Source organism: Tenrec ecaudatus, chromosome 10, assembly GCF_050624435.1.
Source record: "Tenrec ecaudatus isolate mTenEca1 chromosome 10, mTenEca1.hap1, whole genome shotgun sequence".
NCBI classification, from domain to species: domain Eukaryota; kingdom Metazoa; phylum Chordata; class Mammalia; order Afrosoricida; family Tenrecidae; genus Tenrec; species Tenrec ecaudatus.
This window is the reverse complement of record NC_134539.1, coordinates 97,863,838-98,101,607: the sequence shown is the minus strand read 5'-3', so window position 1 is coordinate 98,101,607 and position 237,770 is coordinate 97,863,838. Positions and strand designations below refer to the sequence as shown.

The following is a 237,770-nucleotide window of genomic DNA, read 5'->3' as shown; positions in this document are numbered from 1 at the left end:
TATGGATTGTGATAAGAGTTGTATGAGCCCCTAATGATTAAAAAGTAATGTTTATGGTTGGGGTGGGGGGTGTCACACAACATGAGGAACTGTATGAAAGGGTCGGGGCATGAGGAAGGTTGAAAACCACTGGGTTAGAGGAACAGAAGGTGCTGTCGGGCCCTTTCCAAGACACCATTCCTACAGATTGGCTGAACTTCGAGTTAGACCAGAAGGGACACGAACCTTGCTGTCAGGGTGCTGTCAGCTGTTGGAGAAAGAATCCGAAAACCAGGAAGAGCAATCACTACAACCTGTGAGAATTGTTGCAAAGAAAATAGGGCTTCATGACATTGTGTCACTGTAAGTCAGAATTGACTCCATGGCAGTGGTTTGGTGCAGAAAATCAAATCGAGACTTCAGATAAGGCCCCTGGAGTCCCTTCTGATTCTACTACACATCATTCATCGTCTTCTGTCTTCTGAAACTGAAAGTAATCTCGCAATTTCGGTGTTTTTAAAGGCATTTTGGGGGGTTGAGCTTTTAGGTCTTCTGCATCCACAAACGTGTAAATATTCATTGCATAACTGGGAGCTGTGGTGTAGTTGGTTTACACCTAGGGGCTGCTAACTACAAGGTTTGTAGTTTGAAGCCACCAGATACTCCATGGGAGAAAAATGAGACTACTCGTAAAGATTAACAGTCTCAGATAAACAAGGGGACATCTAGCTCAGAAGCAACAAAGCCCACATGAAGGAAGCACACCAGCCTGTGTGATCAGGAGGTGTTGAAGGGATCAGGTATCAGGCATCATCAGAACTAAAAATCTTACCATAGTGAATGAGGTGGGGAGTGCGGAGTGGAGACCCTAAGCCCATTTGCAGGCCACTGGAGATCCCCTTGCAGAAGGGTCTAGGGAAGGAGACAAGCTAAACGGTGTGATATAGCAACAATGAAAATTACAACTTCCCTCTAGTTCTTAAATGCTTCCTCTCCCCTCCCCACCACCACTATCATGATCCGAATTCTACTTTGCAAGTCTTGCTAGACCAGAGGATGTACACTGGTACAGATAAGAACTGGAAACACAGGAAATCCAGGGCAGATGATCCCTTCAGGACCAGTGGTGTGAGTGGCGACACTGGGAACAAACATAGAGGGAGGGTGAGTTGGAAAGGGGAACCCGATTATAACCCGATTACATGTGACCTCCTCCCTGGGGGATGGACAACAGAAGAGTGGGTGAAGGCAGACGTTGGACAGGGCAAAATATGACAAAATAATAATTTATGAATTATCAAGGGTTCATTAGGGAAGGGGAGCAGGGAGGGAGGGGAAAAAGGAGGACCTGATGCCAGGGGCTTAAATGGAGAGCAAATGTTTTGAGAATGATGAGGGCAATGAATGTACAAAGGTGCTTTACACAATGTATGTATGGATTGTGATAAGAGTTGTATGAGCCCCTAATAAAACGATTTTTATAAAAAGATTAACAGTCTCAGAAACCCACAGGGGCAGTTGTGAGTCAGAATTGACTTTGAAGCAGGAAGTGGGTGCTATGCCACTTCAGCATCATACACAGAGCCCCTGCTCTTGCCACTCCAGTCTGGTGAAGCAAGCAGCTGTCTGGTTGAAGAGGTTTATTCCAGCTGATGTAATCTAGAAGCCGTTTGTAATCTGGCCACTGTCTGTCTCTCCACTTGGAACTGCAACCCTTTCCTTCCTGTCCCTGGCCACAGCAGTAAATTCAGAGGGTCGTTGGGTCCCCTGATATCCCATACTCTGCCCAAATGCACTTTCTTCCTGGCCAACTTTAAATTCAAGGACCCTGGTCTGATCTCTAGGAAGTACCTGCTTTCCAAATTGGACTATATAGCCCCACCTATAAGTGTCCCAAAGCATAGCACATTTCAGAGAGTGAGATAGGGAAAATCAATACTAGAAACAGAACAATTTAAGATTTAGTTTGTTAAAAATCCAAAATGTAACAACCTCCTAACACACAACAACCACCGCCACCCATTTGCAGTAAATTCCCCTTAATCTTAATCTCAATCTTCAGGGATTCCCTGACTCAGAGGTGCATTGACCCTTCAGGGGGTGATCTAAAGAAGTGGTTCCCAACCTGTGAGTCTCCACCCCTTTGGGGGTCTAATGACCCTTTCGCAGGGGTTGCCTGATTCATCACAGTAGCAAATTACAGTTATGAAGTTATGAAGTAGCAAAAATAATTTTATGTATTTTGACAACTGGGCACCATCAGCCTTCTTCACCGCACTTGCCCATGCACCTGCTTTGTCTTCAGCGTTCACATCAGGGTAGGCTGGTGTGTTTCCTTGTGGACTTTGTTGTTTCTTAGCTAGATGGCCTCCTGATTGTCTTCAAGCCTTTAAGACCCCTGATGCTATATTATTTGATAGCCGGGCACCATCAGCTTTGTTCGCAACTTTTGCTTATGCATTCACTTTGTCCTCAGCGATCAAGTCGGGACAGTCCGGTGTGCTTCTTCCATGTGGGTTTTGTTGTCTCTCAGCTAGATGACTTCTAGAATCGGGTCCCATGGGCTGGAAGATAAACAAGGGGCCATCTAACTGAAAAACAACAAAGCCTAGATGGAGGGTACACACCAGCCTGTGAGATGACAAGGCATCAAAGGGATCAGGTATCAGGCATCAAAGACAAAAAAAAAATCATAACATTGTGGATGAGGGGGAGTGCAGAGTGGGGACCCAGGGTCCATCTGGGGGAAATTGGACATCCCCTTGCAGAAGGGCTGTGAGGAGGTGACGCAGTTGAAGTGCAGTGTAGCAGCTATGAAACATGCAATTTTCCTCTGGTTCTTGAATGCTTCCTCATCCCCCGCCCCCCACTATCATGATTCCAATTCTACCTTGCATAACCGGCTAGACTGAAAGATGTATACTGGTGCGGATGGGAACTGGAAATATGGGGAATCCAGGACAAATGAGCCCCCCAGGAACAGTGGTGATATCAGGAGGGTGAGGGTGAAAGGGTGAACAGATGACAAGGTCTACATGTAACCTCCCTGGAGGATGGGACAGCAGAGAACTGGGTGAGGGAGACGTCGGATGGTGTAAGATAGGAGAAAATAATAATTATAAATTATCAAGGGCTCGGAGCGGGGAGGGAGGGGAAAAGTGAGGAGCTGATACCAAGGGCTCAAGTAGAAAGCAAGTGTTTTGGGAATGATGATGGCAACATATGTACGAATGTGCTGGACACAAATGATGTATGTACAGATTGTTAAAAGAGTTGTATGAGCCCCTAATAAAATAATTTTTAAAATAATTTATGGTTGCGGGGAGTCAACACAACATGCAACACTGTATGAAAGGGTTATGGTATTGTGAAGGTTGAGAACCACTGGTGTAAAGGACTGGAGAAATGGAGGAACAGATAAACTTCCTAATAATCTTTGCAGACACCTCCTGTCAGGGTGACAGAGTCCCCAAGACTTGAACAGGTACTCAGGAGCAACTTTGCAGTTGTGGAAAATATTAAAGACAGGCAGCAGGGCACACTGGAACTCCTTATCCCATGTCAGGACTGAGAGAATGTATTTTCCATTGGGTGTATATAATGGGGCTTACAGGTCTTTCATAAAGGATGCATGTCCTACAGCTAACATCAGACATAATAAGTCATATCATAAGTAGGTAACAATAAACAAACAAGATGAGTCAGTGTTTTGACTTAGTTCTAGTTGACTTCAACATAACCCTCCCCAGGGGGAGTAATCTCTGATCAGTATCAGCAAGAGATGTCAAAACAGCTTGCTACATTTTTTTTTTGCTACATTTTTTTCTAACCATTTTATTGGCATACTTGAGAGGTCAACACAGACACTGAACGGAGATAGGATTAAGAAAAAGAACTTGAGGTTAAGAGCGGCTTTATTAGGGTAGGGAAAGAGCTCTGGGAGGGATGGGAGAGCAGAGAGAGGGGCAGGAACATCTTGAGCTCCTGGGCGGGTTCCAAGACACAAGGAGTTGGGTCAGGGAAATTGCAGCTTGTCCGTGAGGCAGTGGGAGATATAGAGGGCTGATCCGTGGGAAGTGACTTTGTTGTTTGCCAACCTACTCCCTGGAGGGCTGGGACAGGCTGCACAATCTTGGTCTGGAGAGATAAGCTCCTTGGAATGTTGGGCCAGAATATGCATACTTCAATAGGTCATTTATCTTCTCTAGAGGCTGGTAATGGGGGCCTTGAAGTTCTCTCCTGAGGAGCTGGAAAGGAGATGGAGGCTGCCTAGTCCGCACCTGGCCCAAACACAACTCACATACAGTTCAACAGCAAAATATAAAAATGATAGTTTATTGATGCTGTTTGGAGTTCATCCTAAAAATAAAAGGTTGGTTTCACATCTTAAAATCAATTAATATAACATACTAAATTACCAGTTTCAGAGAAAGACCATATCATTTCAATAGCTGCAGAAAGAGCATGTGACACAATTTAACATCCATTCACTATAAAAGTTCTTAGCAAACTTGTAAAGAAAGGACTTGCTTAACCTGAATGAAGGCATCATCAACTCTGTTCTTTTTTTTTTCGAGTTTGTTAAATTATTTTTTTAATAGTAATCAGAATAATTCTAAAGTACGTTAACAGGCTTTACTAGGTTTTTATTTTGAATCATTTTACTGGGAGCTTGTACAACTCTTATGATGGGTTGGCTATAGGACCTGATTGCTTTTATCTACAGGTAACTGTAAAGGTGAAACTGAGGTACAGGGAGACAGATATAACTGACAGGACAAGGGAGAGCAGAAACAAATAGCTTTATTAGGGGGAGCTCCCAGATGGGAAAGACGAGGTTCCCTGGCCTAGGCCAACAGGTCAGGGAAGTCGTGCTCAGCAGCTGGGGGCATGGGTTTTTTAAGGAGTGGTGAGGCAATTAGCATGTGGGGTCTGGAAACTCCAAGAATTGCTTGAACCCGGAGCATCTGGTTTCACTGGTTATCTTATCTGATGGTTATCTATCTGGCGCCATCTGCTGCTGACCTTTGGGATGTGCAGGGAAGCACATGCAGGGCCCAGACTTTCTTCAGCTTAGTCCAAGCAGGGCTGCCTATTTCGGATCCAGCCCAAACAGTAACCTTTAGGCATTGTGAAGTAGCCAGACACAGAAATGATTCATATTATATGGTAGCTCCTTTATGACAGTTCTTTTATAGGGTTGTGTTAGTCTGGGTACATTAGAGAAACAAATCCACATAAGAGTTTATATAAATGGTAAGTGCACATCAAGAAAACATCCCAACCCAGTGCTGCCCAAGCTTACAAGTCCAACATTAGGCCATATGTCTGACACTAATCCACAAAGTCCTCCTCCATCTCACAAAATACACACGATGATGCTGACTGCAGGAGGAAAGCCGAGTCAGTGAATGTGTACACATCTCAGTGCTGGCAGGGGTCTCCACATGGCTGCTCCAGCACCCAGGGCTGCATCAGGGTAGGTCTATGTGGCTTCTCCTCTGGGATGTCTTGCAGGAAGTGAGCCTTGCCAGCTGAAGCAGGAAACTGGCTAAGGCAGCTGCACCCTGGTCCGACCATCAGAGAGCAAGAGATCCGAGAACTAGAAAGGCAAGGCTCACTGAGCCATTTATCTCTCTGCCCTTCAATTAACCCCACATGTTTATCGGCCAGGTTGGCACAGTAAACTTTAACTATCTCAGGGGCTTTATTGGAGGGACTGTGTCCAGTCATGGGAATGTGTAAGGTACATAACTGAGAATGCTCCCCCACCAGAGTCGACTTTCCAGACCCATCATATGAGCATGGATGATTTAGCTGCATGACATTCTCATCCAGTCCCCAAATTTACCACAACTTGCCTTCTCACTAGGATTACAGGCTCTCCCAGACCCCTTGTGACCCAGCAGTTCCTGTGTACACTTACCATAGTACCTTATTATTATGAATGGACATGTCTCTCTCTTTCTCAGAACCTGGGCCTTTACACAGTGTGGTAATTAAGAGGCCATACTATGGATTCTAGAACAACTGGATTTAAAGAATGGCTCCACACTTCTGTTTTTTTTTAATTCATGTTTTAATAATTACAGGCACCGTGCCCCCCTGACCCCTGCCCAGGCAGCAGCAGGGGTGGTGCGGGGGCTGGGGCATATGCCCCCACACTTCTGTTATCTAGGACTTGTATTAGGGTTTACCTTCTGTGTGCTAGGTTTGCAGAAGGCTACAGATAACAGTGAAAGGCCAAAATCCTCCTGCTGAATCCCCAGGTAGATTAAGCCTCCATTGAAATCTTTCTGGTCATTAACCAGGAACGTGAACAATCTTGCCTTCAGGCAGAGAACATTAAAAAGTGCATTACAACCACCACTTGACCAGCCCAGGGAGGAACAGCCTCCTTTAGGAGTTTATCTGGGTGTGTCCTCGACGAAGACTGTCACTCTGGAGTCCCATTGTCATGAGTAACACCCTAATTGCCTTAGTTGGAAGGCTCTGAAACAATCTTGTAAACTCTACTATCTAGCTAAATGTACATGCCTCAGTCATGTCTCATCCCCATGGCTGTAGTCCCACCTGCAACTGTGACATTGATCTGACACCAATCATGTGATCGTTTTCTTTGTCCTCCTTTGTTTTATTCAAGCCTCCAAGTCATTATGACTTCCTCCTAATCATCTCCCTCATCTAGATGATGTCTATCATGTCTTTTCCTGTGTAAGACTTACTGTATATACTTGTGTATAAGCTGACTTTTTCAGCACCAAAAAATGTGCTGAAAAACGGGGGTTCAGTTTATACACGGGTCAATGGTACCCCGGTGAGGTTTAACATCTCGTGGGTGATTGCCTTTCCTCCCCTGTTCATCCACTGACACTGCAGGGCTTTGAATGTTTTTTTTACTCACATCTAAACAATCAGAGCCATCCTATGACGTGGATGGCCCCAATTCGCATGGGCAGCTAAACTGGTAAGGATGTGTCTGTGGCTGCGCTCTGTCTCTCCCTCTGGTCCCTGTGTTAATTCACATCCTGCATTTCCCACCCTAGGCTTATACTCGAGTCAATCAGTTTTTCTGGTTTCCCAGGTAATAATCAGGTATCTTGGCTTATACTCGGGTCGGCTTATGTTCGCGTATATATGATAATAAATATTCTTATGTTATATTTGAGGTTTGAGGTCTTTTTTTAATCATTTTATTGGGGGCCCATACAACTCTTATTATAATTCATACATACATCAATTGTGCAAAGCACATTTGTACATTCATTGCCCTCATCGTTCTCAAAACATTTGCTCTCCACTTTAGTCCCTGGCATCAGGTCACTTTTCCCCCTTCCTCCCTGCTACACTCTCCCTCATGAGCCCTTGATCATTTATAAATTATTTTGTCATATCTTACACTATCCAACATCTCCCTTCACCCACTTTTCTGTTGTCCACCACTCAGGAAGGAGGTTATATGTAGATCCTTGTAATAGGTTCTCCCTTTCTACCCCACCCTCCCGGTATCGCTACTCTCACCACTGGTCCTGAAGGGATCATCTGTCCTGGATTCCCTGTGTTTCCAGTTCCTATCTGTACCAGTGTACATCCTCTGGTCTAGCCAGACTTGTAAGGTAGAATTGGGATCATGATGGGAGGGTGGGGCGGGGAGGGAAGGAAGCATTTAGGAGCTAGATAATAACTAAAGGAAAGTTGTACCTTTCATCCTTGCTACACTGCATCCTGACTGTCTCCTCTCTGCGACCCTTCTGTACGCGGATGTCCAGATGCCTACAGATGGGCTTTGGGTCCCCACTCTGTACGTACTCCCCATCATTCACAATGATATGATTTTTGTTCTTTGATGCCTCATACCTAATCCCTTTGACACTTTGTGATCACACAGGCTGCTGTGCTTCTTCCATGTGGGCTTTATTGCTTCTCAGCTAGATGGCTGTTTGTTTACCTTCAAGTCTTTAAGACCCCAGATGCTATATCTTTTGATAGCCGGACTCCATCAGCTTTCTTCACCACATTTGCTTATGCACCCACTTTGTCTTCAGTGATTGTGTCGGGAAGGTGAACATCATGGAATGCCAGTTTATTAGAACAAAGTATTCTTGCATTGAAGGAGTACTTGAGAGAAGGCCCAATGGCCATCTCCAACCTTAATATTAAACCTTAAACATATGCATATAGATCTATTTCCCCATCATCATATAAATATATTTACATATGTACATGCCTTTATTTAGACCTGTATAAATGCCCTTTGCCTCCTAGTTCTTTCCTCGATTTCCTTTTACTTTCCTCTTGTCCCACTATCATGTTCAGCCTTCATTTGGGTTTCAATCATTCCTCTTGGTTACATTGCCCTTGATTCAAGCCCTACCAGGCCTCTTACACCTTCCTCACCACAGAATTGGATCACTGGTCCCTTTGTCCCTGGGTTTAACACCACTTCCTTTCCCCCCACCTCCCCCTGTCTCATGTCCCCGGGAACTGTTGGCCCCATTGTTTTCTCCTCCAGATTGTTCATCCAGTATCTTATTTAGACAGACCTGCTGAGATAATAACATGCACAAAAACAAGACAGAACAAAATCAAGCAACAAAAGAAACCAAAACAACAAAAGCCAATGACACACACACACACAAAAAAAAAACAAGGAAAAACTTGTAGTTAGTTCAAGGACTCTGTGTTGGCCTTTAGGAATGTTTTCCAGACCAATCTGATGGGGTGCCAAGACCTGGCCCAAAAGTCTATTTTTGGTATTCCCTGGGGACTTCGTTGCTCTGTTCCTTTTGCTGTTCTGTTGCACACGCTTAGTGTTTTACCTCGGTGTGGAGGGATCAGATCGGGTGGAATCCCCACACTGTGTCTCCTGTTTGAGGTCTCTTTTGTGCCCTAACAGGAGCCCTAGTGGTGTAGTGGTTACAAGTTGGACTGTAATCTGAAAGGTCAGCAGTTCTAAACCACCAGCTACTCCAGACTGCTTAGAAAGTTCTAATACAAAATGCATATAAGGTGATGGAAAATACCATGGCTTGGGTCAGGTGCACCTTAGCCCTCAAAGTAACATCCTCCTTTTCAATACTGCATAAAAACAAACTCACTGTCATCAAGTCATCGCTGACTCATGGTGACTCTACAGGACATAAGAGAACTTCCCATGGGTTTTGCAGACTGTAATTCTTTACTGAAGTAGAAAGTCAAGTCTTCTCCCACAGAGCAGCTCACCAGTGAGTAACCATATGGCACCAGGGCTCCTTCAGCACTAGGCCTGTAATGCTCTTTGGATTCAGCCAGCCTGGAAGCATTCACAAAGCCGGTAGTGCCCTGGCTATCTGTGGGGGAGGGTATTTTACAGGGGGGCCCAGAGACACATAGGGGGATTATCTGCTTCGATGCAGCTGCCTTTTTTGAAGTGGTATCTCAGCCCCTACAAAGTTTTACCCATCTGACTCAAGTTGAATCGTTTGAGTTTTGGGGGAGTGGGTGGGAGTGGGCTTTACTGTTAAATAGGATAAAACAGCAACCAAAAAATGGGGTGCATTGCCATTGAAGTAACAAGATTTTCTTTGTTGATGCCTTGAAAACTTAATTCATTCTTTGAATAATCTGGCTTCCCGGACAAGGGTGTTTAGGGCTCACCAAACCAGCACAGTTTTGACAAAGCTGATCCCCAGGGGTTGTTCTTCCTCAGCAGATGATCATGAACCTCTGACCATTTGAGACCTCGTGGAAAATCCCAAATGTTATTACTTAAGGAGTTGTAGTTTCCACTGTTTTAATTGCTAATTTTGCCACAATTTTGTTTCTTTTTAATTTAGCTGCTTACCTATAAGCTTAACTCAGATGCTTAGTAACTTGGTAGTTTGCCATTACATCTAGTTTGTTGTTTAAATAAGGTTAATAATTATGTTTTGAGATGCTATTTGTCTAACATTTCTTCTGACTTTAACTTTATTTTCCTTTGCACTGCTATTGTAATTCGCACCAGATCTTTTCATTTAAAAATATTATTATAAATTAACCATGGCCGTATTAAGTTTTGCCATTTACAGATTCGGTTTTGCTTTGTTGATATGCTTCCAATAGAAAGATGGACTATGATGGATTTATAAAAAGCACTGATATTTTGTGGTTAAAGCCTATGAGACAGTCGAGGTAATGAAGGCAGAGTATGTGTGGAGTCCATGATAACTTCACAGGATTATATTTTCCAGAACTCTTTGCTACCCAGAAGGATGGCCTTGAGAATCTTGTGCATGTGGGAAAGTGCACTACCAAGCCCATCCAGAGCATGCCTGGGTAGGGGTGCAGGGAGGCCCCCCAGAAGCATTCTTCTGGCGGTTTTCCGAATCCCAGAGAGGATGCTTCGTTTGGGATGCCATGAGGCCTTCAGGAGTATGCTTTTGGCAGGGCTCCTAACCCACCACCCCGCAAAGTACAACAGCTGTAAGAATGTACTCAAACATATCAACAATTGTTAAAATGAGGATGATCTAGACAACCCTTTGTTTTTGTTTTAATTAAAAGATCATTTTATTGGGGGCTCTTACAACACTTATCACAATCCATACATACATCAATTGTGTAAAGCACATCTGTACATTGATTGCCCTTATCATCCTCAAAACATTTGCTATCCCTTTAAGCCCTTGGCATCAGGTCCTCATTTTCCCCCTCCCTCCCCACAACCCCTCCCTTATGAACCCTTGATAATTTAGAAATTATTACTTTGTCATATCTTGCCCTGTCCGACATTTCCCTTTACCCACTTTTCTGTTGGCCATCCCCCAGGGAGGAGATCACATGTAGATCCTTGTAATCAGTTCCCTCTTTCTGGTCCTGAAGGTATCATCTGCCCTGGATTCCCTGTGTTTCCATTTCCTATCTGTACCAGTGTACATCCTCTGGTCTAGCCAGACTTGCAAGGTAGAATTCAGATCATGATAGTGAGGGGGGGGGGGGAAGGAAGCATTTAGAAACTAGAGGAAAGTTGTATTTTTCATCGGTGCTACATTGCACCTTGACTGGCTCATCTCCTCCCTTAGAGCCCTCTGCAAGGGAATCTCCAGTGGCTGACAAATGGGCTTTGGGTCTCCACTCTGCACTCCCCCTCTCATTCACTATGGTAAGATTTTTTTTTTTTGTTCTGATGATGGCTTACACCTGATCCCTTCGACACATGATCATACAGGCTAGTGTGCTTCTTCCAGGTGGGCTTTGTTGCTTCTGAGCTAGATGGCTGCTTGTTTACCTTCAAACCTTTAAGACACCAGACGCTATACCTTTTGATAGCCGGCCACCATCAGCTTTCTTCGCCAGATTTGCTTATGCACCCATATGTCCTCAGCTATCATATCATGGAGGTGTGCACCCAATTATATGATTTTTTTGTTCTTTGATGCCTGATAACTGATCCCTTAGGTACCTCGCGATCACACAGGCTGGTGTGTTCTTCCATGTGGGCTTTGTTGCTTCTGAGCTAGATGGCTGCTTGTTTATCCTGAAGCTTTTAAGACCCCAGACGCTATATCTTTTTATAGCCTGGCAAGCAATAAAGAATCTCTGTCCTCTCCCCCTTTCTCTTCCCCGGTCCTTGCTCCCATGTTCTCTTTCCCCTCCCCTTCTCTCCTGTCCTCTGGTCTCCCATCTCCATATGGACCACCAAGCAGGGCTGAGGTGAGCATGCTACCATGAAATGTGTCCAACCCAATTATTTCAATCTCTCTTCTATCTCTCATGCTCTATGACTTTACTATATCTTAACTGTACAATTGAGCCTATTGAACCCGCGATTAGTTGTAGGGGCTGGCCTCCCCTCCACAAACACCAACCCTAACTCTAAACTTACGCCTAAGTCTAACTCCAACACGCACCCTAAGCAGAATCCTAACACTAATCTTAATTGCAACACCAACCCTAAACCAGTCATATACCAAACCTCACCCTAAGTCTAACAGTAACCCTAACTCTAACCATAAGTCTAACACCAACTGTAACCCTAACCCTAATTCTAACCTTAACTCTAAAGCTAACACCAACCCTTATCATAGGCCTAAGTGTAACACCAACCCTAACCCTAATCCTAACCGTAAAACTACCCTAAGTCTAAAACCAACCATAACTCAAACCCTAAATCTAACACCAACCCTAACCTTATCCCTAACCCTAACTCCACTACCAAAGCTAAAACTAAACCTAACCATAAATCTAACACCAAGTCTAACCCTAATCCTACCACTCAGTCAGTCTAACTCTAAACCCAACCCTAAGTCTAACACCACACCTAAGCCTAATGGTACACCCTAAATCTAACGCTAATGCTAAATCTAACACCAACCATAACACTAATCCTAACCCTAACCCTAACAACAACCATAACACTAATCCTAATCCTAACACCAAATTAAAGCCTAACCCTCAGTGTAACACCAAATTAAACCCTAAGTCTAACATGAACCCTAACCCTATGTCTTACACCAACCCTAACCCTAATCCAACTCTAAGCCTAACCCTAAGTCTAACATCCAGCTTAACACTAACCCTAAACCTAACTCTAATATTAACCCTAACCTTACCCATAACCTGAAGTTCAAAACCAATCCTAACCCTAAGTCAAACCCTAAGTGTAACACCAACCCTAACTCTAAACGTACGTCTAATACCAACAATATCCCTTACCCTAACCCTAATTTGACACCAATTTTAAGCTTAAGCATAAAGCTAAAACTAATCCTAAACCTAACACCAACCCAAACCATAACAATAAATCTAACACCAAACTTAACCCTATCCCTAATTCTAACAAAGCTTAACCCTAACCTTAAACCTAATCATAACTATAACCTTAAGTCCAAAGCCAACCATAACCCAAAGTCTAACACCAACCCAAATTCTAAACCTAGTCTAACACCAACCCTAAAAGTAACCCTAATTCTAACATAAACCGTAAGCCTAACTCTAACCATACCCCTAACTCTAACACCAATCCTAACCCTAACCTAAAGTTCAAAATCAACCCTAAACATAAGCCAAACACCAACACTAACCCTAACTCTAAACCGAAGTCTAACACCAACCCTAACCCTAAATCTAATCCCAACCCTAACCCTAACCTGAAAGCTAACCCTAACTATAAGTCTAAAACCAACCCAAAATGTACACCCTAACTCTAAGCCTAACACAAAACATAACCCTAACTCTAACCCTCATACCCTAGCCCTAAGACTAACACCAAGACTAACCCTAATCCAACCTAACCCTAACCTTACATCTAGCACATAGCCTAAACATAACCCTAAAATTAAGCCTAAGACTAATAAACACTAACCCTAACCCAAACCATAAACCTAACCCAAACCCAACCCTAAGTGTAACACAAACCTACCCTAATACTAACCCTAAACTTAAGCCTAACCCTAAATCTACCACCAATCCTAAATCTAACACCAACACTAACCCTGTCTAACCCCAACCCTAACTCTAACTCTAAACCTAAGTCTAGCATGAAAAGTAACCTTAACCCTAACTGTAACCCTCACCCTAACTCGAATTCTAACCCTAAGTCTACCACTAATTTTAAGCTTAAATCTAAGGTTAAACCTAACCCTAACCAAATCTAACACCAACCCTAAATCTAACACCAAGCCTAACCCTAACCATAAACTTAAAATTAAGGCTAACACCAACCCTATGCCTAATCCTAAATCTAACACAAACACTAACCCTAAATTTACCTCTAACACTAACCCTATCCCCAATCCTAACCTTAACCCTAAAACTAAGCCTAACCCTAAGTCGAAATAAAACCCTGACCATAAACCTACCCCTAACACTAACCCTAACTCTTATCCTAACACAAATTATACACCTAAACCTAACCCTAAGAATAACCCTATACCTAATCCTAACCCTAAATCTAATGCCAACCCTAACCCTAAAAGTAACCTTATCCTGTCTAAAATCAACCAACCTTAACCATAACACTAACCCTGAGTCTAACACACTCTTCAACCCTAAACCTAACACTAACCATACCATAAGTATAATACCAAGCATAACCCTAACCTTAAATACAATACTAACCCTAACCCTAGTCCTAACCTTAACCCTAAAGCTAACACCAACCATTACCCTAACCCTAAGTCTAACAAGTCTAACACCAAACCTAACCGTAATCCTAAACTTAACCCTAAAACTAACCCTAACCCCGAGTCTAAAAACAACTTTAACCATAACTCTAAGTCTAACACAAACTGTAACACTATAAACATAACCATAACCCTAACACCAACCCAAGCCCTAACTGTAACCCTTACTCTAAGTCTAACTCAAACCCTAAACCTAATCCTAACACCAACACTAACCTAACCCTAACCGTAGCCCTAACGCTAAATCTAACACAAATCCCAAACCTAACCAGAACCCTAAACCTAAGTCTGACCCTAAACCGAACCCTCACTCTCACAATAAGTCTAATACCAACCCTAACCCTAAGTATAACTCTAACACTAACCCTAACCATAACCCTAACTTTAACCCTAACCCAAATACTAACTCTAACCCTAACCCGAACCCTAAACCAATGTGTAATACCAACAATTCCAATAACCCTAACAGTAACACTAACCCTAACAAAAAGTCTAATACCAAGCATAAACTTACCCCTAACACTAAACCTAACGCTAACCCTAAATCTAACAAATTTAAGCCTAGGCCTAATGTTAAACCTAACTAACCCAAACCCTAAGTCTAACACCAACCCTAACTCAAACCCTAAGTCTAACCCTAAAGTCCAAAATCAACCCTAACCCAAAGTCAAACAACACTAACCCTAACCCTTACACCAACCCTAACTCTAATACCATCCTTAAACCTAACCCTATCCCCAAAGCTAACCCTAACCATAAGTCTAAAACCAAACTCAAATGTTACCCTACACTCTAACCCTAACCCTTAGTCTAACACCAACACTAAACCTAAATCTAACACCACCCTTAACCCTATTCTTAACCCTAGCTCTAAAACACCAAAACTAACCCTAAAACCTACCTTAGCCCCAACCCTTATTCTAACACCTAGCCTAACCATAACCTTAAACCTAAGACTAACTCAAACCCTAACCTTAATTCTAACTCCAAGCCTAACCCTAACCTAGGCCTAACCCTAAGTCTAACTGTAACCTAACCCAAACCCAACCCTAAGTCTAACACCAACCCTACCCTAATACTAACCCTAAACTTAAGCCTCACTCTAAATCTAGCACCAACCCTTACTCTATTCCTAACCTTAAATCTAATTCTAACACTAATCCTAAATCTAACAACCCTAATCCTACCCCAAACCTAACCCTAACCTAAGTCTAACATCAACCCTAACACTAACCTTAACTCTAACATGATACATAACTTTAACCCTAACCCTAAATCTAACACAAAAAGTAACCCAAACCCTACTCATAATAACCCTAACCTTAACTTGAATCCTAATCCTAACCCATAACCCTAGTCTAACACCAACCCTAAAACTATGAGTAACACCAACCCTAACTCTAACCCACACCCTAAATCTAACACCAATTTTAAGCCAAAATGAATCTAAACTTAACTTTAAGTCTAACACCAATTCTAACCCTAACCTCACACCAACCTTAAATCTAAGCCCAATATTAAGCCTAAAACTAACCCTAACCTTAAGTCTAACATTAACACTAAACCTAAGTCTAACATTATTTCCCAGTCTGAACACTAACCCTAAGTCTAAATGAAACCCTGACCCTAAACCAACCCTTAAACCTAGCCCTACCTAACACTAAAACTAACTCTAGCCCCACCTTAACGCTAACCTTAAATCTAACACCAACCCTAAACCTAACCCTAACCCAAGCCTAAACCTAACTCTACCCCTAACCCTAAGTCTAACATCAACTCTAACCCTAATGCTAACCCTAAGTCTAACAGGAAACCGTAACCTAACCCTAACTTTTACTCTAACACCAAACCTAACCTTACCATAAATCTAACATCAAGCATAACTCTAACCCTAAACTTAAGTGCAAAACCAACCCTAACTGTAAGTCAAACACCAAAACTAAAACCTAACCTATGTCTAATACCAACCCTATCTCTTATCCTAAATCTAACACCAACCCTAATTTTAACCATCTATAACTACCAACCTTAACCCTGTCAAACAAATTGTAACACTAGCCATAGCTCTAACCCTAAATCTAACACTAATCCTAACCTTAGCCCTAAGTCTAGCACCAAACCTAACCATAACCGTAACTCTAACACCAACTCTACCCCTAACCTTACGCCTAACACCAAACCTAACACTAAGTCTAATACCAAGACTAAGACTAACCCTAAACCTAACCCTAACTTAAACCCTAACCCTGTCTAACCCTAACCTAACCCTAAGTCTAACAGCAACCTTAACCCTAAAACTAAGTCTAACACTAAACCTAACCATAACTCTAAGCAATATGTGAGCCGCTGTGTTGGAGAAAGGTGAGGCGATTTACTCCCATAAAGATTTAGTCTTGGCAACCCAAAGGGACCATTCTACCCTCCTCTACAGGTTACTCAAAGTCGGAACCTACTAGATGGCAGTGAGAAGCAAGGGTCCCTCGATTAACCCAGGGAACAACTCTGCGGCATCTAGAAACAACGATCTAGGAGGCCTGATGGACAGTGGACTAAAACTGCAGGTAGCCACTCCTGTCATCCAACCGAAGAGACACTGGGTCATTTTTGTGGTTGGCAGGATTCTTGTTTCCTGTTCCAGTGTGATTCTGTGTCTGTGCTCCAACAGTGGTCTCGAATTTGTCTCACTCCAAGTTACAGAGTTGGTGTGTGTGTTTTAATGTTTTCTAGTTCACCTCGCTAGGATCCAATGTCCATTGCAATGGCTACACAGAGCTCACAGACAAAATTCATGATTAAAGGGTTTATTAAGGACGTTAACAAGTTGTAATGCCAGGGAGAAATGCTTAAGGTTGAGTTGTTTATCAGGATGCATTACAAAGCTTTTGCAGGTCTGCTAATAAATGCCCAAAGGGCATACCACTCTTACTATAAACAAGATCTTCAAATTCATGAATAGGTGATAGGATACTTAGAAGTTCTGGAAAATGCAGGATAACTCTTTTATTGTATAGATGCCTAGCATCTGTAATCACACACAGACACAAACGCACGCGTGACTATAAACACCAGGGTTATTCTACTGACCACTGTGTTAACAGCCCCCCACACCCTGGTCAATTGGTAAACCCCTTCCCTTGGGAGTGGCCCCATCCCCAGGAGAACCACCGAATCCAACCCCTGAACCACATTAAAGCAGGGATACATGCTTAGAGTACATCAGTCTGCACCCACACAGAATGATCCTAACAAGATGTGTTTGAATGGATTTGCTTCAAACAGTAGCTTAAAAAGCTGTGTGGATAAAAGGCAGTGAGGGAGGACAGCAAGGACGCTGGTGGCATCCGCACCTGCAGCATTCACCTTCCCCTGCAAAAAGCCCTATTTGCATAGCCAGCCTCCCTTTCCCCTCCCTCACTAACAAATCCTCCACTTATTCCAAACAAGAAGCTAAATGTCGGCCCTCCATATCCTCTCATTACACACACAACCAATCATCAACAGTATTCAGGAAGAAAAAAAACAAAGTACATTAAGTGGGGAAAGTAGTTCCTCAAAGACTACAGGGAAGCATCCAGTGCTTACAGAGTATTTGCATCGCAGTCTCAAAAACTCAGTGTCATCAAGTCTATGCCGCCTCTTAGCAACCCCATAAGACAGAACTGGCTCCTGTGCATTTCCCAGACTGCAGCTTTGTATGGTAGAAGAAAGCCAAGTCTTTCTCCCAAGAGTGGCTGGTGGTTTTGAACTGCTGGCTTTGCAGTCAGCAACCCATGGCTACATAATCCCTATGCCACCAGGGTTCCTTTGCATTGCATTAGGTATTATAAATAATGCAGAGATTATTCAAAGTGTATGCGGATAGGGGGGGTGAAGGTAGGTTGTATGTATTTTATACATAAGCGTCCGTGGATCTTGGCCTTCCCAGGGAGTCCTGGAACCAATCCCTGGGAACATCAAGGGAGAGCTGCGCCTGCGTTGCCCGGCTTCCTGACACCTGGAGGCTATGGAGGAGCACTACTGTAGCCAATAGCCGTACACCGAAGCAAGTCTCTTCACAAGCAAGCATGTGCTTTCCTGGGGAGGGGGTTAGGTGGTGAACGAAGTCAAAGCACCTGGGCATCCTTCCTTCTTCCTTCTTTAAGACTAGATGTGGAAAAAAAAAAAAAAGACTAGATGTGTCCTCCTCAGCAGAGGCAGCCAACCTGTTACTGTGAGGCCATGGGCGTGGGGAACAGCCTCTCTCCAAGCATGGCAGAGTATCTGACTCCCAGTGGGTTCATTGAGTAACTGAATCAACACTGAGTAATTGTCTACTTCTTACTTTCTTATGTCACAGAGAAGAAAAAGCTTTGTCTGCGGTGCTACTGGTTTCTAAACATTTTAAAATCATCACATGAACAGCAAAAGTTTGCCACAGCTCAATCGGACCTACAAATGTTTAGTGAAGATTTGCACATTTCCATTTTTCCATTTAAATCTAAAATAGAAGCTTTTAAAAAAATCGTTTCATTAGGAGCGCATATAGCTCTTATCACAATCCATACATACATCAAATGTGCAAAACACATCTGTACATTCATTGCCCTCATCACTCTCAACACATCTGCTCTCCACTTAAGCCCCTGGCATCAGCTTCCCACTTTTCCCCTCCCTCCCCACTGACGCCTCCCTCATGAACCCTTGATAATTTATAAGTTATTATTTTGTCATATCTTGCCCTGTCCAACGTTTCTCTTCACCCACTTTTCTGTTGTCCGTCCCCCAGGGAGGTCGCATGTAGACCCTTGTAATTGGTTCCCCCTTTCCAACCCACCCTTTACCCTCCCTGTATCGCCACTCACACCACTGGTCCTAAAGGTATCATCCACCCTGGATTCCCTGCATTTCCAGTTCCTATCTGTAAGAGTGTACATCCTCTGGTCTAGCCAGACTTGCAAGGTAGAATTCGGATCATGATAATTGGGGGGGAGGAAGCATTTAGGAACTAGAGGAAAGTTGTTTCATCGTTGCACATTGCACCCTGCCTGGCTTGTCTCCTCCCTGAGACCCTTCTGTAAGGGGATGTCCAGTGGCCTACAAATGGGCTTTGAGTTTCCACTTCACACTCCCCCTCATTCACAATGTTATGATTTTTTGTTCTGATGATGCCTGATCCCTTTCACACCTTGTGATCGCACAGGCTGGTGTGCTTCTTCCAAGTGGGCTTTGTTGTTTGAGCTGGATGGCCGCTTGTTTACTTTCAAGCCTTAAGACCCCAGACACTATACCTTTTGATAGCTGGACACCATCATCTTTCTTCACATTTGCTTATGCACCCAACACAAGCATTTAAAGATAAGATTTCACACAAGCATCCAGATTTCTTATTTTCCTTGAAGACTGGAAGAGCTAGCTGCACAGGGACATTGCTGCTTGGCAACACGTGGCAGGAGATGAAAAGCTTCTGGTCCCTTCTGATAGGACACACCTCCTATTGGAGTTTCTGCCTAGCTCCTAGGTCACAAACTTATAGTATGTGTAGAGCTCATCAGAGTTTTCAATTCTGTACCAAGGATTACGGAATTCAATTTATTTCCTTGCAAAAGAAGTAGCATGAAGCAGTGGAAAGATGTACTAAACAAGATTGCTTTTTCTTCAGTTTTCTCAGTATCATTTATCAGTTGCTGTATTAGTCTGGGTACTTTAGAGAAACAAATCCACAGAAACTCATGTGTAAGAGTTTTATATAAAGGGTAAGTGTGCATGAATAAAACATCCCAACCCAGTGCTGCCCAAGCCCACAAGTCCAACATTAACCCATATGTCCAACACCAATCCACAAAGTCCTCCTCCATCTCACAAAACAGACGCAATGATGCTGACTGCAGGAGGAAAGTAGAATCAGTGAATGTGTAAATATCTCAGCGCTGGCAAGGACACCCACATGGGTGCTCCAGCAGGGAACTGGCTAAGGCAGCTGCACCCTGGTCTGACCATCACAGAACAAGAGACCCGGGAACTTGAAAGGGTGAAGCTCACTGAGCCATTTATCTCTCTGCCCTTCAATTAACCTGACATGTGTTTATTGGCCAGGTTAGCACAATAAACTACCTCAGTTGCACAATCTTAGAAGAGGCTCCTGGGAAAATGGAATGAACAGATTATGAAAGTTACCCACAAACTCTTGAATTCCTCTTCATATTAGTCAAAATAAGCTGTTTTAGAAACAAAGTAACCAGAAAATAAAGTGGCTTAGTCCCCAAAGGTTCACTTGTGCTACTTGCTCAACAGAGGACTCTGCTCTGTAGGTCACCCGGGGACCCAGGATGACAATGGCTCCATCTCATGCCACAAAAGACTGGAGATGTCGCATGAAGACTTATACCTTCTCCCCCTGAAAAGTAGCACATTTCTTTAGCTATAACTAACCACACAGCCTCCAACTACTTACAGGAGCGGGGACATTCAGAGGAACGGAGTGTTTGGTGAGTAATGCACGTTCTTCACTGCATCTCAGTCTTAGCTGAGAATCTTTCATATGAGACGAACCATTCCTCTCCTTCAAAGTAACGAGTGGAAACATGAGACAACAGCTATGGGTGCTGTAGTGAAATGCTATGAAGAAACCAGATGGCGCCCAGCTATCAGAAAGAATAGTGTCTGGGGGTCTTAAGTTTAATTGACTTATAATTCACATATCATACACTTCAATAGTTTAAACCTTAACATCGGATTTATTGTAGACAGCATATACTTGGGTCTTGTATGTTTATAATAAAAATGATATCTAATATATGTCTTGTAATTGCTGTGTTTATACCAAGGAAATAAGTCAGATAATATGTGAATATCTGAACATGTTTCCCAGTAAACTTTATTTGTAAAAAGTCCAGATTTGTCCTGTTGACTAGTTTGCCAACCCCTGGAGAAGACCATCTATTTCATGTAATTATAGATTCAAGGTACATAAGAAAGCATTGCTGCTAGGATCCCGGTTCATACAGTATTCCACATAAAACATCTTTAAACACATCTCTGTGGCCAGTGGACAGCCACACCCAGACAAGTCCTTTTGTAACACGCTCGCTTTAGTCTTGTTAAGGTGCCTTCAAGAGGTCCAGTCAAAATTAAGCCTGCTGAGCCAGTTAAACCGAGGCAAAAGGTCAGCTGAGAAGGCTTGCTGATTGTTTGGGAGGATCTCAAAGGGATCATTTTGACAGATTTTCTCAAAAGACAGAGCCATCATGGAGGTTCATTAGGAAGACGTTTTGGGAGCATTGAAAACAGGTGATAAAAAGGCCAGTACAGTTGTGCTGAGGAATTTTTTTCCATCATGACAATGTCCCTTCTCGTCCTTCAAGAGTAGCAAGGGCTGTCTTAGACACATGTCCTCCAGACACCAGAACCCATTCAAGTGACAGCTCTCATCTTGCCCTCTTTAGACTTCGTTTTGTTCCTCAAACCCAAAGAATATGTAAAAGCAACATGAATGTCTCAAGAATATAAAAACTGACATTTTGATGTGATGTAAAGGGCACAGCGTTCTTCATGGTCTAGAGCAGCGGTCCTCAAACTAGGGCCCGCGGGCCACACGGGGCCCGCCGAGGACATTTACCCGGCCCGCCAGGTGTTTTTTGCCTCTTTTTTTAAAAATTTCAAAATGATATATATAAAAAAAATAAGATATATGCAGTATGCATAGGAATTTGTTCATAGTTATTTTTTAAACTATAGTCCATCCCTCCAACGGGTCTGAGGGACAGTGAACTGGCACCCTGTTTAAGAGATGGAAACACTGCCTTTTGAATCTATATAGAATGATATAAACTATCTGATAGAGCAGATGCTGAGAAGTAATAGCATCAAACTTTGATATTTTCCTTTAGAAAACTTTGATTTCAGAGCAATAGTTTCCTACTGATCCTCATGTATTTGGATTTAGATCTTCTCTCAACAGTTTTATTGGCATGTAATTAACATACACATCACACAATAGTCCAGTAACACCAGGAGAGTTGTAGTCATCACCACAGTCAGGCTTAGGGCATTTCTCCATCCTTGTGCTCATCCCTATTAGCTGCCCTGCCCCCCTAAGCGCCCCCGCCACACCCCCAAGGACCCATTAATGCAGCTGCGATCTCTCTAGATGCACCTATCCTGGATTGCATATATACAAAATCATTTTTTAAAAACAAACTAAAGCACATTTTTAAAACTCCAACTGAAAAGAAGGCAGAAAATATTAAAAAGTAGAACCAATGTAAATGGATAAGGGCGATCAAATGATAGGGCACTAGGTGCTAACCTCGCATCAGCAACAATGCGTTGTGTACGATAGCAAGGCTGTTCACACCCCTAGTCCATGGTCAGAGGGGACGCACCCAGGGCTAATCCACATGCATTTCCCTCTCACATTTTTAAACTGAAACAGCTCAAAAACGGGTCAAAGCAGAGATGAGACGATACTACATCTTAACCTCCGTCTGCCAGAGTCGACGTGACACTGCCGTCCAATCAGGGCTACTCACGTCCCTCAACAATGCTCGAAAGGGATTCGCTGGAGGCTACAATCACGCAGCTGGGGAGCCTGCAAATTGACTGGGCTTCCACGGTCATCCAGGGCTTTCTGTAAACCAGGTGCTCAAAACTCTGATACCATCCATTCCCTTCCTTAGACTTGCATCATATTATTTACAATCCTTGGATGACACAGGTCGGTGTGCTTCTTCCATGTGGACTTTGTTAATGCCTGACTTAGGTGGCTGCTTGTTTGAACACATGGCTCTAAGACCCCAGTTGCTATTTGGATGCGCACTTTCTAGTTTCCCCACCACTTTCCTATAGCACCCATATCTTCTGTAATCTCTTCATGAGGGTGAGCATCAAGCAGGGCCATGCTATAAGAACTGATTGTCCTTACATTAGGGCTAGAAACAAATGCAAGTCTGGGGTCTTAAAAACTTGTTTAAAATAACCAGCCATCTGAGTGAGGCATCTGCTAAGTCTAAGTGGAAAAAGAATACTAGCCTGTGTGATATAAGGAGCGTAAAAAATAAAATCTTGTGGTAGTTATATAATGTCAATTTGAGACTTGAGTAAAGGGGTGGAGTTTAACCTGTCAATCAGGTCGTAACTTGACCTCATTTGGAGCCCCTAAGGAGATAAATAGCTCACTGGAGGCAAGATACTTGCTCACTCCCTGGGAGACATGCTTGCTGACAAGACACATGGAGACAGGCTGATGGCAGCCTGAGCCTCAGAGCTGGTGGAGCCATGTGGAGACCCACCAGTGCCGAGATGCTGCCACTGCCACAGGATCCCCAAGACTTTCCACCCACTGGCCTATGATCCTCCTGCATCATTGCATGTGTGGCCTGAGTCTGAAAAGGAATTTATAGATTGGTATTGGACATATGGACTTGATCTGGACTGGGCTGTTTTCTCAATATTCAATGCTTTTGTATATAAAGCTCTTTCTTATACATGGATGTCTATGAATTTCTCTAGTCAACCCAGACTAACATAAATTCAAATCACTAACACAAATCCAAATCCAGAAGAGGGGCTGATATTAAGGCTTACATTCCGAACACTGTTTACAGGTTATGGATGACAGTGAATGACCAAAACACATTTGCAGGCTCCCCTAAGGAGATTAAGTCTCTCTGATGAGTCCCCTCAGACTGTGGACCAGGGATGAGAAGGGCCTTATCAAAGTGCATTGTAGGGTGGATCACTGTAGTTGTGGTTAGGTGAAAAAGTGATGCCTTGTCACCTTGACCCTTTGTATATTTGCTCCAGGTTATAGCATTTTCTTTCTTTTCACTGAGATTTTTGTTTTATTGCCGTTGTTTTGGTTTTTTTGTTTTCTGCTTATGAAATCCAGGATAGGTAATAATAGAGACAGCAACTGGACTACTAGTCCTAGGGACACGGTGGCGGAGGTTGGTGAGGAAAGGGCAAGTACAAGGAAGAGACATGTCCTAAAATTGATTGTGATTACACAACTCGTCTGAATATGACTCAACTATTGAAATGTGTGATGAGTGAATTATGTCAATAAACTGCTAAAATAGTGTGTGTGTGGGGGGTAAAGGACCATAGTACCTACCCAATGGTGAAAGGATGCACCAACCCACAGTTTCCCTGTTTATTCAGAGGAGGTATTCTTAGGCTGTACAAGGCATGCTTTCATCTTAATTATGCCACTGGTTCAATTCATCTCCTAGGCTGATCCAGAAAAGATAACAGAGAAACCACCACCACCGACCACCCTGCCCTATTTCGAAATAATTTCTCAACTATGATGACATGTTCACAGTGAGGTAGCAGATTTTAATTTCCAAAGATGTCTGCCCATCTGCCATGCCACACTTTTCCTACAAGGCAATCCAAATACTCTTCCCAGGTGGTGAGCCTTCTGTGATCTTGTGACTGCTTCCACAAACAGAATGACAGAAACGGCACTACGTACATCCCAAGAATGCATTTTTACCTTGTTCTTGAGGGATGTCTGCTCTTTAAACCCAGAGCCAAGTGGTGAAGACACCCAAACTAGCTCACCCAGAGACCAGAGAGATGACACGTAGTGTTTCTAGCCAACAGCCAGGTTGAAATCCCAGCTGAGAGCAACATCAGCTTCCAGTCATGCAGCTAACCATACCCTTGACGAGCACTCCCCCCCCCCCCCAACCATCAAGTCAGTCCAGCCTTCTCATCTTATCTTCCCAGCTGATTACCCAGATGCTGAGGAGCAGAGATAAGCTGTCTCCCACTGGGCTCAATCCAAATTCCCATCTCTCAGAACTTACGAACAAAATGAAATTGTTTGACACTTTAAGTTTTAGAGTGATTTGTTATGCACCAATATCTAGAACAGTGGGAACTGTCACCATCAACCATACAAGCTTAATTACTACAAAAAGAAAAAGGAATTCACACTCCCAAGTATTTACTCAATCATGACATCTCAAATTGTGCACTAATGGAAACAAATGACGAGGATGCCACGATTGGCCTGGTGTGAGACAATTCAGTGAAAGTATGAGCAACCAACCAACAGTTAAACAGTTTGTTTCTCTCAGAAATTCAGAGGTAATTCAAAGCTGCTCTCCCCAACAGATTAAACTCTGACAATCTACCTTATTTTCTGCCATTTACAAATTAAGACATTAACCACATGGTCCAAGATAGCTAACCAAGCTCCAACTAGTAAGTCTATACTTTAGCTACCAGGAAAGAGATGAAATCTCCCTTTTACAAATAATTTTTGGAAGGCTAGTCATTGGTCAGAAATAACATGACCACACCAAGGTACATCAAGCCAATCTAAGAAATGTTTTTATTCAAGGATGCCCTGCCCCAACTTATAACTGGAGGTTCTGACTCTGTAATAAGATGGATAATGGGGGGTAAGTACCACATGCTTATTCCAAAATTCAACGCATATCTGGTTTAGACAGAGGTTCAAATAAACATAGTTGCCTCAAGGAGTGTTATCAACATGTCCTCTGGTAAACTCTCAACCCAAAAGATTTAGGTTAGAGCTTCCAGATTAAAACTAAAACCACATCTTTAGAAGAGTCTCATCTAATCTCACTAGATGACATTGCCAAATACAAGTAAAATAGTGCACGCTCCCTAAGAGACAGGCAGTGTTACTGGGTGACAAAAAATGGTTAATGCCTTTGGCTGCTGACTGAAAGGCACCTCAGAGAAAGGCTTGATGATAACTTCCAAAAAGTAGCTATTGAAAATCCTATGGAGTACAATTCTCTCTGTAACACACGAGTGAGTCAGACTCAACTACATGGCAACCAGTGGGTGTGTGTTTTAAGAAAGGGAAAGAGAAACACAAGCATCTCCTTTCACAACAGTCAATCTTGAAGGCTCGTGTAATGTTTCCTTTGGCAAACCACTCAACCTGAGGTTCAGTTTATCATCTGTAAACAGAGATGACATACAGCAGGCTTGTTGTGAAGATTAAATGAGAGTACACATCTCAAAATGTTTTTGTAAACAGTAAAGTTTTATACAAATATAAAGTTATGCACCTTCAAAGCTACACTTATTCAATTAAACAAAACACCCTTTAAAAAAATTTAACAATGTATAAATACAATCACAAAATAATCTGTTAATTAAAAGATTCCAACAAAATTTACAGTATCTACAACAGAATTTCAGGTGCTACAATTCGGGTCCTGTCCTGTGTATGTTGTTTAATTTACAGTTAAATACATTACTTTAAGAAATATTATTAATATAAATACATGATTTGCAAGATCCCATCAGAGCAAGAAGATTCATCTAGCAGAATGTCTTTATTATGACAAATATCTCAATAACTATTCTCACTATGACATAAGAATAATACTCTGAGTGTAAAAGATCAATTTAATTTAGCCAAGTACCACTGAAGAGCTTCTAAGAAATTCCTAAGGAAAATGTGGCTAGCCTATCCAAGATCCCTGACATTTCCCTTAAATACAAGCGCTGACAATTCCAATGATATGAATTGGGCCTTCAGTACATATTACACATAAAAGGAATATTTTAGAAGCTCTAGTTAACACAATTGGCCCAAATTTGACTTGTACTTTCTCGTGTACATTTAGGATGAGAATGATTTCTAACACACAGTCACACTACAGTGACTATTCTCCATGGAAGTGTTTCTTTCTTCTTAAGCTCAAGAGAAATAATACTCAGAGAGCCTTTAGACTAAGAACATCCTTCTACAAATAAATATGAATCAAAATGCAAGTCTCCAGCACATGTACATATGCACACCAGCACTCACATTCATATGGGAAACATGGACATCATAAGACCATGTGTGTGCACAAGCACACCAGGAAGTAGATGCTGACATGTTTCTCGTGGTGCATCCTCAACTTCTATAGAGGAAAGAAAAACTTACCATGAACACTACTTGTTTTTGTTTAAAATAAAAATCATAACTGAAAAAGCAAACCCAAAACTACTCTTTGCAACAGGTACAAAGCTCTAGAAGGTTCCACGAGCCAAGGATCATTTCCGTTGTTCCCCATTGTAACAGGGCAAGTAGGCTTCTCCACTTTAGGAAGTTTGCTCCTCTTCCAGGTTCTGCAAAAGAGAAAAACTCCCTAATATTTGACTTCACTTCACTTACTATAGATTTCAGAGCAACAGGCCCCAAGGGAACATTCCCTATCTGTAAGTAGAACAAACTGTCTTACACGCAGTGGCCTAATTACATTAAAGTTGGGCACATTAGAGAAGGAAATAAATGCACTTCCAGATGTCCACATTGTTCCCTTTATCAAGAGCATCACCAGGTGCCATGTACATCTATTAACATCATCTATATTATGTGAGGTTCAAGACTGCATTTCATCTCCATTCAACGCCCTCCTCCCCTACCAGAGAAACACTGAAAGCCCCATAGAAAAACCTTACTCAACACACACATGCAATCACCATAACGTGGCCACAGCAAAGGTATACTGGGGTCATGTAAAAATATCTTCAGGAAGAGAATCGTGTCACTACAAGAGCATTAGTTTTCACTACCTCATCTCTTTTATACAGGAAACTAAACAATGGGAAGAATAGTAAAACTGGAGTCAAGAAAGCTGGGTCTAAACTTTAGCTTTGAATCACTTTTAAGCTGCATGTTCTTGAGTATATGCCCCAATCACTTGGGGCTTTTATTTACCTAAAGCATAATCCCCGGACGAATAACATCAGTATCCCCTGGGAACTGGCTATAATTGAACGCTGAGCTCCCCCCAGATCCATGGCCTAAGTTACTCTGGAAAGAAGGGTCCACCAATCCACATTTTTAACAAGCCTCGTCGGTGATGCGATGCTCACCTGAGCTTCAGGACACAGGGCTGTTTAACCCTACGTGCTGGACACCCCGAATAGCCTCAATGACAGTGGGCTTCCATCCTGCACAAACATCCAGTGTTACTCATGTGAAGACCTATTTTTCACAAGATCTTTAAATAATGCTATCACTTTGAAAGCCCTGAATCAAATAATTCTATTAGGGATTATAGGAGAATGTTTTATGTTGGGGGAGAGGGGTGTTTGTGCAGGACTCAATACTTTAAAACAATTTTAATATGGTGTTATTTTGTTTTAGCTTGTTTCTGTTATCGACTTAAAACCACACCAAAAAAGGTTCTTCAAAAGTATGCATTTAGAGCTACCACAATTAATTCAAAGCAAGTGAGTTTAAGGCAGTTATATATGTATAAATTATATAAAGCATAAAAATTAAAGCACCAGAAGTTAAACATCACTGACAACATATCAAGATTATCCTTGCTCCTCAAAACACTTACTTGTCTTAAAAACTGCTTTCCAAGGTAAGAGGTAGCCATACTGGTTAAATTCTTTCTGTTGCCTACTTTACACCTGATGTAGCCATACAGGTTGGCACCTTGTAGCACCACACCCATGATAACCACTGCCTGGGAAAAGAAAAAAAAGTAATCAGGAGTTACTGGTAGGAAATTGTTTCCTCTACGCCATGGATTAAGGCAATGTAGCCTATTATTCAAGAAGGAAGGAAAAAGCAGCTTTGCACAACAAGGCACTCCTTAAATTGCCAGACAGCCCCAATCCAGTGTGTGCTCTGTAGCAGGCATTCACTCATTCTTCCGAGTTTTTCCAAGGCACCGGCTAGCCCCTGGGGGTGTAGCAGAGGGAACCCTTTCTCTCCCAAATGCTTCGAGTCGATGGTACAAATATTTTTTTAAAGTAGGTAAGACTCAGAGAAAACTCAAATGTGCACTATTTCTCTAGGGCCAACAAAAGAACATCCAGACAGAGACCTCGTTCAGTAAGAGATGGATCTCTGTTCTGTGCAGATGATGTATGGGTGTCGGGAGAGCCACTGCAACATCTCAAGGTGCAAAAGGTGTATACCTTCCACAGTGGGGGAGGAGCGAGAGAAAAAGTACACTTCCACAAAATTTTTTCTTTCTTGTGGCCACATCGGTGATACTACTGGTGGCTCCACTAAAACACAGGAAGGAGAAAAAGAAATCCAAACCCACTCTGACTATCACAAAGTAAAATCAACTAGGACAATTTGAGTTGGTCCTATGGTTAAATACAGGGGTCTTCAAGCTTTCTCTACAAAAGACCAGAAGGCTTGGTAAGTCATACAAACTTGGTTCCAACTGCTTAGCTTTGCCTTTCTAGCCCCAAATCAACCAGACATCTTTGTATTCCAATAAAAATTCACCCAAGACCAGTGGTAGGCCAGTTTGGACTGCAGGCTATAGTGTGTCGATCCGTACTTTAGAACAGGGGCTCACAAACTTTTGAGACAGAGGAGCAATGTCCCTCCAACAATTTAAGAATTATTCAAGAGCCATAACTATATTGTTACAGACAAATCACTATTATCTGAATATCCTTTAACATTTCTCAATTTTACTCCAGTCACATGTACCGAAAGAGCCACATGTGGCCCGCAAGCCAGTTTGCTGACCCCTGTTCTACACTAAACCCTTCTGCTACCAGAAGGATGACCAGGAAATACTTACACCTTCTGTAAGTCAGCCAAACAGAACGTCTTCTTGACCAATGCACACTCGTAACAAGCTCTAAAGCGGATCTTTGTTAAACAAGTGGGGAATTTATGTTCAATTAAAGAGCAGGTTCTAATATTCAGAAAAAGAAACGAGGTGGTGCTTTCTGTTCCAGACTGGTATTTATTTCACGGTGGCATAGTGGGTTACGTGTTGCGCTGCTAGCCTCAAAGTCAGCAGTTCCGAACCACCAGGCACTCTTGCAGGAGAAAGATGAGGCTTTCTCCTCCCCGAGAGCTATCCCCTCAGAAACCCAGAGCGCTAGTTCTGCCTGTCCCACAGGGTCGCTGTGAGTTGGAAACAGCTCGACAGCAGTGAGCTCTGTTTGGAGTTAACATCATTAGAATTATATAAAGTTCTACCTGAATCAACTAACAAGCTCTACTTTTTTTTATCAAACAAACCTTCAACTCCCACGTTTCTCAGACTGGGACGGACGCCTCCCAGCTATGCACAGGCCAAGACCCCACAGGGCACTGGAACTCATTGAGTAAAAGAAGGTCCTGAGGCTTTACTTTCACTTAATGGTAACCAAAACGTAAATGTATTCTTGCTAGAACATGCAGAATTAAAAAATAATATTTTTATTGGGGGCTCTAACAGCTCTTATGACAATCCATACATCCACTGCGTCAAGCACATTTGTACATATGTTGTCATAATTCTTTTCAACACATTTTCTTTCTACCTGAGCTCTTGGTATCAGCTCCTCACTTTTTTTCCTCCTTTCCCCACCCTCCCTACCTCATGAACCCTTGATAATTTATAAATCATCTTTTGGTTTGAGATGTAAAGTGTAGAGAAGCCAGATCTCAAGATCTCCATTTAAGACAGCAGACAGGTGTTCAAGGGCTCAAATAGTGTAAATGTTTAGAAAATGATGACGACGACTTATGTACAAATATGCTTGATACAATTGATGCATGGATGGTTATAAGAGCTGTTAAGAGATTCCAATAAAATGATCTTAAAAAATAAAATAAAAAAGCAGGTGTTGGGGTGGCAAATAAGCCAATACCAGAAAACATTAAAAAGGGCTGGAAGTCGGAGAGAATTACTGGTAGCATGGTGCAGGCCTACAAATTCCTCCTCAACATTTAATCCAACTCTACTCTCCAATGAAGCTTCAAGGGACATTGGTTAATAACCATGACCCCAATTTGAGACAGAAGGACAAGCACACAGACAACTCTGAGATTTGTTCAGAACCAGTTGCAAGAGCAAATGCTCCACCCAACCAACAAATACACAAAGACTATACTTATCATCAAGTCAATTCTGGCTCACGGAGACTCCGTTTTCAGAGTAGACCAGCAAGCCCTCCAGGTGTTTTTTTTGTAATGTGATCTTCATGCAAGATCATCAAGACTCTCTTCCAGGGTGCTATTTGATGGAGTTGAACTGCCAAACTTTAGATTAATTGTAGAAGACAAGCCATGTGAACTGCCTTTACAACTAACAATGACCACCCCCAACCCACCCATAAAAAAAAGGAAGTGTAGGGAAATCTCTGGCACCTTGTGTAATGGCACCTCCCTAGTGGGAAGAAAGCGGGAAAACCAGAGTAGGGCTGACAATCACTGGAGGACACAATCTCAAGAGAACCAAAACCAAGTTCACTGCCATCAAGTCCATTCTGACGCGATCTATCCTACAGCACAGAGTAGACTTGCCCCTGTGGTTTTCCCAGACTGTAAGTCTTCATGAGTAGAAAGCCTCATCTTTCTCCCACCAAGCAGCTAGTAGTATAATCAGTCTTTCCTCGGAGTCCCAAGGCAGTGTAAACAGTTAACATGCTCAATGGATAATTAAAAACTAGAGGTTCTGATCATTGAGACATGTCTCAAAAGGAAGTTCTAGTGATCTACTTCTAAAAAATGGGCCACTGAAAACCCTATGAAAGCGCAGTTCTATTGATACACCTGGGGCTACCATGAATCTTCACGGCAACTAGTTCTTCCTCTTCTGCTTCACGGAAGTACAAACATCTGCTAGAAGATGACTGTGGCAGGCTCCCACAGGTGATGCTAAGGCTCTGAACCTAACCAACTACTTAAAGCAGGAGGCAGAACCAGACTAGAATTCACCCTGAACCAGGAGACAGGAGCTCCACATCATGAGAAAAAGCCAGGCAGCCACATCACAAGATCACCTAGTCTGCATTCTCCTCTGTACTTTCAAGACACACACACGCACACACAATCTTCAAACTGTAGCTAACAGTCAAGCCCAAATGTCTGAGACAACATGAGAAGGCAATCAAGGAGAATTCACCAGGTACGCATGAGCAAAACAGAAACAATGAGAAGGCTTCTAAGTAAAACAATAGCCAAAAAGAAAAAAAATGAGGACAGTATGCAAAATGAAGAGTCTATTCAGGAAGAAATACAACCCACCAAGTTAAAAGCATTGTTGGAAATATATCACCCTATAGAGAAACCTAAAGATGAGAATGAAAAGGCAAGTCACTGAACTGACTGCCATCAAGTCAGTTTTGACGTGTGTTGACCCTAACGGACAGAGACGTGCTCCACAGGCCTTCTGAGTCTGTAAATCTTTACAAGAGTAGATTGCCTCAGCTTTCTTCCAGGGTGCCTAGTAGGTTTCAACTGCTGACCTTTCAGTTAGCAAGCCAAGACGTAACCCAGTGCACCACCTTCAAAGAGATCAGAGATTAGCTAAAATACAATGAGCTGCAAGAGCAAAGAAAATCCCAAGCAGTCTTCACTGACCCCTCTGCTTAAGTAGCCTCCAAAGGGGTCAGAACCCACAGGTTGAGAACCACTGTTTTAGCAGCTCCTTACTCCAGAGAGAAAGCCGGACTCTCATTTGTGATTATGCTAATAGACTAAGAGTTCCCCAGAAGTAACACTATGACTCCAGGGAGCAGACTGTAAAAGACAATCTGACCACTTCTTTGTGAGCTGGAACACTTGCATAGCTCTGTGGCCTGGAGCACTGGACCACTACATGTTGGGGTGATTTGTTATGAAGTAGACAACGGAAACAGATCACCATGCTGTCAGTGTCTTCAGAAAAGGCAGCCCTTTTAGTTCCAAAATAAACCAAACATGCTTATTTAGTTTGGGGAAGTTTAGCATGGACCGTGGCATTCCTCTCCAACAAGCTGCTAATGTGATAAAAAAAAAAAAAGGAAACCTCTGTACAAAGTGAATTCAATCAAATTTCTGCTCTAGACTAACATCCTGAAAATTCAGGGAAACGAGGCCCTGAGCAAACCCCTGTTGTCCATCCAGGACTTAAGACAACACATGAGTTTAGAAGCAAACCTTGGGAAACTCACAACAAGCCCGTCTATGTGAAGGGCTTGCATGGTTGCTTACAACTTGAGCCTGGCAGACATCAAAATGGATTATCCCAGCGGTCTACCTTGACACTCACCAGCCATTTGATTCTGAAGGAGAAAAGAGCACTGAAAGCAAATATCACCCACAGCACAGGGCACGTAATGAGTCCTAACCAAAAAATTCTGGATTCAGCTTCTGAAACAGTTTTGCTCTCTGGAGAGGAGGCCTATAAAGGAATATAAATAATCACTGTGATATTTATCAGTAAAAACATTTTTAATAACATTTTACTTCAAATTCAGATATAATATAGACAACTCATCCTGCACCCTCAACCCATGCCCCCCCAAATATTTTCTTACCACTATTATGATTGTAAGAGGTGATTTTTAAAATATACTGTAAGCTCGAGAAGTCTACATTTTCAGGATAAAAAACCAGTTTATCCTAGCCCAAACAAAAGTTAAGTCTCTTAACAGGTATCTAGTCAATTCTTACACCATATATACTCAAGTATAAGCCAACCCGAATATCAGCCACGGCACATAATTTTACCACAAAACTGCATTAAAAATGTGGTGAAAAACTCGGCTTATCTACAAGTGTATACGGTATATGTACTACTCAAAAGGAAGCTGTGGACAATAATACCTTAAGGGTACGGAAGAGGAAACCAAGGTTAGAGTCTTCCTGAATACTAAAAGGTCAAGTCAGGCTCCAGACAAACAAAACTGAGGTCAAGGGATTCTGGACAATGGCCAAAAACGCATCCAAAGGGGTGGTAAGTTTTTCCAGGCAGACTTCCTCATATAAAGTCTGGGCGCGCAGAATCAGTGCTAGCACTTTCTGAAAAGTAGTTGCTGTAAAGATCCAAGCAGCAGGCAAGCAATTTAATTTATACAAGGGGGGGGGTGTCTCAAAAAGTTTGTGGAAAATTTCCATTACCTTTTTAGCTCTACTTTTCCACAAACTTTTTGAAGTCCCCTCTTACTGTCTCTAAATGTTTTGTCATCTGTCTACTAGGGTGAGCTAGGTGTTCCAGACTGACCTCCTATTTGATGAAGTGTAGCACGCAAACCCAAAACAACTCCCAGAGCTCCTGAATTCACAGGCTCAAAGAGTTGTCTGCTTTTGAACAATTAGGATTTTCTATACATGTAGGAACCCCTTCTTGCTTCCCCACCAGAACTGGAAATGGGTGAGGGAGCATGGACAGAGCAGGCTACCAGACACCACTTATCAGCTGTATTTAGAGGGATCCCTGGAGCTATCAGGCAATGCAACACCAGTAAGCAGAGAGCCAACAGCTGAGCACTGTGCACAAGTCCTCTAGTTCGGTCATAAAGATACCTTGTTTCTATTCTGAACTAGACAAAAAATAGTGCAGCTTTAGAAACCATCTAGTTTAGTGCTGACATGTCAAGTGACTTGGAGTGGTGTTTCGGTCTTGAGAACATCGTTCAAATTAAACACTTTAGGGACACCGTTCAGAAGAGGAAAGGAAGCAGCTTACCTTCCTGGCCTCAAACACCCAGTGGCTCTTTCCATCCTCATCGATATGATTCCACCAGCGCAGGCCAACCATTAGTCTGCCGGTGACATTCTGGTCAAGATGAATGCATGTTTAAATTAAAAAGATGAACACATACATACACACACTTATTTTTAAAAGTACTATTTGAAGGTCTGCCATAAATTCCTATCTTAAGTGCAACATTTCACAAGCAAATCTTCAGCTTTACTTCCATAATGTCCAGTGAATAAGGACCATTACAATGTCTGGTCTGGCCAAAAAATTACATAAAATGGCAATAGCAGTAGAGGGGGCAGCGTGAACAGTAAAATCCATCCATAAACACTGCCCCTTCTTGGAATTCCCTTTTGGCAATCTTGTCCATTTTCCATTTCTCTAATTTGTTCCCTCACTTTTTGGTTTCTAAGATCTACTTCCCCCCCCCCCCCCCCACAGATCCCAACTGTGGCTACAATTACCTGTACCCACAATTAACTCAATATCCCTCAAAATGATCCCAGGCACTGGCCCTTATTCAGAATCTCAGATGTACCAAATGCTCCTCTCATGTTTCACTACCTATTTAACAAATATTTGCTGAGCTTTGCACGGGCACTGTGTTTGGTGCTGGCAATAAAATGGCACATAATAGACACCATCCCTGTTCTCATCAAGTGCTGGGTGGTGGGGGGCAAGAGGTAATCAATCCAAGCACAAATGCATCATCACCATTGTGCTCAGTGCAGTGAGGTGCTTTTCAGGAGAGTAGAGGAAGATGTGATCTAGGCTGGTGCAAATCATAACGTACAGATTTCCAATCTGGGGTCCATGAGCACACTCAGGTTTTATGAACTTAAAAAAAATGTATCCCAAAGTCAAAATTTTATAAGGTAGAAATGCTAACATTTCTACCACATAAGAGACTATGTAAAAGAGAAAAGCTGGCAAAGAAATTAGGAACGTTCAAGAGTTTTATTTGCTAAAACTGCTTCTAGAATATTTGTGTTTACAGTCCTCCATTTCTAATGCTACAACTTCATTTATCTTATTATTTTCCTAATCTCTAACAGGCTTGCTGTTTTGGGTTTTTTTAAAATCATTTTATTGGGGGTTTGTACAACTCTTACCACACTCCATCCATCCATCCACTGTTTCAAGCACATTTGTACGTTCGTTGTCATCATCATTTTCAAAACACTTTCTTTCTACTTGAGCCCTTGGTATGAGCTCCTCATTCTCTCCCCCCCATGAACCTTTGACAATTTATACATTATTATTTCATGTCTTACACTGACCGATGTCTCCCTTGACCCACTTTTCTGTTGTCTGTCCCCCAGGGACAGGGTTATATGTAGACTGATTGTTTGTTTGTTTTTAACTCTGGGCCTGTTTAGCCTAGTATTTTCATTTTTCTTATCCTGTAGTCTATGGCTTTCCTCTTTATTAGGGGAAAGCATTATGTTTTTGAAAGAGGCCTTGGGATTAGCAATTGCAGGAGTTCCTCAGAGGAAGAGAGAGAGTCTGGTGGCCGGCAATGCTCCCAGGAGACGGCACTGAAGGAGGGTGCCGAGCGAGCTGTTCTTTGAGAGAAAAGGATGCCCAAACAAGCTCCACTGGCAGCAGGACAGGAACTACAGCTACTCAAACGAGGGAAGTCACCCTCCTTTTCCTTGTCATCTTAGGCACACTTCAAAACTTGGACCGTAAGGCTCAGATCTTTAAGGCCCAAACAATTTATATTTACAGATATGTTTATCTTTACACCAAGATATTTAGAAAACTTGCTTTAAAAACAGTTTCCAAGTGTTTGAATAATTGTTGCCATGATTTTAAAACAAATGACTACTTAGCTCTATGGTCCTGAGTTACAACATATACGTAGGAGCTCTTAGACTTTCTTCATAGTACTTTTACATCAAGTTTTGTGTCAAAAACATTAACAAGGCAGTATCTCTGTGGGACACAAAGTTCTAAATACTGTTACTAAATTGACCTCAATAATGTTTTCATTCAGATTCTTTTATAACAGTATTTATTGTTTTACCACTTTTGTCTATCAGAATGAGGTTTGTTAAAGACTCAAAGCGTGATGTTTCTTCCATCCTCTCCTAATGTTTCTAATAATCAAACCCATGGTTTGATGCACTGTTAGTCTGTGAGTAATTCTCACTGTATCTGTGCCTTCGTTAACATACAGTGGCATGTGTGTTGTTGTTCCCTTTGATGCTAGCTGATCCTGGTTTCCATTTTATCTAACCATGTTAGAAAGAACACAAACCATATTTTGTTTGAATTGATCTGGTATTACCATTACCTTCTTGAATTTTTCCTACCATAGCTAATTTTGTTAGTTTCCTTTTGGTTAGACTTTGATTCTTGACCCACAAACCTTTTGAAGCCTCTTCATACTTTAAGCTCCCTGGAGGTAATCGTGTGTGTGACTCGGGTAAATGTGAACTGTCAGAAGCGGTAACCACGAGCCACACTCGGGATTACACTGCAGAGAAGTCCCTTAGACCAGATAACTGAGAGCGACAGTGACTTAGAATTACTAGCAGAATTGTGTACTAAAGTTTATCATACCTGGAATGTCTACTAGAGAGATTAAAATGAGTAATTTCTTAAGAATTACAGGCCTAAAATATAAAATAACAAAATATATGCAAAACAATGTACCACTTTGGGTACAAAATTACTGACATAATTAGACCGCCATGGAGGTTAATATTGTATTTACTATTATAATAATTTTAAAAAATATTTCTGACATTTTATACAATGCTTTGTAACATGTAAACTTCATAACTGTTCCTTCTTTTGCTATATGAACTATTTTTTACTGTTCCTATCTTCACCAATGTTGTGAAAGATACACCCACTTGTCTTAAATTTGACTACTACTAACCATTCAAATTTCAAAACTATTATTTAACATTTGCTACTCTATTCTTCAGAGTAAAGAATAATATGAAAACCATATATGAAGAATAATTAAATCGTTTATTTTTAAAAACTGCTTTGTCTTGCTTTGTCAATATCATCTGGGGATTAGAGGAAGTTTACTTTTTATAAAAAATCTTTTGAAAACTAGATTTGGATTCATAATAATTATAACACTTTTATTCTATCTCATTTCAGAATGCTACTCTAGATGATTGCACAACTCTTCTTGACGTGACTGACCTAGAATTGTATGACATGTGAATTATATGACAAAACTGTTTAAAAAATAAAGTTAATGAAAATGGAAAAACATCCTGCTGTACACTATCTCCGTGTGCATTGTAATAAAGTCCCAACTCTTGATTTAAGTTTGCGTCTTACCTCAGCTGGACAGCTAGCTATGTGATTTTACCAACAAAACCAAATGGGCGGCACTGTTTAAAGTCCTTGGTTTCCAAAAGAAAAATGTACTTTTGGGCCACAGTGTTTTGAACCTTAAAACCCAAAGTTAAGCCTCTGGCTTGCATTTGACTACTAATCTAAAGATCCGAACCCACCCTGGTTTCTTGTGTCCAGAGATTGGAACCCAAGAGAATCCAATCAGGACAGTTCTCTCTATAGCACATGGTTGGGTTGCGGGGAGGGGGTGGAGGTGGTGTGTGTGGGATCCCAACTCATAACAAGCAACCTTGTAGGACAGGGCAGAAGGGCCCTGTGAGCTTCTGAGACTGTAGCTCTTCACAGTCTTTCCCCGTGGAGCAATTGGCGTTTTCACACTGCCACACATCACAATCCTCAACTTTAGAGGGCTAAGGGAACTGACCACTAACCTTTGGCTTAGCAGTTGAGCACTTAACCTTCTCAACTCCCAGGCATCCTAGAATCAGTTCCAGGAATCTCAAAATTCCTATTTATGGTTTGAGGGTTTTTTATTTGTCTTGTCCTCCTGCCACCATTTTACTACAAAATTTTTTACACACACATAAAAGCTGAACTTTATAATGAGCACTCATATACCTACCATCTGAATTCTATACTTATCATTTTATTATATTATCACACACACACACATATATATATCCCTCCCTAACTCTACCCATTATTCAATGCCTTTGGTTTTTAAAAAAATCATTTTATTAAGGGCTCATACAACTCTTATCACAATCCATACATACATCAATTGTGTAAATCACCCTTATACATTCGTTGCCCTCATCATTCTCAAAACATTTGCTCTCCATTTAAGCCCCTGGCATCAGGTCCTCATTTTTCTCCCTCCCTCCCTGTGCTCCTCTCCCTCATGAACCCTTGATAATTTATAAATTATTATTTTGTCATATCTTGCCCTGATGCCTCCCTTCACCCCCTTTTTCTGCCCGCAGGGAGGAGGTCACATGTAGATCCTTGTAATTGGTTCCCCCTTTCCACACACCCTCCAATGCCTTTGGGTTTAAAACCACTTCTTACACTCCATCTCCTACAGCAGGGTTTCTCAGTCTCAGTATTAATGGCATTGCGGGGCTGGATTAAGTCTTTGCAGTGGCGGATCCTCCTACACACTGCAGGATGGTAGAGGCATTCCTGGTCTCTACCCACTAGAAGCCAGTAGCATCCACCTCCCTTCAGTTCTGACAACCAAGCGTGGCAGACAGTGCCAAAGTCCCCTGCCTAAAGCACTCAGTAGGAACCTTTGCAAACAGTATGCACGCCTTTGTAACCCATACTGGGTGTTACACAATCTTATCTCCCACACTGGGAGGTAAAGCCAAAGCAAAACCAGTGGTATGATTAAAAGCAGTACATAGGGGCTGTGGCTGCAAGTCACATTTCAGTTGTTTATTTTTACAGACAGCATAGACTGATTAACCACACAGACAACTCCGTTGTCTACATACAGCAGTGTAAGAACCTTCTTGTAATCTGGCATACCCAGTATTTTAACACAGGTAAGGCCTAAGGGAGCAAAAGGATAAAGACTAATCCAAAATGCTTAATTGTTACATTTTTCACTTTTCATAAATTACTCAATCTCAACATATTAAACGTGATTTTAAAATAAAAACAAACCTACCTTCACTGCCCAAAAGTCACATGATAATAATAAAATAATCGTCACCATACAGGCAATAAAGCTGGTGTTGAACAATTCACAGAGCAGATAAACTACAATTGCACTGACTCGAAAGAATAAATGGAAAAATGATGCCACTGGGTGTCTGAAAACCGAAGCATAAGAGAAATGCAATTACATTTTACTACAGATATTAACAAGTACAGAGTATGCATCACTTAAGTCCGTTTGGATACTCGCCTGAACACAAAAATGTTGGTGGCAGTGGTTCCGCAAGCACGTTGCATGTGTATTGGTTACCCCTAAACCTTTTAAAGACCCCCAACCCAAACTCTTAGAGCACTTGTCCTCAGATGGGGTACGCAGGCAGGTGAGGCAGAGGATACAGCTGTTGGAGTGGGCGATTCTGGGCCTTCAGGGGGAAGGGTTACAGGGCCCAGGCTGCTCCTGCTGCTCAACCAGGCAGAACAGTGGGTGGAGTCAAAGCGCTCCACTGCACTTCCACCCCTGCCTCCTCAATTGCCACTACTGCCCCTTCCAACCAAGAGTGGTGTTGACAAGGATAGTCAGAAATGGGGCTCTGATAAGGTGTTTTGTTTTTCTCTCTTAAAAAAAATCATTTTATTGGGGGCTCATACAACTCTTATCACAATCCACACATCCATCAATTGTGTAAAGCACATTTGTACATTCATTGCCCTTTTAAGGTAGTCATACAATATCCAAACCACAAAGCACCCTGTTTTAGTGATGCATCATGGATGTTAAGCAATACAAACTTGTAGACGGGTTTTGTCAAAATCTACTGCATTTTCTTCCTAACCCAACCCATACAATATCCAAACCACAAAGCACCCTGTTTTATTGATGCATCACGGATGTTAAGCAACACAAACTTGTAGACGGGTTTTGTCAACGATCTGCCTCATTTTCTTCCTAACCCAACCCACCCAGTCATCAAATTGGTTCTGACTCAGAGTAACCCTACAGGGCACAGCAGAGCTGCCGACCACGTGGTCGCCAGCCCACTGCATGCACCACTGTGCCACGGGGGCACTGTCCTCCCACGTCCTCTTCTTTAACTAAGTTATAGAAAACAGCCCATCAACCCATCTCTAAAGCTGAATCAAATATCAACTTTCACAAAATACCTAACAAAACTTTTCCCAAGCATGGCTCAGATTGAGCCTACTGACTTGAGCATAATGGGTTTTCCCAAACTTGAAGGAGAAAGGAAATTATACCCAGGATTTAAGTCTTACTTCACATATCTAAAAATCATACCAAAAGAACTTAAGTTCTCAGAGCCATAAAGTTAGTGTTGAGAGTTTTGATTTGTTTGGTTTTGTTTCACAGTTTGAGTTAAAATTCATTCAGGACATAATTCACCAAATAAAATTATATACTTCAGTGGTTTTTTGAACTGTCACAGAATCATGCATCGATCACCACCCACAATTTTAGAATTGTTTGTGAAAAGAAATCCTGGCTTTTAAAAAGGTACAGGCATCAGCAGTCACTCCCTCACTTCTCTCCCATCTGCTCACACCGGCTAGCTAAGTGCTGTCTCTAGCAATGGACGTTTCATAGCAATGGGATCACAGGCGGTCCTTCGTGGCTGGCCTTTCACTTTCAATTGCTGCCAAGGTTCAAAAGAGTTGTTTCATTAAGTAATTTTCTTTAGAAAAAATAAACTGGAAATAGTAAGTATTTGGTATGTTTGGCTTAAAATCATTATATTATTTTTTTTATAAATGATGTCATTCTAGACAGCCACACGGCCCAGGGTGGGGAGATGAAGCCCGGGAGGGTGGGGGCCCGGAGTGGGGCCAGCCTCAGCTCACACCCCTTAGAGCTCGGCTCTCGGGGTGGGGTGCAGAGGCGTGGCAGACAGATGGCAGCACTGCCCAAGGCCAGCAGGAGTGGGGCTGCAGGCTGTGGAGACAGGTGGAACAAAGCTTGGTCTCAATTATAGTTCCTGCTTGTCAGCCTCCTGCTGCCTCCCAAAGGCATTCCACTACCACCTGACGTCACCATAAGGAGGAAAAAGGGTGACAGATTCAGAGAACACAACTTCGCTCACCCCAAGTGAAGAGCACTTGAAACACTCAGTGAGTATCAAAGATGACAGTCTTCAGTGCGGATTACACCTCAATATTACAAAAACAAAAATCTTCACAACTGGACCAATAAGCAACACCAGGAGTTCATTTAATTTGGAACCACAATCAGCACCCATGGAAGCTGCAATCAAGAAATCAAAAACAATGTACTGCCTTGGGGACTGTTTTAAAGATGTCACTTTGAGGACTCAGGTTTGCTTAACCCAGGCCGTGCTATTTTCAGTCTCAAATACATGCAAAAGAAATAAATAAGGAGGGCCAAAGACCACAGAAGTATGATGCTTTTGAACAATGGTGCCGGCAAAGAAGTGAAACATTCCATCGACTACCAAAAGGACAAGCAAAACTACCCTTGAAGAAATACAGCCAGAACACTCCTTAGAAGCCGGGATTGCCTAGTCTGTCTCATCTACTTTGGACTTGTTATCAGAGAAGAGGGGCAGTGAACAAAAGAAAGACCCGCAGTGGGTGAGGCTGTCACAGTGACTTCAACAATCGGCTTGAACATAGCTCTGGTTATGAGGATGGAGCAAGGCTGGGCAGTGTTTTGTTCTGTTGCACCCACAGTTTCTATGAGTCAGAACTGACTCAATAGAACCTAGCAGCAACAATATGTGAATAATGAGCAGTTTTGAGCTATAAATAGCTTTCATGAAAAATAGTAAAACATTAAGTGTTCCAAATATGTAATTCTGAAATTTGGACCATAAAAACTTAATGTAACTACAAAAACTAAAGACATGGCATTCATGTTTTTAGTAATAAGATGTGATTATTTGAAAAATCAGCACCAAGTAAATTTCCATATGCTAGATATGAAAATGAGGCACCACCTGCCATCTGGTCAATTCCAGTGCATGGTAACACCCAGGGTTTCAGAGTAGACCTGTACTCCACAGGGTTTTCATACACCAAAGGAGAAGCTCAAACGTCACGTCTATCTCCGACTGAAGACCACTTAGTGATGTGCAATACTCACAAGCACACCGTAAGTAGTCTTCCTTGATACATCATCTGGCATCAGTCTGTGGACAGAGCAACACGGCACACTAACAAGGCAAGTGTCTGTTAATTCCACGGCATACCTGACTTTGGATTTTTTGGATCGATTTGTTGTCTCCTCCTCTGCATCAAACAGGGACACATCTTCAGTGTCATCATTACTGTCCTAAAAGAATAATTAAATATCCATGAAATTCAGTATTTTTCTGCCAACAAGGCAGCAGGCTGCTCAAAACAGAAGACAAGTCGGCAATGTGGTCACAGTCGTTAGGAATCATAACCTAGACAGAACATGCACAGTGACCTTCGCCCTGCTGCCACCATGCAGCAAACAGCCCACATCGCAATCCAAGTATCTGCTATCTCCATCCTCACTCGAGGGACTGAACACTAAGGGGAACCCACTAGGGGTGTAGGTGATGCTCACACAAATTACATCTTTTCTCTGCTGCTGCCTCTCAAGTCAGAGAGAAAACCAAGGGCACAGGGATTACAAAATCAGCTGACTGCACTCTCACCTCCATGCCCCCATCTCTGAACTCGCTTTCCCCATTCAAGGATAACCCAAAGGTTTGTGCTCCAGGCTCCTTTGTTTCCTGTCTCCTCGGGGGCTTGTTCCATCAACTTTCCTTTTTTCTTCTTTTGTGTATTTTCTAGTCTTTCTATGAGATCGTTCTAATCAGCATATAAACTTCTTTGAATGTTAACTTACTGGCCAAAAAAATGCCAGAGGGGCTTCATAAAGTTTGTGGGAAAATGCCATTTCCCACAAATGTCTTGAAGCCCCCTCATTTTTATAAGCGCTGAACCCGAATCTTTCTGGCTATCACCCCACAAGCATTCCTTCTTTTCGCAGCCAGGATTCTAAGAGTGGCTCACTCCTCAACTCGCTGTATAATTCACCTTCAGTCTCAACCACCACAGTGACACTGCTCCTTCTAACTTTATTCTCGCCAGTCATTACCAACCTGTTTGCCTTGAGCTCTAGCCTTCCCCCCCCCCCATACCCACACAGTAATTGTAACATGGAAACCATACTGTCACTCCTCAGCTAAATTTTGCCAACAGCTCCCTTACAGGTAAAATCTAACTCCTTCCCAACCTGCCTGAGATTCCAGAGCCCGATCTCCAGACAACACACTTCAGACAACTCCTCATCCTTGGCACTTCAGGGAAACATAAGCGTACTCCTGAAAACACTGTGGGCACCATCACTCTGCTTTGATCGTGTCTTCACCCAGAAAACGCTTCCTTCTCCCTACCAAACTCACCACAAGACATACCAAACTAACCTTAAAAGTTTCTGTGCAAATAGTGAAATAGCTAAGAAACTTTCCCCGAAATTCTCAAGCACATTTTCCCTCCCTGCAGTTCTCACAGCACTCAGATAAATCTCTATTTGAACCATTATCCCTGGGTACTGTCACTGCAAACCTGAGCTCCCTAAAGACTCTCAGTGACTATTAGGAAACACAGGCTTCACAGTGCAGGAAGTCCTTGCAGAGCACCTGTCCAAGTGGTACAATGTTTGCTGAAAATAAGAATGAATAAACAGAGGAGGCCATTACCTGCAATACAGTGCACACTGTGATCACTATCAGTAGAAATAGGAGTGCAAATAAGAGCATGGGGGAGGGGTGTGAGACAGAGGTTGGCTTTCCTTAAAGAGGGCTGGAGAGACATTTCAAGAAAGAAGTTTGATAAATCAAGGTCTCCTGATTACTCCTCTCTCTCCTGGTTAGTTTTTACCAAAAGTACAGGGATGTGAATAAATTAATTATGTATAGGGAATGACCACATAGGAAACAAAAAAGTGGGGTAGGAGTTAAGGCTGAATATGCAAAATAGATTAAGATCCATTAAACTAAAGGTTCCCAATGTTAGCTAAATGCTGGTGTTTGGTGAAAAGTTTAACAACAAAAACTGATGGTTAACAAGGAGACAAAACTGCTGTCTGGATTCCTCCCCAGGGTCTCTGATACAATTGATTTGAGGTGTGGCCTGGGATTTAAGCTTCCCATGTGTGACAAGGCTCAGCACCCCTGAACAACGCTATGAAATCAAAAGCTGGGGCCTTCCCCTCGGGAGCCCCACAGTGCAACACTCATTCGTCCACTAGGATGGCATTGTACATGCAATCATACCGTCCCCCTCCTTAAAACCCACAGCACCTTGAAAGGCTGACAGTTTATGACCTGTCTCTTCTCCAGCTCCATGCCCTTATCTTTGCAGCCTCAGAGGCCTATACATATCAGGGCTGAATCCCCAAGGTGTAGAGCGGGCAGGCAGAGTAGTAACTGAAAGTGCACTACAATCTTTAAGAAATATTAAATGTCGCTCACCAAGCAGTGGTCGGCTACTAAATTAAGTCTTCAGGTCTGGACCCACCAGCCACTCCACAGGCGAGAGATGCTGTCCGCTTCTCTAAAGTTCACAGCTTGGAAACCATATTGGGCAAGTCCATTGTGTCCCAAAGGATAGCTATAAATCGGAATTGACTCCACAGCAAGGAGTTAACATAGGGGCCTGTTTTTAAATCTCTGGCTCCAAACATGCAGGCTATAATTAACTTTAAGGGTATCAATGCCATCCTCTTCCGAAAAACCCAGTGCCATCCAATCGCTTCCGACTCAGGACCCTCAAAGGCAGGGCAGAAACGAATCACCTACGTGGACCATTAATCACCATCAAAGCTCGGTTAGCTAAGCAGCCTCTAGGGGCCAGGTGAGGGCTTGGGACAGGGCCGAAGTCCACTTCCCCTCGCCCCGGGCACCGCCAATGGGTGAACACATCCCCCCAAACTTCACCCGAGAATCCGACACCGCGCACAACGGGGATTGACAAGTGACAGGGCGCTTCTGCAGCCGCCAGGACACCCCGAGAACCGCCGCGCCGGCGCAGCTCGGGTCCCCCCGGCCCGCTCTTCTCAGCTGAGCCGGCCGAGCACGCGAAGTCTCGGGGCGCCCGGCGCCCCCGCCAGACCCCAGCCCGCCGTTCTCCCCGGCCCTTCCTCCCTCTCTCCGCTCGGGCCGCTCCTCTCCCAGCTGCGGGAGCGGGCCGCGCCGCAGTCCCCAGGCTCCGAGACGACGACCAGCGCTCTAGCACACTGCCGCCCCGGCCCCCACGGCCCGCCGCCCTCTCCAGAAGCCCACGGCCCCTCACCTGCTGCAACATGGCGGCCCTGCGCCAGCCCCACTTCCGGGAACACGTCAGCACGTCACACGTCAGCACGTCCCGGCTTTAGAGCGCACGCACTCTCCAGGCACCGGCCGGCCGCGGGCCAACCACCAGCGCCACAGCTTCCCCACTTCCGCCTCGGGAGCGTTGGGGGAGGAGCAACTCCGGGGCGGGGCGCGCGGGGGCGGAGCGCGCGGGGGCGGGGCGCGCGGGGGCGGAGCGCGCGGGGGCGGGGCGCGCGGGGGCGGGGCGCGCGGGGGCGGGGCGCGCGGGGGCGGGGCGCGCGGGGGCGGGGCGCGCGGGGGCGGAGCGCGCGGGGGCGGGGCGCGCGGGGGCGGGGCGCGCGGGGGCGGGGCGCGCGGGGGCGGGGCGCGCGGGGGCGGGGCGCGCGGGGGCGGGGCGCGCGGGGGCGGGGCGCGCGGGGGCGGGGCGCGCGGGGGCGGGGCGCGCGGGGGCGGGGCGCGCGGGGGCGGGGCGCGCGGGGGCGGGGCGCGCGGGGGCACAAGTTTCTCAGAGGAGAGAGCGCTGCTTTCCTGCACTTGGGAAGATACGAGGTTGCACACGGGGACTGTGTCTCTAAGCCCAGTATGGTAATATTGGCTTAAAAAAAACCTTTATTTTAATGCATTTTTTAATGTATTATCATACCTTACCATCTTTTTTTTTTTTTAACCAGGTTATCTCATAGAAACATCTAGGTTTCTGGCTTTTCTTGAAAAGGGGGAAGCCAGCCAATGCTGTTGCTCTCTGTAGGAGCTATCCTCCCTTTGGATACCGGGCCATAGTTTCCAGGCCCAGCTACCTTCTTCGCTACATTCTTCACCAGGACACCATTCCTCTAAAAGTTGAAAATAGAAACCTCCATGTCCTCACTATTCATGGCCCTTTTTGCGAAAAGGATGAATATGATCAATTATCTTCCTACCCCAGGAGTTAGCCCTGAGATTAAAAAAATAATAATAATAATACATTTTATATCAAACCCATTAAGACCTTCTCTCCTTCAAGGCTCTTAACTTGCCGAGCTTTATCAAGATCCCATGCAAAACTACTAGGAAACATACATTTTTTTATGTCTAGTACCAAATAAGTGATGATGAAAGGGGATTTTTTTAAAGCTCATGGTATGGAGTCGATTCCAACTCTGTACAGAGTTATAGACTTTCTGAGGCTATAATTCTTTATGAGAGCAGAAAGGTTCATGTTGCTCTGGCAAAGTGGCTGGTAGGCTTGAACTGCCAACCTTGTGGCTAATTTCTTATGCTCACCTCTCCCTCCATTGACTCCCTGACACTAGGTTTCCCTAAGTCTCCTTATAGAAGTCCTAGTGGGATAGTAGGTTAAGTGTTGGGCTGCTAACTGCAAGGTCAGCAATAACCAACCACTCTGGGAGAAAGGTGCAACTTTCTGCTCCCATAAAAGTTTAGAGCCTAAACCGAGCTGATTCCAGGAACCCAAGTGGAAGGTGAATTATGAGAGTGACGAGTGCAACGAATGTATAAGGGTGCTTTGCTCATTTGATGTATGCACAGATTGTGATAAGAGCCTTATGAGCCCCAATAAAAAGATTAAAAAAAAAAAAGTTTAGAGCCTAAAAAAAACACAAAACCAAAACAAATTTACAGCCTCAGACACCTAAAGGGGCTACTCTACTCTGTCCTACAGGATCAAGATGACTAGATGGCCCCTTTTGTTTTGTTGTTGTGTAAATCTGACTGGATGGCTTTTTTGGGGGGGGGGAGATGGGTGCCAAACTCTCCCATCTTCCCTCTGTTCTGTCACTTCGATAAACATCAGTTTAGACCCACAGGAAGGTAATCAGATGTTCTCACAATTTCCAGGGAACGCTTCAAACTAAGCAGAAAGTCAAACTCCCAACACCTGCTGGACTTGGTGTTTATTGTAACACAGTGTAATTTTCCGCGTCTGGTTCAGATAAATGTGTTTTGTCCAAATTCAGGGGCTGCTATTTTCCCGTGCTTCATGAAATCATCTACAGGGAGGCCTTTGAGCTTCCTAAGCCAGGCGGTTTTGCAGGCTTTGTCTGGATCAACTGCTGGGGTGGGCTCACTCGCCTGATATTCCTTCATCTTGGCTTCCCCATACAATTTCTCCTCCTTCACAGTCAACAGCATGAACCCCGTGTTCATTCTAAAAGGATTAAGGGCTGTGTAAAAGCGAGGCCGGTCTTTCTTGAGATTCTGGGTCATCACTGTGTTCACTCTCGGAGAAACCATGCGGTTCGGCCTAATGAAGTGCATACTGGTCAGCGGGGTAGTGCTGCATACTGCCCCTTTAAGAGAGTGGGTCACTTTGTCTTCACCTTTGAGACTGCCAGACAGCCTGGAGCGAATAATCATGGGCTCAGGTATGGTGGAATGGATTCTGGGACTGTACAATGAATTCTTCAGGTTGGGCTGCAGTTTCTGGATCTCAAGAGGGGTAGTGGTTTGTTTCATTCCTGTGATGGGGCGTAGTCTCTCACTGTTAGACCTCAACTTGTCAACCTCATGCTGCATTGATTTTCCTTTGAAACTCAAGACCTTCCTTGGGTGGGAGATCAAAGGTCCCCATGCATCAATGACTTGGGCTTGGGGTCTCCCAGGATAGGCAAATGCCCCTGAGTTGTGGGCCTGCTGGAGAGCATTGATCGTCAGAAGGAACTGGTCAGGTGACATGGGGGTGTTCCAGCCTCTATTCTTTTGGCTAAGGGTCGATTCTACAGGAGTTTCCAGTTGCCCTGGTTGTTGTACTTTTCCCAGATGATCTGCTGTCGCAAAAGAAGAGAACAGCAAGTCAGCCTCTTGTGAAAAAGAGAAAGCACTTAGACGTGAGAGTAAGAACCATTCTAATGCTATGCAAACGGACGTCTTTGCTGCCCAGTAGACATGCTGTCTGTGGGCAAATGTCCCCTATGTCCAGACAGGATGACATTTAACAAAACAGGCTTAAAAAAATACCCTGGTTCTTTAATATGCACATGTGAATTAACCTCTAGATATGCATGTTTTGAGGGGAGCATTCGTTGTCTTGAAAGTACCAAACCAAAAAATAAATAAATAGAAAAAAAAAAAGTACCAAACCTACTTTTCTCTCCTTTGAGATTGTGATGTCAGTTAAAATCCTCTTTGCAAAAATAATTACTCCAGTGAAAATGAAAGAATCTTGATAGCCACCTGGTCAGGGAGAGTACTTTCCCTGGTGCCTGTGTTATTGCAGTGGTCTGGACCAGGAGGGAAGAAGGCCCAACAGAAGCGTAATGATAAACCTGTTGCCAACCTCGCCAGTTTCTTAGTGGACTGCACTCTGCAAATGGGTCCGTGAATGAGGTGAAATCTGTTAACATTCAGCTTCAGTCGTCTCTCACTGCCACGAAGTCTATGTGGATTCGTAGCAACCCTCAATAACTTTACAGGAGTAGAAAGCTGACTAGCAGCAACCCACTGTAACTGCTTACAGAAGTAGAAAGCTCAGCCTTTCTCCCACAGAGGTGCTGGTTTTGAACTGCTGACCATGTCCATCGCAGCCAAACACATAACCACTACGCTACCAGGGCTCCTTAGTTCCAATAGTGGATACGAGCTATTTAGGACGTAGGCTTTTGATTTCTAAATTTTTATGTGAAGTGTCATAGAAAAGTATGCCTTGTGATATTTTTCCCTTGTTCATGTTTCTCTTTAAAATGCCTTCTGGTAAACTAACACAGAAGTTCTCTTTCATATTCCCAATATCATTGCACTATAACTACATTTACTTTTCTGTCCCTGACACCAAGCAAATTATAAGCCCCAGGGGCAGGTCTCCTTTGCCTCCTGTAGGAATAAATTTATATATACTTCAGAGCACAGCTCTAACTTAATCTTTTTAATCAAAAATTGTATTGCGGAATTTGGCCTCCACCTTATTAATCAAATTTGACTTCAAATGATCTTTGGATGTCTCCCAAATCCAAGCCTTCTTTGAAAACTAAAGTAATGCAAAAGGAGTTCCCAAAATATGGTGAACAGTCACATTGGGCCCAACTTCCATGGATGAGGGCAAGATGCCCCCTGGCATGTAGAAGCTCTCTCCTATTTCTTGAGAAAACAGCTTATTACATTATGTGCAAGGCTTTCAAAGTGTCTCAGGCCCTCAAGTTAACAAAATGTCTTTATAGGTGAACAAACCTAATACCTCACAAGTACATTATCCCCATTTTACAAAAGAAAGTAGTTTGCTTCATCTGATCTAGCAATCAAAAGTCTATTTACCAAACTACAGCAATCTAACATATACCGAATATACTCGAGTATAAGCCAACCTGAATAGCAGCGGAGGCACCTAATTTTACCACAAAAACTGCATTAAAAATGTGCTTAAAAACTCAGCTTATACAAATCCTATAATCCTGGCAGGGGAGGTTGGAGGGAAATAAATGGGGAGCTAACAACAAAGAGTACAGTAAGAAAATTGTTCTGAAATTGATTGTGTTGATCAATGTACAACACTTCCTAATATGAGTGAATAATTAAATTGTATGATGTATGAATTATGTGCCAATAAAACTGTTAAAAATGATACTGATGATCTGCTCTGTAAACCTTCACCAACTCACAATAAAATATAAAAAACAACATATAAACATAAACCATAATGAATTTAAGATGTTTCAAACTTCCCCAGTTGTCTAACCTCAGAAAAAAATTGCTATTATATATATATATGTTTGACATACATAAAACACAGCTTTTGTTGTGTTATTAGAAAGGAGTTATGGTGAGCACATTGTTCATTAAATTGCTGTTTTTAATTCACAATATATTGTATATTTTTTCAAGTCATCTTATGTCCTCATCATACAAATTTTAGTTATCTTATAATATTCCATAGTACAGGGTTATCTGCCTATTATCTTAGGCATTTGCAAATATAAATGATGGATAATACCCAGTGTGGAATTGGCTTATACTCCTCAAATTAGGAGTATAAACTGACACCATACTATAAAAAATCATGGCAACATCTTTTTAACTTTTAAGTGTATCTATCCTTTGGATTAGCTATTCCATTCCTAGAACTTTACCATACAGATCTACCAGAACAAATACACAGATATAGTTATACACAAAGATACCCATTGCTAATACTGTTCTCACAGAGCATAACTAGTCTGGCTTCACCTTCAAGCCAGACTTTGCAGGAAATCTAATTCAAAAAAGTACTGTTATATTCATCAAAAATATTTGAAAGACAGTTACAATCTTTACTCACATATTTCAAAAGCTACAAAAGGAACAGCCCATTCATGATGTCCAGCATCTCCTAAGACCTCCTTTATCTCCTTGTCTCACATAGATAACAATTGGCCCTAAATCTCTGTCCTGCCTCAGCCACGTGAGTTGCCATCATGCCGATTCTGACTCACGATGACCTCATGTGTGTCAGAATAAAACTGGCATCCACCGGGTTTTCAATGGCCTACTTTTTCCAAGTAGATCACTAAGCCTTTTTTGCCAAGGTTCCTTTGGGTGGACCTTCAACCTTTCAGTTTATGGTCAGGTTCATTAACCCTTCCACCACCCAGGGATTCCTCTCATCACATCTCTGACTGCCACTTATCTTTCCAGTTGTGCTCATTGTGCAGACCGATTACTCAACGGTCCAAGAAGTTGGGACACTGAATAGCAGAGCAGAAAGGCTGTCCATGAGCCCAACACTAGAAACTCAAACCTTAAAAAAGGATCCTGTTTTGTGGTCTCCAGTTAATAAGGACACAATTATTAATTGTACATATAATCCAACATTGTATCCGTTCTGAGTTCTCAAAGATCAGCAGTTACTGCCTTGACGACAAAACTAAAACGGAGAGACAGAGAGAGGGAGGGAGGCAGGGAATGAAGCAGGGAAGGGGCGGGAGAAAGCAAGAGAGATGAATTCTCGACACTAATTCAGAATAAAGTTATCATCATTTTATCACCTGCCATGGATTTTGCTTCCAATTTCTCTTGCCCGGCAGCTACATCACGATGCTCCTCAACAACAGAAGGAATTCTCTTCCTGCCAACTTTCCTGTGTGATTTTGATTTTTCATGATATGAAGTATGCAATATGAATGCTGATAAATAAGGATTGAGATACTGTAGTAATTATTTAGCTCCTGAAGTAATTACATAATTCAGTTAAGTCTGGATAATTGACAAGTAGACAACAATGAAATAAACCATCACGCACAGCATCACGTTTAGAGTTCATTGTTGCTTAAAACTAAGTAGGCAACTGGAATCTAAGTTCTAGAACACTTCCCGACTCCACCCCACCCACATTTCCTACTGATTATCAAGCGCTAAGCTTTATTTATTTGTTTTTTAAGCGCTAAGCTTTATGTAACATTCTTGGTTCTCTTCTCATAAGGAGATAGCTTAATATTCTTAGTATAATATTCTTGGGAATATTGGTCTTTATAGAGCAATCGACGGAAGTTCATATGCCAAATATAGGACAAGTTAAAGGAGGGAATCTGGTAACTGTAACTGACAAATAATTTATCCTACAGATGTCTTATGAATGACATGGACACACTCCCTGCACACACACACACACACACACACACACACACTATTTTCCAGGTATACCTACTATCTTCCAGAAATCTAAAGTATGTATTTCACATCTTGCACAGAAGGTTTTTCTGCTTATAGTAACTTCCTACCTTTGTCCTAAGGAAACAGGTATGTACTATGTATTTGGGATTTCTGCTCATTTTTGTTTTTCTTGTTACTTTTTTGTTTCATGGCAAGTGTTGTGGACTAATCTTTTCTAAAAAAAATCATTTTATTAGAGGCTCATACAACTCTTATCACAATCCATACATACATCAATATGTAAAGCACATTTGTACATTCATTGCCCTCATCATTCTCAAAATATTTGCTCTCCACCTAAGCCCCTGGCATCAGCTCTTCATTTCCCCTCCCTCCCCACTCCCCACTCCCTCATGAACCCTTGATACTTTATAAATTATTATTTTGTCATATCTTACACTGTCCGACATCTCCCTTCACCCACTTTTCTGTTGTCCAATTGTAGACTAATCTTATTGACTACAAAGATTCTACTAAATTCAAAATCCTAGGCCTTGGAAAAATCTGGCCTCTTGCTTTACCCCTCTAACAAATTGTTTGGTGGATCAAAGAAAATGGTCTCCGAATAGAGGCTCTGCTCAAGCCCTGCCTCAACCCAAGAACACGTTGTTTAACAATCTGGCATTCTGTGATGCTCACCCTCCCAGTACAATCACTGAAGACAAAATGAGTACATAAGCAAATGTGATGAGGAAAGCGATGGTGCCGGCTATCAAAAGATAAAGGTTTGACCTTAAACAAGTGGCTATCTAGCAGAGAAGGAACAAGCTACATGGTAGAAGCACACCAGCCTGTGCAATCATGCGGTATCTACAGGATCGGGTAACAGACATCAGAAGACACAAACAAACAAAACAAACAAAAACCATGTTGTTGAGGATGAGGAGGGTTGGAGCAGAGACCCCAAACCCATCTGTAGACAATGGGACATCCCCTCACCGAAGGGTCAGGGCACAGTATAGCGCCAATGAAACACACAATATTCCTCTGGTTCCTTGGGCTTCCTCACCCCCCCCAACCCCCTACCATGACCCCAGTCCTGCCTTTCACTGTAGGCTAGTCCAGAGCATGTGCACAGGTACAGATAAGAGAGAAGCGCCAACGCACACAGAATCCAGGAACAGGAATAGGAGTAGTGATACCAGGTGGGTAGGGGGAAGGTGGGGAGAGGAGGGAGGAAGGGGGAATGCATCACAATAATGGACTCATAACCACCGCCCACCACCACTCCTTGGGAGCGAACAGAAACCGTGGGGGAAGGGAGACAGCAGCGGTCAGTATAAGATATGAGAGCAATAACAATTTATAATTTATCAAGGGGTTACGAAGGTGGAAGGGGGGAAGGAGGGGGAAAAAAGAGCTGATACCAAGGGCTCAAATAGAGAGTAAATGTTTAGAAAAGAATGGTGGCAACATATTTACAAATATGCTTGGTACAATTGATGTATGGATTGTTATAAGAGCTGTAAGAGCCCCCAGTAAAATGATCTTTTAATTAAAAGAAAAGAAAATGATCCCCACCTTCCTGAAAGACTAGGACTTCATGAAATCAAGCCTTAGTCCAGAACTCCCACAGAGACGCACCTCCTGACAACCTTCATCTACTCCGCTGGTTACGACTGAAGTTGCCTGAGATTGTACTATCTTACCTGTGGATATCATGGCTGCCTTCAGGAGAAAATGAGACTTCGGTCTGTGGGCTACCGCCTGATGGACCACAACGTGCTTGCTGGGGGTAGAGTCCTTTAGGCCGACAACCTGAGTGCTAGACTTGGAGTTGACTTCAGCAAGACTACTGTCCTCTCTTTCCTCTTCTTTATCCCTGTTCTTCTTCAGTTTCCCTCGATCCTGAGCGTATTGCCACTTGATATTCTCAAACTGGAACATGATAATATTGTTCTCTGTGTTGATCACCATCCTGCAACCAAAAGGACCAAACTGCTCACAAAAGGACGCCACTGCTGCCCAGCCTCCGAAATCTGCATGTCAATCCCACCCTTACATAAGGGTAGAGGATCCCCTTGGTGATTACACAAACAGGATCATTGGGTAGGGTGTTGAAGGCTCTGAACTGGTAAAAGATGGCAGCCTCACAGCAGGGGTGGTTAGCTTGGTAGCTATTATCTCAAGTTAAAATATATTTTTTTAAACATCTTTTTAGGGGCTCATACAACTCTTATCACAATCCATACATATACATACATCAATTGTATAAAGCACATCCGCGCATTCCCTGCCCCAATCACTCTCAAAGCATTTGCTCTCCACTTAAGCCCTTTGCATCAGGTCCTCTTTTTTTTCCCCTCCCTCCGCGCTCTCCCCTCCCTCATGCGCCCTTGGTAATTTATACATCGTTATTTTGTCATATCTTGCTCTACCCGGAGTCTCCCTTTCCACCCTTCTCTGCCGTCCATCTCCCAGGGAGGAGGTCACATGTGGATCCTTGTAATCAGTTCCCCATTTCCAACCCACTCACCCTCCACTCTCCCAGCATCGCCCCTCGCACCCTTGGTCCTGAAGGTATCATCCACCCTGGATTCCCTGTGCCTCCAGCCCCCATATGCACCAGTGTACAACCTCTGCCCTATCCAGTCCTGCAAGGTAGAATTCGGATCATGGTAGTTGGGGAGAGGAAGTTAAAATATTTTTAGATACATATTAGTTCCTGAAAAGAGTGGCAAACCCCCTTTGGTGGCTTGATCAGAAGGCTTTGGCACTGGACCATAATAATCAGTGGTCATAGGGAGAAATAAGGGGAACAGAAACTCAGATTTGTAAAATTCCAAAGTTACTTGACAAGCAGATACTGGAAGGTTTCTCAAGCCTGAGATCACCTTTAAGCTAAGCAACCGACTCATTCACCCAAAAAGTATCACCTGTCAGTACTGATCTCTTTTTAAAAATCAATCTTTATGAGACCAAACTGTCAATAATTACTTTAAGACAAAGATATGAAGGTAAAGGGGCTGGGAAACTAGATGAACAGAAACGAAACAAGCAGAATGGAAGCAGAGGGAATGTCATGCACTATGAAGAATGTAACCAATGTCACTGTACAATTTACGTTGAAAATATTGAATGAGAACCTAAACTGATATGTAAATCTTCACTGAAAATGGAATACAAGGCTATTTCTAAAACGTATTTTACAAACAAAAACATGAAAGATCAACTGCCCTTGAGTTGATTGTGACTTATGACGATCCCAGGTGTGCTAGACTCGAGCTTCGTATCTATCACAGGATTTTCAATGGCTGATTTCTCAGAAGTAGACCATGAAGCTGTTTTTCTAAGGTGCCTCCATGTCAATTTTCACCTCCAAACTGTCATTTTCAACACCTAGGGACTCCACCTGGCACGTGGACATCTTGAAATGTACGGTGTTAAACACAGCACCCAATTCCAATGTTTCCAAGGCTGTAATAGGAACAATGTGGAGGTCTTACCTGACCCGCCAGCCCATCATCCTCTCCAGTGTCTGCGTCAATACTGTCAGAACATGTGTACATTACATGCTGTTGTTGGTAGGTGCCATCAAGCCAGTGCTGACCTTATGCACAAAAAACAGAACATTGTCCAGGCCTGCACCATTCTCATCACTGTTCCTATGCCTGAGCCCATTGTTACCGCCACTGGGTCGGTCCATTCAGTTGAGAGCTTTCCTCCTTTTTTGCTGCTTCCCCTGCCCTGCTTCACCAAGCATGATGTCCTTCTCTTGGACTGGTCTCTCCTGACAACATGTCCCAAGTACATGAGATAAAGTCTTGGCATCCTTGCCTCTCAAGAGCACTCTGGTCACTTCTTCCAAGTTCGAGCTGTTTGTTATTCTCTAGCAACATAATTCAATAATAGATTCTTCTTCAGTTTTCCTTCTTCAATGTCCAACTCCCACATATATATAAGGTCACTGAAAATACCACAGCTTGGGTCAAGGCCACTTTAGCCCCCAAAGCAACATCCTTGCTTTTCACTCCTCAAAATAGGCCTTGTGCAGCAGATTTATCCAAAGGCATCTTTTGTTCTCTTGACCGCTGTTTCCATGAGAAGTAATTGTGGATCCAAGCAAGACAAATTCCTTGACAACTTTTATCGTTTCCCCATTTATCGTGATGCTACCTATCCACCAGTTGTAGGGATTTTGGTCTTCTTGACACAGTTGTAATCTACTCTGAAGTTTGCAATCCTTGATGGTCATCAGCCACTGTTTCAAGTCCTTCTCAGCTTTAACAAGCAAGGTTGTGTCATCTGCATATTGCAGGTTATTGATAAACCTTCCTCCAAATGCAATCCACACTCTTCTTCATACAAAGCGCCTCTCATGATCTTAGCACACAGATTGAATAAGTATGGATACACAGGATGCAGCTCTGGCATGCATCTTTCCTGGCTTTAAACCATGCCCTTTTCCCTTATTCTCTTCCCTTTGTTCCACATACAAGTTCTTCATAAGCACAATGAGGTGGTCTGAGATTCCATTTCTTCTCAAGATTACACATAGTTCGTTATGATCCACACATTCCAATCCTTGGCATAGTAAATAAAACACAAGTAAACATCATTCTGGTATGCTCTGCTTTCAGCCAAGACCCATCTAACATCAACAATATCCGTTATTCCATATCCTCTTTGAATCCTGCCTGAACGGCCGGCAGCTTCCTGTCAATGTACTACTGTAACTGCTGTTGGAAGAGCTTCAGAAAAATTTTACTTGCATGTGATATCAGTGATATTGTTCAATAATTTGAGCATTCACTTGGGCCAGCTTTCTTTGAAATGGGTATACATATGGATCTCTTCCGGCAGTTGGCCAAGTCTTCCAAATTTCCCAGCATGGATGAGTAAGTGTTTCCAGTGCTTCATCAACTTGTTGAATCATTTTAATTGATGGTCATTCAAGTCCTTGAGCCTTGTTTTTTGGCTAATATTTTCAGTGCTCCTTGAACTTCTTCCTTCAGTACCTTTGGTTCATATGCTACCTCCTGAGATGATGCAATGTTGGCGAGCTCTTTTTGGTACTATGATTCTTTCCATCTTCTTAGGACGCTTCCTGCATCATTCAATATTTTGCACAAATTTTTTTTCAATATTGCAACTTGAGGCTTGAATTTCTTTCTTGAGTTCTTTCAGCTTGAGATATGCTGAGCATGTCCTTCCTTTTTGGATTTCTAATTCTAGGTCTTTGCACATTGCATCATGATAGTTGACTTTGTTTTCTCAAGCTGCCCTTTGAAATGTTCTATTCAGCAATTTGACTTTCTCATTTCTTCTATTTGCTTTAGCTTCCCTGTGATTAAAAGCACATTTCAGAGTCTCTTCTGACATCCTATGGATCCTTTCTTTCATTCTTGTCTTTTTCACGACCTTTTGCTTTCTTTGTGAATGACGGTGTTGATGTGCTCCGATAGCTGATCAGGTCTCCGGTCATTAGCGTTCAATGCATCAAATCTCTTCTTGAGATGTTCTCCATATTCAGCAAGGGTAGACTTAAGGTCATATTTTGGCTCTCATGGACTTGGTTTGATTTTCTTCAGTTTTAACTTGAACTTACATATGAGCAAATGAGAGTTTGTTCTACAGTCAACCCCTGGTCTGGTTTTTAGCTGGTGATAATGGGTTTTTCTGTCATCTCTTACCACATATGTAATCTACTTGATTTCGGTAGTCCATCTGGAAAAGTCAATGGGTTATTGTGTGATTGAAAAAAAGGTATTTGCTGTGAAGACATAATCGATTTTGCAAAATTCTTTAATTTTTTAAATACATTTTATTAGGGGCTCATACAACTCTTATCACAGTCCATGCAAAATTCTTTCATGCAATCCTCAGCCTCGTTTCTATTATCATGTCCATACGTTTTAACTATTATTCTTTACTATACCTTCCTCTTTGTTTCTAACTTTTGAATTCCAATGGCCAATGATTATTAATGAACTTTGATTGCAGGTTTGACCAATTTTAGACTGAAAACATTGGTAGAATTCTTCAATTTCTTCATCACTAGCTTTAGTGTTTGGTGCATAAATTGGAATAATAGCTGTATTGATTGAATTTCCTTGAAGGCAAATAGATATAATCCTATCACAGACAGCATTGTACTTCAAGATTGATTTTTAAATATCCCTTTTGACAAGCAATATCACACCATTCCATTTGATTATGTCATTCCCACCATAGTAAATAATATAATTTTCTGATTAAAAATGGTTACTACCAGTCCATCTCAACTAACGAATGCCTAGGATATCAATCTTTAGGCATTCCATTTCACTTTGGTTGAATTCCCATTTTGTGAGATTCATCCTTCACACATTCCAAGATCTGATCGTTGGCAGTTTGTTTTTTAATTTGGGGGGGCAGGTTTTTGTACAGCTTTTTCTTCTTACCTTGAGTCATTCCCTATCAACACAGGAAGACTGTGAAGGTTTTACTCCCGTGGGCTTTCCTCTAGTCAGGTCACCAGGGGAGAACAGCTCCTCCTCAGTCACATGTGGAGTGTCCTCTGACCTGAGGGGCCCATCACCCAGCACTCTCGCTGACAATATCCCGATTCCATTCATTAGGCCTTCAGTGTCTGATAAGGTTGCAAAGCGATGCAGAGGTTTCTAGTTGCTCCTCTAGTTGCTCCTTCCTCCAAAATGGGCAACCAGCTCTTCCTTCACTGTCTATTCTTAGTCAGGAAGCGCCACTGAAACCTGTTCGCTGTGGGTTCCCCTGACGGCACTTGAAATACCAGCGACACAGCTTCCAGCATCACAGCCGCACACAAGCCACCTCAGTACAGCAAGCTGACAGGCAAGTGGTGGGTACTTTACATAAAACAGGATTATGTCTATCTTCCCTCAAACCTGTTTTTATGTTCTGGTAGAAAACGGGCTCCAAATGTGGCTTCCCAGTGTTGCCTCCCGCCACCCACCAACAAGGCCAGTGGCATTCCCCTCTGTGCCCACGTCTACCACAGGCTGACTGCAGAGTTACTGTGGATCTGGTTCTAGGCCACCACAATCACATGAAGTATGCCTGGGAGCTATAAATAAGGACTAGGAATAATACATGGGTTGCTTTCTGCTACAAAACGTACAATTTTAAGACTTCAATCTTTGCATGGAAGCATTTGGGTTAGAAAAGTTAAGGGATCCTTCTAGTGAAAAATCTTCTTCAGACTTCATTTTCACCCATGGCAAAAGGAAATCATCCCTCCTTTGGGTGCTGTGGAGAATCAAAGGCCACAGTGAATTCGTTGATTCTTGGTACCTCCCCTTGTCCCCCTTAACATGGTAAATTGTTTTAATTTACAGAACAGCAAAATAGTTCTGGGACATGAATCAGTATTTCAAGGGAGTCTGCGGTGGAATTTTCAGGTGAAATTTTCAAGGTTATTTTCACATACATCACCCTGACACTAGCATACAGCCAGCACAGTGCAACATATCATGATTTCAGTCATCGTAGGCACTGGTTTCTGAACTCATTTGCCCAGTTCTCTCCCACCTTGTTACCACCAATCCCCCATCTTCTTGTAAGTCTCCGTCTCAGAAGTGGGACACAGACAAGAGCGGATGGTGGTCTCAGGCAAGTGAGTGCATGATCGGGAGTAAGCAAGGACCGTGCCTGGGCGGGACCATCAAAAATCATGTCATCAAATGGACTCTGATTCGTGGAAGCCCTTACATGTCCTGGAGGAACTGACCTTTACAAGAGTTTCAGTGGCCGGATCGTCAGAAGAAGACCACTGACCTTTCTGCCAAGGCGCCTCTGGGTGAGTTTCAACCTTTTGTTGAGCAGTTATGCTGTAATCCAGGGAGTCAGCAAACCACGTGGCTCATTTATGCCTTTCCCCTCCGCACTGCCCAAATCCAGGATTTGGCCAAACACCCAGGACAATTTAGGAGTCAAAATGCACCCATCCAATTAGTCGACCTTATCATTGTTCCTTCACCAAAACTATCAGCAGAGTGGAACTCTGCCCATTCTTTCCTACCCACTCTGGACAGATCATCAGCTGCTATTCCAGAAGAGGAAAACATGCACTAAAAATCAACCAGAACACAATTGCCCACGGTTCTGACCTCGGAACTGCCACCCACCTGTTTTCCTCAATAAAGAAGGATAACACAGGGTCACCTCTGCCGTTAGTCTTCATCACCTTCAGGCAGTTCCCATTTAAGAAATTGTAGATTCGGATCTTGCCATCCGCACAGGCACTGATGACCCGCAGGAAGAGAAGAGACACGTGCAGCACCTCCCTGGAAGGAAACGGAGCAACACGTTGTGGTAGGGTCTCCTGGGAAACGGCTCAGGCTTGTGTGATGTTGGGGGATTTGGCGTATGCCTGGGAAGCAATGGTGGCAACTGAAGTGATGCCTGCCTTGGTGTGAGAATTCTGGTGGTAAACCATCATCAGCTTTCGAGATGCCTGACTAGATTAGCTCTCCCAGCCCCACAGTTACTCTTCTTGATCATGGTGGTACAAGGTAGTAAAGCAAAAGGGTTTACGCCACTGTGTGCGTTTAGGATATATGTCATCATGCTTTTTCTGTTGTAATTTGACTCCTAGCTGTTTATTTCTATGATGAGAATTATTGAATTTTAAAAATTCCTTGTAAACACAGGAATACCAGGTAAAACAGAAATAAACCTGGTACCTGGTTTTGCCAAGCAAAAACCTGGCATTCACACATTTTCATTTTGATCTTCAATAAGTGGTTTTCGATTCTTTCAGTAGAAAAATTCTTAAGGAAAACTGAACATAGGAAAGTTGAAATATATGAGTGTTTGTTTGAGATGACCAGCAAATAAAAGAAGAGAATACAAGACCTGGATAGAAATCACGGTGTGTGTGTGTGTGTGTGTGTGTGTGTGTGTGTGTGTGTGTGTGATTTTGCTCCCCTAAAATCACTGGGTATAAATTTGACTCCAAATATGTGAAATAGTAAAATCTGAGAAACATAATTACCCATTACTGGTAATGATACTGAAAAAGTGAATCTGATGCTGCCAATGTATTAGATCCTGTGTACAAACAAGTCCATTGGTCTCTCCCCTTCTCTACCCACTCAAGTCATTCCATGGCCTGCCTTCCTCTCGGACATGCTATCCTCTCCACAAAACCATCTTCTCCAACCCGCCATCTCACACACATATATACCAACTTTCGGCATTCTATCATATGCTCTTGGGCACAACCCATGTCTTATTCATCATCGTGTACTCAGAATCTTGCCCGGTCCCCCTGTTGATACTGGTTGAAAATGAGATTATCTCGTGTTTTCAGAGCATGGTAACTACTATGATGTGTGAGACGAATGCCATCCATTCTAGACCATGTGGATGCAGCCTTGACCACACCCCAGGGCCCTGCAAAGAGCTTCTCCCCACATGATCCATAAATAAATCAATAACCAGTCTAGCCTAAAAATTAAGTCAGAGAGTGCCCAATGAAGTTCCAATGTTTTTTTTTCCAAGATGGAAATATAATCTTAGTCACATCAGGGAGTCCAGCACTGGGTCAGACGTCCTGTGGTAGAAGAGTTTGTCTCCATATGTACTTCTTTTGATGTGACTGAGTTGGGCTTATCATTCTCAAAGGTTTCTGAGGCATTTGGCAGTTCCATCTATGTGATTATACCCCAGACTTTGGGATCAGAACCTAGGATCAAAATCCTGAACCTACCAATGATTGGCCTTATAACCTTGACAGAGACATTTAACCTCTCCACCCTCAGTTTTCTACTTATAGAGAGTGAGGAGTGATGTCTTCCTCACAGGATTGCTATAAGGATTGACTTAAAGTACATTAAAAAAAAAGCAACCCAACATTAGCCCAGTCCCTTGCACCTTGGTGGTTATTATGATCTTGGTATAGCCCATTTTCCATTCCTTCCCTTTCCATATTCCTGCCCATCAAAAGACATGGCACAGAGTGACATCAGTGAAAATGGCAAAATAAGGAATTCCAAAACTACCTCCTTTGATCTTATTTTCTAAAAAACTGCTAGAATCAACTTTTGAGGGATTCTGGAAATTAACCAATCAAAACTTGCAGCAACCAAAGAGGCACATTTTCAATAAAAATTGCTGAATCTCACCCAGTGCCTCAAGGTGTGAATGCAACATTCCGGTGTGGAGTAGGGAACCAGTGGAGAGGTCTGGGAGGCTGGCCCCAGTACCAAATATTAAGTGGATGCCTGCCCCTCCCCCCAGAAGAATTTGTTTCAAAGGACGACATTGAATCTGCAGCTCCAGGAGAGGGACATATCTGATCAGAGCACACGGGAGCAGATGAAGGGGGAGGAGGAGCGATTAGAGCAGCCAGTCCACAGAGAGGACAACATGGCTGGCCCCACAATGAGACATGATGCCCCTCACTGACCCATGACGCTATAGGGGACAGCACCGGAGACACGAAGTGGGAATTGCGCCTGACCTGATCCCACCACACCGAGGCAAAGCACTGGGGGAGTGCAGCGGAACAGCAGGAGAATGGAGCAGTAGGGTCCCCAGGGAGTGCTGAAGGTGGACTTTGGGGCCAGGGCAGGGTGCCCCAACAGACTAGACTGGAAAACACTCCTAAAGGCCAAAAGACGATCCTTGAACTAACTACAAGCTTTTGTTTCTTGAGGTGTTGGTTTTGTTCTTTGTCAGTGGTTTGTTGTTGTCTTGTTGTATACTGTTGATTTGTTTTCCTCTGTCTTGTTTTTGTGCATGTTATTATCTCCACAGGTCTGTCTAAATAAGATAGGTTGGATGAACTATCTGGAGGAAAAACAATGGAACCGACAGTTCCAGAGGGACTTGGGATAGGGGGAGGTGGGAGTAAGGAAGTGGTGTTAACAAACATAGGGACAAGGGAACAACATGGGATCCAAATTGGTGGTGAGGTGGGAGTGGCAGGCCTGGTAGGGAATGATCAAGGGTAAGGTAGCAAAGAAGTATAGATGTAACCCAGGTGGGGATGGAGCATGATAGTGGGGCAGGAGGAAAGTCAAGGGAAATGGAGAAAAGAGATGGGAGGCAAAGGACATTTATAGAGGTCTAGACAAAGACATGTACATATGCAAAAATATATATGAGGATGGGAAGATAGATCTATGTGCCTATATTTGTAGGTTTAGTACTAAGGTGGTGGAAGGACCTTGGGCCTCTACTCAAGCACTCCCTCAATGCATGAATACTTTCTTCTATTAAATTGGCATTCTATGATGCTCACCCTCCCAACACAACCACTGAAGTCAAAGTGGGTGAACAAGCAAATGTGGTGAAGAAAGCTGATGGTGCCTGGCTGTCAAAAGAGATAACATCTGGGGTATTAAAGGCTTGAAGATAAATAAGCGGCCATCTAGCTCAGAAGCAACAAAGCCCACATGGAAGAACACACCAGCCTGTGTGATCACGTGGTTCTGAAGGGATCAGGCATCAAAGAACAAAAAATCATATCATTGGGTTCACATCTCCATGATATGATCGCCAAGGACAAACAGGTGCATAAGCAAATGTGGCGAAGAAAACTGATGGTGCCCGGCTATCAAAAGAGATAGTGTCTGCTGTCTTAAAGCCTTGAAGGTGAACAAGCGGCCATCTAGCTCAGAAGCAACAAAGCCCACATGGAAGAAGCACACCAGCTTGTGCAATCATGAGGTGTCAAAGGGATCAGGTATAAGGCATCATCAAAAAAAAATCTTACCATAGTGAATGAAGGGGGAAGCCCATTTGTCAGCCACTGGAGATCCTCTCACAGAGGGGTCTAGAGGAGTAGATGAGTCAGTCAGGGTGCGATGTAGCACCGATGAAAAATACTGCTTTCCACCAGTTCTTAAATGCTTCCTCCTTTCCCCCCTGCCCCCCACCCCACTACCATGATCCGAATTCTACCTTGCAAGTCTGGATAGAGCAGAGGTTATACACAGGTGCAGATAGGAGCTGGGGGCACAGAGAATCCAGGGTGGATGATACCTTCAGGACCAGGGGTGTAAGGGGTGATGCTGGGAGGGTAGAGGGTGAGTGGGTTGGAAAGAGGGAACCGATTACAAGGAACTGCATGTGACCTCCTCCCTGGGGGATGGATAACAGAAAGGGGGGTGAAGGGAGACTCCGGATAGGACAGGATATGACAAAATAATAATTTATAAATTATCAAGGGCTCATGAGGGAGGGGGGAGTGGGGAGGGAGGGGAAAAAAGAGGACTTGATGCAAAGGGCTTAAGTGGAGAGCAAATGCTTTGAAAATGATTAGGGCAAAGAATGTACAGATGTGCTTTTTACAATTGATGTATGTATATGTACGGATTGTGGTAAGAGTTGTATGAGTCCCTAATAAAATACTTTTTTAAATTGCTGAATCTCAATACCATAGCAGGGAACTTTGTGACATTTTAACGTATGCCCATTCTTGTACCCCAGCCCAGTGACAGCTATAAAAGTAACTGTCCATACCTATGGTACTAGAAAATACGGGCCAGACCTCATTCACAAAGATGCTCTATTTGATCTATTAGATTTCTGGTAGACTGGCTCAAATGACTTCTCTTTATTTCTTCATCTGAAAGATTGGGAGATCAAAGTTTTGAAACTGTTTTTGTTTTATTTTGTCTTAAAAAATTCTATTTGTTTTGCTCGCAGCTTATGGGGAAGAGGAGACTTAGACCAGTAGAATGCCATCTAAGCCCAACACATGTTTGTTTGTCTATTGATTTCTGCCTTCCAATCCGCCCAAGTTAATATGTGTCTACCTTGAGTCACAATCAACTCAATGGTGGCAAATTTGGATTGTGTTTTTTGTTCTGTTTTGCTTGGGCTACATAATTTTGAAAAGTTCAGACATACTCCTGGGAATATCAATAAGCATGTGCATGTGCAAAGCCGTGCACATAACTCAAGAGAAAACAGTAAAAAATCCTGAGCCTTGACTAGAAAGTGAAGGGCAAGGCTGAATTGTACCCTGACTGGCTGGGTACAGAAAGCTCACCTCAAAAGGCACACAGCTCCCCCATGCAAAGACCAGAGAGCTATTTTGGTTACAAGGGTTCAGGGAATCAACATCCAGTCTTTAAAAGTCACTAAAGAAACAAATATTCAAAACAATGACAAGCAGCAACAATACCAAACACTGGGAGAATATATGATTTTCAAAGTTATCAGGGTATAATATTCAAAATGCCCAGGGTTAAGCAAACAAGCATAATGAGGCATACAAAAAAAACCCAGAAAGCAGGGCCCATACACAGGAGGGAAAAGAATCAGTAGAAATTGTCACTGAGGATGACCAGTAGCTAGACAAAACTTTAAATCAGGCATTATAAATATATGTGAAGAGCTAATGGAAACCTTGTCCGCAAAACTAAAGTATAAAACACTATTTCAGAAAACAGATATCAATATAAATAATTAGAGACTATTAAAGGATCCAAATAGAAATTCTGAAGTTCAAAGTATTATAACTGAAATAAAATGTCACAATATTTCATTCAAGAAGATTCAAGTAGAAGAAAGATGTATTGAACTTGAAGAGAAGTCTACTAAGATTGGGAAACAGAAAGGGGAAAAATGAACACAATTGAGCAGAGCCTTTGGGAAACACCCTGACCTAAGTGCACCAGAGTCCTCATGAAATGAGTTCCAAAAGGAAAGGAGGAAGAGGAAACCCCCCTAAACAACATTTTTTGAAGAAACAATGGTGGAAAACTCCCCGAATTTGATGATGCCCACGCGCGCGCACACACACACACACACACACGCACGCACACAAAGTCCAAAGTGCTCCAAGTAGTATTTAAAAAATCAGGTAACTACACTTTATCCTGGATCATGGGCTACAGTACAAAGGTTTTTAATTTTCCAGAGGATGCTAAGTAATTTTTTTTTATTTCCAAAAAGGAGGAAATAAATTTGGGAACCTATGAAGTAGATGGTTCCAAGATACCATTAATCCCTCCACCATAGAAGGTCCTGAATAATATGAGAGAGAGAAAATGCAGAACAAAACTGTAAGTCATAAAGAAGACCAAGCTTCTCACTGGTCAGGTGGAGACAGGTGGGGCCCCTGGACTATAGCACTTCCCGCAGCTCAACTTTCAGGCAAACAATGGACAAGAGAACAAAAGCAATAGGGAGGTATGCATTCCTAGAACAATTAACCAGGGGAAGCTGAGGTCAGTATTTCCCAGAGGCAGTGTTCCTTCAGAAGGCAGGAAGGGATAGGACAGGTTAAAGTTGAATTGTGGAGCTTGCAATCCACTGCAAGGAAAAAACCGTGAGTGGAAAATAACATTGCTCATAAACTTTCACCCGCATTATAAAAAATAAAGACCAACTGGAGAAAAGACGATTGTCCTCATGGTGACTCAAAGCCAAACTCACTGCCATGAAGTTGCTACTGACTCATAATGACCCTGTAGGACACAGTAGCCATTAAGAAAATAACCAAAGAAACATATACATGATAGATGCAATGTGGTGCACTAGAAAAATCAAACACACACACACACACACAGAGGTATTGATGTAGAAACTGAGGTGGGAGGAGGTGAGAAGACATTGAAAATAGAAAAGCAACAAAAGAAATATCTTCTTTCCTAGGAATTACATTAAACATAAATTTATTAGGTTCTCCAATTAAAAGACAGGAATTGAAAGAAGGAATTAAAAAAGAGAAAAGAAAAGACCTACTATACGTCGTTGACAAGAGACTGAACCTTTGACTCCAAGACACAAATCAGTTGAAAGTAAAAGAACGAGCAAAGAAATTTTGTGTGCTTTATGTAAATAGTAACCAAGGGGAAATTGTATGACTTTATTAATAGCAAAACATATCTATGTACGCTTTCTGACAAATTGTTAACTGATATATGTCCAGATCTATGACAATTATAGATACAAATGTGCCAACAACAAAAAAGAAGCCCAAAATACGTGATGTAAAATCTGATAATATTAAAGAGAGGAGATGAATAAGGGGTTAGGCTTTGGGCTGCTAACTGCAAAGTTGGCATTTCAAATCTACCAGCCACTCCATGAGAGAAAGATGAGGCTATTGTGCTCCATGACAGAAACCATATAAAGAGTCACCATGAGTCAGACTCAACGACAGTGGGTTTGTTAGGTGGTTGTTACAAGTGGACTTAGCCAGGGAAACTAGCAAGAAAAATAAATGAAAGGCATTAAAATGAAATATCATATTGTCTTATATATAAAAAACCCTAAAGAATCTGTTAGGTAGCTAGAGGTTGTCCCTCTACACGCCAATGCCTCCGGCCCCCCTTACAGGAAGTGGTAAGCAGCTTAAAGATGGAGGGCATGCACACATTCAGGTCTTTGAGACAGGAAACCCGTAAACCTGGGTGGGACCCCATTCAGGCCGGGTGGGCTTAATTCAGCCAATGGGATCAACCAGTATCATTGACCACGCCTCCCAACGGAATCCTGAAAAACCAGTCGTTTTTCTCTGTTTTCCTCTCTGGCTCTCTCCCAGAGGCTACACAAGGTTCAGGGCAACTGTGTCGTGGCCCTGCATGGCAGGGCTGCATTTTCTCTCTCTCTCTCTCTCTCTCTCTCTCTCTCTCTGGTTTGTGTTCTGTTTACTGTAACGCCTGAAATTGCTTCCATCCTTTATAAAACTCACTTGGATCACAAACCAGGCTTCGGCATGAATTCTTTCTTGCACAAAGCCAAGGACCAAGGTATGTCTCCCCTGAGAGAGACCTAACAAATCAACAGCAATAAAATGAAATAAACTATTAGAGCCAATAAAACAAGTTCAACAACATTCCAAAATGTAAGCTCAAATACAGAAAGCAGTGTATTCCTATAGACTAGCAATGAATAATCAAAATAAAATCAGGACAAGAATCTCATTTATAATAGCATCTTAAAGAATAAAACAGAAATAAAGTTTATCAATAAAGTGCAAGGCTTTTAGACGAAAAACCACAAAACATTGTTGAAAGAAAAAAAATTAAGGTCTAAATGAATGGGAAAATATCCTATGTTCATAGGTTGGAAAGACTTAATATCAAAGCCACAAGGAGAGTCCACTGGTACATAGAATAGCTGTCGTATCCATTAGCATGGCCATTTAGTATATGTGCTGCCGAAGCGAGCACTACATGGCCATTTAAAAAAAAAGAAAAATGAGTAAAATACTTGAAACACTTGAAAATACACAAACACACTTGAAAATAACAAGTGTTAAGATGTTGTGGAGAAGTGGGAAGCTTCATGCATTTCTGGTGAGAATGAAAATGGTACAGCTGCTGTGCAGTTGGGCGGTTCTTCAATAAGTTAAACAGAATTCCTTTACACCTCCAGGATCCGACTGCTACCCAAAAGAATCGACACCAGGCGCTCAAGTGAAAACTTGTCCTCCCAGGTTAATAGCTGCAGTGTGGAGGAGCCCTGGTGGTACTGGTGGGTCAGGACAGCCTGCTATCACAAACCACCAGCCTCTCCCGGGGGGAGGAGATGAGGGTGCTATGCTCCCCTAAAGATCTAAGCCTCAGAAACTAGACAGGGACACTGTGAATCAGAATCAACTTGATGGCTGTGGACTTGGTTTTGGGTAATTCACAATAAGCAAAATCGTCCAACATAATGCTCATCAACGAGGGGTTGGATAAACGACTATATAGCCAGGTAGTGGGATATGATTCATTCAGAAAAAAGGAATGATTGTTTTTTCATACAGGCTATGTGAGCAAATCTTGAAAACATCATGCTAAGGGAAAGAAGCCATATATAAAAGGCTACATATTGCATGGTTCCATTTATCGGAAACATATGGAAGAGGACAATAAATAAGTTTAGAAAGCAGATTCATGATCACTAGAGGGGCCAGGGAGAGGAAGAGTGTGAGTGACACTAAATAGGTGCAAGTTTTCTTTTCTCGGTGATGTAACATTTGATGTTCTAAAATTAGCTGCATCAGAGTATACTAAAACCACTACCATATACTAAAAACCACTAACGTGGACATTTTAAGAGGTACATTTTATGTATGTAATTAGATAAACCGCAACAACCCCTGATTACAGTACCAGCTAGGATAAAAACACTGATGGATAAAGGTGGTGTTGGTGTGTGTGCTCAAAAACAGACACTGGTGTACATAAGCTTTCCCAGGAATTATCATCCTGGTCAGCTGGCTTTGCCTACTTCATTTTCCCCAGTTTATTTCTTTTTATCATTTCTTCCCCACACTATATTTGAAATCTTCATTTTAGTTAAAAAACAGTTGACTCAAGACAACAGAATGGCGATCCCATTCCCCAGCCTTTTTTCCATCAAAGGAAGGGCAGCAACCGTATGTGTTGTCTCCTCTATGTTGTATCCAAGAGCTGGGTATCTGCCAATCAGAGTGGCAAGGAGGGCCATTTATCCAATTAGTCCTCATGACCAATCACTGTAAATTGAGCACTTCTGTGTGACCAGCTTCTCCAGCTGCCTATGCTTGTGTTGCAACTATTCAAGGAATCGAGAACTAAAATGAATGGAATATTGGGGTTGTCCTCCAAGAGGACTGAGGATGGACTGAGAAAGGCTCAAGCAGAACATATTCATTTATATCAAGTCATTCAGAAGACAGCTACCTGCTCGACCAAATGAAAGGAATCCATCGTCATGCCGATGTCAAAGACAGGTGATTGATCAGAATACAAACATAATCAAATAATATCGGTACTACTTCATGGCAGCCAAATGTAGCAGAAAACCATTCAAAAATGATCATTCACAAGAAACTTCCAGGAGGTGTCGTGCCCCAACAGACTGGACTGCAAAACACTCCTAAAGGCCAGCAAACAGTACTGAACTAACTACAAAAAAAAGAAAGAAAGAAACTTCCAAGAATTCCAGCCAGATTCAGAAGAGGACATGGACTAAGGGATATCAATGTGGTTGTCAGGTGGATTAAAGTACCTTTGCTATGCTGGAGTAGACTGTAGCCCACAGTTTTTTACCCCCTTTTGCAGCCCGTCAGCTATTTTAAAACTTTTAACACTTGGTTAATTTAAGCTTTTATGAGTACAAACTTACCAAGAAGTTTAAATATACTCGTATTTGCATTGTCAGGATGCCTCTATCAATGTTTATAAGCTGGCTAGATAAGAGATATCAGTTTATCGCTTGTATCATAAAGATAACATTTCAAGACCTTCTCAATAGGCACACGTATTATGATTTCTCAAGAGAAACAACTAAGGCTGGGAGAGGAGACCTGAGGGGAGAGGGTGGTGGGGGAAAAATTGAGTAACAGGTGGGAGCAGAAATGAGTGAGGACCAGACTCAGAAGGGCCTTATCTACTACAGATACCAGCCTGGGCTGTGATGACAAAAGGAGAGCAGCCAATGCCTCACCAGCACGTACTTGGGGTGCTTGAAGGCCATCAGACATCTCTCATACTTTCCCACCATGCTCCAGGCCATGACCAGGCCATCAGCACTTCCTGAGACGAGATGCCACTGGTCAAAGAACAGGCACTTCACTGCTCCCTCGTGGCCACTGAGGATCTGCAAGAAAGAATGCCACTCGTTTCAGCCCACTCATAACGTGATTCCTTCAAGGGCGAGTGCTGGGGGCCCTTTTAGGGGGCTCTCAAATCCACACTCCAGCAAACCATGTCTGCCACTCGCTTGTGATACACCTTAGTTGGCTTCATTTTTTATCTAGGACTGGGTCCCAGAGGTCTGTGCCTCGTTCACTGCAGAGCTCTCTCTCCACTTAAAGAGGAAAGTGATCAGGAAGAGGCCTTGTTTCTGGAGGGTTTGTGACCGGGCAGGTCCCATCACCCTGAAGCATCAGATCGAGCCAGGAATTATCTCCTCGGCTGGAAACAGGGTGGGGGGTGAGTTTTTCTTCCCCAGCCCGTTTTCAGAAACTGGAAGGGCACTTGGGGCCTCCCTCCACCTGCCCCTGCTGGTTAGCTCACAGTGACAAGTCCAGACACCAGACCAGCAGCTCCTCATGAAGACCTGTGTTCCAGGCACACATGAAATCACAGGACCACCCACAAGGACCAGGGAGTTCAGATCCAACAAGACAATTTTGTGTGTGTGAACATGTAATCACTTTCAAGACAGCCAATGGTCTCTCCATCCTAGAGTAAGGAGAGAAGAGTCTGTCCCATTGCAGCACCAGTGTGCAATGCTTTGGAAGAGGAAGAGGTACCCTACCACTGCAACCCTTAAGAAAGCATGTAAACCATGCCCAGACTGCAGCCTGGCTCTTCTAGCCCTGAGACCTCATGGGTCACAGTGTGTGTCCGTGATATGCCCACTCTTCACAACCCCGAATGCCCTCCTGTGGCTTTCTTCCACTCCAGCTCTCACATCTGCCCCTTCTGGTTACTGTAACGCAGGCACTGTAGGATGGCGTGGGGAGCCCCATGGGAGAGATCACCAATCTCCTACAGCCCTGTCCTCTCACCTTTACCAGCTGAACCGTGGCAATGTGCCACACCTTGACCAGCCCTCGCTCACAGCTGCTCACAATGAAGGTGTCACTGATCCTGGTGGCCAAGATGGGGTCTTTGTGTTTAAATGTCTTCAGGCACTTCCCTGTGTCTATATCCCATACTGAAGAGGAGAGAAAGAGATAGGGGAGGGGATGGCACGATCAGCGGATGGGGACACTTACGCTTCAGTGTGCTCCCCATTTCAGAAGCCAAGACGACCAGAGCCTATCAGCTCAGCATCCAACACGCGTTCCCCTGGCTGGGTTACTTCAACAGCTCCATCCACCTGCAGCACAGAGCTTCTGTCCACAGGCCCTCAGAGTCAGCAATACGTGAGACCTGGCTCTAACCCTGAAACTCAGCATTCGGTCCAAGTGCCGAGTGGCCGTCTCCAGAGTCATCTCCTCAAGCCTAGAAGGAGTCCCTGAGTTGTGCACGTGGCTAAACTGCTAACTGAAGGGTTACAGGTTCAAGGTCTTCCTCAGAAGAAAAACCTGGAAATCTACTTCTGAAAAATAAAAAATCAAGCACTGAAAACTCTTTGGAGCTTAGGTCTAGTCTGCTACACATGGGGTCACCATGAATCAGAGTTGACTCCAGAGTAACTAGTTGATTTCAAGCCCCGAACAGCAACTAAATCTAGTTCCGACAAATTGTGGCCTGCGCGTAAAGGCATCGTTCTCGTAGGACCCACAGCAGATTTGAAGGCCTTTCCCAGATTCTCTTATCCTGTATGCTCCCCTTCTCCGAGTGTTTGCTTCAACGACACATTCCGTTGGTGGGAAATGGCGCTGTGCGGAGTAATCACACATACACAGACACACACTGGTATTTGCCATTCAGCCTTTTCCCATGTGCAGTTCAGTGGCATTTCCCATGTGCAGTTCAGTGGCATTTCCCATGTGCAGTTCAGTGGCATTAATCACATTAATCACCTTCACTGTTCTCAGTGAGTCAGCTATGATTCGTGGTGACCCCATGTGTATCAGAGCAGAACTGTGCTCCACGGGGTTTCAATGGCTGATAGTTGGGAATCAGATAGCCAAGCCTTTCTTTTGCGGGGCCTCTGGGTGGGCTTAAACAATTAGCCATTTGGTTAGCAGCCAGCAAATTGGCTGTCTGTACCACAAAGGACCTCCAGATTCAATACTCAGCCAATGCTCCTCATGCACAGTCACCACCCATCTGTCAGTGGAGGCTTTTGTGTTGCTGTGATGCTGAGCACATTTCAGTTGAGCTTCCAGACTACGACATACTATGAAGAAAGGTCTGGCAATCTGTTTCTGGAAACCAGCCAATGAAAACCCGATGGATCGCAAGGCAACATGTAGACTATAGTCGATCAATGGAAAGGGCACAGTCAACAGTAGATCATGGAAAGAGCACAGACCTGGACGAGGCTTTGTTCAGTTTTGAGTGGGGTCACTACGAGTTGGAGGTCCAACACAATGGCAGCTAATGACAAAAATTAAGACACTTTTCACGCTTTTCCTCTGCTTTTCTGGGGAAATGTCTCACTGTCCTTCTAAGGCGTATTCTGCTTGTGCTTCTGCTTGTTCTTGGTAAGTCCATGGTAATTTCAGTATGTTTGGCTAACATCATAATTCAAGTGCCTCAATTCTTCTCTGGTCTCCCTTACTCACTTTCCAGCTTTGACAAGCAAACGAGGCAATTAAAAATACCATATAGCACAAGTGAGGCACAATTTAGTTCTCCAAGTGATAGCTTTGTGCTTGAATACTTTTAAAAAGGTTGTGTGAAATACATTTTCCTAATGCAACACTCTGGACTTCCTGACTGCTGCTTCCACGGACATTGCTGGTGGATCCAAGTACAATGAAAGCCTTAGCAACTTCAATCTTTTCTCCATTTACAATTGTGATGTCTATTGGTCCAGTTGTGAAGAGTTTTGTTTTCTGTGCACTGAGTTATAATACGAACTGAACATTGTAATCTCTGATTTCCATCAGTAAGTGCTTCAAGTCCTCTCCACTCTCAGAAAGTAAGGTTGTGTCAGCTGCATATCACATGTTGCTAATAAGTCTTTGGGGAATGGCGTGGGAGCCCTATCGGACCACCTCTGAATACACAAGGGGAAAGAAGAAACCAACTTCACATCTGCCCAAAGATGACTTCTACTAGATGGAGGTCAAACATGCCTCCTTCCTACCACCTTCTTTTCCCTATTCTAACACCCTTTCCCCTATTCTAACACCACCCTTTCCCTGCCATGGGATTCGACTTCTCTGCTGGGTAAAATAATTCATTGCAGTAGCCACACAGAGCTCACAAACAATACTCACAAGTATGTGGGCAGATTAGGGAAGTTTGGGTCCACAATCAATGCTCCTGGAAGCAGCAGTGAAGAGATCAAATGATGCCTAGCATTGAGTAAGTCTACCGCACAAGACCTCTTTAGAGAAAGGATGACACTTTGAGAACCAAGGTATTTTGAGGTCAATGCCATGGTATTTCCCCTTGACTCCTATGCATGTGAACGTTGGACATTGAATAACAAAGACCAAAGAAGAATTGGTGCATTTAAATTATGGTGCTGGCAAAGAATATGGAAGTACCATGGACAGGCAAAAGAACAAAGAGATCTGTCTTGGAAGAAGTACAGCCAGAGTGCTCTATAGAGGCAAGGATGGTTGAACTTCATCGCACATGCATTGGACATATTATCAGGAGAGACTACACATGCATTGGACATATTATCAGGAGAGACTAGTCCCTGGAGAAGAATATCATGTTTGGTAAGTAGAGGAGCAGTGAAAACAGAAAGGCCCTTGACAAGGAGCATTGACTAAGTGGCTGCAGCAATGGGCTCAAACATAACCATGACTGCGGGGGTGGTACAGGATTGGACGGTGTTTCATTCTGTTGTGCATAGAGTTGGAGCTAACTCAATGAGGCACCTAAAAACAGCAATATCATAAGGGAAGTTAGCAGTTTACAAGTCAGCATCAGAAACTGTTCACGGTATCTCTTCTCAGCCATGTCGGCAGATGCATCCCTCTTTGGTCCTCCACCTCTCAGCTATTTGGCCCTTGGCCTCTGCTTTTCTTGGGAAAATGTTAGAGCTACTTTAGGGATGATAAATGAGCCACTCTGCAAGCCAGTTGCCTCCTGAAAGCACTTAGCTTTATTTCTTGTGTGGACAGGGAAGCCCACCACCCTGTCTTATGGTCTCAGGGCTGCTGCCTTTCCCACTGCTGCTGCTTCTCCACACAGGGATCTCGGTCATATTCTGTTCTCAGGTTTACTTTGTGCTGGGCATAGGATTCTCTTTCCTGCTTCAGAGGTGGCTCACTTTATACAAATACATGGCATAACTGACCAATGGTAAAACTAATCAATTCTCTCATGAGAGACTTCTACACCTTATATGCATGGTGTTATTTGGTGAGAGTAGCTATGGATGGAAAAGTCCTACCACAGAATTTCACTTCTCTGCAGTCTTCCTTAAATCCCAATGCTGCATTCTTCTTCATATAGTACAATTTCTCTTATTATTTGCTTAGCATATAGATTGAATAAGTATGGTGAAAAGATATACCCCTGACATACACGCCATTCAATAGCCCCTTGTTCTGTTGGAATGACTGCCTCTTGTTTCATGTCTAGGTAACTCATGAGCACCACTCAGTGTTCTGAATTCTCATTCTTCTTTTTTTAACACTATTCACATTTTGTCAGGATTCACACAGAAGGAGCCTGCAGTCAATAAAGCACAAATAAGCATCTTTCTGGTATCTGCTTTCTGCCAAGCTCTGTCTGATGTCGTAATTCTATTCCTCATTGCAGGCCCTCTTCTGAATCCACTTTGAATTTCTAGCAGGTCCCTAATGATGTACTGCTGCAATTGTTTTTGGACCATCTTCAGCTAAATTTTACTAGCAATGTGATACTAATGATATTAGATAATTTCCACATTCTGTTGGGCCACCCTTCTTTACAATGGGCATAATATGAATCTCTTTCAGTCTGTTTGCCACCAGGTAGCTGCCTTCTAAATTTTAGCATATACAAATGGAAGCTTCCAGTGCTGCAGTGGATTTTTAAAAACATTTTGATTGGGAGGGAGGGGGAAAAAAGAGGACCTGATGCAGAGGGCTTAAGTGGAGAGCAAATGCTTTGAGAGTGATTAGGCAAAAGAATGTACGGATGTGCTTTATACAATTGATGGATGTATATGTGTGGATTGTGATAAGAGTTGTATGAGCCCCTAATAAATTGTAAAAAAAGAAAATGATTAGGGCAAAGAATGTGCAGATGTGCTTTATACAATTGATGTATGTATATGCATGGACTGTGATAAGAGGTGTATGAACCCCTAATAAAATGTTTTAAAAAATTTGATCTTAGTGCCTCAGAGGGGGCACCAAAAAAAACCCAAAACAAACACAAAACATTTTGATCATTGCTCCATCATTTCAAGGAGGTTTGTTTTCCCCAGATTACTTCCCAGCAGCTTGGACTTCTTCTTTCAGGATTGTCAGTTCTTCCTGAAGTGGTTGGACACTAACCAGTCCTTTTTGGCATCGTGACGCTGTTGGTATTGTGACTCTGTGTATTCTTTCTGTCTTCTTTTGACACTTCCTACATCAGTCAGTATTTCACCCACTGAATCCTTCAGTATTACAAGCACGCTCTTCTCTTTCGGTGTTCTAACTGCAGGTCTTTGCACAGGTAATCAAAGTATTTTGCTTTGTCCTCTCCATCTGTCTTTGAAATTTTTCTGATCAGTTCTTTCATTCCATCATTTCTTCCATTAGCTTTAGCTACTCTATGCCTAAGCGCAAATCTCAGCATCTCTTCTGACATCAATGTTAGTCTTTGCCTTCTTTCTAATCTTTTTAATGATTCTTTTGACGTTGGGAAAGATTTTACTGAGGCAGGGCAAGAACTTCTGGGAGGAAGAGAGAGCAGAGAAAGGGACAGGGCGTCTTGAGCCCCGGGGCAGGTTCTGAGACCCAGTGAGTTAGGTCAGGAAATGGCGCCTGGCAGTGAGGCAGTGGACACATACAGGGCTTGAGTCAAGGTCGTATGGAAGGCCTTCCTTTTAAAATGATCTGTTGCTATCTTGGTGAATGGTGTTCTTAATGTTATCCCCAAACTCGTCTGGTCTTTAGTCATTATTTTCTAATGCATCAAATCTGTTCTTGACATGGTATCTAAAATCAAATGGCATATAATCAGGGTCATATTTTCATTCTCGTGGACTTGTTTTTAATTTTCTTCCACTTAAACCTGAAGTTGCCTATGAGACATTGATGTTCTGTTTCACAGTAGGCCTCTGACTTTGTTTTGGCTGATGATTTGAACTTCTCTATCATCTCTATCGACCACAGACATAGTCAATTTGATTCCTGTGTATTCCACTTGTCAAGATCCACATTTACATCACTGTTGATGTTGCTGGAAAAAGGTATTTGTAATGAGTAAATCATTTGGGCTAGCAAAATACTATCATGTACAAAGATCACTACAGTTTTATTATCACCAAGATTTTTCAACTATTGAGCCCTCCAACTTTCACATTCCTATCATCAGTGCATCTTTATTGCATGTCTGATCAATTTCAGGCTGAAGAAGTTCATCATTGGCTTTAATGGTTGGTGTGTAAAGTTGAATATAGTTCTATTAACTGGTCTTCCTGTTAGGCTTATAAATATTATCCTATCACTGTCAGTATTATACTTCACAATAGGTCTTTCAATGTTCGTTTTGACAATGAATATGATGTTATTCCTCTTAAATTTGTCATCACCAGCATAGTAAACCTCGTGATTGTCTGCATGGTTCAAAGTAGCCAGTACAATGGCATTCCAGTTCACTAAGGCCTAGGATCGTCTTTTCTGTATTCCATTTGATTTTTTACAACTTCAAATTTTCCTAAATTCATGCTTTGTACACTCCATGTCCAGTGATTAAAGCGTTTTCAGCTGTTTCTTCTCATTTTGAAGCATGTCCATCTGCAAATGAAGGTCTCACATTTTTGCCCCATCTGTGTTATTTAGGTGGACTCTACTTTGAGGAAGCAGCTATTCCATGGTTGCATTTTGAGTGCCTTCCAACCTGAGGGACTTCTCTTCTGGAATTATGCCAGACAATGATCAGCTGCCTGTCACAGCTTTGGCAATGGCTAACTTTTTCTGAAGTGGACAGCTTTTAGCTTCTCTCTAGTCTGGAAGCCTCATTAAAACCTATTCACCGTGGGTGACCCTGCTGGCACATGGAACATCATCGGCATAGCTTACAATAGCACAGCCATACGCAAGCACCCTGGCACAGACACTGACAGGTACGTGGTGGTTAAATCCCCCAATTCTCCTTCTAGATATTTCCTTCCAGTCTGGACCATCTAACGTAAACTTATCCATCTGACTCTGTTCATTTATGTATTCTCAGATGTCCTGGAGACACCATTGTAATCCTGTAGCCTGACGAGTCTCCTAACTTATCTGTTGCCTCCAGAAAGTCATTTCTCAACAAGTCCACATTATCACTCACAATTATCTTTCTATCATGCCAATCCTCAGCTTAAAATACCTTTATAGCTCCTAATATCCTGCAAAAAAAAGTTCAACTTCTTACCACGACGTAGCAGGTCCTTCATCCTCTGGTTCCAAGTGAATTTACCAGCCTTTTTGCTAACACCACACATTGCAATCCCGTCACACCAAGCAATGGGGAGTCCCTGAACACATTCTTCTTTCATCCTTCTGTGCATGGTTTCCTGTGCTTAGAGCTAGTCAAAGTACACATCTGACAGAGTTATCCTAAGGCTCCACATGATCGACAATGATATAAAATCAATGATATAAAACGATCAACAAGGATTTATCCTTTGAATGCGTCAAGCTCTTCCTTCCGATGTTCCTGGAGCCCCCGAGTGGGGCACGTGGTTAAGTGAATGCACTCAGTAGCTAATGAAAAGGGCAGCTGGTTCGAATATTCCCTATCTCCTTGTGCTTTGTCTGTAAAACTAACAATGCTCATGTAGCACTTAAATAATACACAAGTAATAATATGCGGGCCTTCAAAAAGTTAGTAGAAAAATGGAATGAAAAGATAATGGATTTTTTTTTCCCCCAGAAACTTTTTGAAGCCCCCTCCTCCACTCAGCTAGCTCCCTCTGTGGAGCTTCCCCTCACTTACTCTCATTTCTGTGGTGCCCTGGGACTCTGCATGTGATTACGGGCATGTGACTTAGAGCCACACCGCCACTCCCAACGCTCCTACACGGCAGCTTTATTCTGGGGCCATTTGCTTTTCTCTCTGAATTTTAGATACTCCTCTGCAGCCAGGTGCCCTGATGGTGCAAAGTATTAAGCACTAGGCCAAAAGTTTCCCGTTTGAATCCACCAGCAGTGAAGAAAGATGTGACCACCTGCTTTCTTGAAGATTAGCCTTAGAAACCTTCCTGTGCCGCTCTACCCTCTCATGTAGGTCACTGTGAGTGGAATCAACTAGGCAGCAATGAGTTCCTCTCCGTTGACTTCTCGGATTTCTTGCAAGAGTTGAATAAGTTAATGTATGTAAAGTACTCATCACCGTGTGAGTTGCATGTAAAGTTAGTGCTCAACAAATGACAGCACTTTGTTATATATTACTCTTTGTTAGGAGATCCTGAACCTTGTGAGAAAAAAGGCACATCTGATGGGCTATTATCACATTCATTGTCCTCCAACATCTAGCACAGTGAATGAGTGGATTGATGAAGTAATGGAGACATGGATAAGAGAATAAATTACCACCTGTAGAAATGAGGGAAGTCCATAAATATTTTGGAAATCTATGGATTCGGGGAAACTTAGAAAGTTTGAGGCAAATCTCTCCCACCTTTCACTTGGCAATCTCTCGCTCCAGAGACAAGTTTGTTCTTATATAAATCCATGCAAGTGACTGTACCCTGGTGGCCATTGAAGATTCGTATGCAATTCCCAGTTTTCAGATCCCAGTATCTGCGGGAATCAAACCGAAAGGTTATTTTTGAGACTTTCTGAGAGCCGAAGGACTCGTACTACACGCTATTACTTTAGATCTATAAGTCACTGAAAGGCAGTAAAGGGAACTGCATGGTCAAAACCTCAAGTGCAAGGTCTCAATTTTATCCCAGCTGCAATCATATTTGATCCCATTTCTACTCCCAACCCGGGTGGCATATTGGGTTACGTGTTGGGCTGCTAACCGCAAGGCCTCTCCAAGAAGAAAGACAAGGCTTTCTCCTCCCATAAAGAGTTCCAGCCTCAGCAACGCACAGGAGCAGTTCTACCCTGTCCTACAGGATACCCACGAGGAGGAGTCAACTCGATGGCAGTGATATGCACATATATGGAAATTAAGTAACTAACTTTTCTAAATTTATACACCTAATAGGTTGGGATATATAATATGTGTGTGTTGGAGTGTATATATAGATTGTGTGTATATATTGGTTGGGATATAGATATAGGGTGGGGTGTCTTTATCGGTTTGGATATAGATATAGGGTGGGGTGTATATATATATATATATAGGGTGGGACATATAGTTCATAGAGTCACTTTGAGTAGGAATCAACTTGATGGCAGTGAGAGCATCATGGTGGACTGAGTGTCCAACTAGGTTTTCTCAATACATATATACAAGGTATTTGATAAACACTGTAGAACTAGAAGGAACTTCCATGATTTCATAAAACGAATGAGTCAAAATGGACGCAATGGCAATGAATTTAGTGTTATCCATTTATTAACAAAATTCACACAAGCCTTGTGATTAAGAGATAAACTTAGGCCTCTTACAGAAAGCATGGTAAAGCAGCCCATCCTCTCTGTTCCTGTTTGGCATGGTAGTAGAAGACCTGGGTCAAATTGCTTTCAGAGCCATTGAGTCAGTTCCATCCTCATAACTGTTCATCGGTGGGCCATCGTGGCAACCCTGTCAATCCATCTTGTCACGGTCCTTCCTCTTTCCACTGCCCCTCTACTTTCCCAAGCATGAGGTTCTTCGCCAGGGACTGGTCTCCCCTGACAACATATCCAAAGTATGTGAGACGCAGTTTCACTCTCCTCGCCTCTTGAGTTAGTTTATTGTGCCAACCTGGCCGATAAACACATGTGGGATCAATTGAAGGGCAGAGGGATAAATGGTTTGGTGAGCCTCGTCTTTCTAGTTCTCAGGTCTCTTGCTTTGTGATGGTCGCACCAGGGTGCAGCTGCCTTAGCCAGTTGCCAGCTTCAGCTTGCAAGGCTGACCTCCTGCAAGACATCCCTGAGGAGAAGCCACATGGACCTACCCCGATGCAGCCCTGGGTGCTGGAGCAGCCATGTGGAGACCCCTGCCAGCGCTGAGATGCTTACACACTCCCTGACTCGGCTTTCCTCCTGCAGTCGGCATCATTGCATCTGCTTTGTGAGATGGAGGAGGACTTTGTGGATAGGTGTTGGACATATGGGTTAATGTTGGACTTGTGGGCTTGGGTTGGGATGTTTTCTTGATGCGCACTTAAACTTTACATAAAACTTTCTCTATGAGTGTCTGTGGATTTGTTTCTCTAAAGCGCCCAGACCAGCACACCTCTAAAGGACTGTTCTGGTTGTGTTTCTTCCAAGACAGACCTGTCTGTTCTTCTGGCAGTCCATGGCACTTTCCATCTTCTTTGCCAGCGCCATAGTTCAGATGCATCGATTCTTCTTCAGTCTGTATTATTCAATGTCCAACTTTCACATGCACATGAGGCGACTGACATATCATGACTTGGGTCAGGTGCACCTTAGTCCTCAAAATAATATCCTTGCTTTTCAATACTGTAAATAGGTCTTGTGCATCAGATTTATCCAGTATATTTCAACATTTACTCTTGACTGCTGCTCCCATGAGAATTGATTGTGCATCCAAACAAGATGAAATCCTTAACAACTTCAGTCTTTTCTCCGCTTATCATGATAATGCGTACTGGTCTACTTGTGAGGATTTTTGTTTTGTTCTCATTGAGTTGTAATGTATACTTTTTTTAAACTAACTTTACCCACACATTTAGGAAAGTTAGTAAACAAACAAAACCAAAAAAACCTACTGCCGTTAAGTCTATTCCAACTTATAGCAATCTGATAAGAGGGTTTCCACAACTGTAAATATCTACATGAGCAATCAACCTCGTCTTTTTCCTGAGGTGCTGCTGGTGTGTTTGAACCGTCGACCTTTTTATCTACTTATTTTTTGCATTGCAAATATCAGTTATTCTCTAATCGGTCTTTTAACTTGAACAAAACTCTGTATGATTGTAATAAAAATGTTGAGTTTATCAGTTGTCTTTACTTATGCCCGTGATCCTTCCCCACTCTAGGTCATAAAGCTGCATCAATTTTTCAACATTACATTTTAGATGACATTTCTTCACATTCACATTTTTAAAATCTATTTGCAGTTTACATTTGTGTGCAGTGTTGGGTAAGGTTTCTGTTTTACCTGTTTATTTATGTTTCAATTAAATGGTTTCCCCCATAACGAACATGGACTGACCAGCGACTGTGACGATGGGTGCTCACAGAACGATTGGCGTGGACGGTGCCCGACTGGGCAGTATTTGACTCCGTTGTACGCAGAGTCGTTATGAGTCAGAACTGACTTGAGGGCACCGAACAAGAACAGCATATCAAAGGGCATCTGGTGACGTAGTAGGCTACCCATTGCACTGCTACCCACAAGGTCAGCAATTCAAACCTACCAGGGGCAAGGACGGAGCTGTCTGCTCCCAGAAAGATGTAAAGTCTCTGATACGCCAAGATTGCGCTAAGTCAGAAATGACTGATAGCCCCAGAAACACAGTTAAGTATGAGGATCAAGGCATAGATTAATTTTGAAAATACAATTCCATTTACCTTAAGTTTAAAACGGGCAAAAGTAATCAATGTATTCAGAGATACATAAACAGGTAGTAAAAACTGTAAACAATTGTAAGGGGCGATTACTATGAAGTGTAATGTAACTTTGCCTCTGGTAGGTCGGGAGAGGAAGCAATAAGAGAAGGGCACACAGGGAGCTATGGAGTACGGTCACGGGCCATTTCTAGGCCGGAGTCTAGGTATTTGAATATTTATTAGATTTTCCTGAAAACATCTACACATACATTTTAAGCACTATTTTGCATGTATAATTCAAAGCCACCAAAAATCTATTTAAAAAATCAATTTCCCCTAAAGCAATCTATAAAATATCATAAATTGTTTCTTCACTCAAGAATGTTAAAAAAAGAGGTGTTTTCTACGTCACTGGATGTATCTTGTGGTGCTCATGTGTATGAGGCTTGTTCAAAGGTATATTGTCAGTCATCTTCAAAGTATATATCTGATTTTATCTGAAATTATATCTGATCATGGTAATAACTCTATCTCATTCAACCTTAAACAATATGCAAATTATTAGTTTTTGCACACACAAAATATCAGAGGGCTTACTGTAGAAATCAGTATCATATAGGATAATTCTGCAATCCATAGAAAACAGAGATGCATGCTCTCCTACAAAGTGACAGCAGCTCCTGGGGGTTCAAAGATCATCTCCTTGGGCTCCTCACCTGATGCTCAAGTCATAACTCCCACTGAGGAGAAAATTTTCCTCTTCACACAAGAAGAGGGACCGGATGCTCCCAGCATGTCCCCGAAACTGGACGGGGATCTGCTTTACTTGTGCAATGTTTAGCAGGTGGATCTTCCGATTTGACGACACGGCTATAAGCTCTCCTCCAGAATAGTGGATGATCCTGTTCCTGTCCCACCTGCATTGCCAGGAAACAGGATTAGCCAAGAAAGAAGAATAAGCGTCCTTCCTAGATGTGACTTAGCACCGTGGCTTTCTCCTGCAAGTGGTGTGATGGAGTTTGGGGCTTCCCAACAAGGGTGGTAGCAAAAAGCAAAAGCCCCGTGGGCATCTGCCAAGATACCTGCAGTAGCCTTCTCTATCAGATCCCAGGAACCCATACTCATAATCTGGATATGTTTTCCTGAATGTTTAATTGGCAGGGAACTCATTTCAGGTGGTTGTTGTTTTTTTAATTTCAGTTTTGCAATTTCATCTTTTTGTCACCACCTCAGGGTTTACTTTGGTCATTTACATCACTGATATTCACAAGGCATAGAGTAGGCTTATGAACCAGAGAAGTGTCTTAAAGAGCCCAACCAAGAAGAAATGGTGAAGGTTCTTAACTGATAATTCCTGGACAATCTAGATGCCACCATCACGGTGACCTAAATCAAACGAAGTGTTGCTTCTCTGTAGCCTTCTTAGCCCCGACTCCATTCTAAACCAAAGTAATTACTATTTGTGTTCCCACAACACTTTACATAACACCTACATCACAGCTCTTAAGTATAAAATATTTGTGGATTTAGAGAGTCTACTTTTCATAGTACATTATGAGCCTTTTGAGGGAAAGATCTATGCCATTTTAATTATAGGATGGCATACAGTCAATATGTAGGGTCGCCATGAGTCAGAATTGACTTGATTACAGTGGGTTTGGAGTTTTTTGAGAGTACAGCTAACATACATCCAATGACTTGCCCTCAACGCACACTTGCTGAAAAGGATTGAACTAATCTCACTAGGGGAGGGATATACTCGGGATGTTCCTAGATAAATCCTGAGGGCTCCAATAATTGCCTCTCTTGGCATATCTGAATGTCACCTTATCCTTACATGTGAATGATATTTACATCTACCCAAGGTGTGTTTGACTTCATGTATGCCCTATGAATTATTCATTGATGTTCTTAGAAAGAAACTACATCATTTAACATGCTTATAAATACAAATTTAAACCCACTGAATTCATTTCATTTAACACAGAACTTCTGTTAATATATGCAAAATTTTCAACCGAGATCATTGTTGTCTGGCAGGGAGTCGCTTCCGACTCCTGGACTAGATGGTGTTTCCCACGCATGTTTGCTCACAGACACCTTTTATCAAGGAACACTCCAGGGGATCACAGTGAAAATCCTTAAATTCACTGCATGTCCCACGGATTGATTTTTTTCAATCTTCAGTGAGCATGTGTTATGTTCAAAGACCTCTGTTAGTAGATACTATGGAAAATACCAAAGTGAATCAGATATGGACTTGACCTTAAGACAGGTTTATGATTCAATAACCATGGCCAGTTGGTGTAATTTTTTAATTACAGGAATACTATCAAATAGGTAAAACATGACCAGGGCTGCCAAATAATGTACCATCCAAACTGAGACATTTTTTGATGAAAAGAGATATTATTGTGAATAGCCTCAGAAATATAAAATGTGATTATTCCATGAAAACAGAAATCTGTTGTCACAGATGAGGAGAGATTCTTGATACTTTTGTCCTTGTCTCACTCATCTAACTAGAGTGTAATTAGTCATTCTTGCTTCAAAGAACCCTCGTTGCTTACTATGCATAAAAAATCTCCCATTCCCTCTGCTCTATCTGCTTTATTTTCCCTCTATTGCTCTATTTTCAAGATGCAATGTTGTTGTAAGATTCAGGGTAAAAAGTAGAGATGGAATTTCCTGTGACTAAAAAGGTCCTATGCCTAAAGTATGGCATATCCAAATCACATCATACTGTGTAATTATTAGAAACATAATTTTCATAATTACCAGGGAAAGCTATCTACAATATTTTGCTGGAATGGGCAACACAAATATATGCATATATAATAACCCCATGTCTATTTGAAATATGTGTTGACATATTCAAATAAAAAATTCTAAAAATATGTTGATGCATATTATCAATGACTATCGTAAAATGAAAAGGTTACAGGAGATCTCTGCTTTCCCCTTAGAATTTGGAGGATTTCTCTTCTAATAGTCATGCTACTACTAAAATTACAAGAAAATTAAAAGAAAATCAAAATAAAGAAATATTGCACACATGTGAATTGTGATAAAGATTATTAGCCAGCATACCCCAAACTCTAGGGGAGAATTGTACTCCATAGTTTGCACTATGAATGGTGCAAACTCAAACATCTATTCTCAAAATGAGATCTCATGCAAGTTTCAGGTAACACTTTTTTTAGGTAAAACTTGAAGAAAGGATTGCCCTTTGAATTAAACAAAAATCAGGGGGATCCTAAGATAACAATGCTACTAATTCAAGGGTTCTGAAGACCTAGGTCCTGACCCTAGTACCTACGTGTCAGAGAGAATACGGATATTGTAGGTTCCGCAGAAAACATTTCTCTCCTCCATGTTGACCAGCTGAGTCTCTTGGTTCTGGTACGCAGTCCACAGGTTGTAGTCAGTCTACCAACAAAATACTTGATGTGAAACTGTGGCTCCAGCTTTACCTGGGGGCCCAGATGCACGTCGGAGTAGAGTTTTCTAAGGCGCAGGCACCAAAGTCTGGATTCTTGTTCTTCAGGCTGCGGTCGCTGCTATGCGGTAAAGGGCTGATGAGCATAAGCTAAAGTGGTTAATGAGTTAGAAAAGAGTCCAGAGTTTTCTGTAACCTCTTTGTATTATATACATGCACTGATTCCATAATCTCCTTCCCTCCTTTCTCTCTTTCATTTGTAATTTTGCCAAAGTTTAGAGGGAAGATCCATTTAACAAATTTTATACATTTTGCTTCATAATACTAGTTGCAATCCATGTGACACAACTGTTGCCACTTCCTCTTGGGTCCCCCAAATTCCACAAGCATTCAATCCTGAATTCCAAATGTCTCTCATGGCACAACATCTCCCAAACCAGTTCACAAAGAGCAAGCCCACAAAATAAAGACATTTATTTTGACTGGCATTTTCTCTGGCTTTTTGCACTTTTATAATTGGTACCTGAAAGGATGCTCTTGGGAAGTCAGGCCATAAGTAACATTATTGCTGCACAAATTAGGCATTTGCTCCTCAGAGTTTTCAAAGTTTGCTGTCTTAATTTGTCTTTAAGATTGCCTCGCAAAGTAGAGCACTTGCCCCACCAAGAGCGAGTCAAAAAGTGTGGCTACAAACTCATAGGAACCTTTTAAAACAAAAAGATCAAAATAGAAAGCTATTCTTTCTGGATACATCTTCCACTTAGGTCTACACACTTCTAACCTCCACCTCTCTAACTTTTCCTTGAAGATTTCTGGGGCCTTTGATGTACACCACATCAAACGCGCAGCTTGGACATCCTCGAGGTTTCAAATTGTGAGTCTTCTCAAGGTTCTTTGGGTTGGAGAACAAAAAAGAAGTCTGAAGGTGTGGCTAGGATATGGTTTCCCACTAAAATTCTTGTAGGACAGCCCTTGCAAGCCTTGAAGAATGAGTGGGTACTTTGTCATGTTGGGGGGGGGGCGGTGGGGGGACTCCTTCATGTAACGTTCCTGGCCTTTTACTCACCAATGCATGGTTCCAGCTTCTTAAAACTCCATCACAACCCCCACGACTGTCCTATGTCCTTTGAAATAAACTCGATCGTGATGCCCCCCTTTGGAATCTCAAAAGGTGCCATAACCCTCTGAACGGACCTCGCCACCTGGAATTCGTCTTTGAGGTCTTTCCAACCTTCCTTAAAATCTACAGATTTGTTTTCCATGGGGCAGCGTTCCCACACATTGCTGCAAAGTGTCAGTAACTTAGGAAGGTGTCCACTTAAAATATTTTTAAAAATTTGATAGTAGCCCTAAATTCTAAATAAGCCTTTTTTTGGAAGGCGCTCTAACAAGACTAAAGCAGTGCCTTACTTTACGGAAGAACTTGTCTGCAACCAGCCACTGATGGCAAAGGCATGCTTCGCATGGTTTATCTGAAACAGGCCCGGGCATGTATGAATTGGAACCCGAGTATGTATGTATGTGTGTGTGTATGTATACACACACACACACACACACACACACACACACACACACACACACACACACACCCCTCATCCTCATAGAATATGGCCCTGGGATTTAAAGCTAGGAAGAACCCTGAGAGAACACCAAAATGAACTAAGGAAACTGAGGCTGGAGGGGAGGAGGTAACTCTGAGGCCACACAGCTTATCTGTAGGAGCAGAGAACTCTGTTCTTCCTTGGGGAATGCTGCCTTTCATGATCCTCTGTTCGTGTGAAAGAGTGGAGTCTGCACTTGACCGTCAATGGCCGATGGGAATATAACACTCGCCAGCCACCTGCCCATATGCTACTGGAACCTACCTTTGTTCTCAGTTTCCATTTCTGGTTTTTCACACGCAGAGGCTTCTCATCATCTGTCATGTTAGGAACTGGGATCAAAAGCTTGTTGGCATAATTAGGATCTATACCCCGAGTGTAGGTTCCCTGGGAACAAACAAACAGAGACACAGAAAATGGCTATTCTTGGTTCCTACTCCAAGAGGAGTCGGGGCTGGGGAGCCAGTTCTCAGCAAGTTCTGAAATATACACCTAGTATACCAGGGGGCATAGCACAAATATCACAAGTTTATGACTTTAAGAGACCTGTCGCTAGGGGCTGTGGACTGCACCAGGTGACACCGTCAGAGGGGATGGTACCAAAATGTCTGTGTATAAATTTTTGTGTCCCGTAGAAATTAACTAATTTCTTACTTTAAAAACATCCCTGTAGTTACGAAGAACATTTGTCATAAGCCAATATTATACCTATCACTATGCCCACAAAACTCAAACTATGCTAATTGACTTTCTGAACCTTTTAATGTGCTTCAGACTCTCTTTATTGCACAATTACCATGGCCTTTCACATCATGTGGTTTCGTCTGCACACCCTCCAAGCACACACTGCTGTTGTCATTGTTGCGGGTGTTTTTAGAGGCCCTGATCTTGTCAAGTCTCCTGGTGTTTTAGCTATCATCTTGTGGTAAGTAGTGTTTGTCAACCTGTATCAATGAATGTTTTGAGAACGAAGTAGTAATTTGAAGAAAGGATGAAAATCTTGTTGGGCCTTCTGCTTCGTAAATAGTAATGTTACAGTAAGAATGTTGGGATCCAATGTGGAATATTTTACAAAACAACTGCTGTTAGAATTTATATTCCTGAAGAACTATTAAGAAACCCTGGCGCGTTGGGTTAAGCAATGGGATTGCTCACCCCAAGGTTGGCAGTTCAAACACACCAAATGTAAGAAATAGGACATTTAAGCATGTTACAAGGATCTTTATCACATGTTAGTCTGTGATGAAAATTGATAGCAAACATTACTGAGGTTTTTGTGTGGTCTGAAGTGGGAGGAGATTGGCGGGGTGATGGGTGGCAATGGGTGGTGACGCCATGAGTTACCACACTGGGTGATACTACCCCCTAGTGATGCCCCTGGGCTTGAAAGGCCAGAAATTAGTTTTCTCACTGATCTGGAGGCAAGGAGTCCAAATCATGGTGCAGGCCACATCGCTTCCTCCTTGTTGACAGGCAACTCTTCACTCGTTCGGTATCCCACTGCGTGTGTGTGTGTGCGTGTGTGTAAGACACACACAGAGAGAGATTAGGTTTAGAACTTGCCTCTACTCACATAGGGTGTAATTACCATAACAAGAAGACCGCCTTTCCAAACAGGATTCCCTCCACAGGTGTAGAGGATAGCATTCCCAAACATGTTTCCGAGGGCCACGCTTTCATGCCTAACTTTGAGTGAGCTCTGGCTAAAAAAGTCGGTCCCATTTTGCCCACTGTGTGCAGACTGCATCGAGGAGCATAATTGCCATGACATCTTGGGAGGGAGAACAGCAAGACATGAGCAACAGTGGCCAGCTTTGCACGCTGCCGTCAGCCTCCTGGTTCCTACTTCTTCCTGCTCAGCCTCCTGGTTCCTACTTCTTCCTGCTCTCTCCCCTCTAACTCCCCTAGGAGACATCCGAGCTACTGCCAATCCAAGGTGTATGGTTTAGGCTTCCAGCGAAAAAAAAGCAGAGAAGTGAAAATGCTACAGGTGATGATTGCATACAGGGGAATTTGGGAATATACTTTGTGGCATGTAAACCTGACGTTGCCATGGTTTCATGCTTAGACGCTAACTGAAAAGCGGGTGATGGGAGCCCGCCCCGCACCCTGTGGGGAAAAAGATCTGACAATCTGCTCTCGTGAAGACGGCAATCTAAAAGGCCCCGTGAGGTCTTTAGGACTCTGCCTTCTCAACGGCACCTCCCCACCACCACAAGCATCTGGGTGCCGTACGATGCTGATCCAGAAATGCACAGCTGCCTGCTCTGTAATACAGCCACCTGCGAACGTTCTCTCTGCTTTGTGAGGTGCCGGGGCTGCCCTCCCTCCATTTCTGACTTGAATGAGCATGCCATCTCGGCTGGATGTGGAGGCCATGGAGGACAAAGCAGTGGCTAGCATCAGCAGTCTTGACAAAAACGAAGCGGTGGCTGAAGCTGAGGAAAGTTCAGCTGTGAGGGGCAGGAGGCCAGCCACGCACAGATGGAGGGAATCGATAGGCTTGTTTTGTGTTTATTGTTGTCTCTGCATGTCTATCTAAATAAGACAGAAAGAATAAACAGTTCAGAGGAGAAAACAATGGGACCAATGGTTCCAGGGGACATGGGAAAGGGGAGGCGGAGGAAAGGAAGTGGGTGTTAACAAACCCAGAGACAAGGGATCAACAAGTGATCTAAAATCAATGGCGAGGAGGGAATAGGATGCCTGGTAGGACTTGATCAAGGACAATGTAACTGAGAGAAATTACTGAAACCTGAATGAAGGCCAAGCATGATAGTGGGATAAGAGGAAAGTAAAAGGAAATAGAGAAAAGAACTAGGAGGCAAAGGGCAATTATAGAGGTCTAAATACAGGCATGTACACATGTAAATATATTTATATATAATGACAGGGAAATAGATCTATGTATATATATTTATATGTTAAGTATTGAGGTAGCAGACAGACATTGGGCCTCTACTCAAATACTCCCACAGTGCAAGTACATTTTATTCTAATAACCTGGCATTCTGTGATGCTCACCTTCCCCCGACATGATCGGTGAAGACAAAAATGGGTGTATAAGCAAATATGGTGAAGAAAGCTGATGGTGCCCAGCTATAAAAAGATATAGCATCTGGGGTGTTAAAGGCTTGAAGATAAACAAGCAGCCATCTAGCAGGGAAGCAACAAAGCCCATATAGAAGAAGCACACCAGCCTGTGTGATCATGAGGTGTCGACGGGATCAGGCATCAGGCATCAAAGACCCAGAACAAAAAAATCATATCAATGTGAATGAGGTGGGGTGCAGAGTGAAGACCCAAAGCCCATCTGTAGGCAATTGGACATCTCCTTACAGAAGGGTCACAAGGAGGGGAGAGGGAGAGGTGGGGGAAAGGAAGTAAAAAGGAAAAAAAGAAGAAGGGTCACAAGGAAGAGACAAGCCAGTTAGGATGCAGTGTAGCACGGAGAAGACATGTAACTTTTCTCTAGTTCTTAATCCCAGTTCTACCTTACAAATCCGGCTAGACAGAGCATGCACACTGGCACAGATAAGAGCCGGAAACACGGGGAATCCAGGGCAGATAAACCCTTCAGGATCAATAATGAGAGTATTGATGCCAGGAGGGTAAGAGGAAGGGGTGGGGAGTGGGGGAGGGGCAACCAATCACAATGATCTACATATAACCCCCTCCCAGAGGGACAGATACCAGAAAAGTAGGTCCGTGTAAGACATGAAAAAATAGCATTGCTCTGTGACTAGAAAAAGAAAGAAAGAAAAAATAGCAACAATTTATAAATTACCAAGGGGGTGGAGGGAGGGATGGGGAAAAATGAGGAGCTGATACCAAGGGCTCAAGTAAAAAGAAGATGTTTTGAAAATGATGAGGGCGACAAATGTGCTTGACACAATGGATATATGCGTGGGTTGTGATAAGAGTTGTATGAGCCCCCAATAAGATGATTTTTTTTTTAAAGGGGGCTCATGGACAGGGCAACCTCAACCTGGAAATGAGACTGGATTCCAAATTCTTCCCTCCCAGAGAGGAGTACCTGTAAGAGGGCCAGCTGGTTCTGAATGAATGTGTGCATGGAAAGGTCCATCTTGACCTGATACGTCAGTGAGGCCCAGTGCTGGCTCACAGAGGCACATCTGTTCAGGGTGCTCTTATCCAGCATACCTGAGAGGGAAACAAAGTCTTTACCTTTGGCACTGAGTTGAAATGAGAGGTCTATCAAGGAATCTGGTAACCACTCAACATACTTAGAATGTGCTTGGAAAGGTGGATGGGCAGGAGGCGGATAAAGTCCTTGTACTGGCTGGCCCCTGAGGACAGGTCTCTAACAGTATCCTGGTCAACCAGGAAATCAAAGGGGAGGCTACTTGTCCTGGATACACTTGATTTTCTGGAAAACAGCCCATTCATCTTGGAAATAAAGTGAAGCGAATTCTTCCATTTCCCCTCTAGAATGAAACCGGAGAAAGATGCATTATTAGGTTGTCTCTGTGGTGACCCCAGGCCAAGACAAGTCCGTACCCCAAGCCCCATAATAGTCAGAGCCAACCCTTAGGCCACTGGATATTTTGTCATTTCTCCTGTCACCTGAAAATGGAGCTTCCTGAACCAGGCATGCCATCATTCTCAGCCTTCCCAGTGCAAGGAAATCCCTGGAAAATCGCAATCTGCAATACTCAGGGGGGTGTCTGTGAAGGTCCTTTGAAATGTTATCATGAGAAAGATTTTACACCATTTTCAAAGAGGAGAGTGGTTGAAATAAGACTGGGAAAATGTTGACACTGAATACAACTGGTGAGCGGGGTGCATGGGTGTTTATCCTACTGATCTCTCTGCTTTTAAAACTGGAATTATTCCCTGTTTTTTTTAATTGTTTTGTTTTGTTAAATCGATAATTTGTTTCCTATAGGCATTTCATAGCTTTCTTCAAAATTCAATTTAGGAGGGGTTGTGAGATCAGTATCTAAATTCTACACGGCTGACCTTAGTTAGACCAAGGTCGTGGAGAAAGGAACATGCGCACAAAAGGGCACTGTGACTGCATCTGCCGGGTGTCCTGTCCCTGCCCCACGGACAGGGAACTCGCAGGCCAAGTCTGGAGACCAGTAGGCTGGGGACTAGTCACAGACTGTGTCACTCACTGGATAAGCGTGGTGTTGTGACATGCCACGTGGTCTTACCACAAACTGACGAAGTGGCACCATTTTAAAGCCATAGAAACTGAATGTCAAATATCTTGATCAACGCGTCACTAGCTTTAGAGACAGCCAGGATTTGAAACTAGGTCCTCACTTTGAACCCTAAGCCAGTGTTGCTCAAACACGCCCCTAACTCACACACTAACCACCTTCACGAGTTTTGCCCAATCGTGTGTGTGATTGCTTACTTCACATCTCTCCTTAGAAACTGCATTTTAAAAGGAAACGATTCGAATCAAATGTTCCATTGCCTTTGTGTTTTCCTCAAGACGAAATCGAATGACACAAGAACGAGCCACAAATGGGGTGAGTTCTTGAAGAGCCCACGGTGCCAACAACTTGGGAACCAGATGGCAGGGTGTGGATTGTAAAGGGTAGAATTCAAAAGACGCCTTAGGGAGTTTCCCTTCTGATCTATATTTTTTAACGTGTCTTTGAGAGGCAACGTGGTGCACAGGTGGAAGACTGGGTTGACCAGTTTTAAACCGTGCTTCCCCCCTTAGCAGCTATGAGAACTGGATGAGGAAATACATACCAACGAACACAACACATGGTGGGCATGAGAGTTACCCAAATCTGTTTTCCCCAGGTGCCACTGCCCTGCCATCCCCTCCAACTCTGTTGGCACGTCCCAATCTCACATGTATTTGTTTCGCACTAAAGGTTAACTTACCAGGAACCAGAGTTTCCACCCCCAAGCTTTCTTTCCCTGAGGTTTTGGACAAAGGGAAGGATGTTTGTCTGGTTCTAGCTGTCCAATAAATATGTGGGGCCTCAGATTCACGGTTGTGGTCTTTCTTGGGGGAAAAAAACACATCTTCGGAGTCTTTATCAAGGCCTGGAAAACAAGAAACCAAGTTTGCTCTTTAAGCAAGTGTGCAAAAGAAAGAGATGGAAAAAGGAAAGAAGTTTCATTTTCACTTGTTTCTTTTAAATATACACAAAATCGATCAGCCCAGTTATATCTTTTTGGGGGGAGGGGGAAGGAGGAGAACCTCTGAGTTTCTATGCAAAATTTTCAGAAAGTCCCCTATTAGACTGCCAACCCGCCACAATGTAAATCGTCTGGAGCTCTGTGGAGAGGAGCTCAAAGAGGGTTCGTTTTTCTATTGCTCTTGCCTCATTTTCTCCAATGATAACAAAGCACTCCCTTTTATGGATTAAATTACATCTCCCACACCCCCAAAATATGCGTTGTTGCAATCCTAACCCCTATACTTGTAGATGTAATTCCTTTGGGGAATGAGTTATCTTTGTCCGGTTAGTGCGATGCCAATGTAGGGTACGTCCTAAACAAAATCACTTCTAACTTAGAGAAAGAGCAGATTGGAGGCACACATATGGGGAAGACAGGCTATGTGGAATCATGTACTTCAGAAGCTGAAGCTAGGTTCTTTCCACAGAGCCAACAAAGCTAACATCTTCCTCTGGATCCTGTGACCTGAATTAGAACTTCAAGCCTCCTAAACTGTGAGCAAAAAAAATGTGGTTCTTTAAAGCCACTCATTTTTATTTCTCTTACAATAGTACTTGGAAAACAAAATAATCCTCCTGCACTAAATTAGAAACCTGTATTGTTTTTAGAGTGCATCTTCTCTAGGAAAAGGGCAGTGGGCTGCCATGCCTGAAACTGGACTTATACAACTCCAGTACATGAGAGTAAGTCAGAAGGCATTGCTATAAAATCACATAATCCTTTATTAGACAAAAACAACAAAAAGTGAAGTCATGGTTCTTGACTTATCCCCCTCTAAACCTGCACACTTCTGAAAGCAGTAAGCCTTGAAGCACTGGCCGATGAAGAGCAAAAATGGCAACCGTCAGTATCGATTGCATTTCACTATAAGGAAAGTCAAAATCTTCACAACTGGACCGATGATTAACATCATGAAACATATAGAAAAGATGGAAGTAATTGAGGATCTCATCTGGCTTGGATCCACAATCAAGGTTCATGCCAACAGCCGTGGGGAAACTAAATGACACATTTCATTGGGTAACTCCTCTTGGAAGTGTTCAGAGCAAAGTTATGACTTTGAGGACGAATGTGTACCTGACCCAACCTATGGTATTTCCCATCTCCTCCGATGCATTTGGAAGTTGGGCATTCAATCAAGATGACAGAGAAAGAATCGATGCTGGTGAAGAATGTCGTAAATCCCATGGACAGCTAAAGAATAAACAAACTGGTCTTAGAAGTACAGTCAGAATGCTCCTAAGATGCAAGGCTGGTGATTTCATATCCCGTACTTTGGACTTGTTCTCAAGAAAGACCAATCCTTGAGAAAAGGCATTGTGCTTGCAGGGGGTTGGGGGTGGGTGGGGTGGGGGGTGAAAGAGAGGACATCCCTTGAAAAGATGGGTTGACACAGTGGCTGCAATGATGGGCTAGACCATAACGACAACTGAGCTGTGGCAGGAGAGGGCAGTGTTTCATGGTGTTGTACCCATGGTCGTTATGAGTAGAAACAGACTCAGCACACCTAACGACAACCCTCCTGTAAAGAAGTGGCTTCCTTGATTCACATCAGACTGAAATGGCAGTGTGGGCATCTTCTAGGAGCCCAACTGTGCTCCTGGATTCAATATTCTGTGATTTTTGAGAAGCGAAAAGCAGCCCAAGGAAGCAAGATGAGGGCTGAATGGTGGACAGAGTGAGATTGCCCAATGGAATTGTCAATGAGTGAGCAAGTACATTGACATGCTGGCGGCGGGGGTGTGTCTAGATGCAACGTTCTTGGTCTTTTTCTCACTAATGCAGTTTTCCATTTTCTTAAAACTTCTCCCTAATAAGTCCCATGATTGTCCTTTGCCTTCCAATAAAAATCTATTAAGATTAGCCCTGTGGAATAAAAAAACAAAACAAAACAAAAACAGTGGCCATAATCTTCTGAGCTGAATTTAATTGACCCCACAGAGCCCTTGGAAGCCACTGTTTTGATTGGGCCTTGCTTTCTGGATTGTATTGGTAAATCCAAGATGTGTCCCTGGTTACAATTAACTATACAAAATTGTCTTCATTAGCTTCAATCTTGCTTGAAAGACTGATGGAGAGATCCGTTCTTTGTTGTAATGGATCTATCGCTGGTAATTGTACAGCCATCTTCCACCGATTTCTAGACTTCAGCCATAGTTCCTTCATTCATGGAAGCTGACAGTCTTCCCTCTTGGCTCATCTTTGAGGTTTTCCCGAATCTTCCTTAAACTTCTTGATCCATCTGCAAACAGTTCTGTTATGTGGGGCAGCATGCCTATAAACTTGCTGCAAACCTTCAATGCTTTGGGAAGATGTCTTGAGTCTCATTAACAATCTGCTATTAGCCTTGACTCAAAATAGTTGTTCTCCCCCCGCCCCACCCCCATGGTACTAAAAGGATATATATATTTTTTTTGCATTCTAATTCGAACAAGACAAGTGCGTTACTGAGAGAACTTGGCTTCAGTCAGTCACTAATCTCACACACGTTTTGTTTTGAATAAACCCTGCATGTATGAACTTGGACTCTAGTAGCAATTCTTTTTGACTCACTCTTTTAATAGTGAGGTCCTACAGTGGAGAGCGGCAGTCTCTTAGCGAGAACAGTAGAGTACTGCATGTGTGTGCTCCCGTTGGCTGCTCTCCTGGCCAGAAGGATAGACTCGCACAACAGAAGATGCTCAGGAGAGGAATCCTGATTCTCACCCCCCTTGCTGTGTGACCTTGGTAAGTCACTCAGACTTCATGGACTTCAGCTGCTCGATGTGTAAAATTAAGGAGCTGAAGAAATTGGTTTGTAACTTAAAATTGTGTCACTAGTGTTTGCAGATTTCGCCCCCCACTGTTTCCTCGTTCCAAATCATCATTCTTTGACACACCAAGGAAACCAAGGGATCTGAGACATGGAGACTTAATGGGAGTTCTTGGGAAGGTAAATGTTTTCTGCTCTCAGATGCTAACCGAAAAGTTGGCAATTCTAGACCACTAAGAGGCATTTCAGGAGAAATGTCTAGACATCTCCTTCTGAAAACATCAACCATTGGGAGACCTGGGGACTATAGCTCTCCTCAGACACCTGTGGGGGGGACCACGAGTCAGAAGAGGCTGGACAGCCACTGGATTTCAATTGCCCTCCAGATTGTCTAGCTGGACAATTCCTTCTTTCAGAAAGCGCCCAAATAGGACTACCCGTCAAGGGCTCACGTTCCACTGCTGACACTACTGTCCCGAAATAATCTTTAAACTTAAGGCACATCTATCCCCTGAAGCCTTACATTCACTCTTACAGATTGCTTATACGTAAAAGGAAGTTAACAACGACAACTGGGAAGAAGAGATAGGAAACCTAGGAAGCAGTGAGTTTCCGTTTGAGAGGAACAACTCGAAGCGTAAGGATGTTTGCACAACTCAGGGAATTGATCCGTGTGCCTGCTCTGCACGTGTAGAAACAGTGAAGTCATGTGTGCTCTGCTGTGTGTGTTCTCAACAGCAACAAAATAAACATGCATTTTTTTTCAAGAGATGAAATTCTGAAACTCCTCCAGGTGAAATTCCCTCCCAGTTTGCTCTCATCCTGTCTCCAACTAAACCTGTGCTTCCCCACACCATCCATACCTTTCCTCTCCGGGGCTCTCCTTTATCCCTAAATGTCTTGTGGCCCTTTGCTTCCCTGACCCAGCTGGTCAAGCATTGCCAATGTACTCTCACTGACACTAGAGACGCCCAGGTTCTCCAAATGTGGTCTTTAGCCCCAAATCACCATCATCATCATGTGGGGGCTTGTTAGCAGTGCAGAGTCTCAGGCCCCACCTTAGACCTATGGCATAAGCAGTTCTGGGGTCCAACCCTCCCCCCAAACCGAACTCACTGGCATAGAGTCAAAGCTGACTCATAGCAACCCCCTGTGGGTTTCTGAGACTGTAACTGTTTACCAGGGTAGAAAGCCCAGTCTTTCTCCCCATTAGCGGCTGTTGGTTTCGAATTGGATCAGAGCCCAACATGTAACCTCTGTACCACTGGGGCTCCTATAGCTCGGAGGCAGAGCCCAGTAATCTGCTTTAACATGCTCTCCTGGTTACTTTGATACCAACAGACTCTTGAGAACTACTGCCCTAGACATGCTTGACTCTGGCAATTTCCAGGCTTAAGTGACGCCCCCCCCTCCCCCCACACCTCAAGATCAGAATTTGTTCAGCAACAAGAAATGTGGCCAAAGGAATGACTAAAAAGCCCTAAATTGTAATCTCTTGGTCTGATCTCTGTACAGTTTCAGCTAAAGGGCAAAGTAATGTAATAGCTTCCCCTCCAGCACTCCTGGAAGTACCTGGATGGTATAAACAGTTAGGCTTGGCTATTAACCGGAGCAGTCCGGGGTCTGGCAGTCTACTTTCAAAAATCCAGCCACTGAAAACTCCATGGAACACCTGAGCAGCCACCACAAGTCAGAGCGGACTCGAGGGTAACTGATTACTGACTACCTTCCTTTCCCACCCAATCCAACCCCACAAACAGGAGCCACGCTGACGCTCAGTAGGCAGAGGCAGGGGACCAGCCATTTCTGAACCTATGGGCAAATTTGGTAAGCACCGAGCTGCGAATCATAAGGTTCGAGGGAGAAAGTTAGAGTTGCCTGCTCCCATAAAGCCATACAGCCTTGGGAATCTTACAGTGAGTCTTAGAAATCCCCTAGGTTGCTAAAGGTCAGCATCAACGAGGCGGCAGTGGGTCTTGGTGGTAATGTTTTGAAAGGATGCAGAAAGCCTAGATGATCGGCCGTTAAAAGTTACATACTTCCTTCTGCAGTTGTTAGTTCACAGTCTTTCTAGAAGGAACCTGCAGCCAGCCATTTCTCCTTTGGCAAACAGGACCAAGGAGCAAGAGCCGAAGGCAGAAGGAACCTTCCCCTAGATTGTGAAAGGTGCCTAGAAGGTGCCCTTCTACCTGAACTTAGGGACCCCTGGGCTCTCCCTGTGGCCTTGCTTACCCAAGACAGCGTTCCGTTCTCTCATGAACAGGACCTGGACCACATTGGTGGCGGTGAGCAGTAAGTTGGGGTCACACATCTGCAGCAGCAAGAGCGTGTACTTCGCCTTCGTCCGGTGGGTGCTGCTCCCAAACCAGGCCAAGACTTCATTCATCTTCTCCTCCACTGTTTTATCCAGCATCTGGTTCAAGGAACCCTTCACAAGTTTCTCCTCCTTTTTGCTGACATGGATTCGGGACCGGTGATAGATTAAGTCTTTGCCCTGTGTGCTCTGAAGGAGGTTTTGGAAATAGTGTAATAAGTATAAGTTATTTAACTGCTTCAGGATGCTAACTAGAAACCTCCTCTGGGACATCTCGTTGACCCTTTGGAAGCACTCTTTGGTAGAGAAGATTTTCCAGGCCAAGATGCAGGTATCACACTTCTGACACACAGGGGCAGACTTGTTCTTCCTCTCACAAGTGAAATACGGGGCCTTCTTCCAGCTGGAGGCCAGGTTTTCCATGATGCTGAGCTGACCACAGGCTAATTTAATCCCTGCCCATCAGCAACTCCATCAAAACTGCAGGGGACTCGGAGAGACTGATAAGTACTCCAATGGTGCCTTTTCTATTATAAATACCTCCTAGAGAAAATACAAAACGCTGCGATGCCTGGAAAGCTCTTCTCTCCCGGAAACTGCCAGTAGAAGGCTGGCTTTTTGTACTGACCTCCTTGGAAACATGGCTTTACCGTAAACCTCCTAAACCTGGCACTCTTTGATGGAGGTAGTTGCTGTATACTCTGTAAGAGCTGGTAATCCCATTTCCAGATCCACACGGGTGTTCGTCAGACATAACTAATACAACATAAAGACGACTTTTAAGGGGATTAGATAGGTAATGTAAAGACCATTTTAAAAGGAAAACACATGCATACTTACATTGTAAAAACTAATGTTAAGCTTCAATTATGGCCATGGCCTACATATAGTATATATCAAATTTAGCTCCCTGCCCTTGAGCACGCTTCACCTCAGGTTGACCCTCTTATAGGACAGAGCAGAACTGTTCCAAGACTGTAACCTATCTGGAAGTACAAAGTTTCATCTTTCTTCCAAGCAGCAGCTAATGATTTCATACTGCTGACCTTGCAGTTAGCAGCCCAGTGCATTGCTGACTATGCCACCCATGTTGCTCTAAAATACATATTATATTTCATATGTCCAATACACATTTTATATGTCAAATATATGTAACATGTCATGTATAAATAGTATGCACATTTGCATACATTTGTTTACATTTATTTGCTTACATTATTTACACTTCTTACATTCTTTCACAAATAAATCTATATATAATGGCTAAAATGTAAGTAAGCAATTGCATCTTATTTTAATATACATAAAATATTAAAAAGAAGATGAAAATGTCTTACCTTCTCAGTGGCTGAATTGAAATCAACTTGATGGCAGTATGTTTTGAGCTTTTTACTACTGTGATCCTGAATGTTCATATTCATATTCTTAAATCATCAAAGAAGTCAAAAAACACAAATGTTTACTGTAAGTTTAAGTCATTTTAGTGTTTCCGAGTGCTAAGCAGAAAGCTCTGCCTTGAATCGCTCTTTCAGGGAGAAAATTGCCCTGGGTCTGAGGATAAATCGGGGCTTCCAGCCTCAATCACAGCAACTCTAGCACTGCAGTCTCAGAAACTCACAGGGGCAGTTCTACCCTGTCCGTTAGGGTCACTACGAGTCGGCCTTGACTCCATGGCAGTGAATGAGCATCCATGACGCACCCACTGAAGCGTCTGCGAGGCCGTATAGTTTAGTGGTTGACAGTGGTTTGAACCCCAGTCCAGTTGCTTACTATGTAAATTTGGGCAGATTACTTAATCCTCTGTGGTTCAGTTCCAACATAGAGTTGTGAGGACTACGTGAGCTACTATATGTAAACCACTTAGGGATTATTTGCATTTTATGGTTGCTGTTAGCTGTTGCCATAAGGTCAGCAGAGCAAAATATAACTCAGTCCTACAGCACCTTCGTGGCAAGGGCTCCCAACCTAGGGACGCATCTTCCAGCTCTATAAAGCACGGTCTTTGCCATCACAGTGGCCCCACAGGACAGAGTAGAACTGCCCCTGTGAGTTTCCAAGGCTGTAACTCTTCTGCTCCTGAATCTCAGAAGCAGAAAGTCCTGGCTTTCTCCCTTAGAGTGGCTGGTGGTTCCTAACTACTGACCTTGCAGTTAATAGCCTAATTCATAGCCACTAGATCACCAGGGCTTCTTTCCAGCAAGATCGCTCACTGTCCTTGAGCCAGTGCTGACTCATATCTGCCCCTGGGTGATTCCAAGACTACAGCTGTTTGTGGGGGTCAAAAGCCCTGTCTTTACAGCTGTTGCTATTGTTGAACTGCCGACCATGTTGATTGCAGTCCACCTTGTAACCACTACACCAACAGGGCTCCAAATTCCAGCATTCTAGTAGATGATTTTCTGTATTGATCCACAGGGTGTTCATTGGCTAATTTCAGATACAGATCTCCAGGTCTTTCTTCCTGGTTTGTCTCAAGGCAGAAGCTCTGCTGAAACCTGGCCACCACAGGTGAGTCTGCTAGTATTTGAAATACTGAGGACATTACTTCCAGCATCACCACCTGTGTGGGTCTGGGTACTTTAGAGAAACAAATCCACAGAAACTCATGTATAAGAGAGAACTGTATATAAAGGTTAAGTGTACATCAAGGAAACATCCCAACCCAGTGCTGCCCAAGCCCACAAGTCCAACATTAACCCATATGTCCAACACCAATCCACAAAGTCCTCTTCCATCTCACAAAACAAACATAATGATGCCGACTGCAGGAGGAAAGCTGAGTCAGTGAATGTGTAAGCATCTCAGCCCTGGCAGGGGTCTCCACATGGCTGCTCCAGCACCCAGGGCTGCATCGAGTAGGTCCATGTGGCTTCTCCTCAGGGATGTCTTGCAAGAAGTGAGCCTTGCCAGCTAAAGCAGGGAACTGGCAAAGGCAGCTGCACCCTGGTCAGAACATCACACAGCAAGAGATCTGAGAACTTGAAAGACGAAGCTCACTGAGCCATTTATCCCTTCGCCCTTCAATTAACCCCCACATGTGTTTATCGGCCAGGTTGGCACAACAAACTACCTCACCACCCACAAGTCATCACAGTAGGAGAAACTGACTGATGAGCGATGGGGCACCTACTTAGCCCCCTACCGATGCTAACCATTGAGCCTAAGTTGTGTTGTAGGGTAAGCATTGGACTGCTACCGCAAAGTCAAAGGTTCAAACTCACCAACCACTCTGTGGGAGAAAGATGAAGCTATCTGCAATCTTAAAGATTTATAGCTTCAGAAGCCCTGTGGGAAACAGAAAGATTTCTCCCAAGTCCTCCCCCCCCAAAATATATGTTAGACTTAGGACACTGCTTGCAGCTAATGGTAAATGATTGTCAAGTTACCTTCCTGAAGGCAGTTGCCAGACTACTATCTGGTCCCACCACAAGTAAGGCCTGCTCCCTGCTGTTAAGGACAAGGGCTGCTTCTCCCTAAAGGCTTGCGGGTCATCTGTTTGGTTCCTGTAGGTGGGGTTTACACCCTACTGATAATTGATAATGGTTTCTATACTGAGCCAGAGAACAGGTCAAACCCTCTCAGTGACATACCAAATTAAGCTGCCTCCCTTAATCTAGGATCCTTCCATCTTGTCACATGTGTACCCCTATTATCTCCCCCTTCCTATTACGTGGATACCCCTAGATCACCCCCTCCCATTACTGTATTACCTATAGCACAACCCTTTCCTGTGACGTAGGTCTTCACCTGTAATTAGGGGGCTTGCACGTCCCCACAGAATATAAAAGCCTTGGTTAGCAATAAATAGCTCACTCTTTCCCTCTCCACTTGGACCAACAAGTGAGGATGAGGTGAGCATGCTACCATGAAATGTGTCTGACCCCATTATTTCAATCTCCCTTCTAGCTCTCATGCTCTCTATGACTTTACTATAATCTCTACTTATTATCGCTGTACAATTGCACCTACCGGACGCATGAGGTTGTGTTAGGGGCTGGTGTACCCTGGCAAGACCCTGTATGGTAGAATTGACCGGATGGCAGTGGGTTTGGTTTGGTTGGCGTATTGTCTTGTTATCATCCTTAGGAGCATTTTCTGGAACAGTGTCCACCACAAATGTGTGCATACACACATTGAGATACATGTACAGAAGTCATGTGTGTGCTTTTAAAAACAAAGCTACATGAAACTATGAATTATATGTGTTTTGTCAGACCCCTTATCCTGTGTCCTCTGACAGGCTTGGGGTGCATTTGGAGTGATGACTTCACTCCTTGAAGCCAAACCCAAGAATATACATATGCTGTAGGGGAACTCTGCGGGGTGGGGGGGGCAAGCGGGGCCTTTACTTTCTCAGTTATGATCCAGGAAGAAAACGAAGGCCCTGTGGCATTTTTGAACTTTTCACATAACAGACTTGTCCTGCCATCTCGCCTGGCAAAGCTCAGCATGCAATATAGACCAAAAGCGGTATCTTATTAGCACAAAGTAACGTTACCAGTTCAAATGCTCACTTGTGAGCCTACCAATTATGGGAAACAAGGAAGACATTAACCTCAACTGCTACAATATTTTATGCAGCATCTGGCCTGTGAAGCCACTGAACGTGGTTACAAACCTTTCAGGGTGGAATGGCTACAAATAATTCTCAATAGGTTCCAGCAAAATTCTATCGCGCTATATGTATATATGCATGTATGGGAGTTGACACCTAGACACACACAAAGGGTGTAAATATTACAAAATGTTAATAACTGGTGGGTGAGTGCCCATTGTTCTACTCTTTCTATTTTTTTCTGTAGGTTTAAAAAATTGCAAAATAGCTTATTAAGGTACACTGCTAAATTGGGTCAAGGGGGGATTTGGTAAAAGACTGCTACTCACAATAGCAGTCTACCTATTTTGGCACTGTTTTATTACCCAAGTGGGGGGATAAAAAACAACAACAAAAATCACAGAAAAATTCCAGACACCCTTGGAGTGGCCTAAAGTATGTCTTCCTGGGTACACTCATACTCTATTTGCTAATGGCAGCTTAGTGAGGGACAGGCTAAAGAGAATCCTTATTTGTAAACCAGTGGTTCTCAAACTGAAGTGCACCCCAGAAGGGCATGCTAAAAGAGGTCCTGGCTCCCACCTCTGGCATATCTGATTCTCTAGGTTGGGGGACCAGAGATATACATTTTAACAGCTGCTGCTGCTGGTTGGGACTCACTTTGAGAACCCCTGATGTCAACTCTGCTCTTGCTTCAAAATCGGTGAAAGTAATTTCACTTTAGAAACAAGCCCTACTGACTCCATTTGTTCTTTCACAACCGATTAGCTGAGTACCCCTGAGAACTTTATGTAACTTCTCTGAGCCTCAGTTTTCTATCTCACAGGGCTGCAAAGATGTACTGAGATAAGAAAAGGAAAATAGCACCCAAAGGTGGTATTCAAAGCGAAATACATTTCTGCTCACTAATCTTTAACCATCGAAGCTTTTCAGAAGGCAGAGAAACACCTGATATAAACCACTGCAAAGCATATTATTTGAAAAGCCTGAAGAAACTGACTTCTTACAGCTCCAAGTCTCTGACACATAGAAAGGAGTCTCTATCCTCATATATAAATATATTTGCATATGTACATGCCTTTATCTAGACCTCTATAAATGCCCGTTGCCTCCCAGCTCTTTCCTCTATGTCCTTTGACTTTCCTCCTGTCCCACCATCATGCTCAGTCCCCACCTGGGTGTCAGCAATCCCTCTTGGTTCCATTACCATTGATCATGCCCTACCAGGACTCTCACACTCTCACCACTGATTTGGATCACTTGTTGTTTCCTTGTCCCTGGGTTTGTTAACACCACTATCTTTCCCCCCACCTTCTCCTCTCCCATGTCCCCCCCGGAACTGTCGGTCCCGTTGTTTTCTCCTCCAGATTGTTCATCCAGCCTATCTTATTAGACAGACTTGCGGAGATAATAACATGCACAAAACCAAGACAGAGCCAAACCAAGCAACAATATACAACAAACCAATGACAAAAACAAAACAAAAACACAACCAGAAAGAAAAGCTTGTGGTTAGTTCAAGGATTGTTTATTGGTCTATAGGAGTGTTTTCCAGTCCAGTCTGTTGGGGCACCACGCCCTATGAGGATGGGGAAATAGATATATGTGCATATATTTATAGGTTTAGCATTAAGATGGCAGATGGATATTGGGCCTCCACTCAAGTACTCCCTCAATGCAAGAATATTTTCTTCTATTAAATTGGCATTCTATGATGCTCACCTTCCCAACACAACCACTGAAGACAAAGCGAGTGAATAAGCAAATGTGGTGAAGAAAGCTGATGGTGCCCAGCTATTTGGGTTCTTAAAGACTTAATGGTAAACAAGTGGCTATTTAGTTCAGAAGCAACAAAGCTCACATGGAAGAAGCACACCAGCCTGTGTGATCACGAGGTGCCGAAGGGATCAGTTATTAGGCATCAAAGAACAAAACAGTATATCGTTATGTGCTCACCTCCATGATACAATCACTGAAGACAAATTGGTGCATAAACAAATGTGGCAAAGAAAGCTGATAGTTCCTGGCTAACAAAAGATATAGCGTCTAGGGTCTCAAAGGCTTAAAGGTAAACAGCGGCCATCTAGCTCAGAAGCAACAACCCCCATCAGCCTCTGCGACCACGAAGTGTCAAAGGGATCAGGAATCAGGCATCATCAGAACAAAAAATCTTACCATAGTGAATTATGTAGGGAGCGCTGGGTGGAGACCCAAAGCCCATGTGTAGGCCACTGGACATCCCATTACAGAAGGGTCTCGGGGAGGAGACGAGCCAGTCAGGATGCGATATAGCAATGATGAGACATACAACTTTCCTCCAGTTCCTAAATGCTTTCCTTCACCTCCTCCCCGCCCCACTATCATGATCCCAATTCTACCTTGCAAGTCTGGCTAGACCAGAGGATGTACACTGGTACAGATATGAACTGGAAACATAGGGAATCCAGGGCAGATGATTTCTTCAGGACTAGGGGTGTGAGGGGCGATACTGGGAGGGTAGAGGGAGAGTGGGTGGAAAGGGGGAACCTATTACAAGGATCTACATGTGATCACCTCCCTGGGGGATGGACAACAGAAAAGTGGGTGAGGGAGACATAGGACAGGGCAAGATATGACAAAATAATGATTTATAAATTATCAAGGGCTCATGAGGGAGGGGGGGTAGGGAGGGAGGGGAAAAATGAGCTGATGCCAAGGGCTTAAGTGGAGAGCAAATGTTTTGAGAATGATGAGGGCAATGAATGTACAAATGACTCTCTACTGCAGTTGGCCATGGCAGCGTGGGGGAATTTTTCGTTTTGACGTTGTCCCTGTTGGTGAGAATACGTGTAACTCCACCGTTGTACAGTTCAGTGACATCGAGTACAGCCTCAGCTGGTGCAACTGCTCTCCCCTTCTGGTCTGAGGGGTTCCTCCTCCATTAACATAACTCACAGTTCCTTGAGGGGAGGTGCCTAACCCGTCTTTCTTTGCAGTGGCTAATCTGCGCTTAATCTGCATACGTAACTCCTAAAGGAGCTCAAGGCTCTTTTTTTTTTAACTAGTTAAGCTAAACTGTTATTTGGCTTTAAGAATAATTCAGGGGGTGTTTTTATAAATATTAAAACTTTAAGATTATCTCAGGGTAGTAGTTCACGGGTTCATTGCTTCCATGGCTCCTGACAGTCTAGAGTCCACGCAAATTTGAAATACTGTCTATATTTTCCCCCTTTGATCAGGATACTTATGTGGACTCTACATAATGGCAGCTGAACAATGTCCAGGCCTGGTTTCATGCAAAGGAGCAAGTTTTCCATGGAGGCAGTCAGCCCCACTGTCCATATCCTCCTTCGATTTTGGCCTCTCCTTCCAACATTGCTCCAAGGAAATAGCATGCCAATCATAAAGAATTGGAAACAACATAAATTTTCATCAATTGATGTGTAGGGGGAGGCCAGGCCCCCCCCCACCCCACTAATCATGGGTCAGTAAGCACAATTGTATGGTTGAGATATATAATATTATAATAAAGTCCTAGAGAGCATGAGAGATAGAAGAGAGATTGAAATAATGGAGTCAGACACATTTCATGGTAGCAATGCTCACCTCAGCCTCACTTGGTGGTTCACGTGGGGAGAGAGAGAGAGAGAGAGAGAGAGAGAGAGAGAGAGAGAGAGAGAGAGAAACAGAGAGAGATTTATTGCTAACCTAGGCTTTTATATTCTCTGGGGACATGCAAGTCCCCTCATTACAGGTAAAGACCTACATCACAGGAAAGGATTGTGCTATAGGTAATACAGTAATGGGAGGGGGTTGATCTAGGGATATCCACTCAATAGGAAGAGGAGGGACTGGGGTATACAGGTGGCAAGATGGGCAGCGTGCCTAGATTCAGGATGGCAGGCTAATTTTGGATGTCACTGAGCCGGTTTGACCTGTTCCCAGGCTCAGCTAGAGAGACCATTATCAGCAGGGTGTGACTTCCACCTACAGGAACCTAATCCATGACTACAAGCCTTTAGGGAGAAGTAGCTCATTGCTCATTATCCTTAACAGCAGGGAGTGGGGCCTACCCGTGGTGGGACCAGACAGTAGTCTGGCAACTGACTGCCTTCAGGGAGGTAACTTGGCAAACATTTGCCATTTGCTGTAAGCAGTGTCCTAAGGCATATATTTGGGGAGATGACTTGGGAAAAATTTTTCTGTTTCCCACATTGATGAATGGATTTTAAAACTCTGGTATATACACACAATGGAGTATTATACATCCCTAAAAAACAATGATGAATGCATGAAACATATCACCTCGTGGGAAAAGTTGGAGGAAATTATACTAACCGAAGTCAGTGGAGCACAAAAGGACAAGTCCAACAGGAGTCCACTGAGTAAGTCCAATCAGCACAATGGGAATAGAGGAAAAGTAACTGAATGCATAGTTTCCAGGTCAAGGTTCAGGCTCTCTGGCAGGGGTCAGACCAAACCCAGGGATGCATATGGCATCCAACTAAAAAAGAAGAGGGAGAGAGAGAGAGAGAGACCCTCATCCTGGCTCACCAAGCCTAGAAGGTGACACTACTGCTTGGAACAGTCAATGCACAGAGAGAACTGTAGGGCCAGCCCCAGCTGGAGACATGCCATCCCCTCACCAGCCCACAGTGCTACAGAAGACAATACCAGAGACACAGTGCAGGAAGTGTGTCGGTCTGACCGCACCCCTCCACCTCCCACAGTGGGACAAATCACTAAAGGACCATAACATCAGCAACGGGAGCAAAATGATGAAGTCCTGAGGAATCCTGAAAATAGAGTTCTGACTCAGTGGGGGAGGGGGGCACAACACTTGGCACCTCACTTAATTTGGTTGGGAGACATTCACAAAGGTTAGCAGATTGGAACTATGTATATAGGCTTTTAAAAAATCATATGTCTATCTACATAAGACAGGCAGGATAAACAATCCTGAGGAGAAAACAATGGGACCAAGGTTGGGGGGTTTGGGCAATAAGAGAGGGTGGAGGTGGAATGCGGGGTGGGGAGGGAGCAGTGAGCCCACAAACTCATGGACAGAGGAACATCAAGGGATCTAAAATCGACTGCAAGGAGGGTATAAAATGCCTGGTGGTGTTTGGTCCACTGTAATGTAGTCAAGAGGAATTACTGTGAGCTGAATGATGGGTGAACATGATGGTGAGGCAGGAGGAGAGGAAAAGGAAATAGAGGAAAGAACTATGAGGTAAAAGCTATATAGAGAGGTATAAATATAGACATGTATCTGTGTAAATAAATTAATATATAAAGAGAGGGGTATTTGCTGTGTATATATATTTATAGGGTAAAGCACTAAAGTAGCAGACAGACTTTGGGCCTCTACTTAAGTCTTCCCTCAACACAAAAACACTTTGTTTTAATAACATGGCACTGTGTGATACCCACCTTCCCGACACATTTGCTGAAGACAAAGGGGGTGCATAAGCAAATGTGGTGAAGAAAGCTGATGGTGCCCATCTCTAAAAGATACAGCATCTGGGGTCTTAAAAGCTTGAAGTTAAATGTGGCCATCTAGCAGGGAAGCAACAAAGTCCACATGAAAGAAGCACACCAGCCTGTGTGATCATGAGGTGTCAACAGGATCAGGGATCAGAAAATCAAAAACAAACCATCATATCAGTGTGAAGGAGAGGGGTCAGAGTGGAAACTCAAAGCCCATCTGCTGATAATTGGAAACCTCTCACACAGAAGGGACGACTCATCCAGGGTGCAGTGCACCACCAACAAAACATACAACATTCCTCTAATTCTTTAATGCTTCCTCTCCCCACGCTCATGGTCCCAGTTGGACCTCACAAATCCAGCTAGCCTGGAGCATGTGCAGTGGTACAGATAAGAGCTTTCAACACACGGAATCCAGGATGGATGAACCCCTCGGAAACAGTTATGGATGTAACAATTCCATGAGGGTATGGGAAGGAAGAGGGGGAGGGGAACTGATGGTTATGATGGATGTATCACCCACCTCTCGAGGGGGACGAGTAACAGAATTATGGGTGAAGGGATACATTTGGAGGTATAAGATATGAATATATATATATATAATTTATTAAAGGTTCATGAGGGTGGTAGGGTGAGGGAGGGAGGGAATAAAGAGGAGCTGATATCAAGGAAATCCAGTAGGAAGAAAATGTGTTGAAAATGATGATGGTAGCATCTGTACAAGTTCACTTGGCGTAATTGATTTATGGATTGTTATAATATCTGTAAGAAGCCCCAATAAAAAAAATCAATCAATAAAAAAGAAGAAAATAGTGATAACTGGTTATACCTTGGATGGCCCCTTGCAAACTTTGAATGTCTTCATGTAATGAACTAGGAGCACTAAGTATATTAATAGGTCAATTAACTTGGAATCCCAGGAAACCATGACCCTAAATCTCCAAAGCAAGGAACTCAATCCCATGGGAAATTTGGTTGTACATAAGCAACTTCAACAGCTATTTTTTTACTGTAAATATATCTATATACACAACTTTTGCCAATTCAACTGTTTACAGGTATACAACATAGTGACAGAAATTATAACAATTAGCAGCTATACGACCCTACCCTTAATCAATATGGTCTCACCACATTAACCTAACCCTTCCCTTCTCACCTGCTTCTCCTTTCCACCCTGGTAACCATAAACAAATTTTAGTCCCTATATATTTGCCTTTTCTTGTCTTTTTTTTAATAAGTGAAGACACATACTGTTTGTCCTTTTATGATGGATTTATTTGACTCCTTACTGCCATCGAGTCGATGCCGACTCATAGCAACCGTATAGGACCGAGCAGAACTGTCCCTGTGCGGTTCTGAGAGTGTAGCCCTTTACAGCAGTGAAAAACCCAGTCCTTCTCCTGCTGTGAGTCAGCACCGACTCGATGGCAGTCAGTTTGGTTTGGTAATGTCTTCAAACTCCAGGGACATACTGTGGTGCATATCGACAATTCACTTCCTCCCCTAGCTGAGTAGTACCCCGTTGTATGCATGTACCACAATTTGTTCAGCCATTCATCTCTTGATGGCCATTTAAGTTGTCTCCATATTTGGCTTTTGTAAACAATGCTGTGATGAACTCTGGTGCACTACAATTTGGTAGGATTTTTTGAAATTTTTTTTCTGGATGAGACATCAAAGCACACATATATGAGTGTGTATATTATGTGTATATTTATGAGGGAATTTCTAACTTTTTATTATCTTCATTTAATTTTTCCACTACCTTTTTGAAGTCCATGTATGTGTGTGTGTGTGCGTGTTATTGTTGTTGTTCCCCTTAAGTAATCACAAGGTTCACTACTTAAATTCTTCATTTGAGGAAAAGAGTGTTAGCCTCTAATGACTGATCGTTAATGGTTGCTATGCTAATTCTTGGTTCATGTTTAGAAGGTCCATTTCCCTTCTTCTGTTCTAATAGCTAGCCTCATCCTTCTGGAAGATGGTAGCATTTTCCTCAAGACTAAAGAGCAAACCAAAAGCTGAGATGACAACCAAGTGTACCCCAGCAAACCTGAATGTCTGGAGCCAGTTGCCTGCACTGTGGAGGGCGAGAGGTTGTCATTGAAACCCAGTGAGCTAATGGAGAGGCAGGCAGTGTACAAACCATCTTTCCTTGTTTTCTGTCTGAGACAAATGAGGCTGGAGTGGGGGCTCTGGAAAATGAGGATATGGAGAAGGGGAACAACCATGGATTGGACTATCAGATAAAGTAGAAATAGTGCACCGGGATATGGGAATAGGAATCAGTTTATATACTCCTTTACTTATTATTGCTTTGAAAAGTGTATTCCTATTTTGCTCTGGTGAATGCTTTTCCCTTCAATTTAAGTCAACTTCTTCTGGGTCCTTATATCTTGGAATCTAACACAGAGCCTTATACATTACATAATAATATTGAATCACTCTGATTTGAGGATAATCTTTCAAAAACAAGCAGTAGGGAGCAATAAAAACTCTATGATTGGGCCAGTGGCATGGATTGAATTGAGTCCCCCAAAGTAAGTATGAACTTGGCTAGGCCATGATTCTCAATGGCTTGGCAGTTCTATGATGACATAATCACTGCTCCTTATGTGATTTAATGTGATCAGCCAGTCAGCAGTAAGCGGGTTCGAGTAGGATGCCAGTCCTTATTCAGTTCAAGGCCAGGAAAGTTTCCCTGCGGTGTGGGCTGCATCACCTTCTATCTTACAAACTATAGGAGGAGGGGGAAATGAACTGAGGTGGAACCAAATCTGAGTATGTCAAAGAGAGAACGCAGAGAGCCTCCTAACCTTAGGAGAAATGGATGCGGAGACGTATGGAGTCTGGAGAACATCAGACTTAGAGATGTTGGAAGAGACCAATGCCTTCCCCGAGAGCTGCTACCATGCATTTGGATTTTTGAATCCCCTTCTCTGTGGAAGACGGCGTTTCTTTTTGTTAAAGCTACCCACCATGGTGCTTCTGTATAGCGGGGCACTAGATAAAAACCAATGCAACACACTCACGTCCATTGAGTCAATGCTCCCTCGTGGCAACCCTACAGGACAGAGCAGAACTGCCCATGAGAGTTTCACAGACTGTAACTGTTTACAGGAATAGAAAGCCCCATCTTTCTCCCGCGGAGCCTCTGGCTGGTAGGTTCAAACTGCAGACCTTGAGGATCACAACCCAAAGCATAAGCACGACGCCAGCAGGGCTCCTTTAGATATGTGTGATCAGGAATCTTAGGAGAATGTGAAATATTACTTAAGTCCTTAGAAGAGATGCGTATGTACTTCAGAAAGTTAAGAATCAATTAGGCCGTGGCTAAAACTACATCTTGACTCTAGTCACTCTTCTAGTAATGAAACAAAATCATCTGGCACCAGGAGGTACTCGTGGTGAGTTCGGTGAGTTCAGGCTTTTTTCAACAGGTGTACCCAATGAGAGAGACCAAGGGCAGGTAAATAAGGAAGTGAGGCACTCATGATATTTAGAGAGCTTGGGGAAATGCCAGAGGATATAAAATGAATCTTTGTTCTATTTTTCACATACCTCTTTTCGCAGAGTGGGGGGGGGGGGGGTAGCGGAGGTTGTTTGGGGTATTTTTAGTTTTGGGCTCAAAAAGAAAAAGAAAAATATAGGCCCATTGCTTGAAGCAATGACATAAGGAAGCAAAGATACCGAACTCTTATTGTGGTTCTATCTTTTGTATCTAGAACAAAGATCTTGAAACTGGAAACTACGAGATATAAAGAGCCAACAAGGAAACGAAGATGAAAGTAGGTAAGGAGACACCTAATAAATCCATTTTCATTAGTTACAGGAACGCTGGTCTAGAAAATTACCTCCCAGGAAAGTGACACAATGTGAGTGAGAAAATAGGGTGAATGGCAGAGGACTGAGGGGGCAGGAAGAATTACCTTGGTTTTCAGAAAGAAAAATAGATTCTGAATATAGCAAACTAGCAAACTTGACATTAACCCCACAGTATATTCCCAAAATAGGTGATCAAATGCCAGGAGACATTAGAAAAGAAAGTTGTCCAGTCCAAATACAAGAGGCCAAGCCAACCTCATTTGTGAGTATAATTAGGGACATAGAGCAAGGACATCTCAGGCATAGCATATCTTAACTTCTTCCACATATTAAATCAACCCTTAGTCTGAGTCTATGGATAAAAGGACGTTATTGTACAAGCAGCCATGCAGAGGAATGCCCCACTACTCAACTATGGGTCACTGTCTCAATGATCTTGCCCAGCTATAACCTAAATACCACATAAAGCAGGAAACCAATAGCGAGGTCTGAGGGGCTGGACCCAATCCCGACTACATGGACAGCAACCCCTCCCCCCAGAAGAATTCACTTCAAAGGACAGCACTGAAGCTGCAGCTCAGGGAGAGGGACATGTCTGATCAGAGCACACGGGAGCAAATGAAGGGGGAGGAAGAGAGAGTGGAGCACATCCTGGCCCACCAAGCCTTGAGGATGATATTCCAACTCAGAGCAGTCAATGCACAGAAAGGACCATAGGGCCAGTCCCACTGTGAGATAAGATTGACCCATAGCGCTACAGGGGACAACACTGGAGACACAGTGCAGGAATTCCACACAATCTAATAAGATAGGAGTGATAAACAATCTGGAGGAGAAAACAATGGAACCAACCATTCCAGGGGGACATGGGGGAGGGGGACTTGGGGGAAAGGAAGTGGGTGTTAACAAACCCAAAGACAAGGGGACAACAAGTGATCCAAAATCGATAGTGAGGAGGGTGTAGGAGGCCTGGTAGGGTTTGATCAATGGTAACGTAACCCAGAGGAATTACTGAAACTCAAATGAAGGCTGAGCATGATAGTGGGACAAGAGGAAAGTCAAAGGAAATAGAGGAAAGAACTAGGAGGTAAAGGGCATTTATAGAGGTCTAAATGCAGGCATGTACATATGTAAATATATTTATATATGATGATGGGGAAATAGAGCTATGTGCATATATTTATAGGTTTAGTATTAAGGTAGCAGATGGACATTGGGTCTCCACTCAAGTACTCCCTCAATGCAAGAACACTTTGCAAGAATACAACAGAAAAGTGGGTGAAGGGAGAGATCAGTCAGTGTAAGACATGAAAAAATAAAAATAATTTATAAATTATCAAGGGTTCAGGAGGGAGGGAGGGAGGGCTCAAGTAGAAAGAAAATGTTTTGAGAATGATGAAGGCCACAAATGTACAAAAGTGATTGACACAATGGATGGATGCATGGATTGTGACAAGATTGGTACAAGCCCCCAATAAAATGATTAAAAAATAGAAATTTATTTTGTCACAGCTTAGTAGGTTACAAGTCTGAATTCAAGATGTAGGCTGTAGGGGAAGCCTTCCTCTACCTGCTGGCTCTACAGAAAGGCCCTTGTCTCTTTGAGCTTCTACTTCCGGGTGATTTTCATGGGGCTTTGCATCTCATTTCCTCCATCTCTGCTAGTTCATTGACATGCTTGTTTTAGCTCTCTTACCCCTCCGAAGACATTGACCCAAGATACACCCTACACTAGTCCTTTCTTATGTCTATTGCAGACAAACCATTCTCAAATAGGATTATGATCGTGGACACAGAGGTTAGAAAGTACAACACCTATTTTGGAGGGGCACAATTCAATACACAAAAAGGCATAGTTGAAGACAGACTTGGTGATGTACCACCAAAAGATCACAACTCTGAAAACCTTACAGAGTGTCTACTCTGAAGTATATAGTCACAATGAGTCAGCAACAATTTGAGAGCAACTGATTTTACCAATGTGGAACTTCTTGACCAACTAGTTGCCAAAGGTGTCGTCTCTGTATTTGACTCGAACCTACTCAATATTTTCACCTACAAGACTTAAGAAGAAATTGTTCCAATCCTGCACATGACACATGACCTGTGAGAAGAACTTATCAATTGGATGTGAATCAACATTCCTTCTGATGAAATTAAGGCGGAAGCAAATTTAAATTCTACACTGTAGGAGTCATCAGACAAGGAGAGCATGGGGACCCTTGAAGCAAGCTGGATCATCAGACCGACAGAAGAGGAAATGGCGGAGTTGGCAGAGGCTGGAGGAAAAGACCTGCATGGTGTTTTTTTTTCTGGTGACGCCCTGCCAGGAACTCCACCTTATGTCCTCAAAAATACATTTAAAGACAGTTTGTCATTTGATTTGTCTTCTGACTAAACCCTTGAAGAATGTTAGCTACGAGTAGAAAATTTAGTGTGAAAATGAGAATACTTCCAGGAAGGACCTGAGAGCTGCCCTCGAATACTGGACAAACTGTCCTGTGCAGGAGAACTCAGAGCAGGCCTCATAGCCCATGTGGTTTCAGAAGGGAGAACCGAGACCCATCCCCAGGTCATAAAGGTCTTAGATGGACTCAATAAAGTTTCTTAAAATCATTGGTCAAAAACAAAAGAGAGAAGGATGAGCTGATATGTGCGGTTGTGAAAATGTCCCTGCATGTAAGTATGGTTTGCAATCTGCTACCGATCAAATGTCGACCATTTAAACCCGCCCAGCAATCCTGAAGAAAGGTCTGGTGACTTTCTTCTGCTAAAATTACAGCCAAGAAGCACCTAAGAAGCAGGTCTACTCTGTAACCCATCAGGTCTCCAGAAATCAGGGTTGATGCCGCAGCAACTGGTTCGATTTTGGGTTTCCTGCAATGGTGAGCTCTCTGCCACCGCACAGCTAGATGGCTCAGTCAGAAAAGGCGCTTGCTTAAGGACTTGCAAACCGTTAGAGGAGTGCTTAAAACTCTGTGAAGCATACTTCATGGTGTGGTTTATTCTCTTATACACACCCATGACCTCTGAGTATGGCGTAGTGGTGAGTTCAAGCCGAAATTCCCTGCCTTCCCATGTGATCTTTGTTAGCAACTTACCCTCAGTGAGATGACATAAGCATCTACATCATAGGGTTTCTGTGAGGATTAAATGACGTGCTCGACACAATATGGCACATAAGAATTGCTCCATAAAGATCGCCATTTATTGTGATGCCTCTGAAAATGTCACTATCATCCCGAGTATTCATCATCAGTGGGAATGTCACTGGAAGATGATGAGGGGAAGGTATCATCCAGGGGGCTCCTGCTTGGAGGAGGTGCCAAGAGCAGCCATGAAGGAAGGGTAGATCCATACACAGCAGACGGGAGCATCTGAGAAACCTTCTCTCTCTTTAAAAAAAAATCATTTTATTGGGGGCTCATGCAGCTCTTACCACAATCCATACATATATCCATTGTCTCAAGCACATTTGTACATATGTTGCCATCATTTTCAAAGCATCTTCTTTCTACTTGAGCCCTTGGTATCAGCTCCTCATTTGCTTCCCATTCCCTTCCCTTCCCTCCCTCATGAATCCTTGATAATTTACAAATTATTGTGATTTTTTCATGTCTTGTACTGACCAATTTCTCCCCCAACCCCACCAACCCCCTTGTCTGTTGTCCATCTCCCTTGGAGGGGGTTATAGGTAGATCATTATGATCTCAGTTCCCCCTTTTCCCCCTCATCTTTCCATTCCCCTGCTGGTATGGCTACTCTCAATACTGGTCCTGAGGAGTTTATCTGTCCTGGATTCTCTGTGTTTCCAGCTCTTATCTGTACCCATGCATGTGCTCTGGCTTTAATGCATGAACCCTTGTGGTTTTGAAAGCCAGCTATCCCTGCTGGTCAACTGATCTACCCCTCTGGTTATTAATAACCCCAAGTCCCCCGTCAAATGCAAGCTGCTGCCACATCTGTGTGGCTAGCGAAGGTATGAGGGATGGATCCTGGAGTCTAGGAAGCAGCCTCCACTGAGGATGGAGCCAACTTCTCAGGTTCTTCTCCTAGATCCACAATCCGGATGGTGTTTTCTTTCTTGGAAAGCCAGAAGGCAGGGTAGACCGGCTCGGAAAACGTGCAGTCAAACTTGTGAACCAGAGTTATGGTGCCAGACTCTATGCCATAGAAGGAGAGGGTCCTTCCTGGGAAGTCAATATATACCCCTAGCCTCCGGAAAGGGCTAGCTTTGAGCGGGGTCTCTATGTCACTGTGCCAGGCCCGGAACTCTTTCCCATTCCAATGCAGGCTCCAGGAGAAGTTATTTCCAGAGATGCAGCTGTTGCGCTCTTCCCCTTTCCTGTCTATGCCTTTGTAGGTCAAGCCAATATAGGTGCCTGGCCCAGAGAGCTCTACCTCAAAATAGTACCTGTGCAGGTACAAGCTCTGTTGTGACAGCACCTGCCGCCAGTGCAAGAACCTGCTGGGATGGTCCGGGTAGGGATGCTCCCAGGGTGTGGTGTTTGTGACCTTGCGATTGTCCTCCTGGAGCCGAAGGTATCTGTGGGCCGTGTCCGGGTCGAATGTGATATTGTAGGCATCTGAGGAGACAGAGAAAGCAGGCAGAGTGGGTCAGGCACTGACCACTGAGTCCGAGAGAGCACTAGAAGCCCAGCTGGCCTCCTAAGTCTAAGGAAGTGACCCCCTAGTCTGTTTATGCAGACAATGAAGAACCAAGGTCACCCCACTTGCTTCCCTTCTCTGCCCAAATCGGGAAATACTTTTCATTTATTCACCCATTCATGTATTCATCCAACAAATATGTATTGAAGACCAACACTGACTAAGGTTTGGGGGAAATAAGTACACATGCAGTCACATTTGATTCATTCTTTCATTTAGTTAAATATCTATAGATATCTTCAACCAATATTTAATATGGTGAACCCTTGAACATTCCCTAAACATTTGTCTCCCATGTTTCCCCAACCCAGAGCATAGCACCTCCATATACCCAGTTGCTAAAGTCAAAATAAAAGTTATTTTTGACCTATAAATTACATATTTAAATTTTTCACTTTATTTTTTAATTTTAACAGTTTTACTGATATAATTCACATACCATAACATTCAATGGTTTTAATATATTTTAAATTGTGCACTCATCACCACAATCAATTTAGAACATTTTCTTCATTCTTGTACTCATTCCTATTAGCTCCCCACTCCCCCAACTTCCCTTGCCATAAGAAACTATTCATCTAGTTACCGTCTCTATAGATTTACTTATCCTAGATTCCATATAATGGAAATCATACCACAAAATAAACAAACAACAACCACACACATAAAAAGAAAGAAAAATCTCAGTCTAAATTAAATCAGAAAATAAAAAAATGAGAATCACTTTAAAATAGATCAACATGGAAAACGAATGATAAGGTGTTCCATTTTAACCTTACTGTATCTGAGCCCTAGTGGCACAATGGTGATGACTTGGGCTGCTAACGGCAAGGTCAGCAGATCGAAACCACCAGTCAGGAAGACAGTCAGGGCTTTCTAGTACCATAAAGAGGTACAGGATTGGAAATTCACAGGGACACTTCTACCCTCTCTTACAGGCTCACTATGGGTTGGCAACGACTCACTGGCAGTGAGTGTATATCTGTATTAATCCACTTTCGAATGCACTCTGCCTGAGGACAGGGCTATTTACAACCCTGGTCAGTGGTCAGAGAGATTCGTCCATCGAAGGCTTAATCACATGGGGACTCTAATCCTCACTCCCCACTTTTCCTGATACAATCTTTCAGAGTCTACCTACTTCTCTCCAGCCATGGGGCTTCAATCCCCACCGAGTCAACTATCCTTGGGACACAGAACAAAGATGTTCAATTAGAAAAGTATGCCAAATTGTGGGGTGAAAAATGACTTTATCAAAAGTAACTTGGCCTTTGCCCTGGGTTTCTAAGAGATACCTCTAAAACTTTGGAATTTTGGGAGTGATTGAGGTGCCTTTGTTATTTGGACCTCTACACCACACATGGGGCTTTATGCTAATGGTGGGGGGCTGGCCGGGATAGAAAGACCACTACCACTATTTGGTCTGACCTCACGGGAAGGAAGGGGTTGACCTATGTAATGAAACCAACGAAGGCTCCGGACATGGCAGCTCCATGGGTTTCCTGATTTGGGAAAGGCACGGCTGCATGTGGGAGAGTCACGCGTCCCTCGAGTCGTGGAGGCTTTGTGTTAGGAGCCCTCTCAGATTTTGCCTTATGTGACATTTTGTGTGTATCCCTTTTTGCTGTAATAAAGTACACAGCTTTCCATAAATTCTGGGAAATGTTTCAGTAAATTGCTGAACCTAAGTGAGTAGTGGGAGCTAGTGGGTTATAAATGAAGGCCAGGAACTCCTGAGTTTTAAGTTGACATCCTAAAGGGGCAGTAAAGGGGAAGGGGTAATCCAAATTTGTAGTTAAAGGGTTAGACTGGGGAGCCCAGAGTGGCCTCTGAGCTTGCATCAGGGGTAGGGAGAAACCCCCAAATCTGGAGCCAGGACATCAGAATGAGGGTACCACGTGGCCTGTCAAACATGCAGCTGGAAAGTCAGCGTCCTTTTAGCTTGTAAGATCTGACCCAACTCCCAGTAGCTGTGGTGAGAGAAAGCAGCTCAGCACAGGGAGCTGGTGCCAAAACTGAACAGATGAGAAAAGGTGGATACTGGTATTTTACATTTGATTGATCGACATAAAAATGGATCAACATAAAAGTCGGTAAATATCTTGAAACTAAAGTTATTTTTGTTTAACCAGAGTTTTGCTCACTTCCTTGTGTTTACAAATGAGAAATTCATCATGGTCATCTAATAGCACATCTGGAAAAAGGAGCATGAACTTAGAAGGCACATATTCTAGTTCTGGGTTACTACAAATGACCTGCCTGTGCCCAGCTTCCACTAGCAACTTCTCTGAAGGGACCACATTAGAAGGACCTGGACAGAGTGAGAGTGAAATAAGGAACAGACTTCAAAGTCAGAAAAGAGACCAGGCTTCCTGGTCAGACAGGGACTGGTGAGGGACCCAAGACCTGAAAGGCTCCTGTCTACCTTTAAGGTGTGGAACAGAATTCACCCCTTAGAATAACCCACCACCTAAGATCAGAAGGACAGCATTTACACAGGACAACGTTCAGAGGGCTCAGAAAGGAGGACTGGAAACAGAAAACACAGGCTGGGAATAGGATGAGTGAAGAGATGGCAATGGTTGAATTGAAACAAAACATATAAGGATTTTTGAATGTGGGCTGCCCTGTAAACCTTTACCTAATTCACAATAAAAAAGGGGGGGGTGATAACCTACTAATCCTGGCATTTTGCCCCCTCCATCTGTTTACATCAAGCTTTATGTAAATTTTGCTCAAGAATGTCCCTCTCCCACAGGATGGAGGACTGACTCCTTTGGAAGGCTTTTCTTTCTGTTTGTTGCTAGGTGCCAGGGAGTCAGCTCTGACTCAGAGCACAACAAAGTGAAACACTGCCCAGCCCTGCCCAGTCCTCTGGGCTGGTGGTCTGTTTGATCCTACTGTAGGCATCCTGTCAATCCGGCTCCTTTGGTGGAAGAGCAGATCTGGATCTGTTTGAGCTCCAGGAAGCACTGGTAGTTTTGGAATGTCAAGGGAGTGCTCAAGGAGAGAGGGGCCAGCTTAGAAACTGGCAACTGAAGCAGAAAACTTTGAGAGTTGAAATGAGCTGAGTCCGTGAAAGGCTTTTGAGGGGGTAGTGAGAAAATCCCAAATCTGCAAACAGTAGGTCAGAATGAGGTGTCAGGGGACGCCCAAACTTGCAGCTGTTAAGTCGGGGTCCTTTTAACTTGTGAGATCTAACTCCCAGTCACTGTGCTCAGACAAAGGAGCTCAGCCTGAAGCTCAGCTCCGAACTGACTTGATGACAATGTGGTTTTTGTTTTGTTTTAATTTTAGGGAAAGCTAAGAGAATTATATATAATTATACTCAGTGATGTTTTATGTGAAAAAACATTTTGTAATATAAAAGAATGGAACTATAAAAGCATATGTTTGTAAAATATAAATATGATTCTATCAGGAAGCAGAAGAGAATAAATAAAAGAAATTGTGTGAAAACTCAAGGTTGGGGGGGGGGAGGGGGAATAGAAACTGGGCCAAGAACAGAACACACTCATTAGCAGCCAAAGTCCCACATAATGACCAATAGCAAAGGGGTCCATGGTCAGGCAGCCAACGGTGACCCCTGGAAACCAAGCAGAAGCAGGACCTAAGAGCATGCTCCATAAAGCCGAATTAGCCAAATGTACTAACCTGAGCAATGATCATTCTCCATCTAGAACAGCGGTTCTCAACCTGTGAGTCCTGACCCCTTAGTGGGGCGAATGACACTTTCACAGGGGTCACCAGATTCATCATAGTAGCAAAATTACAGTTATGAAGTAGCAACGAAAATAACTTTAGGTTGGGGGGGGGTACCCACAACATGAGGAACGGTATGAAAGGGTCATGGCACTAGGAAGGTTGAGAACCACTGTTCTAGAAGATGAAACTTCATGGACTTGTTCATTACAATCAAGGATTCATTAAAATCAGCCAATAAAAACTCTATAGCTCACAACTGTCCAATTTCATTATTGATAAGCCCACCATGAATTGAGCGGGAGCACAATGATGCCTTACGACAGCTACGAGAAATACAATGTTTCTGAATAATGCTGACAGGTCAAGGCAAATGAATTATAACCAAGCCAGTGTTGTAAGAGTGGTATTTAGACAGACTCTTCAAAAATATTCAGGTATGACAGGGAAAGAGACACAGAGACTGTTGCTGACTAGATGATATGAAGACATCTATGAGCTAAACTGAAGTGTGGGCCAAAAAAGGGACATTGATGGAAAGTTGATTTTCTAAAATATAAGTATCTTCATTCATAATATGTATTAATGCTAATTTACTCTATTTGAATCAATATCCCGTGGTCATGGAGAGTGTCAGCATTTGGAGAAGTTGCCTCCAAAGGAATTATGTATCCAATTTTTAAAACCTTTTTGTAAGTTTAGAATTCTTTCCAAATGAAAGTTTTTTGAATACATAATACCCACATTTAAAAGTCTATCATTTAGAGCTAGATGAAGAGTTATAAGGCCCTGACATTTGAATGAAGAAAAAAAATAGGAGCTATTGCTCAGCAAACCATTCCACTGACAACAATGAATGGAGAAAGAGACGCAGTTCGCGTGACTTACACTGGAGGAATTCTTCTCTGTTTCTGGGCTCAGGTCTTGAGGTCTTATATTTGTGCTGAATCATAGAAGACACTTGAGTTCTGATGTCATATTCCTCTAGAAAAGCAGAGAGTCGTAAGTGTACACCTGTCCAGGTGGTCAGGAGAACCGAATGAGCGGGATTAGCATCTCTGAAAGCCATGATCCAGGGACCCTATTTCTCTCATCGATGAAGCAAAATAAATGGAAAAAGACCCGGAACCCACTGGATTTCCCTTAGCCGTCCAGGCCTTAGGCAACTGAGAAACTAGCCCTACACATGCTAGTCAGTTGCCTAACTCACTGTCGCTGCGACTTGTGATCAAATAAAATTGTCCAGCTGTGTCCCTTTGTATCACGGATGTTGCCCTCCCTCTTCGTCCCCAGCAGCCACACATAGCACAGCGGCAGCCCGGAGAAGGCCTCACCTTCCCTGGAGAACTCCTGGAGCTTTGCCTTGTAGTTCTGCAGCAGCTGGATTAAGTGGACAGTGGAATCTGTGATGACCTTGCGGATGCCAGAGAGCTTATCCTTCAGTCGAATGTAAACACTCGGGAAGGTACTGTCCTCCGTGGTCTTAAACTTGCAGAATTCCTGCAGAAAAGGATACATTGCTTAGATGTCTGTGTTCCTTAAAGTCTCCTCATTGTATCAGTTTCTGCAGCTGATGGGCTGATCGTAACAGGAACTTTACAGAGAAAGTATAGCGTGAGCATCCGGCTTGGCGCCTGACCGCACGGGAGCATTTATCTTTCCCTAATTCCTATACTCTACTTTAGAGCTTGAAACATTGACGTTTCAAAGCAGCAGGATGATCAGGAAAAAGCGTTTTCAGGTGTTCGAATATTAAAATTCAAGTGTAGTCAAAGCACTGACGAGCAACGTGGATACAGCAGTAAACCTAGTTATGAAAACGGTTTGTATCAAAATGGCTAGACAGATCAGTGGAACTGATAGAAAAAAATCAACAAAACAGACTGTTGACATATAAAGAGATTGCCAAGTGTTTTAATACAGTATTTAAAAGTGTTTACCGTTAAGTGTTTCGATAAGTGTTTATTCCTTTAGTAAGGAGCCTTGGTGGAATGGTTGGGCAAGTGTTGAATGGCTAACCACAGGGTCAGGGGTTCAAGCTTACCAGTCACCCCAAGGGAGAAAGATGAGACTGTGCTCTTACAAAGATTTACAAAGCCTCAGAAACCCAGATATGGTTGCTATGAGTCAGAATTGACTCGGTGGCAGTAGATTTGGGTCTATAAATGTTGGACCATACAAAAAGGGAAACATTCTAAATTAGTAGAAGGGATGAATTCTTCAATACGCAATATTGGCTCAAATGACTAATGAGTTGGGGGGGGAAGAAATTCTCTTTTGCCAAAATAAATATTGTTGTTGTTGAAAATGCCATCAAGTTGATATTGATTCCTATCGATCCCACGTACAACAGAACAAAACATAGTCCAGTCCTGCACCAGTCTCACGACGCTCTGATGTTTGCACCCATGGTTGCCGCCATGCTATCAATCCATCCTGTCAAGGGTCCTCCTCTTGTTGCTGCCCCTCTACACTACTAAGCAGGATGTATTTTTCCAGGGACTGGTCTCTCCTGAAAGCATGTTCAAGTCTGGGAGACAAAATCTTGCTAATAACAGGTTTCGATATTATAAAATAGAAAATTATATATGAGGAGCTCCAAACATTTCGTGGAGATTAGAATGAAAAGGTAATAGAATTTTTCCGTGAATTTTTTGAAGCCTCCTTATATACACTCTTTTGGTAGACACTATTGGGAAGAAGCTTAATTTTTATTCAAATTCTTTTTGTGTTTGGATACTGAAAAGCAAAAGAATGGACAGAAAGAGGAACATTCTACCAATGGTTTTGTCCATCTTTCTCGGTCAATTCTCAATTTCTTTCACTTATTAAAATGTTAACTATGGTTATTTCTCAATGAAGAAATTATAGGTGATTTTTCTCCTTCATATTTTTCTGTATTTTCCAAGTTTTTCACAATATAGACATGTTGGTTGTCGAGAAGGAATGTTTTTAAATGAAATCAAGGGAAATAATTTGTATTTATATATATTAGAAAGGCATTCTGGTGGTGCAGCGGGTTAAGCATCTGACTTCTAACAGAAAGGTCGGCAGTTCAAACCCACCAGCCACTCCAAGGCAGAAAGCAGCAGCAGTCTGTGTCCTTAAAGACTTATACATTCAGAAACCACATGGAGGGGTTCTAGTCTGTTCTTTGGGGTCTGTGTGAGTCAGAATCAAGTCATGGCAATGAGATTTTGGTTTATACATATTGGAAAGGGAGAAGTTTGGGAATTACTTGCTCCAATGTGCTCAATTAATAAATAAAGGATTTGAGCCTCAACAAAGAAAGGAGACTGTCTGAAAGGCACTCAGCTACTTAGTGACTGAGGTCAGTAGTGTTTCAGTGATAGAATTCTTGCCTTCCAAGAAGGAGGCCGGGTTGACTACTGGCCAGTGTGCCTTATTTGCAGTCACCCCTGGTCCATCAGTGGAATTTTCTATGTTGCTATTGTGCAAAGCAGCTTTCAGCAGAACTTTCCGACTAAAAGAGGCTAAGAAGAAAGACCTGGTGATCGACCTTTAAAACCAGCTGCTAAAAGCCCAATGAATCATGATGGTGTGATTCACACTCCACCATGGAGATGGCATAGGGTGGCACTGACTTTGGTTCTGTTGGCCCTCTATTAATGGAGTGGGGGGGGGGGAATTCTACAGCAGCAATGATATTCAGGGACAGGTTCAGGCTGCTGGGCCTCACAGCCAGAATAGTGCTCCTTCCCAGCAAGACTCCCTGCTCTCATTAGCTCTGTGGACTAATGGGACCATGCAACCATCAGTCCCCACACCGAGAAACCAGTAAAACTAGATGGGACCCAGCTTCCAAAAATAGACTACTAACCTCTCTGAAAAGGATCGCATTAGAGAGTCCTGGATGGAGTGGGAGAAAAATGTGGAACAAAACTCAAAATCATAAAAGGGATCAGGCTCACTGGTCTTATAGAGACTGATGGGCTCCCCAATTCTACAGTCCTTTGTCGTCTCTCAGGCCTGAGTAGAAAACTGATGATCTGCTTTGTATACCCTTCACATATTTCACAATTTAAAAAAAATTAAGACTCCATTCTGTGCAGATCTGATTGTCAGGGGATATGACATACTATATATTATAATGGATTATAATGAAAAATCATCACGAAAAAGCCCTCCCTCAACCACCCCAGTACATACAACTATCCTTGCGAGGCGCAGGTCTCCTGTCTCATCCCTGCTATACGCTTACCGCAGACAAACCGACTGGTTATCAAACTGAACCGCTGTGATCACATCAGCAGCAGCCCTGGAGTAAGGATTTCATTGTAAAGACCAGGCTAATCAGGTCATGACATGTCCATGCCTGACGGGCACCGCGGCCTCACGTCATAGCATGTATGGTCCACCACGCTTAAGTACCTGAGTTCTCTGCACGGCTGTGCCCTGTACCCCGAACTTTCTCTTACTTGGATACTATTCATCTTCTAAGCCTTCTTCATCCTGATGACCGAAGATCTGTTCCCATAGCTCCCCGTGCACCCCACTTATCACAGGCCGTTTCAGTGTCCCTTACAGATCTGCCATGCCACTGGGCTGTCCTTGGGAATAGGAACAGGGTCGTCATTGACTCCATAACCAAATTTCTAGCACAGGCCAAGGAGAGCATGGATGTTCCTTGGGGCCGTTCACGTGGATTCCCCCTCTGTCCCCTCTACTCCCGCTTACCTCCAGGAACAGGACCGTGTTGCTGATGGAGGCCACCATCTCCAGCTCCTGCTTGCTCTTCACTATTCCTGCACTCCTGTGTTCCAGGTGGGCCTTGATGCCGCTGGTCTGGCTGAGCGCGGCCTGCTCCTTTTCCTCCAAGAAGAGCATCACATCGGCCTGTGCCTTCCTCACGGCTGCTAGCAGCTCCCCAAACTGCTCCTCAGCCGCCACCTTCACCTCTGAGACCGACACCTCATGGGGGAGACAAAGGCAGCCAGGAACTGGTTAGTGAGGAATCCAACTGTAGCAGAGCTCAAATAAAGAGCACGTATAAGGAACGATGTTCAAAGGAAACCCATGCTCAGGTGAACTCTGGGTTCCTTGAAAACAACTCTCCCTGGGTGGTGCCAGCAGCGAACACACTTGGTGGCTCACCAATAGGCTGGTGGTTTGAGCCCATCGTTGGTGTCTCGGAAGAAAGGCCTGGCAATATACTGCACCCTGCCCCACCCCCAGAAAAAAAAATCAGCATTGGAAACTCTGGAGTACAGATCTACTCTGACACACATGAGGGCATCATGATTCAGAGCTCACCCAATGGCAACTGGTCTCCAGGGTGTAGACACTTATTTGCCAATCATTGACTTAGTCTTCTCATTCTTTGATAAGAGATTGGATTATTTGACCTTCGAGATCTCTCTGGCTCTGACAAGTTGGGGCTGTGACTCAAATCTCTAACATTAATTCAGTTGATAGTTCTATTTCTAAAGCAGATTCATGATTTGACTTTTTAATGCCAATCCATAGCATACATCCGTGTTTTGAGCATTTCCGTTTGCCTGCTTAAGCTGACCTCTTGTTCCATCAGAGCCCAAATCAGGTATCAACCTACAATGTCTTGGCAGACACAAGGTCCCCACAACCCTCAGGTGTGAAGACCAGGCCTCACACACTCGCAGATGAGCAGGCCGGTGCAGAGCGGAACGTTGCATTCAGAAAAGCCACAAAATGAAAGCAATGGGACAGACGTCAATGCTCTGCAAGGTCATTTTTGTCCGTGTGGGACGGTCTCATGGTGACCCTCTTTTACACAGGACTTTACTAAAGATTGTGTTTATAGAGTCGATCCAAGTTTAAGTGTTTTCCTCCTCTCTTCAGCAGTTCTTAAGTGCTGTGATGACAGCTCTCTTGGAGAAGTCCCTCGGTTCTCACAGCACAGACACTAAGTATCTTGTGGAACATATTAAAAATTTCTTGGATATAGTAATTCTTTGCTCATACCCCTTCTACCCCCCATCCTGCTGCCTACACTCGTCTCTTCTCTTGTTCCCATTTACTCCAATTCCAAGTGAAAGCTCTCTGAATAGGCGAGCCTAGTGAAATCTGTTTTCTACTTTTCTTCCCAAGAATAAGGCCCAGGCCTGAAGACCCAGGGCTCCAAAGAGCCCCACACCACAAACACCTTTGGTCTGCGGCTGCCTCCTATGCAAGGAAGATGGGGAGGTTGGGAGAGAGAACAATAAAACCATACAAGAATGGAGATCTTAGCAAAGTAGGCACTCAGAAGGGATGGAGCTCTGGGCCCAGGGGAAATGGGAGCCTTGAGGTGTCCCAGGAGACAAGGCAAAGGAGGAAAGGCACAGGAGAGAAGGCACCATGCTGGGCCGGGGTCCCTGTCTTGGACCAGGCTCCGCAATACAATCAAACCACGCAAGAATGCTCAGGGTCCAATCAGAGTCTGATCCGCAAGTAGAAGAAGTGGAAGAAAGAAGGAAGCAAGGGACTTTCTTTCCGAGGGGGAGGTGAGAAAGACATGGAGAACCTCTCCCTCTACACCTTCATTTGTACGCTGACTGTTCTATCGCCTCCTGGCATCCTTGAGGTTTGAACAGCCAGACAGAGCTGAAAGCAATGGAAAGCAGTAATCGAATTAAGAAAGAGGGTGCTTGGGACATTTTCTCCAAATTCCTCAAGCCCAAACCAAGAAGAGCCTAAAGAAAGTACTGTAAGCATGCGACATGAATATCTCAGAGAACATAGAAACAAGAGCCAGCGCCATTCCACTGCATGGAGATCCTGTAGATGGTTTCTGAGACCGCAATCTTTCCAGAGGCACACAGCTTCCACTTGCTCCCGTGGAGTGGCAGGTGGGTTTGGCATGCTGACTTGGAGATTAACAGTCCAATACCTACCCCACAGTCATACCAGGGCTCTTCCTAGCACCCAAAAATGGGGAATATTATAGGTCATTTTCTCAGGTAAGAAAACAGAGACACCGAAAATTTTTTGAAAAAAAGAACAAAGTAATTTTCCCAAGATACATAGCTTAGGTTTCGATACAACGTATCTCGAGCCCTTTCTGTTAATCGCCCTCCTACACCGTCTCTCAGCAGGTGCTACGGTGGGGGGTCCTAGATGATTGCAGACCTAGCAGCTCAGCAGTCACAACCTGACCCTGTCCATCGGTGCTCTCTCCAGGACCATCAGGGAAGGTGTGGGGGACATTTAATGAGTTTTCAGCCCACAGACTCTAGCTCTGGAGTTGCTCGGAGGCAGAGTCTCAGCCTTTTCAACGGAAGCCCTCAAGCACCACGCCCAAGTCAGAGAAGGGGCAGGAGTTAGGCTTGAAGGACTGTGAGCAACGAAGAGGCACTGCCTCCCCGCAGAACAGACTGACTGCATCCGCAGCACGCTGCTGTGCAGGCGACCAAAGAGAAAGATGCTGAGCCACTTCAGCAGTTCCTAAGTCAATTGTTGCCAGGAAATGATGCCTCATTGTAAAGACTGAACGTAAGCTATGGAGTCCCTGGGTGGTGTAAACAGTTAACATGCTGTGCAGCTAGTCGAAAGTTGGGTAGTTCAAGTCCATCTAGAGGTGCCACAGAAGAAAGACCTGCGAATCTGCTTCTAAAAAAATAAATAAATCAGCCATCAAAAACCCTAGGGATGGGGGAAGGGAGACAGCAGTTGGCATAAGATATGAAAATAATAATAATTTATAATTTATCAAGGTGTCAGGAGGGTGGGAGACAGGGAGGGAGGGAAAAGAGAGGAGCTGACACCAAGGGCTCAAGTAGAAAGTAAATGTTTAGAAAATAATGATGGCAACATATGTACAAGTGTGCTCGATACAACTGATGCGTGGATTGTTATAAGAGCTGTAAGAGCCCCCAATAAAATGATCGGGGGGGGGGGGGGGGAGCGGTGGAAATCTCTGTCTGAAGTGGCAGATGCCGCCGTGATGGAATGCAAAGAAAGAAAGAAAGAAAACCATATGGAGCATGGGTCTACTGTGACATACATGACGTCGCCATGACCCAGAATCAACTTGACAGAAATTGGTTCCATTTTGGGTTGAACCATAGCTGCATTTAAACATGAATTTCAACTTGTATTTCAAGATCACAAAGAAGTAAAAGGCAAGAGATCTACTTCGGAAAATAGTCCACTTTCGCTTGTTATCCTTTTTAAAAATTTACTTTAGGAAAAGTACTGTTGCCGATGACTCGGGCAGGTTCTACGTTAAGTAAACGTGCTCTAGCTCTCGCTCCTACTCATTGCTCATAGCAGCTTCCCTAAGGCTAAGCGGCATGAGCCTCCAGACAAAGTGCAGGCTCCACTGAGCTCCTCCTGTGGCAGGCTGGTGGCCAAGGAGGCACCACTGATGTCAGTGAGTTGACGCTTCTGCTGTCAAATGTGGCTTCAAATTCCCCAGCCTCGCATTGAGAAAGGCTCCTTCCTTGCATAGAAGTGGTATATGCAAAGGATGCCATTTATAGCCTGAAGAATAACAAGAAATAATAATGCAGAGAGGAGAGGGCACCAAAGAATCAAAAGAGCCAAATTCCCTACAAAGGTTACAGATGGAGCACATTCCTGTCGAGATTCTGAGTCATTCTCAAGGCAGAAAAGGACCAGCCCAGGTTCTTCTGCTCCACCCTGCATGGAGAGGCCAGGACCCAATAAGCACGCCACCTCTGTTATCAGTTCCCTGTACACAACAGCCACCACATTAACAACCTTCCCTAGTCACCTTGCGGTTAGGGCTTTGAGTCGGAATCTTGAATATTCAGAAAATGAAACTCTGGAAAAGACCGGATGCCCTGTGTGATCCTCCAGACTTGTTAAGGCCTGGAAACTTCTTTTCATCAGGTTCCCAGGAGCCCTGCTAGCACAGTGATGAAGCGCTCACGAAAGGTCAGTGGTTCAAAACCACCAGCCCCTCAGTAAGAGAACATACGGCGGTCTGCTTCCACAAAATTCATAGTGCTTGAAAGTCCCTGGGGCCACTCTACTTTGTCCGATAGGGTCACTATGGGCAAGACTACACCCAACAGCAATTGGTTTGGTTTCATAAGATTATATGGGAAGAAACACACACAGACACACACACATTCTTTGTTGTTGAATCAATGCCGATTCATGGTGAGCCCAAATATTACAGACCAGAACTTCTCTCGTAACTAATTTTTTTTCTTTCTTTTAAAAAAAAATCATTTTATTGAGGGGGGGGCATACAACCCTTATCACACTCCATCCGTCCATCCATCCATTGTGTGTCAAGCACATTTGTACATTTGTTGCCATCATCGTTCTCAAAACATTTGCTTTCTACTTGAGCCCTTGGTATCAGCTCCTCCTTTTTTCCCCTCCTTCCCCCATTCTCACTCCCTCATGAACCCTTGATAATTTATAAATTATTATTATTTTGTCATATCTTACACTTCCTAACTAATTTTTACAGAAGCAGATTGCCCAGCCTTTCCTCCATATCACTGCTGAATGGGTTTGAACCAGCAACCTTGAAGTTAGTAGTTGAGCACAAACCGTTTATACCACTCATGGACCTTGTGGAAAGAAAAGAGAGCTTTTAAAGAGCTTTAAATGAACACATATATTATATGTGCTGGGTAGATGGATGGATGGATAGACAGACAGGTAGACGAATGGACAGGTATGTGGTAGCAGGAATCATTCTTGGTATACAAGGATGGTACCACTCTTTTGCATTCTCTTAAGCTTGCCACAAACAACAGCCATTTGTGGAACTGTTGGCATCTACTTTATTTAGTTTATTTAGAAATGAGCCACCAGGTAAGGAGACTAAAGCTCAATGATCAGGTGCACCAGTGGTCTTAATCATGGACTATACTTGAGCCCAGCAATTCTCAACAGTTTGTTTCCTTCACCACCACCATGGACTATTCAAGGTATCCTGGTGGCATAGTGGGTTATACATTGGGCTTCTAATCTCAAGGTCAAACCCACTAGCTATTTCTCAGAAGAAAGATGAGATTTTCCTCCTCCATAAAGATGTACAGCTTCCCAAACCCACAAAGGTGGTTCTGTTCTGCCCTCCAGGGTTGCGATGAGTCAGAATCAACTAGAGGGCAATGGGCTTCAGGTGGCGCGGTCCTGGTGAGAATCGAATGCCTGACACCTGCATGGTGGACACGACACCAAGGGTGTGCATAATTCCTGGAGAATTAGCAAACCCCCCACCCCCACACACCCACATTCACACGTTCTCCTGGTCAAGAATGCAGGTGCAAAGGTAAAAACAAGAATGCGCTTGTTATAGAGCTAATCTGAGCCCAGCTCTACATTATTACAAACAATTCATTTACCAGCTTTGAAACTTCAACTATTTTCAGACTATAGCAAGGTGCCCCTTCCCCATGCTGCAGCAGACCTTACCTACAATTCCCACATAGCTAAGCCACCCAAGGAGCCTGTGGACATGGAGACAAGACCCGCAGCCCCAGCCCCTATCTCTCCGTCAGCCCAGCTGACCCTGTAGCAGCAGCCAGCGATGCAAAAGACTGCCTGGGCACCCAACACAGACTTACCAACACCGATTTCTGGTTTGTCTGGAGCCTGGCAATGGCATCTTCATTCAACCTAAGCTTCTGCTCCAGGTCAAACTGGATGGACCGAAGTTCCGCCTGGTAGGGAGAAAAAGAGAGTGTCCTTTACATGGGGGTTCAGATGTACCCAGCAGTACCATAGAAGAAAGGCCTGGTGGTCTAGTTCCAAAGCCTCATCACTGGCGAACGTGTGGAACATGACCCACATAGGGTCACCGGGAGATGGAATGGACACTAGGAACACTGGTTCTATAGTTTTCTGTTCCAAATTCCTCCTTTAGCATAGTAGCCGAAGCCTGAAATGCTCCACGACTTCCTGCGGACTTCAAGTGCCTTCTTTTCTAGCCGGCTCTCATTCGGCTGTCGAGCAAAGAACACAGGGAGCAACTTCCCGAGTATAGAGTGGAATTTCCATCAGAATCGCGAGAACTTCAGGAGTCCCAACTGTTGTTTGTAAGTGATGTCATGTGTGTCAAAGTAGAAGCGTGCTCCACAGGGTCCTCCCTCTATCTGCTTCCCTCGCTTCTTTATTGCCATTTGGGAGAATGTTCAGAGGGCAAATGGTCAGTTTGTGGTCAGCAGTTTACACACGTTTGGCTTCAGGTCATCCATTGCAAGCCTCTGATGAACGCTTGGATGAGTTTCCTAACATCTCTAAACGTCTCTTTCTTTCCCTGTGGACGAGAGACAAGGGTCCCTATTTCATAGGGCTGTGGTGAGGATTCCATGAGATCATATGTGTTGAGGAACAACTGAAATCAGGACCTGGCACCTTTGCAAATGCTCCAGAAATGTTAGACTTGTGGCAGTGACTATTGTCTTTGCCACTGCCCGCCCCCGCCCCCACCCCCACCCCCATGGTATTCTGCATTCTCTCGGAGGGTCAGGCACAGAGAGAGCCCGCCACCCTCTCACCTTCACGGACGCCACTCCTACCTCTCAAGTAGTCCCCCCTCACCCCCCCACCGACTGCCCCAACTAGGCAAGTGCCTGTCTGAGAACCAGGACCTGCCTGCTTTGACCCCACAGCCAAGCAACACCTGCCTCTGAGAATGACCCCGCTAAGCGCTTTCTGTAAAACCATGCGCCAAAGCACAACATGTAATCTTCTCCAAGCATCAGTGGCCCCCTTGCTTCCAAAAGGGCATGAGACAGCAACATAAAAGAGGGAGTTTCAACTGCCTTTAATAGCTCATGTGTGCAGTATTCTCTGTGAGTTGTGGTGCCTTATAATAACTCAGAGGGCATACATTAAATGTCTCCCCACTTCTCCCGTGGTAGAGTAGGGAATCCCAGGTCCTCTGGGGAGGGAGGCGGCTGGCAGGGCATTCACACAGGCGCTCTTCAGCAGGCAGGGAAGGTAGGCTCAGCCTTTGGATCACTGATCTGCACTGGGTACCCAGACCTGAAAGTGATACCTGAGGCCTACACTGGGAGGTCCAGGAGTGGGATGGCTGGTTGCAGATAATGGTGGATCTTAATATATGCCAAGTTCACCTAGTGGACGCCACCCCAGGGGTGGGAGAAAACAGGGACTGCATAGCTAATGAGGACTTGTCTGAGTGAGTCACCTGAGACAAGGCACTCATCAGTATGACGAAAGGTAGGGCTATGGTGAGAAACAAGTATCTCCAGTTATTCCTGTTCCAGGGAAATTCCAGGTGCCTCCAAATGTGATTCATGTTTCCCCAAGATATAAGCCGTCTATAGCTCTCAGGTCATGATGAGCCTGCACAAAAGGACAGTGATGCCTATGGACAAGACAGGTGGCTGCCGTGGCATCAACTCCAGCTCCTAGCAAGCTGATGCACAACAGGATGAAATGTTGCCGTCCTCACACTCATGGAGGGTCTCCCTCGCCCTCTCTGGCCTTCCACTTCCCCAAACATGATATCCTCCAGCAACTCATCCCTCCTGGTGATCGGTTCAAAGAAAATTAGTTGTGATCCACAAGGTTTCCAGAGAATGCACTTCAGAAGTGGATCACCAGGCCTTTCTTCCTAGTCTTAGTATGGAAGCTCTGCTAAAACCCGTGTGCCACGGATGATCCTGCTAGTACATGAAATATGGATGACATAGCTACAGGCATCGTAGTAAAACACCAGCCACCACAGTACAGCAAACTGAGAGATGGGTGGGTGGTGGCCCTGCATGCACAGACAGCCACACATGGAGAGTCCTGCCTTGGTCAGCAAGATAATATTCAATAATGTACCAAAAACTCAATGCAATCCCCTGCCATTGAGTCAGTTCCAACTCATAGCAACCCAAAGCACAGGGTAGAACTGCCCCTGTAGGTTTCCAAGACTGTAACCCTTTATGAAGTAGAAAACCTTATCTTTCTCCCACAGAGTGGCTGACCTTGCGGTAAGCAGTCCAGTGTGTAACCACTATGCCATCAGGGCTCCTAGATATTGCACAAAGGACACCCTTCAGAAGTAGATCACCAGGCCTTTCTGACTAGTCTTAGTATGGAAGCTCTAATGAGGGCTTCTCGGAGTGAGTCAGTGGAGTCAGACCTTGCTGGTTGATTGAATAATCTGGGACAAATCATTTTACTATTTCTCCTTTGGTGCTGGGCCACATAAATGCATTACAGAATGTTCTTCCTTCTATCTATATAGAACAAAGGTGGCACTCAGGGCATGGTACTCGGTGTAAATGAGGACAGGAGAGGGGATAGGAGAGAGAAGAAACTCCAGATGGTGCCAGTTCTTTTGTATTTCCAACCAAGCAGGGTTAGCCCAGTGGAGTCTGCATGCTACCTCCACTCCTTAGTCAATTGGTCAAAACCTACGACATGCCAATTCAGTCAAATAAGATGAAACCCGGGAAAAGATTAAACTCATGGAAAACCCACAGTCTGCTAGAATAGTGTTTAAAAAGAAAGGTAGGGGGAAGGTATTTAACAATAAATCCAAGCCATTCTGTAGAATTTCTAGAAGAAATCCTTTGTCTGGGTGACCTCAAATTACCTACCTTCTGGCTTCCAGGGTTGTACATCATGCAGGTTGACCTGGACTCCACCTGGAGTGCAGACACCGCACAGATTGCCCTAGGTTACATTCAGCCCTGACTGTCTGGAACCAGGGCTGAAAGTGAATGACGAACCTGTCACTTGTGGATTTTAAAGACCTAAGAACGAATCTAAGAAAGTTTGGGTCTCTCTTCCTCCAGGAACACTTCCCTGGCATCTCACCCCCTGGTGATTCTCCCTCCTCAGAACAGGCAGCAATTGCTTTCCCTTGGGAAAGTGTGGAAAGAGTCACAGTCTCAGGAACCCACAGGGCCTGGCCTACTTTGTCCTATAGGGTCACTGTACATCAGAATCGACTCAATGGCAGTGAGTTTGGTTGTTTGGATATATGTTCTGGCTTCCTGATTGGAATTCAAGATTCCAAGGACAGACGATGTAGCCCAGCACTCATCTGAAAGACCAGCTCAACAATGTTTGATAAGCTTGAAAATCAGGGAAGACCCACATATACTTTGTGGGTCAAAACAAACAGAAAAATTGGGCCATAGAAAAATTCCCTATCTTACAATAGACACATGAGTTCTCATTTTCCGAAAAGCCAATTCTAAGAAATGGAAATAAGCTGCTGCTTCTGGCAAGGACAGCTACTCTTAAAATGGAAGGGGCCTATTCTAGCTCAGAAGCAACCAAGCCCACAGGGAAGAACCACACAAGCCTGTGCGATCACTAGGTGTCGAAGGGATCAGGTATCAGGCATCATCAGAAGAAAATATATCATTGTGAATGAGGGGGAGTACAGAGTGGAGACCCAAAGTCCATCTGTAGGCAATTGGACATCCCCTTGGCTTACAGAAGGGTTGCTGGGAGGAGATGAGCCAGTCAGGGTGCAGTGTAGCAACAATGAAACATACAACTCTCCTCTAGTTTCTAAATGTACCCCCCCACCCCACTCTCATGATCCCAATTCTACCTTACAAATCTGGCTAGACCAGAGGATGTACACTGGTACAAATAGGAACTGGAAACAGGGAATACAGTGCGGATGATCCCTTCAGGACCAGCGGTGAGAGTGACGATACTGGGAGGGTGGAGAGAAGGTGGGGTGGAAAGGTGGAACCCTGGGGGGTGGACATCAGAAAAGTGGGTGAATTTGATGTATGTATATGTATGGATTGCGATAAGAGTTGTATGAGTCCCTAATAAAATGTAAAAAAAGAAAAGGGGAAAAAAAAGAAAGAAAGAAAAGAAAATGATTAGGGCAAAGAATGTACAGATGTGCTTTATACAATTGATGTATGTATATGTATGGACTGTGATAAGAGTTGTATGAGCCCCTAATAAAACGTTTTTAAAAAAAAAAAAGAAAAGTGGGTGAAGGGAGACATCGGACAGTGTAAGATATAAAAAAATAACAATTTATAAATTATCAAGGGTTCATCAGGGAGGGGGGAGTGGGGAAGGAGGGGGGAAATGAGGAGCTGATGCCAGGGTCTTAAGTGCAGAGCAAATGTTTTGAGAATGATGAGGGGGAAAAAAGAGTGAATTGCCAAATATACTTGATATGAATTGAAAAACAAAAAAAAATTGAAGGGGCCTCAGGAAGGTGGCTCAGGGCAGAGGAAAGTACTGAGATGGATTAGGAAGAGCCAACCTCCAGAAGCAAGAACGTCTCTCGGAAATCCACAAAGAGGTTTTGCCCATTGGCATGGCTAGGCACCATGGCAGCTTCAGAAAGAACGCGCTTGATTAGATGAGGCATCGATCACCCTGTGGATCCTAAGCAGGTTCTCACCTGCTTTGCACCCTCCTAACATCTTCTGTCATGTGTTGCTACCTGTGCACAGCACAGGGTGGGACCTATGGTTAATATGCTCAGCTGCTAACTGGAAGGTTGGACGTTTGAGCCCACTAGAAGGAGCCTTGGGGGAAGGGCCACGTGATTTGCTTCTGAAAACTCAGCCACTAAAAACTCCTTGGCGTACAGTTCTGCTCTGACACACGTGGCCTCATCATGAGTTGGAATTGATTTGACGTGAACTGGTAGGCTACACATGCCTGTTTGCATAATCAGCCTTCGGCACATTCCAATGTCACCTTCGGTAAATAAAGGTGGCGCACATGGTCCAGAGGAACGGAGACCTAGCCAAGTCCGGCAACATCCTCAAGGTCAGCCTAGTGGAAGGTGCAACACCTTCAAGGCAGCGTGTCTTCTGGGTGGTCTTCTGCTTGCAACAGTGGCTTGTCAGATTTGGAGTGAAGCTGAGATAGGTGTAGCTACACTTAAGGTATAGACTTGCTCTCCGAGCTTAAAGGGACCCAGGTAAAGAGGACGCGAGCTCTCTTCTGCTGCCATCACTCAACATTTAGGGTCAGAGGCTGCGACACTGAAGCTAGAGCTCTGGCAGATTTTTATGCTTAGAAATCTGCCCCCAGGGCCCCTTCCCGAATGGTCATGATTTGACTTTACACAGCGCTCTTCTAGGATGTCTGAATTTGGGGTTTTGAGCGTGAGCTGCACAACTGTTCCCCACTCTGTTTGAATTACTTAAAGTGTCTGTAATACAGTAGATGTCCTACTATTAAAAGTCATATTTGATAGAAGCTGGTCTGGGCATAGGGCATTTTTGAAAGGAAGCTTTAAAAAAACTATAGACGGTGTCTATTTCTGGAGAGGGAGATGTAGGGACCCGGGATGGGAAGAACTAGGTCGTGTTATAATCTATTGCAATGTTTGGTGGAGATTGTCTTTTCACGTGTATGTGGCTTTTCCGGATGAAAATATTAAAATTCAGATATTACACCCAAGAAGAGAAACAGAACACACCTAGAATATGTGCAGCAGGTTTTTGGTGCCTAAAAAAGTGGGCTACACCCCCGGGGAACACTGAAAATAGACTTGGGAGACAGAGTATGGCACCCCATCAAACTCGGCTGGAAAACACTTGTAAAAGCCAACAAGCACCTTGAACTATTTATAGGCTTTCCCATTGTTATTAGTGGCTTTCTGTTATTGTTATTTTGTTCTTGCTTTTTGCTGTTGTTATTGCTTTGTTGGTTTTGACTTCCTTTGTTGTTTTATTTGACTTTGCCGGGTTTTTGCACTTATTAATGTATCTGCATGTCTATTTAGATAAGATAGTTGGGATAAATAATTCGGGGATGAAAAGAACAGGACCAATGGTTCTGGGGGGTACCGGAGAAGGGGAGAGGGAGAAAGGAAAGGGTAGGGGACCAACCAGGAACAAGGGAACAGTAAGTGAGCTTAAATCAAGGGAAAGAAGGCCGTAGGATGCCTAGGGGGCTCAATCAAGGGCAAGGTAGCAGCAAGGAGTTACTAAACCCAAATGAAGGCTGAATATGATGGTGGGACAAGAGGGAAGTAAAAAGGAAATACAGGAAAGAACCAGGAGGCAAAGGACATTTATAGAGGCCTAAACACAGGCATGTACATATATAAATACATACATAATGAGAGGGGAATAGATCTATGTACTCATATCTATATGTTAAGAATTAAGGCTGCAGATGGACCTTGGGCCTCAACTCAAGTACTCCCTTAACACAAGAACACTTTGTTCTAACAATCTGGCATTCTGTGATGCTCACCTTCCCAACACAGTCACTGAAGACAAATGGGTGCATAAGCAAATGTGGTGAAGAATGCTGATGGTGCCTCGGTATAAAAAGATATAGCGTCTGGGGTCTTAAAGGCTTGAAGGTAAACAAGCAGTTATCTAGCTCAGAAGCTAGTTAGCTAGCTCAAAGCCCACATGGAAGAAGCACACCAGCCTGTGTGATCACCAGGTGTGGAAGGGATCAGGTATCAGGAATCATTAGAACAAAAAATCATATCATTGTGAATTGGGGGGGTGGGGGTGCGGACTGGAGACCCAAAGCCCATCTGTAGGCAATTGGACATCCCCTTACAGAAGGGTTGCGGGGAGGAGATGAGCTAGTCAGGGTGCAATGTAGCAATGATGAAACATTCAACTTTCCTCTAGTTCCTAAATGCTTCTTTCCCCCACTTCCCACTATCATATCCCAATTCTACCTTACAAATCTGGCTAGACCAGAGGATGTACACTGGTACAGATGGGAGCTGAAAGCACATGGAATCCAGGACGGATAATCCCTTCAGGACCAGTGGTGAGAGAGGTGATACCAGGAAGGTGGAGGGAGGGTGGGGTGAAAAGGGGGAACCGATTACAAGGATCTATATATCACCTCCTCCCTGGGGGACAGACAACAGAAAAGTGGGTGAAGGGAGATGTTGGACAGTGTAAGATTTGAAAAAATAATAATTTATAAATGATCAAGGGTTCATGAGGGAGGGGGAAGCAGGGAGGGAGGGAGAAAATGAGGAGCTGATGCCAGGGGCTTAAGTGGAGAGCAAATGTTTTGAGCATGATGAGGGTACAAATGTGCTTTACACAATTGATGTAGGTATGGATTGTGATAGGAGTTGTAAGAGTCCCTAATAAAAGTTGTGGTTTTTTAAAAGTGGGTTATAATACTGTGGTTGGGAATGTCCTCTGTTGGATGGCTTTCCAGAAGTTTCTGTCCCTTACTCCATATAGCATGACCTTTGACAGATGTGGCCAAGACAAAAAGAGATCCCACCTCTTGGCGTTCTGTCAGGATGCAGTGAGAAAATCTACATACAGCATTTATCACCTCATAAAACCAAACCAAGCCCACAGCCATCAAGTCTGAATCCTGGCCTCCTCGGGTATGTTAGAGTAGATCAGCTCCATGGGGGCTTTCCAGGCTGCAATGTTCACAGAAGCAGATTGCTAGCCTCTCTTCCATGGCCCCTGGGTGGGTTCAAGCGGCTAAGCTTTCACTTAGCAGCGAGCACCCATTGTACCAGGTACCTTTAGCACAGCAGGAGATGCTTCAGGAATTGCATTTCAATGGTCTGGAGTTCTGCTCATTTGCTCTGTCTCCTGAAAAGCCTTCTAAGGGTTACAGACAAAGGGAAAGGAAAAGCTGTCCTGACAGGACATTTTCAGGCCCTGGAGAAGCTGGAAACAATTAGCAAGTGGCTTCACAGGGCAGAAATGGTGACTCACTCACATCTGGAGAAGAGAGCTTTCTAGAACAGTTCCCAGTCACACTGGAGAGACCCGTTGGAGAAGAGGCCCTGGAGAGGAAACTTCCCTAAGGAATCGTTGTTCTCGGAACCCCCTTCTCTTTGACACAAGAGGTTGCTGTAGTGGGCTGGCAGGTGCCAGTGCAAACGGGGAGCTAAGTGAGTATGAACATGAAGAATGTGGGGCAAAAGTCCAGTGCACTTCTGTACTGAGCGTGGGCGGGCGGGGTGGGGAATGTGCTCGGGAAGAGTTAAGTGGGAGAAACAGAGCAAACAAAGCACTTTCTTGCTTTAAAAAAATTTGCTCAGAGAATGTCAAAACACGAGAAACAAATTAAACCAATTTTCCAAGAGCTTCTTGGGGCGCTCAGCTGGAGAGCAAAAAGAAAACAAGAAAAAAGCAAGTTGCTCTACAAACGAGTCCTTTATGTGATGGGAAGAAAAGCACAGGCTCTCAATAAGGTCTCTCCAGAGATCTGGATCCGGTAAAGGACGTCTACATTTCCCAGATTTGACATTCTACCTGGATGTGACTTTCAAACGCAATGTGATCTGAACTGTTCCCAATCTCTGGAGTTTCCCACCGACATCTCCAGTGTGGCACTCGATGTGGGTCTCTGGTGTGGGGAAGGTTGAATTCCTTCATGCTGAATATCCGCCCCAAGTTGTATGTCATGAACTGTCAATGGCAATGCCGTGCAGACGCTGTCTGAGCCTGGGACGCCCCCCCGGACTTCACCTGAAGCTAGGTGAGTAGAGAAGCAGAATAGCAACACGAGGAGAGAGACGCAGAGAGAGATACCAGAGACGGTCCATCTGAAATGGGGACAGAGTGACCTACTTAAGACAGGTTCCAGAGCCCAGGGCAGGAATTATTTACTCCGGCCCAACAGCCAGGTACTAAGACGAATGCCCTTTTTGAAGTCTGTAGACCAGAGGGCACGCACTGGCCCCCGCTGCTTCCTGGCCACCCTTCTCTCCCCGGGGACCAAGCACTCACCTCCTTGTGTTTTCGGGCTGCATCCAGGGGCACGGTCGTGTGGCCGTGGTGTTCATTCTGGCTGCACTCCTCACAGATGCACTGCTGATCGAGGTGGCAGAAGGTGACCAGTGCGAGGTGATGAACGGGGCAGGTGCGCAGGTTCTGGTCCCTCACTGGGTCGGTCAGCTGGTGGCTGTAAAGTTTGCTGTTCTCCTGGTGCGGCCGAAGGTGCTCCTCACAGTAGTTCACCATGCACGTCAGGCAGGACTTCACAGCTTTCACCTTGCTGGCCCCCAGGCAGAAATCACACAGGATTTCCTCCTCCCCTTGGCCTTCACCCTGGCCTTCGCTCTCACCTTCGCCGCCAGCTGCCCCCAGCTCTGAAGAGCCACTGCTGTGCCTCTCAGCCTGCCCTTCTGGGCTCCCGAGAGACTCCCAGCCCTCTTCTTCTGCTGAGCTGGCTGCCCCAGAGTCTGGACTGAGAGGGGCCAGAGCATGGGCAGGGACCCCAGCCAGTGGCCCTGGAGCTATCAGATCAAGCTCAGCCATGCCTCGGCTGTCCTTCGGCTTCTACAGCCCAGGAAATGTGCAGCGCAAATCAGACAGGAGAACCACGCCTAGGAGATTCCAACTGCCGCAAGATTTTAACTGCTTCCTCCCTCCCAGAGGAAGCCCAGTTACTCAGCACTCTGGCCCAGGCGTGGGCACTGGGCCAGCCGCAGAGACAACAGGCAGCCAGATGCCTGAGCTCTAGAGAAGGCTGGCTCAGAATGACAGGCTTCAGCTCCTCCTAGGGTCCAGCCCCGAAACTTCTAGTCTTGTACACGTCATTTCTGCCCCAGGGGTTCTGCAGAGACCATGCGTTTCTGTGGTGGACCAGAGACCCCTGAGCTCTTCTGTTTAAGCCTGTGTTGTTTTACAGGGTTTAACAAATGAGATGCCTTATATTTATTTTTTAAAGGGATCCCAAATGTAAAGACCTCAGGCATGGGGCAGCCATTCATCCATCCCTGTTCACCTCACAGAATCACCAAGAGGCCACTAGGAAAGGGACACATTTTTCTAACACTCGATCTTATCCCTGTCACCTTCCTACACATTCCAAGAGACGGGCTAACGTTGGGTATGGAATAGGAGCTACAAGGAAAACCTGTCCTCTTCATCGTGCAGGCCCCTAGGGTTTTCCAGACTGCAGATCTTTATGGGAACAAGCAGCTTCATGGACATTTCTCCTGGAAACGTCTTTCGTCTGTCTGGGATTGTTATACTGCCCTGTGGTTCCCACAGTGTGCGAGGTGCTGAGAAACACTTAATAAAGCACTTCATAAAACCACTTAATAAACATCTTCCTAAATGTGGTAGGAGGTAAAATGTGAAGCATTTAGGAAAAAGGGACGCCTCAGTATGGATGCTTCATGGGAATACCCGAAGTACTCGGGCACCACAAATGACAGAGTGACTCCAGGGTACCGGGACCCCAACTCCTGGATCCTGGAGCAGGTTGCCGACAGGTTTTCCTCAGGATGTCTTCTTTCTTCAGACCTAGACTTGGCCTCAAATGGATTTGGAAAGGGAATGGGACAAAGAGAAACTGGATAGGGAACAGGGGGCCCAGTTGACCCTCGAGCAGTGGTTCTCAACCCTCTAATGTCATGACCTAATGTTGTGGTGACCCCCCCCCCAACCATTAAATTATTTCCATTGCTACTTCATTACTGTAATTTTGCTACTGTTATGAATCGGGCGACCCCTGTGGAAGGGTCATTCGACCCCCAAAGGGTCACGGACCTACAGGCTGAGAACCAATCCCTAGAAATCAGAGATATGGGTAGCTCCAACTGGATACCCTCTCAGTGTTTCTGTCCACCGGTGGGGGATCCTACAGAATGGATATGAAACCAGATAACCCCAGGGACATTCTTGTCATTGACCAGACATTTCCAAAATCCAAGAAACCTATAGGCTCCTCAGAGGTGGAGGGCATGAGAGACTTTAAAAATCTGCCTCATTGCATCCTAGTATCAGAGCCACATTACTGACAGTCGCCCAAAGGTGGAAGTAACCCATGGATGGTTAAACAGCAGGCACACATACATAGAACAGAATATTACTCAGCCACAAAGAGAAATGGAAGCTTGATACAGTTACAACAGGAGGCTGAGGAAGTAAGCCAGGTACAAAGAGACAAATAATTTGTTTTTTTTTTAAAAAAAAAAAAGAGTGAAAGAGGGAGCGAGAGAGAGAAATTTGTGACCTCACAGAAAAATCTGGACTAGGTGAACACAGAGCAACCAAAGTTTCTTGGTGGTTACTAAGACAGGCAGGAGAGCAGAGGGGGCAGGCCTTACAGCTAAAGAGGTACTGAGGTTCTGTTTGGGGTGATGAACAACATTTGAAAATGGCTGCATGGCATGTTGAAGAAGTACAGCCAGAATGCTCCTTAGAGGCAAGGATGCCAGTGCACGTACTTTGGACATGTCAGTAGAGACCAGTCCCTGGGGAAAACCCATCATACTTGATAAAGTAGCAGGGCAGCAAACAAGAGGAAGACCTTCGAGAAGATGAATGGGCACAGTGGCTGCACTGGCAGGCTCAAACGCAAGAACAGTTGTGAGGATGACGCCGGACTGGGCAGTGTCTTGATCTGTTGGACAGAGCGTCGCTGTGAGTTTGAACGGACTCTATGGTACCTGACAACAACAGCAGTTCTTAGTTACTTTAGTTACAATTAATGTAACTAAATTGTACACTTGAAAGTGGTTTACATGACAAATGCTTTGTTAGATACATTTTACTACAATTTGTATTTTTTAAATCTATCCCATATAGCACTCTTCACGTTCAACCATGCATGTTGTTGTACATACATCCAAAGTACGTGAGATGAAGTTTCACCGTCCTGGCCTCTAAGAGCATTCTGGCTGTACTTCTTCCAAGACAAATTTGTTTGTTCTTTTGGCATCCCAGGATACTTTCAATATTCTTTGCCAACATCTTAATTCAAGTGCATCAAGTTCTTCTTTGGTCTTCTTGTTCAATATCCAACTTTCACATGCATAGGAGGCAATCGGAAATACCAGGGCTTGGGTCAGTTACACCTCAGTCCTCAAAGTGGTATCCTTCCTTTCAGCACTTTAAAGATGTCTTGTGCAGCAGATTTCTCAGAGGGATGTGTTGCACATCATATTCCTATGGAAAAAGCGGCCCCTTTAGCAACATACCAACCAACAAGCAAACTCCCTGCCTCCTGGTCCATTCTGACTCGTAGCTACCCCATGTGAGTCATGAATGTCTTCATGGGAGCAGAGAGCCTCATCTTTCTCCCATGAGGGTTTGAACTACCAACCTGGAGGTTAGCAGCCACATGCCTAACCCACTGCACCCCCAGGGCCCTTTTTTAACAATGTAGCAAACCCAAACCAAACCCAGTGCTATGGAGTCAATGCCAATGCACAGCGATTCTATACGACAGAGCAGAACCTCCCTCCAGAGTTTCTGAAACTGTCCATCTTGATAGGAGCGGAGCACCTCACCGTTCTCCTGAGGATCAGCTGGCAGGTTCCAAAATGGACTGTCCAGTTAGCAGTCCAGCTCATAACCTACTGTGCCCCCGGGACCCTGTTGAAGGTCTGCAATGTCCTTGTCCCGATATCCTTCTTCCACGACTGAACACACAACAAAGATCTCTTTGTGTTTAACAATATCAGGTCACTACGAATCAGAACCAGCTTGATGGCAGCGAGTTTGGCTTTTGAATTTTTATCTCTGGCCCAAAAGGAAAGGAGCTGGCTTCTACCAAGCTCTGTTCAAAGCTTTCTCCCCCGTAGTCCCCAAACTGGTTTGCTTTCATTTTCTTCTCTATTATAGAAAGATCTGCTGCTGGAATCGGAACTGGTCCACCCACCCTCGCTGCGTGGTGGGGTCTCCGATCTTCCCTGGAGAGGGGGAAGGGAAGATATTTGAGTTCTACCACTTCAAGGGCAGATAATAAGGTGTTGAGCTTGCCTGGACTTCCCTGTGGCCTCTCTCTTTTATCTCTTACTTTCCTTTGTTCAAGGGTAGAAACCTTAATAAGACAAAACATAGACAAACACAATTCATCCAATGAGGGAGACCATCAGTATGGGGCCATAATGATGTCCAAGGACTTACAGAAACAAGGCCACTTGAATAGGACATAGAATACAAAAGAAACTGTCACAGAATCTTGATTAGCAGCAAGTCAGCTCATTATTGTTTCAGGCAATACTGCAGGATCAATAAAGGTATCAGGATATGTGCATGCATGCAGGCAGAAAAGTTTATAAGATTCCTTCTGGGCCCTCCAACCAAGGCAGTCAGGATAGGACGCATGACTATGCAGAGCCCAGAACCCCAAATCCCATCAAGGGCACACCCAGGCAAGTCCCTAGGGTTAGGTAGTTTTCCACTTCCAAGCACTCTGCCTGATGGAAAAGCGATCCACATTGTCAGTTAATGGTCAGAAATAATTCAGGCTGAATTTATGTGAAGAGACAAAAATAGATGTAGGGCTCTCGGTGTAAATGGCAGCCTTCTGATAACCCAGTGCTCAGAAGGTAAGCGCTAACATACCCCCACCTTCTTGTTTCCTCTTCTTTCTTCTGTTCATTTGTTTCTGAATAGCTCCATCTCTAATGCTGATCCCTTGGGGCATCAGTGTCACCACTAGACCCTGGACTCAAAGGTGTAACAGCGAAGTAGAAATCAGAAAATCTGAACTGTGGTCCCAAGCTACCCTGGTCAAGTCATCTGTCCTGTCTTAATCTCGGTTTTCTCATTCACAAATTGCATATGCTGGTCCACGTCTGAGCTGGAAAGTAAATTTATGGCTTGGCTTCCTGGAGAATTGTGTTGAAGAGGAGCCTAAATTCACACCTAAGCTTATTAGGAAGGGCATCATGCTCAGGTAGTGATAATCATAATTAGTATAGGCCCAGAGTAGGAGTTGATGGCTTCCCTCTAGAACCCTGCTGTCTTCTCTCAGGCCTACAGATTTTACCACAATGCTTAAGTCAGCTCTATTGCCAAACTCTAGGTACAGCTTTTAAGACCACATTTCTAGGTCCTAGCTCTTGTTCGTCTTCCAAAAGCTGTAACATATCTCATCATGCCCAAAGAAAACCCTCTTTAATACTTCAGCACCAGAAGATTAAAGCTCTAAAGTCTCATCTATGATTGTGATAGTTAGGCTCTGTGTCAACTTGGTGGGGCCAGGATTCTCTCTAATGTGATCATTAGATCATTATGTGACCTAACATAATAAGCTCCTTGTCGGAATCTTCTGTTAGCAGCCAAGCAGTTGTAGGAATATTAAGGTGGAATGCTATCCCTTTCATAAGGCCAATCTTGATACAATTGAAAGGAAATCTCCTTGGGGTATGGCCTACTCCTACTGAAACAGATAGATTCTCCTTCTTGCTCATTGGTTGATCATATTGCCTGTCAGCTCTGGGAGCTATCAGTAGCCTGCATGTTGCCTGGCAACTTTGGATCCATTCATTAGACTTTACATTCACAAACCTGACTTGCTGACCTTAGACTCATCCACTTCTGTTTCCACCAGCTTGTGGTCTTCTTGTTTCTCTGTCCATCAGTCCCGGTAACTATGTGAGTCAGGAAAAGCCTCCACCTTAACATCTGTCCCGTAGACTTGACCCAGACTAGACTTACCCACTTCTGCAATGGTGTTAGCCATTTCTGTGATATAAATTTCTATCTTTATATATTTAAGTATCACTGGTTTTGCTTCACTAGAGAACCCAGCCCAATGCAATCAACTAATCTCAAATTCCCTACTGAACTAAGCCTACATTACTCTCACTTCCCTTCCATGTGGCCTATGACATTGCAATCATTACAAAGTCATGATTGGTAGCCATCTACTCACGACTGTTGCAGATGGTACTCTAGAGGTGGGAAAGGGATACTGCTACACAACCCAAATGGAGGCTGAGCATGATAGTGGGACAAGAGGAAAGTGAAAGGAAATAGAGGAAAGAACTAGGAGGTAAAGGGCATTTATAGTGGTCTCAATACAGGCATGTACATATATGTAAATATATTTATATAGGATGATGGGGAAATAGATCTATGTGCATATACTTATAAGGTATTAAGGTAGCAGATAGACACTGGGCCTCCACTCAAGTACTTCCTCAATGCAAGAATACTTTGTTCTATTAAACTGGCATTCCATGTTGCTCACCTTCCCGACACAATCATTGAAGATAAATGGCTGCATAAGCAAATGTGGTCAAGAAAGCTGATGGTGCCTAGCTATCAAAAGATATAGTGTCTGGGGTCTTAAAGGCTTGAAGGTAAACAAGCGGCTATCTAGGTCAGAAGTAACAAAGCCCACATGGAAGAAGCACACAAGCCTGTGTAATCATGAGGTGTAGAAGGTATTGGGTATCAGGCATCAAAGAATAAAAAATCATATCATTGTGAATGATGGGGAGGGCAAATTGGGGACCCAAGACCCATCTGTAGGAAACTGAACATCCCCTTACAGAAGAGTCGCGGGAGGAGATGAGTCAGTCAGGGTGCTGTGTAGCAACGATGAAACATACAATTTTCCTCTAGTTCCTAAATGCTTTCCTCAATCCCCCCGCCCCCGCTCCACTATCATGATCCCAATTCTACCTTACAAATCTGGTTAGACCAGAGGATGTACACTGGTGCAGATAGGAACTGGAAACACATGGAATCCAGGACAGATGATCCTTATAGGACCAGTGCTGAGAGTGATGATACTAGGAGGGTGGAGGGAGGGTGGGGGGCAAGGGGGAACTGATTACAAGGATCTACATATAACCTCCTCCCTGGGGGATGGACAACAGAAAGGTGGGTGAAGAGAGACAACATTGGACAGTGTATAAGATAGGACAAAATAATAATAATTTATAAATTATCAAGGGTCCATGAAGGAGAGGGTAATGGGGAGAGAGGGGGGAAAAGGAGGAGATGATACCAAGGGCTCAAGCAGAAAACAAATGTTTTGAGAATGATGATGGCAACAAATGTACAAATGTGCTTGACATAATGGATGTATGTATGGATTGTGAAAAGTGTTTTGTGAGCCCCCAATAAAATTATTTTTTAATTACATTAATAACAATACAAGGAAGAAGAAAATGTTCTAAATAAAGGAAAGAAAATGCTCTAAAATTGATTGTGGTAATGATTGTACAACTCTTCTTGATATGAATGAACTGTTGAATTGTATGACATGTGGATGAAGTGCCAATATAAATATTAAAAGGAAAAAAAAAGACAAGGCTCTACATCCTAAAAAAAAAAAAGAGAAAGAAATAGAAATCATGAATTATGGACTCCTTCATCTTCCCATTGGAGCCCTGGTGGTGTCATGAACTGCTAACTACAAGGTCAGCGGTTTGAAACCACCAGCTACTTCTCGGGAGAAAGATGGGACATTGTCCTCCTGTAAAGAGTTACAATGGCAGGGGTAGGGGGAGCCCCGAGGGAGGGGGAAAAAAGAGAACTTGATGCAAAGGGCTTAAGTGGAGAGCAAACGCTTTGAAAATGATGAGGGCAAAGAATGTGCAGATGTGCTTTATACAATTGATGTTTGTATGGATTGTGTATAATGTATGTATGTATGGATTGTGATAAGAATTGTATGAGTCCCTAATAAAATGTTTAAAAAATAAAAAAGAGTTACAATCGTGGAAACTCACAGAGGCAGTTCTACCCTGTCCTATTCGGTCACAAAGAATCAGCACCAACTCGATGGCAGTGAGTGAACCTTCTATGATCAGATCGACAATGATTCCAGCTTCTATAGCCATCCTTCCTTCTTCCCTTATAATCAAAAGTTGAGAATATTAATTTACTCAAATGTAGTCCCTCCTCCTGTGCCCTGCTGGCTGCTCCGTCAGGGACACTCCCCTTCGCTTCTCTCCCTCCTGCCCCTTCATTCTGTCTTCATTATAACACTCCTATCAACATAAAAACAGACTCTAGAACAGTGGTTCTCAACCTGGGGGTCGCGACAACCTCTGCGGGTCAAATGGCCCTTTCACAGGGGCCGACCAATTCATAACAGTAGCAAAGTTACAGTTATGAAGTAGCAACGAAAGTAATTTTATGGTTGGGGTGTATTAAAGGGTCGCGGCACTAGGAAGGTTGAGAACCACTGCTCCAGAACTTCCATCTTCCCCCCACCTGTCCGCATCAAGGAATGTTTAATCCATTAAGTTTTAATGTTGTTGAGGCGATTACATATATCAGTTCATACAGTGTACATCATCAAGTTTTGCACTTATTCATCTTGCAAAGACATACACATAAAGGGCACACATTCAGCAGCTGGGAAAAATCCCGACACTTCAGCTCCATACTTTCAGGTGGTGAGATCATGGTACAGCTGGTAAGGATCATTAGCATGCCAGTTTCTCCTCTTTCAGAAAGATGTCGTCATCTTATCCAAGAGTTTGCTTTGGGTTTTCTTGCAGAAGACAAATTCTCTCAAACGTTTCTTCCTTGTGGGTGTCTTTTACGCAGCTTGTTCTAATAGCCAGCCTTTCTCCTTACCCAAAGCCAGAATGAAGTCGAGGAAACCGAAACGTGACAGCCTTCGCAGTCTTTCTCTTTCCTTTCCTTGTACTGCAGTAAGTTAAAGTTCTGCCTGGTAGCTTTGGAACATGGGAAGCAAGGGACCCACCCTGCTGAGGATTGGTGCAGGCAGCCAGCAGGGCAGATTTCCCACAGCAGTAATCAGTCTGGGAGCAGAGGAACCAACTGGTGTTTGCAGCTGACTAAAATGTCGGGTGGACCATGCAGCGACAAGACACGCATTCTTGGCACAGTTTGGATAGGCTGAAGATGCCAAAAGACTCAATGGCCATAGGATTCCTGATGCAGCTCTCACGGCACTAGCAAAGGTGGAGGGCACCCTGTTGCCAGCCGAAATTTCCATCTTAAAAGAAAATGACCTAGACCTCACGTGCCAGTCCAGTTCACACCCTCCGTCCTCAGCAGACATGTTCCTTCACATTCCACTTCCCAGAGTTTGTCTGGCTCTTGCCACGTGGGAGACGTATCTGTTTAGTGATTAATGAATAGCCATGGGTAGCTCATTTGTTCCTATAGGCCCATCTGAACTTTAGAAGGCCCCTTCTAATTATTGTTGAGAAGACAGGTGGCCTTAATCTCTGTGCCTCCCATTCAGGCCACCTAACGAGAGGCTTGGATTTAGAACATTCTCTGCCAAGTGAGGCTAAGCATTCGATCTCTCTCCCCCAGTTTTTCCCCATATCAGAAAAGCCTGCTTTGGAGATGCACATTCAATTTCTGTGTCCAGCTCATATGCTGGCACCACATGGCCCCTAGCCAACCCCATATCGATATCTGTTCCCAGCAGGGAAGGAACAGAAATTCACTTACTGGACAAGATGGATGCTCATGACACCCGCCCGGTGCCAACCTCGGGAGGCAACTTGCTGGCCTTGGAAGACCGGCATCCATAATTGAAGCTGTTGTCATATTCTCTTGCCTTCATGGGAGTTGTTTTTGCTGTTAGTTTTTTGGCTGTCTCAATGCCAGGCACAGCAGCAATGTTAATGTTTCGACTCTCTTCCAATCCCTGTTTCTGTGCCACAATGAGAGAAGGGGCCCTGAATGAAGCCATTTGCCTTCAACAGCCACAACCAGAGTCTTACTTGGCTGCTCCAGCAGCAAGAAAGGCCGCCCAGAGGGCGGTCTCACTCCTGGCCCTGGTCAGACTTGTCCACGTCCTGTGAGGCATTCTTCAGTCTGCTGGTTAGCCTTCTTGGCAACGAATTATCATATTTAGACACAACTGAAATGAAGCCAGACAGAAAAAGGCCCGTTTGAGTGCATGTGTAAGTTTAGGCCTTGGTGTTAACTGGACACCCTTGGCTTTGCCCTCACTCACAGGACTCAGCCTTGGAAACAATGGACACCTCTCTTTTTCACAAAGCACGTGTAATCTACTCTAAGCATTTTTCTTTCCTGAGTCAACTCTGCCACCAGGAATGTGGTTTGATATTTCTTTCCAGCATTGAAGTAGGTTTTCCTACCCAGAATTTTGATTGTGTGGTAGGCAATCATGGTTCTTTCATTCACTTGAGTTTATGACGATCACAACTGAGAGGTAACATACACAATGAATGCCAATCAATCTCCTTCTATTTTGAGGTGTTACGTCTATCACGTTGAGGAATCTAGAAGACTCAGGTAAGAAGAGCTTTCTTAACCCAACGATTTTATGACAGTACCTGGGTAAAGGAAGTTCCCAATTTTATCTCCCTAATAAGCAGCCTTCATAGTGTTTCTTCAAAGTTTTCATTTGGGGAGATTTCGGGAAGATGGCGCCCGTGTGTGCTCCTGTTGTGAGACCGGAAAGTCCAGAGGAATGGAAGAGAAAGCTTTCCATAAATTCAAGCCAAGACGTGGACAGGGGACCATCTACATTGTGGAGGAGACGCTGATAGTTCTGTTGGTGAGTGTGGTGGGTGATTGGGGCGTACTAACCACATAGTGGGGAGGGATCATAAACAATGAATGTAGGGAACCTAGGGGGACAATGGCCCAGAGTTTAGGATCCTGGAGACACACTATGAGTTCATTTCTACACAATCTTTGGTGAACCACACCATGGACTAAGCACCATGATGATCATGGAAGCTGACCTGGCAGACAGCATGAACTAACACAGGGCTTACTCCAGAAGCACTTAACATAGACGCCCCACTGAATGAACTGAATCCTGCCTCAAAGCTGCCTGCACCCTTGAATTTAGGACTGGGGTACTTGGATGGGAGAGGCAACAGAGAGTAGTTATGCCAGGGATGTCGAAGTGGTGATCATTGGACCTTGGGGTAGGGGACCCCAGCTCGGTGGATGTCTAATGGAAAGGGACCCAGGATCACAATACAGGTAGTAGTACCTCAATGTCTACCCTGCATTGACATAACATGGATCTGCACTTGGAAGAATTGATTCAGGAAGCCCCCCCCCCACCCCCCGGCATCAACCCCTATACTGAGAGTCAACAGACCCTAAGGAAATGAGAGATCAAACTGTGTAGGACAAAAACTCATGGGTTGTGGCCCAAGGAGGAACTGTACTCGCATAGACTCCTCATACCGACAGTGTTGGGAGTGCTGGGTCATTGGAAAAATTGATGATGATAATATTGCAATAGACCTATATCCAAGAAGGTGGGTGGGGGTGATTGACAATGCTGTACTTATTTATTTGTGTGGGTCTTCGCTTTCCTGATTATAGCTTGCTTTTTTGTTTCTTTTTTTTGGGGGGGGTGTGTGTGTTCTGTTTGTTTGGTTGCTGTTTGACTGATGGCTGCTATTGATGCAGTTTTACCTATAGGGTTGTAATTTTTGCCATATTATGACTGCCAAAGTAAACCTGAGACGTGCAAACTCCGTAGGATCCTACTGAATTCTATCCCCAATTCAAGAACAGTTAGTTCTGGCAACATGGCCCTGCTCGATATTCACCTTCATGAAAGGATCACTGAAGATAAGGGTGCTACAGCACAGTGTGGTGAAGAAAGTAGATGGTGCCCGGCTATCAATCAGAAGTGTCTGGGGACTTAAAGGCTTGTATTCAAACAAGCAGCCATCTAAGTGAGGAGTCAAGTCCACACAGAAGAAGCACACCAGCTGTGTGATAAAAAGATAACAATGACAGATTTCTAATATGGTGAAGGAAAAAACGTCAGAGCTAAAATTATGATCACCCAATTTGTAGAAGGCCATGGAGGACAGTGAGAGCCCAAAACCCATCAGCAGAATATCTACTCAGACTAAGCTGCTGGCAGATCCTCTCTAGCCACAGGCAAACCACGAGCCAAGTTCAAAGAGTCATACTATCATGCTGAGAGCATTGTAATCCTGATTGTGCTGCATCAAACTTGATACTTGGGCAGCTGACCTCCCTACAGACCTGACCTGAATTTGCTCTCAGTGCAAGTATCTTTCACTTGTTCCATGACAGAAATTTCTTCCCTGGCTTTTTGAATGTTGATGGGGTCTTTTCTTTCTTACTCATTATTTGTAATTTTGTCTTTATATTATTAATATTTTATCCTTATATCACCTTATTTTGATTTTGTTTTTTGTTTCTGTTGGATTTCCCAATTTGTAAAGCACAGGAGGAGTAGATACATAGTGATAATAACTGATACAAGGGTTGATAGAGGATGCAGAGATGGTGGGGTGGGTGATGGGGGTGGAGGGGGACTTCAGGAATAAAAAATGAAAGTGGGAGTCCGGAAGTAGCACTAGAAATGATTGTGGTTACACACCTCATTTTAAAGGCAATTTAACCAGGTTGGGGGGGATATTCTAAAATTCATGTGGGTAATGATTGTACAATTCTCCTTGATATAAATGAACAATTGAACTATTTAATTGTATGATATGTAAATTTTGCACCAATAAAACGGTTTTTAAAAAATCTTTTGGAAGCCAAACAGAGCTGTGTGAGTCATTGCCCACAAATATCAGAGATATTTGGGCATCAGACAGAGAAATGAAAAAACACCAGCCCATTAGACTAGAAAAATAACAATAACCCTCACACAATAAACAAGCCATAAAACTGAATTTCATAAATGCAAGGAAGTATTCTTTATTAAGACTACCCTTCCCACTTTTTTGTAATGGGAAGTTTTATCTTTTTTTAAATAATGGTGATAATAGTGGGGAAGGAGGGAATTGTTTGGAAGAGTCACACCTAGATGAGGCCTTGGAATTTGCTCTGAAATGTTGCTGGTAAAGTTCAAAAGACCGAGTACCACTGAGCCAGAAGGTGCATCACACCTTCAGAAAACAGTCCAGGATGTTCTTGGTTCTCCTGACGGTGGGGGCTGAGTGCACTTTCTGGCCTTAGGTCACTCACTATCAGCAAACTAGTCTCCAATCTTGCTCTTGTCCTAAAGTGGCAAGCAGATGGAGAGAACGAACTAAGGACAAAGAGAACAAACTATTATAGACTAAATGGATCGTGAGTCTTTAAAGTCATCGAGTCCCAGTCTCAGAGCATGGCTGCTGGAATTGCCCCCAAATCCCCTATATGTCTATGTGGAAGTCGTGGCTGATCTGCTCAGGGAGAAGGGGCCATGCCCAGGACCCTCCACACGGCTTCCCTTTTTAAAGACAGGAGGACACACAAGAGCCAAGGCTACAAGCCCCACGAGACAAGGAATAGGCTCTGTCTTTCACAGCAGCCCCCCGCCCAGCACCTCACGTTGATACGTAAGGGGTGGCTGCTGCTGGATGAACAGAAACGGTGTCAATCTGCTTCAGCAGTGCCCTTTGTTACAGACTGGTATTGGTAATTTGGTAACCAAGGATGTATGCTGGCATCACTTTCTCCCTGGGCCACCAAAGCTCTAGTCCTCAGCCATTCCCAAGTTTCCATTTCTTCGCCCTGTTGTTTTCCTTTGATTGACAGAGGAATGCCCTCGGTCACTTCTTTGCAAATCACAAGAACTGACAGACAGGATTGTGGCCGAATCATCCAGGAACCTACTGGAAGGTCAACTGCGAATCTGGCCATATGCTCCAATTATTCCTCATAAACTCCACACCCAGGGGCACGGCATTTCACCCAGAACCTAGTTGGTACATTTGCCAATCTGTGTTTCGTTGGACCTTCATATCGATTTCTATAGCGACTCTAAGAGCAATGGAATAATAAAACTCAAAGAAAGCACACAAATTAAAGCCTTAATGTCTTATGGGTTATGTCTAAAATGGCAAAATGACCTACACCTGACAAATGTGACCAATCTTTTTAAAATATGCAACTAAGGTTCTCTCCTCTCCCAGGTGGAGTCAATGATTTCCTAAGTTAGCTCACCCTGGAGGCCCTAAGCCAACTGTTGTTTTAGAACTGCCACTTTGTGAAAGATGGACAGGTGCCCATCCCCCAGTCAAACTGGGTATATCTAATCTTGTTATCACAAAAAACAAAACAAAATTCACTGTCACCAAGTCTACGCCAGCTCATAGTAGTAACCCTATAGTCTCCAAGATCGTAACAGTTTATGGGAGTAGAAAGTCCTTTAGGCTGTGGGGCAGCTGGTGGTTGTTTTTTTTTTCTTTTCTTCACAATGATGAGTGTTTATCAGGGAAGCTAATAGGTTACCCAAAGTCAGGATCAGTAAACCGTAAGGATACAGTCACTAGCTCATAGCAACCCTTCCCCTCAGCCAGCAGTCAAGTCTTTATCTGGTCCCCTGCCTCTCAGCCACATGGTCTTTTGTTCTCTGGACCAGGATGTCTGCCTGTCCTTGTGCCTCAGTTCCAGCAGCTGGTGGTTTTGAACTGTCAACCTTGCTGACTTTGCAGAATGCAGCCTAACATATAGCCACTACACTACCACTCCCATTGGAGTCCCAGAGTGGTGCAAATGCTTACCACCATGGCAGCTGATCCAAAGGTTGCAGGTAGTTCACCTGAAGGCACCTCAGAAGAAAGGCCAGGTGATCCACTGTGAAAAATCAGCCACTGAAAATCCTGGGGATTTTCAGTCAGAGCTCACTCTGAGTTGGAGTCAGCTTGATGGCAGTTAGGAATTCAGCTATTTGCTGGGACACCACACTTTCCAGGAAGCCATACTCTGCTTTATAAAAGTCTATAAGCTCAGCCCAGCCTGGGCCAGGCAGAGTGTGATAAGGACCAAGCAGCTGAGAGATTAGGCAGCTTGGCACTTCAGCAAGGTAAACAGCAAGGCGGGGCAGATTTTGAGACATGCACAAGATTCCTCCAGGACACATAAGGTCATGAAGCCAGGCCGAGGAGCCTCCTGATTTTGCTAGTGAGGTACAGGTCTTTAGAGTCATGCGTAACCTTAGAAAAGCAGAAAGGCGTGTGTGTGTGTGTGTGTGTGTGTGTGTACAATTATGTGTGTGATTCTTATCAAAGAGTGACTTGAAAATACCCAAACCCAGCAACCCCCATGCCAGATGGTACAAAGTAGGCAGAGACTTCCCAAGAGACCAGGGGGGAAAGGTAGGCTTCTAGGCTGCAAAGTGGATGTCTGGAACTGGGTGGTCCTCTCAACACTTTGGGGAACTTGGGTGTAATCTGGGAAGATACTGACTGCCGTTGGATGTCGTCCGTGATGGTCACCATGAATCAGCGACAACTCGATATCAACAACATCAATGTCAATCCTAAGGGCTTTACATATGTTTTGCCAATTGATCTTTGCAAGTGAAGTGAGGGCTCCTATAGCTGTTCTTGTTCAGTCAACGAGGAAACTAAGGCTTAACTCGCTGCCATTGAGTCAATTCAGACTCATAACAACCCTAAAGGGCAGGCCATAACTACCACTAGGGGTTGCTGACACTGCAATTCTTTACAGGAATAGAGAGCCTTCATCTTTGTCACTGAAGCAGCTGGTTGTTTGGGACTGCTGATCTTACAGTTAGCACCCCAAGGCATAACCCACTAGGCCACCAGTGCCCCTCAGGGTAAAGTAACTGACCCAACCACACATAAGCACCGGGAATGTTGGCCACTGCGAGGATGGGATTGCCTCCTGCTGGGATCTGAACCCAGGAGGCTGACCCAGGACCAGCTTGCTCACCAGGGCGTTTCCACAGCTTCTGACACAGTGTGCGCTGCACTGTATCGTAATGCCCCTGTTCCCTCCGTCTTGGATCCCATCTCCTTTTATGTATTTATTTTAAAACAATTGGCAAGAACTACTGGCTCGGATTCCTGATCAAAAGCAGGAAAAAATATTTTTCATGTGAAGACCAAACACCTGTTCCCCCTTCCGGGAATTGTGGCCCAGGTCAAAGGACAATGAAACATTTGCTCGATAGATAAACAGCAGGCTCTTGCTCTCTCTGTCTTGACAAAGTTCCCTTCCCCCGCACCCCCCAACCCCTAGGGGAGGGAAGACACTTTGTTCTTCAGAAGCCAAGGAAGTTCTATTCTTAGTTCCCTCAGAAACCCCCATGGCTCAAATGGCTTCCATTTCTACCTAATTGTTGAAAAACAAATAGTTAAGGATGCTCTTTCTGTACCCCTGCCTGATCTTGAAAGTTGAAGGCAGCACAACATCTGTGTCTGGGTCTCCTAGAATGACTGGCAGTCTTCTTCCAAAACACGGTACATAGACCCAGGAATTAAATCACGGCAATAGCAAGAATGTGCAGACAAGACATCGGAGCTATTGCTTCCTGAGAGCACAGCCAAGAAGTTTTCACTAAGAAGGGAATAGGCATATTAAATAGGAAACTTGTGATATATGTTGTGAGAGTGTTACAGATAGAGTGGGAAAGAGACTCTGACGCTACAGGCATCAGGTTAGAGTCCTCTTTCCAAAACGGACCAGCTGTGTGATTTTGGTAAGTAGCTTGATCTCTCTGTGTCTGTTTCCTCACCTGTCAAATGGGGATACAGTGTTTGTTCCAATTATTTCCCATTATGGTTCATGAGTAAAGAAAAGCAAATTAAGCCATTTAGCTCAGAAACAACAAAGCCCACATGGAAGAAGCACACCAGCCTGTGCGATCACGAGGTGTGTGTGTGATCACGAGGTGTCAAAGGAATGTTATCAGGCATCAAAGAACAAAAAATCATAACATTGTAAATGAGGGTGAGTGCAGAGTGGAAACTCAAAGCCCATGGCAACTGACACTCCCTTCTTGAAGGGTTGTGGGACGGAGATGAGCCAGCCAGGGTGCAGAGTAGCAACAATGAAACATAACTTTCCTCTAGTTCTTAAACACTTCCCCCCCCCCGACACACACTATCATGATCCCAATTCTACTTTACAAATTTGGCTAGACCAGAGGATATACACTGGTACAGATAGGAACTGGAAACACGGAATCCAGGACAGATGACCCCCTCAGGACCAATATTGAGAGTAGCCATACCAGGAGGGGAAGGGGCAGGTGGGGGGAGATAGGGGGAACTGACCACAATGAGCTACTATAACCCTCTCCCAGGGGGATGGACAACAGAAAAGTGGGTGAAGGGAGACATCGGTCAGTGTAAGACATGGCAAAATAATAATAATTTATAAATTATCAAGGGTTCATGAGGGAGTGAGGGAGGAGAAAATGAGAAGCTGATAGCAAGGGCTCAAGTAGAAAGAAAATGTTTTGAGAATGATGATGGCAACAAATGTACAAATGCGTTTGACACAATGGATGTATGTATGGATTGTGATAAGAGTTGTACGAGCCCCAATCAAATGATTAAAAATATATAATAATAAAAAAAATGAAAAAAGAAAAGAAAGTCTAAGCTTTGAAATGGACTTGAAGTCGTTTGCCCAAAGAACTGGAACTCAAGCTTCACTATTAATCCCTCTTTGCCTGTTTCAAAAGAGGAATGAAAACGTCCCCAAACTCTAGGTCACAAAGCTCATTAAACACCCTTTGATTTGTGTCCAATGTGTTTCCTCAGAAAGCCTTTTCACTAAAGAGCAAAATTTCAGCTAGTCCCAATCAATGCACCGTCCTCTCTCATCCAACATCCTAAAGCATGTTATGTCCCAGCCCAGGTGTCAAAAGTTTCTACTCTCTTTACCCATCCTTTATGCCTGGTACTTCTTGTTGAAAAATGGTCATATCAAAGGTTGCCTTGATCTGACGGTATCATCCAAGGGAGCTGGCCTTGAAAATGCAGCCTTCTCAATGTGAGAGTGGCACTCTTTGCTGTTATACAATGCATGCCCTGGAATCAGACGGCCTGAGTTCAAACCCCGAGGATGGATTTTGAAAAAGTTACCTACATTCTCCCAGTTTCCCCAAATGGAGATACTAATAACACCAACTTCACAGGATTACTGAGATTAAGTCATAAGAGGTACACCCCAAAAACGGAATTGTGCTGGGTGAAGCAAAGCTTTGGTAGTATGCATCTTTCCCAGCTAGATGAGCATGGAGGAGTGCGCTCGGAGTTAGTGCACCCAGTGGTGTCACCTGGGAAGGTTCTCGATGGTCACGGTGAATTTCTTTGTAAAATCGGTTTCACTCAAACCTCGATTTTGTGATGGCCAATTTTAGAGAACTGTGTGTGGCTGTGAAATTTTGTTTCCTGCTTCAGGATAAATACTGCAGAAACTGTTGTGATGTTGAACTCAGCTTACATCAGGACTCAAGTTGTGGGAAAAACTCAAGTGTATAAGTGGTTTTCTTGTTTCAAAAGAGGTGAAATGTCGATTGATGACAAACCTCATTCTGGATATGTCAACTTCCCGAATGGACAAACATGTCAACTCGTAGTGCGTTTGGAGTTCATTCCACCAGACCAGACTGTTAATCAAGCTCTCTATTTAGAGGTTCTGAAAAGATTGCATAACAGCCTGTGACAAAAAGGCCTGATGTTAAAAAAAAAAAAGCCTGATGTATGGCAGACGGGGGACTGGTATTGCCACCACAACAATGCACCCACTCACGCAGCCATCTCAGTGCATCTGTTTTGGGCAAAAAAAATAGCATGCCTCTCTTGCCCCAAGGACCTTACTCACCTGACCTCACTCGGTGCGATTTCATTTTGTTTCTGCGAATGAAGAGAGACACACAGGACAGTGATTTGACAATGTAGACGAGGTGAAGAAAAAACAAGGGAGATGCTATCAGCCATCCGAGTTCAAAAAATGTTCCCAAGAATGGAATCGCAGATTTAACAAATGTATTAAGTGTAATGGAGAGTGCTTTAAAGGTGATAAGGTTTTGGTTTGTTTGTTTTTTTAATTAAAATACATACCTTTGGGAAAAAAATTTTCCTGGTTTTTTTGGGGGGGAGGTTTACCCCCTTGGATATGTCAATATACAATTGTGTTAGGCTGGTTTGCCTAAAGAAACAAATCCAGTGACACTCATATAAGTGTAAGAAAGAGGTTTATATCAAGAAGTAATTTTATATCAAGAAAACATCCCAGCCCAGTCCAACTCAAGTCCATAAATCTAGTACTAGTTCACAAGTCCCTCTTCAGACTCACGCAGTCACAAGCAATGATGCAGAATGCATGAAGATCACAGGCCGGTGGGTGCAAAGTCATGTGGATCCAATGGTGTTGGAAGTATTACAGGGTCCTAGCAGATCTCAGAGTGGCTCATCAGCGGGAAGGAGAAGGCAAAGAGAGAAGGGGACATCCCCTGTGTCTTCCTTATGAGAAGGGCACACCCACAAGGAGGCACTATCAGGCTGTGACCTGGTTGGCAGGTTGAATACCACTCTTACACTTGTATCTATTTTGAAGTTGACATGAAATTATGTAATGACCACAACAACCTTCATCGACCGCTGTTGCCATGCAGTTAGACCTCATGGCTCCCTGCTCCGGACCAGGTTCTTCTTTCTCATCCCTAGCCCTTTCCTCTCTAGCATCCCTTCTGACAGACTCATGACAAAGCAATTACCTGAGACTTGGCGCTTAAGCTACAAGACCAATTATGCCTCAAATTCCCACTTTCTTCGCTTTAAATTCCCATCACCCATTTGTGAGTTCATGTTCTGTTATTTTTCCTTCCACACTCACTTCACAGTTACTGGATTTTCCTCTTTCTCACTGCCTCTAGCATCTGTCATTTATTCCAACAATATGCTATTCAGGATGTTATAGAAAGTACATAGTAATGAGCCCTGGTGGAACAAAGGTTAAACACTTACTTGCTAAGAAAAAAAAAAAAGCTGGCTGAATGAGAAATAGCTAGTCATCTGCTTCCAAAACCATTACACCCATGAGAACCTTATGAGGTAATTCTAGTCTATCATAAGGGGTTGCTATGAATCCACCGGGCAACACCTAACAACCACAACAACCCCATAAACCAAGCCAGCTGCCGCCTGTTCCATTCTGACTCATGGCAATGGGACACTTCTCAGAGGGGAACTGTGCTCCATGCAGTTGTCATGGCTTTGGCTGTTCTGAAACAGAACCCTAGGCCCTTCTTATTAGGCACCATTGAGCCGTCTCAAACTGCCAATCTCTCAGTTAGTAGTTCTTCATTCAACAATTTGCAAGAACTAATAAAAACTTGTTATACTGAATTCTACTGAAGCCTGGTTTGAGGGGGTGGGGGAGATAGACAAATATGGCTGCCTCAAAACCAAGTATCTATGCACTTTGGTGCATTGAATTATTCACTGTGGCCCTTCTAGCCAGCAATCATGGGGACACAGACTTGGGCTGCGGACCCAAGGTGAGGATCGCAAATCCCCATGAAGATTTTCAGGCTCAGAAACTCTATGGAGCATTTCTGCTTTGTCCTAAAGGGTCATTATAAGTCAGAATCAACTTGATGATCGTGGGTTGGCTCTTTAGCTATAGTCTTGTGACTCTCACCAAATGACTGTGTGGCAGCATGTATATAACATGTTTGTGGCCCACCACGGGGTCTGGGCGGGTCACTAATAATGCAAATAAGATGCAAGGAACTCTGCAGGGGTGGGCAATACAAATAAGGTGTTTGGACTCAGTGGGATTGGCCAGTTTTGCCATGCACTAGGCTCAATAACGAGTCAGTCTCAGCAGAGTGGGGCCAGTACCCCAAAAGAGAATGAGGAGTGCAGCAAGTTCTTTGGACATAGTTTCCCAGTACTGAGAATCTCCTAGACCTAGGAGACAGAGAGAGCTGAAATACCAGTAATGGTAAAGAACATAGAAACCGCAGCAGCAGAGGCAGCAGATCTAGAAACTGCCAGGATATGGCAAGGTGGGCTTCCCCATCCACTGAGCAGAGCCAGAAAGCTAAGTGCCTTGGGGCAAGAGGTTTGCTCATGGAGTAGGGTGCCTCTGGGCACTTGGCAGGGCTAAATAATGGCAACACTTGTCCAAGCAGGACAGGTGCAAGGTAAGCCCAAGAGGCCTACAGATTGAGGATCAGAGAGAGACCTGCCTTCTGGTACAGCTGAAAAAGAGGCTTTCCTGACTAAAGAAATATACTCAGAGTCTTTTCTGATCCTGCATTGTAACTATTACTTCCTAACAGACCCTGTACTCATGAGTATTGTCTGTGAGCTCTTTGTGGTCATCACACTGAATTGTTGAACCCAGCAGAGAATTAGGGAGTACTATGAAAGCATTAGAATTGGTAAATTAAAAAAAAAAGTTAGAGAGGAAGTTTGTCTGACCACCACCTCATGGAAATCAGCCTTTGACTGATATCTTAGTTATCTATTCCCCTTGAGAAGTTGGAGGAGGCCAGATGCCCCGATCATGCCATTTTTACATGCCCTGGTCCCAAGTTGGAATGCGAGTCCACATCCTTAAGAAGGCCTTATTACGGTTTCTTTGATCTCCGTAGTTCTCATTCACCTCAGTCCCCTCTACTGTTTACATAATGTTCTATTTTGAGTCCCTCAGTTCACAGTTCTCAAATTTCATCTTTGACGCAGTTGGGCTCCCAGAACACTTAAGTCTCCCTCGATCACAGGCTGTAACTCTCATGCGTCTGTCTGAGCTGGCGGGAGAACCTTCGAAACCGGCTGCCGCCGACATAGTCATGACCACCATCATCATCACTAGCTAATTATTCTGTGTAGTGATTGTTTCAAGAAATGAATATATATAAAAAAAAGAAAAACAAACAAACAAAAAAGAAATGAATATATCTTATCTTGATAAGACAGGGCTTTAAAGATGAAGAAATGGTTTGAAGAGACTATAGACTTATTTCAATTTATCCTACTACTTAAATAGTTATTGTCCTTTTAAAAGTGGCAAGGTATGACATTGGTTCTGGCCACAAAGAGGACAGTTGCCAATCTCATATTTCCAGTATCCTGGAACCCTATATGTATATTTCCTCTGTAACCTCGTCTTTCTTTCCAAGGCAATTGATATCTCTGCTTTTCAGAGTAATCTGAAGTTAACTGCACTTTAACTTACCCAAACCTGATACTTGATGGAGTCCTGATTTAAATGTACATTTATAACTCCAAAGTCAGGCAAGTTCCCAAGTAGACTGTCTGCGCTCTTCTCTCTGATCCTGGGATAGGACAGGTCTACTCACAGATAGCTGTCACCCTGTCATTAGGGAGTGAGGTAATCACTAACCAGCAAGCGGATGAACGATTCTTTTGAGTTGGCTGCTCCATCGGAGAAAGATGTGGCAGTCCGCTTCCACAATGGAAACAGCTTTGGAAACCCCATGGGGCTGTTCTACTGGGATCAATAAAGTTACTATGAACCAGAGTCAATCTGAGGGCAATGCGTTTGAGTTTGGCTAACTACTCAGGCATCTTCTGATGAAAAGTTATCTATTTGTTCTGAAAGATGACTTGAGGATTATTCCCATGTTCATTGTTTCTCTCTACCCAGATTAGCACATTTGTCCATTCATCAACTATTTAGTTTGCATTCATTACATAATACTTTTGGTCTTGTTGCTCTTAGTTGCTATCAAATCGACTCCAACAGACAAAATCATCGAAATCTTCATCTACATATTTGAGTCCATTGTGGTTATTGTGTCAGTTCATCTCCTGTGGAAGTCTAATAGGTATGACCTAGGTAGGCCCTGCCCATAAGAATGACAGGTGCCAACTCCATATCTCCAGACCTCACTTTCCTTTCCAACTCAACTGCCATCCTTGTGTTTCAGGCTGAAGAGGCCATTTGCCATGATGAAGACCAATCGGCGCAAGGACCCCCTTATTAAATTGAGGCTGATAGAACAGAAAAATGAAAAAGCACATTGGTGAGATCTTTCAGCTGTGAAACACATTTTAAAATTGTTGCCTCAATTAAAAGAGGGCCTCAAATGAAAGGAGATGATGAATGCTCTTATTGGTCCACCTGGAAGCATCCATCCTAAGTGACACACTCCCTCATATGGCTGGGAAGATGACAAATGGCAGGTCCAAGTTATACCTCCCAACTGAAGATCCAAACAAGAAAGATATTTTACACTCCAATCTCCATCAACAAAGCATCATGAAAGTACTCTAACTGATCCAGTGTAGCGTCCTTCCCCACCTCTGCTTCAATCAGTGGGTACAGATAAATGCAGAACAGCCATCGGACGCAGCATTGGGTCTGAGGCCCCTTGTGACCATAGCAACATGTCCACTGAAGTGGGGTTTAAGAAGGGAGGTGACTACTTACTTCTGAAATGATCCATGAAAGCAAAGAAGCAACTGTGAACATCTATTAATAATTGGAACTTAGAATGTACCAAATATGAATCTAGAAAAATTGGAAGACATAAAAAATGAAATGGACCAATATCTTAGGCACTGATGAACTGAAATGGACTTGTTTTGGCCACCTTAAATCAGATAATTATATGATGTACTATGCTGGGAATAGCAAATTAAAGTGGAGCAGCAATTCATTCATTGTCAAGAGAGACTGGAACTTGCTCTTCATCGCACAGTAACTAAGGCAGAAGAAATGATGACGTCAATGAGCTGAACAGAAAACTCGTGAAGACAAAGTGAAGTGTTACAATGAGATGTGAACAGACCTGGAGTTAGAAAACCAAAATGGAAGGACACACTCAGCATCTCTTAAACCGAAAGAACTCAAGAAAAAAAATGCAAGCCTCAAGTTCCAACTTTGAAAGAGTCTATGGACAAAATATTGAGCAATACAGGAAGCATCGAAAGTAGATGGAAGGAAACCCAGTCACTATATCACAAAGAACTAGTTGCCATTCAACCTATTTCAAGAGATAGCATCTGATCAAGAACCAATGGTAAACCAACAATAACGTAGACAATACAAAAAGAAAACAATAAATTGAATAAAAAGAGAAAAAAGAAATGGAAAAGGTATATACACACATTTATGCATATATAAAGAAAAATAATGATAACTAGCAAAATAAAATGAAAAAGCATAGATAATTCCAGGTCTGTCCACTGACCTTTATGGCTATCTCCTCACTGGGGGGTTCCAGGAACTGGCTCCTCCCAGTCTGGTCTATTTGGGGGCTTCTCAAGGGCTTTGTGGCTTTGCTTTGCTCCTGTTACTGATCTGTTATGTTCCCTTTTTGGTTCACCATGCTGTGGGGGGTTGAGACTGGATTCACTGCCTGCCATGTGTCCCCAGTATTGTCCTCTGTCACAGTGTGCTCCAGTGAGGGGACAACATGTCTTGAGCTGTTGTCAGATCTACAATCCTCTCTGTGCTTTAGCAGTTCTGTGCAGGGATATCATCTTTAGGGCTTGGTGTGCCAATGAAGGGGTCTAGACCCTCACTCTCTTTTTCCTCCTTGGTCTGCCTCCATGTGGGCGTGTCAGGCTGACCCCTCTCCCCAACCTGTAGGCGTAGTGGTGTTCTCTGTGCCACATACTTTTAGGAAGGGGACCAGTTTGGTTCTGATTGGGGCCAGCTCTGTATCCCGCTCTGTTCATGCATTGCTCCATGTGGCTACATTGCCCTCCAGGTTTGGTGCACTCCCAGTTCTGTGGAGATAACCCCTTGGGTGGGTTAGTGCCCAGCTCCCCCAGTGCCATCATCTCCCCTCTTTTTCCCCTTTTCTCCCTTCTCCTTTCCACCTTTCCCCTTCTTTATGTTGGAATCACATGTACATCCTTGGGATTGGCCTGTCCCCTACCCGACTGCCTGTACCTCAATCAATGTTGTGTGAGATAAGTGGCTTTTCTTCTATACCAGTGGTTCTTAACTTGTGGGTCATGACCCCTCAGGGGGTCTAATGACCCATTCACAGGGGTCACCGGATTCATAACAGTAGCATCCACTACCAGCAGAGCACGTTTGGAATTCCTGTCTAAAAGGCAGAGGTTTAGACCAGAGGCACCAGATGCTGATGCGTGGAGACCATGGAACAGAGCAAAGGAGCCATGCTAAGGCAGAGCAGTGGGGCTTCACCGCTCACCCCTGAACCCAAGACAGTGCAGTGGAGGAACAGGCAGGCTTCCTGGCCCACGGAGACAGAAGCCAGGGGACTGTATGGCTGAGAGGCTGAGGACTGAAGAGTTGTGGTGCTGTGGACCAATGACTCTATCCTTGATGTTTTCTGATTCTGGTTTATGATAACCTGTTAATTTCCCCAGCAAGGCCCCTTAACAATGAATATGATGAACCTTTGAGGAGATGATATCAAGGGTTCAAGTAGAAAGAAAATGGTTTGAGAATGATGATGGCAACAGATATACAAATGTGTTTGACACAGTGGATGGATGAATGGTGTGGTAGTTATATAATCTGCTGTCAATTTGGGATTTAAGTGGATTATGAGTGAAGGGGTGGAGTCTGACCTGTCAATCGGATCATAGCCAATGAGATCTCTGTGTGGGCATGGCCTTCTCCTGAGGATTCTGGGAAATCCTGTATTTTCCTCCTTAGAGACAGGAGACACTTCTCTCTCTCTCTCTCTATTTGCTCCCTGTGAGACATGGCAGCTGACAAGACACATGGAACTATGCTAGTGCCCAGAGCTGGAGAAGCCACACGGACCTACCCTGATGCAACCAGACCTCTGAAGCCGGAGAAGCCACATAGAGACCCCTACCAGCGCTGAGATGGTTACAATGCCACTGGCTCCAGAAGACTTCTAACCCACTGGCATGTGAACATCCTGTATCATCATTGCATGTGTTTTGTGAATCTGAAGAAGACTTTATAGATTGGTATTGAACATATGGGCTAATATCAGACTATGGGCTTGGACTGGACTAGGCTGGGATGTTTCCTCAATATTTAATTGTTCTTTTATATAAACCTCCTTCCTATACACATATGTGTGTCCATGAATTTGTTTCTTTAGTCTACCTGGACTAAGACATTATAGTTGGCAAGGGGTGGATTGTGATAGGTAGGTTTATTGTGCCAACCTGGCCAATAGGAACATGTGTGATTAATAAATGGATGTGCTTTATACAATTGATGTATGTATATGTATGGATTATGATAAGAGTTGTATGAGCCCCCAATAAAGTGATTTTTTAAATAAATAAATAAAAATAAAATCACACTTTAATTGGAGGGCAAAGAGATAAATGGCTCTCTAGCTCTCTGGTGATCAGAAAAACGTATGACTGCCTTAGCTAGTTCTCTGCCTCAACTTGTGAGATACACTACCTGTGGGGCATCCAACCAGTGGATGGTGTTACCAGAACTTGAGGTTGATTCAAGACCTACTTTGCCACACTACTGGTGCATACATTGTTTGAGTTGGGGACTGTCAGATCCTGTCATCTGGCTGACTATTGGTGACCCGCCTGCTGTTTGCTGCCTATGGCTGGACTGCCTGCATTGCTCTACAGAAGACTCAGCTGTCTGCTCCCTGACCTTGGACCCAGCAGCCCTCGTGAGTTGAAGGACTTCCAGTATATTAACTGTTTCATGGAAGTGAGTTGAACTGAGCTCTCGGTACTGCTATGTAGACTAAGTAGCTGTTATAGTCCTTCATGCTGTCTATATATATCCATACATATAAAATCATAAATGTTCTGGTTTTGTTTCTCTAGAGAACCCTGTCTCACACAATTGGTACCAGGAATGTGCATCAGGGTAAGTCTGTGTGGCTTCTTCAGCAACAGGCACTAACATAGTTTCAGGTGTCTTGTCAGCTGCCATGTCTCCCAGGGAGTGAATAGAAAGAAGTGTCTCCTATCTCTAAGGAGGAAAATGCAGGATTTCCCAGAATCATCAGGAGAAGGTCCTGCCCACACAGAGGCCTCATTGACTATGATTCGATTGACAGGTCAGACTCCACCCCTTCACTCATAATCCTCTCAAGTCCCAAATTGACGCCAGATTCGGTCTCTTATCATACATATGGATTGTGATAAGAGCTGTAAGAGCCCCCAATAGAATGATTATTAAAATAAAAATACTATTGAGTATTATTTGTAAGTTCTGTGTGGCCATTGCAATGAATCACCAAACTCAGCATGGTGGGAGGAAAACTCCGAGTCAGATGTTGGTAAAGGATGGATGGAAAGTGGAGGCATGTTTAGGGAGGAATTGGATGATCCTTCTCCCTTGTGAAGACAGAGAAAGCCATAGAGGTCCTCCACACCATTTACTCAGTTTGTTTCTATTTTTTGGCCGTGTTGATCCTGGCATTAACTTCTTGTTGTTGTTAAGTGTCATCAAATCTGTTACAATTCATAGCAACCCTCTGTACAAAACAAAACACTGCCCTCACAATTGTTCTTATGGTTGAGCCCATTGTTGCAGCCATTGTGTCACTCCATCTTGTCCAGGGTCTTCCTCTTTTTGGCTGCCCTTCTACTTTACTAAGCATGATGTCATTGGCTAGGGACAGGTCTCTCCTGATAATATGTTCAAAGTATGGGAGACAAAGTTTCACCATCTTTGGTTATAAGGAGCATTCTGGCTGCACTTCTTCCAAGACAGATTTGTTCTTTTGGCGTCCATGGTACTTTCAATATTCTTCACCAGCACCCTCGTTCAAATGCAGAGATGCGTGAAATTTATTGTGCTTACTATTTGCCCAGTTTTAACATTACCCCAGCGTTTTACTAACCTGCCTGGATCTTCTTATTTAAAAAGCATCTCTGATAGGCATCATATAAATAAGTTAGCTTTTTTAATCCAGTCTCATGCTGTCTGTCCTTTGGCAGCGGGAGGGAGAAGTTAAACTAATAGATTTTTTAATGGGATATGTATAGCTATCATGAAATATTTATAGAGGCTTGTCTTCATCTTCCAAAAATTCTAAATGCCTTCCATTAATGCAGTATATCTAAAAATATCTGTGGACTAAGGTTACAGGTCCTTATGGCTTACTGAGACCCTTTCAGAGAGTCTGTAAGGTCAAACTATTTTCATAATACTATTAGGATATCATTTTCCTTTTGCAACGAGTTGACATTTGCATTCACAGTGCTGAAGCAGCGTTGGGTAAAACCTATGGAGTTTTAGTATGCTTCAAATCAGTCACATCAAATGACACTAGCAGTCATGTTGCTTTTCCCCTCCTCCCTAGTTTAATTTTTTTTTTTACATAAAGAAGTCCTGGTGGTGTAGTGATTACAAAGTTGGGTTGCTAACTGCAAAGTCAGCAGTTCAAAACAACCAGCTCCTCCACAGGAGAAAGTCAAGGCCTTCTACTCTGGTAAAGAGTTATAGTCTCAGAAATACACAGGGGCAGTTCTCTTCTGTTCTATAGGGACGTTATGAGCTAGAACTGATTCAATAGCAGTGAGTTTGCGTTTCACTTAAGAGAATACTTGATAAAATGTGGGGGAGGACCAGCCCCCACCACTAATCACGGGTCTGATAGGCACACAATTGTATAGCGATAATAAGTAAAGATTACAGTAAAGTCATAGAGAGCATGAGAGATAGAAGAGAGATTGAAATAATGGAGTCAGACACATTCCATGGTAGCATGCTCACCTCAGCCCGGCTTGGTGGTCCATGAGGAGAGAGAGAGGGGAAGGAGGACAAGGGGAAAGGGAATACGGGAGTGAGGACGGGAGAGGAGAGGGGGAACCGACAAGAGGCCAAGGGGGGAGCCCAAGAGAGCTCTAACCCAGGCCTATATACCTTTGGGGGGAGTGCAAGCCCCCTAGTTACAGGTAAAGACATACGTCACAGGAAGGGGTTGTGTTAGTTAGTCTAGCAAAGGGCTGGGACGTCCATTAACGCAAGCCCAGAGGGTCAAGCTAAGGAAACAAAGGAGTGGCACATTGCACATGCTCAGAGGTTCAGGTTTCCCGCTGGGTACGTATGGGTGGACGCTGCACCTGGATTGGCCCACCTAGGCCAGGTGAATTCAATTCAGCCAATAGGGTTGACCAGGGGTCGTCCACCACGTCTCCCCGTGAAATCATTGAAATGGCAGGAGCCCTGGATGGACCACATGACTTTGCTTGCAAGCAGTTTTCGAGACAGACTGCATGTCTGTCAGGAGCCCTGTGGGTGCCTGTGTCAACCTGAAACTTCTAACTCTCATAAAACTCACTTGGATCACAAACCAGGCTTCGGCGTGAATTCTTTCTCAAGCAGAGCCAAGGACCCAAGTATATCTCTCACCTGAGAGGTCTAACAGCTGCACTATATGTAATACAGCAATGAGAGGGGGACAATCTAGGGATATACACTCAATAGGAAGAGGAGGGATTGGAGGCACACATGTGACAAGAAGGACGGATTCTAGATTCAGGATGGCAGCCTAAAGATGGATGTCACTGGGACAGTTTGATCAGTTCTCTGGATCTGCATAGAAACCATTATCAGTAGGGTGTAAACCCCACCTACAGGAACCAAGCTAATGGTCTCAAGCCTTTAGGGAGAAGTAGCCCATTGTCCTTAACAGCAGGGAGCAGGCCTACCCATGGTGGGACTAGACAGTAGTCTGGCAGCTGATGGCCTTTAGGGAGGTAACTTGACAATTATTTACCATTAGCTGCAAGCAGTGTCCTAAGTCTAACAGATTTGGGGGAAATAATTTGGGAGAAATCTTTCTGTTTCCCACAATAAAACAGTAAAAATTATTAATGTTATTAAATCCCAGGGATTGAGTACACTGTTTTAAAATGTTCTCTAAATGACAGAAGCCCCTTGTCTCTCAGTGGAGCCCCTGTGCAGTACCAATAGGCATCACAATCACTGATTTGAGTCTACCCAGAGGCACCTGAGAAGAAAGGCCTGTTGATCACTTCTAATAATCAGCCATTGGAAACCGTGTTAGATCTCTCCCAAGTTCTCTCTCTCCCTCTGGGCTCCTGCCTTTTCAAGGATTCCATGGGGAGGCCTGGTAGACGACCCCAGATTGACCCCATTGGCTGAATTGAATTCACCTGGCCCAGGTGGGCCTATTCAGGATTACCACCCACCCATGCCCACCAGCGGGAAACCTGGGCCTCTGAGCATGTGCAGTGCACCGCCCTCTGTTCCTGCACTTGGTTCTCTGGGCATGCATCAGCTTTCTTCACCACATTTGCTTATGCACCCATTTGGCTTCAGCAATCATATCAGGGAGGTGAGCACACAATGATATGATTTTTTGTTCTTTGACTAACTGTATCTTAAATTCTGTACAGTTGGCTAAATTCAATAGAATTACCACTTGCCCCATGAGGATGATTTATAATCATCCCCAATAACAGGATAATGATGAACCAGGGACATATATAAACCAAAGATATATGAATATGCTTGGAGCTTGCACTTAATCTTAGGCCTAATCTAAGAATAATTAGTTCTTATGACATGGCCCTCTTCAATACATGCCATCATGAAGAAATCACCAAGGATAGGGGTGGGATAGTAGGGGTGTGATGAAATCAGATGGTGCACAGCTATCAGAAAGAATATTGTCGAGGGCTTAAAAGGCTTGTCTTAAAACAAGTTGCCATTTAAGTGAGGTGTCAGCTAAGGTCAAACAAAAGAAACACACTAGTCCATGTGATCCAAGGATTGTAAATTATAAAATCTAGAATCAGAGGAGGGGACAGTATTAGGGCTTACATTCTGAGCTCCCAGTTAACAGAGGCTGTGGATGACAATAAAACCCAAAAATCCACTTGTATGATTATACCTTTGGTGAACCTCCTCTGACCATTGACCAGGGATGGGAATAGCCTTTAAATTTATTCTGGTTTTTGTTATTTTCTGTCTTATTTTTATTGATGTCTTTCTGTTTTATTCTGTCGTTGCTGTTGGGTTTTGCCTTTAGTTCTTGTATATTTTTCTTTATATTAAATCCAAGCTAGGTGAATCTATAGAAACAGTGTGGCAGTTACATAAGTTCATGTCAACTTGAAGATATATAAAAGTGTAGGGGTGGTAGTCAACCTTTCAATCAGGTCACAGCCTGATGGTGACTGTGGGCGAGGCCTTCCCATAAGGAGGGCTCAGGGAACCTCCCCTTCTCTCTCTCTGCCTTCCCCTTCCTGTTGGCTGACCAATTGCTGCCAGGGCCACTGCCATTGCATCCACACAACTTTGCCCCTGGCCTGTGATCTTCCTGCATTCTGCATCCTTGCATGTGGCTTCGTGAGTCTGAAGAGGGACTCGTGCACTAGTAGAAGACGTATGGATTTGTGTTGGACTGGGCTGGGATGTTTTCTTGATCTATAATTACTTCTTGATATACAGCTCTCTCTTACACATCTATGTGTGTCACTAGATTTGTTTCTCTAGTCAATTGGCCTAACACAAACAGTAACTGGATTACGTTTCTTAAGGTTATTACAGGGGAATTTGGGGTAGAATGGGGAGCTAATAACAATGAGTATAAGAAAAAAGAAAATGTTCTAAAATTGACTGTGGTGATGATTACACAACTTTAAAAAATATGCTTAAACCATTGAATTGTATGATACATGAATTATGTCAATAAAACTATTGAAAAAATGAAAGGACTCAAAAGTGAAAAATAATAAAGTGGGGGGAAAAGACAATCAACTATGTTAATGATGAACTATCACAGGAGTTAGCGCTTAGATTTTTTTTTTTTTCAGAAGAAAGTTTAATTTGGGAGTAAGATCTTAACATCTCAGCGGCAAGCATGGCTGCCACCTTGTGGTAGCCAAGTCTTTTTTTTTTAAAGCAGTTCCATTGCTATATCATTCACATATCCTACACTTCATTCAATCATATTAGAAGATTGTACAGTCATCACCACAATAGATTTTAGAACTTTTTCTTCTTTCTTGTCTTCATTTTTATTAGCTTCCCATTTTCCCCAATTGCTCCAGCCATGCCTATAAGAAACCATTAATCCAGTGACTGTCTCTATAGATGTATCTATCCTGGATTGCATACACAGAAAAACATACCAAAACACCCTAACAATGTTAATAAAGTAAAAATCCCAAACAAAAAGAAAGCAGAAAGTATTGAAAAGTAGAATGAATTTTAACCTAACTGCATCTGCAATAATCCACTTGTATTTCCCTTTAACTTTTCAAACTGAAACAACTTGTAGATGGCTCAAAGGGGAGATCAAATGATAAGATATTCCATTTTAACCTTACTACATCGGCCATAATAGACTTTAAGATACTGTCTGTCTGATAGCAAGTTAATTCACCTCCCTGGACTACAAACGCAGGGGTTCCACCCATGTCTTAATCCATGTGTAGTCCCTGCAAATGGATTTTGGGCTTCCACTGTCATCCACAGCCTTCTGCAAACCAGGTGTTCACAATTTAAACTCTAATATCATTCCTTCCTACAGATTTGGATTTTATTTATAATCCATGAATCACGTGGGCTGATGTGGTTCTTTCATGTAGACATAGTTGATGCCTCACTTAGGTGGCTGCTTGTTTGAAGACGTGCCTTAAGACCCCCAGAAGCTATTCTTCCTGATAGCCAGACACCATATAGTTTCTTCACCCTACTTTGCTATAGCGCCCATATCTGCAGTAATTTTTTTCATGAGGCAGGGCTATGTCATAAGAACTAATTAATCGTAGGTTAGGGCTAGAATTAAGTGCAAGCCCCCAATCCGTTAATGTATCTATGATTTATATATGTCTCTGACTCATGTTAGAGAAATCATTATCATTTTACATTAGAGAACATTAGCATTTATCTCCCTGGGGCTGTAGGAGCATATTCTTGTTAGATGCCTTCCAGTAGGTTCTGAACTGTCTGGACAACAGAAGGAAACACTGTCTGGTTTTGCACCATTCTCACAATTGTTGTGCTTGGGCCCATTGTTGTAACCACTTCATCAATCCAGCTCATTAAGGGTCTCCCCCTTTTGCTGACTCTCTGACTTCCAAGCATGATGCCCTTCTCCAGGGGGCGGTCTCTCCTAATAACATGCTCAGAGCACGTGAGATGAAATCTAGACCGCTTCACATCTAAGGAGCATCTGGTTGTACTTCTTCCAAGACAGGTTTATTTGTTCTCTTGGCAGTCTGTGACATATTTAATATTTTTAACCAACAGGATAATTAAAAGGCATTTATTCTTTTTGGATCTTTCTTATTCATTGTCCAGCTCTCATATGCATATGAAAAACCAAACACTAACTGCCATTGAGTCTATTCAGATTCGTAGCAACCCTGTAGGTCAGGGTAGAACTGTGAGTTTGTGAGATGGTAGCTTTTTATGGGAGTTGAAAGCCCCATCATGTGCATGTAAAGCAACTAAAAATACCTGGATTTGGGCCAGGCATACCTTAGTCCTCAAAGTAACACCTTTGCTTTTGAGCAGTTTAAAGGAATCCTTGCTGCAGACTTTCTCAGTGGGATATGTCTTTGATATCTTGGCTGTTGCTTCCACGGGCATTAATTATGGATGCGAGCAAATGAAACCCTTGACAACTGATCCATTTATCATAATGTTTATTGCTTACTGGTCTAGTTGTAAATATTTCTGTTTGCATTATGTGGAGGCATAATTCATACAGAGAGCAGACTCTCTGATCTTCATCAGTAAGGGCTTCAAATCTCTATTTTCAACAAGCAAGACTGTTATCTGCATATCACAAGTTGTTAGTGAGGCTTCCTCCAATCCTAGTGATGTGTTCTTCTTTATGTAATCCAGCTTCTCAGATTATAAATTTATGACAATGGAAGGGCAAAAATGATGTGCTGTATGTTTATCATAAAGATTAACCTATATATGATCAGGTTGGTGTTATTGAAATCTTTTAAGTTTCATTATTTGGTATATGATGCTTAATGAGAATAGAATTCTAAGCTATGATTTCACAATGCATTTATTGTATTTCTAAGTTTTTGTTTGTTTTAGCATCATGACTTGTCTAATATCAATCAATATATGAAATGTGTATTGCACAAAAGCCTTCCGATTTTTGTTATATTCATAATATTTATTAAATATATAATATGTTACTTATCTGATCCTGATTATAATTAATTGAAAATAATGCTTTGCTGTATTTGAATGATCTCCAGGATGAATCCAGAAATGTGGAATTAAAGTTCAGTAATAATGGAAGGTTCTCTCAAACTCACAGCATTTGTGGGCTTTCTTCTCTGTGTGAATTCTCTGATAAAGATTAACTGTGGAACTAAAACCAACAGCTTTACCAAATCCACGGCATTTACCAAATCCACGGCATTTCTCTAAGGTGAGAACTTAAAAAACAAGTAAAATGTATGTTACAGGCCAGATTGTCCTACGTTACTTCTTTCCAGTATGGAGCATTTTATGTCAAATAAGGATTTTTGTAGTTAATGTATATGTAACAAAACACTTGACATTTCAATATTTTTCTGTGTTCAATTATGTGTCATGAATTGCCGTGCTCACGTTGTGGAATTCATTTCCAAATTTTCCCACCATCATTAACCGAAATTCAGCATTTCCTAAGCAATGACTGCCCTTGACCCATCCTTCCCACAGCTGATAACCACCTTGGTCTCTATATTTGCCTATCCTTCATATTTCTGATAAGTGGGATAATATAGGGCTAATCTTTAATGACAGATTTATTTCATGAAATGTGGGGCTTCTACAGTTCAGCCATGTCATAGCATGTCTCCGGAATTCAATTATCTTTGGACTGAGTAGTATTCCATTATATGTATTTAACACATTCTGTGTATCCATTTATCTATTGTTGGACATTTAAGCTGTCTCTGCCTTTTGGCTATAGTGAATATTGTCATGATGAACATTTGTGTGAAACTGTCAGTTTACTTTCCCACTTTCAGTTATTCTGCATACCTAAGAGAGAAATTGTTGGATCATATGGCTATTTTGTTTAATTTTTGCACAACTGCTAAACTATTTCCCATAGTGGCTGTCTGATTTACATTCAAAGCAGCAATGGATGAGGAAACCAATGTGTCTACATCCTCACCAATATCTGTTCATCAAAGAAAAAATATAAATGAACAACAAACACATAAAGAGATGTTCACCATCATTAGTCAATAAATCAAACTACAACAAAAATCACCCCGTCAAGTTGATCCTGACTCATAGCAAACCTACAAGACTGGTTGAAACAGCTCTTCTGGGTTTCAGAGATGAAATCTTTACTGGAAAAGAAAGCCTCATTTTTGTCCCAAGGAGTGGCTGGTGGTTTTGAACTGCAGACCTTCCTGTTAGCAGCCTAATGTGTAGCCCAGAATGCCACCAGAGCTTCTTCATTAGTCAATAGAGAAATGAAAATCAAAAACACAATGAAAAAACTCTTCAGTCTACTACACAGTTATGTTAATTTTTGTAATTTAAAGGATATTATTCAAATAATGGTGATTTCATTTGTTTGTGAAAATATATTTATGGCCCTTGAATAATTTTTAAATTGTTATGAGGGACAAGATTGGCTATTCCATCTCAAAAGTTTGCCAACTCTTGGCCTAAGGTCACCCTAAATCAGCAGACACTCCTGCAAGAATAATAAAAGAAACTTACTGGAAATTCAAGCAGGGAGGGAGTGCATGCCTCCTCCCAAGAAAGTGATTACACTTCTGTTAGTGGGTAAACTGCATAGAGTAATTTGCCACCTGGGGGGAAAAGACGCTTGACAATACTTAAATAGAATTCAAGGGGAGAATTTACCCAGTACTACTGTTCTTAACTGGATACTTTGACATAGTTTCTATCCAGCCATTGGTGATCTATGGACTATGCTGCTTTATACTCTGTCCTTTCAAGGTACACAGCAATATATAGAGGTCAACCAGAAAGATTCGATGTGGAAACCCCACTAAGTGAACTGAGCTTTACCTTACACTCACCTCTAGCAGATTTAAGGAACTAAGATATTCCCTTGGATGTAAGGCTGAAACACCGTAGTGCAGGGGTTCTCAACCTTCCTAAAGCCATGACCCTTTAATACAGTTTTTCATGTTGTGGTAACCCCAAATCATAAAATTATTTTCATTGCTATTTCATAACTGTAATTGTGTACTGTTATGAATCATAATGTAAATATCTGATATGCAGGATGCATTTTCATTGTTACAAATTGAACATAATTAAAGCACAGTGATTAATCACAAAACAATGTCATTATATATTGTCAAATATTTATTTCTAATTACAAATAAATTAATTTTTGTCTTGATGCATGGTGTAGCATGGGTCACAGTCTTAATATAACAACAGTAAACTACATTGCTACATTTTATGACAGTATGCATAAAAAACCAATGTCAATGAGAAGGTTGAGCTAGCTTCTTTCTCACCAGATCAGAAATCCTCGGGGCAGTCTTTGCAAGAGCACAACGAAGATCATCTTCTACAACAAGTCTACTTCTATATTTAGACTTGATGAAAAAAACAAGCTGGAAACCCATTCCACAAAGATACAGTATTGGAAACGGAAGAAGGCACAACACAGTCTCAGACAGAACAGGATATGACTGCAAACACTTGTTCCAGAATTTTGTAACTGGCATTGTAGAGAAATAAGTTCTCGCTGCATTGCTGTTAATAAGTTCAATGAACTCGTCTTGTGCTGTCTCAGGAACATCTTCAACTTTGACTGTGAATGGGCTTCTGGCAAGTGCAAATAGTGTGTCAGGTAGATTTGGAAAGTACGATGAAATTTTGTCTGCAAGCATGTGCAAGTGTTCTTTCACAGAAATTATCATCATAGTCCTTTTGTCTGGTTCAATGTCATGTTCCTCAAGAAAGCAGATAAGGTAGGCAACATGTAAATTATATTTTCATCCAACTTTTTTGCCAAGCTGGATTTTCATTTGGAATGATCGGATCTTTTCAGACAAATAGAGGCATGTTGTATTTTGTCCTTGCAGGGATAAATTTACTCATTCATGATGGCAATGATGTCAACCAAGTAAGCTATTTTCTGCAGTTCACTTTTATCACTGAAAAGTGCTTCAAACCGCTGTCTTGCTTTCTGATTAAAAAACGTTTTGAGTTCATCACACATCTCAAAAACACATTTTAAAACTTTTCCTCTGACCACCATCTCACTTCAGTGTGAAATAGCAGAGCATTATTCAGCATATCCAATTCATTGCACAGTTGCGAAAACAGTTGACTGTTTAAAATGCTCGCCTTTACAAAATTGACAGAATTTGTGACACTTTTCATTACTTCTTTTAACTCCTGTGGCAGCATCTTCGTTGCTAATACTTGCTGATGAATCATACAGTGAGTTCTGAGACTTTTGGTGACTCATTCAGTACCAAAAGTTGAAATCCAGATCGACATCCTAGCATAGCTGGAGCACCATCTGTGCAAACACCACACACCTTTCCCCAAGAGATCTTATGCTCTTGCAGAAATGAACCAACTGTTAAATACATCATGTGCAGTAGTTGTCATTTCAAAAGATTTGCAAAAAAGAAACTCATCTTTAAAGTCGCCATCATTAATATACCACACATAAACCAGTAACTGAACAGTTTGCAACGTCTGTAGATTCATCACGCTGGATACTAATTATTGGAAGTGGAGCAGATTTAATTTCCTAGATTATCTGATCAAGAATATTAGCAGATATGTCATCTATTCTGCAGACAGTGTCGCTAGATAAGGAAATTGCACTCGATTTCGTAACAAATTTGTCTCCGATCATAAGTCAAATAATGTCTTTGACCATCAGCAACAGTAAATCCTCAGCAATGGTGTGAGATTTCATGGTTCTAGTGATTCTGAGTGCCACCATCAATGGCAGCTAACTTTTGTTTGTGGTACTTGCTACCAGTGTCAAGTCTGGCTTCCTTGAGTCCATCAGTTTTGCCCTCCTGGGCATCTGCAGTATGACTCAGGCGGTTAAGACGGGTCTGGCCCAGAAGAGTCACACAGTAGCCCAATTACATAGCCCCTGCCACTTCAGCCTTCCTTTCAGAAGCCCCATAAAAACCTTCTAACCAATGAACCACCTGGTTGACTTGCGGTCTGAATCCTGGTTTTATTTAACAGTGTTCAACAGTTATCCTGTAAATAAACATCATGGCTAATGATTAAATCACCACTTATTATAAATACCAACCAAGTTAAATAATGCTATTTTAATAAGCCTATCCCCTCCAGCCAGGGTGGGTCCGATTCTTTTTCTTTAATAGGTCATTTTCATGAATGAATACATCTTTATGCTTTGTTATCCGAGCTCTCAGAAGCTAGCTCTTTTCCTCCTCTTGGGTTTAAGGCAAAACTTTCCAGGGAGTTTGCCCTGCCCCAAGCCTGGCAGTTTCCCCTAGGCTCACCAGGGCTGATATCTTTTAAAACTGACTTGACATTCGGGAAACAATAGGAACCTATACCTCTCCCAGCTTACTGCCCGACCTTGAACTTTAGTTAGCTAGGGAGCCTGTTTCTTGTTGCTCTCCTCCACTCTTTTATCAGAATAAAAGCTCTTCTCTGACACGAAAAAGGGAGAGAAAGTCGTCATTAAAATTACCTTTTTCCTTTAAGTAATAGAAGGGTGCTTTTCTTGCTCTATAGGATTAGCAAAGTATTTCACTAATATTTTTCTCCCTTAAAGAAAAAGATGTGCAATGACTACAATAGACATAGTCTATCAGGGGCTGGGGGGGGGTGTCAATATTTAACACACGCCTCCCTCCTTTTATTGAAGTGCAGAGAACCAGGGGGGTGGGGAACGCTCTAAAACCACCAATTGGTCATTTTCAAGCAAAGGCATCCCTCCGTTCTGTTGGGAAACTTTCTCCTGGAGAAAGGAAGAGCGTCAGAGTTTCTGTCATGTGATGGGCGTCACTTGGACCCACAGAGCTGTGAGGCTTGGGGTCAGCCTCGAGGAATTATAAGAATACCTCTTGAAAACAACTGAGCCTTTCTTCCAACAGTCATCTCATTTAAAAAATGACAGTGAACAGATTATCAGTCTCTCCATAAAACACCCACATCAACTAAACCAATATTCTTAGGTTCAATGCAAGCAGAAAAGAAAACGGGCTCTGCACTAAGATGGAGAAAGGAGTTTTACCTCAATCAACGTCTCACTGTCTACCTACCATTCACCCAGTGTCCACAGTGAACATTTACGTCCTGGTCTTTATTGGCTCCCCCCAAAATACTGTCTTGCAGGTATTGTCTTGATAATTCAATGGTAGGCTACACAAATATCCATGAGATTAAATACCAAACAGAGGGCTTCTACCCCACACCAAGAACAGAGTAAAGGCAGCTGTGAGCAGCAGGCAGTTAGTTATTTAATACACGGCAGCTCTTCAATAGCGGTGGCTGTACCACTCATTGCTGTCGACCTGAAGGAGATCCGTCACCACCTGCAGGATGCTGTAATTGTGTTTCTTCAGCTGCCTGTCACAGAATCCCATTGCAAAGAGGTGGGCCATCAAAGCAGCTGTCTGATCTTCAGAAACAACTGGCTGTGCAGTGACTGGTGGCCCAGCCAACAGGACCTTGTGTACAGAAGCAGCAACGGACAAAGCCCCTTTCACTAGTCCTCCAGCAACGCTGCTCCCATGGTGGTGCCTTGAATGGTCATAGCTCTTCTGCCTGCTGTTTACATGTCCTGATGAGCCTCTGGGTTCTCAGGGCCTGGAGGAACTTCTGGGATGGTAACCGGTAACTCCACTCCTGGGGAACCATGCTGCTGTACACAAGGAGGGCTCCTGGGCAGCAGAGGTGGTGGCCCCACCACCTCTGGAGTGAGGGGTAGTTCCCAGAGTCTGTGAGGATGTCATTGATTGTCTGCCCCTGTGGCTGGTTCTTTCCTCCAGGGAGTTTCTCCCAAGCCTGAACTCATTCGAGTCCAGCCTCAATGCCACACTCGTTTTCAGTCCCTCGCTCCAGGAGAGAGGGCAGACCTGTACCTGGAGTCTCCCAAGGGGCGCTGGTATCAGAGTGCTCAGGCAGGCTGATGAGATAGTCCTCTGAGAAAGCAGAGGACTGTCTCTAAACTGTCTTTGAGCTCATCTTCCTCCTCCTCCTCAGCAAATTCTTCTTCAGTGATATGGACAATCTCCTCCCTGTCTACACCAGGGGTCGCTCTCCTACAGATGAGGTGGATTTCCACTGCAGGGACTTCTGGCGGGAAGGTGGGTTGTGAATAGGGGCAGCATCCAAGGTCAGGGCCCGGATCACAGTCTGGCAGACAAAGTGGGTCCCTCTCAGGGCGTCTTTGGCTTCCTCCTCAGAGGCAGCACTCTCGGCCATATTCGTCACCAGCCCTGTGGCGTCTGGACGAGGCCTTACTGGTTTCTTTTATGGAAGTTAAACACCTTAGATCGCCTATTTTTGCCCGTGCGATTGTATTCATCACACCCAGATATCAACTGGTCATGTGAAGAGGGCAGGGACTCCAGTCCTAAAATGTGCACCATTCCTCTTCCAATCACCAGGAAGGGCACGCTTGTTAAGGAGTTATATATATGTATTGCAGCGATTCCTGAGGAGTCTCAAAGCTGAGAATCTATTGTTAAAATCTGGACCAGGCCAGTCCTCATTTTCCACCTCCTCCACTGTATACCAAGTGACCTTGCTTCTCAGGGGATGCCTCAAGTTCATCTTTTTATTTTTTTAATCTGACTTAATATTGTGTGTGCGTGTGTGTGCACGCATGCATCATTGGGGAAAAGTCACTACCACTGAATCAATACTGACTCATAGCGACACTAAAGGGCAGGGTAGAACTGCCCTTGTGAGTTTTCGAGGCTGTAACTATTTACAGGAGTAGAAAGCCCATCTTTTTCCTACAGAGCTGGCTGGTGGTTTCAAACTGCTGACCTTGCAGTTTAGCAGCCCAATGCTTAACTACTATCCACCAGGGCTCCAGATAGGGGTGGGAAAGAATGAATAAAATCATCTTTGGAGCTGTACATTGCTATTCATTCCCCAATCAGTCCAGCTCCAAGGCTATGCTGTACAAAGGCAAAGGAATGGACAGAGATTTACCCAGAGCAATGTGGGAGTGGACAGAAAGGTAGACAATAAAACTCTAAAAAGCATCCTATTGCCTGCAGCATCTTGCCCCCAACTCTCCTGGGATATCTAGGACTCTGATTACAGCAGCTATTCTCCACCTTCCCCACCACCAGCAACATACACACACGCACACACCATATCCTAGGACCAAGTAGAATCCATTTCCCAAAGAGTTTCCAACAAAATTTTCAGTAGTTTCTCAATCCAACAGCATCTTCCTTCCAAAGCATTTCCAGGTTAAATTTAAGGGAAGGCGCTAGCTGTACATGTCTGGATACTGTGTTCGCTATCTTTTGTTAGGTAACAATATTACCAATAACAACAAACCCCATTGATGGCAACCTCATGTGTTAAAGTGTAGGGTTTTCTTGGTTATAATCTTTACAGAAGTAGATCCTGTGGTGCCTCTAGGTTGGCTCAAAGGTTCAAATTGCCAACCTTTCCATCAGTAGTTAAATGTAACTGTTTGCATCACCCACGAACCTCTGTAGCAACATTACCACATACTTAATGGCAAAATCAGAACAGTGATGATGCTGTCACGTAAGCCTTGGACTGCTATCTTCAAAACTGGAAGCTAAACCCATCTGCTCAAGGCAAAAGTTACAGCCTCAGACACTTTATACAGGTCAAGTCAGAATCGCCTGGATAGCAGAAGACGATTTGCGTGTGTGTGTGTGTGTGTGTGTGTTTAATGACAAAAAGCAGCACACATTATCTCACATTTAGTATTTCTGTAAGAGTTCTGCACACAGTTTCACTAGGTCGTCTACATCATGCTGTCTATGTATCAGCCAGAACTAGTCTCATGTGAAGGTTCTCTTAGGGAAGAAGGACACATGCTTGTTGACAGGACTTAGGTCTTTGCAAGGTGTGGAACTTCAGATCTTGTCTGTTGGCTAGATATCACCATCAATACTTTGCCCCATGAACAATACTTCAACAAAATGGCTGGATTCCTCAAAGCCAATGAGTGAACCTGGCTGGCGAGATAAGCATTAGAATCTATTCTATTGGTTAGAAGCAAGTCAAAGTTCCCACCCACACTCAAAGGAGGAGATGTACCTGGGTGTGAATTCTAGGAGATGGGGGATCATGAAGGACACTTTAAAGTCTTCCACAGGTATCTTCTTGTGGGGACTGTAATTCATCTTGCCCTGAGGGTTTTAGATACCATTGAAGAACTTTAAGGAGTAAAGTAACATCACATCTTCCTTAGAACTTTCCCTGATCACAAGCTGTGAAAAATATATTTGGAGTGGGTGTGGGGTGAACCTGGAAGTAAGGAATTCCAGTAACCCTAATGAAGTGGAGTCGGCCAAAACTAATGTTCATGGGAATTGAGATCTGTGAACAAACTGGAGAAGTAAGAATTAATAAATATGCTTTAGTGAAAGACAGGGAGAAAGAACTATTGTTGATGATAATCTGGTTCTCACTCACTCCCTGCCATTGAGTCATTGTGACTCATAGTTACCCTATAGGACAGCGTAGAAGTGCCTCTATCAGTTTCTGAGACCATAAGTCTTTACAGAAATAGGAAACCTCACCTTTCTCTCTCAGGGTGGCTGGTGTTTTCGAACTTCTGACCTTGTTGTTATCAGCCCAACAAGTAGCCCACTACACCACCAGGATTCCTTGTGCCAAAGAGTGAGTGAGTATCATCACTCATTAATAAGAGAAGATGCATGTTTGGAACATAAGTAAATTTTGGTCACTTGAGTTTGAAATGGGTAAATTAGCCCCACAACAGAATTAGACTTAACCATGTTCCAAAAAAAGAACATGTCCTAACAAAAAATGAAACTGAAAAATTGCAATAATGCCTACAAAAACCAGAATTTGTTGACTGGCTCAATCTTTTCAATTCTTATCACATATGTGAATGTTTAGTGTGATGGACACACAAATATCAAGATGAGTGTACAAGCCAAAAAAACACAAAACCAAGCTCACTGCCATCAAGTCAATTCCAACTCACAGGACCCTGTAGGACAAGACAGAAATACCCCTGTGTGTTTCCAAGACTGGAACTCTTTAGAGGAATAGAAAGTCTCATCTTTCTCCCTCCCTCAGTTGGGGGCTTCAAACTGCTGATTTAAGATTAAAAGTCCAATGCATAATCCACTAGCCACCAAGGCTTCTTATTAAAAAAAAGAAAAAGGTTCCCTAAGTATACAAGCAGGAACCCTCAAAAATACACCTACCAATTGGTTATGACAAACGGGTGGACCACCCAGAAGCAGGGTACACACGCACTATGAAGAACATATTCACTACAGATGAGTACGGAAGTGCAAGTTAGCCCATGCTTGCCTTATTTATAGAATTTTCAGTCCCTGTCAGGAATTATAAATATGAAAAGTGACTTTCATTCCTTAGGAAGGTGCTGTCAGGTTGGGAGAGAAACAGAAGCCAGGCACATCTCAGAGTCTTCCTGTGGTGGAAAAACAAAAACTTTCCCGACAGATTAATATGTAACCACAAGTAAGTCGGTGTTTATCCGACACTGACATCAAAGAATGAATTTGGGGTAAACAAAAAATGAACAGACGCCACACATTCTTAAGACTAGTGTAGTCTGAATTGGGCAAGTGCAGACAGACTTGGCCCAGCATTTCCAGCAGCTGTGCCGTCCCTGATCCTCGAAGACCTCAGTCTCGCGAGACACGGAGTTAGGTGGTCTTTCGAATCTACCAACCGTGCCACGCGGGCTCCTACCTGCTGGGAAACGGAGTCCAGCGATGCGCGTGGCCTTCTGGGAAACGTAGTCCTGGAGCGGGACCAGGGCCGCCAGCCTCTCCCGGCACCTTCTTGCGCATGCGTCCCACCGCGCTGGCCCCAGAAGTTCGCTGCCTTTGTCAGCTTCCCAGAGCTTGGTGAGTTTGTTCTGGGGACCCATCTCCTCTGCACTCCGTCAGGGTCGTGGCCACCCGGGGGAGCCGTTCAACGCCGAGTCCGGGCGGGAGCGCCCCCATCTCTCACGCTCCGGCCCGAACCCCTCCAGCGGTTGCAAGACCCGCTCTGGCCGACTGGTGCCCGGGACACGGGTGCGCGACGGTGGGAGCGAGTCCCAGGTTAGCGGCGACACCCTGAGCGCCGTGCATTCTTCCCTCCCGCCGCCTCTTCACACGGCTGTTCCGAGGGGACAGCTCCCGCAGACGAAATCCTCTTCTCTGCCTCAGCGATGCTGCCCCCGGGCTTCCAGGCCCCCGCGCCATAAGAGCGCGCCAGGCTCCCGAGTGAGGAAACCTGCCCGGACCGACACCTTCCAGAAGGTTCCCCCCAGACACCTGGCCCGAAGGACCACGAGGGCTGGGGGACTTCTGCCTGTTCGGACAGAGAGATCCGCTTTTGGGTGCAGATCCACCCTTCGTCAGGGGGAAGGAACGTGGTAACCATGGATACAGATTTGGCTGAAATGCCGCAGGGGAGAGGTAAGAATTGCAGGAGGCTTGTACGGGGCGGGGTTCGGGAGAGCTGGCTTTTGACCTAGGGGGCAGCCTCCTTTGCCTGGAGGTTGAAGGGGGTCTTTAAGTGAGGGGAGAACTTTATTTGGCATCACCCGCCCCGCACACCTGCTGGGTGCACATTGCACCCTTAAAAGCCTCCTAGGAAAGACACGAGCTATAGGTTCGCTTCTGAAAGTGATCACAGCCTCAGTTGCTTTACTCCCTCACACATTCTTCCTCTCAAATGATTATGCCGTCCAAGACTCCATGAATGGGTCCGAGAATCGAGAATGTAGGTTTTCAATTAGAAAAAAAAATCCCCACACCTGTTATTCTCATTTTGACCACACAATCACCTTATGATTTCAATAAAACATGTTTCAAAGAGTACAAAGGAGGAAATTGTCATAAGTCAATGATTGATTTCCAATTTAATGGGTGACTGTCTGTATCAGAATTCATTGGCATTTTGGAATTTCTAGATTGGATCCCAGACTCAACCAATGATCATTTGGAGATGTGCTCCAGGAATGGATTTTAAGTATGCTTTTTTGAAAACCATTGAGCCTACGTCTCCAATATTGAGTGTAGATTAAGCTAGTAAATAAGCTAACTTGTTTTGATTTCTAAGCCAGAGAATGCTACCTTTCAGGATATGACCAGAGGACTGAGTTTAAGCTGAAATAGCAACATTCCTGGATGCCCTCCACCGTCTTCCACTAGTCAGCCTCGAACTTTGTAGAGTGTAGAGCTCACCCTATTAATATAATGGAGTTTTTGTGTGAATTGGGTGAATATTTAATGAGCAGGTCATCAGTTTTACATTCAACAGTTCATACACATTTTTATCTCCGTCATTTTAAGTCCCTCAGTGTAACACCACGTGATCTCACTTCCTCCCTGCTTCCTGTTTCCATTCCTCCTTTCCTAACGCTGCTGAACTTTGTCCTTGGGTCAATGTGCCCATTCAGTCTCCAGTGGTTGATGAGTGTAAGGAATGCGAACCTCACTAGTGACAGTGCTCTCCCTTCCAGCCCTGTCTAGTGACTGAAAATTGAGTCATGAGGTGAGTTCTGTTTCCAAACCCTAAGGGTGGCTAAGGGCCAGTCGTGGAGTTCTCCCAGCCTGTATATAACCAGTAAGGTGTCTATGATAACTTTGAGTTTGGGTCCACATTTTCTTTTTTTTTTTTTTCCTTCCATCCCCTCCCTGCCCAGGTCCACATTTTCAACCCATACTATTCAGGACCTTTTAATACGATCCCTTTTTGAATAGTTGGTAGGGGTTCTGGGCACCATCTAGTCCTTCTGGTCTCAGGGTCATGGACACTGATACTTGTGTGGTCCCTTAGTCCATTGGACTAATTATTTCCATGCACCTTGGATTTTCTTCAGCCATCTTTCCCCTGGACAGGGCGAGAGCAATAATTGCACCTTAGATGATCCTTATGAGCTCACTCCTACTCATCAAAGTATGATGTAGAATATTGTCTTTCTAGACTATGTTATGCCAATTAACCGTGGTGTCTGCCAAGACTGGTCCTGAGCCCCCAAGCCCAACCTCTCATTCCCTCAAGTTGTTAGGTTATACCTAGGAAGTTTCATACCTTTGCTCCCTCCACTCCATTCATTTATATATATGACGCAAAAGTAGTTACCCATGTTCAAATATCGCCTTGTACATTTGTGGGTTACCCCTTCTTTCCCAACCCTCATTAAGCCTATGTCTGCATGTAGATCACTGTTATTGCAGGATTATATATGTAACAGTATTGCCTCTGTTGCCTTTAACTGATGCACTCCCTCTAGTGTCTTCCCCTGCCTCCACTGTTTGTTTGTTTGCTAACTTCCTTTATGTTGTCTTCCCCTTCAATATGGTGGAGGGATCCTTAGGCCGGTAAATCTTAATCACAGAATAGTTCTAGGCCCCATCTTTACTACTTTCCTGCTTTAGCTCTGTCTTCCCAGGATTCTTCCCTTTCCCAAGAGAGGAGCACAGAAGAAGCGGCAGCTCTTTGCCTAACCGCCACATCCCAGGTGAGTGTGCTTTTCCACCAATTACTGCAATTTCATCTTATTTCTCAAAACACACCACCTTCATCTCCGTCTCTGTAGTGTGTTCGTGTGCTGGAGCTCACCTAGAGAGCTTTCTAATTGCAAGAGAATACTCGTGGTGACTAATGAATTCAGTAGAAAAGGTTTCCTTTTAGCCCACAGCGCTTCTCCACCTAGGAGTAGTTTCATAAGCATGGAAGGAGCATCGACGTGCTGGTTTCTGTGCTTGGAAATGTGGGAAACGATTTTCAAGAAAATGTACATACTTCTCTCAAGAGTGTCATTGGATAACTTCCAAACCTCTAGCTTCACAAAAAGGAAGGAGGACTAATGTTGGCATCAGCTCAAGGCCAATTTCTGTGAGGCATAGGTCAGACATACTGACACACATTCTGACGTCGAGTGTCCCTCCCAAAGCACTCTTCTACTTTTCTGCTGGGTTCTGTAATCCATTCCAGTGGCCACACGGAATTTACAGGACAATACTCACAAGGGCTGTAATAGGCTACAAAATCAGAAATGCTCAGAATACTGTTTTTCATCAGGGTCACCTCTTCTCAGTCCTGTCCACAGACACACCTCTCTCACATCCTTGGCCTTTGTCCTACTCAGGCAATGTTACAAAGCTTTTTTAGTGCTGCTTATAAATCCCAAAGGGCATTCAGCCATAAACCTCAGCCTGAAGACACTCAGCTGTAGCTCCATGGCTCAGCAAACCCTGGTTAAGTGCCTGGAAGCAGCCCATCTTGCAAGGAAGCCTCCTGCCTGAAAGCACTCAGCTTTCCTGTCCTGTTGGCTGAGCAGCCCAGTGCTCCTCCTAATGCCCTTGCGTAGTGCTGCTGCCTCTGCTGCCTGGGCTTCACCCCACATTTCTGGTGCCACAGCTGTCTTCTGAACTGAAGAGATACAGCGTGTAGGAACCTTGGGGTCCAAAGGACATGTTCTTCTCCCAGCTCTTCTGTCTTGATGGTAGTGAGATTCTCCTTCCTGCTTTGAAATGACAAATTTGAAACCTAGAATGATGGAGAAGTTGATTAGTCTCCATGTTAGAGTTCATATATCCTATTTGCATGGCCCCACCTCATGGATGCCATGTACCTGTGTACATTATTAAGCTATCCAGACTCCTTGGTGGGCCACAAACACCTCACGTTTGCATACTGAGGTAGTTAGTTTATTGTGCCAACCTGGCCGATAAACACATGTGGGGTTAATTGAAGGGTAGAGGGATAAATGGCTTGGTGAGCCTGGCCTTTCTAGTTCTCAGGGGTTTCTTGCTTTGAAATGGTCAGACCAGGGTGCACCGGCTTTAGCCAGTTCCCTGCTTCAGCTGGCAAGGCTCACTTCCTGCAAGACATCCCCAAGAAGAAGCCACATGAACCTAGCCTGATGCAGCCCTTGGTGCTGGAGCAGCCGTGTGGAGACCCCAGCCAGCGCTGAGATGTTTACACATTCACTGACTCGGCTTTCCTCCTGCAGTTAGCATCATTTCATCTCTTTTGTGAGATGGAGGAGGACTTTGTGGATTGGTGTCCGACATATGGGCTAATGTTGGATTTGCGGGTTTGGGCAACACTGGGTTGGGATGTTTTCTTGATATGCACTTAACCTTTATATCAAACTCTCTCTTATACATGAGTTTCTGTGGATTTGTTTCTCTAAAGTATCCACACTAATACACATACCCACCCATTTGGTAGGGATTACAAAGACTGGCTAGAAGAGCCACATCATGTCTCTTAAAACTCATGCCTCCCTAAAGAAAATAACATACCTGTGGCAGTTGACTCAAAACTGAAGAAAGCACCTTGAGTGCTGAAGTGAATTAGAAAATGAGTACTCAAAGCAATTCTCATAAGGCCTCATAGAGACCCTCATAAAGCCGAAATTAAAGAATTAGACATCTCCAAATGATGACTCGAGGTAAATGTTAACGTCTGCAGTTCATTTTCAAATTGTTCTCCATTCATCGCATAAACAAATATTAAAAATTCTAAAATTTAGCTGGTAATTATACTATGTAGCTAAGCAAAATGAAACCACGTCTTTCAATGTTTTCTGTGTTTGAAATTTTTTTCTTAAAAAACAATTGTATAGAAAAAAACATGCTATCCAGGTTTTGGCATACCCTGGTGTCCTTGGTCCCTGTAACCTGAGCTGACCTGTCTGCCTTGAGTTAACTGACCCAACAGACCCCCTGGGAACCACTTTCAATAATTTTTTTCAAAGGCATCCTAAAGAGCCTGAGGGATCCCTGGTATAGTGGCTACTCATTAGCCTGCTAACTGGAAGGTCAGAATTTCAAAACCATCAACCGCTCTGGGGGAGAAAGAGCCTTTTACTCTATGTTAGTCTGTGTGGACTAGAGAAACAAGTTCATAGACACACATATGTGTATAAGGAAGAGGTTTATATACAAGAGCAATTGTTCATCCAGAAAACATCCCAAACCCAGTCCAGTCCAAAACCAGAAGTCTGATATTAGCCCATGTGTCCTATACCAATCTATAAAGCATTCTTCAGACTCATGAAGTACATGCAAAAAAGCCAAATGCAGAATGATCACAAGCCAGTGGGTAGAAAGTCTTTGGGTCCAGTGGTGTTGTAAGCATCTCAGCACTGGCAGGGGTCTCTCTGGCTTCTCTGGTTTGAGAGGTCTGATAGTATCCATGTGGCTTGTCTTCTGCAATGTCTCCCAGGGGGTGGCAGAGAGAGAGAGAAGTGTCTCCAGACTTGAGGAAGTCCCAGATTTCCCAGAATTCTCAGGAGAAAGCCATGCCCACACAGACGTCTCATTGGCCATCTCCAGATTGACAGCCTAGACTCCACCCCTACACTCTTAATCCTAAATTGACACCAGAGTAGGTGACTACCACCTACTCCCATCGTCTTGAAAACTCACAGAGGCAGTTCTACCTTACATATGGTCACTATGAGTTGACATCACCTCTATGGTAGTGAGTGAGTTTGTAATGAGTTTATGATTTGAGACAGGTTGTTACCATCCCTGAGCACAGAAACATGTTCAAGCACAGTTTTGTGCATGTATGGATTTGATGTATGTATCCTAGTAGCAATCACTTTTATTTACTTTCATATGTCTCAAAATAATTTGTTTTGTAAACTTTATTTTGAAATAAGTTCATCCTTCAACCACACTCCAAGTAGTACAAGCTTTCTCTTAGACCAGGGATCGGCAAAGTTTTCAGATGAAAGAGCCAATCATGTTTGTCACAACAATTTAAAAATTTTTCAAGAGCCGTAAATATACTTTTACAACAAATGAAATCACCATTATCTGAATAATATCCTTTAAAATGTTTCCGTTTTGCTTCAGAGCCACAGATGGTTCCAGAGCTACATTTTGCTGACCCCTGTCATAGACCCTGCATCAGATTCTCCCAAGGCTTAGGTTTAATTTCACTTCCTACTTCTCCTCTTTCGGAAATAGGAAATTAATATTGACATAGCATTGTAATCTACTGATGTCATTAAAATTCCTAACTGTCCTTTTTTCCGCTTAGTTTCTGCTGTTTTCCTATCATTCTTTTTTAGTGTTCTTTTTTCCTAACTTAGATGCTCAATTAATTAATTTACATTCTTTTTTTAAAATGAAATAGAAATGTTGAAAGATGTAAAATTTCCTTTGCGTACAGTTTTAGCCATTTGGCATTGGTTTGTTATGTTTTATTTTCATTACTCATTTGATAGTTTTTCCATTACCATGAATGATTGCTATTTCTATTTTGGAATTTAATAACGTTTTCTTTCTGACCTAATTAATGGTCATGATTTGTCAGTGATTTATGAATATTTACATAGAATGTGTTTCAGCACTTGTTATATATTTATTTGAACAACCTTGGTATATTATTAGTTATTTATGACTTTTCTAAAATAGATATGCTAAAATCATTCAAAACGGATGCACCCAAAACTCCTTATAATTCTTATATAAACTTAATCTTAAATTTTGCTCATAAACATTTATGACTTAATAGCTGTGCCTTTAATCAATATAGTTATTTTGGAATTAATTTTTTTGCCTTGAATTTTTAAAAATATTTTATTATGTGCTATCAACTAGTAGTGATTCTTTGGGGCATAGAATGGCCCCATGGAGTTTCCCAGGTTGTAATCTTCAGGGAATAGACCACCAGGTCCTTTCTTGCACAGAGCCACTGGTGCGTTTGACCCACTGATCTTTTGTTTAGCCACTGAACACTGAAGCTTTGCCACCATTGCCCACAATTAGTGACAAGTTTTTTGTTTCCTTGCATTCGTTGGGTAATTTTTGCGTAGGCTTTTACTTTCAAACTTTGAATACCTTTATTATAACTCCCATCTTTTCAGTTAGCATATAGATGCACTTACTCTTTTTACCCTCTTTTAAAAATAGCGCTTTAATGAGTCAGTTTATCTAGTTGATACTTAAAATGTAGTCATTTTTGTCATCTTTTAATTATACATCTGCCCCCATGTACACACATGTTTTATTGTTTCTTATCTTTTTTCAAAATACTTTTTAATTTTATGTTATTTTACTTTTCGTTCTCTGCTTCTTCCCCTTCTTTAACCCTGGTTAGTTAGAAAAATATTTTGGATTCATCATTCTAATGATTGCCTATTTAGTAAACATACTTAAAAGCCTATGTTTATAGGCTTATAGTCCTCAATTTATGTTTGAGAAATAGAATTACAATGACATCTCTGTCCCCAGGTAAGATGGAGAGTGTACAATTATTACTTACTCCCCTTTTCTCTCGTCTTCTTTACTCTATTTACCAGATTCATCCTTTTCACCGTCTCATACACACATCAGTCTCACACACACATCAGTCACACACACACGTTCACTAAGTGCCATCGAGTCAGCTCTGACTCACAGAGACCCTATGTACAACACATTTAGTTTACAGATACATATTTAAATTATATAACTCCAACAATATTTTTATATTTGCTTTCTTTTCTGGTTAAGTGGTGGTGGTTAGGTACGATTGAGACAGTTTGAACTCACGGTGACCCTAACTACAAAAGAAACCTATGTTGCCCCATCTTGTACTGTCCTCACAATTCTCTCACCCTCTTCAGTTGCTATGTTTGGCCAAAGATCCTCCCAAACCAAAGCCTGCCACAGAGTCCGTTCTGACTCACTGAGACCGTATAGCACGGAGTGGAACTGCCGATCTTGTCGGGCTCCCCTGGCCAAAGATTACTCAGACTTAATTCCACGTCTAACTAGATTTGTTAGACATGTCTAACTTTTCATTCCATGATTTCTCTATTCACAATTTCTGTATTTTAATTCATCATCTTATCAGGAGATTGTTTCTTCAAGTGTGTATTGAGAATCCGCAGAGGAATTCCACTGGCTCATCTTTCTTTTTTTTAAATCGTTTATAGTAAAGTAATAATATAACAAAATTTATCATTTGACCCGTGTTTCAGTGTGCATTTCAGTAAAATCAAGCACATTTACAATGTTGTGTAACCATCACCACAAAACTTTTCGTCACCTTAAAAAGGAATTCTATACCCATTAGGCAATGAGTATTTTCCCCCTCTTTCACCTTGGTACCCAGTAATATCCTTCCTGTCTATATTCATTTGCCTATTCTGGATATTGCATATAAGTGAAGTGACCTAATATTTGTCCTTTCATGTGTGGCATAGTTCTCTAAGCATGTTTTCAAAGTTCATTCATGTTATAGTATCAGGATGTTATAGTATCAGGATGTTATTTCTTTGTATAACTGAAAGTATTGCTTTTGTGTATCACATTTTGTTTATTCATTCATCGGTTGATAAACACTTGGGTTTTTCCTACCTTTTTGGTGTGATGAGAATACTAAGTGAACATTAATACACAACATCTGTCTGAATCCTTGCTTTCACAACTTTTGAGTGTACGTCAAGGAATGGCAATGGCTGGGTCCTCTCCTAATCCTGTCTGTGGAGGGACCACCCACTGCTTCTCGGCAACTGCCCCCTCATAACCTCACAAGCAGTAGGTAAGGGATCCATTGTCTCCACAATCTTGTCGATACTTGTTACCTCCAGATTTTCCCCATGAAGTTATGACTCATCGTGGTTTTAAAAGGTCAGCTGGAACCTACCAGGTGCCCTGCAGGAAAAAGATGGAATGGTCTGCTTCCCTAAGATAACCCTAGAAATCCCATGGGGCAGGTCTGGTCTTTTCTTTGGGGTCCTTGTGTCAGATTCATCTCGTCAGCAATGAGATTTTTATGGCGGAAAGGGTACGCATCTTTTCATCTTTATTTGAAGAAATATCTTTTGAAGCCCTTTACCCATTTTGGAACTGGCTTGCTTGCCCTTTATTGTTATTGATGAGGCATAGGAATTCTTTATATTGTTGTTGTTGTTGTTGTTGTTGTCAGGTGCCATCAGTTCTGTTCTGGCCCATAACGACCATATGCCCAACAGAACCAAACGCTGCCCAGCCCTCACAATTGTTCATATGCCCGAGTCCATGGGTGGAACCACGCTGGCAATCCAGCTCCTTACGAGCATTCCTCTGTGTCACTCCCTCTACCAAACATGATGTCCTTCGACAGGGACTGGTCTCGCCTGACATCATGTCTAACATAGGCGCAACCTAGTCTTATCATCCTTGCCTCTGATGAGCACTCTGGCCTTATTTCTTCCAAGGCCGATCTGTTTGTCCTCTTAGCAGTCCATGGTACTTACTGTATTCTCCAGCACCACCATTCACATGCATCGATTCTTCTTTGGTCTTCTTGATTCAGTGTTTAACTTTCACATGCATGTGAGGCAGTTGAAAGGGCCATACCTTGGTCCTCAAAGTAACATCCTTGCTTTCCAATACGCTAGAGAAGTCTTGTGCAGATTTACCTAATCCAACTCGTCTTTTGATCTCTTAACTGCTGCTTCCATGAGCTTTAATTTTGGAGCCAATCAAGACAAAATCTTTGACAGCTTCTGTCTTTTTTGTTTATCATAATGCTGTCATGTCCAGTTGTGAGGATTTTGGTCTTCTTTACATTGAGTCATAATCCATACTGAAGGCTGCAATCCTTGATCTCTGTCAGCTGTGCTTCAAGTCCTCCTCACTTTCAGCAAGCAAAGTTGTTCATCTGCATACTAGAAGTTATTAATGAGCCTTCCTCCAATCCTTTATATGTATTCTCCAATTCTTTATATATTCTAGATATTAATCCTTGATCTTCATCAGCAAGTGTTTCAAGTCCTCGCTTTCTACAAGCAAGACTGGGTCATGTGCATATTGCAGGTCATTCATGTCTTCTCATCTTTTAGTCTCCAATTCTTTATATATGCTTTAGAGTAATCTCGTATAATTTGCAAATATTTTGTACCATTCTGTGCATTGTCTTCTCACTAAATAGTATCCTTTGTTGCACATAAATATTTAATTTTGTTGAAGTCTAATTGATCTTTTTTTTCTTTTGCTGCTGGTGCTTTTTGTTGTTGGTTTCAAAATGAAGAGCCCATTGGCTTTTGTTTTTGCCTCTGCTTATATTTTGTTTACTTTGCTAATTTATATTGTTGACTCAATGTCTGCCTTGACTCATTTTTCCCCAGAAAAATTGTAATCTGCCAAGGGAAAAATCTATGGCTTGGCTCTTATGTTGAATCTAGCTTGGTGCATTGGATACATATTGATACCCACGTACATACGTATTGATATGTAGAAAAGTCACAATCTGAATACTGTTAGACTACTTTTCATATATCATAGTCACTTTCTCCTAAGGCAGTGGTTCTCAACCTGTGGGTCGTGACCCCTTTGGGGGTCTAGTGACCCTTTCACAGGGGTCACCTGATTCATAACAATAACAAAATTGCAGTGATGAAATAGCAACAAAAATAATTTTGTGGTTGGGGGGGATCACCACAACATGGGGAACTGTATGAAAGGGTCGCAGCTTTAGGAAGGTTGAGAACCACTGTCCTAAGGAATGGCTCTGCATCAGGGCCATGGAAACCGGGAATGAAAGTAGGATTCTTGCATGAAGGGTGATAAACATGTTTTATTCCTTAGGAATCAATGACATTCAAGGATGTGGCCATGGATTTCACCCCAGAGGAGTGGGGAAAACTGGACCCTACACAGCGGGATATGATGCTGGAGAACTATAGGAGTCTGGTCTCACTTTGTAAGGATAAATTTTGACTCTGTAATCTGTCTATTTTTATTGGAAATAAAATAACTTAACAGAACCTTCCCTCTGCTGGTCCGGAGTCAAAAGGTGTTAGTCCCTTTGTGCTGAGGGAAAAATATTATGTTTTCTCTATACTCTTGGTGAAGTGTCTCTGCTTATTACATAGCAGGGTTTTCTTGGATTCAATTCACATGCCTTAAAGAAAACATGATCCAAGAATCAAATCTATCCATCAGGAATTTCTTTCATCTTTTTCTATCACTTGGCATGATTTTGCCTAAAATTGGCTTTATTCCTAGGCCTTTCCCATATGGCCAAGTAGACCAGTGGGCTAAGTAAATTGCTAAACAACGTAAAGCCTAGGAGACTCAGCAAAACAGAATGCTCTGAGAATAAGGATAAAGTTCAGAGGACAAGGCACATGTCCATCTTTGACATAATCACTATAGCTAAGGAACTGGTATAGGCTCTGGCCAGTTCTGAATCACGTGCCCATCATTTTGTGTGCATGGACACTTGTATACATGTATTTGTAAATGAGAGACTGGAGGGAAGGGGCGACATGAGTAGAAAGGAACTCTCACTCATACGGTCACAGTTTTGTGGTGCTGCGTCTCTGAGGTTCCAATTTCACCACCTTTTTCTAAGGACTAAGCTGCAGTATCCCTCTGAAATTTCCTAGCCAGGAGAGATAACCAGAGAAATTGTCTCTGGTTTGGGGGGGTGAGGGTGGGGGTGGGGTGGGAATTTTGCACAGGGATCAAACATTTTTCATTTAAAACCAAGATATTTAACAGGCCCAAAATCTTACTGCAGTTTTCTTTTGCTTTTTAAAATCATTTTATTGGGGGCTAGTACAACTCTTATCACAATCCATACATCATCCATTGTATCAGGCACATTTGTTGCCCTCATCATTCTAAAACTATTTGCTTTCTACTTGAGCCCTTGGTCTCAGCTCCTCATTTTCCCCCTCCTTTCATGAACCCTTTATAATTTATAAATTATTATTTTGTCATGTCTTACACTCTGATGTCTCCCTCTACCTACTTTTCTGTTGTTTGTCCTCCAGGGAGGGGGTTATATGTCAATCCTTGTAATCGGTTCCTCCTTTTCTACCCCACCTTCCCCTTATGCTCCTGGTATCTCTGATCTCATTATTGGTCCTGAGGGGTTTATCTGTCCTGGATTCCCTGTGTTTCTAATTCTTATCTGTACCAGTGTACATCCTCTGGTCTAGCTGGATTTGTAAGATAGAATTAGAATCATGATAGTTGTGGTGGAGGGGGGTGGAGGAAGCATTAAAGAACTAGAAGAAAGTTGTATGCATCATTGTTGCTATACTGCATGTACCCTGACTGGCTCGTCTCCTCCCCGTGACTCTTCTGTAAGGGAATGTCCAGTTGCCTACAGATGGGCTTTGGGTCTCTGCTTGGTACTTTCCCTTATTCACAATGATATGATTTTTTGTTCTTTGATGCTTGATACCCATTGACACCTCATGATCACACCGGCTGGTGTGCTGCTTCCATGCGGGCTTTGTTGCTTCTGAGCTAGATGGCCGCTTGTTTACCTTTAAGACCCCAGATGCTGTATCTTTTGATAGCCAGACACCATCAGCTTTCTTCACCACATTTGCTTATGCACCCATTTCTCTTCAGAGATAGTGTTGGGAAGGTGAGCATCATAGAATGCCAGTTTAATAGAACAAAGTGTTCTTGCATTGAGGGAGTACTGGAGTAGAAGCCCAGTGTTCATCTGCTACTTTAATACAAAACATAAATATATGCACATAGATCTATTTCCCCATCATCATATATAAATATATTTACATATGTACATGCCTGTATTGAGACCTCTATAAAAGCCCTTTTGCCTCCTAGTTCTTTCCTCTATTTCTTTTTACTTTCCTCTTATCCCACTATCATGTTCAGTCTTCATTTGCGATTCAGCACATCCTGGGCCACCAAGCCTTGAGGACAGTATCCCTGCTCAGAGCAGCCAATGCACAAAGAGGACCATGTGGCCAGTCCCGCTACTAGACACAATATCCCTCACAGACCCGTAGCCCTATGGGGGACAATACTGGAGACACAGTGCGGGAATTGCACCTGATCTGACCCCACCACACCGAGGCAAAACGCTAAAGGCGTGCAACAGAACAGCAAGGGGAGCAGAGCAAGGAAGTCCTGAGGGAATACCAAAAATAGACTTTGGGGCCAGGGCATGGCATCCCATCAGACTGGACCTGAAAACACAACTAAAAGTCAATAAACAGACCTTGAACTATTTACAGGCTTTTCTCTTTTTTTGTCATTGGTTTTTTTGTTGTTCTTTTCTTTTGTTGCTTTGTTTTGCTCTCTTGTTTCTTTTTTTTGCTCTCGTTTTTTGTGAACATTATTATCTCTGCAGATCTATCTAGATAAGATAGGCAAGATAAACAATCTGGAGGAAAAAACAATGGACCCATGGTTCCAGGGGGACATGGGAGGGAGTGGGCAGGGGTAAGGAAGTGGGTGTTAACAAACCCAGGAACAAGGGAACAAGTGATCCAAAATCGATGGCGAGGAGGGTGTAGGAGGCCTGGTAGGGCTTTATCCAAGGCAGTGTAACTGAGAGGAATTACTGCAACCGAAATTACGGCTTCCTGCATTTTCATAGCTCCCTTTAGTGGTCCATCTTCCTGTGCTCCAGGTCTTCTCATCTTCTCTGTAGATCAAAGCATCGGGACTGTGCTACAGTACAAATTATTGTGTTCATCACAAGTCACGAAGTCCTATTGCTTTCTTTGTTTTAAAAATATGTGCAGGGCTTCCAGTTCCCAAAGCTGAGAACTACAATGTAGAGAATGGAAAAGAGCCATGGATGCTTAAGAGCAAAAACCTCCAAAGCAATTATTCAGGTGAGTCAGAAAGATGAGCACCTTCAAAAGTAATGGCCCGAAAGGACTGAGAAGAAGTGGTACCTTTCAGTTGCTTGGTAAAGTTAGAAGTGCCAACATGCCTTTTTTTTTCCATCTCCCATTTTGTGTTAAACTGAAATATTCCAAATATACCTAAAAGTCTCCACAATCAAGGTTATAAAGATGCTAATATTTTACCCTGTTTTTCTATTTTGCCTTTTTTTTTTCATTTCTTTAACTTTTATTGTAATATAAAATAAGTTCATTTCTATGAGTTTCCGCAAGTTACATAAATGTAACTAGGACATTACTACCACTCTAGAAAGGCACCCTGGAAACCTAGTGAATTGTGAGTTGGGCTGCTAACCACGCCAGCAGTTTGCCTCTGCTGGCCCCTGCACAGGAGGAAGGTGGGACGCTCGGCTCCCGGGAGGCACGGTCCTTCTCTGTGTGACGGGTCTCTGTGAGTCAGAATGGACTTCATGGCAATGGGTCTGGTTTGGAGCGGGCTCACCACCGACAGGAATCCTAGTGTCCTTGTCCAATCACTCTTGCCCCAAGAGTAACCTTATTCTGACATCTAACACATTAAATTGTTTTGATTCCTTGAACTTTATAAAATGGAGTCATGTTTTATATATTCTTGTGTCCAGCTACTTTCACTAAGCTTGAACTACAAAATTTATCTGTACTGTAATATATAGTATGTTGCTCGTCCGTCTTCATTGCTGTGTAGTTTTCCAGGATACCAATTTAGCTGTTCTCTGCAGGTGGGCATTTTGGTAGCACTCAGGAAGTTGTAGTTTGCTAGCTCCTACTCTTGCTCATTTTTGACATTTAACATGCTTGTTTTGTGTGTGGATTTTGTCTTCACGAGAAATCAAAATTTGGATTTCTATATGAAATCTCACTATTTTTAAATGTTGGTCACTAATTATAAAAATTCACATCAGCAGTGTGAACCAAATAAAAAATGTCTGAATGTCAGCTTTTGCTTGCTGATCCCTGTGTACTCTCCACTTTCTCCTTAGCAGTCCCATCTCCCACAACCAAGTTAGCATCTCTGTGCAGGTTAACCCCATTTACATTACTGCCCGTGAGCTCACTCTGTCCTGCTGTTCTAACATCCCTGTAACTATTTTGATGCCTCCATTTGTTTACATCAGAGGTACTTTAATAAAGCGTAAAAGCAAGATTGAATGCTTGATATGCCCCCACAAGACCCTCTTCCAATCATTGTTTAATGGCACTCACCCACTCTCTTTTCAAAGTGTACAAACAAAAATCTATAAAATTGCCTTCCAGTTTTGCTGATATCATATCCCTCTTGCTCCGTATCTAATTATTGTTTTATTTTCTTGCAAAAAGAAATTCCCTGTCATGTAGTCAATTCCCAAATCCACAATGTGAATAGTATACATTGTCATTTTTTCTTTCAAGTAAAAACAGTGGTCCATGGAAGAAATTGTCTAGTTTGTGCTCTGAAAGGGATCACATTCAAAGGTCCTGAGTAGAATAGAATGAGAGAAAAATATGGAACAAAACTCAAAATTATAAGAGACAAGGCTTACTAGTAGAATGTCCCCCACCCACCTACTCAAGACCATGACACTTAGCAATCTTTCAGATGTAGACTGAACTCACAGCAGAGACCCAATTTTCAATGAAACAATAGGCAGATTCTTCTGTAAGAGCAATAGCACTTGTGAGATACACACACCTTAGAATAGTCAACCATCTGAGACCAAAAGGGCAGCAGTTACCCAGACTGAGTTCAGAAGAGTTAAGAAAGGAAGATAAATGAAAATAAGAAACATGGGGCGGAAGTAGGGTAAGAGATCCTGCATTGAGGGGACCACAGTGAAAGAGATGAAACAAAGTAAATGTGAAACACTGAATGTAGAACTGATGCTCTGCTCATTAAGCCTTCACCCCGTTCACAATAAAAAGTTTCCGAAGGTTAATTCAGCTCACAGCCCAAATGATTGCACAAGGCAACTCAGTCAAACTAATATTTCCAAAAGATCAGTATATTCATTGTGACAATTTCATGGATATGGCTTTAAATTTCACATTGCCCCCAACCCTTAACATTATTGCTTTATGAAATAGTTTTATCACAAAAAGTGTTGACCAGGCTTCTACTGAAGGGTTGGCTTTTAATGTAATTAATAGTTTTACTGCTTCCTTAGATGTTTTTAAGTAAAACCAGCTATTTGTGTTTTGCTTAAACTGAGACTACTGGTATATAACTAGTAAATTTGGTCTTGCCATCCTGATAAAATGTATCACCACTGCCTTTGTGCCATCAATGCAAATATCAAGTCAGGGCAAAAGGTAAATAATATCTAAGTATTTCTTTGAAAATAGTTTTTCGACTTACAGACTGCTGAGTACACACATCACACGCTGAAATATAAAATAGAGGGTTAGCGAAACGAGGAATCCGTTTACAAGATGGATGGGCACAGTGGCTGAAACAGTCTCAAACCTAACAATGGTGAGGATGGCAGGACTGGGCAGTACTTCATTCTGTGGTCCATAGAGTCACTCCATGAGTTGGAACAAAGTCATGGCACCTAACAACAATAATACATAAACATACCAATCGTATTAAATTTACTTGTTATATGTAACAAGCATTTATATTTTCTATAAGGGTTGTAAGCGCTTTATAAATACTCTCCCTTAATGCTCACTAAGGCAGGTGCCACTATTGTTCTTCACGAGAGAGATACTGTTTCTTACCCCTTCTTACCTGTAAGGAAACGGGCTATTAAACAGGGTCACACTGATACTAAGTATTCAAACTTAGGCATTCTGACTCCATTCTCAGTCTCCTCCATCACTATGTTAAGCTGCTTTTCTTGAATGCCCCTCATCTCAAGACTTTAGAAAACATCACAGCCTCTACCTGGAACTCTTACCCAAACCCAGCCCCTTCTGACTTTGATGATGCTATTTTACTCTATACTAATCATCCAATGCAAGAGGCCTTTCTCAGTCTCCCTCGTTTCTTTCATAACACCCTTTATCTTTCATCCTCAATACTTGCCACAATTGTGGATTTATTTGCTAGTATTACATTAAATGATCTCACCCTCCAACATCACAGGGTCTGCGTCTGCTTCACCCCAGCATCTAGCACATGGTAGATAGTCAATGGCTACGTGGTGAATGAATGTATGTGCAGATGTAAAGACAGATAACTATATTTGGGTGTAAGGAATGAGGAATAACTCAAACTTTAGTTTCTTTTAAGTGATTATTCAGTTATGTCATGGCATCATTTGTTGGAAAAACAGTTGTTTTGCTTTTGTTTTTTTAATATCACCTTTGTATTAATCCTTAAATATATTGACTTTTTCTGATTTCTGAACTTATCCTTTCTCACTGATCTGTTTATTCCTTTGTCAGACCACAATTTAAGTAATTTAACTTTATTAATAGTTTTAATGTCAATATAAAATTTCTAATATTTTATGTTATATTTAGAGATGCCTAGCTTCTATCCATGCCTCCTGAAATCTGTTCTTACACTTACTATTTAGGTAACTATTTTTTGTGGAATGAATTATAACCAGGGACAGTTTTAGATTTACCAGTAAGATCGCAGAGAGCAAGGCCCAATCACAAGAGTGATTGTCAAGGGTATCTTCGGGGCCAGTTAAGTTCAAGACAGAAAGGTCATCTCAGGAAGTTATGGTAACTACTTGAAATCACCATCCCATAGTCTCAGCACACTGCTCTTCTGCTCTGTCTCATGACCTCCTTGCCTAAGCCTCTGGTGCCTTCACGGATTTTGAATGGGCTCCACTTCCGAGATCTGTGATTTTTTTTTCTCTTCCTCCTACCCTTATAGCCAGGGGAGTGGCAACTAAAGCTAACCAGTGTCCTCTATGAGCGTTAACATACCTTCTTGCGTTGCATAGTCCCACGCAATCATTTGTTGGAGTGATAAAAACATAGAAGAGCCATATACTTATCACAGAGGCACATTTTGTTTGAAATCAACTTGTGCATGTATGAACTGGAACCCCAGTAGCAGTACTTTTTGACATACCTTTAAGAACTCAGAGGTGTTTTGATCAGTGACATATGACATACCATTAAACTAGTAATGGAATGCATATTTGAAAGTGAGTGGAATTGGAAAAATGCAAACTTAAAAATCGTAGCTGTAATCCAAGGTGGTAACTTTCTGAGTATGTTTTACCACTGTAGGCACTCAGAAGTCGCTTCTCCCCTATCTTGATCCTAGTGTACTTATTTCCTGCTTCTCCAGTGGTATTTTGCTTCATCTGCCTCCTCCTCCTGTATTTCTGATCATCTTCCCCTCACTAGCCCTTCTAGAAATGGTCTGTTCACTTTCGCTGCATATATTATACGTTAGTTTTGCACCATTTGCTTCTTTTTGCGTATGTACTCCTTGAAGGCATGCTTTTCACTTTCCTTAACTCTTACCTATTACAGAGCTGCCATTTTGTTGAGCACAGAAAACAAAGGAAATTTGCATTTCCAATTTCTTTCAGACTGGGAGGCTAGACCTGAGAGCAAAGAATCAACTTCAGTGCAAGAGTTTTCCAAAGAAGAATCATGCCAGGTTGCAGTAATAGACAGACTAACGAGGAGTAGTGTTTATGACTCCAACTTGGAAACAGCTCTTGAGTGCGAAAATTGGTTAGAGAATCAGCAAGGAAATCAGGAGAGACGTTTGAGAGAAATGATCACCCATATGAATCCACTGCCTAGGGAAAAAACTCATGAACATGGTATATATTGGAAAAATTTCAGTCAGAAGTCTGCCCTTATCACTGAAGACAGAGTTCCCAAAGGATCATACACTTTTAATAAACTTGAAAAGAGATTGAATCGGAAATCAAACTTAATTAAAAGGCAGAGAAACTATAAAGAGAAAAAGCCTCATAAATGCAATGATTGTGGTGAATTATTCACTTACCGTTCAGTGCTTATTCGGCACCAGAGAGTTCATACTGGAGAGAAACCTTATACTTGCAATGAATGTGGGAAATCTTTTAGCCATCGAGCTAATTTAACTAAACACCAGCGAACTCATACCAGAATTCTCTTTGAGTGCAGTGAATGTAAGAAAACTTTTATAGAAAGCTCATCCCTTGCTATACATCAGAGGATTCATATTGGAGAGAGACCTTATGAATGCAGTGAGTGTGGAAAAGGCTTTAATCGAAGTACCCATCTTGTTCAGCATCAGTTGATTCATACTGGAGTGAAACCTTATGAATGTCATGAATGTGATAAGGCTTTTATTCATTCATCAGCTCTCATCAAACATCAAAGAACTCATACTGGGGAGAAACCCTATAAGTGTCAAGAATGTGGGAAAGCCTTTAGCCATTGTTCATCTCTTACTAAGCACCAGAGAATTCATACTGGAGAAAAGCCATACGAGTGTAATGAGTGTGGGAAAACCTTCAGTCAGAGCACACATCTTGTTCAACATCAGCGAATTCATACTGGAGAAAAACCGTATGAGTGTAGTGAATGTGGAAAGACCTTCAGTCGGAGTTCAAATTTTGCTAAACATCAAAGAATCCATATTGGAAAGAAGCCCTACAAATGCAATGAATGTGGGAAAGCCTTTATTCATTCTTCAGCTCTTATTCAACACCAGAGAACACACACTGGCGAGAAACCCTACAGATGTAATGAATGTGGAAAGAGCTTTAAATGCAGCTCTTCTCTCATCAGACATCAAAGAGCTCACGCTGAGGAGCAACCCTGAGAATGTGAAGAAATGTAAGTCAGTCATACCATTGTGTTAAAGATGAGGGGCTTCAGAATTCATGGAAAATGGAATTAAGAGTGGAATTTCCCCACAAGCTCTTTGAAGCCCCGTCTTCCCTGAGTGTGTAGATAAGGATAATAAAATACACCTTGAGGGCCATTTCTATACGCACCTAGCTTCATTTGCATAATACATAGTTTTGAGCCAGAGACAAATGTTCCTTGTGATCATTGACTTTATGTACAGAGCCCCTAAGTGTTGGTCTGCCAACTACAAGGTTAGTAGTTCAAACCCACTAGATGTGCTGCATGAGAAAGATGAAGTTATCTACTCCTATGAAGATTTACATCTCAGAAAACCTAAAGAGCAGTTCTACTCTGTCATTTCGGGTTGATAGGAGTTGGAATCAACTCAGTGGCAGTTAGTTTGGGGTTTTGCAGCCAGGGATCTGATTTTAATCCCTACCCCCAAATAACCATTCGTGGAAACTCAAAATACCTGGGAGTGGGGAGTGATATCATTGTGATGCCACATTTCCCCCTCTCTTATAGCAAAGCCACATCCTGTTTTAGCATCTAATTTTGTAAGGACATATTTGTTTACTATGTTAGGCTAAAGACGCCTGTTCTTACTATCAGGAAGGCTCAAAAGTTGTTCCTCTTGGAATTCAAAATAGGAATCCAGTTATAAAGATAGCATTGTTTCTCCAGGGAGTAACATTTTAAAAATATATTTGACATAAAACATAAGAGTTGGAAGCTACTTAGTTATCTCCACCCACCAAAGCTGCTGTCTAATTTGATGGGTATAACTAGAATATATTTAATAGAAAATTCTAAATTATATTCACAAGCTTGTATTGGTTACAGCTTTAGATAATAAATATTCCTTTGCTGTGTAGCTCTTTTGTTTTCCATTTCTCTAAGAGTTACTCTGAAATAAGTACTGGGTCATAAACTTAATTATGATTAAGTCTATCTTATCCTTACAATTGAATGAATCCTTGGTTTTCTATGATAACAATAACAAGGAGACATGGTTTTGCTTTACTGTTCAACCTTCTATAAACTTTGCTCTGTCACTTTCAGAAAAAAAACCAAGAATGTGGAATGTTAATGGGTTTAATATTATTTTTAGGATCCCTTCAAGAAGAAGAACTGGAGCGTCTATGAGACCCCACGTGCTTTCTTGTTTGTTACATATGGAGAATGACTCATGTGTCAGAGACTCACTTGAGCATAAGCAGCTTCCCTCCATGAAGAAGACATTGCTGTTTGTTTGGCCACGTTTATCAGCATTTTTGTTGTTGCTGTTCTGGTTTTATACCAGTTGGACTTTTGAGAGGTCCCAAGCCCTAAAGAAAGTTATAAAAAGAGTGAAGCCACAATTTTACACTAATGAACACGTGAACACACACACAGACCCCTGCTATCTCTGTTGGGTAAGCATTGAACTGTTATCCAAAAGATCATTTCCAACCCACGTGCCGCATTTTGGAAGAAAGATGAGGCTATCCACTCCTGTAAAGATATACACAGGTGACCGCAGACCCGTGGTGAATCTGAGACAAAAACAAAACTTTAAATATGTAATAAAACACTACACAAGTGTCAGGTTTTTTTTCCCTTTTACCTTCTTGTTTGTGTGCAAAGAACACTACAGTAAATGGCAGGGAACAGTTTTCGCAGGTTCCTTCTTCCTGCTCTCCTGAAGTTTTATCCTTCTTGACTACCCAGCAGCCAGTCCATACTCCTTCTTTCTGCACATTATCCCTATTGCCAGTTAAAATTACTTCTTAGTAGACCTTAATTACACTACTGAGGGAAAATAGCAGATTGAATTTAAAGAAGTAGTGGCAATGGGAAGCGTTAGTAGTAGGATCATTAAGAATGGAGAGTATAGCTCTATCAGTGATTGAAATAAAACAGACAGTATGTAAAAAAAGGAGAGATTTTGGAATGATAAAGCAGTACTGACAAACTATAGCCTGCACCTACTGGCCACATCACATCCGCCACTTCATTCTGTTAAGTTTCACTGGAGCTCATCCATTTACAGTTTGCCTCTGACTGCTTTTGCAATATAGCAAGAGAGTTGAGTAGTTGTAACAGAGTTCATATATCCCCAAAGGCCTAAAGCATCTACTGTTTGGGCTCTTTAAAAAAATATCTGCCAATCCCAAAGCTAGAGCATCCATGTAAGGAGTTGGGTAGGGGAGTTAGTCATTCCAAATTTGGATGGATTGGAAAAGTTGAAGTGACAGTGATCTTATCCTTCAGTAGGATCTAAAGACATTATAGTTACCTTAATGGACCAGTATCAGAGCAAGTCAAATAAATACCTTCGGTAGTTCTAGGAATGAAGAACCTCAGTCATCCTGCCCTTCCAGTAGGGTTTTTACCCCCTTTAAGCCTGCAGAAGTCTCTTTTGGCAGATATGGGTTAGGGGACAACATTTTTAAAGATGGGAAATGCTCTTAAACTACATTGTTGAAGCTATTTGGTAAATTTTAAATTATTAAAACATTCTCAATGTGCCAAATTCTTAAGTACCTAAATAGTCAAGTATAAGCTGATCCGAATATCAGCCGAGGCACTTAATTTTACCACAAAAACTGCATTAAAAATGCACTGAAAAAACTCAGCTTATACACAAGTATATATGGTAATACATGCAAAGAACTTTACCACTTGGGGGCCTAATCTTTACTAATGAAATTAACAAAGCCAACACAGGTTATTTAAAACTGGCTTTGAATTGTCATCTTCACTTAGGAACTATGTGATCTTGAAAGGCTGCTTATCAGCAAGCCCTTGTTTCTTCACCTGAATAAATCATTGCTCAAGTTTGTGGTGAGGATTAAATAGTGGAGTAGAAATTCCCAAAGGATGAGTGCATTTTTCATACATTTTATTTACTCATTGCAAACTGACCGTCCTGTTTTCTAGGCTCATCAGAAAGAGTTCGCTTCTTCCTGTTGTAGTTTCTATTTGGTGCTCTTCCATAGATAGTTCCAGTGAGACCTCAGGGACCTTATTTATGTCTGAGCATCACATACCCATGAACTATCTGATAGTTCCTGAGCGTCGAGTTTTTCTATTTAATTGCCATTTAAGAAATATGAAAAAACTTGCTCTAAGATAAGTGGGAACTCTGAGCCCTTGCCTTTTAAGTATTTGTCATTTTTATGTTACATGTTCAATCTAACTATATGTTTGTGTTTTGATAAGAATCTTTGGAGTTTTACTCTGCATTTCAAATGTTTTAAACTAAATTAAATTTGTGTATCAATTGATTTGTCAATAAAGCCTTTCTATATTGCCAATAGCTTGTCAATTTCTTATATGATCTCTTTTCCTCACCTTCTTCTGAATTGCTCCTCATTTTTTTTAACATTTTATTAGGGGCTCATACAACTCATCACAATCCATACATATACATATATCAGTTGTATAAGCACATCTGTACATTCCCTGCCCTAATCATTTTCGAAGCATTTGCTCTCCACTTAAGCCCTTGGCATCAGGTACTCTTTTTTCCCCTACCTCCCCGCTTCCCCCTCCCTCATGAGCCCTTGATAATTTATAAATTATTTTGTCATATCTTGCCATATCTGGCGTCTCCCTTTCCCCCTTTCTCTGTTGCCCATCCCCCAGGGAGGAGGTCACATGTAGATCCTTCTAATTGGTTCCCTCTTTCCAACCCACTCACCCTCTACCCTCCCAGTATCGCCCCTCACACCCCTGGTCCTGAAGGTATCATCCACCCTGGATTCCCTGTGCCTCCAGCTCCTATATGCACCAGTATACAACCTCTGCTCTATCCAGACTTGCAAGGTAGAATTCGGATTATGGTAGTGGAGCGTTGGGGGGGGGGGGGGGAAGGAAGCATTTAGGAACTGGAGGAAAGCTGTATTCTTCATCGGTGCTACGTCACACCCTGACTGACTCGTCTCCTCCCCTAGACCCCTCTGGTGAAATAGATAAGTGGGCATGTAAAACAAGCACATGACAACTGGGAAGTAAACCTCAACAGAAAGAAATTGGTTCTGTCACCTTCCTTACAGCTGAGATCAAAAAGTGTTTAAGTGCACTGGTAAACCAAAAAATCACTGAGTTGTTTATGTTAATACTTGTTTATTGCAGGGGTCTGGAACCAAACCTGCAATGTTTACCTCAGTATGTGCAAAAGTGTATACTTCCTACAAGAGTAACAATTTGTAAAACTTAACTTTTGCTACTTATCCATTGGGTAATATAGAGAATATACCATCTCAAAGATTAGTTTTGCCAGAAAAAACATGACAATTTCTGTAGAGTCAGCTCAATTCCCAGTCATGAAATCCGTGCATTTTATGTTGTAGTGAATTAAACCTGCTGGGTTATCCAGGACTCTAATTTGTGAAAAGCCAATTCAGGGATTTGGCGACCATGATTTGAGTTTGAAGGGTCAGCTCTGACTTCAGATACTGGATAGGGGTGTTCATAAACTGTCGTTGCATCATTCTCTTGCTAGCCCGGCTCTTTCCCCGGGACTAGTTTGATGCTCTAGCAGGGGAATGGCAGAGATGGTCACTGGCTCCATTTGACTTGTCAGCTTTACATATGTTTCCAGAGAAGAGAGGATTTCCTTACCTATAGTAACATTAAAAGTTTCAGGCAGTGGATGAACAAGTAAATGTGAAGAAAGCTGATGGTGCCCGGCTATCAAAAGAGATAGTGACTGGGGTCTTAAAGGCTTGAAGATAAAAAAGCGGCCATCTAGTTCAGAAGCAACAAAGTCCACATGGAAGAACACACCAGCCTGTGTGATTGAGTGGTCCCAAAGGGATCAGTTACCAGGCATCAAAGAACAAAAACTCATATCATTGACTGCACACCTCCATGATAGGATCGCTGAAGACAAATGGGTGCATAAGCAAATGTGGTGAAGAAAGCTGATGGTGCCCGGCTATCAAAAGAGATAGTGTCTGGGGTCTTAAAGGCTTGAAGGTGAACAAGCGGCCATCTAGCTCAGAAGCAAAAAAGCCCACATGGAAGAAGCACACCGGCCAGTGCGATCACGAGGTGCCAAGGGACCAGGTATAAGGCATCATGCAAAAAAAAAGATATAAGTGTGTGTATGTATGTGTATATGTATATATGTATATGTATATATGTATATATATATACCATATTAAATGAAGGGGGAAGTGCAGAGTGGAAACCCAAGGCCCAAGTGTCGGCCAATGGAGATCCCCTCATAGAGGGGTTTAGGCGAGGAGATGGGTTAATTAGGGTGTGAGGTAGTGCCGATGAAGAACACAGCTTTCCCCCAGATCCTGGATGCTTCCTCCCCCCAACTACCATGATCCGAATTCTACCTTGCAGGGCTGGATAGGACAGAGGCTGTACACTGGTACATATGAGGGCTGGAGGTACAGGGAATCCAGGGTGGATGATACCTTCAGGATCAAGGGTGTGAGGGACGATGCTGGGAGAGTGGAGGGTGAGTGGGTTGGAAAGGGGGAACTGATTACAGGGATCCACATGCAACCTCTTCCCTGGGAGAGGGACAGCAGAGAAGGGGGGAAGGGAGACTCCGGAGAGGGCAAGATATGACAAAATAACGATGTATAAATTACCAAGGGCACATGAGGGAGGGGGGAAAGGGGAGGGAGGGGAAAAAAAAGAGGACCTGATGCAAGGGGCTTAAGTGGAGAGCAAATGCCTTGAGAATGATTGGGGCAGGGAATGTATGGATGTGCTTTATACAATTGATGTATGTATATGTATGGATGGTGATAAGAGTTGTATGAGTCCCTAATAAAATGTAAAAAAAGAAAAGAGGAGAAAAAAATGATTAGGGCAAAGAATGTACAGATGTGCTTTATACAATTGATGTATGTATTAGTATGAACTGTGATAAGAATTGTATGAGCCCCAATAAATTGTTAAAAAAAAAACAACTCGGCTTTACACGAGTATATACAGTAAAAAAAAAAAGTTTCAGGCAGATTTGGGTTGAATGGCTTAGATGCTATACCCAACTTTGAGCTAATTAATATCTGTGGCCAAAGAAGTTGGTTACTCTGGCATGGGGCAAAGCAAAGTAGAATTTAGCTTTATCCAAACCATGGCGAATGGGTCCTCCTAAAGGCTGTGTTCCAAGAAGTGAAGAAAAAGATGTTATGAGCAAAGAAACATTATCCCAGGATCTCTGAGCTATACCTTACTCATGCAAGGGACAGAGACATTACTTGCTGAGACTGGAATGAGGGCCTCCTGCCTTCTGTAGATCTGGAAGTCAATGGAGACATAAACTTCAGCATAAATATGTGTTATTTAGTCATCTTATCTCCACCTCCCAGAAGCTGTTTCCCAAAGATGAGATAGTTATAGGCCAGCATCCAAGAAAAACCTCCTAATATCTGCTTCACAGGGCTCCATAGAATGAGCAGGCAAGATGTGAGCAGGAATTACTCTTTATCCAATGCTCCTCAGACTTGTCATTTTCATTCAGATTTATAGCAATCCAAAAGGGTCTAGAAATTGATATATTTTTTTAATTTCCAGGAATCATTTTTCACATTTATACATGAACATAAACATTAATACGAAGAGCATTCCCGCCCTCAACAAGAAAGGATAAACATGAATGAATTCTAGGCCCTTTAGCAGTTTCTACCCCACTGCTCTCCAGGTTGGTTGCACCTTGGTAACTTTTGTGTTGCGATGATGGGAGCTACCAGTGTTTCAGATAGCAGCAGGGTGCCCTGATCCAGGGGGAACGGGTTTCAGCAGAGCTTCTAGATTAAGAACAAACTATTAAAGAGGAACAGACAGTCCACTTCTGAGGCATCAGACGGAGAAAACCTGAAGACTAGGAACACAACATTGATATAGTGGCTGAAGATGAGCCCCGCAGATTGGAAGCCACAAAATATAATTGGAGAAGAGCGGTCTCCTCCAAGCCGAGTTGGTCCTAATGGTGTAAATGTAGTAACGCTTTTATGAGCTTCGTTTGCGGATGACGCATGATACAAAATGAGAAAAATGGCCACCAGCATCCACTGATACAGGGAGCGTAGAATGTACAAAGTATGAATTCAGAAAATAACTGTTTTAATTTCTAGTGGAGCATCAACCTAGTGTTTTCACTTATACATTTCTTGCCACCACAAAGGAACCCCAGAGGATACCTCATCTCTGTAGTACCTGGAGCTGCTAGAAAATGGAGGATGGTTCCTACCATTGGATCTGCCCTCTCTCAAAAAAAACCCCAGAGGTCACAACATATGTGATGCTGGCCAGGTCAAGTTTCTGCTTGCTTTGTATGAGATGCTCCCTGAAAAATCTTACTGAAGAGTTTGTTTTCCTGTCCTTTCTGACCTGTGAACAGAACATTGTTCTTTTGGTTTCAGGGACTTTAGGGGCTTGCCTGAAGACCTCAGAAGTGTAAAAGGGTGATTGCCAGTTCTGAGAGGCCTGGTGGTGTAGTGCGGTGTGATTTGGGCTGTTCACTGCAAGGTCAGCAGTTGGAAACCACCAGCCACTGGGCAGAAGAAAGTTGGGGATTTCTACTCCCAAAAAGAGTTACAATCTAGGAAACCCACAGGAGCTTCTCTAGCCTGTCCGACAGGGTTGCTGTAATTTGCAATCCACCCGAAGGCCACTGCCTTTGAGTTTGCGACTTGGGTTTTTTTGTTTGTTTGTTTCTTGAGAGCCTGAGAGATTTGTTTGAAATGTTTCAGAATCTAACTGTGTGCTACACCTTTGGACCTTTGAGTAATACCAAGTGCAAATCTGCTTGGCATGATTTCTTTCATGTCAGTTTAGAAGAATGGACAATTCTTGGACATTTTTGAACTTTCTACGGAGCCACTGTGTGGTCAATTAGAAATCCCAAGAAGATTCAATAGAACATTTTCTTCTGATTGCCAGTTAGAGGCCTCTAAATGTCAGCAATTGACAACCTCTTTGCCAAACTCTGCTTCCAAGTAGATGGAACCAAATTAAGAACTGTTGAATTCTGTTTCCGAATTAGCTGCAAAAACAAAGAATTAGAAAGCCAAAGCCCTACTGTAATTACACCTCTTTATTTGCTTTCAAAAATTATTTTAGTAAAGTAATATTGCACATTAAATAAGAAATCTAACATTGATATGTTATCTAATATATATTTCATAATAAAACTCCAATTTCTCAATTTAAAAAGCTAAAAAATTTTTTTTGTTTTATTAGGGGTTCATACAACTCTTATCACAATCAATACATACATAAATTGTGTAAAGCACATTTGTACATTCATTGCCCTCATCATTCTCAAAACATTTGCTCTCCATCTAAGCCCCTGGCATCAGCTCCTCATTTTTTCCCCTCCCTCCCTCCCCACTGCCTCCTCCCTCATGAACCCTTGATAATTTTTAAATTATTTTGTCATATCGTACATGTGACCTCCTCCCTGGGGGACAGACAACAGAAGAGTGGGTGAGGGGAGACGCAATTACACCTCTTATTGCCCTACCTTTTCTTCTGCTGACAGCTTTCTCCCTCATTCCGGTCTCCGACACCCCCACTAGTCCCCTCTGCCGGCAGCTGCCTCTCTGCAGTCCCTTTGGACAACTTCCACACAGTGCTTCCTATCTCCCAATTGGCAGCCCCTTCTCTGTTCCTTTCTTGGTCTGTTTTAATTGTTTGTGTTTGGTGACATTTTTTTTCCTTAAACATCCTTAAGAAAATTTTTCATAATTAATAAGGGAACTATAAATAGGTAACTTACATAGTGTTTTTCAGTATAACTGTTCTTTTCCTAGAACATAGTATATCTGTGTAGTTTATATTGTTACTTATCTTCTGAGTTTCTGCTAGAAGAATTTTGACCTCAACAATATATCTGGACAAGAGAATTACCAAAATAGAATGGTTTTAAAGAATAATTAAGCTTATATAAAGTAGCCACCTTTTGGGGGGGGGGGGTCAGGGAATGAGGAGCCAATACCAAGGGTTCAAGTAGAAAGCAAATGTTTTGAAAATGATGGTGGCGACAAATGTACAAATGTGCTTGGCACAATGGATGTATATATATGGATTGTGATAAGAGCTGTATGAGCCCCCAATAAAATGATTTATTAAAATAAATAAAAACCTTAGGAACCCTATAGCTAGTCAGATATATTAGTGTAATAAAAGAAAAAAACTGACTATGAATCAGAGCTGTATTTTTCTTCTGGTTGTAAACCTTAAGCACATCACTTAACATCCTCTATGCCTGAGGTTTTCAAGTACAATAAATAAACCCTAAAAACCTCACAAAAAGAGCCCTCAGAAGAAGATGCAATGAATTTGAAAACATTCTGTGTGGTTTATATCTAACGCCACCCCAGTGTTACTGTTGAAGTTCGGTTTTGCCCTGTTATCTCCTGTATTGGTAACTCTGCTTACCCACTCCCATTGTCATTGTCACGGACTCAAGGAACTCTCAAGGACCCAGTAGAACTACCCCTTTGGCTTTTGGAGACTGTGCGATATTTAGAGGAGCAAATAACCTCATCTTTTGCCCTTGGAGCAACAGGTGAGTTCTAACCTACTCTGCAACCAGGATTCCCAATCATTGTTTTTACCAAAAACTCACCCAAACCGAGCCAATTCAGACGCAGAGCCATGAAATGTTTTCTGACATATGACTCCAGTATGGATGTGTTTAAAGCATGTAAAGAGACGGGAAAGAAGCATGGTATCAAGAATAAGAGGAGAAGAAGGAGGAAAAGAAAAGACGTTGGGAAAGGTAACAGGAAAGAGAACAGAATGCACATGAGAATGTCAACGGGCAGAGAAAGGATGCGGTGAGAAAACTAAGGCGGAGCTGGGAAAGGATCTGTTTGAACTATTTTCCCAGATGACACTGATAGAAAGCCAACTTTGAGAATCACTGTCCTGCCTTAAACGGCAGCTTAAACATTATTTCACATCTCTTTATTCTTCAATAGGAATGCTTGTTGTTTTGTTATAAATAGATTCAAGAGAGCAGAGAAGGCCAGAAGTATAAGGACCTAGGAGGGAAACGACATCCAAGCTGTTACTCCATGTCTTCCTGTTCACAAGTCTGTGTTCGAAGCAATTAAAACCTTTCTAGTCATCAGAAGAAACTCTGTGGGCCTTTTTTTCTTTTTTAAAGAAAGACCATTTATCATATGACGTTGTTTGTAAGATAATAGAGAATCGAGTTCTTATCTTACAAATCGAATGGGTTCAAGAGGCAAGATCTGTTCAGAGAAACAAGTAGATGCAATTGCTCAGGGGACCCTGCAGCATGGCCCCTTCAAGGTCCCAACCTTTATTCGAGGCAGGTTTGAATAGCCTTCCTGCACTAGCCTGCAAAACGTGGCAGGTTTACATAAAGTGACAGTTTATCATTATTTGTGGGTAAATAAAGAAGCATTAACACATCAGGCAAGCTGTTCACAGAGAGGAGAAGAGGACACGGTTGGCAACATGCAATAGCTGATGCTGTGGACAGCTGTGCTTCTGCAGCTTGCCCGGGGACTAGAGGGAGAGTGTCCACTTTTATCCCAGGCAGAGAGACAGCCAGCTGCTGCTTCCTCAGCCCCCACGGTTGAGCCGTCAGTGTTTCCATGCGCTTTGAACATGGAAGGTGGCAGTCCTGTCTCGTTTGCCTAAGGAGCAAACAGCTCTCCCCCACAGTGTTTGTTGCTGTTTTTAAATAGCTACTTGGGTTCTTTGGAGTAAATAGACCACCACTCATCAGTTGGCCATAATGTGGTGGCTTGAATGTGGCAGTGGTGCTGGAAATTACGATACCTGCAGCGAATGGCACGGGGCCATGTCTCACCTCCTCTGGCTTCTTTGTTGCCACGAGGTTGAGGTCAGACATGTGTCTGCCATCCAGAGTGGTCTTCCCCTACTGATACCGACTGTTCCCCAATGGCACTTTACTTCTTGGCCGCATTCAATACTTCATTGCAATAGCCATGTGCAACTCACAGGCAAACTCACATATGGGGCTTCTTAGGGAAGTTACTAGGTTACCTGGGGCAGATGTTATGGCATCCTGAGTTTGTATGAAAGTGGAGGGGTTGGATCCAACTTGTCAAACAGGTTTCAGTCTGATAATGCATCCTTGGCTATGTGGATTTTTTATGAGAAACTTGGAACCTCATCCTCTGTCTCTGCACTTCTCCGTCCTCCTTGCTGGGACTTCAATGGAATTCTGTATCTGCCTCCAGGGGTGGCCCCATGTGAATCATCTGCCCTGAGAGCTGTCAGTACCCTGCCACGTGTCCACCAATGTTGGATCCACTCGACTCTACACCCACCAGCCTGTGAGTTTCCAGCATCACCCTTCACGTTTCTGTGTCATTGGACTGAAACTATATGAGTCTGATCAGGGCCCCAGCTCACCTCGGACTTATGGACTTGAGTTGGACCGGGTTGGGATGCCTTCTTGATATAAGATTACTTCTCTATATAAAGCTTTTTCTTATACCTACCTACATAAGTGTCACTGATTTTGTTTGTCTGGACAGCACAGCCTAACAAATTGCAAGTCAGAATCTGTTAATAGTAAGAATACAGTTATAGGTCCACAGTCAGTAGCCAAGTCTAGTCCTCAGCCACATGGTCCCTTAATCTGGACACTGCTCCTGTGTTCTGTCTCATGGTTTCCTTGCCTCTGATCTTAGCCTGGCTCCTTAACTCTGTCCCATAGTCTTTGCGCCAGTCCCTGGTGCCTCTGGTCTCACCCTCTGCCACTTCAGACAGAGACCTTGAATGTACTCTTCTTCCCATAGTCTTGGGGTTTCTCTCTCCTCCAGCCAAGATGGCTCGTTTGTATAACCAGGGGAGTGGCAAAGTGAACTGACCGAGCTCCTCTCTTAGTGTGACATAGAGCCTATTCGCACAGGGCCACCTGGTCATTGAGCAGGAGTTACAAAGACACGGATAGAAGAGCCATATCAAGAAATTTCACTCATACCAGCAAAGTTACCAGCGGTGAACAGGTTTCAGTAGAGCTTTCACACCATGCGCAGACTAGAAAGAAAGAGTAGGCTGCCCGCGTCTAAGGGATTCGCCGCTGAGAGCCTTCAGCAAAGCAGCAGAACATTTTCAAGGACAGCGCTAGAAGAGGAGCCACTCCTCCAGGTTGGAAGCACTCAAAATATGACTGGGGAAGAAGCGCTTCCTCAAAGGGAGGGTAACCATATGACGTACACGGAGCAAAGCTACCAGGACCTTCATTTGCTACTGAGGTATGACTCGAAATGAGAAGAAATACCTGCAAGCATCCATCATACACAGTGGCTATGGCAATGGGCTCAAACATAACAGCCTCTTCCTATCTTCTAATGAGTATTTACATCTGTTTTTATTACATTCTAAAATCCCTCTTGATTTAGTTAAAATATATCCAAATAAAATTACCACTTGTAATTTGAAAATGGGAAAAGATTATCAAGGATCCCTACAATTTAATTATAAACACACTTGAAACTAAGACTCCAAACTCAAAAACTATTTGGACTAGTTTTTTTTCTTTAATTCCTAAAATACTATAGGTAACTCTTTTAAAAGCTTTAAAAGAGATATGTACCTCTCTGTCTATTTTTACTCAATTCTGCTTTAACTCAACATGTATCTGCTAGCAACTTACTATAACTCTGGCAACCTCTACTATTAAATGACATTTGGTTGTTAGGCAGAAACGGGAACTGGTGGGGCAGGCAAGTGGAGCCATACCCTGACGACAGGGCTCAACAGTGCACAACCACCCCTAATGGTGGCCTTTGAAGTCCTGACGCAGATGGGTGACAGCTCCGATCATCGATCATTGCATTGTTAAGTTGTTACTGAGTTCTAACTTCCTACCTTACAGAAGAGCCAAAGGGCAATAGGAAATTCCCCAAACTGCCCCTCCCCCAGACCATAACTATAAACCCTTCTTCTTCCTCCGGGCAGCAACCTTCTCTGCCTCAATTCAGGGACCGTGAACTTCGCCTGGGAGCTCTGAAATAAACCTTTAAAACTGTTTTCTATCTTTGCCTTCTTTCTTTCTCTCCGCTGCCAAATCAATCTTACAATGGTCGCCATCCTAACCCTGGTCCCCTTTGTCTACAGCTGATAAAGATAATTATCCTTCTCTTGATTGCTTAGACTTAATGAAACAGCATCTGATTTCTCATACTGATTTAAAGGAAATTCTGTTAGCCAGTCCTTCTATATCATTTGTAAATTGTTCTTGTTTGAAACCAAATCCTAACACTCATCATGGGGCTTATTATGCGGTTACAACTGCAACTGAAGTCCTGGCCAGGCAGCCTTTCCGTCAGGCAACCTCAGTTGAACCAGCTGACCCTCGAGCTCCTGTCACCGCATGCAAACGTGCGAAAGGAAAAGGTCTGAGTACTTTCCTTGATTCGAAATATGCGCTTTGAATTAGTCATGATTTTAAGGTTACGTGGAACCAGTGTGTGGTCTTAGTACTCTCTACTTGATCTCTAGGTCCTACTATTCATTGCGATGGTTACACAGAACTCGCAGACAAAGTTCAATGTTAAAGAATTTATTGAGGAAGTTCATAAATTGTAATGCCTGTGAGAGATGCTCAGGGCAGAGTTGTTTATCAGGACATGTTATTAAGTTCTTTCAGACCTGCTGAATAAATGCCCAAAGGCGCATACCGCTCTGCTGTAAGCTTCAACCTGAAGGGATTCAGCTCAAGCTCTGAGTCAGCAAACCCTACTCCCTGAATTAAGTGCCCAGGGGTACCCCACTTCAGTAAGCCTCAGCCCGAAGGCACTGAGCTCCACTTCTGTGGGTCACTAAGCCAGTTTTCCCACTTAAATACCCCAGACCAAAACCAAACACACTGCCACTGAGTTGATACCTACTTATAGGAAGCCGCGTGTGAGTTTCGGAGACTGTCCTGTTCATGGGAGTATAAAGCCCCTTGTGTCTTTCTATGAGTGGTGACCATGCATGAGCATCGCAGCCCAACTCGTAACCACAAAGGCACCTAATTCTACAAACCAGACGTATGCACAAAGCACTCAGCTTCACTTGATGGCTGGGTTAGAAAGTTCACCACTCAGTCCCATGCTCTGGCTCCTCTGATGTCGTCTAGATCCAGGAGGTTCCCTGCGCTGGGATTTCCAGACCAGAGGTCTGCCCTACCAGGGCCCTTGCTGGTAAGGAGATCCCGCCTCCTGCTTCCCAGAGGGTTTATTTTATTTGGAGCAGGATGCCCTTCCAGGGGATCCTGTTCACAGTTACTCGTGGATGAATCCTATCAGTACCTTCCCCCACTTTCTTACCATACCCATGAAGGCAAAGATTATTTGGTGGGAGTTAGAAACGTTGATTAGAGGAAACGCATTAAACAATTCACTGCACCTACACAAAGATGTTTTCTGACCTCAACTGGTAACGCTATTTAAAATTGATCTTAAGTAACATTGGTTACTCTAGTGGAGACCCTAGACTCTAGAGTCCAGGGTCTGGTGGTAGCGCGATTGAGGGATTGAGGGCCACTGCTAACAAATCTGTTTACAAAGTTCCCTCTGCCCATCTCCCTGCCCGATTACGATTACGTGGCATCAGTTCCGTGGAGCTGGCGCCCGGACCACTGGCGTTATCTAGGCTCCAACCAGAAAGATGCGCGGGATTCTTCATATCTACAAAATTTATAGATGGCCCCACAAACTCTGGAATTTCCGTTTTCTTCCCTCTCCCTCTTGCTTCCCATCCCTGCTGCTCACTGCCTGAAATGCCTGCGGCTCTCCTCTCCGACCCCTTCATCGCTGGGACTCCTTGTCCCTTCTCTGCTGGCTCCAGCTCCATTTAACTCTTTCCTCGCCAATCACTGTTGTAGTTTGTGAGTGGGGCTGTATTAAACCTGAATGATTTTCCCTTCCTTTTCGTAATAGCGGCTCTCGTGTTCTCTCGACCTTGTAAGTTAGCTAATTCTCTGGCTTTGACCAAAAGGCCGGCTCTAACCTGTCTTTCAGCAGCTATCTAAACCCCTTTCACCTCATTGCCTTTGATGCCCTGTTCCCTATAAACCTCACCTCCCTCAATCAATCTGAATAATTAAAGATCTCTATCTGTCTCTTGTCTCTGAAAGGCCTTACGGTTACTTAAGTAAATTGGTCTTAAGTAAATTGCTTACCCCATCTGAAATAGCTCTATTTAAAAAACAAGCTCGCCAACCAAAGCGAAGAAATCAAGCGAAACAATCTTACTACTACCACCACAAAAGGGCTGTTTCCCAAATTATGTTAGACAAAATATGTGGGGAAAGCCTTTGTAAGAACCTATAGAAAACTATTCTTATAACCCCAAATAGCAAATTTCTACCCATCAAAGAAAGCTTTTAAAACACTAGCAAATCGCTCAATCTAATAGAATTAAAACAGAAAAAACAAGTGGTTGTCAAGACCCTCAGAGTAAGCTACAGGTCAGTTGAAATGCCCAAATTGGTCTCCTTAAACTTTTACACATTCCCATGAATGAGGCCGCTACAGAGAATACTGGTCTAGAGAGGGATAAAGTAATTGAACTTTTAAAAAGCCACTGATGGAGACAATTTTCTAAGGCAGGTGAACATATATATGATCACACGTTTAAAAAGTTATACTGGGGCTAGCCTCTTGGAGTCTAGGAGCAGGGGAAAGATATCCTACTGGTGGAGCAGTGATTATAGTTCAAACTGTTGACTACAGCGTTGATGATCTAAAATATAAATCCCCACCTAATTTATAATAAAAATTTGTTATAGGTGTACATAAATAAAAGTAAAAACCTACACTGTTCTGCCTGCCATTAGGAGCAGTACACATCTTGCATGGATATTTCATTTCATAATGACCCTATTTCTTCAATACGATTTTGTTTTTAACTTCTAGTGAAATATCAGTCTAGTGTTTTCATTAAGACAATACCAAACTAGTTAATATCCCATGGAGAAATAAAGCATTAACCTTTAGAGTCATCTACCATACAGAAATCATTTGCAACTTTCCTGTTGTTTTTTGTTATGTTTTTAAAAGTTAATATCTGACTTCACAGAGTCTGGTCTTCATCACTGGTAATTAGTAAGTCAAACCAAATCGTATTCCCCTAGAGAGTAAGAGTGGTAGTCACCTGTGTGGTAGTCACCTAATCTGGTGTCAATTTAAGGATTAAGAGTGAAAGGGTGGAGTCCAGGCTGTCAATCTGTAGATAGCCAATGAGACTTCTGTGTGGGCATGGCCTTCTCCTGAGAATTCTGGGAAATCTGGGACTTTCCTCCTTGGAGGCAGGAGAGGCTCTGTCACACCCTGGGAGACATAGGAGCTGACAAGACACATAGACCCACCCTGATGCAGAGACCCCTGCCAGTGCTGAGATGTTTCCAATGACACTGGATCCAAAGACTTTCTACCCACTGGCTTGTGATTTTCTACATTCAACATCATTGCATGTGTTTCGTGAGTCTGAGGAGGACTTTACAGATTAGTATTGGACATATGGGCTAATATCGGACTTATGGACTTGATCTGGACTGGGCTGGGATGTTTTCTCAATGTTCAATTGCTCGTGTATATAAATCTCTTTCTTATACACATATGTGTGTCCATGGATTTGTTTCTCTAGTCCACCCAGACTATCACAACCTTTAAATAGCTTTATTAGACAAAGTACCAATGTAGCATTCAAAATACATAATTATCCTCTATCTTATTTCTGAGTGTTGTATGAATTTTCATTAATAGTTTGCTCCTTAATAGTACATAAACAATCCTAACAGATTACTCACAAAACGTATAATGGAAAGAGACACAGTTTAGTGTAGTGTTGTTATTGTTTGCCTTTACTCATTGCCGTGACTATAACCAATCTTTATGGCATTGTTGTTGTTGCTGGATCCCACCAAGATGAGTGCAACTCATAACAACCCCGTGTAAACAGGAAACGCCGCCCAGTTCTGTGCCAACTTCACAATCGTTACAATGATGGAGCCAGCGTTGCAGCCACTGGGCTAACCCATCTCCTTGAAAGTCTTCCTCTTCTTTACTGACCCTTCACTTTTTATGCCCTAGTGGTGTAGTGGGTTACATGTTGGATTACTAACAGCAAAGTCAGCAGTTTGAAACCACCAGGTGCTCAGAGGGAGAAAGATGAGGCTTTCCATTCCCAGACAGACTTGCAGCCTTGGAAATCCCAAACAGACCGCTCTACCCTGTGCGAGAGGGTTGCTATGACTCACAATTGACTCGATGTCAGTGACTTTGGGTTTCTGGGTTTTGTTTTATTTACTTTGCAAACATAGGTGAAGACAAAACAGTGAGAAAGAAACTCAGCAAAGATACAAAATGGCGCTGGATATTCATTTGAAAAAAAAAAACAAGTTGTATATGTTGCTCCATGTACAAAAGCTAAAGATAGATTTTTTTTTAATGTGCATGTAAAAGCTGAAACTATAAAAATCATGGCAGGAAAAATAGGGGCAAACTTAAAGTGCATAATTTGTAGCACGGTCTATCAAACTATGCTATAAATAGTTAGCTATTTATAACTAACTGAAAACTCACATACAGTACACAATAAACGAGGCATGACCCAGCAAATCCCCTACTGGGCGTATGTGCAGAAGAGGCAAGAAACAAACCAAGGCCAGACATCTGTGCTCCAATGTTCATTGCAGCACAGTTCACAATTGCAAGGAGCTGGAAGCAACCCAAATTTCCACCAACTGACGATTGGATTAAAAAACTGTGGAACATACATATGATGGAGCACTACGTGTCACGGAAAAAGCAGTGATGAACGTATGAAGCACATCGCCGCATGGGAAGAACTGGAGGAAATCATGCTAAGCGAAGTAAGCCAAGCACAGAAAGACAAGTACAACATGAGTCCGCTGAGGTAAGCTTAAAAAAAAAAATGTAAAAGGGGCATAGGGGAAAAGCTACTGTATACAAACATTCTTGGGGTGAGGTCCAGGTAGTATTGTAAGGTCTCTCTCTCGGGGACTAGATTTCAGCCACAGTCCTTGGCTCCCTGCGAGAAAGATTTCACGCCGAAGCCGGGCTCGTGATCCAAGTGAATTTAATGAGAGTTAAAAGAAGTTTCAGGTTTTACGCAGCACCCATAGGATTCCTTTGACCATGCGGCCTGGCAGAGACTGCCCCAGTCAACGCAAGGATCTCTCTCCTCCCACGAAGACGACCAGACCACCAAGCAAGACCCTCTCCCTCTCAGTTCCTGCCTTTTTAAGGGTTCCCGGGGGAGGCGTGGTGAACGACCCCCAGGTCGATCCCATTGGCAGAATTGCAGTCACCTGGCCCAGGTGGGCTGCTCCAGGTGTAACGCCCATCTCCGCCCACCGGCGGGAAAATCCAGCTTTGTCCTTTGCTGGCTCTCCTGGGCATGCGTAAATGGACTTCCCAATTCCCTAAACTAAGCTGCCTAACAGTATGACAGGGACCAGACAAAATCCAGGGATACATGTGGTAGACAACTAAAATTGGAGGGGGTGGGGGTGGGGAGAAAGATGTGTAGCAGGGGGACAGGGCACAAACTCACCCAAGGGGAGGGTTTTGTTTATGTCTCCACAGGGAATGAGGGACCAGACTTCAACCCAGAGTTCCAAGATGTGAATGCAACCTGCCGGCATGAAGCAGGGAACCAGTACAGAGGTCTGAAGGGCCGTCCCAATCCCAACTATGTGGACAGCCGCCCCTGCCCCAGAAGAATTTACTTCAGAGGACAGCTCAGGCAGAGGGACTTGTCTGATCACAGCACACGGGAGCAAATAAAGGGGGAGGCAGAGAGTGGAGCACATCCTGGCCCACCAAGCCTTGAGGATGATATTCCCCACTGAGGGCAGCCAGTGTACAGAGAGGACCATAGGGCCGGCCCCACTGTGAGACACGACACCCCTCACTGACCCATAATCCTACAGGGGACAACACTGGAGACACAGTGTGAGAATTGCGTCCCATGTGACCCCACCACACCGAGGCAGAACACTAAGGGTGTGCAACAGAACCGCAAGGGGAGCAGAGTAAGGAAGTCCCGAGGGAATACCAAAAATAGACTTTGGATCCAGGGCTTGGCACCGCATCAGACTTGACCGGAAAACACTCCTAAAAAGCAACAAATAGACCTTGAATTATTTACAGACTTCTTTTTTTCCTTCTGTCATTGGTTTTTTGTTGTTATTTTGCTTTGTTTTGTGTTCTTTTGTTGCTATGTTTTGCTCTGTCTTGTTTCTGTGCATATTATTATCTCTGCAGGTCTCTCTAGATAAGATAGAAGGATAAACAATCTGGAGGAGAAAACAATAGGACCAATGGTTCCAGGGGGACATGGGAGAGTGGGAGGTGGGGGAAAGGAAGTGGTGTTAACAAACCAGGGACAAGGGAACAAGGAGGATCCAAAATCAGTGGTGAGGAGGGTGTAAGTGGCCTGGTAGGGCTTGATCAAAGGCGATGTAAACAACAAGAATTACTGAAACCCAAATGAAGGTTGAGCATATTAGTGGGACAAGAGGAAAGTAAAAGGAAATAGAGGAAAGAACTAGGAGGCAATAGACATTTATAGAGGTTGTATTGGACAGGGTTCTCTAGAGAGACAAACCAGATTGCTAGTAATTATATATAACTATATTTATAAAGATAGATATATAATTCAATAAATGAACCATTAAATTATATACAGATAGATAATACAAGAAATTAACAGTTAAATTATATAGCAGTGAGACACTAGCAGTCAAGGTTTGAGAGCTGCCAGTTGCCAGTCCCCTTCTGTAGAGAGAGCTGGGCTATATATATCCAGGCAGCAAACAGCAAGGCCGGTCCCCAACTGTCATTAACTGTAGGTCCCCAGCTCCAGAGATGAACATTCCAATTGTGTGGGCTTAAAGGGACCTCAACTTACAGCGACACAGTCCACAGGCTAGGCATCCCACAGGTAGTGTACCCCTTTAAACTGAGGCACAGAACAACCAAGGTGAGGCTCACAGAGCCATTATCCCTCTGGCCTTCAGTTAATCCTACTTGTGTTTATCGGCCAGGCTGGCACAATAAACTATAGCAGAGGTCTAAATAAATGCATATACATATGTAAATATATTTATATATGATGATGGGGAAATAAATCTAGGTGCATACATTTATTGGTTTATTATTAAAGTAGCAGATGGACATTGAGCCTCTACTCAAGTACTCTCTGAATGCAAGAACACTTTGTTCTATTAACCTGGCATTCCATGATGCTCACCTTCCCGACAGAATCATTGAAAGCAAAGCAGGTGCATAAGCAAATATGGTGAAGAAAGCTGATGGTGGCCGGCTATCAAAAGATACAGTGTCTGGGGTCTTAAAGACTTGAAGGTAAACAAGTGGCCATCTAGCTGAGAAGCAAAAAGCCCATATGGAAGAAGCACACCAGCCTGTGTGATCATAAGGTGTCAAAGGGATCAGGTATCAAAGAACAAAAAATCATATCATTGTGAATGAGGGGCAGTGCAGAGTGGGGACCCAAAGCCCATCTGTAGGCATCTGGACATCCCCTTGCAGAAGGGTGATGGGGAGGAGATGAGCCAGTCAGGGTGCAGTGTAGCAATGACGGAACATACAACTTTCCTCTAGTTCTTAAATGCTTCCTTTCCCCCACTATCATGATCCCAATTCTATCTTACAAATCTAGCTAGACCAGAGGATGTACACTGGTACAGATAGGAACTGGAAACACAGGGAATCTGGGACAGATGATCCCTTCAGGACCAGTAGTGAGAATGGCAATACTGGGAGGGTGGAGTGAAGGTGGGGTAGAAATGGGGAACTGATTACAAGGATCTACATATAACCCCTCCCTGGGGGACGGACAACAGAAAAGTGGGTGAAGGGAGATGTCGGATAGTGTAAGACATGACAAAATAATAATTTATAAATTATCAAGGATTCATGAAGGAGGGGGCATGGAGGGAGGGGAAATATGAGGAGCTGATACCAAGGATTCAAGTAGAAAGCAAATGTTTTTAGAATGATGAACGCAACAAATGTACAAACATGCATGACACAATGGATGGATGTATGGATTGTGATAAGAGTTGTGTGAGCCTCTAGTAAAATATTTTTTAAAAAAGAAAAGAATAAGAGAGAAAAATATAGATAAACAATAAAGAAAATAATATATAAAATTTTTAGAAAGATAAGCTAGGCAACTTGGAGCTCCTGAAATTTAAGCACTTAGGAGTGTCAAAAGAATTCTCCAAAAGAGTGAAAACGAGAGCCTACAGAGAGGAAAAAAATTTGACAATGACATATCTGTCAAGGGGCTAATTTCTAAAAGTTATAGAAAACTTCAACACCTCAACTACCAAAAAAATGCAACTCAAATATGGTCAAAGGACATAAACAAACATTTCACCAAAGAAGACATTTAAGCAGGAAAAAAAAGAGACATGAGCCGTAAAATCAAATCAACGGCCTCAAGGAGCCCCTTTTTGCTTGGGGACCCTCCCCAGGTTTCCCTACCTACTTGCAAACCCCAAGCCTGTTTCTTCAGGTACCATCTTGGTCACGCGAATTCCAAAGTGCCCCTTTGCTTGGCCAACCAAATAAAAGCGGCATCTTCTTTCGACTTCACTCCTTTTTGCAGTTCTGTAAGCAACGCTCTGGTGACGCGTTTAGACAGCAGTTCAACCACACTAGTCGATTTGCCCATAAAGATTTACAGCCTTGAGAATCCACAGGGAGCTTCTATTCTGCCCCAGTGTTGCCTTGCGTCTGAACGGACTTGACTGATAACAGCGAGTGTGGTTTAAGTAATGCAGAGCAAGCCCGAGAGAGGCCGGTAACATGATCATTATTTGCTGGCACCAAGGAAGCTGTGCTTCAAAGATCTGGACCAGAGGTGCTCACACTTTGTCAGCATGCGAGCTACTTATAAAACGATCAAGTCAAAATTATCTACCAACTACAAAAATGCAAACATTTATTTATTTATTACACTTATTCATAAATGCATTGAGAATTCTATATATGCATAATGTATATTTATGTACCTTGCATAACCGCATTGCACAACACAACTAACTGTGTACGTTTTTTGTCATGACCTGAGTTTACTCTGATGACTTGTACTGAATGGACTGAGCCAGGGATGCATAGTCCGGACAGTAGCTGCTGAGAGCCAGCCTCAAGCACACTTCCAAATGATCATCAGTCGTGGTGGAACGGTGCTTGGACTTATGATCTTTATGTGGGAAAGGATGACTCACATCAATAAGCAGAGCCGAATCATGCAGTCAAGGAGGTAGCACTTTTTCTCATGTTTGGGTACTCTCCCTCTGCGAGTAAGTTCCAGAACTGCTCATGCGTTCAGCTGAATGTCGGCTTGTAGCGTCAACATCTCCCATTCCGTATCAAAGTGATACGTTTTTGTCTTCTCACTTGGTCCAGCTCCCCCACTCATTTTAATTCCCTTTCTTACGTTTAAGAGGAAAACACAAGGTCTAAAAAATGGCGATAATTTACCTTGTCAGTTTTGCTGCACTTAGCGCAGCTGTTTGCGCATGTGTTTGACACCTAAGATTGCATCTGATTGGCTGCGCTGTGTATCAGTTAAGTGACGGATTGATGATAAGCTCACGTCTATTTTTAATGTCATGTGATCTACCCACACTACATGTGCGATCGACTATCGTGATCGACTTATTGAGTACCGTGATCTAGAAGTTATTTTTAAGGTAGTATTGTTCCGTCAACGTTTATGAAAGACAAGCAAAAAGCTTGGGCACAGGGGCATCCGAGACTCTGTTACAGAAGATCTGTTATATTAATGGTTTATTTGTTTAAGCTGTTCGAGGTCTTTGCTGTGGAATCCACTCTTAGGGATCATGTTGGACAGAGAACCTCGCCATGGTCCGTGTCGGGCTGCTGTCCTCGAGGCAGCAGTTCAAAGCCAGCCGCACCGCGGGAGAAAGATGAGGCTCTCTACTCCTGTGAGTTAACAGTCTCCGACGCTCACAGGGACAGTCCTATGGGGTCGTTATGAGTCAAAGTTGACTTAAGATCCTTAAGGACAATGAGTTTTGGAGTTTTTAGGTGGCGTCCTGGCGCTGGTGTGGCTGCCGTGGTGGCATGTCCCCCCACTGCTCTATGGGGAGAAAGATGTGGCAGTCGGCTTCTTTAAAGATTACGGTAAACAACAAAAACCCACCGCCACCAGGTGGATTCCACTCCTAGGACAGGAATGTGGGATGATCCACCTTTACGGGAACAGGTAGCCTCCTGTCTCCCTCACAGCAGCTAATGAGTTTGAACCTCTCTTCATGAGGCCAATACTCACCACTAGTGCCAGCAGGACTCCTGTGAAGAAACCCTAGCATGCAGTGTGACTCGGTGCCGTTGGACAGGGGTCGCCATGAATCGGGATCAACCCAACATCAGTCACAAATCTTTCCCCCGTCAGCCCGCGGGTGGGTTGCAGACGCTTGCTTTAACCACGGATCCTCCAGTGCTCCTTAGTAGCATCCCAAGGTTCCAAAGGAGCCCAGTGGTGCTGTATGCGCTGCGCTGCCAACTGCAAGATCAGCTGTTGGAAACCACCAGCAACTCCGCCAGTCTAAAACGAGGCTTTCTACAGCCTCGGAAAGCCAGACTTCTACTCTGCCCTCTAGACTCGCTATGAGTCAGATGGTGGGGAATTTGGGTTGGAAATATTCCAAGACCAGTGTGGCACTTTATTTCTTGTGTCTCTGTGCTTGATAGTGTGTCAACCTCTAATACAGTTCACTCCATTTGGCGGGAATGTTTAGGAGCTGAGAAACGCAGCCAGTTCTCTAATAAATGCAAAAAGAAAAAAAGTAGCGGGGCGGGAAGGGGGGAAGTCCAAAGCGAAGGATGCTGCAGGCTTCAGGGTCACGGCCACGGCTGCGCACGCGCACAGGCGCGCCCCCGGCGGCCCGGCCCACCTAGCCGACGCCGTTGCTGGAGAGTTCCCACCCTGCTCCGTGCGTTTCCACAGTGGTCCTGTTTGGCCGCCAGGTACTGGTTGCTCCGGGCGCCAGGCCCGGGTTCCCGCTGCCCCTCCCACTGCACTTGGCTCTGGGCGGTGTCCGGGTCGTGGCTAATGGATCCCGGAGTCCCCATCCCAGAGGTGACCCGCCCATCCCTGGGAGCGACTGGGACTGGGTCGCTTCCCTGGGTGTGGACCGTACGTACCTGCAGCGGGCTTCCCTCCTAGCAGGTCGGCGGCCCAGTTCCCCAGGGCTCCGCGGCCTGGAGTTCGGCGAGGGCCGTTGACCCTCGGATCCGACCTTGCCCCACTCTCAGTCTTTGGGGCTTAGGAGGGTAACAACGGTGGGGAGAGGACAGGAAAAGAGGGCGAGGCTTTGCCGGGGAAGGGTGCAGGTTCAGTTCTGACTTCTGATTTCTTTCCCCCCACCCCACCTCCAAAAAGGATATTGTTGTTTTTTAATCATTTTATTGGGGGCACATACAACTTTTGTTTTTCTTTTTTTAAAATCATTTTATTAGGGACTCATACAACTTTTATCACAATCCATACGTACATCAATTGTATAAAGCATACTTGTACATTTGTTACCCTCATCATTCGCAAAACATTTTCTCTCCACATAAGCCCTTGGCATCAGCTCCTCATTTTCCCCACCTTCCTCCCTGTTCACACCTCCTTCGTGGACCCTTCATAATTTATATTTTTGTCATAATTTACACTGTCCAATGTCTCCCTTCACCCACTTTTCTGTTGTCCGTCCCCCAGGGAGGAGGTCACATGTAGATCCTTGAGATCAGTTCCCCCTTTCCACACTACTCTCCCTCCACCCTCCCAGCATCGCCACTCTCATCACTGGTCCCACATTTGCTTATGCATCCACTTTGTCTTCAGCAATCCTGTTGGGAAAGTGAGCATCATGGAATGCCAGTTTAATAGAACAAAGTGTTCTTGCATTGAGGGAGTACTTAAGTTGAGGTCCGATGTCCATCTGCTACCTTAATACTAAACCTATAAATATGTGCACATAGATCTATTCCCCATCATCATACATAAATATATTTACATATGTACATGCCTGTATTTAGACCACTATAAATGCCCTTTGCCTCCTAGTTCTTTCCTCTATTTCATTTTCCTTTACTCTTGTTCTACTATCATGCTCAGCTTTCATTTGGGTTTCAGTAATTCCTCTCAGTTACATTACCCTTGATCATGCCCTACCAGGTCTCCTACACCCTCCTCACCACCGATTTGGATCACTTGTTGTTCCCTTGTCCCTGGGTTTGTTAACACCACTTCCTTTCCCCCCAACTCCCTCTCTCCCCTGTCCCCGCTGTAACTGTTGGTCCTGTTGTTTTCTCTTCCAGATTGTTCATCCAACCTATCTTATTTAGACAGACCTGCGGAAATAATAACATGCACAAAAACAAGACAGAGCAAAACCAAGCAACAAAAGAAAACCAACAACAACAACAAAAAGCCAATGACAAAACAAAAAAACCCAAACAAACAGAACACAACAACAAAAAAGAAAAGCTTGTAGTTAGTTCAAGGACTGTTTTTTGGCCTTTAGGAGTTTTTTCTGGTTGAGTCTGATGGGGTGCCAAGTCCTGGCCCCACAGTCTATTTTCAGTATTCCCTGGGGATTTTGTTGCTCTGTTCCCCTTGCTATTCTGTTGCACGCCCTTAGTGTTTTGCCTCGGTTTGGCAGGATCTGGTCGGGCACAATTACTGCACTGTGTCTTCAGTGTTGTTCTCTGTAGGGCTGTGGATCAGTGAAGGATGTCATGTCTCATAGTGCGGCCTACACCTGGGACTGCTGACTTCTGCTTTCTACCGGATAGAACTGGATTTCAAGGTCTGTACTACCTGACAGGTGGCTTCAGACTTAACCCAGCAGCTTTTCCTTGGCTAGATTTGTTTTTAAAATAATTTTATTGGGGGCTCATGCAGCGCTTATCATAATCCATCATCTATTCATTATGTCCAGCACATTTGTACTTATGTTGCCATCATCCTTTACAAAATATTTTCTTTCTACTTGAGCCCTTGGTATCAGCTCATTTTACGACAGTTCAGAAAATTCGTTTTAATGACTCCTCTCTAGATCTGACACGCAATAGCATAATTACATTACATGGAAATGTGGCGCCAAAGTGCATAGCAAGAACATGGTCCCTTCATTATTGAGAGTAACTACACTGGGTTAGGCACCAGAGCAAGCGAAGTTTCTCTGTAAAGCCCTGATGTTTCTGCACTTCTTGGGAAGACGGGGGGATTGAGTGAAGTAAAAACATCCAGAAATGTTTAGGAAAACATGGCTCTGGTGAAATACACTTATTTTCTGCATTTTCTCAGAGGGGAAAGAAAGAACATCTAACATGAGGAACTGAGGTACACTGTGTTACAGTGATTTGCCTGTAAGAGTGTAGACACATTTATACAGTAGCCAAACCAGATTCGAACGGACTTGGGGAGGTCAATAGTCACTTAATGATTTTATTGCTATGATGAGCTCATAGATAGAGGTACATTAGATACTTCTTTTTTAAATCATTTTATTGGGGCTCATACAGCTCTTATCACAATCCATCCATCCATCCATTGTGTCAAGCATATTTGTACTTTTTTTTTTGCCATCCTCATTCTCAAAACTTTCTACTTGAGTCCTTGGTATCGGCTCCTCATTTTCCCCCTCCCTCCCACTCCCCCCTCCTTCATGAACTCTTGATAATTTATAAATTATTATCTTGTCATATCTTGCCATGTCCGATGTCTCCCTTCACCCACTTTTCTGTTGTCCATATCCCAGGGAGGAGGTCACAAGTAGATCTTTGTAATTGGTTCCCCCTTTCCACCCCACCTTCCCTCCATCTTCTCGGTATCACCTCTCTCACCACTGCTCCTGAAGGAATCATCTGCCCTGGATTCCTTGTGTTCCCAGTTCCTGTCTGTACCAGTGTACACATTAGATACTTCTTATTGATTACTGGGTAGTCTAGAAAACTAGAGTCCTCCCAGCCTCAGGGTCTCAGGTGCATATCTGGTTGCCTTAGTCTTTTGCTTTTATGCTGTTCTTTATATTTATACACCATTAAAATCAAGCCACATATGTGTATTTTAAAAAGCATCATTCTGATTATAAAATTTTAAAGATGTTTATTGTACATTTTAGTTGTTTAGCATTTGGCAAATATCTATATAGCCTGTTGCCAAGAAAGAATGTACCAATTTTTTTTTACAAGACTAGCATATACTTTAATTAGCGAGCATTTAAGTTTTCGGTTCTCATAAAATACATGTTCCCATAAGACATGCCAAAAGTAAGAAAACAGCAGCTTGTTGCCTCACAATTTTATATTTGTTGAGAGATCAGCAAAGAATATTTACAGGTTAATATTCATTTGGGACTCAATAAGAAGTTAATAAATCTACAAGGCAACCTCTTCTTTCAATGGAACTTCTCTATATTCAAAATTTCCCCAAGTTGTTACTCTTGGGATTGAGAAATTAATAATGTGAGATTACCAAACTTTTCTAACTTTAAACTCACCCTAGGGCATGAGTAAGAGGTTTCAACCCAACAGAAAGCAGAGTTTTCAACAATTTAAGCACAGTTTTAATTTTCTGTTAAATCTTTAAGAGTTAGTAGTCTTGCCCATTTTCCGTCATTGCCTGAACGAACACAGAAGACCTTTAATCATAACGTGCTGATAGTAACACACTGAATCCTCACTTAGAGACTATCCAATTAAAAGGCAAGGGCTCATATTCCTTTTGTTACACTGTGGGTTTGGGGAGTAGTTAAGAGTTAGTTCCTGTACCATGTCACCAGAAAATGGAACTCAGTCTACTTCATGAATATAATTCTTCTCACACTTTTTCCTAGTCATATGGTTCTCTGCAGGTTTAATCTTTGGACATACCTGTTATTTCCTCCTTATAGACAGGTGAATGGCATAACACAGCAGAGGCAAAGAGGTGTGCAATCAATTTTTAGGGTGTGAAGTAAAAAGAGTCAGAGCTTCCATAGCATGGCCACAGCTTTGCAGATGCGACGTCGTGGTAGGTGAAGTAACAAAGGCCAGCAAAGGTCACGGCTGAGAGTGCCAACAGGCCTGCCTTGGCAGCTTTCTGGGTAGCTTCCCCAGTAGCAACCTGTCCAATGCCCCAGTGACCATGAAGCGTGAGGGCTGCTGCCAGGGAGTCGTCCATCGCCGAGCAGGGATTCAAATAAGCAGCTGGGAGCAGGCCCAGGAGCAAAACACTGACCACCCTCTCACCAGTCCAGTGGATAGATGCAGCCTTGGAGCCAGCATGGTGACTGGGGGACAGGTGGATGTGCTGCACTCCCGGAGTAGAGCGGTCCTGGAGAAATGCTGAGGCAAGTGCAGGTCTGACCACTGGGGCTCGGTGGAACAGAGTTCGGACTCCTGGGGCACCGCGGAAAACGCTCAGCCTCAAAACCACCCCCATTGCGTTTCCCCGAATGTACCAATTTTAAAAGGCCATTCTGAATGAATTTTGAAGATGCAAAATATTATTGCTCTAATTCTTTAGAAATTATGAAATGACATTGTTGCTTAGTGTACCTCTGCCTTTGCATTTGAGGGAGGAAAAGATTTTGTATAGTATTTCCCTAAGCGTATTTCTCTTTCTCAACCTTGTGAACCTGGACATCTTCACTTAAGGGGTTGATATATGGGCTTGTGACGGGCAGTTTTTAAACTCCCTGAAATAACAGGCAAAAAGTATTGTTACTAAAGTTCCAGTTCTTTCATGCACTGGTTTATTACTACTAACAAAACATCTTTGTGCTCAATCCATGGCTGCACACAAAATAATACACTTGTCAGTCTCAGTAGAGGGGTGTCCAACAAACACACATGGGCTTCTGGGGTGATCTGCTGGACTAATTAAATTCAAGGTAGAGAGATCTCCTTAAAAATTGATAGTGATTGTTTTATGGGATTCCAAATGAGTGAGGTTGGTAGATTTTCTTGAAAGACACAGGATCATCATGGGGGGAGGGGGAGGGTGGTATTGGGAAGTCATTTTAAGAAAATGGAAAATTGTATTGGTGAGAAAGGACAGAAAAATTGTGCCAAAGAATTTTGGGGTTTTTTTTCATTACCACAATGCACCAGCTCATTCATTCTTCAAGGGGAGCAAGAGCTGTTCTGCAAGCCTTTTGTTGGAAAATCTTCCATCTTGTCCCTTTAGACTTCTTTTTGTTCCCCAAACCAAGGAACACGGACCGAGCTCCTGCTATCAAACTCTTCACGTCGTGTAAATCAAAGGACACAGAGTTCTACCCGGAAGGATGAGAGGGAGAAATAAACACCATCTTCAGAAGCGTGTAGTCATAGATGCAGGATAGATTAAGAAACAACTTCTTCACATTTTGATATGTTTGTTCAATAAGGCTTTCACGATTTTGTGGCCATACTTTTTGACTCATCCTTTTACATACATTGTTCCATGAACAAGACCCATAGCTAATATCAGATTCTCAAATGGGTCTGTAAGCTCCCAAAAGTTAAGACATTTACTGGTGTTGATATTTAGTCATTGTTAATATTTGTTTAAAACAGCCTAACTTAGTATTTAAATTGAGTTTGAACATGGCGAAACTGTTCTTCCGAACCATAAGATGAAAAGTGGTCCAAGAAACACCATCAGGCTCAAAACAGAAACTCAGCTGAGAGCCCGAAGGCAGGGCCACAGCTTTGCCTGGGCTCCAGTATCTTCTTGATGAAATATAGTTCACTTTGATTTTCAAGTATGTTAAACACACACACTTTTTTCCCCAAAAAACTTAGGGTTCAGGAGTTGGTAACTTTAGGTCAGTGTTTCCGAAAGTGGGTGATACCACCCCCTGGGAGGGGCACTGGACTGATGAGGAAGCAGGGCAGGAGCCAAAAGCAGACAACTTATCCTTTATTCTGGATTATAGCCTATCGTACAAAAGTTTTTAAATGCCGGGGGGAGGGGGGGCTGTAACTATTGTCCTTTTCTGAAAAGGATGTAGTAGGCCAGATAATATTGGAAGTCTAGCTTTTAGGTAATATTTCTCAAAAGAAGTTGAAGTTCTGGTTGAGAAATGTCGATTTTGGTGCTTTCCATGTATACCAGAGATCTTGCGTTAGAAGATCTAATACACACACACATCTGAAAGGAGTCCTGGAGGTGTGATGGGTTACATTGAGCTGCTAGTTGCAAGTCAGTGGTTAGAACCCACCAGGCACTTCACTGGAAGAAAAATGACATTTCTGTTCCCATAAAGATTTTAAAATGACTTAGAAACTCAAAGGATCAATTGTACTATGTTTTATGGGGTCTCAGTCAGAATGGCATTGGGGTTAATTATAAGTGAGAGGGTTGTGTTAGACGGGGTTCTCTAGAGAAACCAAACCAGATTGCTAATAATTTTATAAAGATAGATAGCACAAGAAATGAACAGTTAAATTATATACAGATAGATATATAATACAAGAAATGAACAGTTAAATTATAAAGCAGTACAAATGGCTCAGTGCAACTCACTCCTGTGAGAGAGTTGTGAAACACTGGCAGTCCTTCAAGTCTTGGGGGCCAGAAGGTAGTCCTCTGTAGAGAGATTTAGGCTATCTCGGCACAGGCAGCAAAAAGCAAGGCAGGGCACCGACTGTCAGCCAGGTCACCAACAGTCAGTCCCCAGCTCAAGAGATTTAAATTCCAATTCTGTGGCAAGGCAGGCCTTAAAGGGACCTCAAATTACAGCGACACAGTTCACAGGTGAGGTGTCCCACAGGTAGTGTAGCTTGTAAATTGAGGCACAGAACAAGCAAGGCAGCCGCACACTGGTCCAATGTCAAAGAGCGAGAGACAAGAAAGGCAAGGCTCGCTCAGCCATTTAGCTCTCCTCCTTTCAATTAATCCCACATGTGTTTATCAGCCAGGCTAGCACAATAAACTAACTATCTCAAGGGTATTAGGGGATGATTCATACCTTTCAATAGATTTTCAAAGGGATTCATGACATAAAGAGTAAAGAAACATTAGTATACACTCGACCGGAAAACACTCCTAAAGGTCAGCAAACAGACCTTGAACTATTTACAGGCTTTTCTTTCTTTCTTTCTTTTTTTTTTGGGGGGGGTGTGTCATTGGTTTTCTGTTATTTTCTTTTGTTGCCTTATTTTCTCTGCCTTGTTTTTTGTGCATATTATTATCTCTGCAGGTCTATCTAGATGATAGGAGGGATAAACCATCTGGAGGAGAAGACAACATGACGATTAGTTTCAGGGGGACATGGGAGGGGGGGTGGGGAAAGGAAGTGGGTGTTAACAAATTCAGGGACAAGGGAACAACAAGTGATCTAAAATCGATAGCAAGGAGGGTGAGGAGTTACTGAAACCCAGTTGAAGGCTGAACATGATAGTGGAACAAAAGGAAAGTAAAAGGAAATAAAGGAAAGAACTAGGAGGCAAAGGGCATTTATAGAGGTATAAATACAAGCATGTACATATATGTAAATATATACATGATGATGGGGAAATAGATCTATGTACATCTATTTGTAGGGTTACTATTAAGGTAGTAGATGGGCTTCCACTCAAGTACTCCCTCAATGCAAGAACATTTTGTTCTATTAAACTGGCATTCCATGATGATCACCTTCCTGACACAATCACTGAGAACAAAGTGGGTACATAAGCAAATGTGGTGAAGAAAGCTGATGGTGCCCAGCTATCAAAAGATATAGCATCTGGGGTCTTCAAAGTTTGAAGATAAACAAGCAGCTATCTAGCTCAGAAGCAATAAAGCCCACATGGAAGAAGCACACCAGCATGTGTGATCATGAGGTGTCGATGGGATCAGGTATCAGGAATCAAAGAATGAAAAATCATATCATTGTCAATAAGGGGGAGTCTGGAGTGGAGACCCAAATCCATCTGAAGGCAACTGGACATTCCCTTACAGAAGGGTCGCTGGCAGGAAATGAGCCCATCAGGGTGCAAGGTAGCACCGATGAAACATACAACTTTCCTCTAGTTCTTTAATGCTTCCTCCCCACTTACAAATACAGCTAGACCAGAGGATGTACACGGGTACAGACAAGAGCTGGAAACACAGCAAATCCAGGACCAATAAACCCCTCAGGACCAATAATGAGAGTAGCGATACCAGGAGGGAAAGGGAAAGGTGGGGGGGACAAAGGGGAAATGATCACAATGACCTATATATAATCCCCTCCCTGGGAGATGGACAACAGAAGAGTGGCTCAAGGGAGACATCAGACAGGGTAAGACATGAAAAAATAACAATTTATAATTTATCAAGGGTGAGGGAGGGAGGGAACGGAAAAAATTAGCTGATACCAAGGTCTCAAGTAGAAAGAAAATGTTTTGAGAATGATAATGGCAACAAACGTACAAATGTGCTTGCCACAATGCAATGGATGGATGGATTGTGATAAGAGTTGTATGAGCTCCCAATAAAATGATTTATTTTTTAAAGGACTTAAAACTCGTGGAGACCACTGGTAGCGGAGGCAGCTCGCGCCCTCCTCGCCCCGCGGCCCCGCCGAGCCTGAACCCGGCGAGTGCCGCGTCCTCAGTGGGCCTCCATCGCCTCCCACGAGCCATGTTCCAGGCTGCGGGAGCCACCCAGGCCACCCCTTCTCATGAAGCCAAAAGCGGCGGCGGCAGCAGCGCGGTCCAGCGCTCCAAGTCCTTCAGCCTCCGGGCCCAGGTGAAGGAGACCTGTGCCGCCTGCCAGAAGACCGTGTACCCATGGAGCGGCTGGTAGCGGACAAGCTTAACTCCCACAACTCCTGCTTCTGCTGCATGCACTGTCACACCAAGCTCAGCCTGGGCAGCTACGTCGCGCTGCACGGCGAGTTCTACTGCAAACCCCACTTCCAGCAGCTGTTTAAGGCAACTACGAGGAGGGCTTTGGCCGCAAGCAGCACAAAGAGCTCTGGGCCCACAAGGAGCTGAACCCTGGCGCCAAGACTGCCTGAGCACTCCCAACCTGCCACTAGCACCCTCCAGGGCCTCGGGAAGAGTGGGCAGGGGATAGGAGCTGGGCCTGGGTCGGGCAAGGTGGGAAGGCAAAGGGTGAGGGGTTACAGGGAAGGGCTCTACTCCAGGGTTGCCACATTCCCCCTCAGTGGGTAGGGGTTGGAGGCCCAGGCTGGGGTCTGCTCCCCACTTCTTTCAGCTCACACACACCCCTCCTTCCCCAGCCCCGCCTTCGCCCCCCCAGGAGGCCTCTAACCCCAGCTTCCCTATCTAGGTGCCTTTTCTCCAGCAAGGAGTCAGCATGTCCCCTCAGGGTCCTAAGCTCCCTCACTGCCACGCAGCCCTCAGGTCTTGCCATCTACCTCTGCCCATAGCCTGGTCCTGAACCACAGAGACCACGAGGACATGGGGAGTGCCACCCGCTGGGCCTGCCACGCAGCCCACCACGGCTGAGAGGGGAAAGGGGTGGGGAAGTGGAGCAGCCCCGCGCCATCCCCCAAGGCAGGAAATGGCCCAGTGGGGCCCGGGACCATCTCACACCACACCGGAATCAGGAAGCAGCCGGAAGTGAAGTGCCCACCAGGCTAGGCTAGGAGCCAGAGACTGGCAGCAGCGGGACTGGCTGAAGCTGTAACCCCTCTCTTCCCCCTCCTTTGTGATCAACCCCATTTTAAACATGTTTCAAACAGGAAAAAAAAAGACTTAAAAAATTCACCTTGAAATAAAATTCAAACAAAAGAAACATTAGTATAAAGAAATATCACTCTTATAGGTAACCTTAAGGCCCCTACATAGGAACCCCTCAG

General features: G+C 43.3%; 4 protein-coding genes and 3 pseudogenes across 7 annotated transcripts; 2 read left to right on the top strand and 5 right to left on the bottom strand.

The window, feature by feature from the left end:
* Window positions 1-25,315: 25,315 nt before the first annotated feature.
* On the bottom strand, window positions 25,316-45,958 carry LOC142459458 (Golgi apparatus membrane protein TVP23 homolog B). Of its 3 annotated transcripts, none has more exons than XM_075561052.1 (8): window positions 44,995-45,597; window positions 42,736-42,818; window positions 39,528-39,672; window positions 34,514-34,603; window positions 33,095-33,226; window positions 28,436-28,564; window positions 27,960-28,037; window positions 25,316-27,209 (listed from the first exon to the last, which is right to left on the bottom strand). In XM_075561052.1, the coding sequence occupies exons 3-7, from the start codon at window positions 39,573-39,575 to the stop codon at window positions 27,990-27,992; spliced, it is 447 nt and encodes a 148-aa protein (XP_075417167.1). In that variant the 5' UTR covers window positions 39,576-39,672; window positions 42,736-42,818; window positions 44,995-45,597; the 3' UTR covers window positions 25,316-27,209; window positions 27,960-27,989. The 3 variants fall into 3 exon arrangements, with proteins under 3 accessions (XP_075417167.1, XP_075417165.1, XP_075417166.1); XM_075561050.1 differs by lacking the exon at window positions 44,995-45,597 and adding an exon at window positions 45,815-45,958 and having other exon boundaries at window positions 25,321-27,209; XM_075561051.1 differs by lacking the exons at window positions 27,960-28,037; window positions 44,995-45,597 and adding an exon at window positions 45,815-45,954 and having other exon boundaries at window positions 25,435-27,209.
* A 1,766-nt stretch (window positions 45,959-47,724) lies between these two features.
* Window positions 47,725-99,905, bottom strand: LOC142459457 (F-box/WD repeat-containing protein 10-like). The gene is made up of 14 exons (XM_075561048.1): window positions 98,937-99,905; window positions 93,650-93,814; window positions 92,026-92,226; window positions 91,815-91,942; window positions 88,043-88,165; window positions 86,058-86,167; window positions 83,455-83,655; window positions 79,737-79,858; window positions 71,861-72,009; window positions 70,802-70,944; window positions 60,534-60,692; window positions 54,099-54,367; window positions 51,786-51,923; window positions 47,725-48,599 (listed from the first exon to the last, which is right to left on the bottom strand). Exons 1-14 carry the CDS (start codon window positions 99,439-99,441, stop codon window positions 47,761-47,763), a joined length of 3,252 nt encoding a protein of 1,083 aa, XP_075417163.1. The 5' UTR covers window positions 99,442-99,905; the 3' UTR covers window positions 47,725-47,760.
* Window positions 99,906-105,099: 5,194 nt separating this feature from the next.
* Window positions 105,100-184,970, bottom strand: TRIM16 (tripartite motif containing 16). Its single transcript, XM_075561045.1, has 7 exons — window positions 184,330-184,970; window positions 140,857-144,027; window positions 131,770-131,865; window positions 125,939-126,172; window positions 122,575-122,740; window positions 122,129-122,224; window positions 105,100-117,456 (listed from the first exon to the last, which is right to left on the bottom strand). Exons 2-7 carry the CDS (start codon window positions 141,385-141,387, stop codon window positions 116,873-116,875), a joined length of 1,707 nt encoding a protein of 568 aa, XP_075417160.1. The 5' UTR covers window positions 141,388-144,027; window positions 184,330-184,970; the 3' UTR covers window positions 105,100-116,872.
* Window positions 149,222-149,863, bottom strand: LOC142458620 (large ribosomal subunit protein bL35m pseudogene; annotated as a pseudogene).
* Window positions 184,399-207,265, top strand: ZNF286A (zinc finger protein 286A). 2 transcript variants are annotated; one of them, XM_075561046.1, is made up of 7 exons: window positions 184,399-185,045; window positions 187,014-187,096; window positions 194,307-194,387; window positions 195,159-195,273; window positions 198,089-198,181; window positions 202,714-203,959; window positions 205,086-207,265. In XM_075561046.1, the coding sequence occupies exons 1-6, from the start codon at window positions 185,009-185,011 to the stop codon at window positions 203,943-203,945; spliced, it is 1,641 nt and encodes a 546-aa protein (XP_075417161.1). In that variant the 5' UTR covers window positions 184,399-185,008; the 3' UTR covers window positions 203,946-203,959; window positions 205,086-207,265. The 2 variants fall into 2 exon arrangements, with proteins under 2 accessions (XP_075417161.1, XP_075417162.1); XM_075561047.1 differs by lacking the exon at window positions 194,307-194,387 and having other exon boundaries at window positions 184,400-185,045.
* Window positions 207,266-231,974: 24,709 nt separating this feature from the next.
* LOC142459455 (succinate dehydrogenase [ubiquinone] cytochrome b small subunit, mitochondrial pseudogene) lies at window positions 231,975-232,432 on the bottom strand (annotated as a pseudogene).
* A 4,152-nt stretch (window positions 232,433-236,584) lies between these two features.
* On the top strand, window positions 236,585-236,963 carry LOC142459456 (LIM domain-containing protein 2 pseudogene; annotated as a pseudogene).
* The last annotated feature ends 807 nt before the right edge of the window (window positions 236,964-237,770 follow it).

What these genes read in the sequence shown, in the direction of transcription:
- LOC142459458 (XM_075561050.1), bottom strand. An exon ending in TCCAAAAAATCCAAAGTCAG is followed by an intron (nt 39,673 to 42,735) that starts GTATGCCGTGGA and finishes TTCGGTTTTCAG; the next exon opens with ACACCCAGTGGCATCATTTT. An exon ending in GTGACTTTTGGGCAGTGAAG is followed by an intron (nt 34,604 to 39,527) that starts GTAGGTTTGTTT and finishes CATCTTGACCAG; the next exon opens with AATGTCACCGGCAGACTAAT.
- LOC142459457 (XM_075561048.1), bottom strand. Translation starts at nt 99,441, where the DNA reads ATGGAAAACCTGGCCTCCAGCTGGAAGAAGGCCCCGTATTTCACTTGT. An exon ending in CCACGGTTCAGCTGGTAAAG is followed by an intron (nt 70,945 to 71,860) that starts GTGAGAGGACAG and finishes TCTTTCTTGCAG; the next exon opens with ATCCTCAGTGGCCACGAGGG. An exon ending in ATGGCCTTCAAGCACCCCAA is followed by an intron (nt 60,693 to 70,801) that starts GTACGTGCTGGT and finishes GTTTCCTTCCAG; the next exon opens with GGAGGTGCTGCACGTGTCTC.
- TRIM16 (XM_075561045.1), bottom strand. Translation starts at nt 141,387, where the DNA reads ATGGCTGAGCTTGATCTGATAGCTCCAGGGCCACTGGCTGGGGTCCCT. An exon ending in CAGCCCGAAAACACAAGGAG is followed by an intron (nt 131,866 to 140,856) that starts GTGAGTGCTTGG and finishes TCTCCCTACCAG; the next exon opens with GCGGAACTTCGGTCCATCCA. An exon ending in CAGAGAAGAATTCCTCCAGT is followed by an intron (nt 117,457 to 122,128) that starts GTAAGTCACGCG and finishes CTGTCTCCTCAG; the next exon opens with ATGCCTACAATATCACATTC.
- ZNF286A (XM_075561046.1), top strand. Translation starts at nt 185,009, where the DNA reads ATGGATACAGATTTGGCTGAAATGCCGCAGGGGAGAG. An exon ending in GCCTAACCGCCACATCCCAG is followed by an intron (nt 187,097 to 194,306) that starts GTGAGTGTGCTT and finishes TATATATTCTAG; the next exon opens with ATATTAATCCTTGATCTTCA. An exon ending in CCTCCAAAGCAATTATTCAG is followed by an intron (nt 198,182 to 202,713) that starts GTGAGTCAGAAA and finishes AATTTCTTTCAG; the next exon opens with ACTGGGAGGCTAGACCTGAG.